Source organism: Pelophylax lessonae (assembly GCF_965119305.1).
Source record: "Pelophylax lessonae genome assembly, chromosome: 2".
Taxonomy (NCBI): Eukaryota; Metazoa; Chordata; class Amphibia; order Anura; family Ranidae; genus Pelophylax; species Pelophylax lessonae.
In genome coordinates, this window is record NC_138769.1 from 224,229,606 (window position 1) to 224,441,834 (window position 212,229).

A 212,229-nucleotide genomic window follows, 5' to 3' on the forward strand; every position below is an offset into this window, starting at 1 on the left:
TTGCGATTTTATTTACCAAACATATGTAGCAAAAAACAACTTGGCCTAAAATGTTAAAAAAATTTGATTTTTTACATTTTTTTTTGGGGAATGTCCTATAGCAGAATGTGAAAAATATTGTTTTTTTTTTTTTCACAAGTGTTTTTTTGTTTATAGAGCAAAAAAAAAAAATAAAAATCGCACAGGTGATCAAATACCACCAAAAAAAGCTCTATTTGTGGGAAAAAAGGACATCAATTTTGTTTGGGTACAGCGTCACACAACCACGCAATTGTCTGTTAAAGTAACGCAGTCCCGAATGGCAAAATAGAGCCTGGTGAGGGCCGGCCTTTGGGGTGTGCAAGCTGTGCGGCCGCACGGGGCGCCATGGGCAACAGGGGCGCCGTGCGGCCATCACAGCTCGCACATGATCAGGCAGCACAGTGGGAGGTAAGCGGCGACCGCGGCCTGGAGAGGGTTAACACAGGCAGCAGCCGCCGCTTACCTCCAGCTTTGCGGCTGTGCCTGTGTCTTCTATAGCTGCAGTCTGAGCTGTGTATCTCACACAGCTCAGCCGCCCTCCGAACCACCGCCACTGACAGATCCCTCCTCTCCAGGGACGCTACAGGAGAGATCATCAGCTCCTCCTCCTCCCGCCCTTCTCCTTGTGGTGAGCCTCCATACTAAGGTAAGTAGGCTCTCTCCTGCATCAAATGTAAGGGGGGCTCTGTGTGGGGGGGTCTCATGTAAGGGGGGGCTCTGTGTGGGGGGGGTCTCATGTAAGGGGGGGCTCTGTGTGGGGGGGGTCTCTCATGTAAGGGGTGGCTCTGTGTGGGGGGTCTCATGTAAGGGGGGCTCTGTTTGGGGGGTCCTCTCATGTAAGGGGGGCTCTGTGTGGGGGGGTCTCTCATGTAAGGGGGCTCTGTGTGGGGGGGTCTCTCATGTAAGGGGGGCTCTGTGTGGGGGGTCTCATGTAAGGGGGGTCTCTGATGTAAGAGGGGCTCTGTGTGGGGGGTCTCTGATGTAAGGGGGGCTTTGTGTGGGGGGGAGTCTCTGACGTAAGGGAAACTTTGTGTGGGGGGGTCTCTGATGTAAGGGGGCTCTGTGAGGGTCTCTGATGTAAGGAGATCTGTGTGGGGGGTCTCTGATGTAAGGGGGCGCCGTGTTTGGGGTCTTTGATGTAAGGGGGCTCTGTGTGTGGGGGGTCTCTGATGTAAGGGGCGCTGTGTGGGGGGGTCTCTGATGTAAGGGGGCTCTGTGTGGGGGGTCTTTGATGTAAGGGGACGCTGTGTGGGGGGTCTCTGATGTAGGGGGCGCTGTGTGGGGGGTCTCTGATGTAGGGGGGGTGCTGTGTGGGGGGTCTCTGATGTAGGGGGGCGCTGTGTGGGGGGTCTCTGATGTAGGGGGGCGCTGTGTGGGGGGTCTCTGATGTAAGGGTGCTCTGTGTGGGGGGTCTTTGATGTAAGGGGGCGCTGTGTGGGGGGTCTCTGATGTAAGAGGGCACTGTGTGGGGGGTCTTTGATGTAAGGGGGCTCTGTGTGGGGGGGGTCTGATGTAAAGGGGCTCTGTGTTGAGGGTCTATGATGTAAGCGGACCTCTGTGAGGGTCTCTGATGTAAGGGGGGCCTCTGTGAGGGTCTCTGATGTAAGGGGGGCTCCGTGGGGGGTCTCTGATGTAAGGGGGTCTCTGGGGGGGTTTATGATGTAAGGGGGGCTCCGTGGGGGGGTCTCTGATGTAAGGGGGGTCTCTAATGTAAGGGGGGCTAAGTTATGAGTGATCATAAAAAAGAAAAGTCAAATGAAGTGCATAAAAAGTGCAAGAAAATGTGCAGGGCACTGGGGGGGTGGGGCGCTGGGGGGGTTGGGCGCCTGAACACCTAAGGCCGGCCCTGGGCCTGGTCATTAAGGGGGCAAATCCTTCCGGGACTGAAGTGGTTAAATAATATTTATCATATCCTTAAGGTTATGTCTGTATACAACAATACTGCAAGATCTCACAAGATCTCCCAGAGGGCACTGATGATGGTACACACACACACCCAGGCAACAGTCATTTTCATACTCTCTTTACAGGCTCAATAACCAGTCCTCTCTGTAGCCTTTGGGTATGCTGAAACAAAAGTTACTCACTCAGTTCCTTTAAGTAGCTCCTTGAATCCAGAAGGCTACTGTACTGGCACACAAAAACTGAAAATTGAGGGGATTAACAGAGGTGCATGGAAACCAGCCAGCCCCCAGTCTGATACAGGGATGGAGACACTAAGTATTACCTGCTTGTGCCTCATTTAAAGTCCCAAGCAGCCTATAATGTTTATGTAATTAGGGATGGAGGCGCTGTGCTTTACAGGCTGGTGCCTCATTTAAAGTCCCACCGTGCGATTTCCGTGCGTTTATGGTGGATGCAGTTTATTTTAACCTCAGTTTTTTCATATACAGGGATGGAGACCAAAAGCAGTCCTGCTTGTGTCTCATTTAAAGTCCTAAATAGTTTATGAAATCAGGGACGGAGGCTCTGTGCTTTACAGGCTGGTATCTCATGTAAAGTCCCATTCTGTGTTTACACTGCATGTACCAAAGGAATGGAGGTGTATGCTTCTCAGCTAGTCCATTTCAGTTTGTACCATCGCTACAACACAGCTATTAGAGCTATGATATATTTAGACCAGTCATTGATGGGAGCAGGTTGGGGAGGATTGGGCCACCTCCATCCCATCTGTCTCTCATCCATCCATTAGCAACCATTGGAAGAAAAGTGCAGCGCTAATGAGTGTACATAATATACAAGAGTACAATTGAACATATATATATAAAATATATAGGATGTTGTGAAATAAAGTCCAATACTGAAATAGGGCTTAAATAAAAGTCCCAAAGAAGTGATCCATCTTGTTGCTATACATATATAAATCCAAATGTGATGAAAAGAATCCCAACACCAAGTGAACAGTAAAAGTGGGCTCTCACCAGATCAAATGGGTCTGAATTGTCATATAGCAAACAGACCTGTTCAGGCTTTACAAGGTGATCCTGATTCCTCCTACGATCATTACCATGGAAGTAGTTTTCAGCTCATAAGGTGGTACGCAGAGGGATGGAAGTCTCTCAAGACCAGATGACATGAAAACCAGAAAAAGGAGTGCACATAGCGTAATATTGCTAAAAACCTTTAATGAAATAAAAGGAATCGCACTTACAAGAATCGCATGGTAACAGGCATTGTATTAAAATGAAGTTCTACTGCGAGCAACCATGTGCTTCCATTCTGGAGACACTCAAATTTGTTAGTGTTAGGACTGCAAGTAACACAGGGTGCCGTGAAGGGGCCTTGCAGCTTACACATGTGTTTGCAAATGCATGTCAACTAAACCCCTGTTTTTTATCTACATCATGAGATAGGTCTTCTTGGTTGGTTGCCAGACTGGTGGGTGAGTGCATCAGACTGGGGGCTGGCTGGTTTCCATGCATCTCTCTTAATCCTCTCAATTTTCAGTTTTTCTGCTACAGGGATGGAGACGCTAATCATTACCTGTGTAGCAGGTTTTCCAGGCCTGTGGCCTGATGTGGGTCTGCCATCTGTACCGGTTACCTCTCCAGCCCTTGTGAGCTGCGACCCTGGGTGTGAGCACTGAGACATCGACAACTCCGGCATCTTTGTTTGTTGTTTTATTTGATTTAAAGGGGATGGGAGAAGGGAATGAGTGGGATACTCCTTTAGGCTTCAACTATATACACTTGGGACTTTGTTCCTGAAAAATGCCTGTTGACGCTTCCTTGACGTTAGCTGGCACCAGCCAACGCTCACTAACTCTGAGAGCACTCTGTCACTCAATAGAAGTGCTGAATCCTCGACTTGAAGTCCAGAAGATCCAGGACTGTGAATTGTAGAACCACTGACACTGTTGTACTGCAAGTCACTGAATACTTCCCTCCTGCCTTGTACTGGCTTGAGGTAGTATGTGGTGTGGTAGGATTCTGTAAAGCTGTAACTTCCAACTGGCACACTCTGTCCAATTCAGGGCCCAACTGCAGGCGCCCCCTTTAACCTTGAACTCTTCAGAGTCCACTGACTATGTACCCCCTCTGTCACTTCAGGGTCCTCAACCTAGCTACCCCCTTTCACCACTAGCTGGCAGTGTATCCCGAACCTCTAACTTCAGGCAGACCCCCAGGGGCAATCCTCAGTACTCACAACCTGTGTAGGCTTTCCTGGGACTGGACCCCTCTGACTCTCCGCAGGTTCTCGGCACACCGGATCCCCTCAGCTTAGTTCAGCACTCTCTCTGAATCTCCAGGCAACACCCCAAGATCCTCTTCCTCAGACAGGAGGAGAGACAGCCGTTCTCTCCCTCCTGGGACTCTGCTCCCGCAAAAGACATTGTGTCTTGCGCCACCCCCAAACTTATACCCACTCCCAGAATCCTTTGCAGCATAATCCGCCTTCTGAGGTAGTTACAAGCCTGGATGTGTCCCCTGATTGGGTTTCCTCCACCTCCACTGCCTTATGAGAAGCCTCTCACAGGAGCCAGTGGGGAGACTCCCCTTTCAGCAGGCACACCTGGAAACCATGACACCCTGACTAAACAAATCACAGCCCTGCTGTTAGGCAGACAAGGCACACTATATGTTTACCTAGCACCTACCTGTAGGGTGCTACACCTGCTTGTGCCTCATTTAAAGTCCCAAACAGCCTATATTGTTTACTGTACTGGCACACTGTTGCACAGGTTGGGCATGGATTCCTAGAAGTCTGCAGCTTAAGCCTAGCTAAAACCTCTCTGTATCCCCCTCTCTTTCTCCCTTGGTCTTCCTTCTGCCCCAGGGACAGAGCCCCCAGCACAGGGGTCCCCTCCAGAGACGACTGGACTCTGTACTCTGCTTCCAGACTGCCAGTATTTATGGGTTGTCCCCTACCTTCTGGGCCTCGCTGTCAGGGAAGAAGTCCAAGAAGTACTGGCAAATATGCCAATGCCCAATATGGTCGTGCTAATTTGCGCATGCGCATTAGCGAAAGGCACGCAGTGGCGCATTGGTGTACACGATGGCGCATTGGCATACGCAAAGAGTGCTAATTGCCAGTGTTCACTGGCCTATATAAGGTCACCAGTGGCTATCATAAATTGCTGGATTATCTTCAGCTTTATATCCTGTATTCCTGTGCCTTGTGCTTCTGTTTTATTACCAGTTACTGACCCGGCTTACCCTTGACCTGCTCTGGCTTCTCTACTGGCTCTGAACCCAGCTTGCTTCTCGGACCTGCTCCTGTCTATTCCAGATTGATATCCTGTGCTTGACCTCGACTACACTGCTTGCCTCTGCTCCTGACTGACTTGCTGTGTTTGACCCCTGGTCTGGCTTCTAACCTTACTCCTGCTTATTCCTCTGTCAAGATCCGCCAGCACCTCCAGAGAACCATTGTCTGCGACCACCTTCATCAGGCAGCTTCATCTGCAGGCAAACCGTGCATCTTTGGGCATAGCACCCTCTGTCACCACCTTCAGGGGTACTCTATACTCAGCCGCAAGGGGACCTGGCACTCGCCTTCCCAGGGATTGATGGGAACTCCAAAAATATTCAGGCTGCAGCTCCTATTCCTCCACCCACTAGATTCTGGAACTATCCACAAAGTTCGAGAACACAGTGAAAGGTAACAGAGCCACAGCCCTGCACAGTCAAAACACAAATTAACCCCTGCTCCTTGGCCTACAGTGCAGCCAAACTAAATTTACCTTGCCTAGGGTTATACACTTGGATAAAGGTTTTATATAAAGGAATAAAAGCTGACTATTGTAAGAAGCCCTGTTAGTGGTAAATGGTTTGTCCCAACCCCTCTAACTGTGAAGGACCACCAGATGAAAATAAAGGGAAAAAAGTCTAAAAAAGAAAAAAAGGAAACTAAGCTAATACATTTTCTATTTTTGGATTTTTTTTTTACTGCTTTAGGTTTTCAGGAAGTACTAAGTCATGTGGGTTATAGTTTTAGTATTATAGTGAGGCTGATGTCTAATTGTACTCATACTTTGTGTGGATGCTGCCAACTGTACTCTGTTGCAGACCGCATATTACTTTTTGGCCCCAGAAGTTCAGCTTCTATAGAGACTCAGAGGTTTAGATGCTAAAAACTTGTCAATTTTTGTATGAGTGCCCATGTCTACTGTCCCCCTCCTCAACTGTCACTTACTCCTAAGGCCCCTTTCACACAGGCGGACTATTCAGATCCGCCTGTCAGTTTTTTTGGCGGATCTGAACGCCCCCCACCCCATGCATCTCTATGGGGCATCGGATGTCAGCGAAACCGATCCGTCAAATCTAGACAGATGAAAACCCTATTTTCCATCCGTCCAGTGGATCGATGGTCCGTTCCCATCCGATTTCCCCCATAGAGATGCATGGGAACTGACAGCTGTGTCTCCGCACACAGCGCGGAGACACAGCTGTCATCCTCCTGCTCAGCGGGGGATCGGCGAATCAATTCCCCCGCTGAGAAAAACGGAGTCCGTCCGACGGACAGAGTGTGTGAAAGAGCCCTAACACTCATCATCACCCTAAGGGCCCCTGTTTTAAAGCGGTGCACCACAATACACATTCACATCTATGTGTTGTAATGCGCTGTGTGCATTAAGGGGCCATTCCAAATGAACTGGAAAGGCCAGACAGCTGTGTGTTTTTAGTAATGCACAGAAAAAAACACATGCATTGGAGTACCCTCCAAATCTTTTAGTATTTTTAAAATTCTTTTCACACATACCTTTTCTTCCATAGGTCTTCAGACCATACCCATGGCCTTATGGATCCTCTTCCTCCTTTTATTTCTCCTGGAGTGAGCATTTCCTAATTATCTCAGAGAACTGCATCACATAACGCAGCATTTCCAGATGGGCTTAGGGTGGTTTGATAATTAGCTTCCAGTAGGTGAGTCTTTGATGGCCTTAGCTCACAGGAAGTGGATTAAACAAAGCTGGGCATTATTCAACCCAGAAAAGGGTTGCAGACTTGCATTGGATTGTTTAGTCTGTGTCCAGTGGTGACATTAGGGGCAGAGGATTGAACCACAATGCATGGCATCTCAAGAAGGGTGCAGCACTGGAATGAAGAGAAGGTATAATACACAGGACACGGAGAATTGAGCATAATATATTGCAGATAAGCGTTATTTGGAATATTTAATGCAACTGACAGAGTCACTTTAAACGGTGTGCACAAATGTAACAAAGATAAGGCACTGGATTACATGTCACGCTATTTAACTATACACCATTATTTTAGATTAATGTCACATTCCCACAGAACATTAGATGACCTATTTCATGACCCCTTAGATTCAGGAAGCCAGTAAAGCCATAAAATGAAAGCAGGAAGCCAACTTTCTTAATAAAGAAATGCAACATTTGTTTGAAAACCCTCTTCTGAGGGTTTTTAAAGCTGAACTCAAGATATGCAAATATTGTCAAACTTCAAGAGAAATATACACTCACCAGCCACTTTATTAGGTACACCTGTTCAATTGCTTGCTAACACAAATTCCTAATTAGCCAATCACATGGCAGCAAGTTAATGCATTTAGGCATCTAGACGTGGTGAAGATGGCTTGCTGAAGCTCGAAACGAGCATCAGAATGGGGAATAAAACGGAAAATTGTATCAAACACTTACCATAATTTTCCTTTTCTGACGCCAAACCATGGCAGTATACTAGTGATAGAGCCCTGCCTCTTGACCACTCCCTCAGGACCAGTGAATATCATAAAAAAAGGACTAGTTAGCCCCCCCTCACATTTTTTGTAACAAGCCACATACCAAACGTACAGTGTGGGCCCGTATGCTGCCATGGTTTGGCGTCAGGAAAGGAAAATTATGGTAAGTATTTGATACAATTTTCAGTTTTCCTGACACCAACATGGCAGCATACTAGTGATAAATAACAGGGTGGTTTCTACTTGCCAAATCAATCTTTTAATTTGGATGGGACAAAAGACTGAACAGTTCTTTCACCAAAGTCCATTGATGACAAGGCACCCTGGTCTCAACTGTAATGTTTGAACAGGTATGCTATGACGATCAAGATACCTCTCTACACCTCTCTACAGATGGATTTCATAGATGCTCTTGAACGGGCTGCCCATGGGTCTGCAACCGCTCTAGAAAAGTGCGCAGTCACCTCTGATGGAGGCTCACGACCCCTCACCCTCTATGAACAACCAAGCCTGCTAGAGTCCAGGCAGTAGCCTCTTTTCCTTGGTTATTTTTCCCAGCCGGAACAACGAAAGGCTCATTAGCTGAACTGAAAGGAGCAAATGTGGACAGGTACTTCCTCAAAGTTCTGAACACATCCAGTTTGTGTGATTTTCTTGTGTGATCTTCTGGGAAGTTAGGCAATGCTCAGATGTCTGTTAAATGAAGGGTTTTCGCTATCTTTGGTACAAAGTTACCTGCAGGAGGCAACTCTACTTTTACTGCAAAAAAAGCACTATGTTTTTCTGAAGTTCCAAGAGCTTGAATCTCAGATATCCCTCCATCTGACAATCTCCATCACGATTGTCAAATCACGTAACAAATGTCGTATTGAGAGCCGCACACTGTTCGGCAACAGACGTGGGTACCATTGAACTGAACTATAAATGTTTGGCTAGATGGTATATTACACCAGTAAAAGCACACAAATAACAATCAGAGACATCGGATCAATGTTGGAGAGGATGCGGGGCTCTATGGCGGATGTCTAATATTTGGTGGGACTGCCCCAAGATCCGAGACTACTGGTCAAAAGTCCGGCAAATTATTAAGGAGGTCACCAGATTGACTGTCCCCGATGATTCATGGGTGTGCTTGTTCCATGGAACAACATCACCATAAAAACAATACAGTATAGAACTACAATGGTTCCAATCCTACTAAATGCAGCAAAGACGAGTAATACGGAAAAAATAGCTGGAAGTAGAGAGTCCAACCCTTAAGGAATGGTCCAATAGAATAGACTATGTTTACAACATGGAGTATATTGGTAGTAGGGAAGAGGAACAAATAAATTGCTTGTTAAAAAAAATGGGAAAAATTAGCAGATTTTTTTAATCCAGTAAATACGTTGAAATTTGGACAACGGATCCATCATAGAAAAAAGGATACCGGTCAAACTAGAGGAAAGACAGAGAGTAACATCAAATTGGATATGGAATAATAAAGTTTTCCTTTTTCACTTTTATTGTAAACAGCATTTAAAACTAATATTTGTATATAAAAAGAATCTAAATGTGGATTTATATCCTTTGCAGCCGTTGATTAATATATTTGAATAAAAGTTATTGTGCCCAGAGTTCGTCTTTAAACTTGATAGCTTCATAGGTAGAAAAGAAGCAACCTTTTATAAAGATATAGTCTATTTAACCACTTGCCGACCGCCGCCCCACTATATACGGCGGCGGTCAGCCCCTCCCAGGCAAAGTGACGTACCGGTACGTTACTAGCCTGGGAGCAAATAGGGGGCGAGCACACGCCGCCGGAGGCGCGCTCCTGCCCCCGCTCGTACCCGAAGAAGCCGGTGCGTGTGACCGGCGGACCCGATGTCCGCCGGTCACTCGCGACCGTCGGGTAGAGAGGGAGAAAGGCAGGCGGCTAATGTAAACAAAGCCGCCTGTCACTCTCCACTGTGTAAAAGCACAGATCACTCGGTCCTGCTATGTAGGACCGTTGATCTGTGCTGTTACACACACAGCCACATCCAATGACAGTAAGAAACACGCTCCTAGGGACACACTTAACCCCTCCCTCTCCAATAAAGTTAACCCCTTCCCTCCCAGTGTCATTTTTACAGTAAGAGTGCATATGTATAGCACTGATTACTGTAGTAATGTCACTGGTACTCCCAAAAGTGTCAAAAATGTCAGTCAAGGGTCCGATCTGTCCGCTGCAATGTCGCAGTCCCGCAAAAAAAATCACAGATCGCCGCCATTACTCGTTAAAAAAAAACAATAAAAACGACAAAAATCTTTCCCTTAGTTAATAAACGCAATAACTTTTGCGCAAACCAATCAAAATACGCTTTTTGCGATTTTTTTTTTTTACCAAACATATGTAGCAGAAAACAAATTGACCTAAAATGTTAAAAAATTTAGATTTTTAAATTTTTTGGGGGGGGGGGAATTTCATATAAAAAAATGTGAAAAATATTGTTATTTTTGCAAAATTGTCGCTCTTTTTTATTTATAGCGCATGATCAAAAAATCGCACAGGTGATCACCAAAAGAAAGCTCTGTTTGTGGGAAAAAAAGGATGTCAAATTCATTTAGGTACAGCGTCGCACGACTGCTCAATTGTCCGTTAAAGTCACGCAGTGCCGAATGGCAAAATACACCCTGGTCAGGAAGGGGGTAAAATCTTCCGGGGCTTAAGTGGTTAAAGCGATATTAAACCCAAAAGCAAACATTTATTATCCTGCAACTTACCATTCCTTAGATGCGATGACTGCATTCATTCTCTTTTTTAGGATTTCTTTCTTCTATTTTGACCTGGTGATTCAGCCAGTAAATCAGTTGTTTTGCAAAAGAACAAGCTCTCCAGCAAAATGTATCAGTTACGGAGATGAGAACACTAGCAGGGGTGCTTACAATGATCAGCTTTTATTTATTTACTGTATGTAACACCTTTATCTCAAAAGGAAATAAACTGTTTACTGTAACTGCCTTATAAGATGTGATATGGAGTTTGGCTTCAACTTGCTAGTGCATTTTAATCTGCTAGTACACTAACACTCCCCTCCCCACAGAATGACAATGCTGCCATCCAATAGTGCCCCCTGTGCTCCTTCATCCAGAGTGGGGGCACTTTAATACAGGAGGAGTGTTACTGGCAGGATCACCAGTTGAGAACAGAGGGGAAAAAGCCTAAAAAGAAAACAAATGCAGCCACCACATCTAATGATTCCTAAACTGCAGGAGATTACATTTTTTGGTTTGGAGTTTAATACCTCTTTAAGACTGTTTTCATCAATGGTTCACACAACTTTCATGAATGTTTTCACATATGACTCAATCAGAAAATGTGTGAAAACCCTGAAAATAGACCCTATAACTGAAAATAAATAAATAATAAAAATAAAATAAAAATGTTCTGGAATATAGACATATATCTGTATTCTGCATAGCTTTGAGTTGAGATAGGTAAAGAGTAACTCCGCTTTTGTTGAGAAAACATTTCCCCTCTGGGCGATCGCTGTACATTGCAGGGATTTTCACAAACCTTGTTGCAGATTCCTACCTTTTGTTATTCTGAAGGAATAGCCCTTTGTCTGTGTCCATGTGCTGGGTGAATCTGTATGGGAGAGGTTTTAAAATGATCAATTAGCTGCTGCACCTGCAGGACTCTAATGAAGAAAGCTGCTGGGTCTGCATCCTGTGATTTTGCTTTAAGCGTATCTCACCAGAAGTGACATTTTGTTGCAGGAGATACCCAAAATCTGACTTGTATCATAGTGTAGACTTTTGGGAAAATCAGTAAGCCAATCACACAAGCAGGGAATTACATTTCTCAGGGGTGTTCTGTATACCATCTGTGTACAGAACACCTCAAGGTAGCCACATTGCATTGCGTTTTACAGAAAATTGCAAAGCTGAAGATAAAAAAGAAAAGGTAATTTTTAATAACATTCAATTACATTAAGACTTGTGTTGCAATTGTTTAAGCTTTATTAATATTTTTTATTTGCTTTTTGTTTCCATGAAAGTGGAGTTACCCTTTAATGTGGTTCTAAAGTCAGAAGGTTTTTGTTATCTTAATGCATTCTATGCATCAAGATAAAACACCTTCTGTGTGCAGAAGCCCCCCTCAGCCCCCTAAAACTTACCTGAGCCCCATCTCAAACCAGCAATGTTGCAGGAGAGTCTCCACAGGTGGAAACTCTCCTTCCTCATTGGCTGGGACAGCAGCACGGCTCCCGCTGCTGTCCATCAAAGTCAGTGAGCCAATGAGGAGAGAGAGGGGGCGGGCCGAGTCATGGCTCCGCATCTGAATGGACACACAGAGCAGCAGCTCAGCTCAGGTGCCCCCACAGCAAGGTGCTTGCTGTGGGGGCACTCAGCAGTAGGAGCGGGGGGGGGGGGGGAGGCTAGGAGGGCCGATGTGGGACCTGAGAAGAGGAGGATCTGGTCTGCTCTGTGCTAAACCATTACACAGAGCAGGTAAGTATGACATGTTTGTTATTTTAACAAAAAAAGCCAAGCCTATAATATTACTTTAAGTATACAAGTGAAGAGTCTGAAAAGTGTAATACACAGAGCAATAATTAGAGATCAGGTTGACCTAGTTGCTCTGTAATGATGCCACCCTGCCACACAGGTTTCACCCTTTTTTCTAATGAACTAGGCTATGCAAACCCTATCACAAATAATAAAATATCTCTCTAGTGCAGCATGCTGTCTGACTTACAGTATACACAGAACAATTAACCTCTATAATCCTCTAATCAGAGATGCCCTGAACAGGGGTTAAGATAAATGGATTAAAGTATATAAGATTCCATTTCACAGGGATGGTCCGTCCAGGTTTGCCTAGCTGTTTTTCAGGTGGACCTGATAGGAAACTCCATGTTAGTTTATGGGTGGCTTGATGTGTTCAGAATTGTGTCTGTTTACATCTGATTACCTCAAAATCTGTCCATAATCTAAAATAAAAACGTGTGCACCCCAGACATCCCAAGTCTCCCTTGAGGTGCTGAAGTCTCCCGCATGCGGCCTGCTGCTCCCTGACAACAGCAAGTGCTACGGGATGTCCCGTGTGCCGCTGAGTCTGTGTCTGTCTCAGCTGAGCTGTCAGCACGAAGCCGATGCTTCCTGTATAGTTCCGGCTCCATCCTGACAGTCTGAGTGAGTCACTGGCAGAGTGATATCAAACGCTCTCCGCCTGTGAGTAGACTGACCAATACAGGAGTCCTGACACTTGCTCCATTGAACTTGATGTCATCATGACATGTCTCTAGCCAGCTGTACCCACAGCAATACCAGCCAGCTGTACCTGCCTGAGCCAGCAACACCCCCAGCAGTACCAGCCTGAGCCAGCAATACCCATAGCAGTACCAGCCTGAGCCAGCAGTACCTGCTAGCAGTACCCACAGCAGCAAAAGCCAGCAGTACAAGCCTGAGCCAGCAGTACCAGCCAGCAGTACTCACAGCACAGTACCAGCCAGCAGTACCAGCCTGAGCCAGCAGTACCCACAGCAGTACCAGCCAGCAGTGCCAGCCATCAGCACCAGCCAGCAGTACTCACAGCACAGTACCAGCCAGCAGTACCAGCCTGAGCCAGCAGTACCCACAGCAGTACCAGCCAGCAGTGCCAGCCATCAGCACCAGCCAGCAGTATCCACCAGCAGTACCAGCCAACAGTACCCACCAGCAGTACCAGCCAGCATTTCCCACCAGCAGTAACCACCAGCAGTACCAGCCAGCTGTACCCACTAGCAGTACCAGCCAACATTTCCCACCAGCAGTACCAGCCAGCAGTAGCCACAGCAGTACCAGCCAGTATTTCCCACCAGCAGTACCAGCCAGCAGTAACAGCCAGCTGTTCCCACCAGCAGTACCAGCCAGCAGTACCCACCACCAGTATCCGCCAGCAGCACCCGTAAGCAGTACCAGCCAGCAGTACCAGCCAGCACTTCCCACTAGCTCCCACCTCCCTGAAATGAGGTTGCCACCTCCCTAAAATGAGCTTTTGCAGGTTGGGATGTTCGGCACCCTTTTCCAAATTTTTTTAACCTAAATGTGACTGATGTAAATGGATGCAACTCTGTTTACATCCAGCAGCCATTAGCTCTAACATGGGTTTGAAAAGTCCAGTTTTTAAATGCATCAGAAAACACAACAGACACGGATGTCACAAAGTGAGATCAGCTGTGTCATACTCAAATCAAGGGATCTATTCTGATTGGACTGGATGGTGCCCGTGTGAAAAGGGCCTGAAACTATCAGGAGGCATTAAAAAGAAACTACCCTTTTTTTTTTAGTTTTTCATATACTGTACTGTGAGCAGTTTGCTGCAAGTGCTCAAGCACTGCTAGTAGTGTTAAAGTTTATCTGTCAGATGCATTTAGGCAGATTGGTCTATCAATAAATGTAAAAAAAATAATAAAAAAAGGTATGTGAAATAAAACCTTGTAGCTTCCTATACTTAAAGCGTTTGTTACTCCAACACTTCATATTCCTGATATGTGCCTGCTGTACCATGTATTTGTATGGGAAAGTATCCTGTTCTCTTTGTATTGCTTCCTTTATGTGAAATCCCTGGTGCTCCTGCCAGTCCCTCTGCTTTCCTATTAAAAACTGACCACACTAAGCAGGAGAGCGCATCGTGGTCAGTTCTCTAGCTGTGCTGGGAACTCAGTATGCTCTCTTCCAATGATCAGACTTGTCCTGACAAGTGATGCTGCTTTTCCTCCTCTCAGTTCTTATGCAGCTGAGAACAGAGGGAATGTGATCACTTATAAAAAAAAAGGAAAAACGTATTTGTAATTTTTGCATTTCATTTATATTTTAAACGGAATGGGTTGTTTTACAAGGTGATCGTTTACAATTACTGTATTTATCGGCGTATAACACGCACTTTTTCCTCCTAAAAATGGAGGGCAAAGCACCAGTGCGTGTTATACGCCGATATAGAAAAAAAAAAAAAAAAAAAAAAAGCCGGGCAGCGCTGAGAGGAAGAGGAGGGGGGCGGGCCGGGCGGAGCAGAAGGAAGGACGAGCTGCTGCTGTCATAGGAAGTCCCACCTCCTATGATAGACAGCACAGTGGCCCAATGCCGGGACACGGGACGTGTGCTGTCAATCGCCGGGACGTCAGATGACAGCGGCGGCTCGTACTCGATTCTCCTCGCACAGCCCGCCCCCCTCTGCCTCAGAGCTGCCCGGCTTTTTTTAAAAGTAATGTAATGGCGCTGGCGAGGCTGCATTGGGGACACCTGGGCTGGCTAGGCTGCATTGGGGACACTTGCGCTGGCTAGGCTGCATTGGGGACACTTGCGCTGGCGAGGCTGCATTGGGGACACTTGCGCTGGCGAGGCTGCATTGGGGACACTTGCGCTGGCTAGGCTGCATTGGGGACACTTGCGCTGGCTAGGCTGCATTGGGGACACTTGCGCTGGCTAGGCTGCATTGGGGACACTTGTGCTGGCTAGGCCGCATTGGGGACACTTGCGCTGGCTAGGCCGCATTGGGGACACTTGCGCTGGCTAGGCTGCAGAGGACACTACACTGGCTAGGCTGCATTGATGGACACTGCACTGGCGAGGCTGCATTTATGGACACTGCGCTGATGAGGCTGCATTCATGGGCACAGGTAAGACTGCATTTGATTTAAAAAAATAGTTCTGAGTTCAATGCTGTTTATTTAACCACTTTACCACCGGAGGATTTTGCTGTCTTCCGTCCAGGCCACTTTTTGCGATTCGGCACTGTGCGACTTCAACTGACAATTGCGCGGTCGTGCGACGCCGTACCCAAACGAAATTTACGTCCTTTTTTTCCCACAAACAGAGCTTTCTTTTGGTGGTATTTGATCACCTGTGCGATTTTTACTTTTTGAGCTATAAACAAAAAAAGAGCGTTTATTTTGAAAAAATAACAATATTTTTAACATTTTTTTATATGAAATTCCCCCCAAAAAAGATGTAAAAACCAATTTTTTTAAAAATTTTTGGCCAATTTGTTTTCTGCTACCTATGTTTGGTAAAAAAAAAATCGCAATAAGCTTATTTTGATTGGTTTGCGCAAAAGTTATTGCGTTTACTAACAAAGGGAAAGATTTCTGTCATTTTTGGTGTTTTTTTTTTTAACGCGTAATGGCGGCGATCTGCGATTTTTTTTGCGGGACTGCGACATTGCGGCGGACAGATCGGACCCTTGACTGACATTTTTGACACTTTTGGGGGTACCAGTGACATTACTGCAGTAATCAGTGCTATATATATGCACTGTTACTGTAAAAATGACACTGGCAGGGAAGGGGTTAATTTTATTGGAGAGGGAGGGGTTAATGTATGCCTGGTGCTTACTGACGTGTGTGGGGGGAGGTGACTGAGTGAGTCATGGACAGATCGGATGTCCAGCTATGCTGAACAGTCCAATCTGTCACTCCCTGTCACTATGGAGATCCGCCCGCTGTGTTTACACACAGCGGGCGGATCTCCAGACTCGATCCCCGACGATCGGGTAAGAGCAGCGGCGATCGCCGCTGCTCCTCCCCTGGCCCGACTCCCGCTGTGAATGAAAACAGCGGGAGCGAGCCTCCGGCGGCGCGCAAGCGCCGTCCAGAAGGGGGAGTGTCTGACGACGTAGTACTACGTCGTCAGACGATAACGAGCCACTCTGCCGCAGTAATATTACTGTGAGCAGTCGTAAAGTGGTTAAAATGTTAAGCTTTTTTCCTAAAATTTCCCTCCTAAATGTGAGGTGCGTGTTATACGCCGATAAATATGGTACTTTAAAGTGGAATTTCAGTTAAAAATCAAACTCTGCCCTTGCTTAGTATCTTTAACCACTTGCAGACCGCCTCACGACTATGTGCTGCGGCGGTCAGACCCTCCTGGGCAAAGTGACGTAGGGGTACGTCACTCGCCCACGAGCCTCTAGGGGGCGAGCGCGCGCCGCCGAAGGCGTGCTCCCGCCCCCACTCGTTCTCCGTCATCCCCGCGCGAGTGACCGGCGGCTGCGATGTCTGCCAGCCACTTGCGATCTCCTGCTGGAGAGGGAGAAAGGCAGACGGCTGATGTAAACAAAGCCGCCTGTCATTCTCCCTGTTGCAACTGCAGAGACTATACGATCCTGCTATGTAGGATCGTATGTCTCTGTGGTTACATCAAAAGCCACACCCCTTTACAGTTAGAAGCACGCCCCTAGGGGCACACTTAACCCCTTGATCACTAATAAAGTTAACCCCTTCCCTGCCAGTGTCATTTTTACAGTAACAGTGCATATTTATAGCACTGATTACTGTAGTAATGTCACTGGTACCCCCAAAAGTGTCAAAAATGTCAGTCAGGGGTCCGATCTGTCTGCCGCAATGTCGCAGTCCCGCAAAAAAAAAATCGCAGATCGCCGCCATTATTAGTTAAAAAAAAAAACAATACAAATGACAGAAATCTTTCCCATAGTTAATAAATGCAATAACTTTTGCGCAAACCAATCAAAATACGCTTATTGTGATTTTTTTTACTAAAAATATGTAGCAGAAAACAAATTGGCCTAAAATGTTAAAAAAATTTGATTTTTAAATTTTTTTTTTGAGAATTTCATATAAAAAAATGTGAAAAATATTATTTTTTCAACATTGTCGCTCTTTTTTTGTTTATAGCGCAAAAAGTAAAAATCGCACAGGTGATCAAATACTACCAAAAGAAAGCTCTGTTTGTGGGAAAAAAAGGATGTCAATTTCATTTGGGTACACCGTCACACGACCGCGCAATTGTCCGTTAAAATCATGCAGTGCCGAATCGCAAAATAGGCCCTGGTCTTTGAGCAGCCAAATCCTCCGGGGCTTAAGTGGTTAAGATCTAAAACTCTTATATTATGCATTATCTTAATTACTGATTGTCTAGATTGGAAACAACAGTCTAATCTAGACAATCAACAATCTTCTGTGCTTTATGGACAGCGGTGTGCCGGTGTAACTGAATGTGCCTGTTCACAGGCACTCCCTTACATTGTTGTCTGTGTAATCATTACAGTACAGCTTTGATAAGCCCCACCCCTTCCCACCTTTGCCCAGCCCTGTCCAGCCCGGCCCAGCCCCTCACGGCCATTCAGCCTGGTATCCTGTTACCATGGAAAAGCACCAGGCACAAGGGTACGTCACTACAGGTACTGATGGCCCCAACCTTCAATGTTCACACCCGCCAGCTGGATACATCACTTGCGGAAATACGCCACTAGAATGCAGGAGACACGCCCAACAGCCACGCTGCCTAAAAAGTGATAGGCTTTGTGGTCACATGACGGGGGCAATTTTTAGGTCCATAAAAACATCTATTTACAATTTCATAAAACTTTATTTGAATTTGGGTATATGATGGCTGGAGGGTGACTTAAAGCAAGCCTTTAATTCTATTTAAAAGTGTTACTAGACCCTGGACCCTAAATTCACCATATCTGGTCTCCCACAGTACACAGAACATAGAAATGCAATCAGTTTAGTAAATATAAACTGCTAAATATCTTTTCTCATCAGCAGTACATAGCAGTCTTGTGACTTTTATCAGTGCCTTGTTAAAGCTTGTAGGAGGAGTTTTCATACTGCACTGGCTGTCCTATCAGGACCCTCTGCTTGGACAGTGCTGATTGCCCCGATGCTGATCACATGCACCATCCCAAGAAAAAAATCCTGACTTCTGTAACTCTGTCTTATCCGGACATGTTATGGGGACAATGCAAGAAGAGGAAGATCTGTGCATACAGGATCAAACAGCCTTTTTACACAATGCAGAGGATTAACCCCTTAGGTTCCACAGTGAGAATAACAAGCATGCTTTACTTCATATACAGACTGATTTTACAGTTGTGGGTTTAGTGACACTTTAACTTCAGGTTGCTCCACCATTTCGTGTGAGAGAATATGCTAAAATACGTATATATAATCTGTAAGTGTAGATATTCAGAACCAGGAAGTTGAATAGAGAAGTTACACTTTTATGGAGGGACTTTTCCATCTGGTAATCAAAACAAGTGTGTATAGAAGTGAGTAAAGGATACAGAAGGGACTATTTTACTATGTTAAAGTGGTTTTAAACACTTACATATACTTACCGTACATATATCCCGTGAAGTGACTGGCCTCAGACGATTTACAAATACACAATGAAACAAATCCTCCTACATATATAAATCGGGGGCACTGATGCACTGCTAATGTTATTCGAACCTGAGATAAAACTCCCTAATAAAATATAAATTATAAACTGCTGCTACCACCAAATCAAGCCCCCTGAGTCTTGAAAAGAAAATATAACTAAAAATCAGTGCAGTGGTGCCCTGTTTAGAAATAATCAAAAGTATATCAATATTTACAATGAATGAATTGGTACTGATAAAATAATAAATCTCATACGTTAAGTGCCGGTTCACACTGGGGCGACCTGTGAGGCGACCTGGTCGCCTCACAGGTCGCCTCCCATAGGGAACCTGCGGACCCGTTCTAATAGGAGCGACACAAGTCGCTCCGACCTAGAAAAAGGGTCCGGAGCTTCTTTGGGGCGACCCGGAGGCGACCGCCATAGACTTCAATGTTATGAAGTCCGTGGCGGCCGCTCCGAGGTAGCGGCGCGCTGCTATGTGAACGGAGGCTAAGAAGAAAAAAAAACATAAGTTTGCTAATGCAAATAATCTAAATTAATAACGTGTACAATCCGTGCACGATCTTAAATTATACATGCATAAAATAGTGATGCAATAATGAGACATCAAAAGCCATAAAGCTCAAAAACCAAAATACAAAACCAAAAAAAACCTTCTCCCAATTTAACCACTTAAGCCCCGGAAGATTTTACCCCCTTCCTGACCAGGCCCTATTTTGCGATTTGGCACTGCGTGACTTTAACGGACAATTGCGCGGTCGTGCAACGCTGTACCCAAATCAAATTGACGTCCTTTTTTCCCCAAACAGAGCTTTCATTTGGTAGTATTTGATCACCTGTGCGATTTTTACTTTTTGCGTTATAAACAAAAAAAGAGCAACAATTTTGAAAAAAATAACAATATTTTTCACATTTTTTTATATGAAATTCCCCCCAAAAAATGTAAAAATCAAAATTTTTTAACATTTTTGGCCAATTTGTTTTCTTTTATTTTGATTGGTTTGCGCAAAAGTTATTGCGTTTACTAACTAAGGGAAAGATTTCTGTCATTTTTGGTGGGTTTTTTTTAACTAGTAATGGCGACGATCTGCATTTTTTTTTGCGGGACTGCGACATTGCGGTGGACAGATCGGACCCTTGACTGACATTTTTGACACTTTGGGGGTACCAGTGACATTACTACAGTAATCAGTGCTATGCATATGCACTGTTACTGTAAAAATGACACTGGAAGGGGTTAACTTTATTGGAGATGCAGGGGTAAAATGTGTCCCCAGGGGCATGTTTCTATCTGTAAAGGGGCGTGGCTTTTCGTGTAACCACAGAGATATACGATCCTACATAGCAGGACCGTATGATCTCTGTAGTTAAACAAGGGAGAATGATAGGTGGCTTTGTTTACATTAGCCGCCTGTTTCTCCCTGTGCACCGGACGATCGCAAGTGACCGGCGGACATCACAGCTGCCGGTCACTCGCACGGGGATGTCAGGGAACGAGCGGGGGCGGGAGCGCGCCTTCGGCGGGGCGCGCTCGCCCCCTAGAGGCTCATGGGCGAGTGACGTACCGGCGGACGGTCACATGCGCGGTCTTGCTAGGGAACGAGCGGGGGCGGGAGCGCGCCCCCTAGAGGCTCACAGGCTAGTGACGTAGTCTTACGTCACTTTGCCTGTACGGGGCTGACTGCCGCAGTAAATAGTCGTGCGGCGGTCGGCAAGCGGTTAGAAATTATCAAAGTCTGTGAATCATTGGTGCATGTGTGGTCCACAGTGCTCTATAAAAGTTCTGTGATAATAAGTGATTTCTGATTGTATGACCAACCACTTAGTATCCACCTCTAGGTGCAATGTGCGCCCACCTGAGTTTAAACAGAAAACTTGCAGTATAGGCTAAGCCAGCCTCAAAGTGCTCCTTTATCTTCCCTTTTGGATCCTCCTCTATCTAAAGTGATTGGGCTCCATGAGCACATTCATACAAAACAAGATATGTTCATCGTGCAGTATGTTTTTTTTAAAATGTATTTGGTTAAAAACATAGTATCCAATGCACTCACATGTAGCAGGACTTGTAAGTCGCCATAATATATTTCCACACAAAGAATGAACTTGACAGATAATGAGAGAGGCTTCAGCTCATCAACTCCCTAGTACAGGTCGCAGTGACACCGGATCTGACATCACCAGCAACTCCTACGCGTTACGTCACTAGTCACGTGACTTCTTCAGGGTAGGAGCATGGTGACAACTGCTGGAACTAAGTAGTCTCCAGCTTGTTTAGGTTGGTCCACCTGTCTATCTGCAGTCTTCTCTTCACATCCAATGAAAGGGCTAAATTATAAAGCTTGTCTGAAAGTTCTGAAAAGCAGAAAGCTGAAGTTACACTCTGCAGAGCTCATCGAGGAGAGCTCTGAGAGCTGATTGAAGGGAAGGGACACCCCCCCCCCCCCTCCAACCTGCAGACAGGAACAAAGCTAAGGCTGTCAGTCAGCTGGAGGTCCCTCCACGTCACCATTTTTCTCTCGGTGTCAGAAAAACTTGGCAGAACTGATTCATGCTGATAGCAGAGGAACAAAGCAACAGACAGAAATGACACTTATGCCCTGTACACACTATCAGATTATCTGAAGACTTTTGTCTTCAGATTTACCTTTTCTATGTAGTGCAAGGGCCTGCCGGATTGCATACAAATTGAAAGTGTTTAGGTTTGACCTCATATTATATGGTTTTGGTAAGTCTGCAGACAAAAGTCTTCAGATAATCTGATAGTGTGTACAGGGCATTAGGGGTTGATTTACTAAATCTGGAGAGTGAAAAATCTGGTGCAGCTGTGCATGGCAACCAATCAGCTCCCAGGATTTATTGTCAAAGCTTAAACAAGCTAAAGTTAGAAGCTGATTGGCCGCCATGCACAGCTGCACCAGATTCTGAAAGCTCCAGTGATAGTAAATCTCCCCTTAGTGCTCTGGATTGAGACAAGTTCACACTAGTATAGAAGAGGGATATGCTTTTTTCATATTTCATGTCTAAATTTTATAACCAATACCTAACCGTACCATAGCCAAAAGACAGCTACAGTGCGGCATTATTGTTCCAGGAGGGCATCTATCAATGTCTTCCCGGAACCATGCCCCTCGCACGCCCTCTGGGGCACACATCCGACAAACGCTGTAATCGCTGTGTCCTTTGGACACAGTCGATCACAGATTGTGGTAAAGGGGCAATCACAGCTGATCACAGTGTAAACAGAATTTTCGATTATCGGAAGTACTTTCCTCACACGCTGTCACAGCGTGAGGAGAGCCCGTAACCGGCAATCCTGACAGGGGACATGCCCACAGATTATTAGGGCACTGATCATCGTGCCCTGATTATAAGTGCAGCCCCATCAGTGCGATCAATGCTGTCCATCAGTGCCAGTAATGCTGCCCATCAGTGCATGTCAGCTCCCACAGCGGTGTCCGGGGGTCCGTGTCGAGGCTTCGTTCTAAGAGTAATTCATAATGAGCTAGTATGCGATGCATACTAGCTCATTATGCCTTTGTCTGCAGGGTTTTTTTTTTATTTATTTATTGTTTTTAAGTATAAAACCGCTTTAATATTTACTGCGGCGTCAGCCCCTCCTGGGCAAAGCAACGTAGTACTACGTCGCTCGCCCAGGAGCCTGCAGGGGGCAAGCGCGCGCCCCCGCTCAATCACGGGCATCCCAGCGCGAGTGACCGGTGGCTCCGATGTCCGCCGGTCACTCGCGATCTCCCGCTGGAGAGGGAGAAAGGCAGGTGGCTAATGTAAACAAAGCCGCCTGTCATTCTCCCTGATCTAACTGCAGAGACTATACGATCCTGCTATGTAGGATCGTATGTCTCTGTGGTTACATCACAAGCCACACCCCTTTACAGTTAGAATCACGCCCCTAGGGACACACTTAACCTCTTGATCACTAATAAAGTTAACCCCTTCCCTGCCAGTGTCATTTTTACAGTAACAGTGCATATGTATAGCACTGATTACTGTAGTAATGTCCCTGGTACCCCCGTGATCTGTCCGCCACAATGTCGCAGTCCCGCAAAAAAAAATCGCAGATCGCTGCCATTACTCGTTAAAAAAAAAACACCAAAAATTACAGAAATCTTTCCATTAGTTAGTAAACGCAATAACTTTTGCGCAAACCAATCAAAATACGCTTATTGCGGTTTTTTTTACCAAAAATATGTAGCAGAAAACAAATTGGCCTAAAATGATTTTTTTTTTGGGGGGGGGGGGGGGGAATTTCATATAAAAAAATTTGAAAAATATTGTTATTTTTTCAAAATTGTTGCTCTTTTTTTGTTTATAGCGCAAAAAGTAAAAATCGCACAGGTGATCAAATACCACCAAAAGAAAGCTCTATTTGTGGGGAAAAAAAGGACAAATATAATTTGGGTACAGCGTTGCACGACCATGCAATTGTCCGTTAAAATAACGCAGTGCCGAATCGCAAAATATGGCCTGGTCAGGAATGGGGTAAAACCTTCCGGTCATAAAGCGGTTAAAAATACGCTCATTGAGAATTTTTTTGTCAAAGACATGTAGCTACAGTGCCTTGCGAAAGTATTCGGCCCCCTTGAACTTTGCGGCCTTTTGCCACATTTCAGGCTTCAAACATAAAGATATAAAACTGTAATTTTTTTGTGAAGAATCAACAACAAGTGGGACACAATCATGAAGTGGAACGAAATTATAGGATATTTCAAACTTTGTTAACAAATAAAAAAACTAAGAAATTGGGCGTGCAAAATTATTCAGCCCCTCTACTTTCAGTGCAGCAAACTCTCTCCAGAAGTTCAGTGAGGATCTCTGAATGATCCATTGTTGACCTAAATGACTAATAATGACAAATAGAATCCACCTGTGTGTAATCAAGTCTCCGTATAAATGCACCTGCACTGTGATAGTCTCAGAGGTCCGTTTAAAGCGCAGAGAGCATCATGAAGAACAAGGAACACACCAGGTAGGTCCGAGATACTGTTGTGGAGAAGTTTAAAGCCGGATTTGGATACAAAAAGATTTCCCAAGATTTAAACATCCCAAGGAGCACTGTGCGATAATATTGAAATGGAAGGAGTATCAGACCACTGCAAATCTACAAAGACCTGGCCATCCCTCTAAACCAGGGGTCTTCAAACTTCGGCCCTCCAGTTGTTCAAGAACTACAACTCCCATCATGCCTAGCCATGTCTGTGAATGTCAGAGTTTTACAAAGTCTCATGGGATGTGAAGTTTTGCAACAGCTGGAGGGCCGTAGTTTGGGGATCGCTGCTCTAAACTTTCAGCTCATACAAGGAGAAGACTGATCAGAGATGCAGCCAAGAGGCCCATGATCACTCTGGATGAACTGCAGAGATCTACAGCTGAGGTGGGAGACTCTGTCCATAGGACAACAATCAGTCGTATACTGCACAAATCTGGCCTTATGGAAGAGTGGCAAGAAGAAAGCCATTTCTTAATGATATCCTTAAAAAGTGTCGTTTAAAGTTTGCCACAAGCCACCTGGGAGACACACCAAACATGTGGAAGAAGGTGCTCTAGTCAGATGAAACCAAAATCAAACTTTTTGGCAACAATGCAAAACGTTATATTTGGCGTAAAAGCAACACAGCTCATCACCCTGAACACACCATCCCCACTGTCAAACATGGTGGTGGCAGCATCATGGTTTGGGCCTGCTTTTCTTCAGCAGGGACAGGGAAGATGGTTAAAATTGATGGGAAGATGGATGGAGCCAAATATAGGACCATTCTGGAAGAAAACCTGATGGAGTCTGCAAAAGACCTGAGACTGGGACGGAGATTTGTCTTCCAACAAGACAATGATCCAAAACATAAAGCAAAATCTACAATGGAATGGTTCACAAATAAACATATCCAGGTGTTAGAATGGCCAAGTCAAAATCCAGACCTGAATCCAATCGAGAATCTGTGGAAAGAACTGAAAACTGCTGTTCACAAACGCTCTCCATCCAACCTCACTGAGCTCGAGCTGTTTTGCAAGGAGGAATGGGCAAAAATTTCAGTCTCTCGATGTGCAAAACTGATAGAGACATACCCCAAGTGACTTACAGCTGTAATCGCAGCAAAAGGTGGCGCTACAAAGTATTAACTTAAGGGGGCTGAATAATTTTGCACGCCCAATTTTTCAGTTTTTTATTTGTTAAAAAAGTTTGAAATATCCAATAAATTTCGTTCCACTTCATGATTGTGTCCCACTTGTTGTTGATTCCTCACAAAAAATTACAGTTTTATATCTTTATGTTTGAAGCCTGAAATGTGGCAAAAGGTCGCAAAGTTCAAGGGGGCCGAATACTTTCGCAAGGCACTGTAAATACATTTTGGCCTAAATATATGACAAAAATTTAATATACTGTATTGGATATTTTTTAACTGTCAAAGTAGAAAAATAGTTATTTTTTAAAAATTTTCGCATTTTGTTATTAATATCGCAAAAAATAAAAAGCGCAGAGGTGAACAAATACCACCAAAAGAAAGCTCTGTTTGTGGGAAAAAAAGGACGTAAATTTCGTTTGGGTACGGCGTCGCATGACCGCGCAATTGTCAGTTAAAGTCGCACAGTGCCGAATCGCAAAAAGTGGCCTTGACGTAAGACAGCAAAATCCTCCGGTGGTAAAGTGGTTAAATTGAAAGCTGAAAATTGGCCTGGGCAGAAAAGGGGGGGGGAAAGTGTCCAGTAAGGAAATGGTTAAAGAATGTAGTCAGTTCTATGAGGTTGTGTTTTCCTTTTGGCACACTTATACAACCTCCTCAAAATCTTTCACTTTTGATATTATTTCATGTGATCCCTAACTTACTTTCATTAGCTTTCATTCCTCGTGACAAAAAGTAAATCGTTAAATTGTGTTGTGGGAAGGAGGTCATCCCTTGAAACTCTTAAAGGACCAATGTAGCCAAACACATTTTATTGATATCTGTATGTGGTTATAACATGTAACCCTAGCAATAAGGTAATATTACTATTTATTACCTTTATTTTTACTGTATGTTCCTCCACATTTACACATAGGAGGAGAGTTACTAAAACTGGAACCCTCATCTGGTGCAGCTGTGCACGATAGCCAATCAGCTTCTAACTTCAGCTTGTTTAATTACACTTTGACAATAAAACCTGAAAGCTGATTGGTTTCTATGCAGAGCTGCAGCAGATTTTGCAGTCCCCAGTTTTAGTAAATCCCCCCCATAGTCTGGCAAAAGTGATGACAAGGGTTGGGACAAATGGTAATACTGTCAAAGGTAGGTGTGCAGCTGAATGTACAATTAACCGTACATACCTGGATTTTAGTTAGATAGCGCTCTAAAATAAGTACCTGCTGCAACTGAGAAAAACTGGAAGCTCTTGAAGTGTTTGGCAGACCAAATAAAAAACATATGCAGGTCATCTCTTCAATTTATGCCAATTCCCGATGGTACATTCCTTTAACCACTTCAATACTGGACACTTTTTCCCCCCCTTCCTGCCCAGGCCAATTTTAAGCTTTCAGCACTGTCGCACTTTGAATGACAATTGCGCAGTCATGCAATACTGTACCCAAACAATATTTTTAGCATTTGTTTCACACAATTTGAGCTGTTCTACTGGTATTAACCACTTTAACCCCAGAGGATTTTGCTGCTTAATGACCAGGCCCTATTTTGCGATTCGACACTGCATTACTTTAACGGACAATTGTGCGGTCGTGCGACGCTGTACCCAAATAGAGCTTTCTTTTTGTGGTATTTGATCACCTGTGCGATTTTTATTTTTTGCGATATAAACAAAAAAAGAGCGACAATTTTGAAAAAGAAAAAAAAACATTTTTTACATTCTGCTATATAACATTCCCAAAAAAAAAAAATAAAACATTTTTTTTTTAACTTTTTAGGCCAATTTGTTTTCTGCTACATATTTTTGGTATCCTTCGTCAGCTGGGGAGCCAGTGCGTGTGACAGGCGGCTCTGATGGACAGTTAGAATCACTCCCCTAGGCTTACATTTAACCCCTTGATCACTAATAGTATTAACCCCTTCCCTGCCAATGGCATCATTACAGTAACAGTGCATATTTATAGCACTGATTACTGTAGTAATGTCACTGGTACCCCCAAAAGTGTCAAAAATGTCAGTCAAGGGTCCGATCTGTCCGCCGCAATGTCGCAGTCCCGCAAAAAAAAACGCAGATCGCCGTCATTACTAGTAAAAAAAAAAAACAATAAGAATGACAAATCTTTCCTGTAGTTAGTAAACGCAATAACTTTTGCGCAAACCAATCAAAATACGCTTATTGCAAATTTTTTTTACCAAACATATGTAGCAGAAAACAAATTGGCCTAAAATGTTAAAAAAATTAGATTTTTACATTTTTTGGGGGGGAATTTCATATAAAAAAATGTGAAAAATATTATTTTTTTTAAATTGACGCTCTTTTTTTGTTTATAGCGCAAAAAATAAAAATCGCACAGGTGATCAAATACCACAAAAAGAAAGCTCTGTTTGTGGGAAAAAAAGGGCATCAATTTCATTTGGGTACAGCGTCGCACGACCGCGCAATTGTCCGTTAAAGTCACGCAGTGCCGAATCGCAAAATAGGCCCTGGTCTTTGAGCAGGAAAATCCTCCGGGGCTTAAGTGGTTAACCACTTGCCGACCAGTCACGTTGACTGTACTGTGGCAAAGTGGTTCGTTATCGTGTGGCGACGTAGACCTACGTCACCAGACATTCCCCTTTCTCGGCGGCGCGCGCGCGGCGCCGTAGGCTCTCTCCCGCTGTATTCAGTTACAGCGGGAGTTGGGCCAGGGGAGGAGTGGCGGTGATCACCGTCGCTCTTCTCCGATCGTCGGGGATCTAGTGTGTTAATCCACCCGCTTGTGTAAACAAAGCGGGCGGATCTCCTAAGTGACAGGCAGGGTCAGATTGCAGGGTTCAGCATAGCTGAACCTGCGATCTGTGCCTGTGTCACTCAGTCACCTCCCCCCACACACGTCAGTAAGCACCAGGCATACATTAACCCCTTCCCTGCCAGTGTCATTTTTACAGTAACAGTGCATATGTATAGCACTGATTACTGTAGTAATGTCACTGGTACCCCCAAAAGTGTCAAAAATGTCAGTCAAGGGTCCGATCTGTCCGCCGCAATGTCGCAGTCCCGCAAAAAAAATCGCCAAAAATGACAGAAATCTTTCCATTAGTTAGTAAACGCAATAACTTTTACGCAAACCAATCAAAATACGCTTATTGCGATTTTTTTTACCAAAAATATGTAGCAGAAAACAAATTGTCCTAAAATGATAACAAATTTTGATTTTTACATTTTGGGGGGGGGGGGGGGATTTCATATAAAAAAATGTGAAAAATATTGTTATTTTTTCAAAATTGTCGCTCTTTTTTTGTTTATAGCGCAAAAAGTAAAAATCGCACAGGTGATCAAATACCACCAAAAGAAAGCTCTATTTGTGGGGAAAAAAAGGACATAAATTTAATTTGGGTACAGCGTTGCACAACCACGCAATTGTCCGTTAAAATAAAGCAGTGCCGAATCGCAAAATATGGCCTGGTCAGAAATGGGGTAAAACCTTCCGGTCATAAAGCGGTTAAAAATACGCTCATTGAGAATTTTTTTGTCAAAGACATGTAGCTAAATACATTTTGGCCTAAATATATGACAAAAATTGAATATATTGGATATTTTTTAACTGTCAAAGTAGAAAAATAGTTATTTTTTCAAAATTTTCGCATTTTTTTTATTAATATCGCAAAAAATAAAAAGCGCAGAGATGATCAAATACCACCAAAAGAAAGCTCTGTTTGTGGGAAAAAAAGGACGTAAATTTCGTTTGGGTACGGCATCGCATGACCGCGCAATTGTCAGTTAAAGTCGCACAGTGCCGAATTGCAAAAAGTGGCCTTGACATAAGACAGAAAAATCCTCCGGTGGTAAAGTGGTTAAATTGAAAGCTGAAAATTGGCCTGGGCAGAAAAGGGGGGGAAAGTGTCCAGTAAGGAAATGGTTAAAGAATGTAGGCAGTTCTATGAGGTTGTGTTTTCCTTTTGGCACACTTATACAACCTCCTCAAAATCTTTCACTTTTGATATTATTTCATGTGATCCCTAACTTACTTTCATTAGCTTTCATTTCTCGTGACAAAAAGTAAATCGTTAAATTGTGTTGTGGGAAGGAGGTCATCCCTTGAAACTCTTAAAGGACCAATGTAGCCAAACACATTTTATTGATATCTGTATGTGGTTATAACATGTAACCCTAGCAATAAGGTAATAATACTATTTATTACCTTTTTTTTTTTTTACTGTAATTTCCTCCACATTTACACATAGGAGGAGAGTTACTAAAACTGGAACCCTCATCTGTCTTCACCAATGGGTATTGACCTTTGCTCCGTAGGAGTAGCTAGGCAACAAGAATTGTTAATACAAAGCTTTTAACATAGACACACCCCTAGGGGCTGTCCCCTCAGTCAATACCTCCCTGCACCAGCATTCCCAACTCAGTTTGGTAGCATAGCAGTAAGAGTACACAAAAAACCCCAAAAGAGGGGCGGGGCGGCGACTGTCGGAGGACTCAGAGAAAGGAATTTTACGGTAAGATTTTACAAAAATTCCGTTTTCTCCTACGTCCTCCGACAGTCGCCGCCCACTCACAAGTCTTCACCAATGGGATGTCCCAAAGCAGTGTAGACATGAGGGGTGGGAGACGCAACCGTAGAAAAGGCAACGCAGTACCCACATCAGAGAAAGGAACCTTACCACAGTAAGAGAACCAACTGGGCAACAGGAAAACGTGCTCAACAGGAGCAACAACCCAGGAAAAAACAAGTAACCCAGGGGTAAAACACCCCAACAACCAAGGGCCCATGAAAACAAGGGTCCCTAGGAGACTGCCGCACTGAGAACTTTACGGCCAAAGGAGGCATCAGCCGATGCCTGAACATCCACCTCATAGAATTTTGAGAAGGTGTGAACGGACGACCAAGTCGCCGCCCTACACACCTGGGCCACAGAAGCCTGATGACGGTAAGCCCAAGACGTACTCAAAGACCTGGTAGAGTGCGCCTTCACAGGGAAGGGAGGAACCTTCCCCTTCAAGGCATTGGCTTGTTCAATGATCTGTCTGATCCATTTGGCGACGGTCGCAGCCGACGCCGCCATTCCCTTCCGAGGCCCCTCAGGAAGGACAAAGAGGGAATCCGACTTGCGAAAAGATTTAGTGGACGACAGGTAAACTCTGATCGCCCGGACAACATCCAAGGAATGTAAGGCAACCTCCTTCGGATGCTTAGGCTTCGCGCAGAGCGAAGGCAAGACAATGTCTTTATTCAGGTGAAATTCCGATATCCTTTTCGGAAGAAAAGATGGGTTAGGCCGCAGGACCACCTTATCCTTGTGGACCACCAGGTAGGGAGAATTGCAGGACAAAGCTGCCAGCTCCGACACCCTGCGAGCCGAAGTGATCGCCACCAAAAAGGCAACCTTCTTGGACAATAGAGACAACGAGATCTCCCTGATCTTTTCAAAGGGAGCCTGTTGCAACACGGACAGAACCAAGTTCAAGTCCCATGGAGGTAAAGGGTCCCTCCTAGGAGGGGCCAAATGTCGCACCCCCTGAACAAAGGTGCTAACCAAGGAATTAGACGCCACAGGGCGTTGAAAGAGAACGGCCAGCGCAGAAATCTGACCCTTAATCGTGGCCAACGCCAAACGCTGGTCCACGCCCGTTTGAAGAAAAGCCAACACTCTCAACACCGAGTATGAGCGAGGGGAATAACCCCTGGACTCACACCAGGCAAAATACGCTTTCCAAGTATGGTAGTAAATCTTCCCCGAAGAGGCTTTCCTAGCCTTGATCAAAGTGGGAATGACCTCAGAGGAGAGACCCCTATCCTTCAGGACCTGGCTTTCAACAGCCAGGCCGTTAAAGCCAGCGACTGTAAAGCAGGATGGAATATCGGCCCTTGAGACAGGAGATCTTCTCGAAGTGGCAGACGCCACGGAGCGTCGACCGCCAGATTTACGAGGTCTGCGTACCAGGACCGGCGAGGCCAGTCCGGCGCTACCAGAATCACCGTGTGCGGTTCCGAGGCTAACCTGCGAAGAAGCCTGGACAGCAGCTGAATCGGTGGAAAGGCATACATCAGACGATACTGATGCCAGGGCGCCACTAACGCGTCTGAGGCGTCTGCCCGAGGATCGCGCGTCCTTGCCACGAACCTTTCCACCTTGTTGTTCAGACGAGACGCGAACAGGTCCACATCTGGGGAACCCCACTTCGCGCACAACATCTGGAAGACATCCGGGTGAAGGGACCATTCTCCCTGGTCCAGGGTCTGGCGACTCAGATAATCCGCCTGCCAGTTCTCCACCCCCGGAATGTGAACTGCCGTTATCGCCGGGACGTGCGTCTCGGCCCAAGACAGAATGTCGGCTACTTGCCGAGCCGCTCGGGCACTCCTGGTTCCCCCTTGGTGGTTGATGTAAGCCACCGCGGTGGCATTGTCTGTCTGAACCCGAACCGGATGGCCCCGAAGCCGGTCCGTCCATCTCAGAAGGCAAAGCTTTATCGCTCTCAATTCCAGAATGTTGATCGGGAGGGAGGACTCCTCCTCCGACCAAGTTCCCTGGACGGACAGAACGCCCAGAACACCACCCCAGCCTGACAGGCTGGCATCCGTGGTGAGCACCGTCCACGACAATGGACGAAAAGACTTGCCCCCCGACACCGCCGGGGACTGGAGCCACCACAGAAGATCCCTCCTGGTGTCGTGGCTCAACGAGATCCGCAGATCCAGGGATTGCGGCCGCCCGTCCCACTCGGCCAGAATCTCCGCCTGGAGACCCCGCGTGTGAAACTGGGAAAAAGGGATCGCCTCGAAAGACGAGACCATTAGACCTAGACATCTCATGCATGTCCGGAGAGACGAGTGCCGGTTGTCCCTGAGAGACCTGACCTCGTCCTGAAGAGTCCGAAGCTTGTCCTCCGGCAAGAAGACCTTCGCTTGGACAGAGTCCAGAATCATCCCCAGGTAGGTAAGGCGAACCAGAGTCGACTTCGGAATGTTTATGGTCCAACCGAACTCCTGCAGAGTCCGCATCGTGGTAGACAGGTTGGTCACCAGGCTCTGACTGGCGTTTGACCGTATCAGGGTATCGTCCAGATACCCCAAGACAGCAATGCCCTGTGCTCTCAACAGGGCCAGAACCGGCGCCAGCACTTTGGTAAAAACCCGCGGAGCCGAAGCGAGCCGAAAGGTAACGCCACTAATTGGCAATGATCCTCCGCAATGGCGAATCGAAGGTACCTCTGGTGACCCTCGAAAATGGGGATGTGTAGGTACGCATCCTTCAGATCGATGGAGGCCATGAATTCCCCCGGACTCAGGGCAGCCACCACTGAGCGCAGGGATTCCATGCGAAACCTGCGAACCCGCACAAAGCGGTTCAGAGCTTTCAAGTCCAGAATCGGACGCACTTTGCCCTCCTTTCTGGGCACAGTGAACAGATTGGAGTAAAACCCCCGAAATCTGTCCCGATGAGGCACCGGGACCACCACCCCCTGGGCCTGCAGGTCACGCACCGCCAGGTGCAAATCCTGCAAGCGCTCCGGAGACAGCTGGAGATTTGAGGGAAAAAATCTGCCCGCCGGCCGAGAGAGAAATTCGATCTTGTAACCAGATCGAACGATTTCCTGAACCCACCTGTCCCGAACGTGGGCCAGCCAAGGTTGTAGGAAACCGCGCAGACGTCCCCCCACCCCAGAAACGGGTGAGGGCGCCCCTTCAGGCGGAAGTGGTATGGGAAGTCGAACCGGACTGGTCGGACTTCTGCTTCCCTGCCCACAGCTTCTTCTGGGAGCCTTGGCCCTTGAAGGGCTTGCCCTTGGACTGCGACCGAAAGGCACGAAAGGACCCCTGAGAGGGCCTAGACGAGGAATTCTGCTTTCCACGGAAAGACTTATGCTTAAAAGACTGGGGCAGGAGAGTACTCTTGCCCCCGTAACCCCTTTTATCAGGGTATCCAAAGCCTCGCCAAAAAGGCGAGACCCCGCGTAGGGAAAATCCGCCAGCGTCTTGCGAGAAGATTGGTCGACCGACCAATTCTTCAGCCAAATCAGACGACGGTTCAGTACCGCCACGCTGGACAGTCGCGCAGCCAAGGGAGCTAAATTCAAGTCCGCATCACACAAGTACATGACACCCTGATGGATCTGGTCCACCATAGCCAACGTGGTAGGCGGAGCGGAATCAGCCGCCAAGGTGCGCCTGAGCATCTTGGTCCAATCAGCAACAGCCTGTGCCGCCATAATGGAAGCAAAAATAGGCTTCAGCATAGAACCAGGCACCATATAAGCATGACGGGCAAGAGACTCTATTCTCCTCTCCGTAGGGTCCCGGAAAACCGGGGTATCCTCGAAGGGCACCGCAGTAGCTTTGTTCAAAATGGCTACCGCGTGATCCACCGGAGGCGCCACACACCAACGCTCGTCGGTGGCAGGCGCAAACGGATAAAGTAATTTAAACTTATTCGGCACAGTAAAAGGCTTCTTTAAATTGCGCCACTGTTCATTAACCGTATGGTGAAATTCAGCAGGGCAGGGAAAAACCTGCGCTGATTTGCGAGCCCTCTGAGTTCCGAAAGCAGACATCCTAGCAGGAGGAGTAGGCTCATCCTCCAGGTGCAAGGTGTCCTTTATGGAAGCAATCAGCTCATTCATGAGTGCAAGCTCTTCAGGCGAGCCAGGGGGAGAAACATCAAGCCCCTCCACCTCAGGCTCTCCCTCAGACCCCACAAGGTCCAAAGATGAGCGGGACCCTGAGAAGGGTACGCCAGCCACAGCAGCCACATCGCCCTCTGAATCAGAGGAAATGGATAACCTGGCCCTTTTTGCTGATCGTTCAGCCAGCAGCATCTGCACCTGAGACACCAAGGAAGCCACTACAGTGGTCAGATCGGCCCCCTCGGAGGGTGCAGCAGCCCCCTGGTCCCCCACCAGGGCGGGGGGAAACCTGCTATCCTGAGAATCCATGCCCCAGTACAGAAAAGCAATAAAGGTACTGGCCCTTTAAAACCACGGCGAGCGCAGCCCACCGCACACTGCTGTATGCACTGACCCCGCAGGGATAGACAAATACTGAGCAAGGCATGACAGGACAGAAAGGTAAATGCTGACTGATTGATATAGCCTATGGAAGGCTCCAGCAAAATGGCCGCTCGGCAGAGGGAAAAAGGCTACAATAAAATGGCGCCGCCATGTGCATGAGTAGTATCGCCCGCCAAAATGGCGGCGAATGGCGCCAAAACACAGCGCTGCATAGAGACAGGGCCGGTCACAGTATACAGGCAAATAAAATGGCGGATCGCCGCAGCGATCGCCGCACACACACATGTCTGCACACAAACTGCACCCAGAGCATAATAAACAGCAGAGCAGGATGGCCCCCCCTCGCAGCCCACAGGCATGCAGCCACACAGGGATCTGACAGGGAGCCCGCAGTTACACAGACATGGAGGGTAATACACAGCCACAGACTGACACCCATACAGAAGGTCCCCACACAGAAGGTGCTTACCGTACCAGATGGCGTTGGGAGCCGTCTCCAGCGACAAACCGCTATCAGGGCAGACAGGGAGTGCCGCAGCCAGGACGCTTGTGGACCGCAGTCATGGCGTCCAGTGAGGTAGCCACCTCACAGGCAGCATCCCTGCAGCGAACAGGGATGGGTCGTTCAATGTGCCAGGGTAAAACCTAAGCTGAACGCTCGATGGCAGGCTGGGGATCCATCTGGCTCTCAGCCCTGGGATGCAGGGCGGCCAGTCCGAGACCCAGCTCCGCATGATGATTCTTCATCAGAAGATCCCTAAACTAAGGCTGACAAAATAACAGCTAGCAAGGAAAAGAGAAAAATACTTGAAATAAAATCAAAGAAAGGGTAGAAGGCAGAGACTGAGCCCCAGCACAGGATAGCCAGCTACTCCTAAGCTAGGCAAAGTCAAAACTGAGTTGGGAATGCTGGTGCAGGGAGGTATTGACTGAGGGGACAGCCCCTAGGGGTGTGTCTATGTTAAAAGCTTTGTATTAACAATTCCTGTTGCCTATTGCCTAGCTACTCCTACGGAGCAAATGTCAATACCCATTGGTGAAGATTTGTGAGTGGGCGGCTACTGTCGGAGGACGTAAGAGAAAACATATTTTTTACAATAAAAATGACATAAATCTTTCCCGTAGTTAGTAAACGCAATAACTTTTGCGCAAACCAATCAAAATACGCTTATTGCAAATTTTTTTTACCAAACATATGTAGCAGAAAACAAATTGGCCTAAAATGGTAAAAAATTTAGATTTTTACTTTTTTTTGGGGGGGAATTTCATATAAAAAATGTGAAAAATATTGTTATTTTTTCAAAATTGTCGCTCTTTTTTTGTTTATAGCGCAAAAAGTAAATATTCGCACAGGTGATCAAATACCACCAAAAGAAAGCTCTGTTTGTGGGAAAAAAGGACATCAATTTCATTTGGATACAGCACCGCACGACCGCGCAATTGTCTGTTAAAGTCACGCAGTGCCGAATTGCAAAATAGGCCCTGGTCTTTGAGCAGCCAAATCCTTCGGGGCTTAAGTGGTTAAGCTTTAGCAAAAAACCTGGAAGTTGATTGGTTTCCATGCAGAGCTGCACCAAATTTTGCACTCTCCAGTTTTAGTACATGTTCCCATAGTCTGGCAAAAGTGATGGTGACAGGGGTTGGGACAAATAATAACACTGTCAAAGGCAGGCGTGCAGCTGCATATACAATTAAACAAACATAACTGTATAGCGCTCTAAAAGTACCTGCTGCAACTGGGCAACATTTTTATCTACCTACCTAGCGAAGGAAAAGCAGTGAGTATGCAAACTGGAAGCTCCTAAAGTGTATGACCAAATAAAAAACATATGCAGGTCATCTCTTCAGTTCATGCGTATTCCCAATGGTTTATCCCTTTAAAGACCCTGCAAATACAGAAAAATAAATGTTGATCCTGGCAGAAATGCCCTCAGCTCTTAATTTCCTATTGTGAGCTGACAAAGTGCTTTTTGCTCATCTCTGTTTTTCCTTTTATTTTCTTCAAATGCGTAGCAAGGTCTCTGTCTCTGCTTTGTTCAAAGATATCAGGCCCAGGCTTCAGTCTAAAGCTAGAAACTCCAAAATGCTCAACATCCATTGTCTCGTGGTTTTCAGTTGTGCTGGTTCACACCTGAGTGTACTGTCACTTGAAGCTTTTAGCTTGAAAAAGAACATGAGCTTCTTTGCGCTCCAACTGTATTTGGCCCCAACAGGAGCACCTGAAAAATGTGTGAAAATGCACATATTGCATGTTTTTCTTCCCTAGTAACTGGCTTTCCATTGGCTAAAAATAATTAAAATAAAATGCTCAAGCCTCAGAAACCGCCCAAAAATCGCTAAAAGATGCCTTTGCACTTCTCAAAAAAAAAAAAAAAAAGTAAAGTGTGAATGCAACCTTAAGCTGGATACACACTATCCAACTTTTGTGGTTAGATTTCCTTCAGATTTAACTTTTCTATGTGGTGCAAATGTGGTGCAGATTGCATACAAATTGAAAGTGTTTAGGTTTGACCTCATATTATATGGTTTTGGTAAGTCTAAAGGAAAAAGTCTTCAGAAAATCTTATAGTGTGTATTAATACATAAGTGGTCCATATACTCAACTTGGTGTTGTGTTATTCACTTTAAAGTCATCACAGAGGACAAAGGGGCACTCTTTACAAAAGAGATTTAATCTCTAAATACGGAAAGGTTTCTTCACAGTAAGAGCTGTGAAAATTTTGAACAGACTCCCTCCAGAGGTGGTTCTGGCGAGCTCAGTAGATTGCTTTAAAAAAAGGCCTGGATTCTTTCCTAGGTGTACATAATATAAGTAGGAGGTACTAACATTTATAGGTAAAGTTGATCCAGGGAATATCCGATTGCCTCTCAGCGGATCAGGAAGGAATTTTTCCCCCTGCTGGGGCAAATTGGATCATGCTTTCCTATTTTTTTTGCCTTCCTCTGGATCAACTGTGGGTATGGGATTGTAAAATATTTTTATTTTTTTTTCCCCCCTTTCATTGGTTGAACTAGATGGACTTGTATCTTTTTTCAACCAGATTAACTATGTAACTATGCAACAATTCTCTGGAGATATAATTTCCTGTTCCAAGGACTTCCTGCATTACAAGCCCTTCTCTGTATGAAGAAATAGTCCACCTGGGAATGCCCACTTCGTAATTTAAAAACCTGTTCTAGCGCTGCACAGACACGTCTACACTGAAGTAATTTCACCGCTCTCACAAGGCAGACTAACTGACCAGTAAGGGTTTTTGCACATGGAGGCATGTTATATATATACTGTACATATACCCAGGTGCTTATCTACCGCGAGGCAAACAAGGCATGTGCCTTGGGGAGCATTTTTCACGGGGGCGGCACTGCCCCCAGCCAGAAAGGACTTGAGCAGGGCCCTAGGCCAGGAGGGGGAGGGCGGTAAAATCAGCGGTTTACATCAGCAGTTTACATGGTGAAATCCTGCCCTGTCAAAATTAAGTACTCGCACAGGCCCTGCATCAGAGGAGGAGAATGTAAGTTCCTCCTCTTTTCCCGCCTTGCTCCCCCTCGCTTCTGCCAGCCCGGCAGAGGGACATGCTACCCAGAATCCAGAGGGGGGCCCGTCTCGAGGGCACTGATCATGTAAGGGGAGAGTGGGGAAGAGCTCAGTGTAAGATAGGCAGGGAGCGAGCAGGCTGCAGCTGTGGTCTCCTCGTGCTATGTGTGGGGGGGTCTGGGGAACTAATGACAATGCAATGCAGACATTTGGAGGGCCAGGACTGAGATATTGAAGCCTGCTATGCTGAGACTTGTAGTGCTCAAGACTGCGGTGGCCTGAGGAATCCTTAGTCCTCAACAGAGGGCACTAAAAGTCCCAGCATAGTGGGCTGCCCCAGTGAGGAATGGCAGCCTGCTATGCTGGGACTTGTAGTGCTCAAGACTGTGGTGGCCTGAGGAATCCTTAGTCCCCAACAGAGGGCACTACAAGTCCCAGCATAGTGGGCTGCCCCAGTGAGGAATGGCAGCTGCTATGCTGAGACTTGTAGTGCTCAAGACTGTGGTGGCCTGAGGAATCCTTAGTCCCCAACAGAGGGCACTACAAGTCCCAGCATAGTGAGGTATGGCAGTCTGCTATGCTGGAACTTGTAGTGCCCTACACTGCAGGGGACTGAGGAATGGCAGTGTAAGGGAGAACTCTGGGATCCCTGATATAAGGGGGATCTAACAGATAAATGGGGTGGATCTTAAACAGGAAGGGGTAGGACAAATTTAGATGGGGGGCGCCGGATTTTAGTCTAGTGTAGCAAACAAACAAAATACACCACTGTATATACTTAGCATAATTTCCCAGCACCACAGACAACCTGCTATACAAGTGAATAGCTCTATGTACTCTTGTAAACACTGATGCATCATTGCATTGGTGTTCACCCATGCATGCATATCCAACATTTTTCCCGAATGGGGAAGTTTTGCATTTAGGACATGTCAGCCACTATACTAACCTTCAGATTTTCCTCTTTTCATGTGCCAGCATTGTCTATTCTCGCATTTAATTTTATTTGGCTTTTGTTGTATTTAATTTGATATGGTTTTTAATAAATCTAGCATTCACATATTTCATGAAGTAATATGTATTCATGTAACAGTGTTACCAACTTTATTGTGCCTCCAATTTTTTTTTCAGGCTCCTGCGGATTGGATGGGCACAAGTGAACCTCGACATGATAGGTGTGAGACCAGAGCTGCTTTACCCGACGCACCAGTGTTCTCTCTCTGCCCCCCTTGAGGTGTAGGTGGACCATTGTTAGGCCTGGATGTTTTACGGACTTCCTGCAGAGGACCCGTGACTCTCTTCCTGTTTGTGTCCCAGCCTGGAACACATATGGGCGTGCGTATATGCGTCAGCAGTGTGATGATGCGTGGCGCCACTCTGCCCGCTGGGCGGGCTTAGGCCGCATGCCATCTCACCGGGAGACCCCACAGGGACATTGCTCGCCATCGAATGGATGAGTGCGTCCATTCATTATCAGCCAACTAATCTCAATTACCAATCAGACTACCAATTGACTTCCTAACCTGGTAAGGTATATAACCATCACTTTATGCGGTCAGGTAATGCTACATGGAGCTAATGGTCTCACGAACACATGGTGATTTCGAACGATACAGTTACTATTTTGGGTTACATACTATACTCCTTTCTTACTCTATTTTTAACACTGCGGGGCTTCATTATTTTGTTGGAACTCATCCCCCCTTAGTAACAAACTCTGCTTTTTGCAATGGCAATATTAAGTAATTATTTTTTTCATACTAAGTTAAATTTTGAAATATCTATTCTGCCCATTAGCACCTTTATGATTCACCTCATTACAGATATCGCTGACTGATTGATGCTTATTTGGGCAGTCAGCCTTTTGGGGTCCTTGTTTTTGTATCTCTGCCTCCATTGGACGGCCTTGCCAGTCCACAATCCAGGGTGTCCATAGCTGCACTGGCTCACCCAGCAAAAACCACCATATTCCATCCAGCTATGAGGTGCAGTATATTTATTGAATTCGAAGTACAATTTGCAACTTATTTAATGTATAGATATTGATAATACTCTATATATATATATATATATACACTTTTGCCATTTTTGTTGATAAAATTTGATATATATGATCATATTTACTAATAAAATATATTTACATTCTACAAAAATAGTACCCATGCGACAACCCTCTGAAGGACTACAATAGTCCAAAACATGTCAGGTTTCTACGCAAGAGTTCATGGTAGCTAGCCTGACAGTAACTTACAGGTAGCCCTATATTTACCATGTTCCTTTGTCATCAAGGGTATTCAGATGTTCTATTTTCTAACTTTTGTACATCATTATTATTTCTGTACTGTTCATGTGCTTTTTAAACGTTAATGTACTATTAGTCTGTCTGAAATGTCCATGAGGGGTTCACCGTGCATTAGTGCACTCAGGTCTTTTTCTTATGTCAGCCTCTCATGTGCAGATAAACCCCAGTAAAAAAGACTCAACAACCTGGGGCCAGTGTAAGCCAGGATATATGATGCACCTGCAGCACCCTACGCACAGGAATGTACCAGGAAATTACCATAAGCATATAAAATGCCTATAAACCCTCCATATGCTTGACCCCTAAAGAAAAAACTTCCATCACACAGCTTCACCACCTCATGCTGACTGCCAGCAGAGCATACAAGGCAAATTTTAAAGCAGCTGTACAGAGTTGCTTGCACTCATGCATAAGCAGAGCAGGAAACCTTCCTGTTGCCTAAATGGAAAAAGGAAATCGCTACAATTTTAAAACTGCATTTTATTAGAGTTGTAGAGCTGGCTTTTCAAAAAAATTTATAAAACCCTTTATATTGTTCAGGCAAGTGAAAAGTAAATCAAAAGGCTGTACTGTAGCAAAACGCCACCAGGATTTAGTTTCTGTAATGCTGTTTACAAGTTTGCTGCTTTTTGATAGTTGCTGACCAAAAGGTCACTTGTAATACATAAGATATTATAAATCTATTCTTGTTTACTTTTTTCTACTTTTATGTGTAGCACCCTCTAGTGTGTGCTAGAAGTGAGTGTAGGCAAGCTATACTCTGACTCACAGTTAAGCTACCGAGTCTCTGGGTCAGGGTTTGTTAGTGGTCAGTGCTGGATGACTCATCCTGGCACATCTTAGGTGCCGCCCCCTGGTCCAGAAGGATGGAGAATCTTCTAAAACTAGAGCGTGGGGGTTAGGAGGAGCTACCTTTAATATTCATGGCGCCTTTGCCAATCCTCAGCAGGGGGCAGAGATAACACCATAAATAGACATGGGCCATGCCAGCAGGGCCAGACAAGAGGAAGATGGAGATACAGTGTTGAGGAGGCTGTTGGTTGAGTCCCCTTAGTCTGTGGGGGGGGGGGGGGTGTGACCTGCCTTGGCCTGGGGCTCAGGTGCTGGAGAGGTCCTGCAAAAGACACAAGGAATATTTCCTGTAGACACGGTAGCAAGAGAGGACAGAGTAAGCAGTGCAACACTGTTGGCAACCATCAAAGGGGGGGGGGGGGAGCCATATGTAGCCACTCTCCCTTGAGGACAGCGGTATGCTTAGGAGATCTCTCAGGGAAGGATAGAAGACCTAAGAGGCAGCCAGGTGGGCTGGTGAAGAGGCAGTTGCAGCCAGGTGGGTTGGTAGTGCCTGAAGAGGTGGTACTAGGATCAGTAGCCACAGAGGAGACATTACATGCTGTTTCACTATATCTGAGCTACACCTAAAGGGGCTGTGTGTTCCTGTCTGTAATGGGCTGTTGCTAAATCTGACAGGGAGCCTGTCAGATCATCGCAAGAGTGATTTAGCTGGAGGCTGGCATCTGATGACCACTGTCCCAATACAAGGGGAGGAAGGATTTGCCCAGCCGAAGCACCGAAGAACGAAGCCACCATATCAGGGACTCTTTCATTCCCCCGGCTCAGCCAGATCCGATTGTCCAGAGACTGCAAATTCTTGTCCCATTTGACCAGAATCCCCCTTTCAGGGACCTTGTATGGAACCGCCTCAAAGGTAGACACCATCCAGGCCAAGCACCAACATGCAAGTCTGGAGGGAATACCATCTGCTGGACAGGAGACAAATTACAGCCTGCAGTTTGTCCAGAGGAAGGAGCACTCTGGCTAAAGCCGTATGCAGAGTCAGACCCAGACAGTCCAGCTTTATGGATGGAACCAGAGCAGACTTCAAGCTGGTATGGTGATCTCCAGGTTTTCTACCAGAGCAGTAGGAGAAACCGCTCACAGGAGGAGGCCGTCCAAGTATCACAGTACCGCAATGTCCCATTGGCATAACAATGTTAGCACCACACCCAACACTTTCGTGAAGACCCGAGGAGCAGAAGCGAGACCAAAGGGTAACGCTACAAACTGATAATGCTCCTCTCCCACGGCAAAGCGGAGGAAGCGCTGGGGACCAACACAAATTGGAATGTGAAGGTAATAATCCTTGATGTCGATGGAGGAAAGAAAAATCCCCCTGATGCAGGGAAGCCACCACCGTGCAAACTTCTGCACCCGCACAAAGCAGTCCAGCGCCTTAAGGTCCAGAATTGGACGCACTTTTCCTTCCTGGGGACTGAAAACAGGTTTGAGCGAAAACCCCTGAAAACGTTTTGAAGTTGGAACTGGGACCATCACCCTTCAAAGAAAAAGGTCTTGCACCGCCCCCAAAAAGCAGACCGGGGACAGTCGCACGTTGGAAGGAAGAACCTTAGTGGAGGGTAAGAACAAAACTTGATCTTGTAGCTAGACCGAATGACCTCGTGGACCCACCTGACTTGCACCAGGGGAGTACACAGGTTCAGGAACCATATATAACCAAATTAACACAGCGCTAGCATACAAAACTTTAAATAATAATAGTGCACAATGTGTCCCCAAAAATGATTATAAAAGCATATAAAAGTTAAATAATCAATAAAACGTATCCCAAACAGTGTCCAAATGGGTGATCAATAAATATTCAATGAAACATATTCCAAACAATGTCCAAATAAGTGATCAGTCAATAAAGTGCAAGGTGCTCCAGTGCAAACATAGAAACATTCGTGCTCCAGGTGACTGTGCATGATTTAAAGTTTTGTATGCTAGCGCTGGGTTAATTTGGGTATATATGTTTTTCTGAGTTTTTTTACTTGGTGAGCAGCAGCTGCATTTTTAAAAAAAAATTTTTTTTGGTTATTCATTTATCACCCCCCCCCCTTTTTTCTTAGGTATAATATCACTTTACACCAGGTTCAGGAACCGGTGAAGATGTCCCCCCACCCCAGTTAGGGATGAGGGCGCACATTCATGCTGAAGGGGCCTTGTCCACGGGTCTGGAGAAGCCCGCTCTTGACTTGCTAGACCAAGTTTGCTTGAAACCTCCAGAGGAGGCCCCGAAGGGCTGCAATCCCTTGTCAGTAGACCATGAGGGAAGAAAAAACGTATGTGCCTAGGAAGGGCGCCCCACGTCTACAACGAGAGTCCTTGCCCTTAATAGCCTGCAGAAGAAAGGTACTCTTCCTCCCTGTGAGACATTTAATGATGTCATCCAGGGTAGCACCAAACAGGCAATCTCCATGAAAGGGAAGATCAGTCAAGGCCTTTTTAGGCGTCTGGTCCGCAGACCAGCATTTAAGCCAAAAGACCAGCCAAAGGACCACTGCCGAAACAGAGACGAGCAACTAGGGGAGACGCATCCAAAGAGACATCATAGATAAACTGCTGGTCCGCCAACTCAGCAAAGGCAGGGGGAGATACTCCACCTGCAGGTCACGGCACAAAAGTCTGGCCCATTTGGTCAGTCTGAGACACCAGGGTAATGGTGAATATCAGCCTCAGTGCTAAACCAGCCAGGGTGTACATATTGCAGGCCACAGCCGCTGTCTTCCTGTCAGCTGGTTCCTTAAAGGCCAGGGACTCTTCAACCGGAATCATGGTTGCCTTGTTTAATCTGGAAACCTGAGGGTCCACCACCAGTGGAACAGTCCACTTTTTAGGAATGGATTACTCATAGGGGTATCACCTATGAAAATCACTTAGGGACCCCAATGGGACACTTTGGTCGTCCCCACTATTTAGTGACAATTCTGTCAAAATAGGTGGGGAAAGGAAACCCCTTTGCTGCTCTAGATGGCTATGAATGCCAAAAGGTAACCTGTGCCTCCACCGCAGCTTCAGCTGCGTCCTCCATCTTTAAGGTCTCAAGAATAACTACAATAAGTACGTCCACTGACGCCTTTTCGTACACGGCTGCAGAAGTGAAGAATCCTCCTCACTATCTGAAGATTCAGGACGCGTGGTCGCAGACTCAACAGGGTGATCCACATCCACCGCGGCCAAATCAGATTCAGGATCTGAAGAGACAGATGAGGCAGGGGAATGCGGAGGGCCTTTATCCAGCCCGTCGCCCAAAAGCTACCTCCACCCGGGACACCAAGGACTCCAGGACCGCTATCAGTGCATCGATGGATGGGACCCGGACGGCCCCGCAGCCTCAGAGAGGGGATCAGGTGGGGAGATGTGCTCCAAAGACTCAATGAGTCACAAAGGGGACCCCACAAAAAAGTGTGAAACACTGCTAAGGGAAAACCCTCACTTCTCTGGCAGCCCACCCGGTTGCCAGCCACAGAGCACCAACTGATCCTCAGTAGAGAGGGAGAAGACCCCACCAGACTCACCATCAAGCAGAAACCAGGCACCACAGCCACTAGGAGAATCTGCACTGCATGCATGGCGATCAGGAAACAAAAAGATCTAGGAGTCAGTATCAGAGGATGAGGCAGGGCTCCCACCACCGAAATTGCCACCCAGAGGGGGGGCCCTGGCAGGAGACCCCACCAGGTACAGCCCCCCCCCCCCCCACAGTCGATCGCTGGAGGTGCACCCCCCTCCGCCAGCATAGCACCTTGCCCCTACCCTAGGCAGTGAACCAGGCCACCCCACAGCCTCAATGTCAATGAAGGGGGGGTGGATGCGGGGTGAGATGGCCCACAGGGACCACCAGACTGATAAGAGGCGTGCCTAACGGGAAGGAGGGAAATCCAGGGGTCCGACCGTGCCATCAAGGGGCCCACGTCTACCCCAAAACCCTCCAGAGGGAGTGGGGGGTCAGTCCCTTACTATACCAGGCGGGCACCGCTCCAGACAGAACCTCCTCTCCCTCAAAATGGGGGGGGGGGGGGGCCGTCGGCCAGGGGGAATGCTGCAACTTGGCCTGAGATCCGTTCGTATGCGACCTCGCGAGACGTTTAACTCGCAGGCCAGTCCCCGTCCAGTGGGGCTATCTCACGGCCGACCTAGCATGGAGCTGAGGTTCGCGCGCGCTCGCTGGCCAGACTGGGGTGACCACTGGATCTAGATTATCCAGCCCGTTGCCCAAAAAAAGACTAAAAAAGAAAACAAATTGCCAGGGCCAGAGGTCCCAGCAAGGAACTAGGTCCTTACTCCTGACTAGACAGAAAAAAAAGTACCTATAGCAGAGTGAGGGAGTATACCACCCTGGGACATCTTATAGGCATAGCCAGACTTTTTTTTGCCTAGTGTCCTAGTCCTGTAGGGGGCAGTATAACCCAATGGTTAACCACTTCTTGCGACTCGACATACCCTTCGTCGGCTCAGAGAAGTGGTTGTACCGGGGTGATGCCTGCAGCTAGAGGTATCCACCAGGTACTCTGCCCGGATCTCCACACGTCCGCCGACTGGTTGCAGTCCAGATCAAAGCCGAATTCAGCTTTGATCGGGTCTCGGAAGCGGCATGATGACGTCAAAGCCGGGCTACTCGGCGGCTAAAGGCTTTGAATTTAAAAACTGTCAGTATTCAAAAATTATGATTTTTTTTCCATTTTGAAAACATTGAAGTGCAGTGGAGGGGTCTGGGCCCCCGATCCTTACCTGTTACTGCCTATTACTACCACAAGGGATGTTTACATTGCTTGTGACAGCAATAAAAGTGATGAGATTATTATTTTTTTTTTTTTTTAAACTGTACTAAAATTAAATAGGGAAAAAAAACATTTTTAAAGCGTCATCGCTGTGAGCTCGTGCACGAAAGAAAATGCATACGTAATTCATGCTCGCAAATGAAAGCGGTGTTCAAACCACACGTGAGGTATCGGCGCGATTGCCAGAGCGAGAACAATAATTCTAAAAAAGAGCTACTCTAATTCTAAACTGGTAACCATTAAATGTTAAATGGTCGCCTATGGAGATTTTTATGTACCGTAGTTTGTCGACATTCCACGAGTGTGCGCAATTTTAAACTGTAACATGCTAGGTATCCATTTACTCGGCGTGACATCTTTCACAATATACAAAAAAATGGGCTAACTTTACTGTTTCGTTTTTTTTTTAAATGCAGTGAAATGCATTCCTTAAAAAAAAAATATAAAAATAAATGGCGTTTAAAAGACCGCTGAGCAAATACCGCGTGACAAAAAATATTGCAACGACCACCATTTTATTTTCCAAAAGTCTTTGCTAAAAAAATATATATATTGTCTGGGGGTTCTAAAGAAATTTTCTAGCTAAAAAAACAGATTTTAACTTGTAAACAACATGTGTCAGAAATGGGCTTGGTCCAAAAGTGGTTAAGAAGATCAGGAGCTGTGCCCATCAATGTACGAAAGATAATTAGGGTTACCATCTGTCTTGATTTCACGGACAGGATCGGATAGCAGCGAGTGTCATCGGACATGTCTCCGCTGACATCCGCTGCCCCTTAGGGATGCATGGAGTGTCCGAGTAGGTCCACCTGAAAAACTGACAGACGGACCTGATCGGAAAGCCCGTGTGAAAGGGCCTATTTTTATTTTTTTTTTTGTTTTATTTTCACAGTAGAAAAATAGCTAGTAGTAGTTGGTCACATTCAAGTGCAATTTGAAAAGTCAAGTTGAATGTGACCAACTACTGCTAGCTAAACTATGACCTGGACAAAAGAGAACCTTCATAGACATGGCACTATAAAGATACATTTTGACTAGTTGCTTCTACGAGTCACTTCACGGTTTTATTAAATAAGCCCAATGTTATGCATTTCCAACAGGAAATCTAATTTTATATTATACAACATACAAGGCCATGGAGCAGTTATTAATCAAATAAATGTACAAGAAAAGTAAATATACAAAGCATTTTATTTTCATTTTTTAAATTATTTTTACTTATGTTTTAACCACATCTGAAAACCATGGAAAATATTTGTCTGATATCTTAGAGTGATCCTGTCAACCAGGTTACACTTTAACAGCTGAATATATCAGTAGGACATGAAAGTAGCACTTGCGCAAGCTTAATATCCTGCTAATTAGTTTCCCAGTATGTGAATAAACTGATCTGTAATTCTCTTCAACCTCCGACACTTCCACAAGCTCTCATTTAGAGCACCAGCTACTCCAAACTTCCCTGCTGGACCTTGTGCTCAGGTAATCTTCTGTAATCACAGTTCAGAGTCTGTGTACCTGGCTGCACATAATCCCGGTGACAGCAGAGATTAATCAGATTCTAACACAAAGCACAGGCAGAGTTTAAGTGGTTTGTGTGCTAAACTCTGAAAACTCTGCCTGTGTTGTGATCAGCAACAGACTAAAGACTAGAGGCAGTGGCCAGCAGCCCTCTTGATGCCAGGGTCAGGAGGGAGGGGATCGGTTTGTATCAGTTGCTGTTATCAGAGAAAAAAGCCTCAGACACTTCTGGAAGTATTAAAAGGTAAACCCTTTATTGTCCAGCAGTCATTGATTTCTAGATGCCCAGGTCAAAGATAGTATCAGCATGCAGCAGTTACCTAGACAATCATTCTTCAACTATTTTGCATACCTAAAATGTTATAATTTTTAAAGGACATACACATAGGTTTTATTATTTGGTTTATTGCTAAATTTATTTATTTTGATATATTTTTTTTTTAAATATGGTCATTTAATTACAGCATTAAAGCGATATTAAAGTCTTGTTTTTTTTTTCCCCCTTAATAATAACAAACGTGTCTTACTCACCTGCTCTGTGCAGTTGTTTTGCACAGAGCAGCCCCGATCCTCCTCTTCTTGGGTCCCCCGTGCTCCTGGCCCCCTCCCATCTGCCAAGTGCCCCCAGAGAAAAGACCTTGCTCTGGGGCACCCAAGCAGGCTCTCTTCCTAGCTGCGGAAGACCTTTAGAACCACTTTGGAAAAAACTACAATGCAGTCTGAAGATGGCAGTGAGTCTTTCATGTGAAGGCATTTATTTTTCTCAAAGAAGCCTCCAGTTAACAGGTGATTACGATGTCCTAGCTCACATAGGGGTCAGATGACCGAGAAACCATGATTTTCGATCATCAGTGGAGACCCAAGCCATCAGTGACAGCCAGGTTTAAGAGCCACCAGCCGCACAAAGTGGCTAGTGGCTCTAAAGGTTTATAAACAAATCTCCTCTATGGATTGTGAGATGTTTACATACAGATGGTGGGTAGAAAGGTGAACTTATGAGCAGTTTATCCACAAACAGAGTAACTAATTAGAAGGATATCAGAATGAGTCAGTGCTACTTGAGGGCTTATTCACACCAGCTCTGATGGGCTGCCAAGCCACAGACAATGTCCTATTGCTTTAGTTCACATGCGCTGGAAAAAAGAAGGGCAAGTTTAACAGCACAGTATGTTCCATTGCACTACTATGCATAGGGATAATGAGGTGACAACTTAATAATTGAAAAAATGAAATCCAAATACTGCGATACGTTTTGCAACGCATCACACATTCACATTGCACACCTGCAGCCGCACCCGTACGTGTGACAGCTGGTGTGAATGAGCTCTAAAGCATAATAATCATATATTCAGACTGCAACATGTTACCCTAGGGTTTGCTTACAACAAGGTGATTTGCCTTATGTACTACTGGTTTAGTTCACACCAACATGCTGCTTTGGTGTGTGCTGCAAAAAAAGGACATGCTGCTTTTGTGTGCAGTGCTTTCTGATGTGCTATAACACATGGCAATGTGCTGCTGTGCGGAGGTTTAAGGTAGCAAGTTTGATCAAGTTTAAGAAAGAAAAAAAAAAAAGGCAAACTGCAATGCATTTTACAATGCATGCAGAAATGTACACCAGCAGGCGTGCAATATGTGCGCCCTAACATGCGCCTGCTGGTAGGAATGAGCCCTAAAGTGTTTAATTGTCTATATACAAATGTAACTGATCTTGAACCTATCTACAGATTCCAGCTAATAGAGAATTCAGCTTCACATGTTTTAGTATTTGCAGCCAAGCCTCTGTCAAGATTATCTTTGCCCTGCATAGAGTTGAGCAAGTCTGCTCAAGCACAACAGCTGCCTACATCTCAATAAGAGGTTTCATGAGCCGAGAGCGGAATTCCAGGTGAATCATTTTTATAGCTTTAAAATTGAATCACGAAAAATAAAAAACAAGGAGTGAACAGGGTGTACAGATGGGAGGCTACTAACATCACAACAAATGGATCTCTCATGCATGCTTAAATTGAAATCTGCTTACAGCTTCAATTGCTTAACAACATATACAATAAAAAGTGGTGGCTCAGGCACTTTTGTATTATTTGGTAGAATCTGCAGTTTCCCTCTAATACCCGACCTTTCCGCACATGTATTAACTAGAGTAATATTCAATATGAAGTACTCTTACATGCTGATTTGTTCCATCGCACCTTTCATGAATAAAGGCAAAAAGTGCATACAATAGTTTAATGCTGTAAAAATACCAAATATAAAGCAGAGTTTGCCTCGGTGCTATTTTTAAAGCACTTGAAATTCCACAAAGCAAATTACAAATAGAAAAAGAAATACAAGATAAGAAAAATTCAAATTTTCTTCACTGTTATTTTACAAACAAATTTGTCCTAGAAATCAACATAGAAAAAAAAAGCAAAATAAATAGTTTGGGCTCCACGTTCTTGAAACAGTCTAGAGTTTGTCATTTGGAATAACAAGTATGCTGATCCAAACTGGTGCAGACACAGTCTGATGTGGACAAAGTGCATGATGCTGCTGGTGCAGAAAGTGACTCTGAAAGCTGCAGAGGCCTTAGCGTCAGACAAAAATGAATCAAATATTTGGAGTACCAAAAGAATCTTCCACTGGGAAATAAATTTACACTGGACTGCAAAGAATAGGTAGAATAAAAACGGTACATAATTTTGGAAAGGTGACCAGGAATGGTAAAGGCAGCCACATGATCACAGATCACGTTTTAAATGTATGAGACTAGATTAAAAACAAGTAGTTGTGCAAGACTAATCCCTTTGATGGTGAAACTGAGTTTATGGCATTTTCCAGAGGATACAGGCTATGACATACGAAGGCATGGAAGTCAAAAACCTTCCATTGGTGCATACAGTCATGCTTAAATAAAGCACCAAAACAGGCCAGAGTCCTAAGGCAACCAAGTTAAAAATACTAATAGGTGAGCACTTGTGTCACAGCATAGAAAGTTTTATTTCCGTGGCCTGATAAAAGTTGGAAGTGCTCCTCTAGCTGTTAGTCCTTCAAAGCGCTTGTATGTGTAGTTGATGAAGACCCAATCCTTGTTCTTGAAGTCGGACTCGGGATGGTTGCTTGCACCTGGGGAAGAAAAGACTGTAAGAGGTTAAAAACCATCGCCAGCACTGCTGAAAATGTAACAAAAAAACTTTGAATTTAATGAAATACAGTATATTATTCTAGTATAGCAACTAATCTGTTTACTTCAATAGTGACTATACTTTGTTAAAAAATAAATAAAAAATATGAAAAATAGAGTAGCCCAGGCATGGATACACACCAAGATAAAATGGATATAAAAAGTCTACACACCCCTGTTAAAATGCCAGGCAGGTTTCTGTGATGTAAAAAAATGACAAAGATAAATAATTTCAGAACTTTTTCCATCTTTAATGTGACCTATAAACTGTACAACTCAGTTGAACAACAAACTGAAATCTTTTAGGTGGAGGGAAGTAAAAATAAAAAAGTAGAATAATATGGCTGCATAAGTGTGCACACTCTTACAAATACTTTGTTGAAGCACCTTTTGATTTTATTACAGCACTCAGTCTTTTTGGGTATGAGTCTGTTAGCATGGCGCATCTTGACTTGGCAATATTTGCCCACTCTTCTTTGCAAAAACACTCCAGATCTGTCAGATTGCAAGGGCATCTCATGAGCACAGCCCTTTTCAGATCACCCCACAGATTTTCAATCAGATTCAGGTCAGGGCCATCCTAAAACTTTGATCTTCTTCTGGTGAAGCCATTCCTTTGTTGATTTGGATGTATGCTGAAAGATGAAGTTCCTCTTCATGTTCAGCTTTTTAGCAAAGCCTGAAGGTTTTGTGCCAATATTGACTGCTATTTGGAACTAATCATAATTTCCTCTACCTTGACTGAGGCCCCTGTTTCAGCTGAAGAAAAACAGCCCCAAAGCATGATTTCGCTGGGAGTATGGTGTTCTTTGGTGATGTGCAGTGTTTTTGCGCCCATCATACCGTTTGGAATTATGGCCAAAAAGTTCAAACTTGGTTTCATGAAACCATAACACATTTTCCCACATGCTTTTGGGAGACTTCAGATGTGGTTTTTCAAAATATAGCCAGGCTTGGATGTTTTTCTTCATATGAAAATGCTTCCTTCCTGCCACTCTACTACATAGCCCAGACATATGAAGAATACGGGAGATTTTTGTCACATGTACCCCACAACTAATGCTTGCCAGATATTCCTGCAGCTCCTTTAATGTTGCTGTAGGCCTCTTGGCAGCCCCCCTGACCAGTTTTCTTCTCGTCTTTTCAACAATTTTGGACAGATGTCATTCTTTGTAATGTCACTGTTGTGCCATATTTCCTCCACTTGATAATGACAGTCTTCACTGTGTTCCATGTTATATCTAATGCCTTGTAAATTCTTTGTACCCTTCTCCTGACTGATACATTTTAACAATGAGATCCCTCAGATGCTTTGGAAGCTCTCTGCGGACCATGGCTTTTGCTGTAGGATGCGACTAAGAAAATGTCAGTAAAGACCTACTAGAACAGCTGAACTTTATTTGGGGTTAATCAGAGGCACATTAAATAATGTCAGGTGTGTACTGACTCCTATTTACCATGAGTTTGAATGTTATTGTCTAATTCTGAACACAGCTACATCCCCAGCTATAAGAGGGTGTACTTATGCAACCACGTTATTTTCGTTTTTTTATTTTTACCCCCCCCCCCCCCAAAAAAAAAAAAATATTTCAGTTTGTTTTTCAACTGAGTTGTATAGTTTAGAGGTCACATTAAGGGTGGAAAAAGTTTTGAAATTATTTATCTTTTTTTTTTTTTTTTTACATCACAGAAACCTGACATTTTAACATGGGTGTGTAGACTTCTTATATCCACTGTAGAGGCAATGTTCCAGGACGAGGTGAGATGATACTCCAAAATCTGGCAACCGTGGATTGATAGATTTTCGCCCCCAAATTTTAAAGCCTCTCTTATGGAGCCTTAGCGGTCTGGTTATATTAGTTGGTTGAATGTCCTCTTGGGACCATGGCCGGTTCAATCCCCAGAACCATCCTTCTCCTTTTACCTCACCACTACTTCTCTACCTTTTCTTCTTGTTTATCAGTACATTGCTGGATATTTCACTGACTTTGCTTGGTGTTAGTTCCCCCCCCCCCCCCGGGGCCATGGCTGGGGTGGGCCACCAGATTGTCAGCTCTTTATCTTTTTCTACCTCTACTTGAGCTATCAGGTTGCTTAAAACCATCATTTGACAGAATATTTTTGTCCACAAGTTGATTGGCCTATAACCTATTGTGTACAGTTGTCGTTTGTTTTAATATGTTTGTTTTAATATGTTTATGTACCACTCCCTGTGTGGAAGCATTCCCTATTTTAGGATACTTGATTTAATTAAATATTTGAATATAAAAAAAAATAAAAAATTGAAAAAAGACACCAGTACTAAGAGAAATATGGAGGCTACAGCTGTTGACCTCCTGAGCATGTTAACTGTCTGGCTGTCTTTGACTTCTTTATTTTGAGTCACTAACCTTGAATATGCCACCATCTTGCTAAGGTAACTTTAAAGGGATAAGCTCACCTTTGGAACAGGTTACATGTTCCTCCCATTTCCAGCATCTGCAGCCTCTCCCCCCCTCCATGTGATAGCGGGTAAGGGATCTTCTCCCCGCACCCAATGTCACCATTCGAAAACCGTGTGGCCAACAGGAGCTCCACCCACGCAGGCACATCATTCATTCACAGTTTTCTGTGAATTAATACCTACAAAAACTTTCAGCCACTGAGGGCTTGTAACTCTTAATGAGCTGCGTTCGCTGGTGAGTGATTTCATGATTCATGGATCTTCCGGCTCTCAGGTAACCGCTTGCCTAAACGAGGTACGAGCAGACCGCTATGCTGAAAGTCTGCAGGAGCTGGACATTGCACCTATGATCTGCTGATAGTGGATGCAATGCTCTGCAGGCTCCTTAACCCCTTTGCACCTAAGCGTAAAACAAATCTAAATACCTAAGCACAATTTTTAAACTTTGACATGTGTTAGGAAAAACTGTACATATCATCACAACTACTTTGTGCATCCAGGTGAATTATACCTTGTTTTTTTCAGGACAAATTGGGAGATTGGGGGAAGAAAAAGAAAAAAGGGGGGAGTTTTCTCCCTCCACTTTACTGATGCTTTACTTAAGCCACACCTGCTAACTGTATGCATGTTGTATGCGATGGGCCAAATCAGGGGTGTTCGTATGATGGAGACACCGATATTGCCTTAGTTTACCCTCACCTAGTCGCCCACAACTGTGCTGATGATTGTGTGGGGATGGGTGGAGAGCTTGGGTGCCTTTGGTGTTTGATACATACTTGCCTTGTACATGTGTAACGTGCATTTTGCATTTGATGGAGATATAATTATTTACATCAGATGTGGAATTTATAATTCTTATTTGTGATATATTGCACTTTGTATTTATTGAAAACATAATCAACATTTATTATTAATAAAAAAAAAGGGGAGGGATAAGCAAATATGTGGCCCTACAAAATAAAGTCTAGTCCAGCTTTTCTGATGCATCACCCAAAATTGTCCCCCATTCACAACCCTTTCTTTAGCGCTCTTAAAGAAATGGAGGAGATAACATGAAAAGCCATCAATAGGGGGGACCAGGACAAATCTTACCTCAGGATAGGAATTGCACTGTCTACATATTGGGACAAATATGGTAGCATTAATACACTATGCTGCTAAGGGCCCCCAGTATTTCTGTACAGCAACTCTTTAAAATCTTCTCATCTCAAATTTTACATGCACTAGAAATTTGCTTATACTTGAGATTAGCAGCTTACCCATTGGTTTCAGAATATCTGAATCTGGAAATTCATCAAAATTTGAAGTGTCATCAATACTTTTTATTTCGATGGGTATAGCAGCAGGTCTTTCTCTGAAAATTAAATAGTAATAAAATATTTAAATAAATGTAACCATTATAGTTAAACTCAAGAAAAACCAGCTACATAGACATTTAAAATACATATACAGTAGGTCACAAAAGTGAGTACACCCTTTACATTTTTCACTGAAGAAATTACACTTTGCTACAATGTAAAAATAGTGAGTGTACAGCTTGTATAACACTGTAAATTTGTTTTCCCCTCAAAATAACTCAACACAGCCATTCATGCCTAAACCACTGGCAACAAATGTGAGTACACCCCTAAGGGAAAATATCCAAATTGGGCCCAATCAGCCAATTTCCCTCCCCGATGTCATGTAACTCGTTAGTGTTACAAGGTCTCGGGTGTGAATGGGGAGCAGGGGTGTTAAATTTGGTGTTATCGATCACACTCTCTCATACTGATCACTGGAATTCAACATGGCACCTCATGGCAAAGAACTCTCTGAGGATCTGAAAAAAAGAATTGTTGCTCTACGTAAAGATTGTCTAGGCTACAAGAAGATAGAAAAGACCCTGAAACTGAGCTGCAGCATGGTGGCCAAAACCATACAGCGGTTTAACAGGACAGGACAAAAACATCAGAGACAGACTGATATTCTGCAAAAGGTACAGGTATTGGACTGCTGATGATTGGGATAAAGTCATTTAATCTCCGATGAATCCCCTTTCTGATTGTTTGGGACATCCAGAAAAAAACCTTGCCCAGAGAAGAAAAGGTGAGCGCTACCATCAGTCCTGTGTCGTGCAAACGGCAAAGAATCCTGAGATTATTCATTTGTGTGGTTGCTTCTCAGTCAACGGAGTGGGCTCACTCACAATTTTGCCTAAGAACAGAGCCATGAATAAAGAATGGTACAAAAAGAGAGCAACTTCTCCCAACCATCCAAGAACAGTTTGGTGACGAACAATGCCTTTTTCAGCATGATGGAGCACCTTCCCATAAGGCAAAAGTGATAATGAAGTTGCTTGGGGAACAATAAATCAAAATTTTGGGTCCATGGCCAGTAAACTCCCCAGACCATAATTCCATTGAGAACTTGTGGTCAATCCTCAAGAGGCAGGTGAAAAGAGAAAAACAAACCCCACAAATTCTGACAAACTCAAAGCTTTGATTATGCAAGAATGGGCTGCCATCAGTCAGTATGTGGCCTAGAAGTTCCTTGACAGCATGCCAGGGCGAATTGCAGAGGTCTTGAAAAAGAAGGGTCAACACAGAAAAAATTGACTCTTTGCAAAAACTTAATGTAATTGTCAATAAAAGCCTTTGGTACTTATGAAATGCTTGTAATTATATGTCAGTATACCATAGTAACATCTGACAAAACTATCTAAAAACAATGAAGCAAAGGACTGTGAAAATTACTATTTGTGTCATTCTCAAAACTTTTGGCCATGACTAAATATTATCATGTAATCATATCCTGGGTTACCCTTAAAATAATTTTAACAATTTCTCATATTTTGTTATTTTTGCAAGTTTCCAATAAAACCTGAAATAAAATTATAAAAAAAAGCTGGTCTTTGACCATGCCCAATGCTTGCCACCATAGGCCTTACCTTATGAGGCCACTCCATAAAATGTTATCTTTATCAAGAAAGACAGAAACCTGCGCACTAGGGCACAATGACCAGACACTTACCTAATGTGTTCCCAGTCAACACCTTCAAAGAAAGAGTTAGATTTGATCTCTTCTACACCAGAAGCACCAATTCGTTGCTCTGACTCACAGCAGAAACTGAAAGCATACAAAAAAAGAAAATAAGAAGACGTACAGAAATATTTCCTCATTCCATCCTTCGGTAAATACACCTATATCAACATTTTTATTTATTTTGTTTAATACCCCCTATACATACATTTGTACATATAACTATTCAAAGGGTTTTTTTTTTATCTTATCTTCATGTGAACCCAATCCTAGACTGTTTTTTTTAATGGACAACCTGCCAAGAAAAAAAAAAAAAAAAGTATGGGCAGCTCAAATGTTACTTTACATACACACATCAATGATAATATACTATACTCCTGAATGTATTTTAAAACATAAGCATAATTCACCCAGTGAAAGAGCATGTACATTTGTTCTGTGAGCATGGGGCAAAAAAAAAAAAAAAAAATGAATGTTAGTACATTTTCTGTGCTGGTCGAATGTTTTAATTGATTTAAAAACAGAAAATACTGTATTTCGCCATTAGATGGCCTTGTGTATCATGGGAAATTCCTATGATACTTTGCAACATCTGCTGTGCATGATGCTGTGTTCTTCAATTTAAGATCCTGCCGATCGCCAGCAATACATTTACATTTAGCTGGCACCATGACAACCCTAAGTCGTGGTGTACTTCCTGGTTTAGAGGTTTGCGTGTGCATGCCTCCTGCTAACCTGTGCTGTGAATGGACAAAGCACAAGTTTGTCAGCGGGTTACAGCCAATCATTTCGGCTGGATATCTGCAGATCTGTGTGTTGTCTGGCTGGATTTCTCCCTGCCATCGGTTATGGTTTAGAAATGAAAGCCAGGAGAGACCCAGCCAGATGATCAGTGAATAAAAGCAGCATACATATACTTGCATACACTTGTTAGGCACAAAGTAAACCCCTTGATTGCCCTCCTGATCATGCCTGTCACCCAGCCAGTGCCATTAGTAGAGTGTCAGAGTACAGTATTATCATGGATCACCATATTAGTGTAATTAGCAACGTCAGTGTCAGTTAGGTGTCCTTCCCAGCAAGTGTCAGCGCCAAATTGCCCGCCACACTATCAAACACAAAATAAGTCGCTGATCTCTGCCATTACTAGTATAGTGTCTGTACGGATGAGTACTATACTATTATTAGGGATAGACCAATATGTTTTTTTTCAGAGCCAATACCGATATTTTGGTCACAAAGTATCGGTATCGGCTGATATGGGCTGATATTTCATACATTTAAAGTTTTGAAAAATAAAGATAATTTATGACACAAATCTGGTACTGAACATGTTAATGTTTGTTTATTAACTTTTTTAACATTAAAGGCTCGTTCTTCACACCTACCTGCATGAAAACGAATAGGAAAACCGCACAGCTTTCACATGCAGGTACATCAGTTTCGTATTATGCGATTGTGAATACATATCTGCAGTATCTGCACTGCTGCAGTTGTGCACTCACTCACTGCAATGATTTTAAATCACTACTGCAGTCAGTGCAAAACTGCTAGAAAAAAAAGTTAGACAAAAGCTAGACAGTGGATTGGAGTGGACACTAGTACTACTACACTTTTCAATACTCCCAGTTAAGTAGAACAATATTATAGTGCAGAAAGCAGAACATTTCAGCATGTTCACCTGTAAAACAGTTTCTGTTTTTCCATACATTGCTGCCACTTCATTAACACGATTACTTACAGGACAGGAGAGGAAAGAGGAGCAGAGATATATTCTAGCATGAGAGGCAAGTCTTTTGTAGTGTGCCTCATTTTCTTTCCACCACTGAAGAGGATCACCACTTCTTTTGTCAATTACTAGTTCATTCAAATTGAGATGAAGTTCATCATCCAGGCTCATTATTGCAGATTCAGAAGAATCCTCTGCATGAGGCCCCAATAAAAACACTGAACATGCCATCAATTCGACCACGATGAAGATTCTCTTCTGTTTGTGGTCTTCTTTTTGGACATTTTTCTGTTTTTGCAGCATCCTGCTCTTCCAGATTATAAAAATGCTGTTCTGGACTTGACTTTTTGGCAGGAACCTCATGCCCCTCCTGTTGAATACCTTCTGTCAGCCATTGTTTTGCCTTGGCCAATACATCATCAGAAGAGAAAGCATGGTTCTTGTATCGAGGATCCAAAAGACTTGCCAGCACAACATTTTTAATCTGTTCATGCTTCTCAAACCTATATCAATTAAAGCTCTCTGGCTCGACAGACCATCATTTAGAAGTTGGAGGGTGTTGTGTGCCATGCAACTGAGGTCTGACACATCAGCAAGCCTCATTCCTTTCCGCACGTTTGCTTCGCTGTCTCCAAGGAGCACACGCATCACTCGGTCTTTGTTGATTCCCCAGTCTTCAAGCATGCCTAGAAACATTTCTCTACTGTACTCAGTGTGGGGTCCTTGCATAACTTTTATATTCAACGCCAATTTACTTTTTGTCCATCTGCTGTCAATGAAGTTTCATGTAAGATTCATTAGTCACTCTGTTTGTCCTGACCAGCAGTCAGTCATGAATGAGAGTGAGTTGCCAGCATTATCTGGTTGCAGCATAGCCTTTACTTTCTTACCGACCTTTTGGTGAATCTTTCGCAGCATTTTGGTTCGATAATACGTCCCACTCTTCAGTGTGTACCTTGGCTCAACTATGGACATCAACCATTTAAATCCAGAGTCAGAAACCATTGTAAATGGCTGGTTATCAGTGACCATCATCTCTGTGATTACTCTGTTCAGCAGTTGGGATCTTCCATCTGAATTTATCTACCTGTTTTTTTTTTTTTTCTGAAACCAATCTCTTGGATAGTGGAGGAGGTATTTCACATTGTGATTCATGTTGTTTTTTCTGTGCTGCATGGTACAGTGGGGATCGAAAGTTTGGGCACCCCAGGTAAAAATTTGTATTAATGTGCATAAAGAAGCCAAGGAGAGATGGAAAAATCTCCAAAAGGCATCAAATTACAGATAAGACATTCTTATAATATGTCAACAAAAGTTAGATTTTATTTCCATCATTGACACTTTCAAAATTACAGAAAACAAAAAAATGGTGTCTGCAAAAGTTTGGGCACCCTGCAGAATTTAGAACATGCCCCCTTTGCAAGGCTGAGACCTGCCAGTGTCATGGATTGTTCTCAATCATCGTCTGGGAAGACCAGGTGATGTCAATCTCAAAGGTTTTAAATGCCCAGACTCATCTGACCTTGCCCCAACAATCAGCACCATGGGATCTTCTAAGCAGTTGTCTAGAAAACTGAAAATAGTTGACGCTCACAAAGCTGGAGAAGGCTATAAGAAGATAGCAAAGCGTTTTCAGATGTCAATATCCCCTGTTCGGAATGTAATTAAGAAATGGCAGTCATCAGGAACAGTGGAAGTTAAAGCAAGATCTGGAAGACCAAGAAAAATAGACAGAACAGCTCGCAGGATTGTGAGAAAAACAATTAAAACCCATGTTTGACTGCACAATCCCGCCAGAAAGATCTGGCAGACACTGGAGTTGTGGTACACTATTCAACTATAGATACTTGTACCAATATGGTCTTCATGGAAAAGTCATCAGAAGAAAACCTCTTCTACGTCCTCCACAAAAATCAGCATTTGAACTTTGCAAATGAACATATAGACAAGCCTGATGCATTTTGGAAACAAGTTCTGTGGACCGATGAGGCCGGAATGAGCAAAGGTACGTTTGGAGAAGAAGGGGCACAGAATTTAATGAAAAGAACCTCTGTCCAACTGTTAAGCATGGGGGTGGATCAATCATGCTTTGGGGTTGTATTGCAGCCAGTGGCACAGGGAACATCTCACGAGTAAAAGGTAAAATGGATTCAATAAAATTTCAGCAAATTTTGGATGGTAACTTGATGCCATCTGTGAAAAAGCTGAAGTTAAAGAGAGGATGGCTTCTACAAATGGATAATGATCCTAAACACACCTCTAAATCCACGGGGGATTACATCAAGAGGCGTAAACTGAAGGTTTTGCCATGGCCTTCACAATCTCCTGACCTTAACATAATTGAAAATCTATGGATAGACCTTAAAAGAGCAGTGCGTGACAGACAGCCCAGAAATCTCAAAGAACTGGAAGACTTTTGTAAGGAAGAATGGGCAAAGATACCTTGAAACAAGAATTGAAAGACTCTTGGCTGGCTACAAAAAGCATTTACAAGCTGTGATACTTGCCAAAGGGGGCAGTAAAACATATTAATTCTGCAGGGTGCAAAAACTTTTGCAGACACCATTTTTTTGTTTTCTGTTATTTTGAAAGTGTAAATGATAGAATAAAAATCTAACTTTTGTTGACATATTATAAGAATGTCTAATCTGTAATTTGATGCCTTTTGGAGATTTTTCCATCTTTCCTTGGCTTCTTTATGCACATTAATACAAATTTTTACCTGGGGTGCCCAAACTTTCGATCCCCACTGTATAATTCAACATGATGAACTCTTAGATGGGCCCAAAGATATGACGTATTTTTGTTTTTTGCAGTTACTGATACCATGCTTACATGCTCGATCCCGTAGTCTGACCGAATAACTTTGTGGACCCACTTGACCTGTACCAGGGAGGTCCATGGATCCAGAAACCAGTAAAGACGCCACCCCCCCCCCCCCCCCCCGGATGAGGGTGTCCCATAATGCAGAGGCAGCCTTATCCACAAGTCTGAAAGAGCCTCTGGTTGAGGCCCTGACTTTTGATCCCCAATCTTGAGACCCTCAGAGATGAAGAGGCCGTTTAGGAGCCGAGGAGAATGACCCACGTCTCTGAGGGGGCTCCCTGACAGCATGCGGAAGAGTACTCTCTCCCCACCCCCCCGTGAGACCCTTAACGATGTCATCCAAGGAAGCTCCAAACAGGCGACCCCCTTCAAGAGGGAGAGCAGATGTCTAGTCCGCAGAAGAGCATTTCAACAAGACAATATGGCGAAGGACAACTGCTGATACAAACAGCCTAGAAAATAAAAGGAGTCGCTTCCGAAGAGGCATCAAAGACACTGTAGCTCCTGGACCAACCGATTCGCCAGCTCCGCAAAGACAAGGGTAAGCTATTCTTCCTCCAGGTCCCGACGTTAAAGCTTAGCCCACTCGGTCACAGTTCACGACACCAGGGCAATAGAAATTACCTGCCTAATTGCCGAACCAGATAGCACACATACAAACCGGCTAGTCCACTACAGGTGGGACTGTCCACCTTTTACGCAATAAATCCTCATAAGGATACAACAAGCAAAAAACGCCAAGCAACCACTGCGTTTTGGACATTACCACTGTTTGTGACAATGTTGTCAAGACAAGCGGAAAGAGGAACACCCTCGCTTCTATGGAGGGCCTGTGGGTGCCAAAAGGAACCGGTGCCTCCGAAGCGGCATCAGCCGCAACCTCCTTTTTTAAAGTTTCATGCACTGACAAAAACAGTACATCCATCAGCGCACATTTAAGCGCAGCTAGAGGAGCAGAGGAATCATCCTCACTAACTGAGCACTCAGGGTGCGTGAATGCGGACCCAGTAGTGTCGCCATATACTGAGGTCACCCCGAAAAACATAATCAGGGGAGGCCGCCGACTAAGAATTCCGCAAAGGAGACACCGGCCAAGGGTCCACAAATGGACCACCTATTGGACCCCACAAAAACCAAGGAGGTCGCCCTCTAGAGGACAAAATAGGACATAGCCACCTTTAACTGAGGCCGCCCACCGTGACGCGGACCCGCAGGCTGGGTACCCTCGCTAAAACAAGGCAGGTGCCCCACACAATCATGGAGGCAAGACGGTCATTTTAAATGAAGTGCCCCCACAGCGCCACCTGGTCCAAGGGGGGTGCCAAGCTGACCATATGGCCGCAAATTTATGTTGGGGCCCAGCCGCAATTGCACAGATCCTCAGCCTGGCAGATGCCCAAAGGAATAGTGGAGGCTTTGGCTACATGCACTGGGGCCGCCCTCCCAACATCGGCACCTGACTTGGCTGCATGACCTAGTAGGCCGAAGACTGAAGGCCTAAATTTTTGAGGGCGCCCGGCCGCGAATCCCAGCGGAGCCGACCACCCAGAGGGGAAGGCGGATGCCCAAAAAGGGATGAATTGGCTTTAACCATCCCCAGAGGGGCCGCCTCCCATAGGTTCTGACGAGTAGGCCGCAAAGCCACGGGCTACATTTTTGGCCGGATCTGGCCGCGTACCTGCGGATGGAAAATATATCTGCTCCCCCAGCCCAACAACCGCAGCAGGGAGCACAGAGGACATCCCTGCCCTAGTCACCAACCCCCAGGATGGCAGGGAACCCTACTCCCCCCCCCCCCCAGTTGCACACCAGGAAAACCTGGTCAGCAGCAACTCCGACTAGCCCTCCTTAAGAGCATGTGGCAAACCCAGCTCATCACCTCACCCTGGGGGTGGAGCCGAAAGATCCACAGTGACCGAAATCTTAGAGGGGCTGAGGGGGAAGGGAGGGGAACCCGCAGGTCCGACCATCCCAGGGAGGGGCCCATGTCCTTCCCCAAAACCCTCCAGGGGTAGTGGCCGGGCAGCTACTTATCACACCACACCAGGAACAGGTTGGACACCACTCCATCGTAATGTGGGTGCTGTCCGCCAGAAAGAAATGCTGCGACTCAGGCCGAAGCAAGTTTTTATGCGTCTTTGCGAAATGTTTAACACAAAGGCCAACCCCTGTTCAATGTGAAGCTGCGGTCTGCATGCACTCACTGAGCAGACTGGGGGGACCCTCAGGATCTATATTATCCAGTTCGTCGCCCAGTCCGGCACTTGGTTGTAGTTCTCACAGGAACAAAATAATAAGAGGAAAAAAAATTCCATTTAAAATGAAAAAAAAAAAAAAAAAAAATCGCCAGGACCAGACATCCCAGCAAGGAACTGGGTCCTTACTCCTGACTAGGCAGGAAAAAAAAAACTGAGTGCCTATAGCTGAGAGTGGGTGTATACCCCCTGGGACTGCCCATAGGCTTAGGCAAGCTTTTCCCTGCCTAGTGTCCTACTCCTGTAGGGGGGAGAATAACCCAATTGTTAAGAAGAAACATGAAGCAGCTTTCCCAGCTTTTAACAGTGTAGGATTTACCGACTCAGATAAACCTCTATCCTTCAGCACCAAGCGTTCAACAGCCAAGCCGTCAAAGCCAGCAACTGTAAAGCAGGATGGAAGATCAGACCTTTGGACAGCAGATCCTCCAAAAGGAAGCTTCCAAGCAACGTTGGCGACCAGCCGCACCAAATCGGTGTACCAAGCCCGGCGAGGCAAGTCCAGAGCCACTAAGATAACCGGAATCTCTTCTGCCTCGATCCTGCGTAGAAGTCTTGGCAGAAGCTTGAGGAGAGGAGAGGCGTAAATCAGAGGATGCTGACCCCATGGGGCCACCAGCACGTCTCTGGCATACGCCAGAGGAACTCTTGACCGAGCCACAAACCTCTGCACCTTTCTGTGAAACCAGGACGCCAACAGATCGCCCTCGGGAATGCCCCACCGGAGACACGACTGATGAAACACCTCCGGATGAAGCGACCACTCCCCTTGGTCCAACGCCTGCCGACTTAAGTAATCCGCCTGCCAGTTTTTTACCCCGGGAATGTGTACGGCGGAGAGGGCTGGAACGAACTGTTCTGCCAATCTTAGAATGCCAGCTACCTCCAGAGCCGCCAGGACAATTCTTGTGCCTCCCTGGTGATTGAAATAAGCCACGGCCTTAGCATTATCCGATTTAATACGCACTGGACATTCCTAAAAACGATCCGTCCAATGTTCCAGGCACAGTCTGATCGCTCAGAGTTCCAAAACATTGATCGGTAGTCTGGACTCTTCCAGTTTCCAGATCCCCGAGCAGAATTTTTGCCGAGGATGCCTCCCCAGCCAGATAGGCTGGCATCCGTGGTGACCACTGTCCAATACAAGGGGGGGAAGGATTTGCCCAGCTGAAGTGCCGGAGAATGAAGCCACCATATCAGGGACTCTTGTTCCCCAGTTCAGCCGGATCCGATTGTCCAGAGACTGTGGAGTCTTGTGCCATTTGGTCAGAATATCCCTTCTGAGGAACCTCTTATGGAACTGTGGAAACGGAACCGCCTCAAAGGTAGACACATCAGGCCCAGCACTCGCATGCAAGTCCGGAGAAATTACCATCTCCTGGACACCAGGAGACGAATCGCAGCCTGCAATTTCTTTGTCCACAGAAAGAAGCATTCTGGCTAAGGCCAAGTCCAGAGTCAGACTCAGATAATCCAGCTTTGTGGACAGAACCAGAGCAGACTTCGGCTGGATTCTGAATTTTCAGAACTCCCTCAGGGTTCATATGGTGATTTTCAGGTTTTCCACCAGAGCCGTAGGAGACTTCGCTCGCAGAAGGGGGTCATCCAAGTAGCCCAGTACCACGATCCCCCATTGGCGTAACAATGCTAGCACCAGGGCTAACACTTTTGTGAAGACCCGAGAAGCAGAGGCGAGACCAAAGGGTAATGCCACAAACTGATAAATGTTCCTCTCCCATGACAAAGTGGAGGAAGCGCTGCTGACTGGCACATATTGGAATGTGAAGGCAAGCATCCTTGAGGTCAATAGAAGCAAGAAAATCCCCCTGATGCAGTGATGCCACCACATTGCGAATGGACTCCATTCTGAACGTCTGCATCTGCACACAGCAGTTCAGCGCCTTGAGGTCCAGGACTGGACGCACCTTGCCTTTATTTTTGGGAACTGTAAACAGGTTTGAGTAAAAACCCTGAAAACGTTCTGATATCGGAACTGGGACAATCACCCATTGAAGTAACAGGTCTTGTACCACCCCAAATAGACCCTGTAAGCGGTCGGAGGACAGGCGCAAGTTGGAAGGAAAGAACCTTGCAGGGGAGGTAAGAGCGAAAATCGATCTTGTAGCCGGACCATATGACTTTGTGGATCCTCTTGTCCAAGACGTCCCCCCACAACACGACACGGGTGAGGGTGCATCTTTATGCTGAAGGAGCCTTGTCCACGGGTCTGGAGAAGCCCGCTCTCGACTTGCCAGACCAAGTTTGCTTGGACCCACCAGAGGAGGCCCTGAACGGCTTTGATCCCTTGTCAGTCGCCCCTGAGGGACGAAAAAACTTCTTATGAGCCAAGAAGGATGGCCCGCGTCTATGACGAGGGTCCTTGCCCTTAGTAGCCTGCAGAAGAAAGGTACTCTTCTCCCATGTGAGACCTCATCCAGGGTAGCTCCAAACAGGCAATCTCCTTGAAAAGGAAGATCAGTCAAGGCCTTCTTAGAAGTCTGGTCCGCAGACCAGCATTTGAGCCAAAAAATACGCCTAAAAGGACCACTGCTGAAAGAGAGCCTAGCGACTAAAAGGAGCCGCATTCAAAGAGGCATCACAGAAACTGCAGCCCCTGGACAGACTGATCCGCAGCTCAGCAAAAGGCAGGGGAAGCTGCTCCCCCTCCAGGTCACGGCGTAAAAGCTTAGCCCACTCGGTCAGAGTTTGCAACACCAGTGCAATAGGAAATACCGGCCTCAGTGCCAGGGTGTACATATTGCGGGCCACAGCCTCCGCCTTCCTGTCAGCCGGGTCCCTAAAGGCCGGGGACTCTTCAACCCGATACATGGTTGCTTTGTTCAATCTGCAGACCGGAGAGTCCAGCACCGGTGGAACAGTCGACTTTTTAAGAAGGGACTCCTCAGGTGTACCGCATATAAAATCGCTTAGGGACCACAAGGCGACGCTTTGGCCGTTCCCACTCTTTAGCGACAATTCTGTCAAAATAGACCGGGAAAGGAAATACCTCTGTCGCTCTGGATGGCTTGTGAGTGCCAAAGCGAACCAACGCCATAGTTGCAGCTTCAGCTGCGTCCTCCATTTGTAAGGTCTCATGCACAAATACAATCAGTGCATCCACCAGTGCCTTTTCGTGCTCGGTTGCAGAAGTGGAGGAATCATCCTCACTATCTAAGAACTCAAGGCGTGTGGTCGCAAACCTAGCAGAGTGTCCCACGTCCGCGGCGTCCGAATCAGATTTAGGATCTGAGGAGACCGATGAGGCAGGGGAAGGCAGGGGGCACTTATTGCAAGCCCGTCGCCCAAAAACCACATCCAACCGGGACACAAAGGACTCCAGGACCGCCATCAGTGCATCGATGGATGATTGGGACCCGGAGGGCCCACAGCCTCAGAGGGGATCAGGTGGGGAAATGTGCTCCATGAGTCAATAGGGGGATCCCACAGGAAAAGGTGTAAAAAAAAATACACTGTTAAGGCACACCCCCAATGCTCCGGCAGCACCACTCGGTCACAGTAAAAGAGGGGATGGGGCTGATGGGGGGCAATATAGCCCACAGGGACCTTTAGACTGATAAGGGGGGTGCCTAATGGGAAGGAGGGGAACCTTCGCAGGCCAGCCCCCATCCCGCAGGGCTATATTTTGGCCGACCTAGTGTGGAGCCGAGGTCTGCACGCACTCGCTGGCCAGACTAGGGTGATCACTGGATCTAGACTATCCAGCCCATCGCCCAGTCCGGCAGTTTATTGTAGATCTCACAGGAAAAAAGACAGCAGAAAAAAAATTCTAAATCGAAAAATAACAAATTGTCAGGACCAGAGATCCCAGCAAAGAACTAGGTCCTTACTTCTGACTAGGCAGAAAAAAAACTGAGTACCTATAGCAGAGAGAGGGAGTATTATCCCCTGGGACTGACCATAGGCATAGCCAGACATTTTTCCTGCCTAGTGTCCTACTCCTGTGGGGGCAGTAGAACCCAATGGTTAAGACGATCGGGAGCTGTGTTGGTCAATGAATAAAAGAGAAATATGTTGTTTTATTTTTTACATTTTGGTATTTTTTCGTTTATATAATAAAAAACAAAAAAACCCAGTGGTGAACAAATACCACCAAAAGAAAGCTCTATTTGTTGCATGACCGAATAATTGCCAGTTAAAGTAGCGAAGTGCTGAAAAGCAAAAAATGCCCTGGCCATGAAAGGGGGAGGGGATCTCGCGAAGGTCAAGTGGTTAAATCAACAACAAAACAAACACAGGAAATACCCTAACAAGATTCATTTTTTTGTTCCACCCACACAGAACAAATGTACATGCACCGGAGACGTCGTCGTCGGAGGACCGGAGGAAGAAGAAGAGCCGACAGCAAAAGAGCAGAAGACCGGAGAGGAGAAGACAAGAGCCGGATGAAGATTTTTAATAAACTTTCCAAAACGTCTCCTTTCGTTATTTCCATACACTGCCTTTTATGTGGTGAATGAGTAGGGGTACAGTGTACCCCATACCCATTCACATAGGGAGGGGGTCCGGGATCTGGGGGGCCCCCTTGTTAAAGGGGGCTTCCAGATTCCGATGAGCCCCCTGCCCGCAGACCCCCACAACCACCGGCCAGGGTTGTGGGGATGAGGCCCTTGTCCTCATCAACATGGGGGCAAGGTGCTTTGAGGTTTGGGGTGCAGAGCTCCCCCTGCCCCAAAGCACCAACAGCCCCCATGTTGAGGGCATGTGGCCTGGTGTGGTCCAGGGGGGGTGGGGCCGCTCGCTCGTCCCCTCCCTTTTCCTGGCCTGCCGGGCTGCATGCTCGGATAAGGGTTTGGGATGGATTTTGGGGGGGGACCCCACGCCATTTTTTCAGCATGGGGCTACCCTCAAATTCCATACCGGACCCGAAGGGCCTGGTTTTGAACCTAAGGGGGACCCCCACGCAGGTTTTTCCCATTTTTGGCGTGGAGTTCCCCCTCAAGATTCTCACAGTGAAGGTCGCGCCGCAAGTCGGATCCGACTTGCGGTGCGACTTCCATTCAAATCAATAGGCTCCCATATGGAACCATTGATTTTGAATGGAGGCAAAAAAACGCTGCTAAAAGCAACGTGGCCAAACGTGCAATAACGCAAATGGAAAAAGCTACTGAAAGCACGTTTAACGGCTGCTTTTTCCCGGCGTCAGAAATAGCTTTGCAGGACGTTTTTTCTAACGTCCCGTGTACATGGAGCCTTACTTGCTAATAATACCCATGGAAAAATAGGGGTGCATAACCACATTTCTCAGCAAGCAGATTGAGCAAGACTGCATTAGGCTAAATCAGGGATTTTCAAGTCAATTGCCCACCAACAACCCTTCCCTCCCATGCAACACAGTAGGTCCCACTGCAAGGGTAATCTTTGACTGTTGCCTGGATTTGAGCTTTAGGTACTTTTAGCTTCACTATTCATTGAAGATTGACACATACCTCTACCGAATTAGTAATCCATGATCAATTTTGCATTTACAATAAGGAAAAAGAAAAATGAAACACTCACTTGCAACAATCAGAATTAAATATTTAAATACAGTTATCAGTTACCGTAAAATAAGGTCCTTTGCTTTTTCTGATATGGGAACCTCTGGAGGAAATGTAAGAGTCTCTTTCCAGTTCATAACTTTCTTATAGGTCTCTTGGGGAGTCTCAGAGCAAAACGGAGGGTATCCTTTAAAATAAAAGAGGACTCATGTAAGCAAAAAATACAACAAATTTATTAGAGATCAAAGATTACTGTGGAACAACAGTTCAAACTATTATTGCGTTTGGTAGGCTGGTCCAGTAATGCGTATATAAAAGTAAACCTGTACTGAAAGAAATACAGTTGACCACTGCTAACCTGCTCCTAAAAATGCAAGTCTATCTCTGGCTGCAATACTTTCGAAGTTAGTGATTCAGTGTAACCACTGAATTGCACATTAGTGACTGGAAAAACATGACAACCAAGCAACTTCCATTTTCAAAGAAGAGGTCAACAACAGCAGCATACACACTTTCTATAGTACAGGTTTCCTTCAAGTAGACACTGAAAAATAAAATGCATGAAGTGCAATTACAGTAGCTAATGGTGATGTAAACCCATTCACTAAATATTTAATCTTTGATATGTTCTTTCAAAAGTAATTTTTATTCTTTCAAACAAAACAGCTTTCATTAAAATATTTAGACATTCCACAATACTGCATTCTTTGGATGTATAAAAGCAAGGCGACAAGGTGACTGGAATTGTCCTAGGAATGCTGTAAAATAGTATAAGGTAGCTTTACGTATATTAATGAAGAAGCCCCACCTGGAATAAAACCCGTTTGATCACGGTTGATTAACGTGTCAATATATTAATCAGAGTAATGAATTAAGGGGAATAGGGTGATAGGATACACATTTGAGCACATATTTATTATGCTTTAAAATAAGGCCTCATAGTGGGAGCAGTTTTTAAGGGCAATGGAGCGGTTTGCTCAGTTGGAGTTCATAGTAGTCTACTGTAAACATGTCTAGGCCAGATGTTTTTCTGGTTGGAAACAACAAGCTCAATTACCTCTTTGGAAAAAGGGGCATCCAGACATTAGGAATCATTACAATTTTACCATGGGTAGTACATATGGTCCACACAGGTCTCTTAAGGTCTAGGATCTCCAGTGATATAACCTAACTACCAAGATAAGGATGGATCTTGAGTAGGAAGAATAAATAGTATTACGATAAAAGTGAAAGGATTTTTTTAAGCGCTAAAACTTTGGAGCCCAAAAAGTAAATCTCCTGGATACATATAATATAAGGTTTGTATTCCTTAAAGAAAACGAAGACTAGGGATCACTTGATCTTCATGTTTAAATCTCTGGTGTTCCAGGAAACAATCCTCGGATCACAATCAGTGGTGTCAGCGAGAAGTGTTGATATTTTAAAAAAAACTCTTAGATGGGCATCTTAGCGAACATAATATACAGGAATATGAGAAATGGTATTGGCAAACACACACACATATGTAGAACTAGATGGACTGTGGTCTTTTTTCAACCTTACCTACTATAAAACCATGATTTACAAGCAGCTGTGGAAAAGAATTGAGAAAATACAGTCCTGTATAGGAGCGAATGCACAATGTAAACAGCTTGAGGCAAAAGAAACAAAAAAAAGATTCCATAAATCGTGACCACCCCCATTCACTAACTCAACCACTAGCAAGTTTAACAGCGAGTTTCAATTATTAACACAAATTGGGTAGTACAAGGGGAAGGAAACTGTTGGCATGGAGCCCCAGTGACAGAAATCCATCACCTCTACCGTGATAAAGAGTTGCATTCAGCTGAAAGATAAAATAGGGCACATTGGCAGGCCCTAGGGTAAATCAAAAAGCAGAAAGGAGTAGAAAAGGGTTCCATGAATCCCACAAAGGAGGAGGTAAGTAAAGCCAACATAAGGTAAGGAGCATTGTGGTCTTGCAAAAACCAGAAGTATGAAGAGAAAATAAACTAAGTGACCTGCCAAGATTATATTGCTGACCATAGGGCATCATTATGCAGGTCCTAGGTGGTAGTAGTGCGGTCTCAGGGTGTAGTCAGAAGAGTCAAACTTATTAAAGAAAAGGTGGGGGGCTGCATCGATCCCCAACAATATACAGTGCATCTGGAAAGTGTTCACAGTGCTTCACTTTTTCCACATTTTATGTTACAGCCTTATTCCAAATATGGCTCTTGAGATCAGCAAACATCCATTCCTGCAGCTGGGCCACACCCTAAACCAATTTATTTCAGTTTCCTATACACAAACTTATTTCTAGAATAGGTAGACAAACCAGTAGCCAACGGTATTTAAAAAAATAATCTACTATAAAGCGATGAATTTCTGTTCTATATTGAAAATTTAAACAGACAATAAGGCGGATTTACTAAAACTGAAGCAGGCAAAATCTGGTACAGCTGTGCACAGTAACTAACCAGCTTCTAACTTTAGTTTCTTCAATTAAGCTTTGACAATGAAACCTGGAAGCCGACTGGTCATTATCCACAGCTGCACCACTTTGTGTACTTCAGTTTTAGTAAATCCCACCCCCCCCCCCCCCCAAACTTTTTGGATACTCACATAAATACAATGCTTACAGTTAGCACTTACTGACCCTGCCTTTGAGCACTTACTGACCCTGAATTTGTAAATCAATTCTTTAGATTTTTTTTTCTTAGTAGCAACAAAGTAACTTTCTTCACTTTCTGACACTTTCGAACAGCCTACACTGCTCCTTCCCTCCTGGTCCACCAAGGTGTCAGCTGCTGTCTTTGAAGCCTCCAGCTCTTGTAAGTGATAGCTGAGAACAGGCTAAATTCTCTCTGCCTGTATCAAGCATCAGAACTCTCTAGTGTCATTGATAATGGACAGGCCTTCTCCCACACACAGCTTCAGGTGCTGACAGTTTCACAAGCAGCAGCCATTAACCTTAGTGACACTAGGGCCAATATGGGGCCTATCACAGAAAGCCTCTGACACTCCTAAAGGTGTCAGCAGGTAAAGGAAACTACAGGGCTTTTCCTGACAGACGATAAATAATGGCTATAGAACTGCAACATCAGTTAAGTGCTAATTTCAAACATTCTATGTTGGTGAGCAGCCAGAAAAATGCTACCTGATGACAGCATCTCTTTAATATCACCAATTCAGAGGCATACAACTATATAAAGTTGTAAAATGTGAAAAATAAACATTACATTTTAGACCTATTTAGTACAGGATCACTAAAGATACAGGTTTAAAGGGAACCGGTAAGGAAGGATTATGGTAGCTGCCATTGCGGACACGTTCTGGAAACGAAGAATGCCAGGGCTGACAGCTCTGTAGTTTATACGTCAGCAAGGGCAGTCCCCATATTCCTTTCTAGACAGGTTCCCTTTAATAGAAACAAAATTGCAGTTAAAAAAAAAAAAAATGGTGATGTAAGCACCAGCCATAAACATTACATTTGGGAAAGCCATCCGACATGGTGATTAATTTCTCGACAAAACAAAAATGTGATTATTGACTTACCGTAAAATCCATGTCTCGGATGTTCATTGATGGACACAGACCCTGATCTTCTTAACCATTGGGTTATATTGCCCCCTACAGGAGTAGGACACTAGGCAGAAAAAAAAGTCTGGCTACACCTATGGGCAGTTCCAGGGGGTATAGTCCCTCTCTCTGCTATAGGTACTCAGTTTTGGTACAAGCAGTGTCAGAAGAATTACAACTCCACAGAGGGGTGGCTGCTGTGTCCATCAATGAACATCAGAGAAATGGATTTTAAGGTAAGTCAAAAATTCCATTTTCTCTTTCCTTCATTGATGGACACAGCTCCTGATCTTCCTAACCATTGGGACGTCCCAAAGCAGTGTTGGAAACAGCAAAAAAAAAAAGAAATTCCTAAGGCTAACTATAGCCAACCAGTTAAACAGGAGCTCAACCAAAACAACTGGAGCTCAGCTGAAAAAAACAATACACCTTTAAAGATGACCAGATCCTCTAAACAGCAGCCTGCAAAACCTTGCGGCCAAAAAGAAAGCATCTGCAGATGCCAACACATCCACTTTATAGAACTTTGTGAAAGTGTGCACCGATGACCAGGTTGGCGCCTTGCAAAACCTGCGTCACTGACGCCTGATGATGGATGGCCCAGGAGGCACTGAGCACCCGAGTAGAGTGCGCCTTGACAGGGAAAGGAGGAACCCGACCCTTGATGGAATAGGCCTTAATCACTGTCTGTATGAACCACCATGGAATTGAAATGGTCGCAGAGAAAGCAGACAACCCTTTCTGAGGCCTATCTGTAAGCACAAATAGTGAGTCTGATTTCCTCAAAGACTCTGTAGCTGCCAGGTTCACCCTAATCACCCGGACCACGTCCAAGGCATGCAAAGCAATTTCCTTTGGATGTTTTGGCCTGGGACACAGGGAAGGCAACACAACATCTTCATTCAAATGAAATTTAGAGACAATCTGAGGAAGGAACGACGGACAGGGGCGAAGAACCCCCTTTATCACTGTGAACCACCAAGAAAGTGAACGACAAGGTAACGTCGCCAATTCTTTCTTGCGCACAGAGGTGAAAGCCACCAAAAACGCCACCTTCTGGGACAGCGTAAGCAGGGCAATCCTCCGAATAGTCTCAAAAGAAGGCACCTGGAGGACTGAGAGTACTAAATTGAGGCCCCAACAGAGACCACACTGGATGGGGCAAGTGCTTAACTCCCTGAAGAAAAGTATGCACCATGGAGTATGTGGCCAAGGGCCACTGAAAGAAGACCGCTAAGGGTGACACCTGACCCTCGATAGTAATCAAGGCCAGTTTCTGCTCAACTCCCTGTTGAAGGAAGGTCAAGATCCAAGCCACCGAAAAAAGAGCGAGGATGAACCCCAAGAGACTCACACCACCCAATGTACGTCTTCCACGTACGATGGTAGATCTTCCTAGAAGTAGATTTCCTAGCTTTTAACAGCTTTAGAATCAATGACTCAGACAAACCTCTATTCATCAGCACCTAGCGTTCAACAGCCAAGCCTTAAAAGCCAGTGACTGTAAAGCAGGATGGAAGATTGGTCCTTGGGACAGCATATCATCCCTGAAAAGAGGCTTCCAAGGAACACCGGCGAGCAGTTGGTGGACTATCTCCTTCACTGTGCTCTCCTGCACAGTGGCTGCTGGATCTGTGTTGGTGGGTGATGGGTTAGAGGAGATTTCTGTGGCTTGTTTTGTTTGTAATTTTTAGTTTTTTGATTTATGTGTTATATGACATGTTAGTATGGGAAGGCAAGGAGCTTGACTCTCAGTAGTGTAGTGGGAGTACATCTTTAATTGATTTATTGGTTAATTGTTCAATTGCCATACCATGCTTACTCGTATCATACATACATACATATATTATATATATTTCATGCACTGTATGTGTATTTGAGGTTTGAGTAAGCTCTGACTTTAGTGCGAAGCGCGTTACCTTTTATGTTCCTGTCATACCTGTGATGTGATTTTAATACTTCAATAAAGTTACCAAAGAGTGCAGCAATAATCCAGATTTTTGCATATCTCTGACCAGCCGCACCAGATCAGCGTACCAAGCACGGCGAGGCCTGTCTGAGGCCACTGAGATGCCCAGAATCCCTTCTGCCTCAATCCTGCGTAGAAGTATTGGCAGAAGCTTGAGAGGTGGGAAGGCGTAAATTAGACAAAACTGACCCCACGGGGCCACCAGCGCATCCCTGGCGTCCGCCAGAGGATCCCATGACCGAGCCACAAACCCTCTTCACCTTTCTGTTGAGCAGGGATGCCAACAGATCCACCTCGGGTGTGCCCCACTGGGGAGACAACTGATGAAACACCTCCAGATGAAGGGACCACTCCCCTTTGTCCAACACCTGCCGACTGAGGTAATCCGCCTGCCAGTTTTCCACCCGGGAATGTGTACGGCGGAAAGGGCTGGAATTAACCGTTCTGCCCACCTTAGAATGCTGGCTACCTCCAGAGCCATCAGGACACTTCTTGTGCCCCCCTGGTGACTGACTGAAGCCACGGCCGTGGCATTGTCCGACTGAATGCGCACTGGACATCCCTAAAGATGATCCGTCCAATGTTCTGATCGCTCGGAGTGCCAAGACAATGATCAGTAGTCTGGACTATTCCAGTGTCCAGTTCCCCATAGCAGAAATTTTGCCAAGGATGCCTCCCCAGACAGACAGGCTGGCATCCGTGGTGACCACTGTCCAATACAAGGGGAGGAAGGATTTGCCCAGCTGAAGCGCCGAAGCGAAGAACGAAGCCACCCTATCAGGGACTCTTTCGTTCCCCGGCTTAGCCGGATCGATTGTCCAGAAACTGCGGATTCTTCTCCGATTTGGCCAGAATATCTCTTGCAGGGACCTTGTATGGAACTGTGCAAACGGAACCTCCTTGAAGGTAGACACCATCAGGCCCAGCACCCACATGCAAGTCCGGAGGGATTACCATCTGCTGGACAGCAGGAGAGTTCCAGCCTGCAAATTTCTGGGAGTTTGTCCAGAGGTAGGAGCACTATGGCTAAGGCCGAGTCCAGAGTCAGACCCATATAGTCCAGCTTTGTGGACGGAACCAGAGCAGAATTGATAAAATTCAGAATCCAGCCAAACACCCTCAAGCTCGTATGGTGATCTCCAGGTTTTCCACCAGAGCAGTAGGAGACTCTGTTTGCAGAAGGAGGTCGTCCAAGTAGCCCAGTACCCCATTCCCTCATTGGCGTAACAATGTCATTACTGGGGCCAACACTTTTGTGAAGACCTGAGCAGTAGAAGCGAGACCAAAGGGTAACGCCACAAACTGATAATATAATGCTCCTCTCCCACGGAAAGGCGGAGGAAGCGCTGGAGACCGACACATATTGGAACGTAAAAGGTAAGCATCCTTGATGTCGATGGACGCAAAAAAAATCCCCCTGATGCAGGGAAGCCACCACCGTGCGAACGGACTCCATTCTGAACTCAGAATTGGATGAACCCTGCCTTCATTCCTGGAAACCGGTTTGAGTAAAAACCCCTGAAAACTTTCCGAAGTCAGAACCGGGACCTTCACCCTTTAAAGTATAAGGTCGTACAATGCCCCTAAAAAAAGAGCCTGTAAGCGCACCGGTGACAGTCGCATGTTGAAAGAAAGAACCTTACCAGAAGGTAAGAACGAAACCAGCCAGACCAAATGACCTTGTGGACCCACATGACTTGTGCCAAGGGAGTCCCCCCCCCCCCTCCACCCCAGATACAGGTGAGAGCGCAACTTCATGCTGAAGGGGCCTTGTCTGCAGATTTAGAGAAGCCCGCTGCCGACTTGCCAGACCAAGTTAACTTGGATCCTCCAGAGGAGGCCCCGAAGGGCTCCGATCCCTTGTCAGTCAACCCTGAGGGACGAAAAAACTTCTCATGAGCCGAGAAGGAGGGCCCACGTCTACGATGAGGGTCATTGCCCTTAGTAGCCTGTGGAAGAAAGACTCTTCCCTCCTGTGAGACCTTTAATGAGGTAACCCAGCTAGCACCAAACAGGCGATCTCCTTGAAGGGGAAGATCAGTCAAGGCCTTTTTAGAAGTCTGGTCTGCAGACCAGCATTTAAGCCAAAAGATATGCCGAAGGACCACTGCCGAAACAGAGAGCCGAGCCACTAAAGGAGCCGCATCCAAAGAGACATCACAGATAATCTGCAGCCCCTGGACCAGCTGGTCCGCCAGCTCAGCAAAGGTAGGGAGTAGCTACTCCCCCTCCAGGTCACGACGCAAAAGCCTAGCCTATTCGGGCAGAGTCTGCGACACCAGGGCAATAGTGAATACCGGCCTCAATGCCGAACCAGCCAGGGTGTACATATTTCAGGCCACAGCCTCTGCCTTCCTGTCAGCCGGGTCCTTAAAGGTCGGGGACTCTTGAAGCAGAATCATGGTTGCCTTGTTCAATCTGGAAACTGGAGGGTCCACCACCGGTGGAACAGTCCACTTCTTAAGAAGGCACTCCTCATAGGGGTATCGCCTAGCAAAATAGGTAAGGGACCCCAAGGGGACGCTTTGGTCATCCCCACTATTTAGTGACAAATCTGTCAAAATAGAAGGGGAAAAGGGAACACATTTTCCACTCTGGGTGGCTTGTGAATGTCAAAGGGTACCTGCGCCTCCACTGCAGCTTCAGCTACAATGTGTCCACCAGTGCCTTTTCGTACGCGGTTGCAGAACCTGAGGACTCGGGGCGCGTGGTCGCAGACCCAGCAGGGTGACCCACGCCCGCTGTGCCTGAATCAGATTTAGAAACTGATGGGACAGATGAGGCAGGGGATGGCAGGGGACGCTTTTTGCCAGCCTGTCGCCCAAAAGCCACCTCCACCCTGGACACCAAGGACTCCAGGACCGCCGTCAGTGCATCGATGGATGGATGGGACCTCGAGGGCCCCGCAGCCTCAAAGAGGGGGGTCAGGTGGGGAGACAAGCTCCAAAGACTCCATGAGTCACCAGGGGGATCCCTCAAAAGTGTAAAATACTGCTAAAGGGACAACCCCCATCACTCTGGCCGCCCACCCAGTTAACAGCCACAGAACACCAATCCATCCTCAGTAGAGAGGGAGAGAACCCCACCAGACTCACCACCCCACAGAAAAAAGGCACTGCAGCTTACAGGAGAATTTGCACTACACGGAAGACGATCGGGAAACAAAAAGATCCAGGAATCAGAACCAGGGGATGAGGAGGGGCTCCTACCGCTAAAATCGCTGCCAAAAGGCTTCACTGTCATGGCCGCCGCCAGTGGTGTATTTAGGTTTTGTGCCGCCATAGGCCTGACAAACTTCATGCACCCCCTAATTTAACTACGACCCACCCCTTCCTGTCAAGACCACACCCCTTCCTGTTTCAGACCCGTCCTGTCATCTGTAAACCACACCCCCTCCTCTTTAGGCTCCACCATTTCCTTTTAGAGGTGGATCGAGGGTAGTTGGGCGTAAACAGACAGCGGAGTCCATTTACGCCCGACTGTCCATAGAGCAGCCGTGGCTTCTCTGCATAAACTGAGTGGACATGGACCTGTCATCTGTCTCCTCTGATCAGTGGGGAATCAATGGACAGATCAATGGACACTGAGCTAAGTGGAGTCCCCCTTGTGTGATAGGGGCCTAAGGAAGCATTTAACTGTCCTTCAATGATCATCATCATACTGCGTCACTTGTCAATCTGAGGAGGACTAATTTGGCATCTACTGTATGTCAGTGGGATGAAGGAGGGGAACTTGGCTCTGTTGGAATGCATGAAACTAAAGGGGCTCTAGGGGGAACTCGGAGAGAGGAAGGCAAGCTAAAAGGACTTTAAGGGCAAATTTTGATGGGTGGCTATTGTGGTGTTTGACAAGCAGTGAGGGGGCAAAAAGTAATCTACTCACCGCCTGTTTTTACTGTGAAAATGTAGACCCACAATGCCCCAGGCCCCCAGCCATGTTCATTGCAGGCCCTTGCAGTGTAGTTTTGGTGCACCGCATTCATGGTGACATACAATTTAATTTTTGCCATTTAAACAGCACTGAGTGGCTGCATCACCTTTTTCCAGTGGGGTGGTTGGGGGTAGTAAAACTTCAGCTCAACTGCCTGCTTGTACTGCCCCATCTAGCTGTGTGAATGAGCTCCTAAGGTCTTTTTTACAAGTGTGGTCTCAGATATGGACATTCCTCTCTAGGGGTCCACACACTGTCTGCCCGACACCCTTTTCATCCAAGATGACTTTTTATATCTTCCAACTGTTCAGCAGCTCAGTACATTATCTGCAGTAATTTAGTGCCGGTTCACACATATGTGATGCGGGAACCCTGCGAATCCACTGCGGGTTCCCGCATCACACTTGACTGGCAGGCAGTTCACATATTGCACTGCGAACTGTCAGTTAGGACATGGATCGGATCGCATAGGTGTGAAACACCATGTGACCTGATTCTGGTGCGGACCAAAAAAGGGTCCTGTGCGATTTTGGTCTGAATGCGAAGCAAATTTAGCCATACAATCTGTATGGCTGAATTTGCAGTGCACAGACATCGCATGTGATTTGCAGAGCAGTGCGCTCCGAATCACATGCGATGTCTGTCATCGCATATGTGTAAACTGGCTCTTAAGGTGGCTGTGGACCTTATTTCATTCCTACTACAGCCACCTTAAATGACTGCAGATAATGAACTGAGCTGCTGAACAGTTAAAAGAGATAACAAGTAATCTGGGATGGAAAGGGTGTCAGGCAGACAGTCAGTGCTGGCAATGGTCAGATCTTAGACAGGAGGGTGCAGGATGTGAGCAGTGAAGATACATGTGGAGGGGAGAGCAAACAAACAGGAGAAGGTGAAGAGGGGGGGATGGGTGTGATTGTCTCATCTTACCGGGAAGATGTAGAGACCTGCAGACAGTACACGGAGAGAGGGGAAGTAAAATTGGAGGGCCAAGTGGCTGCTGTAGCAGGAGTCATACAGAGTCAGAGAGCCTCACCTGTAAGTCCTGCATCAGGAGGGAGAACATCACTATTTATGATGTGTGTGCCCACTCACTCCTCCCCCCTTCCTCTCCCATCACCACAACGGCTCATGTCCCAGGTGGTCAGATGTAGGTGGCTGCGATGGTCAGAGATCGGCATGCTTTCTCTGGCTGTCAGCAGGGGGAAGGAGAGCCGATAGGTCCCATTGTCCCACTCACCGAGCCTGAGCCATCAGTGCAGGTTAGGGAGAGCTCCTGGATGTACACTGACCAGAGGAGGAGGAGGATCTGCCACTATCGCACCTCAGCCGCTCGTCATGATGGGGCCCCCTACTGGCCTGAATGGTCAGTGCGCCCCTGCCACGTACTGCAGATATGCCGATACCAAGTGCCACTTTAAGCCTGTATGTGTGCAGTAGGCGGCCGCGGAAGGCAGACATGGGGAGTGGGGATTTAGAGGATAGGTCAGGTTTTTTTTTTCTTTTTCATGCCCCCCTGCAGTGCCGCCCTAGGCCTGGGCCTTGTCGGCCAAGGCCAAAATACAGCACTGGCCACCGCTATTTCCAATGACAAACCACTGAAAAATGGTCACCGGACTACACAAACATGGTCGCTGTGCATTAAGCACACAGGCTACAAGAAAATGGTTGCACCACGAGGCTCCCAGGGACCCAGGATGAATCCTTAGGCCTCAGAAACCGGCACCGGCCCAGAAGGTGGAGCCTTTGAAGGAGCCCCCACCAGGTACAGCCCCCCCCCCCTAGGGCCAATTGCCTAGTCCCCAGCGGCACACCCCCCCATCGCCAGCACAGCACCCTGTCCCCACCCTAGGCAGTGAACCAAATTACCCTACAATCCCAGCTTCAGTGAAGGAGGGGGTGGATGGGGCACAAGATGGTCCACAGGGGCCACCAGACAGATGGGGGGGGGGGTGCCTAGCGGGAAGGAGGGGAACCTGGGGGTCCGACTGTCCCATGGAGGAGCCTATGTCTACCCCAAAACCCTCCGGGGGGGGAGGGGGGGACAGTCCCTTACCATACTAGGAACCAGGCGGGCACCGCTGCAAACAGAACCTCCTCTCCATCGAAATAGGGGGCTGTCGGCCAGGAGGAATGCTGCGACTCAGGCCAAAACCCGGTCATATGCAACCTCGCGAGACTTCCAATGGGGCTATGTCACGGCCGACCTAGCGCGGAGCTGAGGTCTGTGCGCGCTCACCAGACTGGGGTCACCACTGGATCTAGATTATCCAGCCCATCGCCCAGTCCGGCAGTTTTTTGTAGATCTCACAGGAATAAAAACAGCAGAAAAAATTCTATCTAAAAATAAAAAATTGTCAGGACCAGAGATCCCAGCAAGGAACTAGGTCCAAACTCCTCCTGACTAGGCGGGAAAAAAACTGAGTACCTATAGGAGAGAGAGGGATTATACCCCCCTGGGACTGCCCATAGGCGTAGCCACACATTTTTTCTACCTAATGTCCTATTCCAGTAAGGGGCAGTATAACCCAATGGTTAAGAGGTTTAGGATAGAATCCCAATACCGTGATCTGATTTAGTGTAAGACAGTGACTCGGATTAGGTTGTCCACCCTGCATCTGGGGGGGGAAGGATAGTGGTGGCCTGGCGGTACCGGTCCCTAGAGCATACTTTTTAGCCTCTCAATTGCAGCAGCTGGGGGGTTCACGACCCGTCGGACCATGTTAGAGCCCTTTTGATTCCCCCCGAACTCTCCTCATGGAGCGTTCGTACATCTAGGAGGCAGGGTTCACACACATCCAGAATTTTTCCCCGACAGTTAAACTCTTATGGAAATATGTCAAAAATATGTTAGCTGTACAGGGCTTTTTCTTGCAAACTCCAATTTGGCACAATTCCAACTATCGTGAATTGCTCAAACTGGAGGAGTCTGATGCTTGGAAGGCCCTGGGCATTGGATTCATGACACAGCTTTACAGGGCTGATGTCCTTACATCTTTTCAGGGATTACAGCAGGAATTTGCTTCCCCGACACTACTTCTTCCGATACCTACAACTTCGACACGCCCTGGCATTCCAGTCACGTGTCTCCCAACTGCCTCCAAAAAGTTTTATTCCATGTGGCAACCTTTGTTGGATGACCCCTACCTAGCCCCACACCAACTGGTGATGAATAGACTACTGATGGGTTAAGATGGCGAATACCTCGGGTCTACTATTAGTGTGCTGCCCACAGTGGGATGCCTTCCTTCCCTCCCCTACCTTTGTCCTCCCTTACCTCCTCCTTGGTTTTCTCCCCTCTCCCCTTCTTTGTGGTTTCTATCTGTGTTTTTCTCCTATTGTTAGTAGGATTACTCCTTCTTTTGCTGTGGTTTTAGAGCATAATCCAGTATTCTTCCAGGCTAACTGTTCTATATAGTTTAATGTACTTGTTTTTCACAAATACGTCTTTCTTTAATTCAATGTATCTCTTCAATGCCCTGTATTTATCATACGTTTGCCTGTCAAAAGACTGTTTGTTTATTTTTTCTATGCTCAATAAAAAATAAAATTTTCATGAAAAAAAGAAGTTTAGGAGCCTTGTCCATTGATGAACGAAAGAGAAAACACTGGTGCCATGTGCTAACACTTTAGCAAGTGGAAAGAAACACACTAACTCTGTGCTGCTAGCAGTCCACTGGAGTATATTGAAGACTAGTGCACAGCCAAATGCAGCGTACTAGACGTTCTGTGAAAGGAACCATTCAAAAAAGTATGCATTAGTACATATAGGAATAATAGATCTTCAGTCCAAAAATTAAGATAAAACCATTTTGTCGAAGATCAATGAGTGAACTTCAGTGCTATCAAAGGAAACAACAACAAACACTGTCACATAAAAAGAAAGTGTCTGGTTCCACCAAGCCTTAACAGCACACTAGGTCCTACAACTCCTGGTGCGATATGGAGGCTGGAAAATTCAAATTTACATATCCACCCATGCAGCTAAGTTGTGGTAAAATAGATTTGAAAATATGAAGGGGGACAGGATGGAAAAGGCTCTGGGAGAAAAATAGGACAATTATAATGTATCCTAGAAAATGCAAGTCAAAAAATATGAACATATCTTACCGATCAGCATCTCATACATTATGACTCCTAGTGACCACCAATCACACAATTTATTATAGCCAGTTTGCAAGAATACTTCTGGTGCTATATAATCTGGAGTACCCACAGTAGAGAATGCCTAAAATAAAAAAAGGTAAATTAGATTAAATAGACATTACTGACCTTTTAAGTGTTAAATAGTTGAATAAAAGCAGTTAGGGCACAAGGTATATAACATTTTTTAACAGTGAAGATGGGCCACTGGGTGTGCCTCTAAAATGTCATCCCCAAAAAGCTACTGCAATTTAGATCTATGCGTTTCTAAACATTTTGTAAGGCTGCTAATTAAATACAAAAGGACTGTAATAAAGACTTGTACAAGCAGCAGGGGAGGGGGGGGGGGGGTTTACAATACACATCTCAGTAAGCAAATCTCTGCCAACTTGTACTGAATTGGATGAAATCAGTTGCACGGATGGCAGCACCTGGCTAAATAAGTAGGTTTTTTCACTTTTGTTGAAGAAGCCAGGTGGAAAATTTTGGTCCACATGCTTTCAATATGAATGGATTTTTCTGCCTTTGTGAAATTACGAGTTAAAACGAACAGTTAAGCCCCTTTCACACGGAGCGGAATCCGTCCCTATTAGGGATCTGCTCACAGATTCCCTGCTGATCAGAGCAGAGTAGGCAGATGACACATCCATGTCCGCTCAGTTTATACAAAGTGAACATGGACAGAGCCTGCTCTGCTCTATGGGCAGCCGGGTGTAAATGGACTACATTGCCCATTTACACCAGACTACCTCCGATCTGAATCGCCTACACGGAGGAGAACTGATTCCCTTTTTTTTTTTTGTGGACCGGATCAGATGATTGGAGGTAGGCGGATGTAAACGGACACAATGGACCATCCAATCAGGTCCGCCTGAAAAACGAACAGGCGGGCCTGATCGGAATAGTCAAGTAAAAGGGGCCATATTTCCTAGCATTTGTCAAGTTGCCAATAATGATACTATATATTTTTTGTCTCGGCTATTTTGAGGGCTCTAATTAAGCATGGCAGACCTGTAACAGAATTTGACTTTAGAAGACAAAACATTTGAAACTAGATTTAAAATGTGTTTTATGCTAGTTCAAATTAGTAAAAAAAAAAAAAAAAAAAAAAAAAAAGAAGAAGAAGAGCAGTGTGCTAAATATGTTTTCACACGGAGGTCAACATACCAATTGTCGTCTAGTTCTCTTCCACGTCTCCGCTTTTCTCTTTGAATTCATATTTTGAAAATCTGCAGGGATCATAAAATTACATTTTTATGCATTCCCTTCTAGTGAAATCTGCCAGTTCAATAACACAAAAAACCCGTAAAACACAACATGCAAAGTTAAAGTATAAACTAAAAGGCAAAATTTTTTTTTTTGTTTTGGAGAGGAGAGGGATTAGAACACCGGTCTGTTTTTTTTTTTTTTTGCTGTCTGTGCCCTCATTAGGGAGATTCACCCTCTCGATTTGTCCTCTTTACCATTATCATTAAAAGTGTAAGTAAAAGAAAAATCGCAAATTTTGGGTTGTCTCTAGAAAAGTTATAGAGGGGTAATCTTTCAATGGGAACACTAGTTCCTTTAAATTTGCAATGATTTCATCTTACTTCCTGCTTGGCTATGGGACAGGAAATAAAGGTTATCTACCCAATAGAACAGAGATTGTGGGAAAAAAAATAAAAAACCTGACAGGAGTTATAACCTTCCCTCACTCTATTCAAAATTAAAAAAAAAAAAAAAAAAAAAAAGAAGGTTTTGCATATAGCTCTACTTTAGACTATAATGAATGAAATAGGATGAGAAAGGCAATTTAAAATTATGGGTCCTGTAGCAATGTAGGAGTGGTCAGGATGAACCTCAGTGCCCACTGGGGACCCACATTTCAAACCACCCCGAAGTGTCAGAGCGCAACTACACCCCAGTTTTTCAAGAGAGGGAAGTTTCAACGCACTGCTTACCAATGCTTGTTTACAAACTATCTCAGCAGAGGAATACACTGCATCTTAATAGTGTATGCGAACCAGGCATACATGTGTGCACAAAAAGTAAAGGTTTTATTCAGGTTAGGTCTGTAATTAAACTTTAGTAAATCATAGGGGTCTGTGCATAAAAGTCATGAAAACCTTGCCTTATAAGACAGTACCCCATTTCCAGTAAATTAAAGCTCCAAAAAAAAAAAAAAAATGGGATTTTTGACTTACCGTAAATTCAATTTCTTGGATGTTCATTGACAGACACAGCTCCTAGTATTCATAATCATTGGGTTATACTGCCCCCTACAGGAGTAGGAAACTAGGCAGCAATTAATTCTGGCTACACCCATGGGCAGTCCCAGGGGGTATACTCCCTCCCTCTGCTATAGCCACTTTGTTTTTGTTACAAGCAAGTGTCAGGAGAATAATAACTCCACAGAGGGGTGGGTGCTGTGTCCGTCCATGAACATCAGAGAAATGGGTTTTACGGTAAGTCAAAAATCCAATTTTCTCTTTCGTTCATTGACGGACACAGCTCCTGGTATTCATAACTATTGGGACGTCCCAAAGCAGTGTTAAACATGAGGGGTGGGAACAACCAAAAAATTCCCTAGGCTAAACATTAGCCAAACAGGCAACAGGAGCTCAACCAAATAACTGGAGCCCACCTGAAAAAAAACAATACACCCTCAAAAAGGATCAGGTCCTCTTAAACAGTAGCCTGCAAAACCTTGCGTCCAAAAAGGAAGCATCCGCAGATGCCAACACATCCACTTTGTAAAACTTTGTAAAAATGTACACCGACGACCAGGTGGCAGCCTTGCAAACCTGCGTCACTAACGCCTGATGACAGAAGGCCCAGGAGAATCTAAGTGCCCTAGTAGAGTATACCTTGACATGGAAAGGAGGAACCTGACCCCTGATGGAATAGGCCTGAACCACTGTCTGTCTGATCCATTTGGAAATGGACGCAGAGGAAGCGGACAACCCTTTGAGGTCCGTCCATGAGCACAAATAGAGAGACCCCAGAGCTGCCAGGTACACCCTAGATCCCAAGGCGGCAACGGAGCCCGCACTGGAGGGACCAAATGTCGGACACCCTTAAGAAAGTGTGTGGCCAAAGGTCATTGGAAGAAGACCGCTAAAGCTGACAACCTGGCCCTTGATGGTACTCAAGGCCAACTTGGGGGCAGTACGATGGTAGATCTTCCTAGAAGTAGAATCCCTAGCTTTCGTTAATGTAGGACTCACCGATTCAGATAAACCCCTATCCTTCAGCACCTGGTGTTCAACAGCCAAGCGGTCAAAGCCAGTGACTAAAGCAGGATGGAAGATTGGACCTTGGGACAGCAGATCCTCCTTGAGAGGAAGCTTCCAAGGAACATCGGTGACCAGCCGCATCAGATTAGCGTACAAAGCCCACCGAGTCAAGTCCGGAGCCAATAAGACGACCGGAATCCCTTCTGCCTCGATCCTGCGTAGAAGTCTTGGCAGAAGTTTGAGAGGAGGGAAGGCGTAAATCAGCCGATACTGACCCCACGGGGCCACCAGCACGTCTGTGGCCTACGCCAGAGGATCCCTTGACCGAGCTACAAACCTCTGCACCTTTCTGTTGAGCTGAGAGATCCCACAGATCGCCCACAGATCCACCTCCGGAGTGCCCCACCAGAGACACAGCTGATGAAACACCTCCGGATGAAGGGATCACTCCCCTTGGACGAACGCCTGCCGACTGAGATAATCTGCCTGCCAATTTTCCACCCTGGGAATGTGTACAACTGAGATGGCTGAAACTAACTGTCCATGGTGACCACTGTCCAATACAAGGGGAGGGAGGATTTGCCCAGCAGAAGCGCTGAGAACGAAGCCACCATATCAGGGACTCCCTTGTTCCCCGACTCAGCCGGATCGGATTTTCCAGAGACCGTGGAGTCTTGTCCCATTTGGTCAGAATCTCCCTTGGCAGGGACCTCATATAGAACTGTGCAAACTGAAATGCCTCGAAGGTAGACCCCATCAGGCCCAGCACCCACATGCAAGCCGGGAGGGATGACCATCTGTTGGACAGCAGGAGGCAAATTGCAGCCTGCAATTTTTGGAGTTTGTCCATAGGGAGTACACTCTGGCTAAGTCCGAGTCCAGAGTCAGGCCCAGATAGTCCAGCTGCGTGGACTGAGCCAGCAGAAGGAGTTTATCCAAGTAGCCCAGTACAGGGGCTAACACTTTTGTGAAGACCCAAGGAGCAGAGGCGAGACCAAAGGGTAACGCCACAAACTGATAATGCTCCTCTCTCACAGCAAAGCGGAGAAAATGCTGGTGACTGGCACATATTGGAATGTGAAGGTAGGCATCCTTGATATTGATAGAGGCAAGGAAATCTTTTTGACACAGGGATGCTACCACCGTCTAACAGATTCCATTCTGAACTTCTGTACCCACACGAAGCAGTTGAGCGCCTTGAGGTCCAGGATTGTATGCACTTTGTCTTCCTTCCTGGGGATTAGAAAGGCAAACAGGTGAACAGGTTTGAGTAAAAACCCTGAAAAGGTTCAGAAGTCGGAACCGGGACAATCACCCTTTAAAGAAACAGGTCTTGTACCGCCCCAAACAGACCCTGTAAGCGGTCTGGGGACAGGCGCAAGCTGGAAGTAAAAAACCTTGCTGAGGAAAAGAGCAAAACTCAATCTTGCAGCCAGACCAAATTACTTTGTGGACCCACTTATCTCGCAGCAGGGAAGTCCACAGATCCGGAAACCAGTGAAGCCGCCCTCCCACTCCTGATACAGGTGAGGGCGCACCTTCATGCTGAAGGAGCCTTGTCCATTGGTCTGGAGAAGCTTGATCTTGGCTTGCAAGACCAGGTTCATGTGGATCCTCCTGAAGAGGCCCTAAAAATGCTTCTGAGCCCTTGTCAGTCGACCCAGAAAGACGAAAAAAATTATTTTGAGCCAAGAAGGAATGCCCACGTCTGCTACTAGGTTCCTTGCCCTTAGTAGCCTGTGGAAGAAAATTATCTTCCCCTCCGTGAGAACTTTAATGATGTCATCTCCTTGGAAAGGAGGATCTGTCAAGGCCATTTTTAAAGTCCTATACGCAGACCAGCACTTGAGCCAAAAGACACGCCGAAGGACCACTGTCAAAACAGAGACGAGCCATCAGAGGAGCCGCATCACAGATAAACTGCAGTCCCTGGACCAGCTGGTCCACCAGCTTGGCAAAGGCAGGGGGGGGGGAGCAGTTCCCCCTCCAGGTCATGGCGTAAGAGCTTAGCCCACTCGGTAAGAGTTTGCGACACTAGGCCAATTGTGAATACCGGCCTCATTGCCGAGCCAGCCAGAGTGTACCTATTGTGGGCCACAGCCTCTGCCTTCCGGTCAGGCGGATCCTTAAAGGCCAGGGACTCTTCAACCGAAATCATGGTTGTCTTGTTTATTCTTCTGGAAACCGGAGGGTCATCCACCGGTGGCACAGTCCACTTCTTAAGAAGGGACTCCTCAGGGGGGTAACGCCTAGTAAAGCACTTAGGAACCCCACGGGGACGCTTTGGTCGTCCTCACTCTTTAGCGACAATTCTGTCAAAATAGGCAGGGAACAGAAACACCTTTGCCGGTCTGGATGGCTTGTGAGTGCCAAAGGGTACCTGCGTCTCCGTCGGAGCTTCAGCTGCATCCACCAACGTCTTTTCGTGCACGGTCGCAGACGTGGAGGAATCCTCCTCACTATGCAAGGATTCCAGGCATGTGGTTGCAGACCCAGCAGGGTGACCCACAACCACTGCAGTCGAATCAGATTCAGGATCTGAGGAGACAGATGAGGTAGGGGAAGGCGGAGGGCGCTTTTTTCTACCCCATCGCCCTAACGCCCCCTCCACCCAGGATACAAGGGACTCCAGGACTGCCGTCCGTGCATGGATGGATGGTTGGGATCCGCAGCCTCAGAGAGGGGATCAGGTGGGGGTCGATGCGCTCTAAAGACTCCATGAGTCACCAGGGGGACCCCACAAAAGGTGTAAGACCCCGACCGCGCTGGCAGCACCACCCGGTCGCCAGGCACAAAGCACCAAGCGATCCTCAGGGAGCAGGGGAGGGCAGGTGAGGGACTCAGCACGAGGGTGCCTGCGGGAGGGAGGGGAACCTGGGGGCCTGACTGTCCCAAGGAAGGGCCCAGGTCCACCCCAAAACCCTCCAGGGGGAGAGGGGGGGGACAGCTACTCACCATACCAGGAACCAGGCAGCACCACTCCAGACAGAACCCCCCTCTCCATCGAAATGGGGTGCTGACTGCCAGGAGGAATGCTGCGACCCGGTAGTATGCGAACTCGCGAGGCGTGTAACTCGCAGGCCAATCCTCGTCCAGTGGGGCTATGTCGCGGCTGACCTAGCACGGAGCTGAGGTCTGCGCTCTTTCGTTTGCCAGACTGGGGTGACCACTGGATCTAGATTATCCAGTCCATCGCCCAGTCCGGCAGTTGATTGTAGATCTCACAGGAAAAGTCCAGGAGAAAAAAGGTCTATCTAAAAGAAAAAGAATGTTGCCAGAACCATAGATCCCAGCAAGGAACTAGGTGGCTATAGCAGAGAGATGGAGAATACCCCCTGGGACTGCCCATGGGTAAAGCCAAAATGCCTTTGTGCCTAGTGTCCTACTCCTGTAGGGGGCAGTATAACCCAATAGTTATGAATATCAGGGGCTGTGTCCGTCAATGAATGAAAGAGAAAGGTAAAATTTTCATGTCCACATCAATTGAAAAAAAAAAAGTAAAACAAAAACAGTTTTTATGGTAATAGGTGAATAAGATGAAAAATGATTAGCAGAGAAAAAAAAAAATCTGAAAATCACACTAATTCAAAGCGGACTTGTCAGCTGGTGAAAGCTTGTAAATAAGTTAGCCAGGAACCTCTAATACTTTGGGTACCTCTCTGTCTGCATGCGTGCATCTTTTACAAGTGACTTAGGTAAAAAACCCAAAGAGTACTTTCTTACGCAAACCATGACCAGACACTGCTTCTCCTATTGGGCATTAGGAACTTGCTTTCCAAATGGATTTTATAAAACAGGCTCTCTGTGTATTGGGGTTTCACAGATCTTTTTGCAGGAAACAAAAATGTGCATTTGTTTTTTTTTAACTTGGTGCCTGTAAAGCATTAAACCCGCGATCAGCAGATTGCGGGTGCCATGCAGCATTAATGCAGATTTATTTGTCAGTATACCAGTCTGTCGTACATCATATGGGCAGGCAAATACACACTGATAGGAAGAGACAACGAACTACCAGAGCGCTCAACATCGCTCTGGCAGTTCATTGGCAGTTACAACTGACAGCCCCAAAGGCTTTCCGTACTTATATTTTTCCATTCACAGTAATGATTAACGCAACCGCATGGCCACATTCTCTTCAAACAGTGACAGTGGGCGCCCAGGGAAGATGCCTCCTTGCTGTCAATGGTAGAGAGGAGGAAGAGGTTGCAAATATGAAATATTTTACATGTTCCATCCTAAGCAGAGGTGGAACATGTAACATGTTCCATAAGATGAACAAATTCTTGAAAGGCAATGTACAGTATATATGAAAAAAATACATGCACGTATATAGAGCAGTTGTAATTGCTCATAACATATGCAAGCGGTGCTTCCTGCTTTGCCACTCTACATCAGTTTCTGCTTTTGCAGTTCTACTTTACTTTTGCAGTTCTACTTTACTTTCCAGAGTTGTCAGGCTCACAGAAAACATTGTACTCCCAATGTGGCAGGCATTTTATTTCAACACCGAGTTTTTTTCCCTCTAGTGGCTAATCTATAAATCTCTAAATAAAAAAAAAAAAAAAAAGAATGATAACAATAAAGCATGTAAAATGTGTGAAGCTAGTAACACTAAACCTTAAAATTAAAGTAGAACTAAAAATAAAACATATACAGATGCATCTCAACAAATTAGAATATCATCAAAAAGTCAATTTATTTCAGTAATTCAATTCAAAAAGTGAAACTCATTTTATATAGATGCGTTACACACAGTGATATATTTCTAGCATTTCTTTTTTTTTTTTAAATGTTGATGATTATGGCTTATAGCTAGTGAAAACCCAAAGTTCAGTATCTCAGAAAATTAGATTACATAAGACCAATAAAAAAAAAAAAAAAAAAAAAAAGGGATTTTTGACTTACCGTAAAATCCATTTCTCTGATGTTCATTGACGGACACAGCTCCTCATCTTCTTGACTACGAGGGTTATACTGCCCCCTACAGGAGTAGGACACTAGGCAGAAAAGAACTTGATTACGCCTACGGGACAGTCCCAGGAGGTATACTCCTACTCCTAGGTACTCAGTTTTGTTACAAGCAGTGTCAGAAGAGAAAAACCCAACTCCACAGAGGGGTGGGTGCTATGTCTGTCAGTGAACATCAGAGAAATGGATTTTACAGAAAGTCAAAAATCCTATTTTCGCTTTCATTCATTGACGGACACAGCTCCTCATCTTGACTACGTGGGACATCCCAAAGCAGTGTCAAAAAAAGGGGTGGAAACAGCAAGAAAAAAAATACTTCCCAAGATTAAACATAGCCATCCAGGTAACATGGAGCTCAACCATAAAACACCTGGAGCTCACCTGAAAAAAATTAAAACACCCTCAAAGAGGACCAAGTCCTCTAAACAGCAGCCTGCAAAACCTTGCGGCCAAAGGTGGATGCCAACACATCCACCTTATAAAAAACTTTGTGAACGTGTTTACAGATGACCAGGTAGCCACCTTGCAAACCTGCATCACTGACACCTGATGGCAGAAGGCCCTGGAGGCACTAAGCGCCCGAGTACAGTGCGCCTTAACAGGGAAAGGAGGAACCTGACCCTTATTGTAATAAGCCTGAACCACAGTCTGTCTGATCCATCTGGAAATGGTTGCAGCAGAAGCAGCCAACCTTTTGCGAGGTCCATCCGTGAGGACACATCGTGAATCTGACTTTCTAAAAGACTCTGTAGCTGCCAGGTTCACCCATATTGCCCGAACCACAAGGTAATGCAAGGCAATTTTCTTAGGATGCTTAGGCCTGGGACACAGGGAGGGCAACACGATGTCTTCATTCAAATGAAAATCAGAGACGACCTTTGTAAGGAATGACGGACATGGACCAAGAACCACCCTATTCCTGTGAACCACCAGGTAAGGCGAACGACAAGACAGCACTGCCAGCTTCCGACACCCTGCGTGCCGAAGTAATAGCCACCAAAAAGGCCGCCTTCTGGGACAATGTAAGCAGGGAAACCTCCCAAGTTATGGGTGAGGGCGCCCCTTCATGCAGAGGAAGCCTTGTCCACAGGTCTGGCAGAACTTGCTCGTGGCTTGACGGACCAGGTCATCTTAGAACCCCTGGCGGAAGCCCTGAAGGGCTTAGATCCCTTGTCTTGGGACCCTGAGGGAGGAAAAGGCCTCTTGTAAGCTGAAAATAAAGCCCCCCGTCTGCGACGGGATACATTACCCTTGGAAGCCTGAGGAAGAAGAACACTCTTTCCGCCTGTGAGGCCTTTGATGATGTCACCCAAGGAAGCTCCAAACAGGCAATCCCCAACAAAGACCAAATAAGGCCTTCTTAGAAGCCTGGTCAGCAGAACAGCATTTCAGCCAAATAATACACCGCAGGACCACCGCTGAGACAGACAGTCTAGAAATCAAGGGAGCCGCATCCAAAGAGGCTTCACAGACAAACTGTAGCCCTTGGACCAACTGATACACCAGCTCCGCAAAGGAAGGGGGGAGGTCAAGGTCCAGGTCCCAGTGTAGAAGTTTTGCCCACTCTGTCATAGCTTGCGACACCAGGGCAATAGTAAATATTGGCCTAAGTGCCGAGCCAGCCACAGTGATCGTTTGATGGCTCAAGGCCTCCGACCTCCTGTCAGCTGGATCTGAGAAGACCAGGGACTCAACAGGGATTACGGTGGCTTTATTCAACCTTGAAACTTGGGAGTCCACTACAGGAGGAACCGTCCATTTTTTAAGGAGGGAATCCTCAGAGGGGCAAAATGCTTAGGGATTGCAAAGGTGCGTTTCAGGCACCCCCACTGTTTTGTGACAATATTGTCAAAGAAGGCGGGAAAGGGGAACACCTTCGCGGCTTTGGAGGACCTGTGGGTGCCAAAGGTAACCCGTGCCTCCAATACTGCGTTAGTCCCATCCTCCATCTTTAAGGTTTCCCGCAATCAACGCATCCACTAGCGCCTTTTCATGCGCGACTAGAGGGGCAGAGGAATCTTCCTCACTATCTGAGCACACAGGGTGCGTGGGCGCAGACCCCGAAGGGCAACTTGCATCCGCGGCAGCCGAATCGGATTCTGGATCTGATGAGGTGAACGCGAGGGATGCTTTTTGCTAGCCCGTTTACCCAGGACCGAATCGTTTTTGGACACCAAGGACTCCAGGACCGCCGTCAGTGCAGTCAGTTGTTGGGACCCAGAGGGCCCAACAGTCTCTGAGAGGGGATCAGGTGGCGAAATATATTCTCCAGGGACTCCATAAATGGAAAGGGGAACCAACACAAAAAAAAAAAAAAGTGTAGAACACTGCAAGGGACAACCCACTGCGCCGGCAGCACAACAAGAACCAGCACAGAGCACTACCGCTGCAACAGCAGAGAGAGGGAAAGAGAACCCCACACACTCACCACCACCGGGTCAGGTACTCACAGCACCGAAATATAGTATCTCACAAAAGTGAGTACACCCCTCACATTTTTGTAAATATTTTATTACATCTTTTCATGTGACAACACTGAAGAAATGACACTTTGCTACAATGTAAAGTAGTGAGTGTACAGCTTGTAAAACAGTGAAAATTTGCTGTCCCCTCAAAATAACTCAACACACAGCCATTAAAGTCTAAACCGCTGGCAACAGAAGTGAGTACACCCCTAAGTTAAAATGTCCAAATTGGGCCCAAAGTGTCAATATTTTGTGTGGCCACCATTATTTTTGAGCACTGCCTTAACCCTCATGGGCATGGAGTTAACCAGAGCTTCACAGGTTGCCACTGGAGTCCTCTTCCACTCCTCCATGATGACATCATAGAGCTGGTAGATGTTAGAGACCTTGCGCTCCTCCACTTTTCATTTGAGTATGCCACACATGCTCAATAGGGTTTAGGTCTGGAGACATGCTTGGCCGGGCCATCAACTTTACCCTCAGCTTCTTTAGCAAGGCAGTGGTTGTCTTGGAGGTGTGTTTGGGGTCGTTATGTTGGAATACTGCTCTGTGGCCTAGTCTCTGAAGAGAGGGGATCATGCTCTACTTCAGTATGTCACAGTACATGATGGCATTCATGGTTCCCTCAATGAACTGTAGCTCCCCAGTGAAGGCAGCACTCATGCAGCCCCAGACAATGACACTCCCACCACCGTGCTTGACTGTAGGCAAGACACACTTGTCTTTGTACTCCTCACCTGGTTGCCGCCATACACGCTTGACACCATATGAACCAAATAAGTTTATCTTGGTCTCATAAGACCACAGGACATAGTTCCAGTAATCCATATCCTTAGTCAGTTTGTCTTCAGCAAACGGTTTGTGGGCATTCTTGTGCACCATCTTTAGAAGAGGCTTCCTTCTGGGACGACTGCCATGCAGACCAATTTGATGCAGTTTGTGGCTTATGGTCTGAGCACTGACAGGCTGACCTCACACCCCTTCAACCTCTTCAGCGATGCTGGCAGCACTCATACGTTTATTTCCCAAAGACAACCTCTGGATAGGACACTGAGCACATGCACTCAACGTCTTTGGTCAACCATGGCGAAGCCTGTTGAGTGGAACCTGTCCTGTTAATCCGCTGTATGGTCTTGGCCACCGTACTGTAGCTCTGTTTCAGGGTCTTGGCAATCTTCTTATAGCCTAGGCCATCTTTATGTAGAGCAACAATTCTTTTTTTCAAATCCTCAGTTCTTTGCCACAAGGTGCCATACTGAACTTCCAGTAACCAGTATGAGAAAGAGAGAGAGAGCGATAACTCCAAATTTAACACACATGCTCCCCATTCACACCTGAGACCTTGTAACACTAACGAGTCACATGACACTGGGGAGGGAAAATGGCTGATTGGGCCCAATTTGGACATTTTCACTAAGGGGTGTACTCACTTTTGCTACCAGCGGTTTAAACATTATTGGCTGTGTGTTGAGTTATTTTGAGGGGACAGCAAATTTACACTGTTATACAAGCTGTACACTCACTACTTTACATTGTAGCAAAGTGTAATTTCTTCAGTGTTGTCACATGAAGAGATATAGTAAATTATTTACAAAAATGTGAGGGGTGTACTCACTTTTGTGAAATACTGTAACTGCACACCATCCGGCGATCAGGAAAAGGAATATCCAGGGATCAGCAGCTGAATCACTGCCTATCCAGCTCTAAAAACATGGTCCCCACTATTTTCAATGTGAAACCACAAGAAAATGGCCGCCGATCTGTAGCATAAAAGGCTACAAGAAAATGGTGGCCTCCGGGGGCCCCAATAGGAAGGGGGCACAGGCAGGCGCCCCCACCAGGCCCATCCCCCTCCCAAGGTTTGATCACTGGTGGCGCGCTCCCCCCCCCAATTGCCAGCTCAACACCCCAGGCCGACCTAAAAAGGTAGGTCCTGGGGGGGGGGGGGGGGCGGTGGGCAGATGATGGGCAAGGCCTGCAGAAGACCACCGAGAAAGGAGGGGGAATGCTGACTGGGAGGAAGTTGAGTCCAAGGGTCCAACCATCTCAGGGAGGGGCCCACGTCCATCCCAAAACCCTCCAGGGGTGGAGGGGGGACAGCTACTTACCACGCAAGGAACAGGATGAGCACAGCTCCAGACAGACCACGGCTCCATCATAATGTGGGCGCTGTGACTCAGGCCAATGCCAGCTCATGTGTGCCTTCGCGAGGAGTTTAACTCGCAGGCCAGCTCCCTGTCCAGTGGGCTATGTCGCAGGCCGACATAGCGCAGAGCTGAGGTCTGCACACGCTCGCTGGCCAGACTGGGGGGGGACCCTCTGGATCTAGACTATCCAGTCCATCACTTGATTGTAGATCAAACACGAACAAAATATTAAAAAGAGGAAAAAAATTCCATTTAAAAAGAAAAATTTGCCAGGACCAGAGATCCTAGCAAGGAACTAGGTCCTTACTCCTGACTAGGCAAAAAAAAAAAAAACTGAGTACCTATAGCAGAGAGTGGGAGTATACCCTCCCTGGGGCAGCCCCATACGCGTAGTTAAGTTATTTTCTGCCTAGTGTCCTACTCCTGTAGGGGACAGTATAACCCACGTAGTCAAGAAGAGGAGCTGTGTCTGTCAATGTACGAAAGAGAAAAATGATTTTTTAGCACAGAAATGTTGGTTTACTGAAAAGGAAGTCTATGTACGGTATAGTATGCAGTAAACCAATACTTGGTTGGGGCTTCTTTTGCATGAATTACTGCATCAATGTGGTGTGGCATGGAGGCAATCAGCTTGTGGCACTGCTGAGGTAATATGGAAGCTTTGATAGCAGCCTTCAGCTCGTCTGCATTGTTGGGCCTGGCATCTCTCATCTTCCTCTTTTCAGTAAGCCAACATTTCTGTATTAAAAATAATTTTTTTTTTTTTTTATTGGTCTTATGCAATATTATCATTTTCTGAGATACTGAATTTTGAGTTTTCTTTAACTGTAAGCCATAATCATCAAAAAAAAAAACTATGTTTTAAATATATCACTGTGTGTGACGAATCTATATAAAATATACGAATTTCACTTTTTGAAACAAATTACTGAAATAAATAAACTTTCAGATGATATTCTAATTTTATGAGATGCACCTGTATATTATGTGGAACAACAAGCTCCTTCTCCAGCTTTTCTTTATATATGGAAAAGCTTTATAAACTAACAAAGTTACCCACTTAACATTAAAGTTTGTAAAATAAGTAAATAAAGGGACTTTGTTAGGAAGCACAATTCCAGGCAAATCTTTTTAACCACCTCAATACTGGGCACTTAAACCCCCTTCCTTCCCAGACCAATTTTCAGCTTTTAGCGCTGTTGCATTTTGAATGACAATTGCGCGGTCATGCAACACTGTACCCAAACCAAATTTGTGTAATTTTTTCCCAACAAATAGAGCTTTCTTTTGGTGATATTTGATCACCGCCAGGTTTTTTCTTTTTTGGTGCACAAATAAAAAAAGAAGATCGAAAATTTTGAAAAAAAAAAAAAAATTTTTTTTGTTTAGGTTATAAAATTTTGTAAATAGATACGTTTTTTCCTGCACTGATGACGCCGCACTGACAGGCACTGATGAGGAGACACTGATATGCAGCACTGATAGGTAGCACTGATATGCAGCACTGATGGGCACAGATATGTGGCACTGATAGATAGCACTGATATGCAGCATTGGTGGGCACTGATAGGCAGCGCTGATGGGCACTGATAGGCAGCACTGATGGGCACTGATAGGCAGCACTGATGGGGACTGATAGGCGGCACTGATGGGCGGCACTGGTGGGCAATAATGGGCACTGGTGGGCGGCACTGATAGATGGCAATAACGGGCACTGGTGGGCAGCACTGATAGATGGCATTGGTGGGCAGCACTGATAGGGGGGCACCACTGGCAGGCTCTCTGAGCCCTGTTTGCCATCCCTGGTGGCCATGGTGGGCATCCCTGGTGGTCATGGGTGGGCATCCCTGGTGGCTCTATTGGCACCCCCTTCCCCCAGGGCTGCACTGGTAATCAATCATCTGATTACCAGCACAGACCCCCCCTGTGATCAGTGAGTAATTAGAAATACTCACTGATCACCCCAGCTGCAGAATCGATCCTCTTCTCTTCTCCTCACTGACAGGATCTGCCAGGAGGAGAAGAGATCGAAGCTATTACAATGGCTGTATTGACATTACATGACGGCTGTGATTTAACACAGCCGTCATGTGATCAGGAGGGCCAATCACAGGGCCCTCCTGCCGAGTCTTGTCGCTCTGTGTCCTAGGGACACAGGCACATCGAGATCGCGCCGCTGCGCGTGCCCGCGGCGGCGCGATCTCTCTCCTTCTGAAGGACGTTCCGGAACGTCCGATCAGAAGGAGGAGACTCCCACCCGGACGTATATTTAGAAATGGCCCGGGTGGGAGGTGGTTAAATTAATTAGACTGAACAGAGAATTACATTAACACTAGGAGGAATAAACCATACTTACTGAAGTCATTCGGCAGGCTGTGGTTCAGATTTCTGTAAAAATCTGTCCGATGGGCTTTTTTAAGTCCTGTACATAATCCAAAGTCTGAAAGTTTTACATGTCCCTTAAAAAGGAAAAAATAAAAAAAATCGCCATCGATTTACTATAACTATATAGGACTTTAAGATTTTAAAAAGTATATTTATTTAAGAACATACACTGAACTAGTAACCGGAACAAAATATATTACTTTTGGGTAAAAATTAAAACAAAATTATTCAAGGCAACTAAATTAAATTAAATAAATGTAAATTATAAAAGGGCTTCAAGGGAAGTAAGGCGTTGGGACATTTTACAAAATAAATGAGGCATAGCTGAAGGTGCCTAAAAATTGGAGAATGCAATCCTATTCATAGTTGTATAAATATCCTTGTAATGAACCAAACAATGGCTTGCAAAAATAGCAATACTTTTAGAATTTCAAGAGTAAGAACCACAAGGAATTAGCCAGAAAACTATCCTCTGTGCAACCACTGATGTTTGCTTCTCTCTGTTACGAAGGACTTGATTTTACTAATTTCTGGACTTACTCCTGGACAATAAGATTACTTAAGTAGCCATTGCCTTTACTTATAGGAAAGAGTGATGGCCAGTGCATGGGGCCTATTCCAGACAGAAGGGACATCAAAAACAATGTGAGCCATGATCAATAGGGAAAACAGTGGATGGTTTTCTGGCTGGCAGACAGGGTGTTTATATTGACAGATAAGTAGGTTACTCTGTTAAAGAAAAATCTGTACAATCACCAAAAAAAAAACCAAAAAAAAACAAAAAAAAAAAAAAAAAAGGAAGACTTTCTACTTTTGGTATAAAACAACACAGGCTAGCAAATACTTTCTTGCCAATATTTTCTTTAAAGTTAAATAAAATTATCAAAAGAAAAATATTTAACCCCAATAATGACACAAAATTCTCCAATCCAATTCTAGAGATTTTTTTCAACTATTTACAAAAATGCAATATTCTATAATAACAAAAAACGTCTCTATTACATAAACTATTTTACTTATAGGACTTCACAGATATCAGTAATCAAAAAAAGAAGAACAGCCTTTAAGTGAAAAATACAACACAAAAAAACTGAGCAATAAGACAGACTAATTCTTTGCGTACATTACCATCATCATTAACCACTTCCAGCCCTAGGACGTCATATGACGTCCTGGACTTTGAGTGGAGATATCTGAATATCAGCTGCAGGCATCATTCAGATATCATCTTTTGCAGCCAGCGATTCTGTGCACCATAAAAACAATCATTGCGGCAGTTCAGCAATTTGATCGTTCTTACAGGCGGCGGGAGGGGACGTCCCCCCACCTCCCGCAGCCCTTCGGTGCTTCTACCGGCTCACCCATGCGATCGGCGATCCAGAGAAAGAATCCACCGGCGGCAGAAGTTCACCATAGAGAATCCTGGAGGACAAGATGGTCCCCGGCAGTCTCTGACTCTTGGAGGTCCGGGCACGACGTTATGACGTCACGTCCAGCCTGGCAGTTGTAAATACTGCCGTGCGCTCAGCTGGAAAGGCTGAGATCGTTTTATTTTATTTATTTTTTTTATCTCAGTCTTTCGAGCCTAGAAGGAGAGATGTGGGGACTTCAAGAGCTACGTCGCTTTGCCCAGGAGCGGCTGCCTGCCGCAGTAAATCTGCGGCGGGCAGTAGTCAAGTGCTTAACCACTCTGCAACCGCTCACAGTAATACTACTGCGGCAGAGTGGTTCGTTATCGTCCAGTCACGTAGTATTAACGTGACTGGACACTCCCCCTTCTGAGCGGCGCTTGCGCGCCGCCGGAGGCTCGCTCCCGCTGTTTTCATTCACAGCGGGAGTCGGGCCAGGGGAGGAGCAGCGGCGATCGCCGCTGCTCTTACCCGATCGTCGGGGATCGAGTCTGGAGATCCGCCCGCTGTGTGTAAACACAGCGGGCGGATCTCCATAGTGACAGGGAGTGACAGATCGGACTGTTCAGCATAGCTGGACATCCGATCTGTCCATGAATCACTCAGTCCCCTCCCCCCCTACACGTCAGTAAGCACCAGGCATACATTAACCCCTCCCTCTCCAATAAAATTAACCCCTTCCCTGCCAGTGTCATTTTTACAGTAACAGTGCATATTTATAGCACTGATTACTGCAGTAATGTCACTGGTACCCCCAAAAGTGTCAAAAATGTCAGTCAGGGGTCCGGTCTGTCCGCCGCAATGTCGCAGTCCCGCAAAAAAAATCGCAGATCGCCGCCATTACGCGTTAAAAAAAAAACACCAAAAATGACAGAAATCTTTCCCTTTGTTAGTAAACGCAATAACTTTTGCGCAAACCAATCAAAATACGCTTATTGCGATTTTTTTTTACCAAACATATGTAGCATAAAACAAATTGGCCAAAAATTTTTAAAAAAATTGGTTTTTACATCTTTTTTGGGGGGAATTTCATATAAAAAAATGTTAAAAATATTGTTATTTTTTCAAAATAAACGCTCTTTTTTTGTTTATAGCGCAAAAAGTAAAAATCGCACAGGTGATCAAATACCACCAAAAGAAAGCTCTGTTTGTGGGAAAAAAAGGACGTAAATTTCGTTTGGGTACGGCGTCGCACGACCGCGCAATTGTCAGTTGAAGTCGCACAGCGCCGAATCGCAAAAAGTGGCCTGGACGGAAGACAGCAAAATCCTCCGGTTGTAAAGTGGTTAAAGACCGGTGACTCCTTCACCGGGACCACAGTAGATTTGTTCAGTCTGAAGACCGGATGGTCCACCTTTGGTGGAACGGTCCATTTTGCGGATACCGTGTCCGTGAATGGATAGCACCTCTTAAATTGGTCAGAGATAATTTGGTCAAAAAGTTCCGGACAAGGGAAAACTTTTTTCCTGATTTCTGTGATTTGCGAGTGCCAAATGACACCTTCGTCCCTGACGCTGCAGAATCTTCAGCCATTTTTAGAGTTTCCCGCACTGACACTATAAGTGCCTCCATCAGCACGCTTTCCCGCGTGGCTGCAGACGAGAATATGTCGTCCTCGCCATCCGAGTGCGATGACGCAGAACCCTTAGGGTTACATGCGTCCGTGGCGGCCATATCTACCTCAGAATCTGAGGATACAGGAGAGGCAGGGGAGGGCACTGGGCACTTTTTACTAGTGGTGTTTTTTAAAACCAAATCCACCTTTGACACCAGGTTTTCCGAATTTGCCCTTAAAGCAGAGTTCCGGCCACAAAATCGACATAATCGATTTTGAGCCATCCGCTTGCGATTGGTCACCTGAAAAAGAAAATGGATAGTTACGATTTTTTTTTTTGTTTACTTACGTTGTTATTGAAGAAAAATATACTTACCTTTCTTCCACTTACTCCCTCTGCGGCCGCGGCCCGCGCCGTCACTTCCTCTTTGCATTAATTCCTGGGAGCTGAACGTCGTCGCTCCCAGGAATCAATGCGCCTGCACCGGCCCCGCTCGTCACTTACGGTGCGGCGCCGCATTCCCTGCTAAAAAGCTTCTGGGCATGCCCAGAAGCTGTGGAGGGATGATGCGCCTGCACCAGAAGTGATGAGCGGGGCCGGTGCAGGCGTATACTGGGAGAAGAGGACACGGAAGATGACACAGAAGAGGACGCGCTGGCTTCAGCTGCCCACATCCGAGATGGCAGCGCTGGAGAAGAAATTTTAAAAAGGTAAGTATTTCTTCAAAAAGGTAAGTGCGACCCGGGACAGTACAGAGGCTATCCATTGTGGAATGTACTAGCCCCGACTGTCCCGGGGGTATTTTATTGGAAAATAAAATTTGTGGCCGGAACTCCGCTTTAAGGCAGACAGCGGTTGCGACCCGGAGGTTCCCTTAACCGCAAGGAGGGGATCTATATGTGAAATTTGTTCCTGGGACTCCATATGAACCCTGGAATAGCACAGTGTCACTTTAAGAAAACTGCGAAAACCAGACCCACACCGCTGCACCAGCGGTATTACAAGTTCCAGCCACTAGCACTGCAGAAAGCAGGGTGAGAGAGAGACCTACAGGGACCCCAATAGACATACCACCATTTGATACGGAGGAAACAGAATCCTTCCTGCTGGCAGAGAAAATCTTCAAAGGAAGAGGAAGTACCTGGGTCATTCAATAGAGTAAAAGTTTGCGGACTCCGGGAAAATGGGCGCCCAATGCATTTCTATGAGGAAACCATAAAAACATGGCCGTCAATGCACTTCAATGGGAACTTCTGCAAAACGGGGCTGAACGATTCTACAGTAAATTGGCAGCCACCACGGCGCGTCATGCGGTCTCCGGGACCCCTTAAGTGGTCCAAAAGATTTTTGGCATCGGGGGGGGGGGGGGGGGGAGGGGTTGTTCCCCAGCAGAGACCCTCACCAGGGTTAACCCCCCCAGTGGATCCGATGTAGCGGCATCGGCGCTTCCACCCCCCCCCCCCCCCCAAGGACAACCCCATCGCTGACTGAAGTAGGGACCCCTATGATGGTGGGAAGGGAGGCCTTAAGGGGGGGGGGGGGCTGGTACATACCGAGAGGCAAGGGGGAATTCGGGATACCTGAAGGTCTGACCTTCCCAGGGAGGGGCCCACTTCCACCCCGAGACCGCCAGAGCTATGGAGGGACACTACTCACCATACCAATGACATTGGGTGGGCGTAATTTCGGACAGACTACCTCTTTACTCAGGGTGGGGGTGCTGACAGCCAAGGGGTACACTGCCACTCAGGATGAACCAGGTCATGTGCGTCCCAGCAAGGTATTTCACTCGGGGGCCAGCCTCCGTCCATTGGTGCTCTCTCATTGAGAGGTCTAGCGCTGGGCTATAACCTGCTCACAGGCCGGGCTGGGAGACCTTAAGGATCTGGGATATCCAGTTCGAAACCCAGTCCGGCTGTTGATTGCAGTTCTCTAAGGAACATGACTAGCTAAAACATTTACATTTCAACAAAGGTTCCCGTTTAAAAATAAAAGACAAGCGAAGACCAAAGTCACAGCCGGGAACTAGGTACTACTCCTAAACTAGGCAGAAAAACTGAATCCTTTAGCAGAGGGAGTTGGTGTATGCCTGCAGGGATTTATGCCTGCCTTCCCCATAGGCATAGTAAAGATTTTTCCTGCCTAGTGTCCTACTCCTGTAGGGGGCAGCATAACCCAACGGTCAAGAAGAATATGGAGCTGCGTCTGTCAATGAACGATAAAGAAATCCTAATTTCTCCTTTATTCACTGACGAACACAGCTCCTGATCTTCTTAACCATTAGGACGTCCCAAAGCAGTCAAACATGAGGGGTGGGAACAGCGAAAAATAAATTCCCAAGGCTAAACTATAGCCAACGAGGTAAACAGGAGTTCAACCAAAACAACTGGAGCCGACCTGAAAAAAATACGCCCTCAAAGAAGACCAACCTTGCGGCCAAAGGAAGCATCTGCAGATGCCAAAACATCCACTTCATAGAACTTTGTGAAAATGTGCACCGATGACCAGGTGGCCACCTTGTAAATCGGCGTCACTGATGCCTGATGACGGAAGGCCCAGGAGGCAATGAGCACCCAAGTAAAAAGTGCCCGACAGGAAAAGGAAGAACCGGACACTTGATGGAATAGACCTGAACCACCGTCTGTCTGATCCATCTGGAAATGGTCGCAGAGGAAGCGAACAATCCTTCCGAGGCCCATTCGTGAGCACAAATAGTGAGTCTGGCTTCCTAAAAGACTCCGCAGCTGCAAGGTACCCCTAAATCCCCGGGCCACCTCCAAGGCATGCAAAGCAAGTTTCTTCGGATGTTTTGGCCTAGGACACGGAAGGCAACACAATGTCCTCATTCAAATGAAAATCATAGACAACCTGAAGAAGGGACGACGGACAGGGGCGAAGAACCACCTTATCACTGTGAACCACCAAGTAAGGTTAACGTCACCTATTCCGACACCCTGCACGCAGAGGTGAAACCGACCAAAAAAGGCCATCTTCTAGGACAGCGTAAGCAGGAGAATCTCCTGAAGATTCTCAAAAGGAGGCTTCTAGAGGACTGAGATCACCAAATTGAGGTCCCAAGGCGGCAACAGAGACTGCACTGGAGGGGTCAAGTGCCTATCTCCCTGAAGAAAAGTACACACCAAGGAGTATGTGGCCAAGGGCTGTTAAAAGAATACCGCTAAGGCCGACACCTGACCCTTAATAGTACTCAAGGCCAGTTTCTGCTCAACCCCCCAATGAAGGAAGGTCAAAATCTGAGCCACGGAAAAAAGAGCGAGGATGAACCCCAAGGTACTCACACCAGGCCATGTAGGTCTTCCACAATACGATAGTAGATCTTCCTAAAAATAGATTTCCTAGCTTTTAACAGTGTTGGAATCACTCAGACAAACCTCTATCCATTAGCACCTGGCGTTCAACAGTCAAGCCTTCAAAGTCAGCGACTGTGAAGCAAGATGGAAGATTAGACCTTGAGACAGCAGATCCTCCCTGAGAAGAAGCTTCCAAGGAAGGTCAGCGACCAGCCGCACCAGTTCTGCGTACCAAGCCCAGCGAGGCCAGTCCAGGGCCCCTAACATGACCGGAAACCCTTCTGCCTCGATCCTGCGTAGAAGTCTTGGCAGAACCCTGAGAGGAGGGAAGGTGTAAATCAGATGATACTGACCCCACGGGGACACCAGCGCATCCGTGGCGAATGCCAGAGGATCCCGTAACCGAGCCACAAACTTCTGCACCTTTCTGTTGAGCCGGGACACTAACAGATCAACCTTGGGGATGCCCCACCGGACACAACTGATGAAACACCTCAGGATAAAGGGACCACACCTCTTGGTCCCACGCCTGCTGACTGAGGTAATCCGCCTGCCAGTTTTCCAGAATCCCCCGGAATGTGTATGGCGGAGAGGGCTGGAACGAACAGTTCTGCCCACCTTCGAATTCAGGCTACCTCCAGGACAATTCTTGTGCCCCCCTGGTGATTGGCATAAGCCATGGCAGTGGTATTGTCCAATTGAATGTGCACTGGACATCCCTGAAGACGATCTGTCCAATGTTCCAGGCACACAGTCTGATCGCTCGGAGAACCAAGACATTGATCAGTAGTCTGAACTCTTCCGGTGTCCAGACCACCTAAACAAGATTTTTGCCGGGACGCCACCAGAGAAAAGCCCCCACCAGGTTTTCTGCCTAGTGTCCTACTCCTGGAGGCGGCAGTATAAACCAATGGTTAAGAAGATCAGCAGCTGTATCCGTCAATGAACGAAAAAGAAATGATGATTTTAACATGTAGGAGAGGAGTGCCAAAATAGGCCCGTTATGGAAGTGGTTAAACACTGCCTAGCTTTAGACAGGCTGAAGCTTTTCTTTTTCCACCCCAACATTAAACTGGGCCATAACTGGGCATGGATTAGTTTATATTAAACATTTCTTCCCTGTAGCTCAAAGGAGATATCCAGTCATTGTTTGACAGGCTTTCAAATGACAACTTAAGCCAGGCCATAGATGGTTCGGATCTCGGCCGGCTGAGCAGTACCAGCCGAGATTCAAACCCTCTATGGGCAGGCTGGTTGTACCCAAGTTTATCTATCGGTTGACTTGGATACAACCAGCATGTTGGATTATTACATGCGACTTCTGGTAGCGGCCATAGCCACTAGCAATAATCACAGTTTTTCCTAGGGAGGTAAAGCTCACCCCCCACTGGGAGAACACAATACCCCACCCATAATTCCCCCATCATCACTAACTGCTTAAGAGGTCCAATATCTTCTTACCAAAGTCTTAGTGAGCGTATCATACTAACACTTCTAATAAAAAAAAAAAACAGCCACAAAAAGCTTACCAAACTACTACATAGAGATGTATGAATTTGCATGGATGTACTGTATATGTATGTAATCTCAGGCATGCAAAGCATTATTTCAACATCAAGCGAAACTATTTTTATACAAAAAAAAATGTAAACTTAAAAATGCAACAGAAAATCATATGGGATTTTGTTTAATATGACCTTTTTAGTTAATCTCAGTGACAAAAATCCAGGACTATATAGTATACAATTACCTTGCTATCAAGTAAGAGGTTATCTGGCTTGATATCCCGATGTATAAAACCAAGCTGGTGGATTGAATCAATTGCAAGTACTGTTTCAGCAATGTAAAATTGTGTTTCCTCCTCGGTCAAAGTATCTTTTTTCATCAGCAAGGTCATCATATCACCTAATATGGGAAGAGAGAGCATTATCTTTAAGGCCAATGTAAAAAAAGAAAAAAAAAAAAATTCATCAAAATGTACAAATTTTAATGTGGATTCACCTTTTTATTGGCTTATTTTTAAGGAAGAGGTAATTAACATGTACAGTTGTGATTTTTGAATTTATGTCGATAGAAGCCCAGGTCGAGACTACTTTTTCTCTAGTTCAGGTCAGGTTTTTCTTTTTTTTGCGGTTATGTTACAGGACACCGACATTCAAAAACCGACAAAGGTTCTAACTCTTCTCAACTCCACTAAATAAAACCTGCTTTCATTGTCATCTGTCCCCATTGGAGAAATCCTTTCACTTCCTGCCCCAAGAAGCACAAAAGATGTTAGGATAAACACTTCAAAGCTAGGACAATGATGGCGATGTAAACCTAACCAAAGAAATTTCCATGTAACCCAAAAATTGGGAAAAAAAAAAAAAAAGTTCTGATTGGCAAGGTCCTTAAAATTCGATTCATTTTTTCTTTTTACTGGTTCAAATACCAAATTGACTGACCAAATATGCAAATACGAGGCTACACAGTATCAGTTTTTCCTTGATCTATAGCGTGAATATTTATATCAAATAAAAAATATCAATTTCATGATTATTATTTAACTGTTCACTATGATTATGTAACCAAAGTACCTCCAGGTAGGAACTCCATGATCAGGTAAAGGTTCAATTTGTCTTGAAAGCTGTAAAACATTTTTACCACCCATAGACTGTCTGCTTCTACCAAAATATCTCTTTCTGCACGAATGTGTCCAACCTAGAAACAAAATGACACAATAAAATTTACTAAATAAAAATTGTAACTGATAAAATAACATATCAAAGCTGTTAATTCTAGCTTTATTCCTCAACAAGGCAGCGCAAAAACCAAATCTAAGTGGCTATTTCCACTAACTCTTAGCAACCGACCTTTTTACCGATGGAATTTCCCTTTTTGTTACTTAGAGCAGAGATCCACCCAAAAGGAAAGTCGCTTTCCCTTCTCTGGTTTGCGAAATGGAGGGGGAGGGAGCGGGTACCCAATTTTGACAGGTACCCTCTCCCACACTTCCGCTCAGACCGCCTAGGTAATCGGGAGTTCTCCTTTGTAGCTGCTGACTTAATTTTTAGGAGACTGGAGCTCTTCTCTAATCAAACTAGATTACACAAATGTCAGTATTGCTGCAGAACCTGAGCTAGCATTTATAGATTTCAACCATTTTTTGTAAGTTCTGTACAGTGCATGTATCACTTGTTCTATAGTTGATTCTCTCTAAAACCCCTGGGGATCAATCTGCTTTTCCCTGTCTAGACTGTCCTTATTCACAAGTAGAATGAGAAGTGGTCCTGGACTGTGGCCTAGTGCCATAGTGAAAGCCTAGGATCTCCCCCCTTCAAACTTCTCCAGGCCCCAAGCAAATGGGGAGGTCAGGGAACATGCTCTCTGAAAAACCATATGTGCACTGCTGCCCATACCATGGTACCAACCTGTTCTGTTCCTTCAGAGTGCTATGCTGTGACTCCCATTTGCAAAACGTGGGAGGGGCAGCATCACGGCTGTGCCATTTAAGCAGGCAGCACCCGTAAACCTGAATGGAAGACTGGGTGAACGTGAAAACCTTGTCAGCAGTGACAGCGCACCGTTGGCGCACTTTGTTCTAAGGTAAGTATTTCATAATGTGCCAGTATGTGATGCATACTAGCACGTTATGTGATTGCCTTGCGGGGGAATTTTTTCTCCCCCCAATGCCGCGGTTTACTACCGCTTTAATTAACTCCAATTTTGTAAGACACAAACTTAGTCTTTTATTTTGAATTTGGCACAGGTGTTGCACTACAACATAGAAAAGGAAATAATTAAAACTACATGAATATGGTGCACAAGTTGCTGTCAAACAAATCCGTAAGATGTTTATTTTTTTTTTAAATCAGGCGCAACACATTAACAAGAGAAATGAATGCCATAAAAGTAGCACAGCAACTTTATTGATTCCCCCCGTCACAGATTAACAAATTATTCTGATCTAACACATCTCAGTTGATGTGTACACACTAGAAGATGGAGAAGAGAAGTACGAATGTCACCTCAAAGCTACACCTTCTATTTTTGACAGATATCAGGAAATATATACTGTTTTTGTACTAAGGGTTCTCTGACAATCACTTGTAGTATTGAGAAACTGAAAAGAAAAACAACTGTATATAATCAGCATCAGAAAGGATTTATGTGGTTCCGCGCTTAGGATAGGGGGTATATATGGAAGAAATTATGATACCACACCTGGCTGCTGCCCACTTCAAAAAATGCCACCCTAAGAGAGGGGCATTTAAATATGAAAAAAGAGAGAAGAAGTGATTGGCGCTGCCTGGTGGGGTATTGGGAATATAATTTAAGGTTCCTGGCCTCCTGAATTAAGTTATATAAAACTATATATACTGTGATTTGAGGTATATAAAACAATGAATTGGTAAACTAGATCAATCTATGTGTAAAATCAATAGTGTCTCATATGTAAATCAAAAACATCAAAAAATCTTAAAACTTATAAAAACCAGCGTATATATACAATGCGTACAATCAGTGGGTATAAAGTGCAACAAGAAAGGTGCAATAGTGACTATCAGGAGTGCAATGATGAAATAATAAAAAATTAGTTAAAATATCCAATCATAAATAGGTAACCATATCATCACAATCAATAAATATCACCGTAAAAAATTCTAATGAATAGAAGTGCAAATTAAAGTGCATATATATATATAGCTGCCAAAAAAATATATATACACGTGCAAAGGTGTAAAAAAGTAAAAATGATCAAATTGATCTTCCTGCTATACAGCTGTGCAAAAAGAAACGGCAGCACAAAAATTGTGGTGTCCTTTTAAATTATGAAGCAAATAAATCAAAACACAAGTGCAATCCCAGTGATTCTGGCAGATCCAAAGAAGTCCTAGATGGTATAGTCCATATATAGTGATTATGGTGCTCTATTTTCTATGCCCCGAGTGTGGTGAATGGGCCGAAGGAAGAAGTGTTCCCCTGAGCCTGGGGTCCTGCGCTTCTCCAGATGACGTCAGTGAGACGAAACCGGTCGAGAGCGTGACCACGTCATTTCCGTTTTTCCGAACCCGAGGCTTGGAACGCACATCCGGCGGTTGATGCGCACGCCATCCCCTAGCGTGCACCGCAAGTGAGGAGGTTGCGGTTCCTATGCCAGACGGGCATACGATAGGTTACACCTTTATGTGAGTACATGTCCTTCTTTTAATAATAAAGTGTTTTAAAACGATATTACACTATTGGAGGCTCCTTCCCTTTTCTTCTACATACCCTGGTACTGAATTGGAATTCATTATATCTACTGAGCTGACACCTGAATACTATGCAAGGAGAGAGACCGAGACCTTGGAACATCCTGATTGCCAGTGTATGGGAGCGATCCCTTATTATCGACCCGCTGTTTACCCCTGTAGGGGTAAGGGAATCTGGTAAGCGCAGGACCCCAGGCTCAGGGGAACACTTCTTCCTTCGGCCCATTCACCACACTCGGGGCATAGAAAATAGAGCACCATAATCACTATATATGGACTATACCATCTAGGACTTCTTTGGATCTGCCAGAATCACTGGGATTGCACTTGTGTTTTGATTTATTTGCTTCATAATTTAAAAGGACACCACAATTTTTGTGCTGCCGTTTCTTTTTGCACAGCTGTATAGCAGGAAGATCAATTCGATCATTTTCACTTTTTTACACGTGTAATTATATATATTTTCTTGGCAGCTATATATATATATATATATATATATATATATATATATATATATATATATATATATATATATATATATATATATATATATATATATATATATATATATATATATGCACTTTAATTTGCACTTCTATTCATTCGAATTTTTTACGGTGATATTTATTGATTGTGATGATATGGTTACCTATTTATGATTGGATATTTTAACTAATTTTTTATTATTTCATCATTGCACTCCTGATATTCACTATTGCACCTTTCTTGTTGCACTTTATACCCACTGATTGTACGCATTGTATATATACGCTGGTTTTTATAAGTTTTAAGATTTTTTGATGTTTTTGATTTACATATGAGACACTATTGATTTTACACATAGATTGATCTAGTTTACCAATTCATTGTTTTATATACCTCAAATCACAGTATATATAGTTTTATATAACTTAATTCAGGAGGCCAGGAACCTTAAATTATATTCCCAATACCCCACCAGGCAGCGCCAATCACTTCTTCTCTCTTTTTTCATAATCAGCATCAGCCAACTCCATTTTAGAAAATATTACAACTTCAGTTGTTTAAATCAAAATAAATAAAATCTACAAACGATAGCGAGGTCTGAAGAAACCCAAACTGCGTGGGAAGAACAGACGTTGTGCTAAGCAGAATGCCACTTTAATTTCTCACAAATTCAAAAGTCAGTAACAAGATGGACAGAATAAAATCTGTCTGTACTTGAAGTCGGCACATTTAACACAAAGCAAGAATTAACTTAGAAGATATGCAGAGGACTTCTGATGAGTCAATTTCTTAAATCGTTGCATCACAAAATGGTCTGGTGTGCAATTTAGGAATACAAAACTGTGAGAATGGAGTATTGCTTGACCAATAACTGGACTCCCCAGTGTCAACTTTCATACATATTCCATAATTTCTACTGTAATGGGGTTAGCTTCCTAACAAATTGATACACTAACGTAGAAGAGGATACAACTTCAAATACGATTTCAAGATCAAAGACATTAGTAAACTACCTCCTAGGAGAAATATACATAATATACATGTCCAGTTTATTGCAACTCATAATTTCATTCTGGTAATGAAATTATAAATATAAATGATATGCTTGTTTATGGATTATAAAGCATTGTCTTAATAAATTAAAGACTTACCCCGTATAACTGACACTAAACAATATCCTTATTCTCCAAGAACAATCCATACATATCCACCATCTGATTGCCCTGTAATCTATTCTACATGAAACTGTTTCTTACTGTGTTTTTCCACCTCCATATAATGTCCCACATAACATCTCATTCCCCCCCACCACCCTTCTCTTTATTTTGAATGAGCAGTGCACAATCATTGTGATCCTTGTGATCCTGTGCACTGCTCTATGCACACTACCTATCGCATAGTCCTTAGTGCCTGGTTCGTTCTTTGGTAAGAGCAAGAGATGGTGGCAACCACTCACATACAGTTGGATTATAGAGAACAAACTTAGCCACCCTCTACAAGAGCAGCTAGGGGCTCTCATTTTACCAATTGAGCTACTAAGGGTTACTGAGATTTACATTATGAGGGCCAGTGACTCTTGCAACAACAGAGTGGGCTCAATCTTTAATTATGTAACCAATTGCTTGTAATAAAAGTGTTGACTCAGGATAACCATTTCAAATTTTATTTGGTACCATGTGAACATTTGGCACCTCTGTGTCTTTATATCCCAGTTTCTGCATTGAGAAACAATTGGGAAACTATGCTACCATGCATGTGTTAACTGCTCAGTTGACCTGCCCCAATGACAACTACTTTCAATCTGCTGGTGCTTAGATTGCTATCCAGCAAACATTGTGGAAAAATCTGTGCACCTATTTTAACCAATCATTGCACATATACTGTATGCATGTATATATTACAGAGTATATAGAAAAGAGGAACAATTTATATACCCATGTAAACTCGTGTGGGTGGGAAAAAAAAGGTAGGTAAACAAAAGGAATCAAAAGGGTGGAATAAGGTAGGTAAGTGTGGTACTAAAGATTTGGCTTTTTTTTTTTTAAATAACAAACATGTTATACTTACCTGCTCTGGGCAATGGTTTTGAACAGAGCAGCCCCAATCCTCTTCTCCTCAGGTCCCCTGCTGGAGCTTTTGGCTTCTCCACCTTGACCAGTGCCCCCAATAGCAAGCTGTTTGCTATAGGTGCAATGCTGCGCTGTGCCCCGCCCCCCAGCTCTCTCCTCGTGACTATAGCCCCCTGCTGCTGTCTCAGCCAATGAGGTGGGGGGAGAACTGGGACAGCAGAGGCTCTCATGCACATTGCTGAATGGAGAGGGGTAAAAAACCTTCAACCTTTACAACCACTTTAGGCATAAACCAGTCTTTAAAATGTAGGAAAGGCATTTAAATACTTAACGAGGTTGAGAAACAACATACATCATCACTGAACAAAATTCAATAACAAACCTTTGCTTTTGTATTTGGCAAGAAAAGAGAAATTCCAGTAAGTACATTGTCTATTTGTTTAATGCGAACATAAAAAAAAAAATACTTTCCTACATGTAAAGAGAGAAGGATTTCTTATTAAACATAAATTAGTTTACCTGTTCTTTCTCAAGCATGTCTGCCTTCCGCAAAATCTTCATTGCATATACATGGCCAGTGTCTTTCTTTTGAACTAGCCGAACCTAATGCAAAAAACAATAAAAAATAAGAAACCATCATTTTTTTTTTTTCATGAGTATTATATACCTGCAGGCAAGGTCAAACAATTTTTCCAATTTTTCCCTATTGTACTAAAAGACTGCTATTATTGTCCTTGTCGTCCAGGTTCTCCTCCCTTCCCACATGGCGACAAAACAAAACAATAAAATGTACCCTGTATTATATATATATATATATATATATATATATATACATATACACACACACACACACACACAATATATATATATATATATACACACACACACACACACACATAAACACACGCGCACACACACACACACACACACACACACACACACACAGTATCTCACAAAAGTGAGTACACCCCTCACAATTTTTGTAAATATTTTATTATTTCTTTTCAGGTGACAACACTAATGAAATGACACTTTGATACAATGTAAAGTAGTGATTGTAGAGCTTGTATAACAGTGTAAATTTACTGTCCCCTCAAAATAACTCAACCCAGAGCCATAAATATGTTTAAATCACTGGCAAAACAGAAGCGAGTACACCTCTAAGTGAAAATGTCCAAATTGGGCCCAGTTAGCCATTTTTCCTTCCCGGTGCCATGTGACTCGTTAGTGTTACAAGGTCTCAGGTGTGAATGCGGAGCAGTTGTGTTAAATTTGGTTTTATCGCTCTCACTCTCTCATACTGGTCACTGGAAGTTCAACATGGAACCTCATGGCAAACAACTCTAAGGATCTGAAAAGAAGAATTGTTAGTCTACATAAAAAGATGGCCTAGGCTTTAAGAAGATTGCCAAGACAATGAAACTGAGCTGCAGCATGGTGGCCAAGACCATACTGCGGTTTAACAGGACAGGTTCTACTCGGAACAGGTCTCGCCATGGTCGACCAAAGAAGTTGAGTGATCGTGCTCAGAGTCATATCCACAGGTTGTCTTTAGGAAATAGACATATGAGTGCTGCCAGCATTGATTCAGAGGTTGAAGGGATGGGTGGTCAGCCTGTCAGTGATCAGACCATAAGCCACAAACTGCATCAAATTGCTCTGCGTGGCAGTCGTCCCAGAAGGAAGCCTCTTCTAAAGATAGTGCACAAGAAAGCCCACAAACCGTTTGCTGAAGACAAACTGACTAAGGACATGGATTACTAGAACCATGTCCTGTGGTCTTATGAGACCAAGATAAACTTATTTGGTTCAGATGGTGTCAAGCGTGTATGGCGGCAACCAGATAAGGAGTATAAAGGCAAGTGTGTCTTGCCTACAGTCAAGCATGGTGGTGGTAGTGTCATGGTCTGGGGCTGCATGAGTGCTGCCGGCACTGGGGAGCTACAGTTCATTGAGGAAACCATGAAAGCAACATGTGCTGTGACATACTGAAGCAGAGTATGATCCCCTTCCCTTCGGAGACTGGGAAACAGGGCAGTATTGGGGATTCCAACATGATAACAACCCCTAACACACCTCCAAGATGACCATTGTTTTGCTAAAAAAGCTGAGGGTAAAGCTGATTGACTGGCCAAGCATGTCTGCAGACCTAAACCATATTGAGCATCTGTGGGGCACCCTCAAATGAAAGGTGGAGTAGCTTAAAGTCTCCAACATCCACCAGCTCCGTGATGTCGCCATGCAGGAGTGGAAAAGGGCTCAAGCGGAAACCTGCGAAGCTCTGGTAAACTCCATGCTCAAGAGGGTTAAGGCAGTGCTGGAAAATAGGTGTGGCCACACAAAACATTGACACTTTGGGCCCAATTTGGACATTTTAGCTTAGGAGTGTAGTCACTTTTGTTGCCAGCGGTTTAGACATTGATGACTGTGTGTTGAGCTTTTTTGAGGGGACAGCAAATTTACACTGTTCTACAAGCTGCACACTAACTACTTTACATTGTAGCAAAGTGTAATTTCTTCAGTGTTGTAACATAAAAAGATAAAATAAAATATTGACAAAAATGTGAGGGGTGTACTCACTTTTGTGCGATACTGTATAATACACACACACACACAGTAAATGGACACGCTGTTTAAAAAAATTAAAGGAACACATTGAAAACCGATTTCAATGAGGAAAAACATCATGCTGGAGATCTATACGGATATGGACTGGGTAATGTGTTAACAACGAAAGGATGCCACATAGTTGATTAAAATAAAAATGATCAACCTACAGTGGGCTGAATTCAAAGACACCCGAAAAATCAAAGTGAACTTTGCTGAAATTTAATTGCAGCAACTCAAATGGAGCTCAGTAGTTTGTATGGCCCCCACATGCTTGTATGCATGCCCGACAACGGATGGCGTCCTGGGGTATTTCCTCCCAGATCTGGACCAGGGCATCACTGAGCTCCTGAGCAGACTGAGGTGCAACCTGGCTGCGTCGGATGGACAAACATAATGTCCTAAAAGCGTTCTATTGGATTTAGGTCAGGCGAGCTTAAGGGCCATTCAATGGTATCAATTCCTATATCCTGCAGGAACTATCTGCATACGCATGTCACTTGAGGCCGGGCATTGTCATGCACCAGGAGGAAACCAGGACCCACTGCACCAGCGTAGGGTCCAAAGATGGGTCCAAGGATTTCATCCCAATACCTGATAGCAGTCAGGGTGCCATTGTCTAGCCTGTAGAGTTCTGTGCATCCCTAAATGGATATGCCTCCCCAGACTATCACTGACCCACCACCAAACCGGTCATGCTGAACGATAATACAGGCAGCATAACGTTCTCCATGGCTTCTCCAGACCCTTTTACGTCTTCATGTTTTGGAGGTCGTATCATTGTTGCCCATCTAGTGCATCTGTTAATTTCATTAACACCAAAGCAGTTGAAACTCATTAACAGCCCCCTCTGCTACTTAACTGACCAGATCAATATCCCTGGAGTTTAATTGACTTGATGCTATACTCTGACCAAAAAGTGTTACTTATATTTTTTTGAGCAGTGTATATAAAAGTTAGTTCTTAACTGCCCTTGGCACCAATCTTCACTACAATAAAAGAGGTACAGTGACTGAAAAAACCTGTGCTTGATCCCAGCTGCACACTGCGATTCCTGATGCCAACAACTACGTCATTACTGTTGTCCTGTAGTGATGAAGTGGGGAAGGGGAGGAAACCAAATAAAAGAGGAAAATTGGGCATCTGACACTCCCAGAAGTATCAGATACTGAAGATTCATCAGGCACTGTAGCTCTGCAACAAAACAAAGGACTGTGGCAAAGGCAGCAGAATAAGTAATCTTTTTTTTTTTTTTTGAAGGGAAAAATTGTTTTTGTAAACTGATGACAGTAGATTTTATACAGAGGATAAATTATTATTTTTTTTTTTTTTTTGCTGTGCATTGTGTGGGGAGGTGTCAGGAAATAGGATTTAATTGCTGCCTATACACACATCCCAAACATTTCCCCTTCATATATGTTGACCTTCACCAACTGGGAGAGGAAATGAGGGGTAATGTCCCAACAGGAACACAGACCGCAACACAAACTTTTGTTTTGTAGAGTTTGGAAGGGTTAACTATCTTACCTCTCCAAAAGCTCCTCTTCCAATTACTTTCAAAGACTCAAAATCCTCTAGCCCCAACCGCGTCCTTTTTAGCCGAAGAAATTCTGTTTCTTTTCGGGCATGTGCTGATCGCCTCATTTTTTTCTGTTAAAAAAAAAAAAAAAAAAAAAGGTCAATATCCAAACATTTTTTTTTTTTTAATTAAAAGGCAATTGGGGTGGAAGCAACAGATTTCTTTTTTTAATTAGCAAGTCTAAACCATTTAGCAAAAGGCAGCTTTTAAACATTTACATTTAGTGCAACTAAAACCTAGTAGACTGCTAAAATGTGAAAACGCTTCTGAAATACGAATTATCGTTTAATAAAATTTGAAACTGATAGACTGCTATACCCAACTTAGTTTTACATATCTTTACTGATGTAGTCTGCAAGTGGTGACACACTTATCCATTATTTATACAACATTTGTGAAAAGGCATTAAAACAAAGCAATTTAAATTGCACATTGTCCAAAGACATTTTTGTTGCCAATCACTAACACACACAAGCATACCTGGAGAACTCTTACAAATGTATTTGAGGTTTGCTTTTGCTGCTCTGAAATCCAAGGTAGTGTTATTGGCCCCACCTAATTCTCCAATGCTGGACTATTATTATTATTATTATGCAGGATTTATATAGTACCAACAGTTTGTGCAGCGCTTTACAATATACAGTACGGAGACAGTACAGCAACAATGCAAATCAATTTACTACAAAAGTGTTGGGAGGACCCTGCTCCTGACTACAGAACACTTTCCCTCTTCACTCCCACAACAAGGTGGAGGCATTCTGTAGTCAAGGGGAGGAGACTCAGGCAGGGCTGATAACACTACTCTGAATTTTGGTGCAGGTAAGGAACTGTATTGTCAGAACAATATAAGGAGATATTCATCTGTTCATCTGGACTCTCACTTTCCATAGCAGTGGCAGCCAAGGTGAAACCCTGCTGGGTGGTGTTGTAGGTGCGTTTATGAGTGATAACAAGAAAGCAGAAGAGTCCTTTTCCTTTTTGCATGTAAGTAAATCAGCTAGTAATATATTAATACCAGAGATAGATTGATGACAATCACTTCCTCCTTGTCACTTCATGAATTTTAAATTTACATGTTTTCATAACAGAGCTTCACAACAAGCACGTTTTAAAACTGAAGTTTCACGGTGGTCACAAAGATCTTTGCTGCTGTATCTTCTAAGTGAACTGAGTGAATCAAGCAAGGATCAGGGGAGCAGAGAGTGACACAGCAGGGAAAATAGCAAGTCTAATCCACTGAAGCACTGTTACTTTGAACTCTTTGATAGCTAGAAGAAAAAGGATGCTAATCAGTTGATCCAAGTTCACGGGTGAAAGACACAAGTCTGCTCAACTGAAACACCTTACTCTGCTGTCAGCACCTATAGTTCTTGTGCAGGAGCTGATGAAGACCAGTGGATTAACCTTCAGTGGTACAGAGACACAGCACAGCACAGCAGTCATAAAATCTGCTCCACTACTGTCTCACGCCACTGTCAGTTTCCTCGGTTTCAAGGAAGAAGCTGCAGGAGGCTGATCAAAAAGATCAAGGCCCAGAAGATCAGAGCAGAGAGCAGGGGAGTGGTAGAGTTTACTTGCATTAGCAGCTAAGATCTTCATGCTCCTGTCACCAGGTCAGAGCTGAGCCATCACCCAGCTCATAGCAGGTGATCGCCACAATAGGCAATAGTAGCCAACAGCCACTCTGAAGGCAAGTCGTGAAGCTCATTTACATGCAAAACAGGCTTTAAGTGAAAAATAAAATAAAATTATGTGAAAGTAAAACCAAAATGTCCCTCAACCCATTGGGCATCTAGGTAAGATGAGGGTGCATAAAGAAGGGTCTCTAATTGTACCTCATAGAGATAACACAACACAAATAAAATCAATAACAGTTTATTATAAAAAATATAGACAGTTGAGCCCAGGAACTTCAAACTGTTGAGGATCTAAAAATAGTTCAAACTGTTGTGGATCTAAAAATAGTTCAAACTGTTGAGGATCTAAAAATATAGTTAACTGTTGAGGATCTAAAAATATAGTTAACTGTTGAGGATCTAAAAATAAAAAAAAACTGTTGAGCCCAGATTTAAAAAATGGGTCGAACTGTTACTCCTAGGATCTAAAAATAAATCTGATTTTCACACATCTGCAAAAGGCTCAAAGATTCAGAAAAGGGGTCAAATGAGCTCAATAATTTAGCATTTAAAACAATGTTGCTGGTCACCAGGGACTGTATACTGTATCTGTGGCTACTTACCACTCTAGATGGTCCCTTTTGTGAGCTTACTAGGCGATGTGGGCCTGTTACACCATTTAGTATTGATTTGAGGGGGGACTTCTGTAAAACCCTGTATCTTTTTCCGGTCTACTATGGTGGATCTGGTGGCAATTCTTTGAAACCTTGCTTTTTACAGATAGGCTGGCTCGATGTGAATGTATATTGCATCCTAGTTATACAGACTACTACTCCACCCCTAAAGAAGATTATTATTGAAACATTTTGGGTTTCCACATGCGGTCTTCTGTCAAAATCTGACATAATATGGTGACAAACCTTGTAGGGCATGTGATTAAAGAAGTCAATAGAATCGTATGTATTATTAGAGGAGCATGGCCCTTAGAGTAAGAGGTCAGCCATTGTGTTTTACGATTCTCTGTTTTTATTGATGTTTGTAATAATTTGATATTTTTTTTCTTCCAAATTTTTTTTTTTCCCAAAATAATTTGATATTTTTACATATATATGTGCTTTTGGTGCCTTAAATGTCCCATGTGTACCAATACTAGTTTTCCTTATATATGAGGGATGTGGCACCTTCATTATAATAAACAAAATCCAGCTTTTCTATGTGTACAAGGAAGAGGTTCATTTTTAAAGTGGTAGTAAAGTGCACATGTGCCAGCAACGTCACCAGCTGCTACATATGTGAATGTCTCCTAAACGGTGCACATCTATGAGATATTCAAGATATTCTCTGTATCCAGTTAAGTCTTATCATAGGCTTACCTGTAGCTACAAGTAAAAAAAGCAGACTTTACTACCACTTTAAGTCTGAACTCACAAGCCTTTACATTTTTAGTCAAACCCATTTCTCAGACCCATTGATTTCCGTTTTTCAACAAGGACATGCCTCAGATGGGTTTGCAGATGAGCATACAAAGTTAAGATGGTTCTACTTCAGTCACCAGCAGAGATGTGTAGCATACAATTATACAATGCTAGGCAAAAATGGGAGAATGCTGCCCATGCTGGCATATCCACTGTAGAGAAGCGGTAGACTAACCTCATTTTTTTGATAATAAAATGTTGTATTGTTTTGCAGAAGTAAAATGTGTGTCGCTCAGTATGAATAGCATTCACTGCCCCAGAAATGGATTGTGGCCTGGGGTTTTACCTTGGCATCTTTCATCTGAGGGTACTCACACAGGTATTTTACTTTGCAAGAGATTTAAATATATTTCTCCTTTTTTTGCAACCAATACAAGGAGCAGATGGGCATATCTTCTAGTTCAGCAGTGTGCACGTTACAAAGATTTTATCAGAAGTGAAGGAGATAGTCATTTGATCCAGGGATGTTTATTTATAATTAATTCAAGTAATTACTGAAGGTATATCGTTTTCTTTACCTCTTCATCCCGAAGGCCTTCCTCTTCCATCACTTTTTCCAGCCTCTTCTGTCTAAAAACAGAAAGGAGAAATCTGAGACATACTGTGCACTGTTGTTCCATTCATTTTCACTATACCATGAAAGGGCTTATTATGAGGCATGGTCAGCTTTTTCTCAGTGCTCACATAAATGATCTGAGACCTATCTAGCTCAATACTCCTGCATATTGTTTAAAATGCATTTTAAAAAATGCAATACAATTATTATGTATGGAACAAGACAAGTGAAAAGAATATGACACTGCAATAAAATAGTGGGGTCATGGCTGGCTGTAATGATTACTGAATCATACTAAATAATAATAATAATAATATTCTTCATCAGCATTCATTTTAAAAGCAGAAATGAACTGTAGAAAATCATAGGTAAAAGTTTTTGTAGCCTTCAGAAAGTCATTTGTTAAAAAGCCATGTAAAAAAAAAAAAAAAAAAAAAAAAAAAAAAAAAAAAGGGGACACACACTGTATACGGTGAATGTAAAGTATCGTCAACTATTTACTTGTGAGAGCTGGGGTCACCTGTGACAGCACGACTGCCCCTTCTGTGTCATATTTGAGAAATGGTACATCCACACAACGATAAGCCAGTTTTTGAGACAAGAGCTCAGGCACTCACAATCCTGGGCAGCTGGTCCTGGATGTGGGCTTTAGGTGGCTAAAGATGACCAGGTCACTATAGGTACCAAAGTAACCCAACAGTAAGGAGACTGAAGATCTACATGTTGCTTCATAAGCAGGAGCAACAGTGGGACAGTTCTTCCTCTAGGCTGAATGGCAGGAAAGAAGGCACAGTACTGCATGTTTGCCACGTGTCATTCTACTCTTCCCTTGTTTTGGGACACCGATTTTACTATGCTTCTATATAGTAAATAGCCTAAGTTAGTATAAGATACTAGACTTTGAGAAACTCTGGACCACACCTCCCTCATTACTATATCACATCTTATTTATTTCCACCTACTTTCCTACCAATTCCTTTAAGGTGGCCATATCATTTATAATCTGATTGTACAATCTCCTTTATATCTACCATTAACTATGTAGTGCAAGGGCCTGCCTGATTGTAAATAGAGTGACTGGATACATAGGTGTAAATAACTTTGGTAAATCTAATGGAGATTGTACAGTTGGATTGTATATAGTGTATGGCCACCTTTATACACCTAAAATGAACTAGTTGCGCTTTTGGTGCCATTAATTGTTAATGACATCCCAAACATGGAAGCAAATGTGCATTGTGTCAAGTGCAAAGTGCAACGCACCAAAATGCCCCATGAGATACTTTGCTTCCTTTGTCGTGCGTAGGGCAGCCCATTTAAATCAATGAGCTACCCTATACTGGTGCATCTCAAAAAATTATAATATCAAGTGGATATTATAAATATAGGCTCCTTTTGCATGAATTACTACAATAATGCGACAAGGCATACAGGCGATCAGCCTGTGGTACTGCTGAGGTGTTCTGGAAGCCCAGGTTTCTTTTATAGTGTTCTTCAGTCTCTTATCTTCCTCTTGACAATACCCCACAGGATTCTCTATAGGGTTTAGGTCAGGTGTGTTTGCTGGCCAATCAAGTGCAGTGATACCATGATCATTAAACCAGGTATTGGTACTTTTGGCAAAGTGGGCAGGTGCCAAGTCCTGCTGGAAAATTAAATCAGCCTCACCATAAAGCTGGTCAGCAGAGGGAAGCATGAAGTGCTCTAGAATTCCCTGATAAAGGGCTGCGCTGACTTTGGACTTGATAAAACACAGTGGACCAACACCAGCAGATGACATGGCTCCCTAAATCATCACTGACTGTGGAAACCTCACACTGGACCTCATGCAGACTCTAGGACCTTGATTTCCAAATGAGGTGCAAAATTTACTTTCATCTCAAAAGAGGACTTTGGACAACATGTTTGGGATGCCATTAACAATAAATGGCACCAAAAGCACTACTAGTTCATTTTAGGTGTATAAAGGTGGCCATACACTATATACAATCCAACTGTACAATCTCCTTTAGATTTACCAAAGTTACTTACACCTATGTATCCAGTCACTCTATTTCCAATCAGGCAGACCCTTGCACTACATAGTTAATGGTAGATATAAAGGAGATTGTACAATCAGATTATAAATGATATGGCCACCTTAAAGGAAGAAGTAGGAAAGTGGGTGGAAACAAGAGCTGGTATAGTAATGTTTGAAGTGTGGTCCAGAGTGGTAAAACACACCCTATCCTGTGATGAAGTAAGGCAGTGAAGGATGGGATATGAAGTTCCTGGAAGGTCATATGATGGTACAGGAAGTCAGGTCCCGGAAACATTTTTTTTAGATTATGAACTGCTAAAATCTTCTGTGGACTAGGTAAGTGAGAGATGAGGGCATTGTGATGGCATGGGCAGAAAGGTCATTAGTGTCACAGACAAAAACCTTCTCTCTGATGTTTCTCCAACTACAGATCTAGCCAAAAGTAACACAAGCAGCAAATCTATGTCTGCAAAACTACTGCTCCATGCGATTCTACTCTTCCCTTATTTTAGGATACTGATCTCAGGACACCTCTAAGTATAAAGCCCAAGTTAGTATAACATACTCGGGTTTGAGACAACATTTATAAGAGATCTAGAATCACCTTAGCTCTCGTTCCTCATGCTGTGCGATGAGGTTACTGTAGAAGTTTTCCAGCGTCATCTTCGTCATGGTGACACGCTCCTTTGTGTGGTTGCTCATTGGAAAACATTGTGTTTGTTCAGTCATCGCCATTGCTGCCAAGTATAAAACAGTTAGATGCTGAAGTTCACAAAGCTTCTAAATAACTGCATTATATAAAAAATAAAGGTTTTTTAGCATGGTCTGCACAACAACATATCAGTCTCACTGCAAACGATATAAAGCGGAACTTCACCCGAGGTGGTGGGGGGTGGGGAGTGCGTTAGTTTTGACAGGTGATCCAAGCGGGAGTTCTCCACCCCCCCCCCCCACAACTTTCCCTAGTCTTCTGGGACACCCAAAAGCGCAGCAAGGCTCGCACAAGTGCAATGGGCAATCGGCTGTGACGCGAAAAGCAGCATAGCTAGCTACCCACAGGTAGGATGCCAATGCCAGGAACCCTAGGACTAGTAAATAACTAGCCTTAGAAAAGCAGCAAAGCTAGCTACCCACAGGTAGGATGCCAATGCCAGGAACCCTAGGACTAGTAAATAACTAGCCCTGGTGAGAATGGCGATGGATTCCTGGACAGGTAAGTGTCTTTTTATTAAAGGTCAGCAGCTACAGGACTGACTTTTTCCCCTGACTAAACAAGCACTTTAAAGCAAACCTGTGCTTTGCTCAGCTAGGCAAAGCAACAGTTCTGCTTTAAAGCTTGATCCCAAGTAGCCAAGAGAGAAGGAGAACAGAGCCTTCTAAGTGAAGAAACACATTAGTATACTTTATTTTCTATAAATCTGCAGCTCACAGAAGTAACAGTAGATGCACTTTAAAAGAAGCAAGTTCCGCTGAGCAGCTCTGGAGTGATCCTAACTGCAAATGGCTTCATGGAAGAGCACAGGGCACGCATGCTCCGAACGCGTGCCGCCCCCTCCGCTGGAAGTGACGTCATCTGCTCGCAGTCAGTGTCCCCGAGTCTATCAGGAAGCACTGGAATCCACCAGTGCGGCGGCTGATGTACTACCCCACGACACAGAGGTTTAGTGGGATCACTCTAAAGCTGCTCAGCGGAACTTCTTTTAAAGCGCATCTACTGTTACTTCTGTGAGTTGCCATTTAAAAAAAATAAAAGCACTTGGAAGGCGCTGTTCTCTTTCCCTCTGGTCTTCCACAGAGTTCCTTCTAGTTCTTTCTGAAACTGGCTGACCTTACAATGCAAGCATATTTGGGACTTTTTAGCATTTATAATTTGTTCTTAGAGACTTTTGGCACGGTACATTTTGGTCCTGTGGATGTTGTGTGATCTATTTTGTACCATCTTTTAGACACTGGATGTCTCATTAAAGAGAACCTGTCACCAAAAAAAAAAAAAAAAAATAAATCATCACATATTACGGGATGAAAAAAAATAAAATAAATAGAATTGGAAAAAATGAAAGTTCACCTAACCACAAAAAATCCCCCACATATATATGTGCTTACAAATGTAAATAAACATGGCAGGATGCCTACACCTGAAAACATCAGTTGTGATACACGTTCCATATCGTTACGCAAGCCGTAATGAAAGCAATATTTCTAGCACCAGACCTCCTTCATAACACTAAACTGATGACTTATATGGGGCTTTTAATGCGTCGCCTATGGAAACATAGGGTACTGTAGAGATGCACGATTCTGGATAAAATGAGAATTACGATTTTGTTTGCTTAGACCAAAGATCATGATTCTCGGCGTAACATCATCTTTTACATTGTGCAAAAATAATTGGCTAAATTTTACGGTTTAGTCTTTTTAAAACTAAAGTTTTTTCCCTAAAAAACAGCATCTGAAAGACTTCTGCGCAAACACGGTGTGACATAAAATATTGCAATGATCGCCATTTTATTCTCTAGGGTCTCTGCTAAAAATAGATTATATGTTTGGGGGTTCTAAGTAATTTTCTAGAAAAAAAACAAGATAGGATTTTTGACTTACCGTAAAATCCATTCCTCTGAAGTTCATTGACGGACACAGCTCCTGGTATTCATAACCATTGGGTTATACTGTCCCCTACAGGAGTAGGACACTAGCCAGAAAACAAAAATTCTGGCTACACCCATGGGTAGTCCCAGGGGGTATACTCCCTCTCTCTGCTATAGCCCCTCAGTTTTGTAGCAAGCAGTGTCAGGACAATAACTCCTCCACAGAGGGGTGGGTGCTGTGTCAATGAACATCAGAGAAATGGTCAAAAATCTTATTTTCTCTTTCGTTCATTGACAGGCACAGCTCCTGGTATTCATAACCATTGGGACGTCCCAAAGCAGTGTTAAACATGAGGGGTGGGAACAACCGAAAAACTCCCTAGGCTAAACATTAGCCAACCAGGCAACAGGGGCTCAACCAAACAACCAAAGCCCACCTGAAAAAAAAAAAAACAATACACCCACAAAGAGGATCCTCTTAAACAGCAGCCTGCAAAACCTTGTGGCCAAAGGAAGCACCCGCAGATGCCAACACATCCACTTTATAGAACTTTGTGTGCACTGACGACCAGGTGGCCGCCTTGCAAACCTGCATCACTGACGTTTGGTGACGAAAGGCCCAGGAGGCACTAAGCGCCCTAGTAGAGTGTGCCTTGATAGGTAAAGAAGAAACCTGACCCAATGATGGAATATGCCTGAACCACTGTCTCTCTGATCCATCTGGTAATGGTCGCAGAGGAAGCAGGCAACCCTTTTCGAGGTCCATTCGTGAGCACAAATAGAGAGTCTGACTTCCGGAAAGACTCCGTAGCTGCCAGGTACACCCCAATTGCCCAGACCACATCCAAGGCATGCAAGGCAATTTCCTTCAGATGTTTAGGCCTGGGACACAGGGAAAGCAACACAATGTCTTCATCCAAAAGAAGAAAATCAGAGACAGCGTTTGGAAGGAAGGAAGGAAGGACGGACAGACAGGGGCGAAGAACCACCTTATCCCTGTGATTTATCAGGTAAGGTGAACGATAGGATAACACTGACAGTTCCGACACCCTGCACACAGAAGTGATAGCCACTAAAAAGTCCACCTTCTGAGACAAATAAGCAGGGAAATCTCCGGAATATTTTCAAAAGGAAGCTTCTGTAGAGCTGACAAGAGCAAATTGAGGTCCTACGGCGGCAATGGAGATCACAATGGAGGAGCCAAGTCTCGAACTCCCTGGATAAGGGTACGATTTCCAAGTACGATGGTAGATCTTCCTAGAGGTAGATTTTCTAGCCTTTAACAAAGTAGGAATCACAGATTCAGACAAACCTCTATCCTTCAGCATCTGGCTTTTAACAGCAAAGCAGGATGGAAGATTGGCCCTTGGGATAGCAGATCTTTCCTGAGAGGAAGTCTCCAAGGAGCATCAGCGACCATCCGTACCAGATCGGCGTACCAAGACCGGCGAGACCAGTCTGGAGCCACTAGAATGACCAGAATCCCTTCTGCCTCAATCCTGCACAGGAGTCTTGGCAGAATTTTGAGGGGGGGGAGGCGTATATCAGACAATACTGACTCCAAGGAGCCACTAATGTGACTATGGCATCGGCCAGAGGATCCCGAGACTGTGCCCCAAACATCTGTACATTTCTTGGAATGTATACAGCAGACAGGGCTGGAACGAATCGGTCTGCCCACTTCAGAATGTCGGCTACTTCCCGAACCGGAAGGACACTTCTTGTGCCCCCTTGGTGACGGCCGTGGCATTGTCCAATTGAATTCATACTGTACACCCCTGAAGACGAATCGTCCAATGATCCAGACAAAGTCTGAATGCTCAGAGTTCCAGTACATTAAATCGGCAGTCTAGACTCCAAAGTCCAGACCCCCTGAGCACAATGTGTGCAGAGGATGCCTCCCCACCCGCACAGGCTGGCATCCGTGGTGACAACCGTCCAGTACAGGGGGAGAAAGGATTTTCCCAGCCGAAGTGCTGGAGAACGAAGCCACCTCTAGAGACCGTGGATTCTTGTCCCATATCACCAGAATCTTTTTGAAGAGATCTCGTGTGGAACTGTGCAAACGGAACCGCCTCGAAGGTAGACACCATCAGGCCCAGCAAGCCCAGAGGGATGACCGTCTGATGGATAACAGAAGCTGAATTGCCTCCTGCAATGTCTGGAGTTTTTCCAGAGGAAGAAACACTCTGGCTGAGGCAGAGTCTAGATTTAGACCCAGATAGCCCAGTTTTGTGGACGGAACCAAAGCAGACTTCTGAAGGATCAGAATCCAACAAACTCCCACAGAGTTCACAGAGTAATCTCCAAGTTATCCAACAGAGCAGCCGGAGACTCCGCTCACAGAAGAAGATTGTCCAGGTACCCCAGTACTACGATCTCCCGCTGACTCAACAATGCTAGAACTGGGGCCAACACTTTTGTGAAGACTCGAGGAGCAGAAGTGAAACCAAAGGGTAATGCCACAAACTGATAATGCTCCTCATCCACGGCAAAGCGGAGGAAGTGCTGGTGACCAACACATATAGGAGTGTGAAGGTAGACGTCCTTGATGTCGATAGAAGCGAGAAAATACCCCTGATGTAGGAACGCCACTACTGTGCAAATGGACTCCTTTCAGAACTTCTGTACCCGCATAAAGCAGTTTATGGCCTTGAGGTCCAGAACTAGACGTACCTTGCCTTCCTTCCTGGGAACTGTAAAGAGGTTTGAGTAAAACCCCTGAAAAACGTTCCGAAGTCAGAAATGAAACAATCACCCCTTGAAGTAATAAGTCTTGCCCTGCCCCAAAGAGACCCCGTAAGCGATCTGGGGACAAGTGCAGGTTGCAAGGGAAGAACCTTTTTGGAGAATAAGACCGAAACTTGATCTTGTAGCGGACCAAAACACTTTGTGGACCCGGAAACCAGCGAAGATGTCCCCCCCACCCCAGATATGGGTTAGGACGCCCCTTCATGCAGAGGAAGCCTTGTCCGCAGGTCTGGAAGAGCCCGCTCGCGGCTTGCCAGACCAGGTCCTCTTGGAACCTCCGGTGGAGGGCTTTGATCCCTTGTCTTGCGACCCTGAGACACAAAAAGGCCTCTTATGAGCCGAGAAGAATGGCCCCCCGTCTACGACAGGGCTCCTTGCCCTTGGTAGCCTGTGGAAGAAGAGTATTCTTCCCCCCTGTGAGACCCTAAATGATGTCATCTAAGGAAGGTCCAAACAGGTTTAGCCCACTTGGTCAGAGTTTGCGACACCCAGGCAATAGTTAATGCCAGCCTAAGTGCCGAACCAGCCACAGTGAACATATGGCGGACCAGAACCTCCACCCTCCTATCAGCCGGATCTTTAAAGGCCAGGGACTCCTCAAATGGAATTAAGGTAGCTTTATATAACCTGGAAAACAGCAAGTCCAGTACAGGTGGGACCGTCCAATATTTAAGCAGGGAATCCTCAAAAGGATACAGCATAGAAAAGGACAACTCCAGTGTTTTATGACAATATTGTCATAGTAAGCGGAAAAGGGGAACACCCTCGCCGCTTTGGAGTGCCTATGGGTGCCAAAATGGACTGGCGCCTCTGACGCAGCATCAGCCGCATCCTCCATTTTTAAAGTTTCACGCACTGAACCAGTAGGGTGACTTGTGTCTGTGGCAGCCGAAAACAGATTAAGGATCTAATGAAGCAGGGGAGGGCAAGGGGGGCACTATATACTAAGCTCACCCGGAAAACATAATCAGGGGAAGGCCGCTGGCTGCAATCCCGCAAAGGGGGCGCTGACCAAGGGCCTATGAATGGACCACCTACTGGACCCCGCAAAAAAACAGGGGGGGGGTCGCCCTCCGAGCCCGTACATAGAGGCCCGCATTATAGGAAATAGCCCCCTTAAAAAGGGACACGGACACGCAGGCAGGGTACCCTGATGGTCTCGCAGCACTAAAAAGGGGCAGGTGTCCTTCACAATAATGGTGGCATGGCTGTCAACAAAAAATAAACCGCCTCCACAGTGCCACCCCTTCCAAAAGGAGGCGCCAAGCTGGCCCATGGCCTAGTAGGCCGCGGCCTAAATTTTTGTGGAGGCCCATCCGCAAGTGTACGGATCCCAGCCAGGCAGATGCCCAAAAGAAGAGCGGGGGCTTTAGCTAACCTCACTGGGCCCCCCCCAACGGAGGCCACCGACTACATTTTCGTGGACGTCCAGCCACTTGGGCGCGAGTCCCAGTGGAGCTGACCACCCAGGGGCAAAGGAGGGGAGGGCGAATGCCCAAACGGAGGGTAGTGGCAGGAGTGGGAGGACTGGAGGAGACGCGCCGCCGGGGCTGAGGAAAAGCCGCGCCGGGGAACTGAGGAGAAGCCGCCCGCCGCCGCTGCTGCTCCAGGTAAGTAAGGGGGCACGCACGCTGATCTCTGCATTGGGGGAATGTATGCTGGTCACTGCATTGAAGGGGGCACGCACGCTGATCTCTGTGCATTGAAAGGGGGCACGCACGCTGGTCTCTGTGCATTGAAAGGGGGCACGCACGCTGGTCACTCTGCATTGAAAGGGGGCACGCACGCTGGTCACTCTGCATTGAAAGGGGGCACGCACGCTGGTCACTCTGCATTGAAAGGGGGCACGCACGCTGGTCACTCTGCATTGAAAGGGGGCACGCACGCTGGTCACTCTGCATTGAAAGGGGGCACGCACGCTGGTCACTCTGCATTGAAAGGGGGCACGCACGCTGGTCACTCTGCATTGAAAGGGGGCACGCACGCTGGTCACTCTGCATTGAAAGGGGGCACGCTGGTCTCTCTGCATTGAAAGGGGGCACGCTATACCTTAATTACTGAAGGCCCCTTTCACACTTTTGCGACCTCAAAGTTCTCAAAGGACCCTAAATGTTTTTATTATATTTCATCATTTGTTTAAATTTTTTTAAAATCTTTATTATTCTCTATTAAAGCAGAACTAAACCTTCCTATCGTGTTCAGCCAAGGAAGCCCTTAGGCTGAAAAAGTGAAATTTGAAGGGCGTATTACCAGCTTTAGACTTTAACTACTGAATGAATGTACGTTGAAAGATGTCACATTCATGCTATGCTGAAATCTCTTTACACAGCCTACCTATTTATCTGTTGAAATTTAAAATGGGTTTGGATTTAAAAAAATCCAGCTTTTTAAATCATTATGTGCCAGAAGTGAATTTTTCACAGTGCACCCAACGGTGTGCCAAATCGGAGAGCACCCTGGCACTGAACTATCGACACACCTTCCTGATCTGACATACTAGCCCCTTCTTCTAAGCTTTACTAAGTGCTGTGTGCCCTAAATAATCAATAACAAAACTTGAGAGGTAGTGCCAGCCTCTAGACACTGGTCAATATTTTTATGCCAGGGTACCCATGGATTAGAGGCAGTGTTAGTAACCAGCAGGAGGAAGAAAGTCCTGATTCCTCTATATAGATCTTTAGTTAGACCTTATTTAGAATACGGTGTCCAGATCTGGAGACTTTGCATACAAAAAAGATATTCATAGGATAGAACAAGTCCAGAGATGGGCAAAAAAATGGTAAAAGGTCTGAGGTAGAAAACATATCAGAAGAGACTGCAGGAACTTAGAACTCATAACCCTTCTCAGTTTATATGTTGCCATCTGTGTACCATTGAGAAGATTTCCATTTACTTCCTGTCCCATAGCCAAAGAAGAAGGGAGAGGAAATCCCTACAAAATTAAGGCAATCCCCTGGGGACTCCCAGGTCACCAGAACTAGTGTTCTCATTTGAAGATTTCCCCTCTATTACTTTTCTGGGGACAACCCAACATTTGAAGTTTTCTTTTACTTTCACTTTCAATGATCATGGTAACAGGACAAATATTGAGAATGAATATTGAGGGGGCACAGATGGGAATAAAAACTGATAAGTGTTCTAAACTGAAAAAAAAAAAAAAAAAGTGTTGCCTTTAGTTGGAGACTCTAAAGTTTGGAGGAAAGAAGGGAAAGAGGAGACATAGAACCTTACATTAAGGGAGTAAAAGCAGAAGGAAATCTAAACTAATCCTAGGGCCCTTTCACACTAGTGGACCGATCGGGTCCATCTGTCAATTTTTCAGGTGGAACCGATCAAACCCTCCAGTCTCCTCTATGGAGCAGTGGGTGTTAACAGACATGTGTTCATCGACACCCACCGACATCCGATCCGCTAAAAACAGACAGATGGGGATACATTCCATATCCGTCTGGTGGATCGGATGGAGTGGGCTGTATCTGCTCAGCACAAGCAGAGCCGCCACAAACCAGCAGACAGATTTCCCACTGAGCAGGGGGACTCCAACAGAGCTAGCCCTGTGTGTAAGGGGCCTTAGAAAGTATTATTTTATAGAAACAGTAGTTGTTGCTTGGAACAGACTTCCAGCAGAGGTAGTGAGTCTGTCAACAGTAAGTGGATTCAAATATGATTGGGACAAATCTAGATTTATGCTCAGACAAAAAAAAAAAAAAAAACACATTATACAATAAAAGGGGCAAGTTAGATGGATCACTTGGTCTTTTTTTCTGCCATCCCTCTTATGTGTTTCCATGATGGTAAAATGGACAGGAAAGCTGATGTGTAGGCATCTAGAGACATCTATAATCTACTGCTGCCAGTGGTATGGGAGTTTTCCTCGGATCTGGGAGGAACACAGCATGCCTGCACTACAATGTAATTGCAGATTAAAATAGAATTGCATCTCTTTTGCTACTAAAGGGAGTGATTTGGTCACAGTACGGATTTCCCATGGATTACAGAAAATTTCTCACTAATGACACACCAGGCCACTGTAAAATTTTAGACATTAGTAACTACATTTATGGAGTTCAGGTAAGGAGGATAAATATAGGTAAACATTTTTGAGAAGCTTTAGATCTGCATATACTCAAACACACTTTTTATGTGCAAGTGTAATTGCCAAAAGTCAGCCTAAATAACCTGATGACAAAGTCTGCTTGAAGAAATAATAGCAGCTAATAAAAGGTAAAATGACCTGCCTTTAATAAGCTGCAAGAGACATCAGAGGATATCTGAATGCGCAGACATAATCCAACTAAAGATGTCTTTAAGTCCAGCTTTAGGTACAAACATAATACTTGCATTACCTAAGTATTGATGCTTATAGCTTGAAGCAGGGAGGACAGAGGGGCATGCAGCTGTGAGTTTGTTTACATGCTATACTGTACTGCTGAACTGTAACACTTTGGGCCCGTTCACACCATAGACAGACAGGGCAATCTGCCCCAAGTCCTATCTGTCGGTTCACACTACTGCCTTGCAGTGTTGCATGCTGAAAAAATGTAGGGCAGGGTAGTACTTTAATGTACACAGTACACTACAGTCCAACTCACTGCAGTAAATAGAATAAAAAAAATAAAAGTGAGACGCATCATTTATGACGCACTAAAATCACTCCCTTCAGCGTGCACACCAGCCACCACAGTAGATCATGGTTACTGGTTACGGCAGCAGCAGTAAATGGGTTAAAACAAATGCACAAGTACTATAGACCTGTGATGTTATCTTTTACCTAACCTATGATCTCTGTATCGGGTTCTGTACATTGTTATTACTATAAGCAGTAGATAAAAAGGCAAAGCTGACTACAGTATGGAAAGGTCAATATGTGAAACTTATATTACTACCATGTTGTCAACATATACTCACAGAGTATAACGAATATATTTCAGGAACAAGGGGGAAAAAAAAAAAAAAAATTGACAAAAAAATAAATCAATAAATTTGAATACAATAGCCAGCAGTGTAGATACCGCACATGCACACTGTTTAGAGTGGAATGGGGAATATATTGATTGCTTGAGACAAATCTAAGCATGTATGGCTAACCTAACAATATGGCATTTAAACTATACACATTTTTCTTAAAGTGGTTCTAAAGCCTAAAGGGTTTTTAGCTTAATGCTTTCTATAGAACCAGGAGCGTCAGCGGGCGACCCGAGAAGAGAGGATCGGGGCTGCTCTGTGCAAAACCACTACACAGAGCAGGTAAGTATGACATTTTTGTTATTTTATTTAAATAAATAAAGCTTTGCAATCACTTTAAGGGCTCTTTCACACGGTCCGCCTCCGTAGGCGGATCCGTGCTGCTCAGCGGGGATTGATCTGCGATCCCCACTGAGCCGGCGGATGACAGCTCCGTCTCCGCTTGCAGAGCGGAGAGGGAGGTGTCACAGCCCCCGCTGCTCTCTATGGGGAATCGAATGAGAGCGGACCGCCTGTCCGCTCTCATCCGATCCGATCCCCGGTTTCCATCCGTCCGGATTTCACGGACAGGATCGGATGTGGATGGCAGCAGGTGTCAGCGGACATGTCACCACTGACATACGCTGCTCCATAGGGCTGAATGGGGCATCCGATCAGATCCGCCTAAAAAACTGACAGGCGGATCTGATCGGACCGCCCGTGTGAAAGAGCCCTTATGCAACATTTTATTTCATGAGGTGCCTAAGATCCGGTTCACACTGAGGCGGCACGACTCCTTACTACTTCGGGGGCGACTTGTGCATTACCATGCACCACGACTTTGGAGCGACTTGCAGGGACTGCACATAATGGAAGTCTATGCAAGTCGCACCGAGGTCACCCCAAAGTAGTACAGGACCCTTTTTCTAAGTCAGGGCGACTTGTGTAGCTCCTATTAGAACGGGTCCTGTAGCGGTCTATGGACCGCGACGGTGCACGACTTGTCAGGCTGACAAGTCGCCTGACAAGTCGCGCGCTAGTGTGAACCGGCTCTAAGGCTACTTTCACACTTGGGATCCAACCTATGAGATACTACAGAAGTCGCTGTGACTTGAGAAAAGGTTTCCGAACTACTATGGTCCGACTTTTGATGCAACTTTGGTCCAGGAAATGTAAAGTCAGATCAAAGTCGCACTCCAAAGTCGCAAGATTTCCAATGATTGCCCGCCCTAATGTAAAAGGAGCCCAATTCATACACTCCTCATTGCACTGTACAGCTTACGCACACAGACTTATTTGCAAAGGCCCTAGAAAACAAAGTTTGCACATCTAAGTATGCCTAAAATTAGTAGTAACAATAAGAAGACGTCACAAAGAATTCTTGAACTGTTAAGGTAAAATGTTAGAAGCCTAGCAATATTTCCACTACACTTGTTAATGATTGCTAGAAAGAGGAGCTTATCCTTTCTTTCAAGACAGCAGTTCAGTGAAACTGTGTCCTCCCACATAATTAGGAGACAGAACATCAAGAGGGGTCAACAGCCTAGAAACTTCCTCCCTCTATCTTCTTTACCTTCACTTTATTCCACATAACCCAACGTAAACAACTAGAAATAAATGCATGAACGCTTTTCTTAAGTCTTTAATATATTTTTGTTCAAGCAAATCTGGAAATTCATAATTTTCTACTTGCTTGTGGTTTTTAGGTATTCTCTTTGAAAGACTCCTCTTCCTAAAGAGTTCTGTTTTGCCCATGGATTCTAGTGCAGAAAGGTCATTTCAATAGTCTTGGTTTCCAAAAGGTCAAGGATCTTCTGTCCTAGAGCTGGAAGCATCGGGCTTCTTGTACCTTCCCAACTGTTACAATTCACAGCTCATCCAAAAATATCAAAATGTGTCTGTAGTTCTTCCCAGACTACATTCAATTCCCTGTTATGGAGAACAATATCTGATCTCTTCGCCAGCATTTTCAGAAATATTGTTCCACAACATAAGCTTGTTTGTTAGGACAGACAGCTGCCTCCACTTCAATCTCTGCGAAGCTTCGATCCAGGGCCTGATAAAGCTCCAAAGTGTAGCATGCTAAGCTGAGGACAATGGGCACTTTAAAGTAGAGTTCCACCCATTTTAGTAACTTTAGATCTATGTAATCCCCTTTAAAACGACTTTTACCAATGGAAACTTTTTTTTTTTGCTAGTAAATACCTTATTTTCTTGTTTATTCATCCTCTCCTCACTTCCGGGTCCGATCGGCGATTACGTCATTTGGCGATTCGCAGGGGGTGCTGGGATGTATTCCATGGCATGAAATCTCGCATTATCACACAGGAGCTTAGCTGTACTGTATGTATTGAGGCCGTGCTTTACCCCGCCTCCTCTCAGTGAGCTGTACTGGATGTATTGTATTGAGGCCGCACTCTGCCCCGCCTCCGCCCCACCTCCTCTCAGTGAGCGAGGACTGAAAGCATTATATCCTCACTGAGCTCACTGAGAGGAGGCGGGGCACAGTACGGCCTCAATACAATACATACAGTACAGCTCACTGAGAGGAGGCAGGGCGGAGGCGGGGCAAAGCACAGCCTCCATACATACAGTACAGCTCAGCTCCTGTGTAATAATGCGAGATTTCATGCCATGGAATACATCCCAGAACCCCCTGCGAATCGAATGACGTAATCGCCGATCGGACCCGGAAGTGAGGAGAGGATGAATAAACAAGAAAATAAGGTATTTACTAGCAAAAAAAAAAAAAAGTTTCCATTGGTAAAAGTCGTTTTAAAGGGGATTACATACATCTATGTAATCCAAGTTATTAAAAATGGGGGGGGACTCCACTTTAAAGTATTTGTCACCCTAAAAAAAAAAAAAAATTGATCCTGTTCCCCTAAAGCAGGGATCCTCAAACTACAGCCCTCCAGCTGTTGCGGAACTACACATCCCATGAGGCATTGTAAAACTGACAGTCACAGCCATAACTAGGCATGATGGTTATTGTAGTTCCCGAACAACTGGAGGGCCATAGTTTGAAGACCCCTGCCCTAAAGCATGTGCTTGTGCTGTGTAATTTGCCCCCCTGTATCATAGAAATAAACCTGGCTGATCCTTCCTGGTTCTGCCCTCCCCCCTGTACACGGACCACGGTTTATCATGGCTGCTGAGCCCTAACACCCTGGTCAGTTTAAACTTTAAGTGCTACATTATCTGCAGCTCTCTACCTCCCTCCCCCTTGCCTGTCTGCTGTGTCAAGACTGCTCCTCACCCCACTCCTTCCCTTCCTACTGCTAAAAAAAAAACAATGTTCTGACCATACAATCTCCTGTGTTAAATAAGCACATGTGCCTTATAGAAAATATGCCAACTGCTACCTTTTTTCAGAGCGGTCTCCCAGCGCTCACGGGACTCCTCGATGCTCTCCTCCCAGCTGACATCAGCGGGAGTACTCGCCCCCTCCTGCTGTATTTGTCAGCCCAGGAGAGCAGTGAGAAGTCATGTGAGCGCTGGGAGATGCTCTGAAAAAAGGTAGAAGTCGGCATATTTGTTATAAAACACATGCAGTGGGGCACATGTCCTTATTTAACAGAGGGGATTGTATGATCTTATCATAGTGGCTTCACAACCAATAAACTGACTTTACAGGCATTTTTGGAGGAAGACTGGTACATGGTAACTAACTACCTAAACATAATAGCCCCTGCACACACACACTTCCTTGTACATACAGCTGATCAGTGGGTGACCAGGTGCAGGAACAGGAGCATGTGATGATCACAATCCTGTCTACTTCTGAGCCAGCAGAGCAACGCAAAACTGTGAACATACAGCCTGTGTTCGCTCATGACAAAACTGTCATCCTGCAAGCTTGCAAGTATACCTGAAAATTTCTTTATAACCCTCCTTTCATGATTTTTTAAGGGATACTTTTGTAAGATGTGCCTGAGTTCCTCATATGCCAACCTGTCCAAAATGATATGTACCCGTAATCTAAATTAAGTACTCACTATTGCGATTCAGCCATACACTTTGTTTATTTTTACAATTTTTTAATTATTTTTACAGTTTGTATGGTTGAATTTGCATCACATTCAGACCAAAATGGTGCAGGACCTTTTTATTTATTTTTTTGGTCAACACTATAATCGGATCACATGTGTGTTCACATCCAAGTGATCCGATTCCTGTCCGATTTCACAGTTCACACTCCAATCCGATTTGGGGAGGGTCATTAACTTTACACTGACACCTGCAGTGGTTAGCAGAGGTCAGTGTGATGTGATGCGGGAACCCAAACTGGAATTGCGCTGGTTCCCACATCACACAAGTGTGAACTGAGCCTAAAGTGGAACTACACTGCATTTGAGCACCACAAACCAAAAACATGGCTTTGTTTAATTTGAGAGCAAACTCCCCCATCCATCCATGTCTCCAGGCTTTACTTTGCTGAGAAATCACTTCGAAAAACACCCCCAATCATTTCTAGCCGGGGCCAGATAATTCATGTAGCATTTACTTCCAGGAATCTGTCTGGCCTTAGCTCAGGCATGAGGGTGTGCTTTGCTGAGAAAGCCCCTCCTCCCTTCCTGAAGAATCCTGGGATGTATGACATCACTTGCCCTGGCATGAAAACCAGGAAGTAACTGAATAAATGTAAAAAAAAAAAAAAAGTTTGAAACAAGTATATATGATATACTTTCCTATCTATTTACTAATGCTAGCAGCATGAGGATTAAAAATTGTCCATGTTGATTGAAAGAGTGAAATTCTACTTTAACCACTTGCCGACCGCCGCAAGTACATATACTGCGGCGGTCAGCCCCGTGCAAATTGACGTATGGGTACGTCACTCGCCTGTGAGTCAATAGGGGGCGAGTGTGACCGGCGGACCCGATGTCCGCCGGTTACTGGCGATCGTCCCTTACAGAGGGAGAAAGGCAGGCCTGTCATTCTCCCTTGTGTAAGTGCAGAGATCATACGGTCCTGCTATGCAGGATCATATATATCTCTGTAGTTACACAAACAGCCACATCCCATAACAGTTAGAAGCACGCCCCTAGGGACACACTTAACCCTTCCTTCTCCAATAAAGTTAACCCCTTCCCTGCCAGTGTAATTTTTACAGTAACAGTGCATATGTATAGCACTGATTACTGTAGTAATGTCACTGGTACCCCCAAAAGTGTCAAAAATGTCAGTCAAGGGTCCGATCTGTCCGCCGCAAATGTCGCAGTCCCACAAAAAAAAAAAAAAAAAAAAAAAAAAACACAATAAAAATTACAAAAATCTTTCCCTTAGTTAGTAAACGCAATAACTTTTGCGTAAACCAATCAAAATACGCTTATTGCGATTTTTTTACCAAACATATGTAGCAGATAACAAATTGGACTAAAAAAAAAAAAAAAAAAAAAACAACAACAATCGCACAGGTGTTCAAATACCACCAAAATAAATGTTTGTGGGGAAAAAAGGACGTCAATTTCATTTGGGTACAGTGTCGCACGACCGCACAATTGTCCATTAAAAGTCACGCAGTGCCGATTCGCAAAATACCCCCTGGTCAGGAAGGGGGTAAAATCTTCCGGGGCTTAAGTGGTTAAAGGCGATGCTACAAAGTCTCAGTTTAGAGTATGTCCAATCCAGCACACACAGAAATATACTGGAAAGCAGGGCTAGACAAATCCTGGGTGCCAGGTAGCCATGGCGACCAGAAACCACTCCCTAGCACCTAGGCATCTGCCAGCACCAGGTGTGAGCAACTCCCATTGCCTGACACCCCAGACATGCAGCTTCAGGCACTGGGCATCCAATCCAGCTCCAACATTCTTAGCTCTAGCAGAGTCAAATTTCTCTCTTCCTCTCCACACACTGGCACCCCGTGCAACCCCTCCCCCAGTAAACCCACCACTGCCACGCATAAAGTCTCCCCCACATTCTCCTCTCTCTCTCTCTCAGCACCAGCCAATCCCTATGCACCGTGGCGCACCTCTCCCCCTCCCCACGAGTCCCCTAGCGCAGCACTGGAGACAAGGCGAGCAGAGTCCAGCCCCCACAGCATGCCACACACCAAAAACACATTAAAAACCTCAGCCCCAACAACCTCAAGTGTCAATCCCCACACCCAGAGAGCCCCAAAGGAACACGCATTCTCTGAAACCACCCAGGGAGAAAGTCTTCCCACCCAGCAGCATGCCCAGCTCCAGTCCCCTCCATGTGCAAATTCAAGATCTGCCATCTCCGTCTTCGAAAATAAAGCCCTGTTAGTCAAAAAATAAAAAACTGGCTGCTAACTTTTTTTTAGCTGGCTCCTAGCCTCGATTCAAAGCAAATTTGTCAAGCCCTGCTGCAAAGATACTCAGGACCAATCTATATCTAATGTGTAATCCAGGAATCCCCAACTATACAGTACACCCTCTAACAAAAGTTATTACCGCTGGTTAACTTACAGGTCTGTCCATCAGAGGCCCAGCCAGCCATTGGCCCTTATGTGCATTTGATCCAAAATGTAAAAGCTTTGAAACCCTAACAGAAAATGATGCACATCCCACAGTTATCTGTGGTTAAGAACGGGATAAGAGATCCTGGAAACAAAGATTAGGTCCAGGGTCAGACACTTGTCCCTAACTGCAGGTAATCAATCCCCAGGAGTGCAGACACATCAGCCTGTCATTGCTTTGTACAGACTTTCCAGCCTTGATTCTTGGCACAGAAATCTGATATATATGCCCCCAATCATCCGTGTCAATATAGCTTATGGCCTGTACACACGATTCTGAAATCGGACAGATTGTGACTTTGTTTTGCATGCCACTCGCATAACGAAAATGAAAAGGTTACTAAAGTTAAAAATCAGAAGTGATGTAATGTGTTGTAAAGTATTCGTATTGTATTTTCAGACGACAACTGTACTGATTAAACTAAAATCGGACGAGATTGAAATGTTTTTGTGTTTGTCCGATCGCATGAACTGTATTGATCGGCTCTCGAAAGCAATATATTTCGTCCAATTTTCGGATCGCGTGTACGGCCATTAGAGTATCAGATTTGTTTTGCATTCTGTGTCTTCATGTCTAGATGAGGTCAGTGAATCCCCATTTCTTGTACTGGTGTCACCGGGGCAGGAAGCAAAGGAAAATGTTCCCGGTGGGGACAGAAAAAGCAAAAAATACTCAACACATATTAGGACTCTCTCACTAAACATAATAAAAACAAAAAAAAAAAAAAAAAAACAAGTGCCTGAGTTGGGCATTGGAAGTAACAAGTCACTCAGGCATCCAGTAAAGCAACATTCCCTTCTTAACTTATTTACAAACACATTTCCTTTTTGGCGTGGCCTTTCACAAACTCTGAAAGGAGATCTCCCACAGGACAGCAATTCAAACCAGAACAAAATTTCCACTGCAAACGTTAAAGCAGATCCTAATATAACGGTCCCCTGCCCAATAAACTGCCAGCACTAATGTACATTCAGTATAATGTAAAATCACTTACCTACGCCCCCTCAGGCTTGTTTTTACTTAATGCCCTTGGTTTGTTACCTCTTCCCCAAAGCCCAAGCCACCATTTTAAACACATTTGTCATCCATGGCCAGCTCCTTTATTCTTGTTACCTAGGCCAGCTAAGTGATGAAGTCTATATCAGATAAGTGCGTTTAAAGATCTGGCGTGATGCGTTTTGTCATGCATGCCATGGCTTTAGCAATGACAGCATCATTGTGCCACCCTTGATAATGAAGCCATGCCAAAGTAGAAACAACTCTAGATGGCTTTGGTGAGTCCTCTTTACTCTGGAGGTCCAGGATCTTCCCTAAAAAAGGAATCTTTGCTTTTTCTCCTCCTCCTCACCTCTACCACCATTGGAGATTTTCTGTTCCATGGAGCAGGTAACAGCTCCACTGCTACTTGTGGCACTTTTCCACTGCAAGTACCGGCTCGGCTCTACTCGGCCCTGTTTGCTTTTCCACTGCTGGTACCGCATGGTACGGTGTTGGAACGGTTCGGTACGGTTTGGTATGGTTTGCTTTTCCACTAAAGTAGTACTAAATTTAAGTGGGTGGGATAACAATGATTCTCTGACCAATCAGTGGCTAGTAGTGACTGCATGCAAAGGATTGTGGGATATGGTACCGGTATGGTACCTCTTGGAACCACAATCGAGGTGGTACTGTTTTTGAGAGCCGTACTGTTCGGTTCCATGCAGTGGAAAAGCGCCGCCGTACCGTACCGAACCGTTCCTACACCGGAGTGGAAAAGCACAAAAGCGAGCCAAACCGTTCGGTTCCATGCAGTGGAAAAGCGCCATTGGATCACCTAGGCTGCAACCTCCTAAGACACAGTACAGGTCCCAGGAGGTTGTAGGTCCATTGAAAAAGCACAGTGCTGCTCATGCATGCGCAGTGGGAAGCTGGCTGTTAATTACTAGGAAGTCACAGCCGGCTTCCCACATCCAAAATGGCAGCACCGGGAGCTGAGGACTGGCAAAGAACTGGCCCAGGTGAGGACACAGCTGGATCCCGGGACTGGTAAGTGCATGTTTATTAAACCTCAGCTCCGACAGTATTTGTAGCTGATGACTTCATTTTTTCTTCACCAGGGCTAAGTTCCTCTTTAAAGAGGATCTTCAGGCTGTAGAAAAAAAAAAAGTAAAAGCCAGCCGTTACAAATACTGTAGCTGCTGATTTTTAATAAAAGCACACTTACCTGTCCAAGGATCCAGCGCCGTCCTCACCCAAGCAGATTCTTTGCCAGTCTTTGGGTTCCTGGCGCCAGCAGGTTTACTAACCTTCTGACTTCACAGCCGGTTCCAACTAGGCATGTGTGAGATGAGCTGTGCCTTGTGAATGGTCTCATAGCCTTCTGGGACCTGTGACGTGTCCCGAGAGGCTGCAGGCAACAGGGGGGGGGGGGGGGGGGGAGTCAAACTTTCCCTCGGATTGCTCAGGTGATCCCAATGGAAGCGGAGTGGGTACCTGTTAAATGTATCCAAAAGTAATAGAGGACAATAGCAGGAAGCAGAAAAGCAGAACTTCCCCTTGTGGATAAAAATCTGCTTTAAGTATTACACCTTATCTCTGTATCCCCTAAACTTAAACATTTAACCCTTTTAGTGGTGTGGGGGGGAGGGGGGCACCGCAAGGGTTCTTTTTTTCCAGCGAGGAGTTCAGCTTTTAGTATACAGTCTACTGTTAACCATACCATCACATACAATACAGGGCTTTTAACCTTGCATTGTATTGGAGGAGACAGGCATGCAGCCATGGCTGGGAACAGCTTACAGAGGCAGCAGCACTGGACCAGTTATGTGGATTTAGGACGCCTGCTTGAGCAAAGAATAAGGTAAGTATTACTAATTATCCCCGTACCCCCTAGACTTAAAGTAGTTGTAAAGGAAGATTTTTTTTATCTTAATGCATTCTACGCATTAAGATAAAAAACCTTCTGTGTTCAGCAGTCCCCCTAATACTTACTTGAGCCCCATCTCGATCCAACGATGTTGCAGGAGACACTCAGCTGCTCAGGACTCCCCTCCTTATTGGCTGCTCCCGCTGCTGTCAAAGTCAGTTAGCCAATGAGGAGAGAAAGGGGGTGGGGCTGGGTCACGGCTCCGCATCTGAATGGACACAGGGAGCTGCAGCTTGGCTCAGGTGCCCCCATAGCAAGCAATCCAACAAAAGGGAGGGGCCAGGAGCACCGAAGAGGGACCAGAGAAGAGGAGGATATGTGCATAATCATTACACAGAGCAAGGTAAGTGTTATTTTTTTTTTTTTGTTAAAAATACCAAATGAACAGTATCCCTACAGGGGACACAGAGAGTGATAAGGAACTGAAAGGTGTTCTAATACCTCTCCCCCAAATCCAAAAAAAAAATTTAAAAAATTATTGCGTTTAGTGACACTTTAGAGTGATTGTAAAGTGCAATTGATTTTGCAGAGAGCAGCCCAGATCCTCTTCTTCTTGGGTCCCTCTTTGCTGATCCTGGCCCCTCACTCCTACTGAGTGTCCCTACAGCAAACAGCTTTCTATGGGGCACCCGAGTCGAGTTGCAGCTCCGTGTGTCCATTCAGAGACAGAGCTACTGTTCACCCCCCATCCCATCTCTCTCCTGATTGGCTAACTGACTTTTATTGACAGCAGCAAGAGCCAATTTGGAGGGAGAGTCCTGGACGGCTGAGGACAGGCGTGGACATCGCAGGATAGAGATGGGGCTCAGGTAAGTATTGGGGGTGCTGGGGCAGCTGCTACACACTGAAGGCTTTTTTTTCCTAATGCATAGAATGCATTAAGATAAAAAAAACCTTCTGCTTTTACAACCACTTTAAACATGCAGAGCTGCAAACAACTGTGCGTTTGTTTTGGGGTGGGGGGGAGATGCTTTATTAAAATCACATTTTTTTTCCCCCCAAGCCTCTCCCTCTGCTTCCTTATTTCACCCCTAGACCAGAATGACACTGAAAGGAGGCTTCTCAGATATAAAAGTCATAATGGTCCTTTCACACGGGCTTTCCACCCGGCGGACTCCACTTTGCTCAGTGGGGTATCAATCCGCTGATCCCCACTCAGCAGGCGGATGACTGGTCTGTCTCCGCTCACTGTGCTGAGATGGACCTGTCAGATCCCCACTCTCCTCTATGGGAGATCGGATGAAAACAGGCCGCCTGTCCGTTTTCATCTGATCCTCCAGACAGATGGAAAATAGGGTTACCATCTGTCTGGATTTCACGGACAGGATCGGATCAGATAGTAGCGGGTGTCACCGCTGACATCCGCTGCTCCATACGGATGCATGGAGCATCTGATCAGGTCCGCCTGAAAAACAGACAGGCGGACCTGATCAGAAAGTCCACGTGAAAGGGGACTATGACTTAAAGGAGTTGTAAAGGCAGAAGATTTTATCTTAATGCATTCTATGCATAAAAGCCTTCCATGTGCAGAAGCCCCCCTAACACTTACCTGAGGTCCATCTCTGTCCAGTAATGTCCATGAGTGTCTCAGCCGTTTAAGATTCTCCCTCCTGATTGGCTGAGACACAACAGCGGCCCCATTGGCTGCCACTGCTGTCAATCATAGTCAGCTAGCCAATCAGGGGAGAGATGGGACGGGGCCAGGTTGGAGCTCCCGTGTCTGAATGGACACAGGGAGCTGTGACTCGGCTTCGGTGCCCCCACAGTAAGCTGCTTGCTGTGGGGGCACTGAACAGGAGGGAGAGGCCAGGGTCACGGAAGAGGGACCTGAGAAGAAGATCCGGGCAAAACCACTGCACAGGGCAGGTAAGTATGACATGTTTGTTATTTTTATAGGAAAAAAAAAAAATGAGACTTTACAATTACTTTAAGGAAACGCCAAGAGCACTGAGAGCCCATGCACTGCCATTCCTGTGCCTGCGCACACAGCACTCTATCTAGAGCAGGGGTCTTTAAACTATGGCCCTCCATCTGTTCAGGAACTACAATTCCCATCATGCCTAGTCTTGTCAGTGAATGTCAGTGTTTTACAATGCCTCATGGGATGTGTAGTTCCGCAACAGCTGGAGGGCCGTAGTTTGAAGATCCCTGATCTAGGGAATCATACAGTTTACACCAGGGATCCTCAAACTACGGCTCTCCAGCTGTTGCGGAACTACACATCCCATGAGGCATTGGAAAACTCTGACATTCACAGACATGACTAGGCATGATGGGAATTGTAGTTCCTGAACAACTGGAGGGCCATAGATTGAAGACCCCTGGTTTACACATTGTCAATACTATGGCAACATGTACAGAAAACAATTCCTGTTAAAGTGCCAGGTACGCATGCATGGGATATTGCTGCAAAGCACAGTGACAGGTGGCATGGATTTAAAAACTAAACAATGAATTTTCTGCCCTTAGGCCTCGGGACACCTGGGCGCTTTTGGGCATCCGATGGAAATGACAGGCATATTTCTGCACCCGGGAAGAACAGCTTCAGCCATAGTAAGGAATGTCTGCATGCTGGTATACACTGTACTTGTGTAAATAGGGCATAGATGTGACTGGTGCATCCAGTAATCTATACCTCTGCGCACGTTTACCCAAGCATGGAGTACACCCAAGTACTGCCATTCCTTACGATGGGCGCCTGTACGCTGAAGCGCAGAATGACGACCGCAATTTACGTTGGATACCCAAAAGAGTCCGTATGCATGAAACCTTAGTGAGAATGGCAGCGAGGCAGAGAACAGAAAGTTCTGAGGAATATAAACTATCCTAGTCTGTAAGAGAAAGCATGGATTTCATAGTCTGTATGTATGTTACAGCGCTCATTTCATCCCATTGTTTACACTGCCTTTGTTTTCTTCATTGAAGTCAAGTTCCTCTTTACTGCTCTATGTACACAAGTGTATGTCCAGCACTTTCCTGACTCACTCTGACCTAGGCAGACTAGATATTAGAATACCGAGCCTGCCATATGTGAGCACAACATCCACACAACCAACTCTTTCATTAACAATGTCAGTCCAGGAGGCCCGGAAAACCAGCTGTACACTTTGCTACAATCCCCCGTCACCCCACAACTTTGGACTGCTCCATATGGCATTCTCATAGGTCTAGAACAAACCATAATGAAAAATGGGGGGTGATATAGAGAAGAGGTTTAGATAGGTGTATGTAAAAGCTGTTAATCTGGGCTCACCTCCCCCCCTCGTCGTCAGCCCGCTCTTCGGAGAATTCCGCCAGGGCACTTGGTACTGGAGCCAGCGGACGGTTAACACCGGGCGCCAAACCCGTAACGTACACTCCGGCCGAGACTCTCAGAAGTTACTTTACGGTAGAGAATAGAGGGGTCTGGAGGTGGACGGGACGTGAGGTCATGATCACGTGACAGAAAAGAGTGGGCGTGGCGTCTGGTGTATACAGAACAGTTTTTACAGTCCTCGCCTGATATGTGTGTGCTGTGACGGCGGGGGGTGGTGCCGTGTGCCACAGTGCACTGTATGTGTGCTGGAGGGTGCTATAGTGTCCTGTATGTGTGCTGGAGGGTGCCATAGTGTCCTGTATGTCTGCTGGAGGGTGCTATAGTGTCTTATGTGTGCTGGAGGGTGCTATAGTGTCCTGTATGTGTGCTGGAGGGAGCTATAGTGTCCTGTATGTCTGCTGCAGGGTGCTATAGTGTCCTGTATGTGTGCTGGAGGGTGCTATAGTGTTCTGTATGTGTGCTGGAGGGAGCTATAGTGTCCTGTATGTCTGCTGCAGGGTGCTATAGTGTCCTGTATGTGTGCTGGAGTGTCCTGTATGTGTGCTGGAGGGTGCTATAATGTCCTGTATGTGTGCTATAGTGTCCTGTATGTGTGCTGGAGGGTGCTATAGTGTCCTGTATGTGTGCTGGAGGGAGCTATAGTGTCCTGTATGTGTGCTGGAGGATGCTATAGTGTCCTGTATGTGTGCTGGAGGGTGCTATAGTGTCCTGTATGTGTGCTGGAGGGAGCTATAGTGTCCTGTATGTGTGCTGGAGGGTGCTATAGTGTCCTGTATGTGTGCTGGAGGGAGCTATAGTGTCCTGTATGTGTGCTGGAGGATGCTATAATGTCCTGTATGTGTGCTGGAGGGTGCTATAGTGTCCTGTATGTGTGCTGGAGGGTGCTATAGTGTCCTGTATGTGTGCTGGAGGGTGCTATAGTGTCCTGTATGTGTGCTGGAGAGCGCTATAGTGTCCTGTATGTGTGCTGGAGGATGCTATAGTGTCCTGTATGTGTGCTGGAGGATGCTATAGTGTCCTGTATGTGTGCTGGAGGGTGCTATAGTGTCCTGTATGTGTGCTGGAGGGCTCTATAGTGTCCTGTATGTGTGCTGGAGGATGCTATTGTGTGCTGGAGGGTGCTATAGTGTCCTGTATGTGTGCTGCAGGTTGCTATAGTGTCCTGTATGTGTGCTATAGTGTCCTGTATGTGTGCTGGAGGGTGCTATAGTGTCCTGTATGTGTGCTGCAGGGTCCTACAGTGTCCTGTATGTGTGCTGCAGGGTGCTATAGTGTTCTGTATGTGCGTTAGAGGGTCCCATAGTGTCCTGTATGTGTGCTGCAGGGTCCTACAGTGTCCTGTATGTGTGCTGGAGGGAGCTATAGTGTCCTGTATGTGTGCTGGAGGGAGCTATAGTGTCCTGTATGTGTGCTGGAGGGAGCTATAGTGTCCTGTATGTGTGCTGGAGGGAGCTATAGTGTCCTGTATGTGTGCTGCAGGGTGCTATAGTGTCCTTTATGTGTGCTGCAGGGTGCTATAGTGTCCTGTATGTGCGTTAGAGGGTCCCATGGTGTCCTGTATGTGTGCTGGAGGGTGCTATAGTGTCCTGTATGTGTGCTGCAGGGTGCTATAATGTCCTGTATGTGTGCTGGAGGGTGCTATAATGTCCTGTATGTGTGCTGGAGGGTGCTATAATGTCCTGTATGTGTGCTGGAGGGTGCTATAATGTCCTGTATGTGTGCTGGAGGGTGCTATAATGTCCTGTATGTGTGCTGGAGGGTGCTATAGTGTCCTGTATGTGTGCTGGAGGGTGCTATAGTGTCCTGTATGTGCGTTAGAGGGTCCCATAGTGTCCTGTATGTGTACTAGAGGGGGCTATAATGTCCTGTATGTGTGCTGCAGGGTCCTACAGTGTCCTGTATGTGTGCTGGAGGGAGCTATAGTGTCCTGTATGTGTGCTGGAGGGAGCTATACTGTCCTGTATGTGTGCTGGAGGGAGCTATACTGTCCTGTATGTGTGCTGGAGGGAGCTATAGTGTCCTGTATGTGTGCTGCAGGGTGCTATAGTGTCTTTTATGTGTGCTGCAGGGTGCTATAGTGTCCTGTATGTGCGTTAGAGGGTCCCATGGTGTCCTGTATGTGTGCTGGAGGGTGCTATAGTGTCCTGTATGTGTGCTGCAGGGTGCTATAATGTCCTGTATGTGTGCTGGAGGGTGCTATAATGTCCTGTATGTGTGCTGGAGGGTGCTATAGTGTCCTGTATGTGTGCTGGAGGGTGCTATAGTGTCCTGTATGTGTGCTGGATGGTGCTATAGTGTCCTGTATGTGTGCTGGAGGGTGCTGTAATGTCCTGTATGTGTGCTGCAGGGTGCTATAGTATCCTTTATGTGTGCTGCAGGGTGCTATAGTGTCCTGTATGTGCGTTAGAGGGTCCCATAGTGTCCTGTATGTGTGCTGGAGGGAGCTATAGTGTCCTGTATGTGTGCTGGAGGGTGCTATAGTGTCCTGTATGTGTGCTGGAGGGAGCTATAGTGTCCTATATGTGTGCTGGAGGGAGCTATAGTGTCCTGTATGTGTGCTGCAGGATGCTATAGTGTCCTTTATGTGTGCTGCAGGGTGCTATAGTGTCCTGTATGTGCGTTAGAGGGTCCCATAGTGTGCTGGAGGGTGCTATAGTGCCCTGTATGTGCGTTAGAGGGTTCCATAGTGTCCTGTATGTGTGCTGGAGGGTGCTATAATGTCCTGTATGTGTGCTGGAGGGTGCTATAGTGTCCTGTATGTGTGCTGGAGGGTGCTATAGTGTCCTTTATGTGTGCTGCAGGGTGCTATAGTGTGGTGTATGTGTGCTGGAGGGAGCTATAGTGTCCTGTATGTCTTTTGCAGGGTGCTAGTGTCCTGTATGTGTGCTGGAGGGTGCTATAATGCCCTGTATGTGTGCAGGAGGGAGCTATAGTGTCCTGTATGTCTGCTGCAGGGTGCTATAGTGTCCTATATGTGTGCTGGAGGGTGCTATAGTGTCCTGTATGTGTGCTGGAGGGTACTATCCACCTATCCACTCCTCAGCTCTCTCCCTCAGTCTCCTCACGTATCACTAATTTACTATCAGATATATCGGTCTGGATGTCTCCCCACTTCCTCAAACTCAATCCATCCAAAACTGAGCTTATAATTTTTCCTCCACCTCGTGCCCCTTCCCCTGATTTCTCCGTCAATATCAATGGCATTACCATCAGCCCATCCCCACATGCCAAGGTCTTAGGTGTTGTCCTGGACTCTGAACTCTCCTTCAAACCCCACATCCAATCGCTGTCCAAATCTTGCCGCCTCAGCCTCCGCAACATCTCCAAAATACGCCCCTTTCTAACCAAAGACACAACAAAACTCCTAGTTCACTCCCTGGTCATCTCGCGCCTCGACTACTGCAATTCCCTTCTCATTGGCTTACCTTTACACAGGCTATCCCCCCCTTCAATCCATCATGAATGCTGCCGCCAGACTCATCCACCTCACCAATCGCTCAGTGTCTGCTGCTCCTCTCTGTCAAGCCCTCCACTGGCTTCTGCTCACCCAACGAATTAAATTCAAAATACTTACAACATCTTACAAAGCAATCCACAGCCTAGCCCCCAGCTACATCACCAGCCTCATCTCAAAATACCAACCTAATCGCTCTCTTCGTTCCTCTCAAAACCTCCTGCTCTCTAGCTCACTCATCACCTCCTCCCATGCTCGCCTCCAGGACTTTTCCAGAGCCTCTCCAATCCTATGGAACTCCTTACACTTATCTGTCCGATTATCCCCCACTCTATTAGCTTTTAGGCGATCTCTGAAAACCCTCCTTTTCAGAGAAGCCTATCCTACCAACCCCTAACAAATGTACCTCCTTTTTCTCCATCAACCCATCCCCCACGGTTATTGCCTTTTGTTTCACTTGACCCTCCCTTCTAGATTGTAAGCTCTAACGAGCAGGGCCCTCTAGTTCCTCCTGTTTTGAACTGTATTGTAACTGTATTGTCTTCCTTCACATTGTAAAGCGCTGCGCAAACTGTTGGCGCTATATAAATCCTGTATAATAATAATAATACTATAGTGTCCTGTATGTGTGCTGGAGGGTTCTATAGTGTCCTGTATGTCTGTTGCAGGGTGCTATAGTGCCCTGCAGGGTGCTATAGTGTCTTGTATGTGTGCAGGAGGGAGCTATAGTGTCCTGTATGTCTGCTGCAGGGTGCTATAGTGTCCTATATGTGTGCTGGAGGGTGCTATAGTGTCCTGTGTGTGTGCTGGAGGGTACTATCCACTCCTCAGCTCTCTCCCTCAGTCTCCTCACGTATCACTAATTTACTATCAGATATATCGGTCTGGATGTCTCACCACTTCCTCAAACTTAATCCATCCAAAACCGAGCTTATAATTTTTCCTCCACCTCGTGCCCCTTCCCCTGATTTCTCCGTCAATATCAATGGCATTACCATCAGCCCATCCCCACATGCCAAGGTCTTAGGTGTTGTCCTGGACTCTGAACTCTCCTTCAAACCCCACATCCAATCGCTGTCCAAATCTTGCCGCCTCAGCCTCCGCAACATCTTCAAAATACGCCCCTTTCTAACCAAAGACACAACAAAACTCCTAGTTCACTCCCTGGTCATCTCGCACCTCGACTTCTGCAATTCCCTTCTCATTGGCTTACCTTTACACAGGCTATCCCCCCTTCAATCCATCATGAATGCTGCCGCCAGACTCATCCACCTCACCAATCGTTCAGTGTCCGCTGCTCCTCTCTGTCGAGCCCTCCACTGGCTTCCGCTCACCCAACGAATTAAATTCAAAATACTTACAACATCTTACAAAGCAATCCACAGCCTAGCCCCCAGCTGCATCACCAGCCTCATCTCAAAATACCAACCTAATCGCTCTCTTCGTTCCTCTCAAAACCTCCTGCTCTTTAGCTCACTCATCACCTCCTCCCATGCTCGCCTCCAGGACTTTTCCAGAGCCTCTCCAATCCTATGGAACTCCTTACCCTTATCTGTCCGATTATCCCCCACTCTATTAGCTTTTAGGCGATCTCTGAAAGCCCTCCTTTTCAGAGAAGCCTATCCTACCAACCCCTAACAAATGTACCTCCTTTTTCTCCATCAACCCTTCCCCCTCGGTTATTGCCTTTTGTTTCACTTGACCCTCCCTTCTAGATTGTAAGCTCTAACGAGCAGGGCCCTCTAGTTCCTCCTGTTTTGAACTGTATTGTAACTGTATTGTCTTCCTTCACATTGTAAAGCGCTGCGCAAACTGTTGGCGCTATATAAATCCTGTATAATAATAATAATACTATAGTGTCCTGTATGTGTGATGGAGGGTGCTATAGTGCCCTGTATGTGTGCTGGAGGGAGCTATAGTGTCCTGTATGTCTGCTGCAGGGTGCTATAGTGTACTATATGTGTGCTGGAGGGTGCTATAGTGTCCTGTGTGCAAGCTGCAGGGTGCTATAGTGTCCTGTATGTGTGCAGGAGGGAGCTATAGTGTCCTGTATGTCTGCTGCCGGGTGCTATAGTGTCCTGCATGTGCGTTAGTGTGCCATAGTGTCCTGTATGTGTGCTGGAGGGTGCTATAGTGCCCTATATGTGTGCTGGAGGGTGCTATAGTGCCCTGTACGTGTGCTGGAGGGTGCTATAATGTCCTGTATGTGTGCTGCAGGGTGCTATAGTGTCCTTTATGTGTGCTGCAGGGTGCTATAGTGTCCTTTATGTGTGCTGGAGGGTGCTATAGTGTCCTGTATGTGTGCAGGAGGGAGCTATAGTGTTCTGTATGTCTGCTGCGGGTTGCTATAGTGTCCTGTATGTGTGCTGGAGGGTGCTATAGTGCACTGTATGTGTGCTGGAGGGTCCTGTATGTGTGCTGGAGGGTGCTATAGTGCACTATATGTGTGCTGGAGGGTGCTATAGTGTCCTGTAGGTGTGCTGGAGGGTGCTATAGTGCCCTGTATGTGTGCGGGAGGGTGCGATAGTGTCCTGTATGTCTGCTGCAGGGTGCTATAGTGCCCCGCAGGGTGCTATAGTGTCCTGTATGTGTGCTGGAGGGTGCTACAGTGGGGATCGAAAGTTTGGGCACCCCAGGTAAAAATTCGTATTAATGTGCATAAAGAAGCCAAGGAAAGATGGAAAAATCTCCAAAAGGCATCAAATTACAGATTAGACATTCTTATAATTTGTCAACAAAAGTTAGATTTTATTTCCATCATTGACACTTTCAAAATTACAGAAAACAAAATAATGGTGTCTGCAAAAGTTTGGGCACCCTGCAGAATTTATAGCATGCACTGCCCCCTTTGCAAGGCTGAGACCTTCCAGTGTCATGGATTGTTCTCAATCATCGTCTGGGAAGACCAGGTGATGTCAATCTCAAAGGTTTTAATTGCCCAGACTCATCTGACCTTGCCCCAACAATCAGCACCATGGGATCTTCTAAGCAGTTGTCTAGAAAACTGAATCTGAAAATAGTTGACGCTCACAAAGCTGGAGAAGGCTATAAGAAGATAGCAAAGCGTTTTCAGATGTCAATATCCTCTGTTCGGAATGTAATTAAGAAATGGCAATCATCAGGAACAGTGGAAGTTAAAGCAAGATCTGGAAGACCAAGAAAAATATCAGACAGAACAGTTTGCAGGATTGTGAGAAAAACAATTCAAAACCCACGTTTGACTGCACGATCCCTCCAGAAAGATCTGGCAGACACTGGAGTTGTAATACACTATTCCACTATAAAGAGATACTTGTACAAATATGGTCTTCATGGAAGAGTCATCAGAAGAAAACCTCTTCTCCGTCCTCACCACAAAAATCAGCGTTTGAACTTTTCAAATGAACATATAGACAAGCCTGATGCATTTTGGAAACAAGTTCTGTGGACCGATGAGGTTGAAATTGAACTTTTTGGCCGGAATGAGCAAAGGTATGTTTGGAGAAGAATGGGCACAGAATTTAATGAAAAGAACCTCTGTCCAACTGTTAAGCATGGGGGTGGATCAATCATGCTTTGGGGTTGTATTGCAGCCGATGGCACAGGGAACATCTCACGAGTAGAAGGAAAAATGGATTCAATAAAATATCAGAACATTTTGGATGGTAACTTGATGCCATCTGTGCAAAAAGCTGAAGTTAAAGAGAGGATGGCTTCTACAAATGGATTATGATACTAAACACACCTCGAAATCCACGGTAGATTACATCAAGAGGCGTAAACTGAAGGTTTTGCCATGGCCTTCACAATCTCCTGACCTCAACATAATTGAAAATCTATGGATAGACCTTAAAAGAGCAGTCCGTGACAGACAGCCCAGAAATCTCAAATAACTGGAAGACTTTTGTAAGGAAGAATGGGCAAAGACATCTCAAACAAGAATTGAAAGACTCTTGGCTGGCTACAAAAAGCATTTACAAGCTGTGATACTTGCCAAAGGGAGCAGTACAAGATATTAACTCTGCAGGGTGCCCAAACTTTTGCAGACACCATTTTTTTGTTTTCTGTTATTTTGAAAGTGTAAATGATGGGGAAAAAAATCGAACTTTTGTCGACATATTATAAGAATGTCTAATCTGTAATTTGAGGGCTTTTGGAGATTTTTCTATCTTTCCTTGGCTTCTTTATGCACATTAATACAAATTTTTACCTGGGGTGCCCAAACGTTCGATCCCCACTGTATAGTGTCTTGTATGTGTGCTGGAGGGAGCTATAGTGTCCTGTATGTCTGCTGCAGGGTGCTATAGTGTCCTGTATGTGTGCTGGAGGGTGCTATAGTGTCCTGTGTGTCTGCTGCAGGGTGCTACAGTGCCCTGTGTGTCTGCTGCAGGGTGCTATAGTGCCCTGTATGTGTGCTGCAGGGTGCTATAGTGTCCTGTATGTGTGTAGGAGGAAGCTATAGTGTCCTTTATGTCTGCTGCAGGGTGCTATAGTGCCCTGCATGTGTGCTGGAGGGTGCTAAAGTGTCCTGTATGTGTGCTGGTGGGTGCTATAGTGCCCTGTATGTGTGCTGGAGGGTGCTATAGTGCCCTGTATGTGTGCTGGAGGGTGCTATAGTGTCCTGTATGTCTGCTGCAGGGTGCTATAGTGCCATGCAGGGTGCTATAGTGTCCTGTATGTGTGCTGGAGGGTGCTATAGTGTCTTGTATGTGTGCTGGAGGGAGCTATAGTGCCCTGTATGTCTGCTGGAGGGTGCTATAGTGTCTTGTATATGTGCTGGAGGGTGCTATGGTGTCTTGTATGTGTGCTGGAGGGAGCTATAGTGTCCTGTATGTCTGCTGGAGGGTGCTATAGTGTCCTGTATGTGTGCTGGAGGGTGCAATAGTGTCCTGTATGTGTGCTGGAGGGTGCTATAGTGTCCTGTATGTGTGCTGGAGGGTGCTATAGTGTCTTGTATGTGTGCTGGAGGGAGCTATAGTGTCCTGTATGTCTGCTGTAGGGTGCTATAGTGCCCTGTATGTGTGCTGTAGGGTGCTATAGTGCCCTGTATGTGTGCTGGAGGGCTCTATAGTGTCCTGTATGTGTGCTGGAGGGTACTATAATGTCCTGTATGTGTGCTGGAGGGTACTAGAATGTCCTGAAAGTGTACTGGAGGGTGATATAGTGTCCTATATATGTGCTGGAGGCTATTCTAGTGTGTCTGCTGCAGGGTGCTATAGTGCCCTGTATGTGTGCTGCAGTGTGCTATAGTGTCCTGTATGTGTGTAGGAGAAAGCTATAGTGTCCTGTATGTCTGCTGCAGGGTGCTATAGTGCCCTGCATGTGCGTTAGAGGGTGCCATAGTGTCCTGTATGTCTGCTGCAGGGTGCTATAGTGCCCTGTATGTGTGCTGGAGGGTGCTATAGTGTCCTGTATGTCTGCTGCAGGGTGCTATAGTGCCCTGCAGGGTGCTATAGTGTCCTGTATGTGTGCTACAGGGTGCTATAGTGCCCTGCATGTGCGTTAGAGGGTGCCATAGTGTCCTGTATGTGTGCTGAAGGGTGCTATAGTGCCCTGTATGTGTGTTGGAGGTTGCTATAGTGTCCTGTATGTGTGCTGAAGGGTGCTATAGTGTCCTGGAGGGTGCTATAGTGTCCTGTAGGTGTGCTGGAGGGTGCTATAGTGTCCTGTAGGTGTGCTGGAGGGTGCTATAGTGCCCTGTATGTGTGCGGGAGGGTGCGATAGTGTCCTGTATGTCTGCTGCAGGGTGCTATAGTGCCCCGCAGGGTGCTATAGTGTCTTGTATGTGTGCTGGAGGGTGCTATGGTGTCCTGTATGTGTGCTGGAGGGTACTATAATGTCCTGTATGTGTGCTGGAGGGTACTAGAATGTCCTGAAAGTGTACTGGAGGGTGATATAGTGTCCTATATATGTGCTGGAGGCTATTCTAGTGTGTCTGCTGCAGGGTGCTATAGTGCCCTGTATGTGTGCTGCAGGGTGCTATAGTGTCCTGTATGTGTGTAGGAGGAAGCTATAGTGTCCTGTATGTCTGCTGCAGGGTGCTATAGTGCCCTGTATGTCTGCTGGAGGGTGCTATAGTGTCTTGTATGTGTGCTAGAGCGTGCTATAGTGTCTTGTATGTGTGCTGAAGGGTGCTATAGTGCCCTGTATGTGTGCTGGAGGTTGCTATAGTGCCCTGTATGTGTGCTGGAGGGTGCTATAGTGTCCTGTATGTGTACTGGAGGGTGCTATAGTGTCCTGTATGTGTACTGGAGGGTGCTATAGTGCCCTGTATGTGTGCTGGAGGGTGCTATAGTGTCCTGTATGTCTGCTGCAGGGTGCTACAGTGCTCTGTAGGGTGCTATAGTGTCCTGTATGTGTGCTGGATGGTCTGCTGGAGGGTGCTATAGTGTCTTGTATGTTTGCTGGAGGGTGCTATAGTGTCTTGTATGTGTGCTGGAGGGAGCTATAGTGTCCTGTATGTCTGCTGGAGGGTGCAATAGTGTCCTGTATGTGTGCTGGAGGGTGCTATAGTGTCCTGTATGTGTGCTGGAGGATGCTATAGTGTCTTGTATGTGTGCTGGAGGGTGCTATAGTGTCCCGTATGTCTGCTGTAGGGTGCTATAGTGTCTTGTATGTGTGCTGGAGGGTGCTATAGTGTCCTGTATGTGTGCTGGAGGGTACTAGAATGTCCTGTATGTGTGCTGGAGGGTACTAGAATGTCCTGAAAGTGTACTGGAGAGTGATATAGTGTCCTATATATGTGCTGGAGGCTATTCTAGTGCGTGGACGTATAGGAGGGAGTTCTGTGTGCTGGAGGATAATCTAGTGTCCTGTATATGTGCTGGAGGGTGCTATAGTGTCCTGTATGTCAGTTCGAGGGAGCTATAGTGTCCGTACTGGAGGGTAATCTAGTGTCCTGTATATGTGCTGGAGGGTACTATAGTGTGTGGACATATAGGAGGGGATTCTGTGTGCTGGAAGGTAATCTAGTGTCCTGTATGTGTGCTGGAGGGTGCTATCGTGTCCTGTATGTCTGTCGGAGGGTGCTATAGTGTACTGGAGGGTAATATAGTGTCCTGTATATGTGATGAAGGGTACTATAGTGTACTGTATATGTGCTGGTGTATGGGGGGGGGGGGGCTGTGTGCTGGAGGGCACTATGTGTGTTGAAGCATACTGGAGGTGTTCTAGCGGGTTCTATAATGTAATGTATGTCTGCTGGGGCTGGAGGGGGGTGCTGTGTGCTGAAGGGTACTGTAGTGTACAATATGTGTGCTGGTGTAAGAAGGGGGAAGGGGGGTGTTCTGCAGGGTACTATAGTGTGAGGAGGTGATTCAAAAAGAGAACAGTACATGCATACCTTAGAAGAGGACATATAAACTTGAGTGGACTCAAACCTACAACTGTATGGATCAATGTGAAAATAAAAATTGTAAAAGTGATATGTGTTTGGGTGAAAGAGTAAATGTTATCCATATTCAGTATAGTGAAAGTCTCGCCTTTTAGGCTTCATTCACAGACTTTATTCATAGACCTGTCCCTGTGTGCAGAGGCGCAGCCAACCTGTCAAAACCAGTGGCACGCTAAGAGATGCAGTGGCTGTACCGATGTTCACTTATATGTCAATGTTTACATCCATGCAGGGATGGATGCACAGCTCAGAAAAAGAGGTCTCATCCAAAAGCCCTTGAATTCTCCACTTCATCATGACCTTGGTTCTCTTCTGGATATCTATTGAATTCACAAAAAGCACCTAAAGTCATTGTAAAATACCGTGGATATAAAAAGTCTACACGCCCCTGTTAAAATGACAGCTTTCTGTGATGTAAAGAAAATGAGACAAAGCTAAATTATTTATGAAGTTTTTCCACCTTTATTGTGAACTATAAACTGTACAACTCAGTTGAACAAGAAATCTTTTAGGTGGGGGGGAATAAAAATAAAAAACTAAAATAATATGGTTACATGAGTGTGCACACCCTTAAACTAATACTTTGTTGAAGCACCTTTTGATTTTGTTAGATTACTCAGTCTTTTTGAGTATGAGTCTATCAGCATGGCACATTTTACTTGCCAATATTTGCCCACTCTTCTTTGCAAAAACACTCCAGATCTGTCAGATTGCAAGGGCATCTCCTGGGCACAGCCCTCTTCAGATCACCCCACAGATTTTTAATCAGATTTAAGTCTGGGCTCCAGCTGGGCCATTCCAAAACTTTAATCTTCTGGTGAAGCCATTCCTTTGTTGATTTAGATATATGCTTTGGGTTGTTGTCACACTGAAAGATGAAGTTCCTCTTCATGTTCAGCTTTCTAGCAGAAGCCTGAAGGTTTTGTGCTAATATTGACTGGTATTTGGAACTATTTATAATTCCCTCTATCTTTTATTAAGGCCCCTGTTCCAGCTGAATAAAAACAGCCCCAAAGCATAAAGCTGCCACCACCATGCTTCACTATAGGTATGGTGTTATTTTGGTGATGTGCAGTGTTGTTTTTGCGCCAGACATATCTTTTGGAATTATGGCCAAAATATTCAACCTTGGTTTCATCAGACCATAACACATTTCCCCACATGCTTTTGGGAGACTTCAGATGTGTTTTTGCAAAATTTAGCCAGGCTTGGATGTTTTTATTTCTAAGAAAAGGCTTGCCACTCTACTCCCTAGCCCAGACATATGAAGAATATGGGAGATTGTTGTCACTTGTACCCCACAGCCAGTACATGCTAGATATTCCTGCAGCTCCTTTAATGTTGCTGTAGGCCTCTTGGCAGCCTCCCTGACCATTTTTCTTCTCGTCTTTTCATCAGTTTTGGAGGGACCTCCAGTTCTTGGTAATGTCACTGTTGTGCCATATTTTCTCCACTTGATTGTGTTCATTTTGTTCCCTGGTATATCTAATGCCTTGGAAATTCTTTTGTACTCTTCTCCTGACTGATACCTTTTAAAGTTTATTAAATACACATTAAAAATTCAATACAAGCTGAGCTTATATGAAAAAGGCATAGGACAATATTTGAGATTGTCTAAGGCAAAAGACTGTACATATATACAATAGTGACTGTTCGATACAGGACGCAACATTTGAGTTCCAAGTGGACGATTTTGTGTCTGTGAAAAAGAAACAGTAGAATTAAAAGAGTCAGATTCAGTATTGGTTTCCTCCAACAGTAATTGTGATTGTGTGGTGTTATTCTATTATAACCTCTGCCTCCATTTTCATTCCATCCACTTGCATTCAATAAATGCAAGCTTGTCTAAATTACATTTCTTTTGCTTTTTGGTAATAATGTCTCTATTCAGGGTTTCAAGGCGGTCTTTTACTTCCTTCCACTTGGCATTAAAACTAGGGAGTTCAAAAACCTTTTTATACCGACTGTTTAAGGATTCAATCTCTGTATCCAAAGATTGCATGTCACTTCTGTATTGTGTAACCAGAAGCGACATCAAATCTCTAGTACTCTTGGTCAAAATCCGTTTGCACGATTTCCTGAATTCATATTAGGAAAGTATTAGGAAGTAGGATTTCTTATTGTAGGAAAAGTGGTAAGGCGAAGGCCTTGTGTATTAATATCATGTTCAATATATTCAGTATGCCAATGTAGGTGGGACTTGCGCTTAAGGAGATTCTGAATTTTACCAATATAAACAATCAGATCGCCATCATCTTTGTTACAGGATTCACAATTGGATTGTATATCTGTCATAAAGCCAGTCCATGTCGCACCATGAAGGGCCATCATGAAAAGTGCCAATCTCAATCCCTCAGACACCCAATTGGTGCTGTGGAAACAATCAACAAAAAAATAATACTCAAAGGAGTAAACTCAACAAAATAAAGTATTGATAAAAAAGGTAGTAGCAGAGGCGGGAAACCGCTCACCTCGCACGAGGCTCCTCGTGACGTCATGCCACACCTCACAGCAACGTGGGCCTTGCCGAGTCCAAGGGGCCACGCCTACTGAGGGCTCCGATTGGCCGGGGCGAGTCCTGCGCGTTAGTTACCTGAATGCAGAGAACAGGAGTGCGGGTCATACCGGGAGACCGGGGAGAGGAGGAGGAGGCGGGGCGATGATCCGGGGGAACGCGTGACCGGAGAGGAGGCTCCGCATGTACGGACAGTGGTTTCCTGGTGACCTGGTCATGGGCACTCCGGCGTCGGTAGCCAGCTCCCCGGCATGGCAGGCTCCAGAACCGCGAGCTCGAAAGAAGGCCTCCGCCAACATCTTCAAGGACATTGACCTCCTGCAGTTACAGACGCTGTTCCGCGCCGGCAGGGACGAGTGCGCAGAGGAGCGAGCGCAGATCATCTACAACTATGCGGGAGACCGGCACATCGCCGACGCGCTGATGAAGCTGCGAAGGAAGAAAAGGAATAAAACCATTCATTCTTCATCGAGCAAACTGGGAGCTGATGGGATCGCAGCGCTGTCCATGCAGAACTTCAGCAAGCTCTGCATCAATGAAGGTGGGCACAGAGGAAGCACGTCTTCTGAGGAGGATTCTGACCGCTCCAACGGAGTCACAGCGGACGAGCCACCGGTCTCCGGATCAAAGAAACAGCCGATGACTCAAAGAACTAAACATGAGCTGAGGAGGCAGCACCAGCAGAGACGGATCTCCGGGTATCTGCACCAGATCAAGCGATGAAGGACGGAGGGTGGGGGGAGTTGTGCATCCATTCAGATATGTGTATAGAAATCCAGGACTACATGTGTCTCCCCCCACTTCCTCTGGACTGGAGGAATACGGCATATTTAAGCACTACAGGGGGACATCTGATAGTTTAGAAATGGAAGAAAGAAACTGTTTGGGGATTTTCCCATGGTGGTCAGATGGACCAAAGACGATGTATGGGTCATGTTCTCACCTTGACTGCACGGCTTAACGGCGCCCATGTTCTGGGAGCTGCCAGTCACATGGCTATCTCTTCCGCCATCTTGTATTGTTGATTGGCCACATGAATGGCCGTCTTCATCTACTCAGTGTGACATGGACAAGAAGCATGAATGGCACTAATATATGTTCGTTTAATACAGCAATATTAACCTCTTTCTGTAAGCCCTTTTAAGATGAGCAACGTCATCTCTTTGTGGGACAATACCTGGGCTTCCTCCATGATGTGATCATCGTGATTGGCTGTCACACGTCAGCCCTTTAAGATCAGCAAGGTCCTCTTTGTGGGGCAATACCTGGGCTTCCTCCATCATGTGATCACCGGGATTGGCTGTCACATGTCAGCCCTTTTAAAATGAGTAACGTCATCTTTGTGGGGCAATACCTGGGCTTCCTCCATCCTGTGATCACCGGGGATTGGCTGTCACAGGGATCAAGGACCAGTTAGGTGACCATGAATGGTCGGTGACAGCTCAGTCATGGTGTTGGGGAGGAGGAGGGGGCATCTTTTGAATATGCCTCCAGCAAAAGAGATTGACGGCAGCTTGGCATTAAGACCAACCTCCATGCTGTTGCACATCTGTATGACGCTGGCGGGATCGGGATAGAGGAGAAAACGCTATTTTTGTACATAGAGGCCATTGAACATGGTATGGTGTATAGGAATGATTCGCCCTCAGAAGTCGTTTGCTGCCTTATTTCAAAATGTGTGTTTAATATTTAATGCATCAAAGATTAATAAATAGCAATAATGCCAAAAAAAAAAAAAAAAAGGTAGTAGCAAAAGAATTGGGAAAGGGGTCCTCCGGGTGTGTTATCCACCCTAATATTGAATAATGTATGCTACAAAGATATATAGAGAATAGGAAGTACCTACATCCCGAACAGGGAACCGGCAAAACACCCTTTGCGACAGCAGATCTTGTACTGCCTCTCGTAACCAATCTGAAGATAGGCATAGATTGGACGGGAAGAATCTGTCCAACGGTCAGGACCTGACCTTTCATCTTGTAACTCGATCGGAGCAGCTCCTGGGCCCATTTGTCCTGAATCAAGGAGGTCTCTGGTTCCGGACAGAAAACAAAGACGTCCCCCCACCCTAGATATGGGTGAGGGAGTCTCTTCATGCAGATGGAGATTTGTCCACAGATCTGTAGGGGCCTGTTCTCAGCTTCCCCGACCACATCTTCTTGGAACCCCCAGATGACCTAAATGGCTTAGGTCCTTTCTCCTGTGTGCTGAAGGCACGAACGGGCTGCCTGGGTGCTGAAAAAGAAGGGCCCCGTCTATTACGCGGTGACTTGCCCTTAGCGGATAGAGGAAGAAGAGTTCTCTTCCCACCTGTGAGGCCTTTGAGCAGTTCATCCAACAAAGAGCCCAAAAAGACGGTCCCCCGTAAAGGGGAGATCTGATAGAGCCTTTTTAGAAGCCTGGTCCACAGACACACCATACGCGGTTACCATTATTGCGTTTAGAACAACACCACTGACTAGCGACAGTTTTGTCACAGTAGGCAGGAAAAGGGAGTACCTTTGCCGCTTTTAGGGGATCTGTGGGCCCCGAGGGGACCAGCGTCCCCATGTTAAAATTTTCTGCACTGATAAAATCAGTGCATCCACCAGTGCCCTTTCATGCGCATGTGCAGTAAAAAAGGAATCATCCTCACCGCAGAGCACCCAAAGTGCATGGACACAGACCCAGTAGAGTTGCTATATGCTAACCTCACTCTGAGAGCATAAGCAGGGGAGGTCACCAACCACAATCCCACTAGGAGACGCAAGCTAAAGTGCTATGAAAGGACCCCTATTAGACCTAAGGATCGCCCACCATAAAGGACATAAAAGGACATAGCCTCCTATAAAGGGGAAGAGGGGGCCCGTCTTGACGCAGATGCGCAGGCAGAGTACTCCCACACAACAATGCCCCCACGGCACCCTCTGGTTCAAGGGGGGTGCCAGGCAGTCCATATGTCCACCCCCCCTGAGGGGGGAAGGGGGGGCCCATCCGCTGCTCTATCACCCTGGTCAGCAGCTCAAACAGCCTGGTCAACAGCTCGGTTAGCAACTTGGACAGCCAGCCGCGAGTAGGCCGCAAAGCTGCGGCCTAAATTTGGGGCCCGATCTGGTTGCGAGTCCGCCGTCAGCTTGATCAGCAGCTCGGTTAGGAGCTCGGACAGCCTGGTCAGACGCCCGGACAGCTTGGTCAGTCACTCAGACAGCCAGCTCCTTGAGCCGCTGCCTTAATTTTTGGCCCGATCCGGCCGCATGAGACGATCCGTTGGCATCCACCGGTCAGCTTGGTAAGGCGCTCGGACAGCTTAGTGAGCCCATCAAGTACCCGGACAGCCACGAGTCAGCCGCAAAGCCGCGGCCTCAATTTTCTGCCTGATCCGGCTACGTGAGGTACACATTTGTAGGCAGTACCGTCCACTCATCTCGGTCAGCTTGGTCAGGTACCCGGACAGCTGCGAGTAGGCCGCAAAGCAACGGACTAAATTTTCGGCCTGATACAGTCACGTGAGGCGCAGACCAGCGGATGAAGAAACATCTGCACCCCTCCTAAGCCTATGATCACCGCAGGGAGCCCAAAGGGAACTTGCTCAAGGACCCCCGTTGGCGATCCGGGCAGCCCAGTCAGCAACAACCGCGTCCACCCCCCTCCTTACTGGAGCAAGTGGCAAAGCCAGCTCCAACCTACCCCGGGAGAGGTTGGAGCCAAAGACCACCATTACTGGTGGCTGAGGGAAATGGAAGGGAACCCGGGGGTCCAATCATCCCAAGGAGGGGCCCACATCCACCCCAAGACCGCAAGAGCTATGGGGGGACACTACTCACCATACCAATGACAATAATAACTAGCTAAAAAAAACGTCTGTTAGACTTACCGGTAACTGTTTCTACGAACCTTCCAGGACGGCAACACATGAGAGATGAGAGGCTCCACCCTACAGGAAACACAATCAGTTCACAGCTGTTAAAAGGCCCCACCCTTCCCCTTGTAGTAAAAAAGTAGTTCTGCAACCGATTCAATAGGGATGAATAATCACTTAGGTACTTACCACCTATTGTTTACATTCTTTCCTCTCCCTTTTTTTAACAGGGCGGGAAGTAGGCCTGCCGTCCTGAAGGGTTCGTAGAAACACCGTTACCTGTAATTCTAACGGACAGTTTTCTCCTCTCACCTTCCAGGACGGCAACACATAAGAGGATAATAAAGTAACCACAGGCCTACCTTAGGGTGGGACCACTGCCTGCAAGATCTTTCTGCCAAATGCCAGGCTTGCATCGTGTTTTACCTCCACTCCATTAGGAGCGATGCAGATATCTTGGATCAAGAGGCTGATCAGCAGGTCTGTCCCTCTAAAGTCTCTGCCTTCTCTGCTTTGGATGCAGGATGCAGGACCTATCTGGAGTGGAACTTAAAGACGAAATCAGAAAAACCTGTGCAATCAGGAGGTTAGCAAGATTGACTGTCTAAATAAGGGGTGGGGAACCTGCGGCCCGCACAATCGTTGCGTTCAAGCACCCCCCCCCCCCCCGCGTGCCACTGAGTCTGTGTATGCCAGCGGAGCTGTCAGAAGGAGCCGATGTCTCCGTCCTGACAGTGTGAGTCACAGAAAAGGGTGGACCCGAGGCACAGAGCAGTGCGCCCCGAGCCCACCCATGCAGAATGAGAGGGTCTGAGACCCGCTCCCTGATTGGCCGAAAGGCGAAACCATGCCATTGGTCGAGGAGGAGGCGGGAGGACTCGAAGAGAAGCCGCTGCTGCAGGTAAGTGCACTGGCTTTCTGCATTGAAAGGGGGCACGCTGTGGTCAGTCTGCATTGAAAGGGGGCACGCTGTGGTCAGTCTGCATTGAATGGGGGCACGCTGTGGTCAGTCTGCATTGAATGGGGGCACGCTGTGGTCAGTCTGCATTACATAGTTAGTGAGGTTGAAAAAAGACACAAGTCCATCCAGTTCAACCCATGATGCGTGTGTGTGTTTGCTTTTAACCGTACATTGTGTACCCCTGTATGTTGTGGTCTTTAAGGTGTACATCTAATAGTTTTTTGAAACTATCTATGCTCCCCGCTGATACGACTGCTTGTGGAAGAGAATTCCACATCCTTACCGCTCTTACAGTGAAGAACCCCTTACGCACTTTAAGGTTAAACCGCCTTTCCTCAAGTTTTAGTGAGTGGCCACGTGTCTTATTGTATTCCCTTTCTCTGAATAGTTTGTTCCTTATGCTAGGGTCGCCAGTACAGTATTTGTACATTGATATCATATCCCCCCTCAATCGTCTCTTCTCCAGAGAGAATAGGTTCAGTGCTTGTAGTCTTTCCTCATAGCCGATGTCCTCCATTCCCCTAATTATTTTTGTTGCCCTCCTCTGGACTTTCTCCAGTTCCAGCACATCCTTCCTGCGGACCGGTGCCCAGAACTGGACAGCATACTCCAGATGTGGCCGGACCAGAGTCTTGTAGAGCGGGAGAATAATCTCTTTATTTCTGGAGTGAATCCCCTTTTTTATACATCCCAGTATTCTGTTGGCTTTGCTTGCGGCGGCTTGGCATTGCATGCCACTGCCAAGCCTGTTGTCTACCAGTACCCCCAAGTCCTTTTCCATCCTAGACTCACCCAGAGGTTCACCCCCTAGTGAATAGCTTGCTTTCTGGTTTCTGGCACCCAAGTGCATTACTTTACATTTTTCTACATTAAACCTCATCTGCCATGTGGTTGCCCACCCCGTTATTTTGTTCAGGTCTGCTTGCAAGATTTCCACATCCTGCATAGAAGATATTGGCATGCCTAATTTAGTATCATCTGCAAATACTGAGATTGTACTAGATATCCCCTCCTCTAGATCATTTATGAATAAATTAAACAGGATTGGTCCCAGGACAGAACCCTGGGGGACCCCACTTTCCACACCCGCCCAATCCGAGTACTCCCCATTAATCACCACCCTCTGTACTCTCCCCTGGAGCCAGGTCTCTATCCAGGTACTCACCTTATGATCCATACCTACCTTCCTTAGTTTGTACAGTAAGCGTTTGTGAGGAACGGTGTCAAAGGCCTTTGCGAAGTCCAGATACACCACATCCACAGGCTTACCTTTATCTAGGTGGCAGCTCACTTCATCGTAGAAGGTTAACAGATTGGTTTGGCACGAACGATTTTTCATGAATCCATGCTGATTTCCACTTATAATACCATTTTCATTACTAAAGTCTTGTATGTGGTCCCTTATCATCCCCTCCAAAATTTTGCAGACTACTGATGTTAGGCTGACCGGCCTATAGTTACCCGGGAAATATCTCGGCCCCTTTTTAAATATTGGTACCACGTTGGCTTTTTTCCAATCAGCTGGCACCATACCCGTCTGTAAACTATCCTTAAAGATCAAGAATAATGGTCTGGCAATCACCTGGCTGAGCTCATTAAGAACCCTCGGGTGCAAGCCATCCGGTCCCGGGGATTTATTTATGTTAAGTTTCTCTAGTTTAGCTCTAAGTCTATCCTCTGTTAGCCATGGCGGCACTTCCTGAGGTGTATTATTTAGTTCGGCCTTACAAGCGGGTTTCGTGTAGCCCCCCGATTCCTTTGTGAAGACTGAAGAAAAGAAATTATTTAACACTTCCGCCTTTTCTCTGTCCTCAGTGGCCATTTTTCCTTTATCATCTTTTATGGGGCCAATGTGCTCTGGCCTGGCTTTCTTACTGTTTATATACTTAAAGAACTTCTTGGGGTTCTTTTTGCTCTCCTCCGCTATATGTCTCTCGTGTTCTATTTTAGCCGCCCTGATTTCATCTTTACATTTCTTATTACACTCTTTGTAGTGCTTAAATGCTGCCAATGACCCCTCAGTCTTGTATTTTTTGAAGGCCTTTTCTTTAGCTCTAATATACATTTTAATGTTGGAGTTTAGCCACCCAGGGTTTAGTTTTGCTCTTTTAAATTTATTTCCCTGTGGAATGCACTGGCCCACTCCCTTGTTAAGTATGCTCTTGAAGCACTCCCATTTTTCCTCCGTGTTCTTTGTTCCCAGGGTTCTATCCCATTTGATATTTTCTAGCAGCGAGCGCAGTTTAGGGAAATTGGCTCTTGTGAAATTCAGCGTCCTTATATTACCCTTGTGTTTCCTATTACTGTAATTAATACTGAAACCAATTGACCTATGGTCACTGTTCCCTAAGTTGTCCCGTATTTCTATATCCGTGATCAGGTCTGTATTGTTGGTAATCAGTAGGTCAAGTACCGCATTGCTTCTTGTCGGTGCATTCACCATCTGACCCATGAAATTGTCCTGCAAAACATTTAGGAACTGCCGAGCCTTGGCTGAGTGTGCGGTTCCTTCTGCCCAGTCTATATCCGGATAATTAAAGTCCCCCATTATAATGACATTTCCCATCCTTGCTGCCAATCCTATCTGTAACATGAGGTCCGCCTCACCCTCCTCCCTCTGGTTGGGGGGCCTATAGCATACGCCCAATATTACCTTCCCCGCCGTGCCTTCCCTTTGAAGCTCTACCCATAGGGATTCTGCCTCGTCCATAGCTCCATTATTAATATCATCCCTCATATTTACCTGTATACTGTTCTTAATATACAAACATACCCCTCCCCCTTTTTTACTTTCTCTATCTCTGCGATAAAGGGAATACCCCTGAATGGACGCCATCCAGTCATGAGAGCTGTCAAACCAAGTCTCAGTTATCCCCACAAAATCTAAGTCCTCCTCAAATATCAGCAGCTCCAGCTCTCCCATCTTGTTGGCCAGGCTTCTGGCATTGGTATACAAACCTCGTAATTTTGATCGGTTATATTTATCCTCTTTTGATGTTTTTAGGCTGCTCTCTTGATTTTTCCCCATACCCACCCTGGGTATAGGAGCTCCGCACACCCTATCGCTAATGCCCCCATTTCTGCCCTCTGAAACTTGCTTTCCACTGGGTAATTCTACATCTGTACCCTCCCCCCCATTCCCTAGTTTAAAAGCCCCTCTAACTCTTTGGCCATCCTCGCACCCAGTACGGCTGCACCCACCCCATTTAGGTGCAATCCGTCCCTACCAAAGAGCCGGTGACCGACTGAGAAGTCGGCCCAGTTCTCCAGGAACCCGAAACCCTCCTTACTACACCAGCTCCTCAGCCACTCGTTAACTTCCCTAATCTCCCGCTGCCTCTCTGGTGTGGCTCGAGGTACAGGTAGTATTTCGGAAAATATTACCTTGGAGGTCCTAGTCCTCAACTTAGCGCCTAAGTCCCTGAAATCGTTTAGGACTCTCCGTCTTCCTCTGCCTATGTCATTGGTACCCACGTGTACCATGACAGCTGGGTCTTCCCCAGCCCCACCCAATAATCTGTCCACCCGATGCGCTATGTGCCGAACCCGAGCGCCCGGCAAACAACAGACTGTTCGGCGCACACGGTCTTGGTCACAGATTACACTGTCTGCCCTTCTAATAATTGAGTCCCCTACCACCAGCACCTGTCTTTCCTTTCCCTTTCTCCCAGCCTCACTGGAGGAGTTCTTCCCCTGGCAGCTAGGGGCGTCGCTCTGCTCCAGCAATGCTGGTCCCTGACTGGTTTCCCCAACATCACACAACGGGGCGTATCTATTGGGGTGCTCCAGCCCAGGATCAGCCTCCTTCCCTTCTACCCCTCCTAACTGTCACCCCTCTACTCTGCTCTGATGCCTGCACCTCCGATACTCCGCCCACCTCTGTGCAGACCCCTGCCTGCACCTGATTGGTACAATCCTGGCTCTCCTCCGGCATGGACATTCGTCTCAGTGTTGCCAGTTGCTTCCCTAGATTCAGGACCTGAGCTTCCAGGGAAGCAACGTGCTCACATTTTGCACATTTGTATTCGCCCTCGATCGCATGACCGAGGAACGCATACATATCACAAGATGTACACCGAGTCGCATCTCCACACCCGCCGGGCATTGTACCTACTATCTAATCTAATGGGGATTCAGCGATTTAAGCCTATCCTATGTGGCTATTTCCTGGCTTCCTAACGCTACCTTCTCACCCTCTGGTACTCCGCTCCACTCACTTGACACTCAGTTGCACAACACTCACAATCTCACAGCCAGGTCAGACGCACAACACTGAGTCGCACCGCCCGGTCAGACGCACAACCCTCAGTCGCACAGCCCGGTCAGACGCACAACACTAAGTCGCACAGCCCGGTCAGACGCACAACACTAAGTCGCACAGCCCAGTCAGACGCACAACACTAAGTCGCACAGCCCGGTCAGACGCACAACACCGAGTCGCACAGCCCGGTCAGACGCACAACACCGAGTCGCACAGCCCGGTCAGATGCACAACACCGAGTCGCACAGCCCAGTCAGATGCACAACGCTGAGTCGCACAGCCCGGTCAGACGCACAACGCTGAGTCGCACAGCCCGGTCAGACGCATAACACTGAGTCGCACAGCCCGGTCAGACGCACCACGCTGAGTCGCACAGCCCGGTCAGACGCACAATGCTGAGTCGCACAGCCCGGTCAGACGCACAACACTAAGTCGCACAGCCCGGTCAGACGCACAACACCGAGTCGCACAGCCCGGTCAGACGCACAACACTGAGTCTCACAGCCCGGTCAGACGCACAACACTGAGTCGCACAGCCCGGTCAGACGCACAACCCCGATCGCACAGCCCGGTCAGACGCACAACCCCGAGTCGCACAGCCCGGTCAGACGCACAACGCTCAGGTAGTAACAGGTACTCCCAGATACTCAGGTACTCACAGATACTCAGGTACTCACAGGTACTCACAGATACTCAGGTACTCCCAGATACTCAGGTACTCACAGATACTCCCAGATACTCAGGTACTCACAGGTACTCCCAGATACTCACAGGTACTCACAGATACTCAGGTACTCACAGATACTCAGGTACTCACAGATACTCAGGTACTCACAGATACTCACAGATACTCACAGATACTCAGGTACTCACAGGTACTCAGGTACTCACAGGTACTCACAGATACTCCCAGATACTCAGGTACTCACAGGTACTCACAGATACTCACAGATACTCAGGTACTCACAGGTACTCAGGTACTCACAGGTACTCCCAGATACTCAGGTACTCACAGGTACTCAGGTACTCACAGATACTCAGGTACTCACAGGTACTCACAGATTCTCAGGTACTCACAGGTACTCACAGATACTCACAGATACTCAGGTACTCGCAGATACTCAGGTAGTAACAGGTACTCACAGGTACTCAGGTACTACACTACACCCTCAGTCAGTGTACAATCTCAGTCACCAGTCTTACTTACCTAGTGTATGTCCCTTTAAGTCTGACTCTAGCAGTTCCTGGCTTTTTTTTTTTTTCCCTCAGACGGTCAGTCTCCGCTCTGCACCCGCCTCCCTCTGTCACTTCCCGGTCAGCCTTTGCTCCGCTAGTCTCCTCTGCTCCCTCTCTGTCAGGGGGGGGGGGGGTCCGCACCACTCGCCGCCCGCCGCAAAAAAAAAGGGGGGGGGGTTTACTGTACCGCTCGCCACCCGCGATAAGAGAGGGGGGGGGGGTTCGAGCGCCGCTCCCCGCCGCTGCTCTCCTGGGGGGGGGGGGTTACTCACACGCGGTCGGTCGGTCGGTCACGCACAACACACTCCTCTCTCCTGCACGCCCTGACAGCCTCTGATCCCGCGCTCTGCTCCTCTGCTCCACAGCACCACCTGCTGGACAGGCCTTCACACCCCTGCTGGACAGGCCTTCACACTTTACAGGCAGACCTGAAAGCACAGCCAGGCATTGAATGGGGGAATGCTGTGGTCAGTCTACATTGAATGGGGGCAAGCTGTGGTCAGTCTACATTGAATGGGGGCAGGCTGTGGTCAGTCTCCATTAAATGGGGGCACGCTGTGGTCACTCTGGCATTGAAAGGGGGCACGCTGTGGTCACTCTGGCATTGAAAGGGGGCACGCTGTGGTCACTCTGGCATTGAAAGGGGGCACGCTGTGGTCACTCTGGCATTGAAAGGGGGCACGCTGTGGTCACTCTGCATTGAAAGGGGGCACGCTGTGGTCAGTCTGCATTTAAGGGGGTACGCTGTGGTCAGTCTGCATTGAATGGGGGCATGCTGTGGTCAGTCTGCATTGAATGGGGGCACGCTGTGGTCAGTCTGCATTGAATGGGGGAATGCTGTGGTCAGTCTACATTGAATGGGGGCAAGCTGTGGTCAGTCTACATTGAATGGGGGCACGCTGTGGTCACTCTGGCATTGAAAGGGGGCATGCTGTGGTCACTCTGGCATTGAAAGGGGGCACGCTGTGGTCACTCTGCATTGAAAGGGGGCACGCTGTGGTCACTCTGCATTGAAAGGGGGCACGCTGTGGTCACTCTGCATTGAAAGGGGGCACACTGTGGTCACTCTGCATTGAAAGGGGGCACGCTGTGGTCTCTTTGCATTGAAAGGGGGCACGCTGTGGTCTCTCTGCATTGAAAGGGGGCACGCTGTGGTCTCTGCATTGAAAGGGGGCACGCTGTGGTCTCTGCATTGAAAGGGGGCACGCTGTGGTCACTCTGCATTGAAAGGGGGCACACTGTGGTCACTCTGCATTGAAAGGGGGCACACTGTGGTCACTCTGCATTGAAAGGGGGCACGCTGTGGTCAAATATAACAGGCTAATTTTTAAGTTGATCATTTTGTACAGCCCCCGAATGATGTTACAAAAATCCAAATGGCCCTTGGCAGAAAAAAGGTTCCCCACCCCTGGTCTAAATCATCTAGCAATCGTAATCTATCCTGTCTGTACCCCTTCTTAGGGCCACTGACAGGACTAATCCAAGACTTTCTCTATGAAACAAAGACACTACTTTGATTAACAAAGTGGATCTGGCTTAACCCCCTTAGCGATATTCCCGAGCGTGACTCGGGGTGGATTTTTTATGCTACTATCGGTATCCCCGGGTCACGCTCGGGGTGGATGTGCAGAGCCTGCAGCGGTGTCCCTTACCTTCTCCTGGCGATCCAGCGATGATCTCCCATTGCTGTGATCGCCAGCCGAGATCCCCGCCGCTCGTCCGTTGGTCTGATGACTTCCTGGTTCCGTTCCCTGCAGCAGCAATGGTGCATGGGAGCGGAACTGGGAGGGAAATTCAAATGTTGCACAAAACACAAACACATAACATTTATATTATATATATATATATATATATATATATATATATATATATATATATATATATATATATATATATATACACACACATCACACACATATATATAAACGCATGAATTATAATCTAATCAATAATATAATTTTATTTTATATGTGTGTATATATATATATAATAAAATTACATTATTGATTAGATTATAATTCATGCGTTTGTGTTTCAAATTTATCACATCTGGGATGTCTACTAGAGTCTTGTTTTGGTCAGGTTTAGGTCAGTAATTACTAAGAATTGTAGGCCTATAATACATAACGTCAAATTTCCATGCAAAAAATTGTACCGCTTTTGGTACATAATTCCTGACAATCATACCGCCAGGGAGGTTAAAGACTACTCTGTTCAGGAGCATTATTTAACAGGAGGCTCCTTGACAGACACCCCTTGCAGGTCCCCTTTAAATTACTATTTATCTTTCATAGTGATGGGTAAAGGGAGGCCCGCTCAAAGGAAATAGATTAAGGTAAGCTTATTACCTGGGCTCAGAAGCTGGACCGGTATGTACCCAAAGTCAGTGGCGTCACTAGGGTTGGTGTCACCCGGTGCGGTAACTCACGGTGTCACCCCCAACCCCTTTTAATAATGTTTTTTTTTTTTTTTGCGTAAATCATAGCATATAACACTAAATGTAGTGGAAATAGCGACATTAATAACTGTTCAGAGGCTGCAGACATGGTACAGGGGGAGATGGTCAGAGGCTGCAGACATGGTACAGGGGGGAGATGGTCAGAGGCTGCGGACAGGGTACAGGGGGGAGATGGTCAGAGGCTGCAGACATGGTACAGAGGGAGATGGTCAGAGGCTGCAGACATGGTACAGGGGAAGATGGTCAGAGGCTGTGGAGGGGTCTTACCTGGCCGCGATGAGAGGCGCGCGCCACTGCAGTATTTTGCTTTAGATTTAAAAATGGCGCCATTACGTCACTGCTGACAGAGGAGGCGGGACCGATTACTTAGCTGAGACTGAGAGGAGACAGGACGGAGAGGAGGCGGGACAAAGTGCTTAGCTGGGAGGAGGCGGGACGGAGAGAAGACATCCTCAGGTCTGAGAGGAGGCGGGGCGGAGGCGGGACGAAGTGCTTAGCTGGGAGGAGACGGGACGGAGAGAAGACATCCTTGGGTCTGAGAGGAGGCGGGGTGGAGGCCGGATGAAGTGCTTAGCTGGGAGGAGGCGGGACGGAGAGAAGACATCCTCGGGTCTGAGAGGAGGCAGGGCGGAGGCGGGACGAACTGCTTAGATGGGAGGAGGCGGGATGGAGATCGAGCATAATTGTAATAATGCAGAGTTAGCTGATTACATTTTTTTCTCTACCTCCGTCCCGTCTCCTCCCAGGTAAGCAATCCGTCCCGCCTCCTCTCAGACCCGAGGATGTCTTCTCTCCGTCCCGCCTCCTCTCAGCTAAGCAACCAGTCCTGAATTCTCCTGATTGGCCAATCCGGGCCTGGGTGTCACCCTCCCCCTGGTGGACACCCTGGTGCGGTCCGCCCCCTCCGCACCCCCCTTGTGACACCCCTGCCCAAAGTATACCAAACCTATGAAATCCCTCACATCTGAATGTTGGCATGTCGGTTGTGAAAAATGCTCATATACCAGAAAACTCCTTTATACACCTGCCCGCAAATGCAATAAAATTAAGTGGAAAGGAGTTTGTTAAAAGAATGCTTTTAACCATATCGTAGCGATCAGGTGTCCTACCTGATGCCTGGAACCATATTCCAATCCCTATAGACCGGTCTGCAAATTTAATAAAATTGAGCGAAAAGGAGTTTGTTAAAAGAATGTTTTTAACCATATCGTAGAGATCAGGTGTCCTACCTGATGTCTGGAACCATAATCCACTTCAATACCATTGGGTGCCTTTTGGTACTGATGAGGGATACATTAAGGAGATCCATACTTCAGAGTAAGTCCATAGTAGCAGAACACTCACATTGACTTACTGCAACCAGTTATGCTAAGAAAGTGATATGAGGGATACATATAGAATTGTAAACCTATTGAGTTGGGTATACGGGTCAGATAATTTCTGATACCGCATCTTTAGGCCACAATACCTCTATGAACAAAGTTGTTAAAGGGAAGAGGAGGATATTTTATAAACTTCTTCTAGTTTTCTACAACCCTGCCAGGTTTTTTGCAGAGGGAATGCCTCTGGTATGCCCAAATGTAAGGGACTGCACATTCTTTTTTTATTGAAGTGAAAAAGGCATACAAAACATTGTCAGGAACACTGATACATAACCAAACGTCAAGATGAGTAAAGGTAATTAGAATACACATGGGAGATACAAAAGGTAGCCAAGAAAGGACTGCGCATTCTGACATCTGACGTTTCTGCAGCCAGAACTTCTGCCTCCTCCATGTCCCTGGGAAAATAAGGTCTGCAATAGAAAGTGATACATGTATAACTAATATCACAAATATAGAAGATAACAGATTGTGCGTTACTGATGCACAGCACCAGAAAATAGATGCAGACAGAGGACATCAGCATAGACAACAATGTTGTGTATTTCTGAAGTGCAACTAGATAGACCAACCCAGAAAAGACACAACATAAACTTCATAGTTGTGTATTTTAAAAATGCAATAAGCTAGGGCTATATAATATAAAGAGGAAGACACAAACCATCTTCACTGTTGAGTATTCAGATGCGTAGCCAAATTTAAAGACAGAAAAGACACAAAAACCATCCATGTTGTGTATTTCTGAAGTGTAGCAAGATCAGCAATAAAACCCATATAAAGACAGAAGGGACACAAACTCCCATGCTGTGTATTGCTGATGCCTGACAAGGTACCTTCATATAACAAAAAATTAACAGAAAAGATAAAAACTTCAAAGTTTGCGCATTTCTGATAAGCAACAAGGTATAGTTATATGTCAGAAAGACACTAGGCTTCCATGTCGTGCATTTCTGATTGTCAACAAGGTGCAGTCATAACAGAAGACACTAACAACGTCAATGTTGTGCGTTTCCAATTAGCAACAAGGTATAGTCATATAGCACAAATACACTGCTAACGTCAATGTTGCGCATATCTGATTAGCAACAGGGTACAGTCATAAGACCAACAAAAAAAGTCACTAAACAACCTTAAATGCTGTGCATTTTTTTTTTTTAATAAATGTTACTTATAACATTTTAAAAGTTGTGCATCTTGATTAGTAACAATGCAGACATAACAGAAATGTCACTAGCCATCTTTAATGGTGTGCATTTCTGAATAGTAACATTGTATAGGCATGTAACAGAAAAGTTACTAACAAATTTAAAGTTTATGGAGCTTGATTAGGAACAGGGTAGTCATCACAGAAATGTCCCTAGCTGGGAACCTTTGTGCATTTCTGACTTAGCAGCTCGGGTACAGCCATGTAACCAACAGAAATGTTACTAACAACAATGTAGTGCATTTCTAATGTACAGAAAAATAAGGTAAAATAGAAAGACACTCCCAACTTTCAATGTGGTGTATTTCTAGTAAGCAAAAGAGTAATATAGCCAAAAAACAGAAAGGACACAAAATAAGCTTCAATATTGTGTATTTCTGATGCACAACAAGGCACAGTCAACCCAGAAAAGACAGACAACTTAGTGTTGTGTATTTCTGATGATCAGTAAAACAACCAGAAAATACACAAATTAACTTCCACATTGTGTATTTCTGAGATGCAGCCAGACCAGGCATAAAGACAGAGTCATGGTGAATTTAACTAAAAAATAGCCAGCAGAGGGCAAGCTTTATATAGGCATAGCTTGGACTCTAGATACTAAACCTTCATCCACCCAAAAAGAACCAGGGTAGTTCCAAATAATGGAAGTCTAAGGTGGGTGCATACACCACAGTATTAGTAGATGTTACCCTACCATTGTATGAGTAGGTGTAGTTAGCCCACACAGAGGTGGGAATCCAAGTCTCCCAGCATCTAAGGTCTTAACGAGCACAGACCTGGAGATCAATTAAGTCAGCCTCAGGAAGAGGTGGACACCTAAAGGGCTTAACAAGGAAACATTAAATACAGGTTAGTATATGTAGCTCTTTGTATAGAGGTTTGCACCCAGAAAACCATCAGAGTTGCAGAAAACAATGATTCTAGTTCATCAAGGGCTGGGCAGTAGCCCAAACCACCAAGGGTCCCAATTAACTCTTACACACCAACCGATCTAACAGCAGTGTAAGGAGGAAACAATAGGTTGAAGCTTGTTAAGATGTTACACATAGCATGTTAAACATAGCAAGCAACTCCATAAGAAAAAAAATCCCCAAGGGTACCCCTTACTGTGTCTCTTCACCATATGTGGAGAGAATTTAGGAGTCAGGCTTTAAAGAGCAAGAAGACTCTAAAATAAATGAACTATCTTGGAGATATGTGCCAGAATCATAGCCGCTGGCCTAATATATTCAGATTATCTGGTGTGCATTGCTGACAAGGTAAAAATTTGTGGTATTACTTATATAATATCCAGGTTCCTGCAGATCACCTTACATTCCATTTTATAAACCATTTAGAAATGTCTAACTTGTTCAGTGGCAGAAAAATCCTGTAAAAGACTCTGTGTCTAACAGGTGTCACCCCTTCACTAGATTTACACTTATTGATGTACAAAATGGTTTATAGTGAGAGACTGGCAACTTAATGTTGCAATAACCACAACATCTCCTGAGTTAAAATGAAACTGTGGACATTGGCCTAGCTGAAGGTTCTGGGTTACTTGCTCCCAGGCCTAAGGAAAAGGATAGTAGTACCCTCATTAAGGGAGGGGGTACCAGTGGCGTAGCGTGGGTTGTCAGCACCCGGGGCAAGGCAAGTAATTTGCGCCCCCTAACCCGCGGAATTTTAGCACTCGAGTCTCTTTCACTAGATTCGTTAAAGAAACCCTTACCCCCTAAGCACATGTATTGTTTGTTATGAAAATACTGATGTAATTAAAGTAAAATGCATCTAAATACAAGTTTGAATGACCAGCGTGCCCCCTTTCAATGCAGAAAGACCAGCTTGCCCCCATTCAATGCAGAGAGACCAGCGCGCCCCCTTTCAATGCAGAATGACCAGCGTGCCCCCTTTCAATGCAGAGTGACCAGCGTGCCCCCTTTCAATGCAGAATGACCAGCGTGCCCCCTTTCAATGCAGAGAGACCAGCGTGCCCCCTTTCAATGCAGAGAGACCAGCGTGCCCCCATTCAATGCAGAATGACCAGCGTGCCCCCATTCAATGCAGAGAGAACAGCGTGCCCCCTTTCAATGCAGAATGACCAGCGTGCCTACATTCAATGCAGAGAGACCACAGCGTGCCCCCTTTCAATGCACAATGACCAGCGTGCCCCCTTTCAATGCAGAGTGACCAGCGTGCCCCCTTTCAATGCAGAATGACCAGTGTGCCCCCTTTCAATGCAGAGTGACCAGGGTGCCCCCTTTCAATGCAGAGAGACCAGCGTGCCCCTTTTCAATGCAGAGTGACCAGCGTGCCCCCTTTCAATGCAGAGTGACCAGCGTGCCCCCTTTCAATGCAGACAGACCAGCGTGCCCCCTTCAATGCAAAGAGACTTACCTGCAGTGGCGGCTTCTCCTCAGTTCCCCGCATTTCCTCGAGTCCTCCCGCCTCCTCCTTTCGGCCAATCAGGAACGGGTCTCGGACCCGCTTCCTGATTGGCCAGGAGGAGGATCCATGTGACAATAGCGAATTTTCATTCGCTATTGTCACACAATGGGTGGGCTCGGGGCGCACTGCTCTGCACCCTGGGTCACCCTTTTTTGAAGCCTATTAGAGCCTCTGGCTCTAATCAGGTGATTAAAAAAAAAAACACTCTGTGACAGCGCCAGGCTGCTGACTCACTCACTGCTAAACTGACTGAGCAGTGAGGAAAGGCGGCATAGGCAGGGCTTGGTTTGCAACGCCACCCCACCCTACACCAATGGACAGGTGAGGCACAGTCCAGCCCCTCCCCGCCCCGACCCGCCATTTTCAGCCATAGGGCGGCCGCACTGGACATCTCCCAGCCTAAAGATGGAGGCAGCCACAGACAGTGTGTGAACTGTGTATGTCATAGTCAGACAGACAGAGTGACACTGCGGATGCGCCCCCCCCAGATGTTGCGCCCGGTGCGGCCTGCCCCCCCTGCACCCCCCACGCTACGCCTCTGGGGGGTACTATGACAAAGCCTAAGAAACCACCTGGCTGCTATAAGGAATACTGCTGCTAAACTCCCAAGGCAAAGGGAAGTACACACCACTGTTGTTTTTTTCCCCCTTTACCACAGCCACAGGGCTTGCTTTTCTATCCTCATGATCACATAAGGAGGATAGCGGCAAAAATAACCCCTTCTCAAGTTGTGTCCTGACTGGGTAGCTGCAAAGTTAGGCTGTGTGCTTCACACTGCAGCAGCAGCATACACACACCTTCTGGTATCCCAACTTATTTGAAAAAGGGGTGGGGCTATCATACAGCCTTTCTCCTCTTCTGCTGTCCTTCTAATCTAAAACCTAGTACACACGCAACGATTATCGACCGATCGTCCGTCTTTTGTCCAGAGTGGTGTTTTGTTGGTTGGAATGTGCCTAGACTGCACACGAATTTTCTCGCCCGACAAAATTCTACTTCAGAAGTGATGTCATGTGTTGGTTTGCTTTCTTTGTGTTCTTTCTTCTCTGAGCATGCCCAGTCTTGCTCATTAGAGTTTTTCCTGTCGAAATCTGTACTGACTGCACGAAAATCGGCTGTGTTTTGACGGCGGACAAACATTTTATAGTCTGCACACCAGATTTTTTTCGGCCGAAAAGTCGGAATCGGTTGTCGGAAGCATCATGCTAACAAGCCGAAAATCGGCAGATCGGTCGATGCACGAAAATTCCCTGGCGATTTTCGACGCGTGTGTACGAGGCTTTAGGCATTCTGCCATTTTCTGGACTCCCCACAGAAAAGGCACTTCCTGGCCCCCGATTTGCTTTGCCTGCAGCCAACTGTGCCATCTTTCCCTCCTACTTCTCCATGAGGTGGGTCCAGATGGGGTTCACACTCTTAGCAGCCTTCTGGCTCTTAGTAGCTGAAGAGCCTGTTACTTTTGCGCCACTATGAGGGTCCTCTGCGCCTTTTACCCACTCCCGGATTGCGCTCTGCGTGCTCGGCGTCTTCCCTGTTTAGACAGGAAGTTCCTGTTTCAGAACGCGGCTTGGAGCATACTGGGTCCTCCCTCATTGCTGCTGATGTTATGCGGCTGGTCTTTTACAGCATGGCGTCCACTGTTTGCAGAGGAGGACCGGAGGAGACCCGAGCTGCTGAGTGGGGCAACAAGCAAAGGGACCACCACGCTGTGTCCGACTTGCCTGTGCCACAAGAGGCAACCTGTGAGAAGCCCAAAAGGTGTGCAGGTAGAGTGCGGCCCTCACTGGCATTCCTGAACCTGCCTCACAGGAGTACCATCCGACTCTCTAGGTCTTCTGGTCAGAGAAAAAAAACAAATGTTTCCCGGTAGGATAAATACAATCAATACCGAGGGACAAGGAGAAGGGTGGGGCCTTTTAACAGCTGTGAATTGATTGTGTTTCCTGTAGGGTGGAGCCTCTCATCTCTCATGTGTTGCTGTCCTGGAAGGTGAGAGGAGAAATTAGAATTTTAACAAAGGTTCCCTTTAAAATAAAAAAAACAAGCTAAGTCAGAAGTCCCAACTAGGTCCTACTCCTTGTCCATGTTCAGAGCACTGTGCAGCATTACAGACGGCCACCAGCACCCAGAGAACTGTGCATTACAGGCCTCCTCTCAGACCACCATCCAGAGCACTGTGTATCATTACATGCCTCCTTTTCAGACTGTCCATGTCCAGAGCACTGTGCAGCATTACAGGCCTCCTCCAGCCATCGGTATACAGAGCTCTGTGCATTACAGGCCTTCCCTCAGACCACTATCCAGAGCACTGTGCAGCGTTACTGGCCTCCTCAGACCACTGTCCAAAGCACTGTGTGTACTACAGGGCTCCTCAGACCACGATACAGAGCATTGTGCAGCATTACAGGCCTCTTCAGACCACTGTCCAAAGCACTGTGTGCATTATAGGCCTCCTCAGACCATCTAGAGCACTGTGTGCATTACAGGCCTACTCAAACCACTGTCCAGAGCACTGTGTGCATTACAGGCCTCCTCAGACCATCCAGAGGATTGTGCATTGCAGGCCTCCTTAGACCACTGTCCAGAGCACTGTGTGCATTACAGGCTTCCTCAGAACCTCCAGAGCACTCACTATGCATTACAGGCCTTCCAAGTTACCCCTAATTCAATCCCACAGATACAGAAAACCTCCAATGATGAGCCAAGTCAAGCTAGTGCACCACAGCAAACTACTAGCACTGCTTTAAGTGCTTCAAAATACAAAATTGACTCTAAGGAACAACAGGCCACTGAGGCCAGGGAGGAGGCCATAGAAAAATGGATTTTGCGCACCGAATTACTAGTCAGACTTATCTGCTGCTCTATGCTGTTTGGGGAGAGCCTCTGCCTGAGTCTTTTGGGGTATTTTGAAAAAAAATGAAAGACTGCTGCTTTGATGTGGATGGTGCTTCTACCACTTCCTGTGCTTTTTCAATATTGGGGCAATGTGGATTTTCTTACGGCACAGACATATTCCTCTGCCTTCCTAATCAGTTCCTGATTATTATAATTAGCCACATCAACAAGGGTTTCACATACCGTGGGGTTGACAAAACAAGCAGCTGCTGCAAGTGGAGAGAACATCGGATCCAATTACTTGGATCTAAGAATGAATATAGCAAAATGCTGGTCCACATTCCTTTTCAATTTTCTGTGCAATTGTGGCAAGGTGTTGGTGCTAGTATTCTGTTTAAAGTCCTCAAGGTGGCTGAGTAGATCAAAGTGGGCAGGGACATACACATGGTGTCACTCTGGTGCAGGGGCAGACTGACTTTTCGGGCACTTCCCGAGAGCCTGTGGCCAGTAGGGGGCCCCATAACAGCTTTCACTGCCATCTACCTGTCAATCACAGCTAGCTGACGGGTAGATCGGGTCCCTGATAAGAGACTGTAATTTGACCTCTTGTGGTGCGCTCCTACCAGCCCCCCCCCCCCCCAGGTGCTTGTATTTGACGTCACCTGGGACAGATGAGAATAGAGCTGTGTGTCCTGCTATGTGTCAACTGTGTGCCCCCATGCCTAGATGTGTGCCCCATTGCCCTGATGTGTGCCCCTTTACCCATCTGTGGGCCTCCATGCCCTGATGTGTGCCCCTATGCCATTTTGTGTGCCCCTATGCCCTGATGTGCGCCCTGTGATGTGCCCCATGGTGTGCCTTGTGATGTGTCCCATGCCCTACTGTGTTTCCCATGATGTGCCCTACTATACTGTAATATACTCTGCTGTACCCCCTATTGTGCCCTCCTGCCCCATGTAATGCTCTCTGCTGTGCCCCATAATTTGACATGTTGTCCCCCCTCTAATGTGCTCTGCTGTGCCCCATAATGTGCCCTTATGCCCCCATGTAATATGCCCTGCTGTGCCCACTTGCCCCCATGTAATATTCCCATAATGTGCTCTGCTGTGCCCCATAATGTGCCTTCATGCCCCCATGTAATATACTCTGCTGTACCCCCTTTTGTGCCATCCTGCCCCATGTAATGCTCTCTGCTGTGCCCCATAATGTTCCCTGCTAGCCCCTGTAATGTGCCCTGCTGTTCTCCTCTGTCTCCCCCCCATGTAATGTGCCCTATAATGTTTCCTGCTGCCCCCCCATGTAATGTGTCCTACTGTGTGCCCCCACCTGTAATGTGCCCTGGTGTGCCCCATAATGTGCCCCTCTGCCTCCCCCCATGTAATGTGCCCTATAATGTTCCCCGCTGCCCCCCATGTAATGTGTCCTACTGTGCGCCCCCACATGTAATGTGCCCTGCTGCTCCCCATGTATTGTGTCCTCCTACCCCTACACACACACACACACATACACACACACACACACACACACACACATATTGTGCCCTCCTGACCCCCTGTGCTCTGACCTGCTGACTCCTATACTTTGGCATGCTTTCACCCATGCTCTGCCCTGCTGCCCCCCTGTGTACTGTGCTTGCTTGACCCCTCATGCTCTGCCCTACTGCCCCCTGTGCACTGATTATCTCAGGTTTCGACCCAGAATTGAGCGTCTGTGCAGAATGATGCAAGCACAAGTTTCACATTAAATAGGTAATGTAGCCGGATTTCCAGGCATTGGGCCTGATATGGGTCTGCCAGGGTTACCGTTAACACCAACAGCCCCTTTGAGCTGTTTCCCCAAGTGTGAGATCTGAAGCAATGATCAGTCCGGCATCTTTGGTTTGTTTTGTTTATTTTGTATCGGGATGGGAGAAGGGAATGAGTGGGATACTCCTCTGGCTCAACTAGGTACAACTTGGGACACTTTGAAAAATGCCTGCCCGCAAGCACTGCTTTGACGCTGGCAGAATGCCGGTCAACGCCCATTGGGGCTTGGAAAACTGACTTGCTGTCTGTGAACTTGAATCCGACTTCTAACACTTCGGGCTGAATTTATTAAACCTCCAGCTTAAGACTGCTTTGGCTTGTTTATTTCTCGCCGCATTCCAATCAATTAACTCGCGCAGTGGCAAATTGGACAGCGATACAGCAACAATGAATTCCGCATTCAGCGGCGTTAAGCTACGCTAAATGGCGATGTGCACAGAGTAGTCTCACATAGCACTGTGGTCTAGTGGGTTTGTGCACATATCCTCTGATCAATGCATCTCCCTCTGCCGTAGGTTCGAGGCTGACCATCTCCACCTAACTTCTTTTGTGTATTATTTTTGTTTGTTTAAAAACTCTAACGGATTGGATCATTTATATTGCTACAAAATGTACATCATGTACATACACTGTGAAGCGCTTGCAAACTTACATTATGTTCAGTGATTTCATAATCTCATCTGTCTGTAGATTCAAACTCATGCTTGCATGGTGCAGAGCAAAGTATTCTAACCACTAGACCACTTCAGGTCCACATTAAAAACTCACACTTTTTCTATGGTCTTCTTCCTAGATTCCCTACAATGTTCAGTACTTTAGCTATATGTGCATTTTAGCCTTAACACACTTCTTTCTTTTCACCAAACAGCTCTATTCTGCAGAATAGCTAAGTGCTTTGCAACTTAACTCCAGGTAACAGCGTCATGCAACGTCATGGTTTCAAATCCCAACAATCACTACACTTGGATATATTTTCACTATCATTTTTCTTTGGTTTTGTTTGTAAATTTTTTTTTCGGGGGGTGGGGGGGGGGGGGTCTACATAAATATACAGAGCACTAATGGAACAAACACAATTTTAACTGTATGAGTGTGATCCTAGTTTTCTGGAGCTGCAATTGTTGACACATTTACCATGGTTGTTGAATTTCAGGAACAACAAACATATGTGTCTGGTATTGGACTCTCTCCATATTTGAACAACACAGACCCTCATAGTCCAACACTACACTTTGCCTCACAGCTCAACACAACACTATCCCATCCCTACCCTACATTCCAACCTCTCACATCACCAGTACAACCAGCATGCAAAGTGCAAAGCTCCGGCATTGGCAGCTTAAGTCTGTAGCCACCCACAAAAAAATAAAGACATGTTCCGTTCAAAAGTATTTATTTTTCATGGAATTACAGCATAAGGAGGGATGCAGCAAGGTAATATTGACAGTCTCCAGTCCATGTGCCTTTACAGCGCCAGCCCACGATCTTTGCTCCATGGCTATATTAGGCAAAGATACGGGATTCTGATATCTTGAGCAAGTTCATGCAGAGTCAAGAAGCAATTCTGCACCTCTACCAGCTCATAGAGGACAGGCATGGCCAGGTTGCTGTTCAGCTTCCAAGCCACTTCTGAAGTTCCAGGGTGTTCATGTTGGTGATCGAGGCCAGTTCTGGGCATGTGCCTCACAAAATATCCACTGACCACAAATGAAGACGAGTGGAGTCCATGAAGGGGGGGTTTCTACCAGCTACAACCACAAGCAGTACCACTCCTGGAAAAATAAAGCAAAGGATAAGCCATTTCATCATGAAAATCACATATTACTGCCCGCTTGCTTCATTTTTAACTTCATTTATTTTCTACATCACAAGTGAAATTACACATTTTCACGTAACTTACACAAACCAGAAATCATTAATGCAAACATTTGAATACACACCTGTGACGCCAGACAGCCCATCACCACAGGCTTCTCAGGGTACGTGCCATGATTCCAATCCAAGATGTCCAGATTCTGAAAAATTATGACACCATAAGACACCAAGCAGCCTTTCATTTTGTCAATAACTACACAGGTGGCATAGACACAACTAAACACCTGCCAGCTCTTCTCATCCCTCTCCACTATTTACAATACCAACATGTTTCTGGTTTGAGGTGCATGTTCTTGCTCAAGTAACACAGTTTAGGAATGTTGACTACACTTTATCTAGAATGGCAAGTGTCATTGGCACATGATAATTACCATCTGCCTCCCTGTGAGTGTCAACTCTGCAAAGTAGCAAGTTAATACACATGCCGTATCTCGAGCATTTACAGTACTTACATGTAAAGTGGCTAGTGACCAGGTCATTCCGGGTGGCCATCCCTGCAGCGGTGCTCTGCCGCCTGGGGGCCGCCAGCTGACGGACCTCTGGCTCCCTCTCCTCCGTCAGCTCCCAGGATTCATCCCGGGCAACGCACATGTTGTGCAACACGCAGCACGCCAGGATGATCCTGGAAGCCTTTAGGGAGAGTACAGGAGTTCCCCCCCAGGCCGGGCCAAGCAGAGAAACCGGGATTTGAGAAGACCTATGGTAAACTCAATGATGCTCCGGCTTCTCCGCAAGGCCCTGTTGTAGTTACGTTGTGCTCGGCCCTGGGGGTACCTGATTGGAGCCATCAGCCACGTCAGCTGCGGGTAACCAGCATCCCCTGAAAAGACAAAAAAATATACATTAGTTCTTCATATCATGTGACTTTAGATGACTCATCAAAATGGGAGACAATGATGCATTTTTCAAAACAACCTGCTCATCTGTGTGCAAAAACTCATCTGAAACATCTGAACTATGTCTAACTGCCTAAATCCCTAATCTAAATGGAAAAAAGGAGACCAAAAGTGGTGTCTTTCTATTGAAAGTTCCACCTTTCGCCATATTTTTTTTACAATTAGATTAGCATAGGCATTACTTCTGGAAGATATCTTACAGACTTACACTATATTGAGGAAACCAATATTGACTCACTTATGCAAAGGACTTTCGGGATATGGCAATACCATTGGAATCACTTTTATGTTTTGCTTGTGTGGCGTTAGGACAGCATTTACACATTGGGTAACCACCTTCATTTGACTTGAAGACAACTTTGGAAATGTTTCTGTTGTGAGCTGGTAGGCTGATGATCTGGTTGTGTGAAAACAGCCTGCCAACTCATAACACATACATTTTATGTAAGCTTTGCTTTAATTAGGGTGTACACCGATGTAGCTTATTCATATGTCTATGTAACCTTCCAGTTTATGTTGTTGTCACACAAATAAGACTTTACCAATAAGTCACGCTTCTGGCATTTCGCCCCTTTCAAACTTCCGGTACAGAGCACTGTTTTGTAACATCCTGGAATCATGGCACGACCCTGGGTGACCTGTGTTGGCACTCATTATGCGCTGTTTGGCGTCACACACCAATTGGACGTTCAGGGAGTGGTACTGCTTGCGGTTCCGATACTCCATTTTGTGGCTCCTTGGTGGCCTGATGGCTATGTGGGTGCCATCTATTGCCCCTAGGATTTGCAGCATCTGTGCCCGCTGGTAGAAACCCAACTTCACTTCATTCCACTCGTTTTCATTCTGTGGCCAGTGGATAAATTGGGGCACAATCTCCACAATGGCATCAATGACCAACATGAACACCCTGGAAACTGCTTCCAGAAGTGGCTTGGAAGTTGCCACGCCCTAATATATACAAAGTCACCAGCAACCTGGCCATGCCGGGCACCGCATGGCCGCGCTGTGTGTCAGATGTAATTTTGTTCTCTATCAGCTGGTAGAGGTGTAGAATAGCTCCTCGCTCAAGCCAGAACTTCCTCCTGATATCAGAATCCCACAGCTTGTCCAAATATAGCCTTGGAGCAAAAATTTGTGGCTGGCGAGGTAAGGGCACACGGACTGGAGATGCTGCTGCAGCTGCTTTCCCAGCACCTGCTTCCCCAGCACCTGCTTCCCCACCTTCTGCTGCCTCCTGTGCTATGGCCTCCTCAAACAGGGCACCAATAAATGCGAACATCGCACTTTCTAAAACCCTTCGGTTTTCCATTTTGAGCGCGTGAATTAGGCGGCGCGCATGCGCAGGTATATATACTAACGGCCGCTAATTGCCACACCTGTGAGCCTGCTATAAAATCAGCACATGGTCAATATGGCTGATGGATGTTACAGAGTGAAGTCTGCTATCAAGACCCCGTGAGCCACAACTTCCATTATCTTTAGGTAAGACAATTGTATCTCTCTCTCTCTCTCTCTCTCTCTCTCTCTATATATATATATATATATATATATATATATATATATATATATATATATATCTGTCTGTCTGTGTGGTCTTGCTCACCGTTATTGCTTCCTGAAGTATGCAATTTTTACTTATCTTGGGGGTGCTTTAGTTGTCTATGGTGAATCCCCTCCAACCCACAATACCTCGGGAAGCCCTCAAGTGTATTTTAATCATTGTCAGTTGCCCCCATGTGCATGTTGTTTTTACATGTGTTTTCTCATGTTTGTTTAATGTTTGCAGTCTATATTTGGCCTGAAAACCTGCCCCTTACCTTCCCAGCTTCCAAAGACCCCATTTTGGCTTTCCTGCTAAGTGTAATTTCCTCTTATGTGCAGGCATTTAGCTCATGCCATTTCTCATGTTTATTTAATGTTTGCAGTCTATATTTGGCTATACCTTCCACCACCACCACCACCAGCAAGCAAGCCAGTTTAGTGCCCTTAGGTAAGTGTTTTAAGGGCGTTGCGGAGTGTTATTGCATATGCGATTTCTCATGTTTCTATTTTCTTTGCAGCCTCCTTTTGGCTATACTAGCCACCACCACCACCAGCAAGCAAGCCAGTTTAGTGCCCTTAGGTAAATGTTTTAAGTGCCTCATGCAGTGTTGTTGCATATGCGATTTCTCATGTTTCTATATTCTTTGCAGCCTCCTTTTGGCTATACTAGCCACCACCACCAGCAAGCAAGCCAGTTTAGTGCCCTTAGGTAAGTGTTTTAAGGGCCTCGTGCAGTGTTGTTGCATATGCGATTTCTCATGTTTCTATTTTCTTTGCAGCCTCCTTTTGGCTATACTAGCCACCACCACCACCACCACCAACAAGCAAGCCAGTTTAGTGCCCTTAGGTAAGTGTTTTAAGGGCCTCGTGCAGTGTTGTTGCATATGCGATTTCTCATGTTTCTATTTTCTTTGCAGCCTCCTTTTGGCTATACTAGCCACCACCACCAGCAAGCAAGTCAGTTTAGTGCCCTTAGGTAAGTGTTTTAAGGGCCTCGTGCAGTGTTGTTGCATATGCGATTTCTAATGTTTCTATTTTCTTTGCAGCCTCCTTTTGGCTATACTAGCCACCACCACCAACGCGGCTTTGAAAACAATCAGTGGCTAGCTTTGGTAAGTGTGTTCTGTAACTGTTCACTAATTATACTGTATATTTTTGCATTTTGAAACTCATGGTTTTTTCCCTTTCCTTTTTGCTCTTTTTGTATTGCAGATTGTGGCGTTGAGGCTATTTGCTTCTGCTGGACAGCCATATTACCTGCCTACCTCGTTCTCCCATGGCCCCACCCACTCATACAGGGACTAGGAGTAGTAGTAGGGTAGCGGGTAGGGGGGCCAGGGGGGGCAGGGGGGTCAGATTGTCTGGCCCTGGTGTGAGGGAGGCTCCAGCTGTATCCAGAAGGGAGTCCACCGTCTCCATCCCGGAGGAGGAAGCCGGGAGGGTGTTACCACACCAAGTGGACAAGCTGCCTCTTCTCCCTGTAGTCCTGGAGAGGGAACTTCCACAAGAGGCAGCTTGTCCTCAGTCCCCCGGCATCCCCGTTTCTCCTTCGATCAGAGCCGGGTCCTGGTCCAGGCTTATATGGCAAGATATGATCGCCTACAAGGGACCAGGGCCCAGGCTACCTCTAACACTGAGAGGTTACGATTGTGGGATGAAATCCGGGATGCCATAAATGCACTGGGTGGTACATGCCGCTCTACTGCAAATGTGCGGAAGAGGGTCAACAACATCCGTGGGTCCGTTCGGAAGAAGCTAACTGCATGGGCTGCGGAGGGCCTTTATGACCGAGAAGGTCGGCTGGATCTTTTCCAGGGAGGACGTCGATTCGGATGCTTTGCGCCAAGGTAGGTTATTAACTTGGATGTAAATTGTGTGAGTTGTTGTGAAAATTTTAACTACTATCCTATGTGTGACATGAATTGACTTTTATACTTGGCCTTCAAATTCTCCTTTTTTTCCCCCCAAAACCTGCAATTTGTTCATCTGCAGCACGGATCTCAGCCCCTCCACAGCCCATGCAGCTTGGCGACCCGGACGGACTCACGGCTGGTGACATCAGTGTTGACCCTCCTCCTGGTAGGTCCCATATCGTACTGTGCTAAACAATGTAGATGACTATTTTCTCCTTTCAATGATAGCTCATATTGCTATGTCCTCTTTACAGAAGAGCAGCAGCAGGGAACCCCCCCCAGTGCAGCAAGGCCTGGAGGAAGGTGTTGGTATGTATTGCTAATGTTTATTTTTATGAATGTTATTGTTAACCCAGTTGAAGCAAATGTAATTTCTTTAGAAAGAGTGTTGGCTTTTAGATGTCGACCCTTCAAAACACCGTTGTCATCATTCATGGGTGCACTATTTAGTATTCTGACCATGCCTTCTTATCCTTTAGGAGGGTGCTAGCAAGTGTCCTATGAGCCCAGGGAAACACTTTTGAATGTTTGGCCTCAATGGTTAATTCCTGAAGCTAGGATTGAAATTTGCCACAAATCCTTACTGCATAAGGTTATTTCCTAAACCTTTTCTTTCTTTTTTTTCAAAGAACATCAGGCCCCTCTTGAAGGAGCAGCTGGAGTTGGACCAGGAGCTGGCGAGGATTCTGCATCCAATGCTGGGGTATGTGATATAAGGGAACAAGGTGCAAATGTTCCATTTAAATGGTATTACTGTTTTTGGACTAGATGTGGCTTACATTGTCTGAGTGAAATTTGTGCAGGGACATTCTGACGATGCACCAGCACCACAAGAATTAGATCCTGAACGTCAGGGAATTATTATATAATTTCGGGGGCCCCAAAAGTTTCTAAAACATCCAGGACCTTTAAAGTCCTGCCAGTCTTTGATTTTCCATGTCAAACTTCATGTGTGTCTTTTTGTGGGGGTGTCATGTAGCCTATTTCTGGCCAGATTTTAGACAACTTACTTAGATGTTGAAAGTCATTGGTGTAGTAACAGACTTTACAAAACCAGAATGAACCTACCAGACCAGGGTTAGTTTTGAACTGGTTCATGTAGAAACTGTTTTGCCATTGTAATATTAGTAATAAAAACATAATATGTACCCATTATCAGAAGTGTTGCTAGCTTGGATAACATTACAATGATCAAGTGCTTATTAGAAGCACATCCAACTGTTCTAAGTTCTGCTTGGGGTGTTTAGGGTGTCGACCTAATCGTAACTCTTTTGTAATGATGTTTTCGAAATATTTTGTCTTTTTCTTCTGATTTCAGCCAGCATTGGATGTAGCGGGATTGTCACCTACCCCACCTCGTCCATCTCTGCTGGATGTGGCCCAGATGCTGCTTGCCGAGTATTGGCTCCAAAATGAGTCAAGGAGGCCTGCTGATGAATTTAGTGAGTTAGCACGGTTGCAAGGGCTCCTACAGGAATCTGTATCAATGATGGCCACAAATCTGACAGCTTTGGTACAGGTTCAACAGGATATGCATGACTGCTTGCTAAGGTTAGCAGACCAGCATCCACGGGATCGGCAAAGTGTCGACACTCAGGTGCTGGACACACGCCAACGCCTGGTTGGAGCTGAAGATGCCCCATTGGCAGAGCCCTCCCAAACAGCAAAATCGCCTGCCACTGCAGGTTGTGTTAGTGGGAGGGCGATGCCAGTGTTGGCCACTGGGCAGGCAGCTGGGGAGGGGACAATTCCTCCTGTAGCCACTCCCAGCACTTCACAGTCCCTTCCAAATCTCACACCCCTCAATGAGCAATCCTCCTGCACAACCTCTTTGCGAACTGGTTCCACAATACCCCTTCCAACCGGCTACCATCCCTACTCACCTTTCTCGCTTCACTCCTCCCCAGGCCGTTCCCCTTATTTTGTACCACGCAGACATCGCACTTCCCCCCGCACTGTGGCCCACACCATCAAACAATCCAGCACAAGTCCCTGCACATCTTCACAACCCTTGCACCACCAGCAGCAACAAGTAGCCTGGGTGGAGCTGCAGCAGCCACAGCAGCAGCCGCAGCCGCAGCCACAGCAGCAGCCGCAACAGCAGGCACTACTTCAACTAGCACAACTGGCACAACTGCTGCAGCTGACCCGGAGCAGAAATTCTTGTTGGCACAACAGATTTTGCTTGGTTATTTTCCTGGTTCAAGCACACCTCATCAGCCACCACCTTAGTTTTGTTTATTTTTGTGTTTTTGGATATTTATTGTATATATTTGTTCTTGATATATGTGACCATTGGCCAAATTGTGGGGCCATTTTTTTTTTTTAAATTTGAGGGTGGCAGGATATTATTTCTAATTTTTTTTTATGTATTTACAAATATATTTTTTTCGAAAAATAATATTCAAGTAACTTGGGTTGCAACGTGCAACATTACAAAAACAAACATGTATGAAACATCAGTCCAATGGGGCATACTCCCGAATAAAGGGATCTTCAGGGTCAGGATCAACCCCGAACCTCCGCTCCAAGAGGGCTAGCCGAGCCCCTCATCACCGTAGGTATCTAATGGCCACCTCCATGGTGAGGTGGGTGTGCCCTGGGTAGAAAAAGACAGGATAATTAGCTTGAGGCAAAATGAGGCAAACAAGGATTGTAATAAATGTGCTTCCACAAATATGCTTTGGAGTATATTGGGTGGCTTTTCTCAACACTCTGGAGCAAATATGATAAATTGCTGTTGTCTACATAGTTACACTCAAAAGCTTAATACACAAATGTTTTTTGAAGCCTGAAGATGAAGAAGCCTCCAGAGGAGATGGATGTTTGCCGGCAGTACTGCAAGATTTGGGCCAACGGTTGGGGCGACATCCTACCCTGACGGTATATAGGGACCTGCGCTCAGCGGTACAAATAGGCGGCTGGGGGTACTTTCAATCAGTTGGAATATCAGAGTACTTGTACCTGGTCTTTTTTGATATAAACATAAGCTAATATTTAAGCAATACGTCGTTGCTATACTGGTCCATCTCCATCTCCTCCACATTTACATGTAACCACTGAGTGACAAGTCAACTGACAGTAATGATATCTTTATCGAGTTTATCCGCCCCTGAAGAAGCTTTGTATAGTGAAACATGTCGGGCAAGGATTTAAGTGGTGGCATTAATAGCCCCACACTCAAATAAGAAGGACCCTACTTGTCAAACACATTTTGAATTGTCACCAGTATCATGTTGGTCATGTATTCACTTTTTCTTTATGTATGTTCTGTAATGTCAATATGTAAACCACTATGTCTCTGTTTTAGATACTAATAAAATTTGACAATTTTTATATATGCAGCTGTATATTTTTGAGTATGATACCAGAAAAAGTCCCCCTAAGCCCACTTTTTACCAATGCCCCATAGGAGGAGTTGGTCTTTTTAGAATCATACAATTTGGGATGTAGGTATCTATTATAAACCAAATTTAACATAATAGAGCACAATCAAAATCAATACAGTTGGACAGAGGTTCTTTTCATTAAATTCTGTGCCCCTTCTTCTCCAAACGTACCTTTGCTCATTCCTGCCAAAAAGTTCAATTTTAGCCTCATCGGTCCACAGAACTTGTTTCCAAAATGCATCAGGCTTGTCTATATGTTCATTTGCAAAGATGAAACACTGATTTTTGTGGTGAGGATGTAGAAGAGGTTTTCTTCTGATGACTCTTCCATGAAGACCATATTTGTACAAGTATCTCTTTATAGTGGAATAGGGTACCACAACTCCAGTATCTGCCAGATCTTTCTGGAGGGATCGTGCAGTCAAACGTGGGTTTTGAATTGTTTTTCTCACAATCCTGTGAGCTGTTCTGTCTGATATTTTTCTTGGTTTTCCAGATCTTGCTTTAACTTCCACTGTTCCTGATGACTGCCATTTCTTAATTACATTCCAAAGAGAGGATATTGACATCTGAAAACGCTTTGCTATCTTCTTATAGCCTTCTCCAGCTTTGTGAGCGCCAACTATTTTCAGTTTCAGTTTTCTAGACAACTGCTTAGAAGATCCCATGGTGCTGATTGTTGGGGCAAGGTCAGATGAGTCTGGGCAATTAAAACCTTTGAGATTGACATCACCTGGTCTTCCCAGACGATGATTGAGAACTATCCAAGACACTGGCAGGTCTCAGCCTTGCAAAGGGGGCAGTGCATGCTATAAATTCTGCAGGGTGCCCAAACTTTTTTGTTTTCTGTAATTTTGAAAGTGTCAGTGATGGAAATAAAATCTAACTTTTGTTGACATATTATAAGAATGTCTAATCTGTAATTTGATGCCTTTTGGAGATTTTTCCATCTTTCCTTGGCTTCTTTATGCACATTAATAGAAATTTTTACCTGGGGTGCCCAAACTTTCGATCCCCACTGTAGCTGTTAAATTACAGCTTAGCAAGCATTCCCACTGTGTCCGAATGAATGACTCCAGTGCGCATGGGTGGGGTAACATCATTTCACCACTGACCAGTTAAAGCGGAGTTCCGGCCACAAAAACATTTTTTTCGTAAAAATACCCCTCTAATCCTAAGCTATCGCCAATTACACTAACACTAACCCCGCATTACAGTACAGTTATGGAATAAAGATAAATTCTTACCTTTAAAATTGATTGCAGAGCGCGGCCATCTGCAGTGTGGGCATCTGAAGCCGCTGTGTCCCTCTTCCTGGCTACCCAGAATGCCGATCGCAATCTCGCGCATGCATTGTAGATTGCGATTGGCAATCAGAGTAGCGGCCGGCCATTCCCATTGCATCCTGGGATTGATGACGCTCATCTCCCAGGACGCAATGCAAAGGAGGAGGTGACTTCGGGGGCCGCGGCTGCATAAGGAGGAAGAGGAAGGAAGGTAAGTTAATTCTCATTAAAAGCAAGGTACGTGAAACAAAAAAAAAGATATTAATTATCCAATTCTTTTTCAGGATTTTTTACTCTAACTGATGCTGTAAAGTTCATTTTTAGGGTGGAACTCTGCTTTAAAAGCTTGAAAACCTGGCACACAGATGTAGCTAGGGAGAAGATGATGAGGGATGTTACAGCTGCATCGCTGGAAGGTGGGAATGAGTATTTCTGGAGGTTTAGTTCTGCCCTAACCTGCCATTTACAGTTGAAATGCTCCTCTGTATGACATGCTGCACCCAAAGAAATGCAGCCCAATGCAAAGCAGGTCAAGCTGAAGTTCTGATCTGAAATGTGTGCTGCTCAGTTTAAGTCAATATGATTTCGCTGACCTGCATTTGGTGTGCATTTCAAAAGCATGTCAAACACAGAATATCAACACTGTTGACATGAACATGTACTCTGGCAGGGATACCTCATCTCTAGAGAGTCCCTGATATAACAGACCAGTAAACAAACACATACCAATTTATTATTTTGGATCTATATCTAATATACACCTATATTTTTTGAAAACAGTAATAAGAAAAATATGTTAGTAAAAATCATATAACAAAAAAAATGATAAGACAGAATCACAGTAGAATTTAGAATGGATAGATTGCATGAATAATGTATTACATTTCCTATATAAGCTATGTCGTATTCTACAAGGTAACCTACAGATGGCACTGTACACTAAAGTTTAACAAGCAATTATGTAATAATAATTTCCTTTTGCTCTTTAGTTTTAAATCACCAATAATATATCTAATCTCATATATCTCATGACTTATAGCCATAAAATACTGTCATACAAATAGATATACTGTACTAGCCTAACAGAACTATGAGCAAACTTAGATTATATGAAATAGTGTTAAAGTTACTCTTGCTCTCACTTTGTAAACATTACTGCCGAAGCTAACATCAGGAAAAGCAGCTTTTTTTGTGGAACAACTAACTTCCCATATTCTCATTGCATTTTACATATATTCTCTTTATGTGAACAATGCAAGTGTAAAGGAAGTGTAGGTGGGACAGAACGCACACAGAGAGCAGGAGTGCCAACAAAGCCTTTTATTGAATGGTAGCGGGAATGTTCACAAAGAAAGGGGCCAAAATAATGGTGCCCAGGGTCAGACCCAACCTGGGTAGGACAGAGTTCCAGATAACAGGGGTAGTCCATAACAAGGGGGCTCCCAATAGAACGGGAAAAGTCCTGGCTACTGAGGGATTCTGCCACACAAGGGTCGGGGCAAACAATGAGGTGCCAAAGTCCAGGCAGAGTTTGGGTAGGACCAGGGTTAATCTACTCACCAGCAGGCAGGTACAGGGAAAATCCACACTCAGGGTTGCAGGCAGGTACAGGATTTATCCACATTCCAGGTTGTAGGCAGGTACAGGATAAATCCACACTCAGGTCTGTAGGCAGGGACAGGGTAAATCCACACTCAGGTTGACTGGCCGGTACAGGGTAAATCCACTCCAGGCAGGTAGGATTGAAGAGGCCCGCGGGAACCAATAGGAGAGTCTGTGTTCTCTGGCCGCAGCCTAGAGACACACAGTCTGACAAACAGCAGAGCAGACACAGGTGGAAATCTCCTTCAAGGACCCTGCTCCACTATTTAAGAATGCAGCTGCACTCATGCTGGTGGCCAGGTAACCCCCAGCCTGGCGTTGAGTTGCCTCGGCAACCAGCCCTGCCCCCCCTCTGCTCCAGCCCACACAAGGAGTGTGTCCTTTGTTCCCAGCGGGGAATCAGACTTTTCGGTGCCTGGCTGGGGAGGGGAGAAGGACAGCACAGTGGGGGAGGGAATCCCTTGCTGGGGAAAAGGGCAAGGTCCTGGGAGTGCAGGGAAGAGAAAAATTAGGGGGAGAAAAAATAAAGTAGGGCCCGTGACAACCCCTCCCCCTTTTATTTTACAAGTGCCGGCAAGGGGACTTCGGCAGGTCTCCTTGGAGGCACTTGTGGCAATAAGCTCACCTACTGAGGGTCCTACTGCCGGGTATGGCGGGACAAGGGGGTGAACACTGTAGACTCCCCAAGAAGGATTGGCCACAGTGGGGGTCAGCCAGTCACTGGGAGGCGGGGGTAGTGGTTCTTCCTCTGGGACCAACTCTAGGTAGTTGACTGGGCAACTGTGGCTGGCGGACATGGTGCGAAGGTTCTGATGGCAGCTGGCCTGCAGATGCCCGGGTTGGTTACACCCAAAGCACAGGCGGTCCAGAAGTGGCCCAGAAGGACGAGGCTGGTAGGAAGGGGATGGGGTTGGGGACGACAGGGTGCTGGAGGAGTCGCATAGGGATGGTAGTGGGTAGGTTCACAAAGAAAGGGGCCAAAACAATGGTGCCCACGTGGGTAGGACAGAGTTCCAGATAATAGGGGTAGTCCATAACAGGGGAAAAGGGCAAGGTCCTGGGAGTGCGGGGAAGAGAAAAATTAGGGGGAGGAAAAAAGTAGGGCCAGCAAGTAAAGAAAGGAAGAATAGGAGAAGGTTTCTGACTTCCAAATTAAACAGAAGAAGGAATTACTAAAAGTATGCCTGTTGTAAGAGCCTGGTTTACAAAAGTGTGTAAAATGTGATCTGTAGTAAGATGAAATGAACCTGTGTTTAATACAAACATCATGAACAAGAAGCTCTTTTTTTCAAATCCTCCTACATTTTATTTCACCTCACTTCACAATTTCATAAATCAGGCCCATTGCATTATAACTATGGACAAATCCAAAAGGGGTACCTCTTAAAAGATGGCAACCTATGTGATCACACAAGCTTGATACAAATAAGTGGAGATAGCTGAATCTCCTTGAGTTCAATTCGGTGGGGGGTTGGTGTTATGAAACCCTTACAGTTCTTTTTATTTAGTTTTAGTCTTTTGACTAAAATGCCATTTTAGTTTGTCCCGGTTTAATCATCTGCAGTTATTTAAGTTTTAGTCGTATGAAGTCAACTAAAATCTCTTGTATATTTTAGTAGACTAAATCCGTTTTAGGCATTTAAAATCTCATGGGTTTAGTTAAGTTGTGATGCATTTTTTAAGCATTTCTCTACAATTTCCATACCCATTCTACACTGCTCAAAAAAATTGAAGGAACACTTTGAAAACGCATCAGATCTCAATGGGGAAAAATATCATGCTGGATATCTATACCGATATGGATTGGGTAATGCGTTAGGAGCTAAATGATGCCACACCATTTGATGGAAATTAAAATGATCAACCTACAGAGGGCTGATTTAAAAGACACCCCGAAAATCAAAGTGAAAGAATGATGCAGCAGACTAGTCTGTTTTGCTGAAATGTAATTGCAGCAACTCAAGATGATACTCAGTTTGTGTGGCCCCCACGTGCTTGTATGCATGCCTGACAATGTCGGGCCATGCTCCAAATGAAATGACGGATAGTGTCCTCCTGGGTTTTTTCCTCCCAGATCTGGACCACGGAACCACTAACCTCCTGAACCTGGTGGCAGCGGATGGGCCGAAACATATTGTCCCAAATTGGATTTAGGTCAGGCGAGCGTAAGGGCCATTCAAGATTATTAATTCCTTCATCCTCCAGGAACTGGCTGCATACTCTTGCCACATGAGACCAGGCATTGTCATGCACCAGGAGGAACCCAGGACCCCCTGAACCAGTGTAGGGTCTGACAATGGGTCTAAGGATTTCATCCCGATACCTATCGGTAGCCAGGGTGCCATTGTCTAGCCTGTAGAGGTCTGTGCATCCCTCCATGGATATGCCTCCTCAGACCATCACTGAGCCACCACCAATCAATCATGCTGAACGATGTTACAGGCAGCATAACATTCTCCACACCCTTTCACATGTGCTCAGGGTGAACCTGCTCTCATCTGTGAAAAGCAGAGGGTTCCAGTGGCAGACTTGCCAATTCTGGTGTTCAATGGCAAATTCCAATCGAGCTCCATGGTGCCGGGCAGTGAGCACAGGGCCCAAAAGGGGACGTTGAACCCTCAGGCCACCCTCATGAAGTCTATTTCTGATTTTTTTTGTCAGAGACATTCACACCAGTGACCTGCTGAAGGTCATTTTGTAGGGCTCTGGCTGTGCTCATCCTGTTCTTTCTTGCACAAAAGAGCAGATATCTGTCCCGCTGATGGGTTAAGGAACTTCTACAGCCCTGTCCAGCTCTCCTAGAGTAACTGCCCATCTCCTGAAATCTCCTCCATGCTCTAGAGACACAGCAAACCTTCTGGCAATGGCACGTAATGATGTGCCATCCTGGATGAGTTGGAATGCCTGTGCAACCTCTATAGCAGTGGTTCTCAACTCCTGTCCTCTGGACCCACTAATAGGCCAGGTTTGCAAGATAACTGAAATACATCACAGGTGATATATTTTGCTGCTCAGTGATTGCACTATTCCAGTAAAACTTAAAATCTGGCCTGTTAGTGGGTCCTGAGGACAGGAGTTGAGAACCACTGCTCTATAGGGTCCAGGTATCACCTCATGCTACCATTAGTTACACTGACCCTAGCCAAATGCAAAACTAGTGAAAAACAGTCAGAAAAGAAAAGGGAAAGAAATTTCAGTGGCCTTCACTTTTGAACTATTCCTGTTTTAAAGATCATCTCATTGTTGCCCATCTAGTGCACCTGTTGTTAATTTCCTTAACACCAAAGCAGTTGAAACTCATTAACAACCCCCTCTGCTACTTAACTGACCAGATCAATATCCCAGGAGTTTAATTGACTTGATGCTATACTCTGATCAAAAAGTTTTTCTTTCATTTTTTTGAGCAGTGTATTGCCCTGGCATAAACAAAATCTAATATTATTATTTATGGTATTAAATTGATTGTAAATCTCATTGTAGGGGGGGCGTGGCCGACTACTGGATGTGAAAGCAGCGCGGTCTCGGAGCTCTGTCTTCACTGCCCTGATCCTTCACTGATCCTAAGGGACCCGGGCACCGATTCCACCTGCCACAACCCTCTTTCCCCTGCAGACACCCCAGGGAAGCAGCGGATATGGTCAAAATCGGTCACGCTGGACAGGCGGCACCGGGTTTCAAGCCGCCCGTTCTCGGCCGGATCCGAGCCAAGATGGCGCCGACCCGCCGCATGTGCAGGGGGTCGTGCTTTGCAGGCACCCGACAATCGAACAGCTGCTACTTTGACCACCCCAGAGGGGGAATGTGATCCACGGGGACCTCTTCGCTTGCTGGCTCTGTGAGTACCCCGCTCCCTGCCCCACTGGGGTCTCCTACTCACTCTGAGGCGGATGCTTCTGTGGAGGTGCCTGAACCCACACTGTCTTCAATTATGGATGCTATACAACATTGCCAAGCCTCACTCACTACCCACATTGACTCATTGTTCCACAACCTCCGCCACAGGGTCAGTAATGCTGAACAACGCATTCATGAAATAGAGGACTCTACTCACCCTATACAGGCTACTATGCTGGACTTGCAAAGGGATCATGCTGCTGTTACTGACAAGCTCACTAATATGGGCGAAATACTGCGGTAAAATAACTTGCGCTTCACTTACGACAACAATGTCATCTCCATCTTCCCTGACTTCTCTGCCGTTACCCAGAGGCAATGGGCCTCATTCCTTGCTGTGAAAAGAAGGCTGTGAGATTTACAACTGCCTTACAGTATGCTGTACCCTGCCCGCTTGCGCATTATTCATTAGAACAAGGCCCACTTCTTCCAGGATCCTCAGGAAGCGGATTACTGGGTGGACTCTCTGGGTCGCAGGGACCCTCCTCGCCAGGATCGCCATTCTCCTCCTCTCTGATCACTGCTCTCTGCCTGCATGCCTGGAACATTCTGATGTTTCTCTGATGCACTATAGATTATGATCTTCTCCTGACTGCATACCTGATGCCGGGTCCCCAAATTTCTACAATTTTTATGTTTTTCTACAGAAGGGCACTTTTTGGACTGAGTTTTCCTGAAGCTCTCCTTTTATTTGGTGTGTTTTTCCCTGACTGCTTTATCTGCCATTGGATGGGCAGATCCACGTTTCCCCACTTTTCTCACCTTGTTATGGGATTTAAAGCTCTCAACTGTTGGGGCCTAAGGGCCGGCTGGGTTAGGGTTGTTTGATTTTCTTTTTTTTTTTTTTTCCAAGGGACATTTTTTGTTTTTCTGGTTTTGCCACATTTCTCAGTGCATGTATGTAATGTCTTCTCCTTTACCTTTCCCGGAGGTCCATGTAATACTCTCTCCAGCATTGTGCTGGTATTATTCTCTCTGGTGTGCTGCCTTGGCGGTCTGGGAGCCGTTGCCCTTCATGGGGGCCTCCCTGGCGCCAACCATATTTACTTATTTTTTCTCATGGCTAATTTACATATAATCTCATGGAATGTCAGGGGGCTTATCAAGCGCTCCTTAATGTTTGAATATCTGAAACGTCATAATCCACATGTTATCCTTCTCCAAGAAACTCACCTCCATCGGTCCAGGGTTATGGCTCTTAAAACGGGCCCATATTGCTTATGCGCTACACTCCATGTACTCCTCCTATGCGCGAGGCACATCCATCTTAATTGCCAAATCGGCCCCTATCACTATCAAACATATTAAGACAGACCCCTATGGATGTTTTATTATCCTTGTTTTTGAACTCCTGGGTAAGTCATGTACCTTGGTCAACCTGTATGTTCCTCCACCTTTTACTAAATCATTTTTTGATCAGATCCTGGGTTTGATTTTGGAAATGGCTGAGGGGCCTCTTATTATGGCGGGGACGTTAACACAGTCCTTGACAACTCATTGGACAGGTCTGGTAATGGGTCTACTCCACACACCCCCTTATGTTCCTATTTGGACACATTGGATCTCCTGGACGCTTGGAGGTGGAAGCATGGTGGGATTAAGGAATACTTATGTTACTCTGGCACTCATGGCACTCTGTCACGGATTGATCTCTGCCTGCTCCCTCAGGAATTGTTGGGTCTCCTCTAGGAGACCAGGTTTCTCCCTAGAGCTGTGTCTGACCAATCCCCTTTACTGGTGGATCTTGCCCTGGGAACTTCTCCTAATTACAAACTCTGGAGGCTAAGCCCCTTGTGGCTGGCTGACCCGGCAGTCACTGATCAGGGGCTGGCTGAGATTAATGATTATTGGGTGCTGAATGTGCAGGTATCTTCTGAGTTGACTGTTTGGGATGCCTTTAAGGTGACCGTGCGGGGTACATTCTCTTCGGCCATTGGCAATGCCAGAAAAGCCCGTCAGTCTAAGTTGGCTGATGTGGAGCAGGCGCTGAACGTTGCCGAATGTCAATATACTGATGATCCTACCCCACAGAATCATGCTACTTGGAGGTCTAGGGCTCGTGACCTGGACCTTACTCTTATTGAGCGCATGCAAAAAAAAGCTCCTATATCAAATTCAGAGAATATTTGAATTAGCCCTATCTCCATGATCAATACTGATGTAAAAATTTTGGCTAAAGTTCTTGCTAGGCGCCTGAACACGGTTGTTGCTGACTTGGTGGGGGCAGATCAGGCTGGGTTCATCCTGGGGAGGTCCACCTCCAGCAACTTATGTAGGCTATTCACTAATCTTCAGTCCATCCATGACACTGTGGGGTCCAGGGTTGTTGTGGCCCTGGACACTCACAAAGCATTTGACTCGGTTGAGTGGATTTACTTGCTAGAGGTACTGGCGAAATTTGGTTTTGGGGGATGGTTTTATTAACTGGGTATGGCTTCTGTACTACAAACTACGTGCCTGTATTCGAGTGAACAACTATGTGTCTGAGGCTTTTTCTATAAATAGGGGCACCAGGCAGGGTTGCCCCCTGTTCCCTGTTATTTTCCCTCACTATTGAACCCTTATTCGCGCAGATTCGCTTTCATTCTGGCATCTCCGGCTTTGTGATCAACGGCTTGGAAGAGAAAGTATCCCTTTACGCTGACGATATGCTGATATACCTTGCTGACCCACATGGGTCTCTTCCTGTATTACTAGAAGTTATACAACGATTTGGCCATTTTTTGGGTTTCAGTGTGAACTGGAGTAAGTCCACTCTGTTTCCCATTGATCAACAATCCCTGCTCCCCCCTCTTGCCTCCTGTCCACTTCGGGTGGTGGACAAGTTTTGTTATCTGGGGATTGAAATTCAACTCCCCCTATCCCGATTCCTTGTGAATAATCTGGACCCCCTGGTTGCCCGTCTTAAGGCCACTCTGAGACTTTGGTCTGCCCTTCCCCTTACAGTACTGGGTAGAATCAAAGATTTTCAAAATTATTTTTCTGCCACGTTTTTTATATGTGTTAGGTAATTCCCCGGTATATGTCCCTAAACGTTTCCAGGTGATAGATTCACTTTTGACTTCCTTTATCTTGGAGGGGCCGGGCCGTCAGGATCGCCAGAGATGCCTTACAGTTACCGGTCCCTGCTGGGGGGTTTGCAGTGCCTAATCTCCGACTTTATTATATTGCCTCCTAATTGGCTCATGCCCATTGGTGGTTCCACCCTGAGGCGAATAACGCCACGACAGCTCTGGAAGTGGCCCTTCTCACTTCTTTTGAGTCGCTGCAAAATTTGCTACATCGTCGCTCTACTATGGGTAGGCCGAATACCGCTATATTGTCCGTGACTTTGAGAGTCTTTGAGGCCTCCGGTCTAGATGGCTCCTATTCCTCTGCAGTCCACTCACCTAATGCCCTACCCTGTGGCATAACCCGAGACTACGGGAATTTTTTCGTCGGTCTTTTCTGGGCCAGACATGGGGTGAAATCTGTCTCCCATTTGTATTTGAATGGTGTTTTTCGCTCTTTCGCTGACATGCAGTCCTCCTTTGCCCTGCCCCCTACCGCTCATTATCGTTACCTGCAGCTGCGCCATACGGCAGCTGCGCAATTTGGCCTGCGCAATGTTTCGCTTGAACCTTCTGCGCTGGAAAATCTTATTTCTGATTCATCATATGATAAACTGGTTTCTACATATTACTCTGCCTTATTGCACTCTAAATCTAGGAGACTGGAGGTGGTTGAATCTCTCTGGAGAGAGAGCATATCGGATCTGTCGGAAGAGGTGTGACAAGATGTCCTTCCCTTACAAATTCCAGTGGTTATCTCTTCTAGGGATAAAGTTATCCAATTAAAGTGCCTACTTTACACCCACCTTTCTGTACCGAATAGGTAGATTGCCATCCCCTGTGTGTTCAAAGTGTGCTGTTGCTGAGGGTACTTTCTTCCATATGTTCTGGGACTGTCCGCCGATATGGATCTTTTGGTCTATTGTGACGGACTTCATTGCTAATCTTACTCAGCTGCCCAATATTTGTAGCCCCCTTTGCTGTCTGTTAGGTTATGTGGATGAGGAGGATGCTCCTAGCCGCACTAAATTGTTTCTGCGCCTGACCTTCTTTTACGCCAGGAAGGCTATAGCGCTATGTTGGAAATCGGCTACCCCCCCCCCCCCCGACATTCCATTTTGGATCTCACTTATTAACCAAGTGCTTCCTTTCTATAAAATGACTTGTGAAGCTAGAGGCTGTCCTAAAAAGTCTCATAAAATCTGTTCCCTTTGGGTTGATTCTGAACTTACTACTTCTCCACCTGTTACTGTGTTGATTCTGAACTTACTACTTCTCCACCTGTTACTGAATCCCCTTAAACTAGGATACTGGGTATCCTAGTTTGGTTTCTATTACCGATTGACCTCTCGATTTGCCTCTTCCTATCCCCCCCCCTCTTTCCCCCTTATCCCTGCCTGTGTGGTTTCTATTATTGCTTCTCATATAAGCTTTTTTAATTGTGCTTATTATGTATGCACTATGCACTATTTGGGCATCTACATCTGTGGCGTTGTTCTCTTTTTATTTATCTGGTCTTTTTCTTTTTTTTGGTAATGGATTATGTATCCTCTGTTATTGTTGGTTTTGTGTTCTGTTTGAGCATATTTAACCACTTAAGCCCCGGAGGATTTGGCTTCTCAAAGACCAGGGCCCTTTTTTCAACTTGGTACTGCATGACTTTAACTGACAATGGCGCGGTCATGTAATGCTGTACCCAAACTAAATTTACGTCCTTTTTTCCCACAAACAGAGCTTTCTTTTGGTGGTATTTGTGCTTTATATTTTTTGCGATATTAATAAAAAAGAGCGAAAATGTTGAGAAAAAATGACATTTTCAACTTTGTCTTTTAAAAAATATCCAATATACTCAATTTATATCATATATTTTGGCCAAAATGTATTTAGTTACATGTGTTTGACAAAAAAAATCTCAATGATCGCATTTTTATTGGTTTGCGCAAAAGTTTTATAGCGTCTACAAACTATGGTGTAAATACTGGAATTTATGCAGCTTTAATTTCTGACTGCCTATCTCATTTCATGAAGTGCGAAAATGGCAGTACAACCCCCCCCCCCCCCCAAATTACCACTTTTTGGAAAGTAGACATCCTAAGGAATGTCCTGAGAGGCATGTTGAGCTCATTGGATATTTCATTTTTTTGTCACAGGTGTTTGAAAAATGACTAAAAAAAAAACAAAACATTTTTTTTTTTTTTACACAAAGTTGTCATTGAAATGATATATTGCTCAAACATGCCATGGGTATATGTGTAATTACACCCCAAAATATATTCTGCTGCTTCTCCTGAGTACAGGGATACCACATATGTGAGACTTTTTGGGAGCCTAGCTGTGTACGGAACCCCGAAAACCAATCCCCACCATCAGAATTTCAAAGGGCGTACATTTTTCATTGCATTTTCTCACTACCTATAATGGTTTAGGAGCCCCTGAAATGTCAAGATACCACAAAACCCCCCAAATGACCCCATTTTGAAAAGTAGACACCACAAGCTATTTGCTGAGAGGCATGGTGAGTCCATTAAATATTTTATATTTTGCCACAAGTTTTGGGAAAATTATTTTTTTTTTTTAACACAAAGTTGTCACTAAAAGATAAATTTCTCACACATGACATGGATATATGTGGAATGACACCCCAAAATACATTCTGCTGCTTCTCCTGAGCATGGGGATACCCCATGTGTGAGACTTTTTGGGAGCCTAGCTGTGTACGGGACCCCGAAAATCAATCACCATCTTCAGGTTTTCTAATGGCGTAAATTTTTGATTTTACTCCTCGCTGCCCATCACAGTTTCGAAGGCCCTGAAATTTCAAGATAGCACAAACCCCCCCCAAATGACCCCATTTTGGAAAGTAGACATCGCAAGCTATTTGCTGAGAGGCATGGTGAGTCCATGGAATATTTTATATTTTGCCACAAGTTCCGGGAAATATATTATTATTTTATTTTTTTTTACACAAAGTTGTTACTAAATGATATATTGCTCACACATGCCATGGGTATATGTGAAATGACAAACCAAAATACATTCTGCTGCTTCTCCTGAGTACAGGGATAGCCCATGTGTGAGACTTTTTGGCAGTCTAGCCGCGTACAGGACCCCGAAAACCAATCCCCACCTTCCGGCTTTCTAAGGGCGTAAATTGTTGATTTCACTCCTGACTACCTATCACAGTTTCGGAGGCCATGATATGCCAAGACAGCACAAACCCCCTCCAAATGACCCCTTTTTGGAAAGTAGACACCCTAAGCTATTTGCGGAGAGGCATGTTGAGTGTTTTGCAGATCTCACTTTTTGTCACAAAGTTTTGTAAATTGAAAAAAAAGAGGGAAAAAATGCATTTTCCTGTTTTTTCTTCATTTTTCAAAAAAAAAAAAATATGAGAGCTGCAAAATACTCCTGTAGGGGGCAGTATAACCCAATGATCAAAAACATTCTGGAGCTGTGGCCATTGATAACTGAAAGAGAAAATGCGTTTTAATTTTCTTTCCACATTTTCCAAAAAACTTGTGGAAAAAAAAGACACGTTCAAAAGGCTCATAATGCCTCATAGAATATACGATGGGGTGTTTGCTTTCCAAATGGGGTCATTTTGTGGGCTTTCCATTGTCCTGGTGCTCCAGGGCCTTCAAAAGTGTGATAGGTTGTCATGAAATTATACAGTATGTGTACTTTAAGCTCCTAGAACGCCTGGAGGTGCTACTTGGATGTTGGGCCTCTGTATGTGGCCAGGCTGTGAAAAAGTCTCACACATGTGGTATCGCCATACTCAGGAGGAGTAGCAGAATGTATTTTGGGAGTGAGGTTGCAAGTATGCCTATACAATGTGTGAGAAATAACTTGGTAATATGACAATTTTGTGAGAAAAAAAAAAATTCTTCATTTTGCAAATAATTATGGAAAAAAATTACAACTTCAAAAAATTCACCATGCCTCTTATTAATTACCTTGGAATATCTACTTTCTAAACAGGGGTCATATGGGGGCATTTGTACTTTCCTGGCCCGTTAGTGTCTCAAGAAATGTCAGTACATCAGGTGTGATCAATTTTCAATGATTGGCACCATAGCTTGTAGACTCTATAACCTTCACAAAGACCAAATAAAATATACTTATTTGGGTAATTTTTACCAAAGATATGTAGCAGTATAACTTTTGGCAGAAGTTTATAAAGAAAAATTACTAATTTATAGCGCAACAAATAAAAAACCCAGTGATGATTAAATACCACCTAAAGAAGGCTCTATTTGTGTGAAGAAAACACAAAGGACAACAATTTCATATAGGTACAGTGTTGCATTAATGTGTAATTGTCATTCAAAATGTGAGAGCACTGAAAGCTGAAAATTGGCCTGGTTAGGAAGGGAGTACACTTGCCCAGTGGATAAGTGGTTAAAAAACAGGATAAGGTGGGTATAAAGTCTAGAGCCAAAATGCATAATTCCTGGTTTGTGTAATGGTGGCTATACACACTTCAGTAAATGATCGATTTATTTCCCAATTGTTCTCTTCTGTTAAGAATAATCAATCTTTAGTCCACAATCCACTCGATCTATATCACACACAAGCAAAGGGCCGTACACACTTGACGAAAATCGGATGAAATATCCTCAGATTTTTCTCTCTCATGTTCGCGTTCACAACTGTTTTTAGTTGACAGTGCATAAATGTTCACGAAATTTCTCGCCTGATTTTTTTTTTTTGTTGACGTTTGTTCGTAGAGTGTGATGTACAATGATCTTGGAAGATGGAGATCGAAACATCCGAGACCCTTGCTATACTTGGTCTTGGAGTCCTGGCTATCCAAAGGCAGCAGAAAAGGAAGATGAAGAGGAGGAGAGCATGGTGCAAGAGGTGGCTGCTGACCCGTGACCAGTTCTCTCATATGTCACTACTGAGGGAATTGAAAGAGAACAATCCTGATGACTTCAGGAACTATTTACGGATGACTGTTGAGTGCTTCCAAGTACTCCTGAGTGCAGTGCGGCCATACATCCAAAAGCAGAACACCATTCTGCGGAAGGCTATCACTGCAGAACAACGATTAATTGCCACCTTGCGTTACCTGGCCACGGGCAGAAGCTTACAGGATCTAAAGTTCATGACAGGCATCTCTCCGCAAGCCCTTGGAGTTATAATACCTGAAACCTGTAATGCCATCATCCAAGTCCTCCAGGAAGAATACATAAAGGTATATATACATGTATTTTAAACTAAATTGATAATTGTTGAGTATGCCTGTTCAATTTGAAAAAACCTAAAAACATATATATTGATCTTAAAAATGTTTATATTTTTTGTTTTTGGTATGTTATCAGTTCCCTACAACTGCAGAGGATTGGAAGGAGATCGGAGTCCGATTTAACCAGCAGTGGAACTTTCCGAATTGTGGAGGAGCTGTGGACTGTAAACATGTTCGAATTAGCCCTCCCCCAAAATCGGGTTCCTATTATTATAACTACAAGGGCTTTTTTAGTATAATTTTGAGGGCTGTGGTAAATGCCAACTATGAATTTATATATCTGGACATCGGGAAGAACGGTCGTAATTCGGATGCCGGGGTTACTGATCAGACCAAATTTTATAAAAGGTTGATGAACGGAACCCTAAATTTGCCTGCACCTGAGGATAACATTGAAAAATTGAATTTCGTTTTCGTGGCAGATGACGCCTTTGCACTCTCAGAAAATGTATTAAAACCATTCCCTATGCGCAATCTCACACGAGAACAGCGAATATTCAATTATCGACTGTCTCGGGCTAGGCATGTAGTGGAGAACACCTTTGGAATAATGGCAAATCGGTTTCGGATTTTCCTGACTACCATCAACCTGGCCATATACAAAGTGAACAAACTTGTTCTGTGTTGCTGTATTCTACATAACTTTCTTCGGAGGCATGCAGCTAAATACATTTCTGCGCATCAATTTGATGAGGATTCAGCAAGGGCAGGGAACACATCTGGCGAACAGGAGCATAAACATCTGGATGTCATAACACCCATTGGCATGGGCCATTCTGGACTAGCCACTCAGAGCGCTAGACAAAACAGGCTAAACTACATAAATAATTTCAATGGGGTTGGTGCAGTGGAGTGGCAAAATGACATGTGACTTGTTTTTCATGTTATATGCCTGTTGCATCACATAGTTTGTTTTACATTTCATTTCATATTTCTCCTTGTTCAGAGTGTTATATTTTAATAATAAATATTTTTGTATATTGATACACACGTCATGATTCTCTTGTCTTCTATATTTGCATCTAGACATATCAATTCATTGATCAGTTAACATAAGCCTATTGACTACTATAAAAGACCATATCTGATGTTCGAATAATTAGACAGAAACTGTACTTCCAGTAACAGAAAATTATACTTTATTGCCACATTTTTACATAACAAAAAACGTAGTATAATGATAAAGTGTGCATAATTTCCCTGGTGCAAATTGTTTTATTGTTTTGTTAACATTTTCAAACATTAAAGTGCCTACAAAGTACTATATAGTACAGTAACGTTGTGCAATGTCATCTTGAATTCACCTCTAATATTAGAAGAAAAGTGAACACTTTTTATTAGGCAAACAATGTCATTTTTACATAATTACAGTACGTAGGAGTGTCATTGTCTTCCATCTTGATTCCAGGTGAGGAGATAGTTGCACAATATAAATTAACCTTACTTTTACTAAGATTAATGAAATGTACTAACAGAGGGGGATGGGAGGGTTAAGGGAAGGGGATGTACTGGGTTTGGCAGACAACTGCATCCCTGTGTCAGAGCCAGTGGCGTAGGCAGGGGGGGGGGCTGACCAGGGCTATAGCCCCGAGTGGGCCACCCAAAAGCCCCGGGTCTCCTGTTGCTTTTTTAAAATGATTAGCCCCGAGTCCCAAAGCCTGGGTTTGGCCGAGAACTCGGGCTACATACCTCAGCAGTGTAAGATTTATAAAGCACATCCAATGATTGGTGGGCAATCCGGGGCAGCCGCAAGGAGAGTGATTGCAGCTGTCAAGTTTCAGCATTGATGTCGGGTGCGAGCGGGGCCGGTATGCCCCGCCCACCTTCCTCCGCGAACAGCTTCTGATTCTCTATGCACGTAACAAAGGGGCGGAGCCCCGCATACCGGCCCCGCCCACACCCAAAATCAATGCTACTTGACAGCGGCAATCACTCTCCTTCCTTGCGGCTGCCCCAGATCGCCCACCAATCACTGGATGCAGTGGCGTAAAGAGCACTGTGTGAAGGGCCGGCACAGGCAGTGGCAGCTCCTTCAGTCCGCGCTGCTAGCGGGGGGCGGAGCCGCGGCGGGAAGAAGGGGCGGAGCCGCGGTGGGAAGGGGCGGGGCCTCAACAGGAAGAGGGAGCGGAGCCTCGGCGGGAAGAAGGGATGGAGCCTCGGCAGGAAGAAGGTGAGTGCCCATTGCCCAAGTGTGTGTGCTGGATAGGAGAGGGATGGGGAAGCTGCATATAGAGAAATTCATCTTTCCCTATTCTTCCTGCAGCTGCTGAATAACTGATTCTCCTCCTCTCCCTCCTGCAGGAAGAATAGGGAAAGATCAACTCATCTATATGCAGCTGCCCCACCCCCCTCCTATACAACTTCTCTTGCTGGCTCACCAGTGCTCTTAACCCCCCCTCCAGTGTTCTTATCCCCCCTCAGTGCTCTTATCCCCCCTCAGTGCTCTTATCCCCCCCCTCGGTGCTCTTATCCCCCCCAGTGCCCTTATCCCCCCCCAGTGCTCTTATCCCCCCCTCAGTGTTCTTAACCCCCCCCCCCCAGTGCACTGGACTTCCCCCTGTTCTTTAGCCCCCTCCAGTGCTCTTCAGCTCCCCACGGGGCTTTTAATCTCCCTCCCCCCTATGCTCCCTGTCCCCCCCCAGTGCTCTCCACCCCCTGCACCTTTCAACCCCCCTGCAATGCTTTCCAAACTCCCTCTTAATTCTCTCCAGTCCCCCCCACCCCACCGTGCCCTTCAGCTCCTCCAGTGCTCTCTGCTTTGCCTGTGCTCTCCGGCCCCCCTAGTGCTCTTCTATCTTCTATCATGTCCTCAGTCTCTGAGCATCTCCTGTATCAGGTCTGCAGTCTCTGACCATCTCCTGTACTATGTCTGCAGTCTCTGACCATCTCCTGTACCATGTCTGCAGTCTCGGACCATCTTCTGTATCATGTCCTCAGTCTCTGACCATCTCCTGTTTAATTTCTGCAGTCTCTGACCATCTCCTGTATCATGTCCTCAGTCTCTGACCATCTCCTGTATCATGTCTGCAGTCTCTGACCATCTCCTGTACCATGTCTGCAGTCTCTGACCATCTTCTGTATCATGTCCTCAGTCTCTGACCATCGACTTTATCATGTCTGCAGTCTCTGACCATCTCCTGTATCATGTCCTAAGTCTCTGACCATCTCTTGTGTCATGTCTGTAGTCTCTGACCATCTCCTGTATCAAGTCTGTAGTCTCTGACCATCTCCTGTATCAAGTCTGTAGTCTCTGACCATCTCCTGTACCATGTTTGCAGTCTCGGACCATCTCCTGTACCATGTCTGCAGTCTCGGACCATCTCCTGTACCATGTCCGCAGTCTCTGACCGTCTCCTGTACTAGGTCTGCAGTCTCTGACCGTCTCCTTTAGCAAGTCTCCAATCTCTTACTCAAACTTAAACACATTGATAATAGTATTAGCTATCTATTTATGCTGAAGGTAGGACTGTGCAGGGGAGGCAGAGAGTGCAAAAGGGGGAACTGTGATTAGAGAGACGGAAGGGCAGACTGCAAGGGGCACTGTGATGGGGGGCTGTGAAATGTGTGCAATAAATATTCTTGAAAACATTAAAAAATGTTGTGGGTGTTTTTACATTTTAAAGTTGGGGGGTGCCAGATATAGGATCCGCCCCGGGTGCCAAATGCTCTAGGTATGCCACTGACTGGATGTGCTGTAATACATTTTCTTTAAAGCAGTCCTAAACACTAAAATATCCTCTGAATCTCTTTCAAACATTATTATTGCTTCTAAACTTAAGAAAGCATTAAAATCTCTTATTGAGCATCTGCAGGTTTCTTTGGGCTCTAGAGCTGGTAGAGCAGGGGTGGTGTCAGTTTGTAGGCAGAGCTATTGATTGGCTGCGAAAAGATATCCAATTATTGGCTGCAGCTGCACACAGATCCCACCCTCCTGCACCAGATTGTTGAGCTGCCCAAAGGAAAGTATTACAGTTGTCTTCATCAATCTGGGTTAGACAGCATCAGAGGGAATTTAAAATAGATTTAGTGCATATTAGGACTCTGGTAAACTTTAAACTACACTCCGAAGCTCATTGAGCACAGCCACGTTTCCCATGCAAACATGTATGTGCAAGTACTGGATGTTGAGTAAGTGAACATGAAGGGAGATTGAACATCATTAAAATCTCTGGCAGTTTGCCTTTACTAATCACTAGTGGCCCAAAGTCTGACACCTGACGATCATACTTATGGTATATGAGATTGTTGGACATCCCTTTTAAAAACTATGGGCAAGAAAGTAGACCCTCTGAATGTACTTGGCATCAAGTTATTTTTTTCTCTGGTTTGTTTTCCTTTTTTTCATTTTTTTTTGTATACCCTGTCTTGCGGCTGCCATTCTTGTCTAGACGAGAATGACGTCTCTAAGACTTTGAAATGTGTTCACCACATATACCGGGATGCTTCGCTTTCCATTCACAGGCCTGTGGAAGAGGTGCTGCAAATCACAGCAGGACAATGCTTGCTGGATCTGTTGGGTTGGGCAGGTGAGTGCTCCCACGTATAACATGTAAGAGGAGGGAAAAAAATGATGGGACAGTGGTTAAGTTCCTCTTTAATATTGAGTTGGTCTCACCTTTGCATCTGTAAACAGCTTCCACTTTTCTGGGAAGGCTTTCCACAAGATTTTGTATTGAGCTTGTGAGAACTTGTGCATTTTTGAGGTCAGGTACTGATGCTGGACAAGAAGACCTGGCTGTTAGTATTTACATTTACGCCAAAGGAGTTTAATAGGATTGCGTTTAGGCTGCATTCATTTATGTTCCATCTGATGCCGGGAGTACTCCTCTCCATACCACCCCATGTCTGACCCCCTGTACTCCTCTCCATACCACCCCATGTCTGACCCCCTATACTCCTGTCCATACCACCCCATGACTGACCCCCTGTACTCCTCTCCATACCACCCCATGACTAACCCCCTGTATTCCTCTCCATACCACCCCATGTCTGACCCCCTGTACTCCTCTCCATACCACCCCATGTCTGACCCCCTTTACTCCTCTCCATACCACCCCATGTCTGACCCCCTGTACTCCTCTCCATACCACCCCATGTCTTACCCCCTGTACTCCTCTCCTTTCCATACCACCCCATGACTGACCCCCTGTACTCCTCTCCTCTCCATACCACCCCATGACTGAACCCCTGTACTTCTCTCCTCTCCATACCAGCCCATGACTGACCCCCTGTACTCCGCTCCTCTCCATACCACCCTATGTCTTCCCCCCTGTATTCCTCTCCATATCACCCCATGTCTGACCCCCTGTACTTCTCTCCTCTCCATACCACCCCATGACTGACCTCCTGTACTCCTCTCCTCTCCATACCACCCCATGTCTGACCCCCTGTACTCCTCTTCATACCACCCCATGTCTGACCCCCTGTACTCCTCTCCATACCACCCTCTGACTGACTCCCTGTACTCCTCTCCTCTCCATACCACCCCATGACTGAACCCCTGTACTTCTCTCCTCTCCATACCACCCCATGTCTGACCCCCTGTACTCCTCTCCATACCACCCCATGTCTGACCCCCTGTACTCCTCTCCATACCACCCCATGTCTGACCCCCTGTACTCCTCTCCATACCACCCCATGTCTGACCCCCTGTACTCCTCTCCTCTCCATACCACCCCATGACTGACCTCCTGTACTCCTCTCCTCTCAATACCACCACATGACTGACCCCCTTTACTTCTCTCTTCTCCATACCACCCAATGTCTGACCCCCTGTACTCCTCTCCATACCACCCCTTGACTGACCCTTGACTGAGGGGGCCATTGGGTGGAGCTTGGGCGGTACTTACTTTTAAATGTGGGAGGAGCTTGGGCGGTACTTACTTTAAAATGTGGGAGGGGGTTATCAAATTTATCTTCGGGCTGAAGCCCCTGCTCTTTTTCCCACCTAGCAAAGCCCCTGGTCAGAGCACAATATTGGAGATGATTATCTCTGTGAAAACATGCATATAACTTCAACAAATTCTATGCAGCCTGCAAAAAATGTAACAGACTTTATAGAATTTCTGTGGAAGGTCAGTGACATGTTTAAAACAAAAAAACAACATTATTACACAATTTTCCACAACCATAGCACCATTACACACTGTGGCAATAATAATCTAAATGAGTTTAAAAAGGACCCACAGTGATGGGCACTGGTGAGTATGTCATGCTGGGACTTGTAGTCCTGTGAATGGACCTGCCAAGGTCTGCAAGTCCTCAGAGCTGAGGACATGACAGCACCCAAACTAGTGAAAGGCTATAAGTCCCAGCCTGAGGCCCTGAGATTTTTGTTTCACTAGTTGGGGGGGGTCAGGTCTTCAGTTCCGAGTGGTTGAATTTTACAAAGTACGTTGATAAAGTCCTGCAATTTTTGACATAAAACATTAGCTGCATCCCTTATTTTTTCTAATTCGTGACAGCAGTGGAACAAATCCATGGTCAGTCGTGCAATGGTGCCACTATCCACACCGCGGCCTGTAGTAATAAAGACATTTATCAAACCAAAATTGTCGAAAAGATAATGTTCATTATATATGTACAATACATGTGTAGGAGTCATACTCACTGTCATGTATTCTTGAAGAAACATGAGCGTCAGCATTTTCTCCATCCAAGCTCACATCTAGATTGGGAATGTCATCTTGGATGTCAATCGCAGAATCAGGGTATGTTGAATGTATATTATCTTCATTCGCAGTGGTTGTGCCCACACCTTATTATACAGAAAAGCAAAAGTTTACAGGGGATGTTGTTGACCTTTTTGGTTTCTAATATAATACTCAACTTTTCTAAAAAAAAAAATGGCTGAGAGAGAGACTTGTGAACAATAGCATAGAGAGACAGTTTTTAATTATATTAAATACTGTATAATTAAACTCACCTGTGCATGACAGATCTTTGCTGGCAATTTTCTCCAGTGCTTCCTCTTCAAATTCTAGATCTTGTATACTAGTTGTATCCATTGTCTTCGAACTATCCTCATCACTAACATCTACCTGTACGACTGTAGATTATAAAAAATGACATTAACTGTAGTATTCAGCAAGGCGAAAAAAATGTGACTGTACACTTTTTTTAAATCCACATTATTTTCTCTTTCTCTCTCTCTCTATAATATATATATATATATATATATATATATATATATATATATATATATATATTATAGAGAGAGAGAGAGAGAGTTATATACATACATCTTTTTACATTTATGTCAAATATGCAATGTTCATTGGATTGGACACAAATCATACATTATGTGCACCTACCTGTACTGCTCTGAAGGGTGTCTGAGTCCACGTTTTCAATTATTATCGTTGAACACTGCTCACTTTTCCCATTTGTGCTGTTAGCATATCTTTTCCTAGATATTTTCAGTTTAGAAAGGTGCTTCTTAATTTTTCCTGAAAAGACGAACATGTCATGTCAATTCTATATGCTTACAACAGATGCACAGCAGGTGCACGGTTCAACCACATTGCAAAAAACATAAGATTGAAAAGCCACAATACTTACTTTTCTTTAGGATTTTGTGGATACTTGCAAGCTTCTCAGGTTCTCGATATTTGAGATCTGACCATCTCTTTCTGACTTGCTCTTTGGATCTTTCAACCCCACACTTCTTTTGCAGAACTTGCAGAATTTACGTAAGAATCTGGTCCTTTCTGGCGTTTGGTTTGAGGTAGTTCTTCAACCGTCCATCATAATCGTATTTTTTGAGCAGGTGCACCATCTCCACCATTTCTTCACTGCTCATGGCTGTTGCCTTTGCTCTACCTACTTGGTTGCTGCCTTCTCCAGTGTCCTCCATCTTCCCTGTAGCCCTGTGTCGCAGATGGCGTCTGGCGGGCACATACCGACTCCGCGTGATATGGAAGGGCGGAGCCACGCACAGAACGCACAAGACGTTGGCCACGAACCTTTTCTAACCGTTAGCATACCGGAACTTTCGCCATTGTTCCCGAAGTTCTCCTGGAAAGTTCCTCTGTACTACGGAAGTTTCTTTGTGAGACTGACTTTTCTTTGTGATACGGATTTTTCCCCATCACCAAAGTTCATCCACCGCAGAATCTTGGCTGTACGAACGAAGGTAAATTCATTTCTTGACGAGAATATTCTTTGTAGTGTATATGTATATGTTATTACAAATGATGGTTGACATTCTTTTTGTATGTTGCAGGTGACAGACATGGCAGACAAGTTCACCTCAC

The 212,229-nt window shown here is 45.5% G+C and overlaps 3 protein-coding genes across 3 annotated transcripts; 2 read left to right on the top strand and 1 right to left on the bottom strand.

The window, feature by feature from the left end:
- Positions 1–49,121: 49,121 nt before the first annotated feature.
- On the bottom strand, positions 49,122–143,634 carry LOC309547223 (serine/threonine-protein kinase 38). Its single transcript, XM_082247035.1, has 14 exons — positions 143,463–143,634; positions 121,141–121,276; positions 118,479–118,530; positions 114,818–114,940; positions 111,203–111,286; positions 105,471–105,594; positions 104,645–104,799; positions 96,590–96,692; positions 82,606–82,667; positions 81,406–81,523; positions 67,902–68,025; positions 55,522–55,617; positions 53,772–53,866; positions 49,122–50,011 (listed from the first exon to the last, which is right to left on the bottom strand). Exons 2-14 carry the CDS (start codon positions 121,269–121,271, stop codon positions 49,884–49,886), a joined length of 1,395 nt encoding a protein of 464 aa, XP_082103161.1. The 5' UTR covers positions 121,272–121,276; positions 143,463–143,634; the 3' UTR covers positions 49,122–49,883.
- A 13,346-nt stretch (positions 143,635–156,980) lies between these two features.
- On the top strand, positions 156,981–157,707 carry LOC309545543 (arginine vasopressin-induced protein 1-like). The gene has a single exon (XM_082244756.1). The coding sequence runs from the start codon at positions 157,050–157,052 to the stop codon at positions 157,587–157,589; it is 540 nt and encodes a 179-aa protein (XP_082100882.1). The 5' UTR covers positions 156,981–157,049; the 3' UTR covers positions 157,590–157,707.
- Positions 157,708–203,479: 45,772 nt separating this feature from the next.
- Positions 203,480–204,845, top strand: LOC309548036 (putative nuclease HARBI1; the record flags this gene model as incomplete). Its single annotated transcript, XM_082248010.1, has 2 exons — positions 203,480–203,923; positions 204,051–204,845. 2 exons carry the CDS (start codon positions 203,480–203,482, stop codon positions 204,843–204,845), a joined length of 1,239 nt encoding a protein of 412 aa, XP_082104136.1.
- Between the last annotated feature and the right edge of the window lie 7,384 nt (positions 204,846–212,229).

What these genes read in the sequence shown, in the direction of transcription:
- LOC309547223 (XM_082247035.1), bottom strand. Translation starts at nt 121,271, where the DNA reads ATGGCGATGACTGAACAAACACAATGTTTTCCAATGAGCAACCACACA. An exon ending in AATGTATGAGATGCTGATCG is followed by an intron (nt 68,026 to 81,405) that starts GTAAGATATGTT and finishes TTTATTTTAAAG; the next exon opens with GATACCCTCCGTTTTGCTCT. An exon ending in GCAAAGGACCTTATTTTACG is followed by an intron (nt 55,618 to 67,901) that starts GTAACTGATAAC and finishes GTATGCTTTCAG; the next exon opens with TTTCTGCTGTGAGTCAGAGC.
- LOC309545543 (XM_082244756.1), top strand. Translation starts at nt 157,050, where the DNA reads ATGTACGGACAGTGGTTTCCTGGTGACCTGGTCATGGGCACTCCGGCG.